General features: G+C 41.5%; 2 protein-coding genes across 2 annotated transcripts; both read left to right on the plus strand.

Annotated features, from left to right (window-relative positions):
* Positions 1–52,230: 52,230 nt before the first annotated feature.
* LOC126150736 (putative ankyrin repeat protein RF_0381) lies at positions 52,231–179,559 on the plus strand. Its single transcript, XM_049915895.1, has 2 exons — positions 52,231–53,614; positions 179,420–179,559. Exons 1-2 carry the CDS (start codon positions 52,231–52,233, stop codon positions 179,557–179,559), a joined length of 1,524 nt encoding a protein of 507 aa, XP_049771852.1.
* Positions 179,560–179,668: 109 nt separating this feature from the next.
* Positions 179,669–182,256, plus strand: LOC126150752 (uncharacterized). Its single transcript, XM_049915896.1, has 2 exons — positions 179,669–179,846; positions 181,355–182,256. The coding sequence occupies exons 1-2, from the start codon at positions 179,669–179,671 to the stop codon at positions 182,254–182,256; spliced, it is 1,080 nt and encodes a 359-aa protein (XP_049771853.1).
* Positions 182,257–288,358: the final 106,102 nt, after the last annotated feature.

The raw sequence follows: 288,358 nt of genomic DNA on the forward strand, positions 1-288,358 counted from the left end.
ATAATTTTGTTCATTGGACTTTTCTATAAAGATTTTATCAATGGCTGTTTGTGAGCAATTGGCTACCCTAGTTGGGAACTTTACAGGGGGAATTAAGTTACAGGGGGAATAGAGTTACTAACTCAAATAAGGTCTTATTGGGAGAGTCTTTAAGGAAATCTACATTTAAATCACCAGAAACCAGTATTTCTTTGTTTTTGGTTGTTAAATGGGCCAGTACAGCATCAAGGTGGTTTATGAACAGATTAAAGTTACCTGCAGGTGCTCAATATACACTTAATATTATGAAAGCTTTTTTGTGAAATTCTACGTGTGTTGCACATGCTTCCATATGCTGATCTAGGCAAAATTTATGAATGTCTATGTTTTTAAATTTATGACAGTTCCTGATGAATGTGGCAACTCTTCCTTTCTCTATTTTAGCTCTACAAAAGTGAGATGCTAACCTAAACCCTATAACACTTAAAAGCTCTATACCAGTGGTCACATGATGTTCAGCTGGGTTTATGTCAGCTGGGTTTGAAGACTCTAACTCATCTATGCAAATAATTAATTCATTAATTTTATTTCTCAGTCCTCGAATATTTTGATGCAATAAAGATAGCTGACATTTCACATTGAGTGAGTTAAAATTGTTTAGAGTTGAAATATCTGCTGACTGTTGAAAATTCTTAACCAATATCTGTTTATGCTGATGTAATGAGCTAGAATTATGTTTTTTGGTCTTTTGGTCTCTTTCAAATTCTAGAAGGCTTTTCCTAACTTCCCTAGTTATTATAAACCCTGTTCCAAGTTGGCCTGTTCTTTCTTCTGGTCCACTATATACCAAAGAGTACTCAGGTTTATCTATCTGCCCATTCCCCTGCCATCTTATTTCCTGTAGCCCTACAATATCATACTTGAATTTTAAAATTTCGTTGGCTATTTCTTTCATTTTTCCAGGCTGAAGCATTGTCCTCACATTCCACGATGCTACTGTTGGATCCTTTATCCGTTTCCTTTGCCGGAATCGTGATACATGCTTTCCACCCAGTTTCCGAGGCTTCTAACCTTTCTTAAAATTTGCTTTCTTTCTGTCCTCCCTACCCTAAAAATGGGTCTTTTCTGAACCCTATAGCCACTGGTATTTTATCATTCATGACAGTGCCTTATCCCTTTAATTTTCCTGCCAATTTCTCAGCCAGTTTACCCTTCCCTTTCCTGTTGAGGTGAAGGCCATGCCTAGTATAATCCCACCTATTGAGAGAATCAACAGGAACCACACCAATGTGTGACCCTGCACCTGACATAAGCAGCCGTTCCAGCTCCAAATTAACTCTCTTGACAGAAGTTCAAATGATGTTGGTCATGGTGCTGAAGAACAGATACACACTCAACACTAGTATGCTTCGATGGTGATGCAATCTTTTTCAGTCACACTCTATACTGTACCCAGGATCTCTGTCAATACTATTACTTGGCCCACCCACTGTAACCTAGGTGTCTTCCTTAGTGAAATCTTTGCAAAGTAATCCTAAATCCTATGTCACCTGTTCCAGACCAGCACAAGGTTTAAAAAAATTTGTGAGTGGTATTCTGATCTTAGTTCATCCTGCAAAAGTTGGCCAACACCTCTTACACGGGAACCACGGGAACTACCTAACAACAACACTTTCTTTCTCTTTACTGATTTCCCTACATTCTTACTTTTCAATTTGCTGCTTAAAGTTTGTTGTGTCCTGTCTACACCTGCAACTGCTTGAGGCTCACCAGCTTCTAACTGAAGCAACGGATCAAATCTATTCTCCACATTCACCACGGAGCTGTCACACAAAGTTCTAGGCCTGTTCCCCCTGTTGCCTGTTGCCACTTCCCACCTCTCTTTACCCTTCTCCCTCCTTAACCTGTCAAGATCTCCCCTGGCCTTGTCTAACTCAGCCTGAAGGGCGGCAATTTTCCCCTCCCGTTCTAGTATCTTCCAATCTCTACTATATATCCTAAAAACCACTGATAAGTCTCATTTACTTCCCCTATTCTCACGCCACTACAGTCATCCACATGGAAAAAACTACAGCACCCATCACACCAAAGCCCCGACCTAACAATTCTACGGCAAGTCAAGCACTTTTCACTCATGATAAACGTAACAGTTTATTTAGAAAAAGTACAGAAATTTGACCTATACGCAACTGTGTGTAAGAAAAAAAACAACAGCGCAAAGTTTCTGAAACAACAACTTAAACTTCGCTGCCGACCCGTTACCAACTCACCTCGGCAGCGAGTTACTTTTGAGTTGCTCTGTGTGTGAAGGGTCTAACAGTTTATTTCTCAGCACGACCTCTCCTGCACCACAATCTCGCTTTCCACACTGTTTGTGACCACCCTGCGGGTCAAGTTGGAGGTTTCAGTTGGCAGTTCAACATATGCAAATGAATCGTATTGTACATAAAGATCCATTATTGTTTGATTACACGTTTGCCAAACAATCAGTGGATACATTCTCATCCATCTTTTCTGGGAGAATGTGTCCGAAGAGATTGAAAGTGAAACGGCCACATAAAGCTAATCGCAGAAAAGGCAGGTGCCAGAGTGGTTTTCATTGAGAGCATTCCCAGTAAGTGTAGTCCACCCACAAAGGAAGTAACATATAAAACCCTCATCCGACCGAAATTTCTAGAAGTACATTTGAAGACTACAAACCACTGTGAAGTGCATAGCAGAGGGTAAATCCCATTGTACCAGTTATTACGGTTTTTTCCCATTCCTTTCACATATGGAGTGTGGGAAGAATGATAGCTTAGATTTTTCTGTGCGCACTGTAATTACTCTAATGTAGGGTTGATTTCCGTCCTAATATATCTTGACCGTCACTGTTATGGACCTTCTTGTCTTGACATCCCGATAAAACCCAATTTTGTCCTTATTTCGCAAAATGCTGTTACGAGCTTGGCTCAAGTACTGAAGTAACGCCATCTGTTAGTGCAATATGTAAATGCAGACTCAGTTTTATTTATTTCAATAGGTTTATCTTGGAACACGTGAGGCAATACTGACCCTACGACTTATCTTAGAAGAAAGATTAAGGAAAGGCAAACCTACGTTTCTAGCATTTGTAGACTTAGAGAAAGATTTTGACAATGTTGACTGGAATACTCTCTTTCAAATTCTAAAGGTGGCAGGGGTAAAATACAGGGAGCGAAAGGCTATTTACAATTTGTACAGAAACCAGATGGCAGTTATAAGAGTCGTGGGGCATGAAATTGAAGCAGTGTTTGGGAAGGGAGTGAGACAGGGTTGTAGCCTCTCCCCGATGCTATTCAATCTGTATATTGAGCAAGCAGTAAAGGAAACAAAAGAAAAATTTGGAGTAGGTATTAAAATCTATCGAGAAGAAATAAAAACATTGAGGTTCGCCGATGACATTGTAATTCTGTCAGAGACAGCCAAGGACTTGGAAGAGCAGTTGAACGGAATGGACAGTGTCTTGAAAGGAGGATATAAGATGAACATCAACAAAAGCAAAACGAGGATAATGGAATGTAGTCGAATTACGTCGGGTGATGCTGAGGGAATTAGATTAGGAAATGAGACACTTAAAGTAGCAAAGGAGTTTTGCTATTTGGGGAGCAAAATAACTGATGATGGTCGAAGTAGAGAGGATATAAAATGTAGACTGGCAATGGCAAGGAAACCCCCCCCAGGGGACACCGCCTTATGGTAGGCACCTTCAGTGCTGGGCGGGAGGGTTTGCGTGCTTCGGTGAAGTCGAGATCTATGCCGGCGGTAGCATAGCTACTGGCAGGGTCTCCCAAGCCGGACTGGTCTCGACAGAGGAGCCAGACAAAGTGTGTCCCACACTCTAGAGGCGTAGTGAAGCCAGCTTCCCTAGAGGAGTAAACCTCATACAAATCCTGGTCCTCCAGGTTGGGGGTTGGGCATGGGGCTAATAACCCCATACTGTAAAAAAAAAAAGAATATTACGGAAATTCAACAGAAGCCTCGGAAACTGGATGGAAAGCATGTATCACGAGCCCGGCAAAGGAAACGGATAAAGGATCTAACAGTAGCATCGTGGAATGTGAGGACAATGCTTCAGCCTGGAAAAATGAAAGAAATAGCCAACGAAATTTTAAAATTCAAATATGATATTGTAGAGCTACAGGAAATAAGATGGCAGGGGAATGGGCAGATAGATAAACCTGAGTACTCTTTGGTATATAGTGGATCAGAAGAAAGAACAGGCCAACTTGGAACAGGGTTTATAATAACTAGGGAAGTTAGGAAAAGCCTTCTAGAATTTGAACCCATAAATGAAAGGATGTGCAGACTCAGACTAAAAGGTAAATTTAGGAATATATCAATAGTTAATGCACATGCACCAACAGAGGAAAAAGAGGATATAATTAAAGAACAGTTCTACGAGAATTGGAAAAAGTATGCTGTGCAGTACCTAAATATGACCTGATGCTAGTAATAGGAGATTTTAATGCAAAAATAGGGAGGAATGAACATCTGTAGGGAGTTTCTGGAAAATATTCACTACATGAAGAAAACAATGAGAATGGAGACTTACTATGCCAATTCGCAGCAAGGAATAATATGAGTATTAAAAGTACCTGCTTTCCACATAAAAGGATCCATCTGGGTACTTGGAAGTCTGCAGCTAATGGAGTAGTCAATCAGATTGACCATATTTTAGTGATTGCACGCCACTCCACGTCAGTTACGGATGTACTAAGCTGCAGAGGACCAAACTGTGATTTAGACCACTTTTTGATAAAATCAGTCTTGAGAGAGAAACTGTCACTAACAAAGGTCAACAGAATGGGAAAGATGATGAAATGGAATACAGACAAATTGAACATCCCTGATGAAGTAAAAAAATACCAAGTAACACTAAGCAGAAAGTTGAGCAATGAAGAGACCACAGTAGGAGTAGATGAAAGGTGGAACAGGTTTGAAAAAGCCATTAAGGATGCTGCAGAGGAAATAATAGGCATAAGAAGGAACAGAAGAACACAGGAGTGGTTTGATGAAGATTGTAGGTCAGCAATAGAGGAAAATAGCAGGGCAAGAACAAAAGTGCTACAGAGAGAAACCAGAAATAATGTGGAACAATTTAGAGAATTATGGAGAAGAGCTAACAAACTGTGCAAGAGAAAGAAAAGAGAGTGGAATAAGAAGAAATTTCAAGAACTAAAAGAACTAAAGGAACAGAGTGAAATAAGAAAGTTCTATCAAGCCATAGGCAAAATGAAGAATAGATTCCAACCAAAAACAACGGCCTGTTCCAGTAAATATGGGAAAATGATAAGGGAGGAAGAACAGATAGTGGGAAGATGGGCAGAGTATTTCAAAGATACACTAAGCACCAGCCTAGAAAATGAAGAGACAGCTGCACAGGAGGGAAGAGTGGAGCTGGAAGTAGACAGTGAAACCAATGAGGCAAGAAAGCCAACACTACAAGAGGTCTCCCAGGCGGTGCACAAGTCAAAAAACAATCGAGCCCCTGGGGAAGACAGCATAATTGCTGAATTAATAAAAACTGGTGGTGAGGCTGTAATAAAGGCACTGCACACATTAATATCAGATATATGGGAAACAGAAACTATGCCAGATAATTGGAAAATTGGAATAATAGTCCCCATTTATAAGAAAGGGGACAGAAAAGCATGTGAAAACTATAGAGGTGTAACACTCCTAAGTACAGCTTATAAGATCTTCACAAGTATATTAAACGAAAGGGTGCAGAAGGCATACTAGGGGAATATCAGTGTGGCTTTCGACCAGGCAGAGGAACAACTGATCAAATGTTTGTGATAAGGCAAATGATGGAAAAGTTCTATGAATATGATATAGATTTGCATTTCTTATTCATCGATTTCAAACAAGCCTTTGACAGCATAAATCGGCAAGAACTATACAGAGTACTGAAAGAAGTTGGTATATGTGCTAAATTAATAAGACTAATCAGAATGACAATGACAGAGACAAGAGCAAAAGTAAAGGTCCTTAGCAGAACAAGTGATAGCTCTGACTTTAATAAAGGTGCGAAGCAAGGGGATAGTCTCTCCACTGTCCTATTCAACATAGCCCTGCATAGTGCAGTAAATAAAATCAACAAAAGAGGCACCATATTTATGAAAACTAGCCAAATATGTGCATACGCTGATGACATTGCTATAGTAGGAATAAATACCAATACACTCCTAGAAACATACCGGGCAATGGAAACAAGCCTTAAAAATTGGCCTCATAGAAAATGAAAACAAAACAAAATATATGGTAATGTCACAATCTGAGGCCAGAAGAACCACTAAAAACCTAAACATCAATGGGAAATGCTTCAATGGAATGTCCTCTTTTAACTACTTGGGAGCCCTAATAACAGTATTGGAAAGGCTATAAGGGAAAGAATACAAGCAGGAAACAGAGCTTACTTTGCAAATATGCAGCTTTTCAAAAATAGCCTTGTTACAAGAAAAACTAAACTGCTAATACATAATTCCCTAGTCCGCCCAATTGTCACATACGACTCAGAGGTATGGACGTTGACAGAACACGATAAAAATGCTCTAAGAAGCATTGAGCGGAAAATACTACGCAAAATCTATGGGCCAATAAGGGAGGAAGGAGGCTGGAGAATACGCTACAATCCCGAATTACAAGAGTTAATACAAGGCAGGGACACAGTAAAATTTGTGAAATCACAGCGAATACGATGGCTAGGACACTTGGAGAGAATGGCAGAGGATAGAATTCCAAAGAAAATGATGAAAGATGTGATCCATTCAGTTAGGCGAAAAGGGAGACCTAGAAGAAGATGGATGGATGAGGTAATAATGGATATCAGCAATATGGGAGTCCGGGGGTGGAAAAGAGCAGCAAATAACCGAGAAGTGTGTAGGAAGATTATTGAAGAAGCCAAGGCTCACCAAGGGCTGTAGAGCTACTGAAGAAGAATGGCAAGGAAAGCGTTTCTGAAGAAGAGAAATTTGTTAACATCGAGTATAGATTTAAGTGTCAGGAAGTCGTTTCTGAAAGTATTTGTATGGATTGCAGCCATGTATGGAAGTGAAACATGGACGATAAATAGTTTGGACAAGAATAGAATAGAAGTTTTCGAAATGTGGTGCTACAGAAGAATGCTGAAGATTAGATGGGTAGATCACATAACTAATGAGGAGGTATTGAATAGGATTGGGGAGAAGAGAAGTTTGTGGCACAACTTGACTAGAAGAAGGGATCGATTGGTATGACATGTTCTGAGACATCAAGGGGTCACCAATTTAGCATTGGAGGGCAGCGTGGAGGGTAAAAATCGTAGAGGGAGACCAAGAGATGGATACACTAAGCAGATTCAGAAGGATGTAGGTTGCAGTAAGTACGGGGAGATGAAGAAGCTTGCAGAGGATAGAGTAGCATGGAGAGCTGCATCAAACCAGTCTCAGGACTGAAGACAACAACAACAACAAGATGTTGACAAGGTCGTCTCACAAATGGCATTGCATGTAGCGTATCATATAAGCACCTTCCAGATCTAGCGCCATCATTTGAGAAAATACCAACATTCTCCAACAGTGCCACGCAGAAGAATCGAGTCCTTAATATGTCCCATCCTCTGTTATGCCAGTCCCGCCTGGATTTGCGCCCCCTTCCCCCCCCCCCCAAATTCTATAAATCCCCCCAGATCCTCGAGCGCCATGCACTCTGCCTCGTCTTCCGTATACACCTCGCATCCCCACGCGGATCCTCTATGATCTGATTCCTTTCCCCCATCTGCTCCTTTTCCTCAAACACATCCGCATCCTTTGCACCTCCCGCCGCCTTGATCCCCCTCACTCCCTGGTTGCTCCTCTCCTCTCAATCTCCACCCTCTGCTACACCTTCACTGTTGTGTCCCCCCTACCTTCCACCTCTACACCCTTCATCTCATTTCCCAAGGTGGCTTCCATCAACTCCCCCTCCCAGATGATGCCCTTTCTCCCTCCATTTATCCCTCCTATCAACTCTGATTCTCACCTCCCCCTCCCTCCCTCTGTCCTTTTCCAGGGCTCCCTCTCCCCCCCCCCTCCCATCCTGTTTTTTCCCCGCCTACCCTCTCTCTGACTCCCTTCTCTCCCCTGAGTCCTTTTGCTTTCCCCTCCACTGCCTTTCCCACTTCTCGCATCCGCCCTACCCCCCATTTTCTATGTCCTCCTCCATCAGTTCCCCCCTTTTTCGTTTTCTTCGCCTCCCTCCTTTTTGGTTTTCTTCGCCTCCCCCCCTTTTCCCCCCTCATCGGTCCTCCCCCCGCCCCCATCTGCCGCCGTGTCACCTCTATAGTGCTGTTGTAAGTGAGTGTTCAGTGTTGTGCGTCCCCTGTCGGTGTTGCGAACAGCCACCATAGTGTCGCTAGTCGTGTTCTTTATCTCGTGCGAACAGAAACCAGACTGTCGCCGTGTTTTTTTAGTTGTACCTGTCTACTTACTGTGTGTCTTCATTCGCATCGTCAACGACGTGTTTTTATATTTTAAATTCCGCAACTTTTCACCATTTTACAATTTTTTACAATGTCACCATTTTATCGCCTGTTTTTATTGTTTGTTTATATTCTCATTATGTTTTTTAACTTTTCTGTGGGCTGTAGAGTGGCCTATTACGTTTCACTTACAACAGTGGGGTTGGGGGGGGGGGCGGAGGAATGAAATGCTGGTTAGTAATGTCTGAAGTATTAATATATCTACATCTACATCTACATTTATACTCCGCAAGCCACCCAACGGTGTGTGGCGGAGGGCACTTTACGTGCCACTGTCATTACCTCCCTTTCCTGTTCCAGTCGCGTATGGTTCGCGGGAAAAACGACTGTCTGAAAGCCTCCGTGCGCGCTCTAATCTCTCTAATTTTACATTCGTGATCTCCTCGGGAGGTATAAGTAGGGGGAAGCAATATATTCGATACCTCATCCAGAAACGCACCCTCTCGAAACCTGGACAGCAAGCTACACCGCGATGCAGAGCGCCTCTCTTGCAGAGTCTGCCACTTGAGTTTGTTAAACATCTCCGTAACGCTATCACGCTTACCAAATAACCCTGTGACGAAACGCGCCGCTCTTCTTTGGATCTTCTCTATCTCCTCCGTCAACCCGATCTGGTACGGATCCCACACTGAGGAGCAATACTCAAGTATAGGTCGAACGAGTGTTTTGTAAGCCACCTCCTTTGTTGATGGACTACATTTTCTAAGGACTCTCCCAATGAATCTCAACCTGGTACCCGCCTTACCAACAATTAATTTTATATGACCATTCCACTTCAAATCGTTCCGCACGCGTACTCCCAGATATTTTACAGAAGTAACTGCTACCAGTGTTTGTTCCGCTATCATATAATCATACAATAAAGGATCCTTCTTTCTATGTATTCGCAATACACCACATTTGTCTATGTTAAGGGTCAGTTGCCACTCCCTGCACCAAGTGCCTATCCGCTGCAGATATTCCTGCATTTCGCTACAATTTTCTAATGCTGCAACTTCTCTGTATATTACAGCATCATCCGCGAAAAGCCGCATGGAACTTCCGACACTATCTACTAGGTCATTTATATATATTGTGAAAAGCAATGGTCCCATAACACTCCCCTGTGGCACGCCAGATGTTACTTTAATGTCTGTAGACGTCTCTCCGTTGATAACAACATGCTGTGTTCTGTTTGCTAAAAACTCTTCAATCCAGCCACACAGCTGGTCTGATATTCCGTAGGCTCTTACTTTGTTTATCAGGGGACAGTGCGGAACTGTATCGAACGCCTTCCGGAAGTCAAGAAAAATAGCATCTACCTGGGAGCCTGTATCTAATATTTTCTGGGTCTCATGAACAAATAAAGTGAGTTGGGTCTCACACGATCGCTGTTTCCGGAATCCATGTTGATTCCTACATAGTAGATTCTGGGTCTCCAAAAACGACATGATAAGAGTATATAGGGCTTCAAGTGTATAGTGACGTATACTTCGATGGCTAAAGTGTTATTGTCTATCTTCTAATAATCTTATCATACCATAGGAAAATGCTTAAGCATGGAAATAGAAAGCGTCATTTTTCGTATGATTACACAAAAGAGTGGTCTTTTGTCAAGAAAGGACAGACGGATCAGGAGGCATTGTGTGAGATTTGCAACTGTTTCATCTCAGCAGCCCACAGAGGTACGGCAGATGTAAAGTATCACATTTCTACAAAGTATCATAAAACAGATTTGCGGTAGCATCGACATCAACATCAACTTTATTTCTACAGTCTCACCACAGAGTGCCCTGATGAGGCCCCTGATAGTATAGTGTTGTCCTCGCATTCGTATGGAAGCAATACGTAGGGTGTTGAATTACAGGGTGTCCGAAAAGTCTTTCCCTGATTACATAAATTGATAACTCAGGCTAGAAGTAAGATACAAATATGAAACTGGTGTCTAATTGTTTACAAACTATCAAAGTTTCTTTCACACATCAGTAAACTTCCACATGAGCACCCTTGGTAGTACGTAGCACATAAGATTCAACGACTGTGGTTGTCCGTTGCCGTAGGGTTTCAAGATCTGGTACACGTGTTTGGTAGACCTCGTCCTTGACATAACCCCACAAAAAGAAATCTAATGAGGTTATGTCAGGAGAGCGTGGAGGCCAAACCGTTGGCCCATCACGACGAATCCATCGCCCAGGAGAGGTCATATCGAGATAGGCACGGACGTCCAAACCCCAATGAGGCGGTGCACCGTCTTGCTGAAACAAGACATCGGGGTGATACTGAAGCAGCTGAGGAACAGCATACAGTTGCAACATGTCCAGATACACTGCAGATGTGATGGTAGCCTCAGCGAAGAAGAATGGCCCGATAATTCGATCGTGCAATAGCGCGCACCAAACATTCACCTTTGAACTGCCTCTGGTGCACTCCGTGACCTAGCCGGGGGGTTGTGAACCCCAAATGCACACATTATGGCGATTCACTACTCCACTGACAAAAAAGGTCGCTTCGTCGGGAAAGGCAATTCGTCTGAGATAACCGTCATCGTCCTGAATACGTGATAGCATTTCTACCGCAACGTCATATCGACGTGTACTGTCATTGGGCAACAAGGCCTGAACGATTTGCACTTTGTATGCGCGAAACAATAAACGTTTGTGTAAAATTTCATGGAGAGAACTTTTAGGCATCTGTAATTCACGTGAGGCCCTGCGCACCGATTTCTTCGGACTTCGCAGGAAAGACTGCCTTACAGCTTCCACCCTGTCTGCTGAGGTTCTTGGTCGACCAGACCTCGGAAGGTCAGCAACCGATTCTGTGTTTTTGAACTTCTCATACCAGGCTTTAATGCTCTTGACATCAGGTGGATTCCTTCCAAACGTTGTCTGGAAGTGTCTCTGCTCTGTGGTTGGTGATCGTGTCTCATGGTACCACAGGACACTCTGTGCCTTCTCCTGATTGGTTAATATAGCTCTTGGGCACTGCACCTCATCCACTACTTACCTTCTGCGAACCTAAAACAGAAAACAAACTTTGATAGTTGTAAACAATTCGACACAAGTTTCATATTTGTATCTTACTTCTAGCCTGAGTTATCAATTCATGTAATCAGGGAAAGTCTTTTCGGACGCCCTGTATATTCCCAGAGTCATCATTTACAGTTAGTTCTATCAACTTTCCAACTAGCTTTTCACAGGATAGTTGGCTTCTATCTTCAAGAGTGTGCCAGTTCAGCTCTTTCACCATCTTCATGGCCTTCTACCATGGGTCAAACAAAAGTGTGACCATTCGAGTTGCCATCTTTGTATCCCTTCAATATCCCCTGGTACAGTCGGCACAGAACAAAGTGGCTGGCAGATGCGCAGTCGGCAAGGCACGCGTGGGGAGAGCGATAGCGGTGGCGGCTGTGGGCAGGAGTTGTACGGGAAATACCGAGTGCTGGAGGGGAAGTGCTGTTCTAAACTGAAGCCTGCGTTCACATTTTTTTGTGAGTACTAAGTGGAGCCCTTCCACTCCTGTACTTGCATGGTGGCCATTCAAAAAGATCTCCCACCTCTGCTTTCATTAGTATCTAAAAAGAAAGCTGCTAAAATTGCAGGAACTTACTTTCGCCTGGCTTGTCAACCATTTGTAACTTTCAGAGAAGGGTTATGAGAGGCGAATTTTGAGTAAAATCTACACATTTCTCTCTTTACCATGTTAAAATCTGCTTATTTTGCCAAAACACAGCGGCGTTTACACAGTATTACCTCACGAACATGCTGTGCAGATGCAATTGCGAGAGAATTCTGAAACAGTAGTTTATTAAGTTTATTAAGTGGGGACCTAGGGAAATGTAAGGTCAGTAGCTTATGAAAAAGCGCATCCTCAGGACAAAATAAAAGTGTAATGTCTTCACTTACGCTGCTCGAAAACCCATAGCATTTCGCGTTTCACCAACTATCGATGGCCCTTAAAAATTACGCTCTTTCATCTAAAAAGTCTGTAGTTAGTGAAATAACACGGTAGATAATGAAGTTTTGCATAATAAAGATATGGCAAGATACTTGCCTCTTTGCGTGGTATGCCGGCCGATGTGGCCCAGCGGTTCTAGGCGCTTCAGTCCGGAACCGCGCTGCTGCAACGGTCGCTGGTTCGAGTCCTGCCTCGGGCATGTTTGTGTGTGATGTCCTTAGGTTATGTTATGTTAACCGGGGACCTAGAAACGACGGAGAGGTTCCGTCCCCGCCGCAGCCGCAGTGGTCCACAACCCCACGACGACTACCGCAGTGCACTTCACCCCTCCGCCGCCCCACACTGAATCCAGGGTTATTGTGCGGTCCGGCCCCCGGTGGACCCCCCCCCAGCGAACACCAGACGAGTGTAACCCCTATGTTTGCGTGGTAGAGTAATGGTGGTGTACGCGTACGTGGAGAACTTGTTTGTGCCGGGTACCGGTGCCCCTTCCCGCCCGTAAAGCCGTGCGTTAGATCGCACGGCCAACCGGGCGGGCAATGTCCTCAAGTTAGTTAGGTTTAAGTCAGGGGCGGGCAGGAATCCTGCACATGTGCGGTGCACTTGAACGCGTGCAGTTAACAGGTGTTCCGCGTGCACACAGGGGCGAGCTGGCCACCCGCTTATCTCCCATCCCCACCATACCTTCTGTCAGCTCCTTCCTCTGTAATGCGTTTTGTTTCCTAGCTTGCTTTATTGAGTGAATGAATAAGGTTAGTAGGAGTGCTTGAAAGAAATCATGGTTTGAAAGAGTACCTATTACCTACGATACGTTTTATTTAATTATCACAGGTGGAGTTTACAATACGTTTAATATCTGGAACAAAATTTCTACATACAGACAAACACAAACAGTTACGTAAATTTTCATCACTGATGTTTGCTCTTAACCGAGACTTATTAATTCAGCAAATGGTTTTCCAGCTCTCGCTATATTAAGCGCAGTCTTATAACTTGAACATACCGCTGGGCTATTATTGTTGTCGTCCTGAAAACTTGAAAACAGTGCTCCATAAAATGTTAAATCAGTTAGATGAGAGACATGACGAGAGAGAGTCGCAGATCTCTCGTGACAACAGCAACTACGACAAATTCAAATGGCTCTGAGCACTATGGGACTTAACTGCTGTGGTCATCAGTCCCCTAGAACTTAGAACTACTTAAACCTAACTAACCTAAGGACATCACACACATCCATGCCCGAGGCAGGATTCGAACCTGCGACCATAGCGGTCGCGCGGTTCCAGACTGTAGTGCCTAGAACCGCTCGGCCACTCCGGCCGGCCAACTACGACAGATTCATCTGGTATCGTCAGATCGCTCTTCTTAAGCTCAGTCAATTCCCCATCCGCTCAGAATCCGACAATAAATTGTACTCGTCCTTGTGAAATTTATTATAATGGCCTTCAATTCTAAACTTCCGTTGACCAGCGAGAATACTGCCACATATTAAACATTTCGAATTTTCATGTTTTTGCACAAAGAAAAAATGATTCTCCCATTACTTTTTAAAAGATAGCAAATCTCCACTTCTCCGTTTCTTGAAATACAACGTTCACTACATAGTGCTCGCTTCGCATCAACGTCCGCAGCTTAGCCTTGCACTACACTGCCGCAACCTGCCGGCTGTCGCCACAGCCCCGGCCGACGCCTGCACGCGAGCAGCACACGTGCAGCGCTGTGCGCTCATAAGCCGCGTGCAACGTTTGCCCGCCCCTGGTTTAAGTAGTTAAGTGTAGGGGACTGATGACCTCAGATGTTGAGTCCCAGAGTGCTTAGACTCATTTGAACAATTTGAATTTTGCGTGGTATCATTTGGCAAAATCTCATTTTGATATCTCAAACCGTCTACGAAATTTGAGAAATGTTCTGGATGTTTCACCCCAGATCACATAAGAAGTTTCACTCAGGTTTCATCGCTGGCGCGGTGCGATCGCAAATGAGTGTGCTACATCAGAGCAATTTCCTCGAGATTGGTGACAGATACAGACCTTCATCCAAGTCTAAAAAAAATTCTATATGTTAGCTAAATTTCATTTGTAGCATTTGTGCACCAACCTCATAATCATTGCGACACGTTTTTGACTTTCGCAGTGTCTTACTTCCTTGTAAATATCGCAATAATTACACTACTGGCCATTAAAGTTGCTACACCATGAAGATGACGTGCTACAGAAGCGAAATTTATCCGACGGGAAGAAGCCGATGTGATATGCAAATGATTAGCTTTTCAAAGCATTTACACAAGGTTGGCGCCGGTGGCGACACCTACAACGTCCTGACATGAGGAAAGTTTCAAAACGATTTCTCACACACAAACAGCAGTTGACCGGTGTTGCCTGGTGAAACGTTTTTGTGATGCCTCGTGAAAGGAGGAGAAATGCGTACCATCACGTTTCCGACTTTGATAAAGGTCGGATTGTAGCCTATCGCGATTGCGGTTTATCGTATCGCGACATTGCTGCTCGCGTTGGTCGAGATCCGATGACTGAGAGCAGAATATAGAATCGGTGCGTTCAGGAGGGTAATATGGAACGCCGTGCTGGATCCCAACGGCATCGTATCACTAGCAGTCGAGATGACAGGCAACTTATCCGCATGGCTGTAACGGATCGTGCAGCCACGTCTCGATCCCTGAGTCAACATATGGGGACGTTTGCAAGACAACAACCATCTGCACGAACAGTTCGACGACGTTTGCAGCAGCATGGACTATCAGCTCGGAGACCATGGCTGCGGTTACCCTTGGCGCTGCATCACAGACAGGAGCGCCTGCGATGGTGTACTCAACGACGAACCTGGGTGCACGAATGGCAAAACGTCATTTTTTCGGATGAATCCAGGTTCTGTTTACAGCATCGTGATGGTCGCATCCGTGTTTGGCGACATCGCGGTGAACGCACATTGGAAGCGTGTATTCGTCATCGCTATACTGGCGTATCACCAGGCGTGATGGTATGGGGTGCGATTGGTTACACGTCTCGGTCACCTCTTGTTCGCATTGACGGCACTTTGAACAGTGGACGCTACATTTCAGATGTGTTACGACCCTTGGCTCTACCCTTCATTCGATCCCTGCGAAATCCTACATTTCAGCAGGATAATGCACGACCGCATGTTGCAAGTCCTCTACAGGCTTATCTGGATACAGAAAATGTTCGGCTGCTGCCCTGCCCAGCACATTCTCCAGATCTCTCACCAATTGAAAACGTCTGGTCAATGGTGGCCGAGCAACTGGCTCGTCACAATACGCCAGTCACTACTCTTGATGAACTGTGGTATCGTGTTGAAGCTGCGTGGGCAGCTGTACCTGTACACGCCATCCAAGCTCTGTTTGACTCAATGCCCAGGCGTATCAAGGCCGTTATTACGGCCAGAGGTGGTTGTTCTGGGTACTGATTTCTCAGGATCTATCCACCGAAATTGCGTGAAAATGTAATCACATGTTAGTTCTAGTATAATATGTTTGTCCAATGAATACCCGTTTATCATCTGCATTTCTTCTTGGTGTAGCAATTTTAATGGCCAGTAGTGTAAGATCATAAGCGAAATGATGGGCACTTCATCATACACCTGACATATGAAGCTATCAATAGTTTACCACCTGCTATAGCTACGAGTGAGATTATGTGACTGCTTCGTTTCATATCTCTACAACCTGTTACACTCAAGTACATATATGTAAGTGTTGACAGACTCGAACTGTGACTCACTGACATTATAGTCATAGGGATTTCGTTTCGTGATGTGCACAATTTTACATTTCTGAATATTTAAAGCAAAATGATAATCTTTGCAATTCTTTGAAGACTTAGCAAAGTCTTACTGAATATTTGGCCAGCTTTTTCAAAGCAGCATTTCATTGTAGATAACTGCATCATCTGCTAGATGTCAGAGGTTACTATTAATATAGTGTGTTGCTTCTCATCCTTGACCCTTACCAGACAGGAATGCTCGGAAAAGTAGAGAATATCCGGAGATGGTCGCATTTCGCCAAGGGTCATTTATTAACAATAATCACAGATATGTGTATCGATCTCCCGTGACAGACGCTGCAAGAGAGGCATTGTGCATGGCTGTGTGGTTTACTGATAAAATTCTTAATTCGAGCTCATATGGAACCTTTCAATGGACGTTCTTGTCGCGCGCCATTGAGGACTGGAACAGAACAGAGATGAAATGACACCAAGTACTGTCTACGATAAATTATAAAGTGGCTTGCGGGACATAAATGTGGTGATGTTTCTGACTAGGTGGCAGTTTATCACTCATTCAGTAGGATGTTTTGTGATACATTACATTTCTCTAGAATGGTAACGATAACATGCTACATATCTGAAACAAAGGAGTCAGAATAAAACCAAGTAGTGTTCAAGATGATAAAAGAATTTTCGTAAACGGGTTCGATTTTACATCATCAGGGCCTTACTGATGTCATACTTCATCCATAGCAGAACTGGTAATCCCCCCTCCCCCCCCATGGCCACCGCCCCCTTCTCAATCAAGCTGCCTTGCCACAATTTTTCATAGGCAGTTGTAGCAAATTATGTAATTTTGCAAGTACTTTTAATAAAGTGAGGTATCGTTGACAAATATTACTTAAATGTACTATTCTGATGAAAAATATTGCACACAACAAATTTAAGGTATCATCGTAATAAATAAACTACAAATTCTATAAAATTTCTAAACAAATTTAAAGTGAAACAAAATCTATATCTTACTGTTAATGGCTACCGTAAATTGGTTTTAGTATGATGTACAACAAAGAAAATATTTGATTCCTGCCTCGTAAATTAATTACGATGCTTAAACTACTAATTTGAAATAAAGGAAAAAGTCTACATCTAAGTGTTGTAAAATATCTATTTCCATGAATTGTGTAGCTAATATAATTTCACTTTGCATGTACTTATTTTAATCTGAACAAACTCACTGATTATGTCATTCAAATCAATTCAGTTGCTGTGTTGCATTCTGTCACTCACACGTCCTTTCGCTTATTTCAACTAAAGGCGCATACACACTAGGACAACGAAGACCAACGAACAACAACCAACTGCTTCGTTGGCCGATATTTGCTTATTTAGCACTGAAGTTAGCCAACCATGTCGTCGCTCGCTCAGATTCAAGCAGCCTGCCACAGACAGTGTCGCCAAGCTTGTTCGGCGTTTGATGTCCTCAAACAGAGGAAACGTAACTTTTGCTCACTTCGATTAAATTTATCACTTACGAAAATGGCACATTGTAACTGGTAACGAGCATTAGAACAAGTGATAACTCGTAAACCCACACATGTCAGTGTATTACCGCATTTTAGCTTGAACGAAATGATTGGCTAACTTCAGGGCTAAGTAAGTCGGGAACGTTGTAACGCATCGAATTTTTTTCTTAATAACTGTTTCTCAGCACAACCTCCCCTGCAACACCCTTACAAGCTTTTCTGTCTGTTTCCGACCACCCTATATGCATGTGAACAGTGACGTTTCTATAGGATTTTGTCGAAGGGAGGAGGCGGGGGTGGGGGCAATTCGTTAAAGAAGACCTTAAAAGGGCTCATGTTTTTCATTTCACGCTGAAAACTCATATATTTATTTATTAATTTTATGCAAACAATTTGCTATCGGCAAGCCTTCATACAAATAATGATTGGTCTAAAATTAAGTATGAAAAGGCTTTTTTTTTAAAAAAAAAAAAAAGCATTATATATATTCTCACAAATGCGCTAGTAAAATTCTAATAAAAATTCTAATATACTGTATTGCCTCTTTGGTAGCAAAATACAGCTCACTCTTCTAATATGAGGTTGGCCGGCACAGAGCAAAAGAACCATAACGTTGGGCTGAATAACTTATAAAGTTAAGGGAAACCAAATTTCTTTGATAATAGCTGCCTTTCTCCTACTATACTCTTACATTTAAATTTACGACGTATCTAATTCCATGTCATAATTTCTCCAGCACATCAAAGCATACCAAGTTCCTCAATTCAGTCTCAACTCTTATTACAGAAGCTTTCATTTCATTAAAATTTTTCAATTCCCTTAAGTGATTAAAGCGTTTTTAAAAATTGTTAATTCAACAGCCAACCTGACCATAGCAACCAAATTCATTTATAAAGCAAAACAGAATACGCAAATGCTGTGAGCTACAGTTTTGGGATCTTAACATTGACTTACACATTAATTTCAAGTAGACTTCTAATGTATGCGACCTCATCTACATCTAAATGGATACTCTGCTAAGTGCCCAGCAAAGGGTTCATCAAACCATCTTCACAATTCTCTATTATTCCAATCTCGTTCAGTGCGCGGAAAGAACAAACACTTGTATCTTTCCGTACGAGCTCTGGTTTCCCTTATTTTATGGTGACGATCGCTTCTCCCTGTGTGGGTCAGCGTCAACAAAATATTTTCGCATTCGGAGGAGAAAGTTGGTGATTGGAATTTCGTGAGAAGATTGTTTCGCTACAAAAAACGCCTTTGTTTAATGATGTCCATCCCAAATCCTGCATCATTTCAGTGACACTCTCCCCCTATTTCGCGATAATACAAAACGTGCTGCTGCCTTCCTTCGAACTTTTTCGATGTACTCAGTCAGTCCTATCTGGTGAGGATCCCACACCGCGCAGCAGTATTCTGAAAGAGGACGGACAAGCGTAGTGTAGCCAGTCTCCTTAGTAGATCTGTTACATTATCTAAGTGTCCTGCCAATAAAACGCAGTCTTTGGTTAGCCTTGCCCACAACATTTTCTATGTATTCCTTCCAATTTAAGTTGTTCGTAATTGTAATTCCTAGGTATTTAGTTGAATTTACGGCCTTTTGATTTCACTGATTTATCATGCAATCGAAGATTAACGGATTCCTTTAAGCACTCATGTGGATGACCTCGCACTTCTCGTTATTTAGGGTCAATTGCCGATTTCCGCACCATACAGATATCTTTTCTAAATCGTTCCGCAATTTGTTTTGATCTTCTGGTGACTTTACGAGTCGATAAACGACAGTGTCATCTGAAAACAACCAAGATGGCTGCTCAAATTGTCTCCCAAATCGTTTGTATAGATAAGGAACGGGAAAGAGCCTATAACACTACCTTGGGGAACACCAGAAATCACTTGTGTTTTACTCGATCACTTTCCGTCAGTTACTATAAACTGTGACCTCTCTGACAGGAAATTACGAATCCAGTCACGTAAGGGATACGATGTTCCATAAGCACACATTTTCGCTACAAGCCACTTGTGTGGTACAGTGTCAAAAGCCTTCCGGAAATCCAGAAATACGGAATCAATTAGAGATCCCTTGTCAATAACACTCAACTCTTCGTGCGAGTAAAGAGGTAGTTGTGTTTCACAAGAACGATGTTTTCTACTAAACCCGTATTGACTGTGTCTCAATAGACCGTTTCCTTCGAGGTAATTCCTAATGTTCGAACACAATATGTGTTCCAAAACCCTGCTGCATATCGACGTTATTGATATGGGCCTGCAATTTAGTGGGTTACTCCTACTACCTTTCTTGAATGTTGGTGTGACCTGTGCCTCTTTCCAGTCTTTGCCTACGGATCTTTCGTCAAGCGAACTTTTGTATATCATTGTTAAGTTTTGAGCTATTGCGTCAGCACACCCTGGAAGGAACCTAACTAGTATACAGTCTGGACCAGAAGACTTGCTTTTATTAAGTGATTTAAATTGTTTCACTACTCTGAGGACATCTACTTCTACCTTACTCTTGTTGGCAGCTGTTCTTGTTTCGAAACCTGGAATATTTACTTCGCGTTTAGTAATTCTGCTTTGGCAGCACTGTCTTCGATAGTATCTCCATTGCTATCCCACAGAGAACGCTTAGATTGTGTATTGCCACTAACATACTTCACATACGGTCTAAATCTCTTTGGTTTTTTTGCCAGGTTTCGAGACAAAGTTTCGTTGTGAAAACTATTATAAGCATCTCGCATTGAAGTCAACGCTAAATTTTGAGCTTCTATAAAAGATCGCCAATCTTGAAGATTTTGCGTCTGTTTAAATTTGACATTTTTTTGTTGTTGTTGATTCTGCAACAGTGTTCTGATCCGTTTTGTGTACCAAGGAGGATCAACTCCGTCGTTTGTTAATTTATTTCGTATAAATCTCTCAATTGCTGCCGATACTATTTCTTTGAATTCAAGCCACATCTGGTCTACTCTTACATTTTTAATTTTGAAGGAGTGAAGATTGTCTCTCAGGAAGAGGTCAAGTGAATTTTTATATGCTTTTTGGAAAATGTATATTTTTCGTTTATTTTACTAGGATTTGGGGTTGCAATATTTAATTTCGCTACGACCCGTTTTGATGCTCGTTATTAACTCTGCATTATTGGTTGCTAAGAGGTCAAGTGTGTTTTCACAACCGTTTAATATTCGCATGGGCTCATGAACTAACTGCTCGTAATAATTTTCAGAGAATGCGTTTAGCACAATTTTGGATGTTGCTTTATGCGTACCTCATAAATGAGTTCGTATTTATCCATGATAAAATGGTTATACAGCCCCTGACGCCAATAAACTCCCCTACGATGTAGGCCTACAACATAAATTGTCGCCTATGTGACGTTTATTTACAAATACAATAGAGTTTTGACGGTTGGACTGCTGTTACAAGGATAGTATGAAGAAGAAATTCGTTCTTGTAACAAATCTTGAAGACGTCATATATTGACATTCCACAAGTGAGCGATCTCTACGAGCAAAAACATAGTGCTAAATGACGATCGCTAGCAGCCTTCCAATGCAAATATGGCTTTTATTGCCGGTAGTCTACGAAGAGAGCTCTTTTTATTGAAGCAGAGAGGCTGCACAGTGAAATGAAATGGTACCTCTCAGGAAAGAAAGAAATTCGGAAGGAATTGGCCTGTAGTACTGGCACAATCCAGGCATATGCCTAAGTTGAAAATAGGAAACCAGATCTGTTATGAAATGAGCCGGCCGCTGTGGCCGAGCGGTTCTAGGCGCTCCAGTCTGGAACCGTGCGATCGCTACGGTCGCAGGTTCGAATCCTGCCTCGGGCATGGATGTGTGTGATGTCCTTAGGCTAGTTAGGGTTAAGTAAGTTCTAGGGGACTGATGACCTCAGATGTTAAGTCCCATAGTGCTCAGAGCCATTTGAACCATTTTGTTATTGAATGAACTTCTATGAAAAGAAAATATACACTTTACTTGGAGAAATGGTCTCGTGTACCAGTCAGCATCAGAAAACTATTATTGCATAGAAATAATGTTCGCATAGTTTGTGAATGACTGAATATTTCAAGTTGTAGCAGAAGAGCCTCTGACACCATGAACGAGAGATCGTCGTGCAGAATACGCGGACGAGTATACATGTCATCGACAATTTAAAGCAATAAAGTATTTCTACAGATTTACTTATTTTCAGTGTAAAAGTACCGGATAAAAAAGAGTCAACAGTTGCAGGAAAACACACCATTTTTATCATGAGAAATTCAAAAACTAATGTAGACAATTTTCAGAGGTTCCTTCTGTCTGCAACAATTGGAAAAACACAAGTTACCCTCAAGTGCGAAGCTTAAACTCAGATGCTGATGCATTAGAGCTTTTTTCACAGTAATTTCCCCGATTGTTGCAGATATCTAAAGCACAACATATTAAGAGCAAAAGACGGTGAAAGACATTCATCCTCTTTTCTCATTTCATATCGTCAAAAATACATTAGACACAGAAAACCATTTTCAAGATCTCCCGAACCCAAGGATTACTAGCTCAGCGCCTCATTTACTTGTGCAGGGAATTCGTGGGTTCAGTTGTTATTGAATTACAAGAGCGTAAATAGGTCTCGGACGAAATGGGTGGGGTGGTGCACAGCTCGAACGAATTAAAGCAAGCTTCTGATTTTTTTTTTTTTTTAAGAAATGTAACCATCGCTGTTTGGCTGATATTTTTGTTGATTAACGCGATATTTGGGTGACACAGGGAAATTTAAGTGCGTTTTAATGCATTGATTTTAATTATTCGTAATGCTTCCACTGCGCTGCATTGTGAAAGACTGAAATATCCCAAAGTTCTGCCTGTCTCCAAATAATGACACCAGTGCTAACATTTAAACTGCTATAAATAAGCTATTGTAGTACTGCGTAATTATTTTTAAGTTATCATGACGCTAGTGGACGATCAAAATCGGTTTTCCTCCTCTTTCTTGTGTTACAAGCTTATCCATAATTATAAAGTATCACGCAGCACAAAAACAATACAAGGCAGCACTTAACTTTAAATTCAACTGCAAGTATGAGCTGAACTGAATAAGAAAACAACTGAACCCACGTAAGACCAACAATGTACGATAAATGGTCTTGGCTAAAGTCGAAATAGGCGATACCCGAGAGTGCTATCGACATATCGGTGGTTTAAATGTGTCGGTGGCCTTGTTGACTACTGACAGACAGTAAGTGTCCCTTTTTCGTCATATGAATGAAAATTAAAATACCTATCGGTTTCACTTCACGGCAACGAGGTCGTGAGCAATTGTATTTAGGTGCTTTGAGGGGGGGGGGGAGGGGGAAAGGGGTTCCGGAGCCCCCACCGTTTGGCTGTGACCTTGGTGTATCTGAAGCTACTTTTACACGTTAAGATTTTTAGGAATTAAGAAAGGAATGACGTGTTCCGTTTTATAGGAATTCTTCACTCAAACCACACAGCTGGTCTGATATTTTGTTCGCTCGTATTTAGTTCGTGAGGTAACACAGCTGAGTTGTATCGAACGCACAGTCGTCCGAAATGGTAACTTTTTTGCTATGGATAATATCAGACTTTGAAGGTGAAAATGTAAAAAAGTTGACTTACTTGCCCTGTTTCCATTCAGTAATGTCTTATTGCACAATATTCTGAGGTAGATCGTCAATAATGGAAAAAAGTGTTTGTAGCACTGAACCGTGTAATAAGGATAACACAAAAATATTTGACCGCCTACCAACTAATATAAAGAGTTTAATGTATGATAAAATTAACTTCAAGCTCGAGCCGAAATCATATCTCGTTTACAACTATTCGACAGAAGAACCCATGATGAGTGGTAGCAAGGTTGTGTGTGTGTGTGTGTGTGTGTGTGTGTGTGCGGCGGGGGGGAGGGCGGGGGGGGGGGGAGGCGTTCTGGTAAAGAAAGGAAGAAAGAGTTGAGGATTTTCTGTCAAATCGGTAAAAGGTATTTTGACTTTTGAATTCTTTGTGCGCTTCACGTACTGCTCTCCTGCGCCACATCCACACTGGTCGTGCCGCTCAAAACGAAGAAAAAGGATGAGCGCGTCCTGCGTGGGCGGCAAAAGGCGTTAAGCTGCGTATTGTCGAGCAACAACAAAGAAGTTCCGGCAGTGTCGGTATGTCAAAGGAAATGGGTTAGTTCGTGCGCGCTGCGTTTGGACGCGGTGTTGCCGCATCAACCTTTTAGAACTTACTCAGGCTTCTGTTTAATATCATTTAGCTGGCAAATAAGTGATTTATCCGGAGTCCGTTAATATGGGCTTCTTTACAATCATTGGCTTCTCTTCTCGCTTTTTTTCTTGACCATATGAAACCATTAAATTGTTGATTAAAGGCAAATTATTTGCATTGCACTACGATTTCAAAACAAGCTTCAGTATTCTACAAAAACGATTCTTATACTGAATTAAAAAGCAGAGCAAAGCACACTGAAGATGAGATTGAATGTATTCCAGACTAGAGATGGGCAAACTGAAACACGTAAATGTTTCGAAACAAATGAAACAGTACAATGTAATGTTCCGATACGCTGTTTCGAAACAGTGAAACAGTTTGTGTTTTGTTATCTAATAAACCTACACATTTTATCATCTTGACTGTCTACTGTATAAGTATGTCCACAAACACAAATGAGGTGCGAGAGCGCTAATCATATCGCAGAAAGTATGAAGTTATCACTTAGGCGTCTTGGCAGTTTCGTATTTCTGCAGCAAATGCGCTGCTTTTGTGTCGTGTGACTTTCATACTTTTCAATTGGCTGAGGACAGCCATAGCTGAAGACAGAAGAGCCACCACGGACGGAACTGGAGGAGGGAGCAAACTGCAGAAACAACGGATATGCTACTGGGATTCCCACATTCCGTTAGTATGGGTAATATACCCATCCTGCTAATTTCCATGCACACAAAGGGAATCATTGAGGATAATAGGCACAGTGACTATAGAGCCACAAATAACGCCAAATAATTCGAATAAATAACAAAATATAACAGAAAAAATTTTGCCTTTCAAGGTGTTTCGAACCGTTACTATAAATTCACCATGCTGCCAAGTCCTTCCCGTTCACCATTACACTATCAGTGATATGTCAAACAGATTGCTTGCAATTATACCTACATCAAATTTATGTATATGTCTAACAACTGTCACTCTCCGCCTTTTTTTTATTAAAAATGTTGTAGTCTTACTTACGTTTCTTAATATGATTACTGTACATGAACAGAGAAGCGTATGTTATCAAAAAGTGTAATTTAACTGAATGATTTTCACATATTTATTATTTTGAATGTGAATAGTATGCGTTGTTTTATTGCTTGGTTAGTGTTTATAAAGCAGATGTTACGCCATTTCGGAATATGACAGTCAGCTAGAAACGACGCTTTATTTTCGGATATCTTAAGCTTCATGCTATTGCTTGTCAAAAAGATTTTGACACTCTTGAAAGTGTTTCATGAAGTGGTATGTTAAATGTGTTTCAGTACCTGTGCCGAGCCCGAATCTCGTCCGACACACAGGGGAATGAAACATCACTGTTTCGATACAATTAGTCCGTTCTAAACACTGGTGGACTGAAACAGCCTTATTTTGAAACAATGATACAGATTCTGTGTCTGGCTCGAGACCGAATCTGGTCCAGTTATCCGAGACAGGGGTGGAATGAAACACCACTGTTTCGAAACAGTGAACCGTAGCCGTTCCGAAACACTGAAACAGTTCCACGTATCGATACACTGTATCGAAACATAGAAACAGTGGCCAAGTCTATTCCAGACCTTTCGGCGCACACACAACGTAAGATCAAAAGCGTAACTACCAAATTTAAACAGTTGACAGCGTTACTGGAAACACTGTTGCTGCATAGCTGTGAAATATCGCAACTTCTCAATAAAGAAGGAAGTTCTTCTAAGCAAAGCAACTTTGATTTATGCAGGACAACTCAAAAGTCATACGCTTCACATTTGTAATAGGCAATGCGCCAGCGATTGAACTGAAGAGAGTGGCAGCGAGTTGCTATTCAGAGTAGTAGTTTGCTAAGTGTAAGAAATAATGTAACATTACAATGCAGATATTGTCGAATTAGCCCTGTAATACATAACAGAAACATTATTTATATTTTTATTGTGAGAAAAGGAAAGTTGTGCGAAATAAATCGGCGTGAAGATGTCTGTTTAAAATACATTTTGCATCAAAATTTCAAGGCTTTTTAAAAATAGGCTGATATTTTATATGCATATTATAGAAGTAAAATGTCAAATTGCTATACCTGCATTCGAAGTACAAATGCATCTAGAAATCATTTCTCTAACGAGGTGCACCAGGAATGCCTCCAAGTTTTTATTCTTTTGTGCTTTCCGGAATCTTTACATTTTTGCATATCTAGGCTATACATTTTCTCTACGGCTATTAAAGTCATTAAAATTAAACATCGTACACGCATTTAAAATATGATTAAAAATCCTGAATAACAGTTACTTCCTGAAGTTCTTTTAAACTAAATTACATGCCTAATATTAGTAAAGCTGAGTAAATTACTTTCAGGAACTTGATTACAAAATTAAAAAAATCAAGATAGTATAAGCATTGATTACATTTTGGTTTGCGTGTGTATGAAATTTAATCAAATTGTTCTTCATATAGTTGAAGTTATCTGACAATACCTACCCTACTGCATTTTCATATACGCCCCTGTCTCCCTTAAATACCTTATGTGGTATAATTATTGCAAAAATAAAACTGCAAAAAATACACCTCGTTGTATTTCAGCTTTTTCCGGGTGTTTACGTACACACATTAACGTATTTTGGTTTGGAGAGTTAGTAACACTTTTTGAATGGGATTTCTCGCTACCGATCCAGAACGAGACTGTAGCATACGAACAGCAGGTACGTTAATTAATTTACATTTTATCCCAAAACGAGTTTCGAACGGAATCATTAGAACATAGAAAACTTAAATAGTTCCGTACCGAGAACAATGGGAACAGTGCAATCCGAAATATAACGAATGTCACATAAAATTTTTAAAAAATAGTGACGCAGAAAGCACTTATTAGCTATAATCTGAACCACCGGCCCACCAATCAGCTCTGACACCTTTCAATTCTACATTCGCCACTTCACACACCCTTCAAACACATCATATGCTTCTCTCTCAGTATTGTGGATCTTTACAGAAATTTATTAATAATTTTACCTCGTAAATTGTAATGATAACAAAATAAATTTCAATTCAGTGTATCACTGAGGTGCTTCGCTGGGATACTTCGAAGATATAAACCAAGCTTCGAAACAACTCTAAATAACGCAGTGTTATTGCCACTCTGTTTTCAGAACATACTGCATTTCTGTAATTAGTGTCTTGTTTCTTTATGACTGGTTTAGTTATGCGTGTCTGCAGAATTTTATCAAAGTGGGAGGGCAAGACTCTAAGATTGTCATTTTGTATATTGATGATTTGATCAGTTCCTAGACGTCGTGCTACAAGAACTAAATTTTATAGGTTACACAAAAAACCTAGTCCTCCGCAGTGAACTTTCGTGTAACGGATAAGATCAACCTTTCGAGATGAAAATGTTACAGCAGATTCCATGGGGATATATCCAGTCTCTGTCTTCCTCTACAGCTTCCTCTAGCCCCACAAAAGTTTTCCAAATGTTTCTCTCCTCAACGATTCTGCAGAGAAGCTGCTTATTTCTTATCAGTTTAGTTAATTTACAATATCTTTCTATAGCAGCACATCTCAAACGCTTCGATTAACTTCTTTTCTGCTTTTGCCACAGTTTATGAGTCGCTTCTCTACAATGCTCGAAGCTTAGATCCTCAGAAATCTCTTCCTCAAATTAAGGCCGATGTTTGATACTAGTAGGTTTCTTCGGCCAGGTCATATTCGCCTCTGCTAGTCTGCTTTTTATGCACTGCCTTGCTTCGTATGTCGCGCATTACTTTGCTTTCATAATAGCAGTATTCCTTCACTCCGTCTACTTCGTGATACCCAATTAGGATGGTAAGTTTCTCATTAATCACATTTTTGCTACTCCTCATTATTCTCGTCTTTCTTCAGTTTGCTGTCAGTCCATATTCTCCGATCAGTAAACACTTCATTCCATTCACTATGTTCTGTAAATCATCCAGACTTTCGCCGAAGGCAACAGTGTAGACTTGGCCACTGTTTCTATGTTTCGATACAGTGTATCGAAACCTGGAACTGTTTCAGTGTTTCGGAACGGCTATGGTTCACTGTTTCGAAACAGTGGTGTTTCATTCCGCCCTCGTCTCGGATCTCGAGCCAGACACAGAAACTGTATCGTTGTTTCAAAATAAGACTGTATCAGTCCACCTGCGCCTGGAACGGACTAATTGTATCGAAACAGTGATGTTTCATTCCGCTCTGTGTCCAGCGAGATTCTTGCTCGGCACAGGTACTGAAACACAACATACCACTTCATGAAACACTTTCAAGAGTGTCGAAATCTTTTGACAAGCAATAGCATGAAGCTCAAGATATCCGAAAATAAAGCTTCGTTTCTAGCTGACTGTCCTATTCCGAAATGGCGTAACATCTGCTTTATAAACACTAACCAAACAATAAAACAACGCATACTATTCGCATTCAAAATAGTAAATATATGAAAATCATTCAGTTAAATTACACTTTTTTTTATAACATACGCTTCTCTGTTCTTGTACAGTAATCATATTAAGAAACGCAAGTAAGACTACAACATTTAAAAAAAAAGGCGTAGAGTGACAGTTATTAGACATGTATATAAATTTGATGTATCTATAATTGCAAGCAATCTGTTTGACATATCACTGATAGTGTAATGGTGAACGGGAAGCATCGTAAATTCATAGTAACGGTTCGAAACACCTTGAAACACAAAATGTTTTTCTGTTATATTTTGTTATTTATTCGAATTATTTGGCGTTATTTGTGAGTCTATAGTCACTGTGTCTATTATCCACAATGATTCCCTTTGTGTGCATGGAAATTAGCAGGATGGGTATATTTGCCATACTAATGGAATGTGGGAATCCCAGTAGCATATCTGTTGTTTCTGCAGTTTGCTCCCACCTCCAGTTCCGTTCATGGTGGTTCTTCTGTCTTCAGCTAAGGCTTTCCTCAGCCAATTGAAAAGTATGAAAGTCACACGACACAAAAGCAGCGCATTTGCTGCAGGAAATACGAAACTGCCAAGACGCCTAAGTGATAGTTTCATACTTTCTGCGATATGATTAGCGCTCTCGCACCTCATTTGTGTTTATATGGACATACTTATACAGTAGACATTCAAGATGATAAAATGTGTAGGTTTATTAGATTACAAAACAAACTGTTTCACTGTTTCGAAACACCGTATCGAAACATTACATTGTACTGTTTCATTTGTTTCGAAACATTTACGTGTTTCAGTTTGCCCATCTCTACAACAGTGTGCCGTGGCTCGATGGGTCTCGGCAGGTGACCCTGAACTCTACCGGAAGCCGCGGCGCTATCTCTGCGGCGGCTGCACTTTCTGTAGCAGAAGCTCTCTGCAACAGCCAACCGGGGTCCACGAGCGCACTGGCGGAGTCTTCCCACAAAGGGGGACGGACTGCGGCGAGACTAAAAGAATCCTGTAGCCCTGCGGAACGAAATGCGGACTCCAATTATCGAGTCATCTGCTGTGCCTCTGTCAACACCGTTTTATCGAAAAGAAGCAAAGCGACAACCCTCTATGTAGTTAGCTGCTCATTAAAGCTTTTCGCGCAAAAAATTAAAAAGTTCTGTTTTCGGATTTACGTGTGTTCTGCGCTATGCAAGCTTTATCATTCGATTGTGAGGAAAGTATTAAAAAAGTTATTTTTACGCACCTTATAGTTCAATATCGAGGGACATGAAAGGGAAGCAGTGGTTGGGAAGGGAGCAAGACAGGGTTGTAGCCTCTCCCCGATGTTATTCAATCTCTATATTGAGCAAGCAGTAAAGGAAACAAAAGAAAAATTTGGAGTAGGTATTAAAATCCATGGAGAAGAAATAAAAACTTTGAGGTTCGCCGATGACATTGTAATTCTGTCAGAGACAGCAAAGGACTTGGAAGGGCAGTTGAACTGAATGGATGGTGTCTTGAAGGGAGGATATAAGATGAACATCAACAAAAGCAAAACGCGGATAATGGAATGTAGTCGAATTAAGTCGGGTGATGCTGAGGGTATTAGATTAGGAAGTGAGACACTTAAAGTAGTAAAGGAGTTTTGCTATTTGGGGAGCAAAATAACTGATGATGGTCGAAGTAGAGAGGATATAAAATGTAGACTGGCAATGGCAAGGAAAGCGTTTCTGAAGAAGAGAAATTTGTTAACATCGAGTATAGATTTAAGTGTCAGGAAGTCATTTCTGAAAGTATTTGTATGGAGTGTAGCCATGTATGGAAGTGAAACATGGACGGTAAATAGTTTGGACAAGAAGAGAGTAGAAGCTTTTGAAATGTGGTGCTACAGAAGAATGCTGAAGATTAGATGGGTAGATCACATAACTAATGAGAAAGTATTGAATAGGATTGGGGAGAAGAGAAGTTTGTGGCACAACTTGACCAGAAGAAGGAATCGGTTGGTAGGTCATGTTTTGAGGCATCAAAGGATCACCAATTTAGTACTGGAGGGCAGCGTGGAGGGTAAAAATCGTAGGGGGAAACCAAGAGATGAATACACTAAGCAGATTCAGAAGGATGTAGGTTGCAGTAGGTACTGGGAGATGAAGAAGCTTGCACAGGATAGAGTAGCATGGAGAACTGCATCAAACCAGTCTCAGGACTGAAGACCACAACAACAACAACAACAGTCTAATATCACAGCTTGATAATCAACTGAGTTCCTTTTCGTTATTGCCAACACTTTTTGTGATATTTCAAAGTAAAGTAAAAGACGCCGCTTATTTTGAAGAGTTTGCAGTAAAAAAGTCGCTGGGCACCTTACATTTGGTGCACTCATAATTCTATGTACGAGATGTAGCTAACATATCGAAATTGTTTTCAGCGCTGGAAGGAGATCGATACCTCGCTCCAGTCCCGAATAAATAAGTGATGTGTATTATCCGCCGGTCGCTGTGGCCGAGCGGCTCTAGGTATTTCAGTCCGGAACCCCGCTTTTCGAATCCTACCTCGGGCATGCATGTGTGCAATGTCCTTAGCTTAGTTAGGTTTAATTAGTTCTAAGTCCAGGGGACTGATGACCTCAGATGTTACGTCCCATAGTGGTTAGAACCATTTTTGTATTAGCCGCGACGGACTAAGAGCCATCACATTCTAGGGATGGCCGCTCGCTATGCCTCGAGTTTCACTTTCGATGTGGTTTATGAAGACAGGCACAGTCATACTTTAAAGTTAACAGTACAATAGGAATTATTTTTATTTTAAACCTTAGATATAGACACTCGCAGATTCAGGGGCAGAGTTATCTGTATGCCGCATGCCTTTCCTTGTCTGCACCGTTTTATTCACGAACCATTTAGTAACTGTTTTATTGTTAATAAAGTCTAAAAAAAGAGAAGCAAAGCCGAGCTAATAACAGTTTATCTTGCGGCTAAGTGACAAAAGAAATTCAAGACACGAAAGAAAATAATAGAGTGTTCAATTTAGTAGAGTGACAAACATTCTTAGAAAGAAGACGGTTCGCTTCGTAGCCGCAATAAGTCCATGCAAGCAGATTGAGTTTTGTTTTGTTTGTCCCTCCTTTTTTTCGGCTGGTACTCAACGATGAATGCTCGGTAGGTTGCAATAGTGGCGCACGTACGGTTGACAGTTTTGAAATGGAGAAAAATACACCGAAAGTACTGTGTGCATCCAGTAGCGGGTAGTCTGTTACTACAAGTAAATGTTTTTGGGTAACGAACTATTACAAGATGAATGGAAATTTTGAACCTCTTCAAAATGTGTTTCTCAAGCTTCAATGTTTGACACTCGACGCTTCGAAACGCATTACAGAAATAAGACACAAACAGGAGAATAGCTATACCTTCAATGCAAATGTTGGCTGTGACTTAACGGAAAATTCCAATACACAAAATTTCGCCACTTGTGTGAGCCTTCTGGAAGAAAAGGAACGAAACGGGAAATTAACGTCAACTTCGAAATAGTTATCATCATTAAATAATGACTAAATATTGATCATTAGTTTTATATGTTGCCAGCCGTGGTGGCCGAGCGGTTCTAGACGCTTCAGTGTGGAACCACGCGACCGCTACGGTCGCAGGTTCGAATCCTGCCTCGGGCATGGATGTGTGTGATGTCCTTAGGTTAGTTAGGTTTAAGTAGTTCTAAGTTCTAGGGGACTGATGACCTGAGATGTTAAGTCCCTTAGTGCTCAGAGCCATTTGAACCATTTTTTTATATGTTTATGTCTTTGGTTTTAGTTATTTGGCTGCTGGTTGTTGCTTACAAGTTGGTTGTGCTGCACTGTACGAAGGGAATTAGCAAGCCAACAGCCGGTGACATAGTGAAAACGGTGGTTGTGCATTTGGGAGGACATGTGTCTGCCTCAGCCAACAGAGGAGGCTATGGAAGAATGTAGCAAATGAATTTCAAACCTGTGCGAATTTCCAAAACCGCACACATATGGTTGGTGAGGTCAAAGACAAGTCGGTCGTTGCTTCACAATTATATGAACTTATTTTCAATTGTTCTTCCAGCAGTGGTCTACTCAGGATACAGATTTGTTTTTGTCGACTTGGCTTGTTTGGAAGAACTTCATACGGCATATTTTTAAAAAAAATCACGTGGAACCAAAAGATGTTTATACACGAGAGCCCTCAGGCTTACGAAAAGCCGTTGAGATAGTTACGCCCTATGCAGTTGTAGGTTAGGAAGCATTTGACTTCTAAGAACGCGTAACTACGATCATATGGAGATAAAATGTTGCACTTGAGAAGAAAATTATACTGTCAAACAAATGACGCGTACTCTAGGGCTCAGTGAACTTGAAATTCAATTTCGCTGTTGGCTTAACAAAAGCGTGTTGTGTTCCGCATAATTATGTACGTGGGAGAGATGGACACCATATTAAAGACACATAATCTGTGAAAGGATTTGAGTCTACCAAAAACTTGAATGAAAGAAGAAATGTGTCAGCAATAAGAAACAGACATGTGATGGCTAATTGTTTTGTAAGTGAGGCTGGGACAGGAAAATTTGAGCTGCATTTTCCCTTATACGTACATTTTATATTTGATTGTTATTGTCGGTAATTGTATCTTTAAGTTTGACGAAGATATACTACTGTTGATTCTTTCTCACCTTTTCCAGAAAACCGTTTTAGACCATGAAACTTCCTGGCAGATTAAAACTGTGTGCCCGACCGAGACTCGAACTCGGGACCTTTGCCTTTCGCGGGCAAGTGCTCTACCAACTGAGCTCAGTTGGTAGAGCACTTGCCCGCGAAAGGCAAAGGTCCCGAGTTCGAGTCTCGGTCGGGCACACAGTTTTAATCTGCCAGGAAGTTTCATATCAGCGCACACTCCGCTGCAGAGTGAAAATCTCATTCCGTTTTAGACCAGTATTTACTGAAAGTGGAATGTTTAATGCTCTGTTTTTAGCAATGTATCACTCTCTCCAATAACGTAATTGTCCAAAGCCGTCCTGTAGATGCAAAGGGATAGATATCATTACTGCCGATTCTTCGGCGAGAATGGGAACGGTATTCTTTGGCGCACTTTGTAAGAAATTGTAATGCATACTGTCATCCATGTTTCAATGTTATAGGTCATTCATTGCATTTGTTGTGCATGTTACAATAAAATAATTTACAAATTACATATTTATCTTCATACCAACAATAAGTAAGTCATGTTGCTTGCTCTCCATCCAACCATCGATCAATACCTCAGAAATCACATCATAGTGATTTTCGTAAATATTTGATCTGCCTTACCCTAAGTTCAATGTATTGTTTTAACCACGTAATTTGATTCCATCATAATTGCAGCTGAATTCGCATTTTCGCTAGACTGCGTCAAAAGAAACGAAATGAAACTTGCTAACAATATGAAAAAAGTACTTCTCAAAACTTGCCTCTGTTCACGAATTTCTGAATAAAAATGGGTTGCCCGTTTGGGGAAACTACATCGCTAACTCTGTTGTAATTCCTATGTCTTGTAAGGCAGAGTATTTTTATAACAGTGAAGAGACGGAAAAAAAACCAACAGATTCTGTCAACTTGCCTCTGCGAAATCTAGCAATAATAGACAGCGAATATCATGCTATGCCATATCCTTTTTGCTTCTATGCTTGCATTCATTGTTCTATATGTCCGAAATAAAGGCTTCTTCTAGTCTCTATTATCTGTGTCGATTTTCTCAGTAGCTACGGGACACAGTGTGGAAGACATTTGTAGCCACACACACACGCCACGGAGGGCCACTCCGATCCGTTCCCGGCACTGACTGCCTGTTATTACACTCTGTTCATCATAAGAATAAACCTGACGTAAACATTAGACCACGTATTCTTCCGCGTTTGCTTGAATATCAGTGGAATTAGTTTCAGGTTGAGCGGAAGCTAAGCTGTGACCAGTACAGTCAAGTACGATCATAAGGATACGTGGTGGTAAGGTCCTGTGGGACCAACCTGCTGAGGTCATCGGTCCCTAGGCATACACACCACTACTTAATCTAACTTAAACTAAAGCTAAGGGCAACACACACACATGCCCGAGGGGGGGGCTCGAACCTCCGACGGGAGACCGCACGGTTACACCGTGCAGCTAGGATACGTTGCCGGCCGAGGTGGCCGAGCGGTTCTAGGCGCTACAGTCTGGAACCGCGCGACCGCTACGGTCGCAGGTTCGAATCCTGCCTGATGTGTGTAATGTCCTTAGGTTAGTTAGGTTTAAGTAGTTGTAAGTTCTAGGGGACTGATGACCTCGGAAATTAAGTCCCATAGTGCTCAGAGCCATTTTTTTATACGTTCTATGCTGTGTTACACGCACATAGACTGAGTGTTAATGCGGGACAGTTTTATCAGAGCATTAAACTTACACAGCACTGGCCAGCCAGCGGTCCAACTAACCTGCAATGATGTGAGCAGTTGCAATTCAACTTAAAGAAGAGACGAGCAAAGAAACAAGATAGGTTCGAATGTCATGTAATTTTTAAAGAGAATGAAATAATATTCGGCAAAATTCCAGCACTGCAGCGCGCTTCTTAGGTCACCAGACGGCTAGCATAAAATGTTATTCTACCTGACATAGTATTCTAATTACAAAGAATAGTGATGAATATTCTTAACTTGAACAAGGGGTAATTTTTCTGAGCGAGCTATGTGTGACGCAAAAGCATACTGCAGGGATTTCTCCGTACTGTTGAATACTGTAGCCACTGAAGGTATTAATTACGGTCAGTCGTCTGTTGATTTTAGCTCCTTTCTCGTCCGATTCTGAGAAATGGATTTCAGTTCTGGAACTGTCATCTGCCACATTGATAACGGATCGATCAACAATAGAATGCACGAAGCTACCCAGGCGCCACTATTTCTCCTCTTCTTTTATGACATGCCGTTCTATATCCCGGGGGCGTTCGGCAGTGACGTGTGAAAAAGCAGTGTGCATTAGTACCAGTGAGTACGTCTGGCAACTTAACGGTTTTCTTATTTCGCGGGCCAAATCCCGTAACTTGGCTCCAAATCAGTCCTGTTGGGTTCATATTGTAATGGTACAGTGGCAAATGTAAAACTACACACTGTTTTTTTGTTTTTTTACACTTATGTACATCTGTAGTATAAAACAACGGACACAATCCAAATAGAGAGTATTTGGTTTTGCAGTTTTGCCTCAGAAAATTAAATTGTTTTTACAATTTAAGCAACCTTTGTTAACATTCTTTCATAAAATATCCATAATTACGAATTTATATTCGAAATGAAAACAGGAATTTCGCGTGCAAAGACCTGCCTTATTCATAAAAAGTGATGATGAATTTTACAATTACGAGATGCAGGTAATGCAAATTGAAAGAGGAAAAAGCTGACTCGGGGGAGACTTGAACCCGCCAACCATCAACTGCAGTAAAGTTATCACTCTATACATCACCGACGCTATACATCCAGTGTGTATTTGTGTCTCAGTTGTATCTAACACAGTCCCTAGAAAAACTTAATAGCCGATTATCTCAGTAAATTTATGAAAAACATTAAGAACAGTCTATTTCTCGGCACTTTTTAACCGTATTCCACACGCCAGTTTCACTACGGAACAGGAAGCAGCCCAGCCATTTTCATACTGCGTATTAACAGCGCGACAATCGGAGCACAACAGTCCAGGGGCTGTGACTGTACACGATTTTTTAAATAAAAACTACGCATTAACTGAAACAACAGGTTCACTGTTACCAGTCACCGTTTTATTTATTTCCACGACGCGTTTCGAAGGTTTAAACCACCATCATCGGGTGGGTTTACATTAGTTAGTATTACATTTGTGTATGTGTCAACATGTGATGTGTTACGACAGCAAAAGGAACCTGTGACCACTGGAGGCAGTGCCACAAGTTCCTCCAAAAATCGTAACACAACACACACACACAAATGCCATATTAACTAATGTAAATCCACCCGATGATGGAGGTTTAAACCTTCGAAACGCGTCGTGGAAATAAATAAAACGGTGACTGGTAACAGTGAACCTGTTGTTTCATTTAATGTCAGTAACAGTCACGGTAAAGCCTAACCTAAAAATGTTCGCATTTTAAGTTAAAAACTACGCAGCTGAAGCGTGATTAAGAAAAACGTTGATGGCTGTTAATACGTTTGAATATCTTAAAGTTTCATTTAACGTATCTTAGTACTAGAGATAGGTCGTTCGCGAACTAAGTGGTCCAAAGGAACGGTTCACCAACATGAACGGAAAGAACGCGGAACGAATTCCAAGGAATGCTCTTTCATAGTTCACTTCGGTCGCGGCTTTCTACTTATAGTTCCCGGGAACGGGAAACGGTCGGTCTCGTTCCCGCAACGGCGCGACGGCCGGTCTCGTTCCAGTCTCTGTCCCGTTCCCTTCTGTCTTTGCCTTGGTCTCCGTCTCTCTCGGCTGGACTCGTATTTCTTCCCGAGACCACTCGTCGCATTTCCACTGCCGACTGCTCCTAGTTAGTTCAGTGTCGAGTGGCTGTGCGTTTCTTTCGCTGCGCACACCCATTCTAGATCTGTTTCAAACCTTTCTTGAACTCTGGACTTCTGGTTCTTTTCGTATTCTATTCAGTGCCCACGACTAGTAATTAAAATGTATTTTATAATTACGTAAATTACGTGATATGTAACACATACATATTTTCAGGTAACAAAAGGACCTATCAGCTTACTTCACTATTTCGATAAACAGCAGAAGACATGCATATAAAAAGGCAAGATTTTTGTTATTACACATGCAAAAGAAGTCGGAATTGCACACACGAGTGGCCATTTTTCGTCTTTTTTTATCCAAGGTAAAGCAGCATGTTCATTGTTATGGAGGGCAGACTGACTTAACAACCGAATGAAGTCCGCGCTCCATAACAGAGTGTCTGGTGTCACATTTTGTAAAGAGATTATGATAACTTCTGCAATATTATTTCAGTGGTATAGGGCGGCGCACGAAAAATCGACCCCGTGTACTAGACTGCTTATTGTCACCAACCAATCGTCATCTATTGTTTCGAAGTTGAAGAGCTTATTTGTTATTTCTTTACTGCTTAATTATGACATGTTTATCTATTCAGCTCGTAGCGGTCACAAGTCGTGCGTAACTGGCGAGTAGTCTGTACTCGAGGCCGGCTTTTCGTGCGCCACCTTGGATTATTTCACTGCGATCAACCACATAACGCTACAGTTGGCTAAACGAGATGTTTTGCAGAATCACCAAAATTACTTCTACAAGTGTCTGAAAATTCTGTAATGCATAAAAACTCTGTACTCCAGGGGGGGGGCAAGTGCCCCCTCTTGGCGCCTACCATTTTCAGTCACCTATGCTACTAATTTTCAATTTTTCATAAAAACCATATACCATGCACAAATGAACAGTGAACGAGTACAAATGAACGGTTCCCAAAAAACAGCGATCACCATTGAACTAGTTCCCAAGGATGAACGAGTTTGTCATCTCTATGTAGTACTAATACAGGGTACGGCCAAAATTTCAGGAAACATTCCTCACACACAAAGAAAGAAAATATGTTATGTGGACATGTGTCCGGAAACGCTTACTTTCCATGCTAGAGCTCATTTTATTACTTCTCTTCAGATCACATTAATCATGGAATGGAAACACACAGCAACAGAACATACCGGCGTGACAGTTACAGGAAATGTCCTCCGTTGGCGAGGATACATGCATCCACCTTCCGTCGCATGGAATCCCTAATGCGCTGATGCAGCCCTGGAGAATGGCATATTGTATCACAGCCGTCCACAGTACGAGCACAAAGAGTCTCTACATTTGGTACCGGGTTGCGTAGACAAGAGCTTTCAAATGCCCCCATAAATGAAAGTCAAGAGGGTTGAGGTCAGGAGAGCGTAGAGGCCATGGAATTGGTCCGCCTCTACCAATCCATCGGTCACCGAATCTGTTGCTGAGAAGCGTACGAACACTTCGACTGAAATGTGCAGGAGCTCCACCGTGCATGAACCACATGTTGTGTCGTACTTGTAAAGGCACATGTTCTAGCAGCACAGGTAGAGTATCCCGTATGAAATCATAATAACGTGCTCCATTGAGCGTAGGTGGAAGAACGTGAGGCCCAATTAAGACATCACCAACAATGGCTGCCCAAACGTTAGAAAATCTGTGTTGATGACGTGATTGCACAATTGCGTGCGGATTCTCGTCAGCGCACACATGTTGATTGGGAAAATTTACAATTTGATCACGTTGGAATGAAGCCTCATCCGTAAAGCACTGAAATGAGGATTGACACATTGTCGGATTAACCATTCGCAGAAGTGTACCGTGGAGGCCAATCAGCTGCTGATAGTGCCTGCACACGCTGTACATGGTACGGAAACAACTGGTTCTCCCGTAGCACTCTCCATACAGTGACGTGGTCAACGTTACCTTGTACAACAGCAACTTCTCTGACGCTGACATTAGGGTTATCGTCAACTGCACGAAGAATTGCCTCGTCCATTGCAGGTGTCCTCGTCGTTCTAGGTCTTCCCCAGTCGCGAGTCATAGGATGGAATGTTCCGTGCTCCCTAAGACGCCGATCAATTGCTTCGAACGTCTTCCTGTCGGGACACCTTCGTTCTGGAAATCTGTCTCGATACAAACGTACCGCGCCACGGCTATTGCCCCGTGCTAATCCATACATCAAATGGGCATCTGCCAACTCTGCATTTGTAAACATTGCACTGACTGCAAAACCACGTTCGTGATGAACACTAACCTGTTGATGCTACATACTGATGTGCTTGATGCTAGTACTGTAGAGCAATGAGTCGCATGTCAACACAAGCACCGAAGTCAACATTACCTTCCTTCAATTGGGCCAACTGGCGGTGAATCGAGAAAGTACAGTACATACTGACGAAACTAAAATGAGCTCTAACATGGAAATTAAGCGTTTCCGGACACATGTCCACATAACATCTTTTCTTTATTTCTGTGTGAGGAATGTTTTCTGAAAGTTTGGCCGTACGTTTTTATAACACCCTGTATATCCAATACATAAGTAGGACCTACACTCCTGGAAATTGAAATAAGAACACCGTGAATTCATTGTCCCAGGAAGGGGAAACTTTATTGACACATTCCTGGGGTCAGATACATCACATGATCACACTGACAGAACCACAGGCACATAGACACAGGCAACAGAGCATGCACAATGTCGGCACTAGTACAGTGTATATCCACCTTTCGCAGCAATGCAGGCTGCTATTCTCCCATGGAGACGATCGTAGAGATGCTGGATGTAGTCCTGTGGAACGGCTTGCCATGCCATTTCCACCTGGCGCCTCAGTTGGACCAGCGTTCGTGCTGGACGTGCAGACCGCGTGAGACGACGCTTCATCCAGTCCCAAACATGCTCAATGGGGGACAGATCCGGAGATCTTGCTGGCCAGGGTAGTTGACTTACACCTTCTAGAGCACGTTGGGTGGCACGGGATACATGCGGACGTGCATTGTCCTGTTGGAACAGCAAGTTCCCTTGCCGGTCTAGGAATGGTAGAACGATGGGTTCGATGACGGTTTGGATGTACCGTGCACTATTCAGTGTCCCCTCGACGATCACCAGTGGTGTACGGCCAGTGTAGGAGATCGCTCCCCACACCATGATGCCGGGTGTTGGCCCTGTGTGCCTCGGTCGTATGCAGTCCTGATTGTGGCGCTCACCTGCACGGCGCCAAACACGCATACGACCATCTTTGGCACCAAGGCAGAAGCGACTCTCATCGCTGAAGACGACACGTCTCCATTCGTCCCTCCATTCACGCCTGTCGCGACACTACTGGAGGCGGGCTGCACGATGTTGGGGCGTGAGCGGAAGACGGCCTAACGGTGTGCGGGACCGTAGCCCAGCTTCATGGAGACGGTTGCGAATGGTCCTCGCCGATACCCCAGGAGCAACAGTGTCCCTAATTTGCTGGGAAGTGGCGGTGCGGTCCCATACGGCACTGCGTAGGATCCTACGGTCTTGGCGTGCATCCGTGCGTCGCTGCGGTCCGGTCCCAGGTCGACGGGCACGTGCACCTTCCGCCGACCACTGGCGACAACATCGATGTACTGTGGAGACCTCACGCCCCACGTGTTGAGCAATTCGGCGGTACGTCCACCCGGCCTCCCGCATGCCCACTATACGCCCTCGCTCAAAGTCCGTCAACTGCAAATACGGTTCACGTCCACGCTGTCGCGGCATGCTACCAGTGTTAAAGACTGCGATGGAGCTCCGTATGCCACGGCAAACTGGCTGACACTGACGGCGGCGGTGCACAAATGCTGCGCAGCTAGCGCCATTCGACGGCCAACACCGCGGTTCCTGGTGTGTCCGCTGTGCCGTGCGTGTGATCATTGCTTGTACAGCCCTCTCGCAGTGTCCGGAGCAAGTATGGTGGGTCTGACACACCGGTGTCAATGTGTTCTTTTTTCCATTTCCAGGAGTGTATTTCCAAGAGCGTAACTACACAAGTGTACGTGTGCTACGGCTTCTGGTCAATAATCGCGTTTGTACTTGTTTACATCAGGTTTATTAGTATGATGGACGGAGTATAGCTGGTCTCTCTTCGGACAGTGGCGCCCGAACCGCCCGTATGAACTGCCCAGCTGATTCTGATGGCCCATTGCATCCGTTCATGTCGACTGTGCACTCGACGGACTTGGGCAATTCCAGGAGGACAATGCGACACCACACACGTCCAGAATTACTACAGAGTGGGTCCAGCAACATCCTTCTGTGTTTAAACACTTCCGTTGGCCACCAAGCTCCCTAGACAGGAACATTGTTGAGCATATCTGGGATGACTTGCAGTGTGCTGTTTAGAAGAGATCTCCACCCCCTGGTACTCTCAAGGATTTATGGACAGCCCTGCAGGATTCATGGTATCAATTTCCCCCAGCACTACTTCAGACATTAGTAGAATACATGCTACGTCGTGTTGCGTCACTTCTGCGTACTCGCGGGGGCCCTACCCGATATTAGGAACGTGTACCAGTTTCTTTGGCTCTTCAGTGTAAGATAATGTTTTCGTTTTGCAAACCGCACAGTTTTGCGATTCTGAACATTTAATGCAATTTGCAAATCTTTGCACCAATTTGAAATCTTATCAGGGTCCGGCTGAATATTTGTTGTTGTTGTTGTGGTCTTCAGTCCTGAGACTGGTTTGATGCAGCTCTCCATGCTACTCTATCCTGTGCAAGCTTCTTCATCTCCCAGTACCTACTGCAACCTACATCCTTCTGAATCTGCTTAGTGTATTCATCTCTTGCTCTCCCTCTACGCTTTTTACCCTCCACGCTGCCCTCCAATGCTAAATTTGTGATCCCTTGATGCCTCAAAACATGTCCTACCAACCGATCCCTTCTTCTAGTCAAGTTGTGCCACAAACTTCTCTTCTCCCCAATCCTATTCAATACCTCCTCATTAGTTACGTGATCTACCCACCTAATCTTCAGCATTCTTCTGTAGCACCACATTTCGAAAGCTTCTATTCTGTTCTTGTCCAAACTGGTTATCGTCCATGTTTCACTTCCATACATGGCTACACTCCATACAAATTTTTAGAAACGACTTCCTGACACTTAAATCTATACTCGATGTTAACAAATTTCTCTTCTTCAGAAACGATTTCCTTGCCATTGTCAGTCATGTAGCTAATATCAGATAGTGCCTCGTTATAGATAACTGTATCACCTGGAAAACGTCTCAGGTTACTACTGTTGGGTGCACCCGAAGTTTCTTCTATATGTAACGATGACTCTCCATCCTAGATTACATGCTGCGCCCCCCTCCCAAAAAAAAGACCTCAATGCAATCACCAATTTCGCTTGGTACCCCATATGGTCGTAGTTTTGACAATAAGCATAGGTATGGTACTGAGTCAAACGCTTCTCTTAAATCAAGAAATACTACGTCTACCTGACTGCCTTGATCCAAGCCTTTCAGTATGTCATGTAAGAAAATTGCCGGTTGCATTTCACATGGTCGATATTTTCGGAATCCTTGCTGGTTGGCATGGAGGAGGTCATTCTGTTCGAGATACCTCATTATGTTTGAGCCCCCAGTATGTTGTAAGGTTATCCAACGAATCGATGTCAAGGATACTGGACGGTAGTTTTGTGGATCACTCCTACTGCCCTTCTTGTAGACGATTGTGTCCTGTGCTTTTTTCCAAGAATTGGGCACGTATTTTTGTTAGAGGGACCTACGACAGATTATAGTTAGAAGAGGAGCTAACTCAGCGGCAAATTCAGTATAAAATCTGGCAGGGATTCCATCCGGCCCTGGATCTTTGTTCAGTTTTAACGATTTCAGCTGTTTCTCAACACCACTAATTCTCATTCAAGTCATCATTTTCTGTGGTATGAGGATTTAATTGGGAGTATCGTCCTGGGTTTTCCTTTGTAAACATCTGAAAACAGAGTCAAGCATTTCAGCTTTTGCTTTGCTACTCTCAATTGTAGTTCCTGTCTCATTCGCTAGGGACTGGACACCAACTACGGTGCTACTAACAGCCTTTACATATGACCAAAATTACTTTGGGTTTTGTGAAAGATGATTTGACATTATCCTGTTACGCTACCGGTAGTCACTGAAGGCTTCACTCACTGCTCTCTTGACAGCCAAATGCGCCGTGTGAGCTGGCTCGCGCCCACGTTACAGCGGTGGCTAGGTGCGGTGAACGAAGGGGCGCGGGGAAGGAAGATTCACAGTTCCACTGCCAATAATTACGAGTTACATGCAGATCTGCCGCTTCACAGTGGCTCCTTAAGGGGCTCCGGGAAGGCTCAAAATCATGAAAAGTTCAATTTTTACTTTTTTGCGTTTTCTGAATCTGCAGACTATTACCTTTTAATAGATATATAATTTATTCAATTCCGAAGACTACAACTATTTTTAAATTTTTTTTGAAATGTGTTCTACATGGGCGTGACCCACTGTGGCGCTGTTAAACTGCTGTCAAATGGTGTTATTATTAACGTCTGTGTTCATCAGGTACATTTTAGTGATGTGAGATAAAGTATGTGTTGTGGCTGACCTATTTTCAGAGACTTAGCAGCAACTGAACTGTTGAAAAAGTGTATTCACGGAAAAACTCAAAACCCCAATGAACGTGTAAATAGTGTTATATGGTCGAGAATCCCCAAGACTGTATTTGTTGGAATAGAAACACTTCACTTTGGTGTGTATGATGCTGTTGCGACTTTCAATGATGGCAACATTGTAAGGTGCAAGGTATTTAGAAATATGGGAATGAAGATAGGTTCTAACATGGTACGAGCGATGCTTGCTTTAGACAAGGAACGCCTTCGGGCTGCAGACAGGGCTGTAAAGAGTCCAGAAATACAAGCAAGAGTAAACAGGAGGAGGAACAAGAGGAAGCTGGAGGAGGAGTTTGCAGAGGATGAAGATAATCCATCCTATGGACCTGGAATGCACAAAAAGTTAATCCAATCTTTGTCGCTCGATTCCGAAAACTTTTATTTTCTCATACTAATTACATGTTTTCTAAGGATCTTCCAAACATATTTGTTTCAAACTTTCAGTAAATGTTACACAGTACCTTCTGCATAATTTAACACAGCCTTTTTCCAAAAAACTGTATATTTTTGAATATATAAATAAAAAATTGCAAAAAAATGTTGTGAATTTTCATTACAATTCAAAAAAATCATCTTTAATAACTGAACTAAAATTTTGTAAAATCACTGTGTTAAGTTGTAGCCCATATTCCAATAAATAATCAGTAAAAATTTCAACTTCCTACCTCAAATACTTTGTGAGGAAAGATGTAATTTATAAGCGTTATTTTAACATTGCAAGTATAGGGCGTTCCGGAGCCCCTTAATGCGTTTCACGGAAAATTTATTTTCGAAGACTGTTGTATTAATGATAAATAACAACGAAATGGAACACCTCTTTTAATATTTTGATGAAGCGAAAACATTGGGCAGCTTAAGTGCAAAACATGATATTTCTTGTGAGTCTTGAGTTTCTCCCGGCATATTTGATAATCAAAATATCCACGGGAGCTCAGGTCCGTCAGTTCACCTGATGATGGCGACATGTTTGATCGCCGAAATATTGTGCCCGTTGGACACTGTAGACCGGCAGTACACTCGTGGATATTTTGATTATGATATTTCTTATGTCTGATGCACCCTTATGATGAACCCCGTTTTAGGACGAAATTTAAATTGAAGTAAACTTTACTTAAACGTTAAATATAAAAAGCACGGGAGCTCCATGAAGATTACTGATTTTGATTTTCACTAATGCATTACTTTTTGAGCACTGCTAATTCGAAGACGAATGTTCAGGCTGAAGACTGTCAGCGAGCTTCCGTGGATAGCTCGCGTTCTCTTGGTAGCAGAAATACGTTGCTCGCACATGTATGTTGACATAATCGAAGCTGCAGACTTGTAAAGTAGTGGCAATTTTTGTTGACGAAAATGCTTAAAAACTTATGCGAGACTAATTTTGTTATGAAACCTACGACGCAACTGCCGGTCATATTGTAGGTCTTTTAACCCCCTAGCCGTAGCTCACGAAGGAAACTCCACATCGCAGGCCCCACAGATTTAGTGCTAAGACGGCCCAGTGTATATCCCGTCAAAAACTGAACACAGACCAAGCATGCAATCAAGAAGAAGATGCACTGAACTGTAAAAATAAATCAATAAATAAATAAAAAAAATGGAAATAGTGAACGGTCTAAGAACAAGAAGTGTAATAAATGTTAGACTAAATGGAAAGGCATCGTGGGGGAGTGGTGATGAACTACCAACTGGGCGAGTCGTGATCGAAACTCCATCGTGCCATTTACTTATTTCTTCCAGAACGAGATTTTCACTCTGCAGCGGAGTGTGCACTGATATTAAACTTCCTGGCAGATTTAAACTGTGTGCCGGACCGAGACTCGAACTCGTGACCTTGCCTTTCGCGGGCAAGTGCTCTATCAACTGAGCTGCCCAAGCACGATTCACGCCTTGTCCTCACAGCTTTACTTCTGCCAGTATCTCGTCTCCTACCTTCCAAACTTTACAGAAGCTCTCCTGCGAACCTTGCAGAACTAAGAGACGAGATACTGGCAGAAGTAAAGCTGTGAGGACAAGGCGTGAATCGTGCTTGGGCAGCTCAATGCCGGCACGGTAGCTCAGCGTGTTCGGTCAGAGGGTTAGCTGCCCTCTGTAATAAAAAAAACTGAGTTAATCAATCAACAACGAACTTAAACGGATGTCTTACGACTTCCGCCCCGAGCAGATGCAACGAACATAAGTGAACAAAATGAGATTAAAAAAAAAAAAGTTGGTAGAGCACTTGCCTGCGAAAGGCAAAGGTCCCGATTTCGAGTCTCGGTTCGGCACACAGTTTTAATCTGCCAGGAAGTTTCATACTTATTTATTTATTTCACACCATTGTGAAGTGTCTGTCTGGTCACTCAAATGTTTGTTCTCTTTCTGTAGTCTTGGCAGTTGTCATATTATACATTGATTATAGAAAATTAGTCATGTCATAAGAAAACGTTATCGGCGCAAGTAAAAGTGATGAATAGTGAGAGCAGGAAAGATACGACATAGACGTCTCTCAGAAAAGAAAACAACAAATCAACAAGGAAAAGGATGTGAACTATATGTTACAACAAAGAAATTAAAGAGTCAAGACTTCCAAAACGGATCGCAACTTCAAAACCGTTAAAATACATGTTCTGACAGAGTACAGAGAAACTGTGTGATTGTGAAACAGTTGCGTTCATTTGTTGCGGCTTACGTGACAAACTATTATGTTTTTATCATTTCCTTCGGAGTGATCACATTCACAACCATATGAACACCTATATCAAGCAAGGAGGGATATCTCACTCACTTACCAGTCATACAAATTAGGTGCGTCGATAAGAGATTTCTATCATATGACACACGTCCTGTCACTAATGCCGTTTACGATACACACCTTGCACCTCGCTGTTACAAACGGACGTTACACCACGACGCAGACACAAATTTGAGTAAAGCGAACACCGAAAAAAAGGGAGGTTTGTACACAGCTCACCCGCTTCGTAGATTAACGACACATCCATCTCTTATTATTTTTTTTTTTTTGTTGATCTCATTTTCTTCTATATTGTCCGTTATATTTGTTCGGGGCGGATGTCCCCATGACACCCGTTCAGGTTCTTCTTTGATCCGTTCACTCTGTTTTTATTATTTTTTTTTTATTTCAGAGAGTAGACAACCCTCTGACCCAACACGCTGAGCTGCCTTGCCGGCTGTTCAACGCGACGTCATTTCTGTTCCCGAATGACGTATATTGTACTTCTTGTTTTCGAAAAATTCACTGCTTCGCCGGCCAGAGTTGCCGAGCGGTTCTAGGCGCTACAGTCTGGCACCGTGCGACCGCTACGGTCTCAGGTTAGAATCCTGCCTCGGGCATGGATGTGTGTGATGTCCTTAGATTAGTTAGGTTTAATTAGTTCTAAATTCTAGGGGACTGATGACCTTAGAAGTTAAGTCCCATAGTGCTCAGAGCCATGTTTTTCTCACTGTTTCCATTTTACTTTTTTTCACTGCCCAGTACATTTTCTTCCTGTTTTCATGCTTGATCTGTGTTCAGTTTTTGACGGCTTTCCACTGGGTTACCCCTGAAAAGGGGGGTGGGAGGGGGGCTGCGATGGGGAATTCCCCTTGTCAATTAACTTTGTTAACATGAACTGAAAACCGGAATGAAAAGACTTTAAATTTATCAAAATCCTGGACACGAAACTCAAATTCGTGGAGATCAATGAGTATATTATGATATTGTTCAAAACTTCGCTCTGCTCCCATCGTTAAAGACGACAACGCAGAAAAATAAGCAGTGTTCCCGTCTCCCAGATTTTCACAGAGAGAGTTTCATCTTAAAGCCTAGAATACATACGTTTATGAAATTAAAGTCTTTTTATCCTGCAATTCTAAATTCGATACCATCATGTGGTGTGTAGTGTGATAGAGAAAGATCAGATCTCCTATTATATGTCCTTCATTTTTCAACTCTGCAATAGATTTACCAGTCTTGTCCATAAACATATCTATTACACTCTGACGCTACAAAAATTCTCAAGGACTTTACCTCGACACAGCCAGTGCGTTTTATTGTAATGCGGCACATCACTATAACTTGGCTTACTATATTTTTTTTGGGTACAAGCTGGGACATATTTTTGAAATTACTTAATAGTCTTCAATAGTTTTACTTACACATTCAGCGTCGTTTATTCAGTTCTATTTTTTACTAGATTTGACTTTTTTCACTTTTCCTCAAGTTTGAACTTTTTCAGTCAATTGCCGGCCGTGGTGGCCGAGCGGTTCTTGGCGCTTCAGTCTGGAACCGGGCGACCGCTACGGTCGCAGATTCAAATTCCGCCTCGGGCATGGATGTGTGTGATGTCCTTAGGTTGGTTAGGTTTAAGTAGTTCTAAGTTCTAGGGGACTGATGACCTCAGATGTTAAGTCCCACAGCGCTCAGAGCCATTTGAACCATTTCAGTCAATTCCTTCTTCCAGACTGAAATATCTTCCAACAATCGGAACAAGTTTCAGTTCTTTCTGTTCCAGATACCAAGCGTTACTGTTACATAATTAAGGTTTTCCAAAGAACGCAACACATTGCCAAATATAAATAACCAAATAACGTTAGCAATAATTACTTCGGCTTTGGCTCTAGCAGAGGAAGATTTTGTGTCGTATAACTTAACCAGTTTAGATGCGCAGTCTGGTGTTTCTCGTGTCTAGCAGAGTGGTACGAAAATGTAGCCTCTTTAGCAGCACACTGGCTTTACAAAAAATCTCTTACGCTTGGTGAAGCAGTATCATTAATAACACTACTATGGTTAGCTGTTTACACGTGGTCTTTAATATCACCTTTCCTTTATGTGCGACAGGAAGTTCTCCAATAAGTTTTGCAATGATCACGTTCATTGTTACTGCAGTTACACAATTTCAAAAATTTGTATTCCTATTACAGGATAAAATTAAAAAATGGTTCAAATGGCTCTGAGCACTATGGGACTCAACATCTTAGGTCATAAGTCCCCTAGAACTTAGAACTACTTAAACCTAACTAACCTAAGGACATCACACACACCCATGCCCGAGGCAGGATTCGAACCTGCGACCGTAGCAGTCCCGCGGTTCCGGACTGCAGCGCCAGAACCGCTAGACCACCGCGGCCGGCCATAAAATTAAAGACATAGACATTTCCCTTTGCCGATTGCTAAATGACGAGGCAAAAAATGATAATAAAATTATCAAAAACGTGTAGACGAGTTACTTCACACACGTAAACAATACAAACACAGTCTCTGCGATTGTGTTGCTAAATGATGAAGTGTAAAGTTGCGGCGGAACAGATAGCTAGGTAGCCTCCCAGGTCGGCTGAGAGGCACACGGCCATACGAGATTCTTTAAAAACGCGATGTCGAACATATAGGTCTAAAATTAAAAAAAAAAAAAAAACCTCGGCAGTCATAAAATACTCAAACACCGTACATTTTTGCTACCCTGGACATGTTTGCAACTCTGGACAGCACTAAAAACCAGGAATGTCCGGACTAATCCTGGACATAACTATTAACTGCTTCCCAGGTCTTCCGAAAAGAAGCCTGCCGATGTTTGAGAGCATGACTGCGGATGAAATTGATTGTACAAGTCTCCATTTCCAACCCGTTCACACTCTTAGCACATGAATGCAATGTCTTGCAAAAATCTCGTGAAGAAAAGGTAACGATATCAACATATCCCGTAAAAGTGCCACGAAGCCGATATTTCGGCCAACCTTAGCCGTTCCGCCGTCTGTAGCCATAGAAGCCAGATTCTTCGACTGCTGACACGTATTTTCAACACTCCCGAACACGCGCGGGAATGTCTGCTCCTGTTGTGTCTTTCATCGCAACCGTGTCCTGCAGTTCTTCTGTGACGATGAGAATACTGTCTACTCCGCGACTGTAAATCGCCAACTGAGCGGTGCGAGAAAAGTCTCTGCCTGCCTACAGCGCCAAAGAAGATTTAGTAAATTTTTTTGGCAAGAACCACTACATAATCTGAAGTGCTATTAACCGTTTATTGAATTCTGTGTCGAGCGGCTGAACGAGAGACTGGCCGCCTTAAAATCTTATAGCCTCCCAGGAGCAACGTGCCCAGCTGCAGATACTGAACATTCATTAACTATCCTTCACCGTAACTGTTTTGTGCTTTGGCAATCTGGAAAGCAATATCGTAAACTTGGTCGAATTGCAGATGCATTTTGTTAAAAGCTGCCTCTGAAAGCAAAAATATATTTTCATAACGAAAATTTTGGAGAAAATCATTCAGACATCTCTTTCTCTGCTCCTATATTGTAAATACTTAGTTCGACCACTATGCGTAACCGTGCTTTATTTTAATTTTTGCACCTCCTCTTCTCGCTCTTCGCCTCGCAAGTATTCGTATCTTTCGTATGGGAGGTAATATAATGTCGCCATAGATTGATTTTTTTTTTCATTGTGTTCAGAGCTTTGACGAACACTACACTTCTCAAGACACCATCACCTACCGTAAACAGTTAGGTATCTTACACTGCCGTGTTGTAAATTAACGTTGGTAATTTTGACCTTCGCTTTGTAGTTCCTTATCACGCTACGTTTCATCGATTTAAAAAAGAGCTACTCTCGACTTTAAGCACTGCGGCGTAAGTATATATGCTTGCGTTTAAGGTACGCCGAACCGAGTAATTGCTACCATTCCTCCGAAGACACCGCACAGTTTGCACTGCGTAAGGACGTTAGTGTACCCCATTCCACCGCCAGCACTCACTGTCCAAGCGGGCGAACCGAGCATAAGCGCTCTTACTGGCCTAGCTGCCGTGTGAACAAGCCTGAATTGGAGTAAACAGCACAAACAACATCTGGTGAGGATTGAGAAAAGCGCGAGATGTTTCTCCGGGAACAGCTCTGTCTCGTTAGTTGGTAAGCGGCTTCTGGTAGTTTGCGCAAACCAGTTTCAAGAGATGCAGCTCGAGGCAGCCAGGGTAACGTTCATGACGTCGTACAAGAGATGGCAGCTGCCTCTACGGTCAGGTTCTCCTGGTCCCGCAGCAGCTAGCTAGATCGTCAGTAGTTACTTTCACTGCAATAATTGAAACTATTGTTGCCTTTTCTTACCTCGTACCTGATAACGTGCCATCTTCATTCTCATTTGAAATTTTACTTTTAAACTTTTAAAAGTTACTATGGGGATATCTTAAGAATGTTTATTATCAATCGTTCAGTATATTTTGATACCATTGACCTTGTCAACATCTGAAGTGCAGTCATTACAATTAATACATCAGCTTTCTGAGTAAACAAATGTACACATTACCAAGAGTACAATGTCATTTGCTAATACAGTTATTAACATCTATAGTTACTGGAATTTACATAGATACATATAAATGCTAAATTGCAATAGTAGGCCTATATCAAATACATACATATAAATATTAATTACATATCCTATCTGGTCTCGGGATTGCAGCAGGATCATGTTGACATCTTGCCACAATATTTCGGCTCCAAACCGTCCAGCCATCGAGTGTCCGCTGGACGCTTGCCAGCCGAAATATTGTGGCAAGATGTCAACATGATCCTGCTGCAGTCCTGAATCCTCATAGAATAGTAAGTACGCCGGGAAAACTGCAAGAATAATTAATTACAAACATTTACAGTTACGATTATTTATGGCTATCTGAAGCAATATACTTGTATACTTATTTGCATATATATATATAAATGCTTTATTCTAACTATCATCATTACGTGCAATTTTACTGGTCATACAGCTACACGAAGCACAATTCTTGAAAATCACTCTCCATAAATTCATCAACTGTGTAAATTTTCCGCTCTTTTTAGCAGAATTTCTACAACTTTCTTGGACTTGTGTTTGGGAGTAAAGTGAGCTGTTGTTGGCAATGTCGAAGAATTTAAGACTTGTATGTTTATGGCTATTGTGTACAGTAAGTCTGTCATAGGGCTATTTCTTGTACGGTATTGTGCAGATGAACATTACTTCCTAGCTTGTTTGTTTATATTTTCTGGACCGTAAATCAGTTAATGCAACTATTCAGCAGGTTTAGAAGCTCAGTCGACGGCTGCTCAGAAGGGTTGGGATTCAATCGAGTTCATGTACAACAATGCTTATTCAATCATTTATTGTTTCTTTCGCCTCTGGCAAAGTAATATGTTACCCAGTTAGTTCCACCCGTTCTACCGCTAGGTGGCAGTCGCGCTAGACCTTAAAGCGCTAGCCAGCCGTGTGCCTGGAAGATTCGTTAACAGTTTCAAGAGTTTGCGTACGGATTTGTGTTATTACTTCTTTCTTCGGAGTTACCGAGAATGAACGTGAATGCAGTTGTTAAACGCATGAAGTACATCTTTTTAGTTGGTGTCCTAGTTGGCGTCAGTAAGGGGATTCACGTTTTTTATGAATCGACCTGTCTGCAATAGTGTTCATATTTGAATATGCTTTGAAAGATTGGATTGTGAGTTTGGTAGTGTATAGTGTTAATATTTGACTGAAGCTGTTCAATGACCGCAGTGTTGTTTTCAGTATTATCTGCTTGGGCACAACCGTAGATAAGTTGTTATTGCTTCTGTATTACCAACTGAATTAGTGTCTCAGATGTTGGAATACCTGGACGGCATATTTTCGTTATTTGAGTGTCTGTATTAAGTAATTTTATTGCGAGCAGTTGTTGATGCAACAGTGGAGAGTGATGACAGTTTCATGCGAGTGTTAGTCAATAAGAGGTGCGTAAGAGTGCAGTGTTTCTTATTGTTAGTGTCCACGACATATTCTTTGAACCATGTTTGCGAACGACATCGTAAAAGATTTCCTCCACGTGGCAGTGACAACCGGCCACTTGCAAGCTGTTACAGAAATACTGGAGAAAGGAGCAGACATCGAAGCCGCCGATTCTTTCAACTTACGTCCGGTCCATATTGCTGTGGGGCACGGCCATTTGGACATTCTTAAAGCGCTTATCGCAAGGGGCTGTAATGTAAATGCACCTGCATCTTGCCCTTCTCCGTTGTCAGAAAGGGTCGAGCAGCGTCTGACGCCACTACATTTTGCAGCTGAATGTGCCGACCCAAACTTCGCGGTCACTTTGATCCGTGCTGGAGCTTGTGTAAACGCCAAGAGTAGTTCCAATGTGTCGCCACTGCACCTTGCAGCACAGAACGGTCATTTGCCCATAGTGAAGGCACTAGTTTCTGCAAATGCTGAAATGAATGCCGAGGACGACAGAACATTCACTCCTTTACTTTACGCTGTGGAGAACAATTTCGAAGACGTTGCAAAATTTCTTGTACAGAGCGGCGCTGTTGTAAATACTAGAAATTCGGACAGCGCGACGCCATTGCATTTCGCAGCAGAGAAGGGAAATGTTAACATAACAAAGCTGTTGATCGAGAACAGTGCCGCTATTAATGTAAAGACTCGGCGAAGCTTTACTCCGTTGCATGTGGCCATACAAAACAGGCATGCCGCAGCAAGTCAGCTTTTGATTAACAGTGGAGCAGATGTGAATGCAAGCAATGCCAACGGATGGACCCCTTTGCATAATGCAGCATACAGTGGATACCCAGCGGAAACCGCAAGACGTTTGATTGCAAAAGGTGCTAGCGTGAATGCCAAAAACAGGACTGGATCAGCACCGTTGCACCTTGCTGCAGAGACAGATTTCGCTGACATAGTAAACATCCTGATCGAAAACAAAGCTGACGTTAATGTCACTGACGATCGAATGTGTACACCATTGCATAGCGCAGCTTGCAAGGGCAACTTGGATACTATAAAAATTCTTATTGCTTGTGGTGCTACAGTTGATGCGAGGTCTCAGTACCAAGCTACACCATTACATTTTGCAGCAAACAGCTGGCATGTCGAGGTAGTTAAATATCTGTTGGCAAAAGGAGCCGCAGTCAATGCAACTGATCACAAAAACTGCACGCCACTTCACGCAGCAGCAGAAGAGCTTTCCGCCCACCGCAGTTCCGGGGCACAGCCACAGGATTCTAAATTGAATACCATAAAAGCTCTAATTGAAAACGGAGCAGATATGAATGCAAAGGAAAGCAACGGTCAGACAGCTCTGCACATAGCTGTAAAGTATGGAGATTCAGTCGTAGCTAAATGCCTATTAGAGAATGGTGCATATTATGATGTGAAGGCCAAATCTTATTCTGGTAACGTTACCGTTTCAGACGTTGCCGCGGCGAGTAGAAACGAGAATGTAAATGCGTTATTGCGTGCTACTGAAGAGCTGTTTCACGCTGTGAAAATATCCAAGTGTCCTGAAATAGAAAAATGTCTACAAGAAGGGGCATCAGTCAACAGCAGAAGTATCAAGTATGGAACACCACTTATGTATGCATCTTGGAAAGGTCATTTAGCCGTTGTTAATTTTCTGCTAAAAAATGGTGCCAGTATCAATTTAAGCAACAATAATGGCATTACTGCACTACATTATGCAGCAAAATTCGGGCATTATGAAATATTGTGTGTGTTATTACAACATGGTGCAGTATACAATGCAAAAACCAAAACAGGTCAGAAAACGCCCCTACATTTCGCTCAAGAAGGAGGGGGAAAAGAACTTATAGAGACACTAAAACTGATTGAATGTGTATTTACCAGAATAAAAAATAAGGATAACACCGTGCTGAAGGAGTTACACGAATTAAAGGACAAAAAATATGCCGAATTTCTTGCCATAAAAAACTGCAAAAATGTAAATGGTGAAACCCTGACTCAAATAGCTTCAAAAAACGGATGTGGGGAACTTCGTAAAGTGTTAAGTGATTTGTAATAGAACACTTGTTTATTATCCATCTATACCAGTAATAGCTTCAGAAAAGAAGCTTTGCTCTGATATTTTGTATGCTTTTTTTAATTAACAAAATAACGACTGTCACTGAAAATAAAATTGCTTCTCAGGGTAATTGTAATCTATGCACATTTGAAGTGTTTAAATGGTTATCTTTTATTTCATTCTGCTGATAGTTCACTGGTAAAAAAATAAAAATAAGGTTCGCTCATCTACCATTTCTTACGAGATTATTATTCACCCCCCATGCATCAGTACTCGAGCGTTCTTTAATGTAAAACTTTTCAGAGCATTTGTGAAAATTTTCATAAAATAGATGCATTTATTTGGGAACTGATACAATCGTGCCTGCTATTTCTGTGCTTATTTTGTGGTCAACTATCACTTCACTGTTAGAAGTATATGAAAATAGTGAGTTAAATATTTCTTGGAAGTGTCACAAGTTCTGTGATTTTGTGAACAATGCATCAGTTACTCCATTTACTTCATTCATGGTGAAAGAAAAGTTCAAGTTGACATTTAAGACTGTATAAAGTTTCGTTTTTATGATGTTTTGTAAATTACAACACGAGATGCTGCACAACTGTTTACAGTAGTTGACATGTATGACCCGTATGCAGCTTATCATTCCCATTTTATGATAGTTCAATAAAATGTTTCAATAATTACTGTAAAATTCCCATAACTTACATGTTTTTATGTTCAGTGGGAAAACTGATTCAAATACGAACACCAATGCCTCTAAACTAGGCTAAAGCCACCGCCTTTTTGCAGTATTTCAGGATGGACGTCACGTCATAAAAGCAAAGAAACAAATCAAATACTTGAAATTATAAATAAAAAGTAATGCTCTTTTTTATCAATTAAAATATGGACCTAATATATATGGTAACCAGAATCTTTCTATAGAAAAACGAATTTGTGTTTGCCTTGCATGCTTGACTATTGTTGATTTGTATTTAAAAAATTTAGTCATAACTTTGGAGCAGTTTTTATTGAATTTGCATGTACAGCACTTTTATAACAAATTATGGAAGGAACCAATAACATTCAAGCATTACACTCACACATACAGAACATGTAGCATAAATAAACTGAAATCTCCTAGTTACATTAAAATATGTACAGTGCTCATAATTATACAATTTGGAATCACCAATTCAGATAACAACAGTAATAATAGCACAAATGAGAATGTAATCATCTCTCCCACCCTCCTGTGTATTTTGCACAAGCTAAATTTAACATAGTAAAATTAAGTTAGGAGAAAAAACATTCCTCAGAAATATTAATAAATTGCTGTCTAGTATCCTACTGGTAGCTTACATTTAGAAATCAAATAGTACTATTTATCTACACCTGTAACTGGAGAAGTCTGTTCAAGTGACCATTGCTACTTGTCGTGCAGCCAACAAGATATTTTTATTCTTGAATCTCTATGATTATATGCTTTGCAGAAGGAATGAATAGCATGGTAAGTTTCACATTTGTTTCTTAATGTGTAGAGATACCAAATTTCACCCTTTATCACTGACAGGGCATGACTGAAGTTCTATGCAGTAGAATATGTAACAAACTCTTAATTTTCCTAGCAGGGTAAAGACTACATAGAAATTAAGTTTGTGTCTTGATTTTGAGTGAATAAATTGTAGTTAATCTGAAACATATTATTGTATAGGAAATGTTATTTTATTTTATTGCGTGTTCCATTGTCCTGATAGCAATGGAGTTGCAAGGATATGGAATGAGTTAGTATTTTACGATGTTAACAATGTAGCAGCACACAATATGGTTAATTCATGACAAGACTCATAGCAACAACATGGGACACTAGAAGAAATAAAAACATATTATGTACATCATAATTAACCTGTATGTGTACATATTCAAATTAACAACATCAAAGTATTTGAGCAGCAGTATAACATTACAGTAACATATAGCTCACATTTGTGCTTACATTGACTGGCTAACTAAGTTGTATAATAAAAACTTGCTCCTATGCACTAAAAAATTCGCTTAAGTAGAATGACTTTTGTATTTGGCATTCCTTCAGTTTGCTCTTGAACTTTGGTGTTTCAGAAGCAAGATTTTTGATGATACTGGGCAGAGCATTGTAAATTTTGATGCCTGAATAATTTACTCTTTTCTGTCCAAGGGTTTAGTTTGACTGGTTATTATGAAAGTCCTCTTTTGACCTTGTGTTGTGACCATGATATTCACTATTGGTTTTCAAGGGAGAGTGGTTTTTATGAATGAAGCATACAAGTGAGTTTACGTACTGAAATATTGTTAGTACTTGTAGTTTCCTAAACAGATTCCTGTATGAGTGGCTTGGTTGAACACCACTCATGATGTGTATAGCTGTCTTCTGAGCAATAGAAACTTTTTTTGCCAATGACTGTTTGCCCAAAAGATGATTCCATAAGACAAAAATGCGTGGGAATATCCGAAATAAGCAGCTCTTATGCCCTCCTTATGTGTGGTTGAAGCAATTATGTGTAAGGCAAATATTGCAAAATGTAGTCTTTTTTTCTAGATCTAGGATATGGTTGGAACAATTTAGTTTGCTATCCATGTACACACTCAGGAACTTAACTGAGTCAACTTGCTTTATTTGTTGTCCATTACATTCTATATTTATGTCCCCCGGTTCTTTATGTGCCATACGAAATTGTACAAAATGAGTTTTTTTTTCCCTTATATTCAGAGAGAGTCCATTATAGCTAAACCATTTCAGAATATCGTCAAATGCATTGTTCCCAGATGTTACCCAGTTGTTCCCTGTTGATTTACCAAGCCTTGAGGCACTCCAGTGATGACTGTGCCCCACTTGCATAAAACTGTGATTCCATTACTGTCAGTATTTATTACCCTTTGTTTCCTATCTGTAAGGTAGGATTTAATCCATGTCCTCATTATTCTACTTAACCCATAGTAGTCTGCTTTATTTGGCAGAATTTCATGGTAGACACAGTCAAAAGCTTTGGATAAGTCACATAGGATTCCAACTGGTGCCAATTTTCTGTTAAGAGATTCGAGAATTTTATTGGTGAAAGAGAAAGTAGCATTAGATTAGATTAGATTAGTACTTGTTCCATAGATCATGAATACGGCACTTTGTAATGATGTGGAACACGTCAGGTTAGTAAAAGGTGTCCATACAAGAAATTACACTAGACATATTACATGACACTAAATTTTTTTTTATTTTATTTTATTTTTTTTTTTTTTGTGGAGGTTGGGGAATTACCCACTTACTATATCCAAAAATTCATCTAATGAGTAGAAGGAGTTGCCATTAACAAATTCTTTAAATTTCCTTTTAAATGCTACATGGCTATCTGTCAGACTTTATATATATATATATATTTTCGATAGACACACAGACATACACACAAAATTCTAGCTTTCGCAACCAACGGTTGCCTCATTAGGAAAGAGGGAAGGAGAGGGAAAGACGAAAGGATTTGGGTTTTAAGGGAGAGGGTAAGGAGTCATTTCAATCCCGGGAGCGGAAAGACTTACCTTAGGGGGAAAAAAGGACGGGTATACACTCGCACACACACACATATCCATCCACACATTCCTTACCCTCTCCCTTAAAACCCAAATCCTTTCGTCTTTCCCTCTCCTTCCCCCTTTCCTGATGAGGCAGCCGTTGGTTGCGAAAGCTAGAATTTTGTGTGTATGTTTGTGTGTCTATCGACGTGCCAGCGCTTTCGTTTGGTAAGTCACATCATCTTTGTTTTTAGATATATTTTTTCCCACGTGGAATATATATATATATATATATATATATATATATATATATATATATATATATATATATATATATATATATATATATATAGAAAGAAACATTGCACATGGGAAAAATATATTAAAAACAAAGATTCCATGACTTACCAAACGGGAAAGCACTGGTAGATAGGCACAATAAAAAACACACATCCATGACTTACCAAACGGGAAAGCGCTGGTAGATAGGCACAATAAAAAACACACACACAAAATTTCGAGCTTTCGCAACCCCCAGTTGCTTCGTCAAGAAAGAGGGAAGGAGAGGGAAAGATGAAAGGATGTGGGTTTTAAGGGAGAGGGTAAGGAGTCATGCCAATCCCGGGCTCCCTTAAAACCCACATCCTTTCGTCTTTCCCTCTCATTCCCTCTTTCCTGATGAAGCAACCGTGGGTTGCGAAAGCTTAAATTTTGTGTGTATGTTTGTGTGTCTATCGACCTGCCAGCGCTTTCGTTTGGTAAGTCACATCATCTCTGTTTTATATATATATTGTGAGGCTACAGTGAAGATTTTTAGCTCTTTAAATAAGTGTCTGCAGGATGATCTTGGATGAGCTCCAGCAGTTATTCTGATTACACGCTTTTGTGCAATGAACACTCTTTTACTCAATGATGAGTTACCCCAGAATATGATGTCATATGAAAGCAGAGAATGAAAATAGGTGTGGTAAGCTAATTTACTCAGATGTATATCGCCAAAATTTGCAATGACCCTAATAGCATAAGTAGCTGAACTCGAACATTTCAGCAGATCCTCAGTGTGTTTTTTCCAGTTCAACCCTTCATCAATGCATACACCTAGAAATTTTGAATATTCTACCTTAGCTACTGATTTCTAATCGAAGTCTATATTTATTAATGGGGTCATTCCATTTACTTTGTGGCACTGTATATACTGTGTTTTGTCAAAGTTTAATGAGAGTCCATTTGCAGAGAACAACTTAATGATTTTCTGAAAAACATCGTTTACAATTTCACCAGTTAATTCTTGTCTGTCGGGTGTGATAGCTATACTTGTATCATCAGCAAAAAATACCAGCTTTGCATCTTCGTGAATATAGAATGGCAAGCCATTAATATATATTAAGAACAGCAGAGGACCCAAGACCGTACCTTGCGGCACCCCATTCTTGATTGTTACCCAGTTTGAGACCACCATTTTTTGCATATTATTTGAACTGTGTATTTCAACTTTCTGCACTCTTCCAGTTAGGTATGATTTAAACCATTTGAGCACTGTCCGATTCATACCACAGTACTTGAGCTTATCTAGAAGTACTCCATCATTTACACAATCAAAAGCCTTTGATAAATCACAAAAAATCCCAAAGGATGACTTCCGGTTACTCAGGGCATTAAATATTTCATTGGTGAAAGTATATATAGCATTTTCCATTGAAAAACCCGTCTGGAAACCAAACTGACATTTTGTTAAAACTTTATTTTTACAAAGGTGTGAAGCTACTCTAAAATGCATTACTTTTCAAGAATTTTGGATAAGGCAGTCAGAAGAGAGATTGGGTGGTAGTTGTTGACATCAGACGTATCCCCTTTTTTATGCAGTGGTATAACAATGGCATACTTCAGTCTATCTGGGAAAATACCCTGCTTCAGAGAGTTATTACATATGTGGATAAGAATCCCACTTATTTCTTGGGAACAAGCTTTTATTATCCTGCTGGAAATGCCATCAATTCCATGTGAGCTTTTATTCTTGAGAGAGTTTATTATCTTCCTAATTTCAGATGGAGAGGTGGTTGGAATTTCAATTATATCAAATGGTAAGTGTAAGGTCTCTTCCATTGACTGCCTTGCTTCTTCTAATGAACATTTGGATCCTATTTTCTCTACAACATTTAAAAAAAATGATTATTCACAATATTTTCGGCTTCCAGCTTGTTGTTTATCAAGTTTTCATTCGCTTTGATGGCGATGCCGTCATCCTGTACTACTGGTTGTCCTGTCTCCCTTGAAATAATATTCCAAATTGTTTTGATTTTGTTATCAGAGGTGTTAATCTCAGACATGATGCACATGCTTCTGGACTTTTTAATAACTTTTCTTAATGTAGCACAGTAGGTTTTTATAATATTTGGCTGTTTCTGGGTCATTACTCTTTCTTGTTGTTAGATACAGTTCCCTTTTGTGGTTACAATATATTTTTATTCCTTTAGTAAGCCAAGGTTTTTTGCATAGTTTCTTATAATTAGATTTAACTACTTTCTTGGGGAAACAGTTTTTAAATTCTCTTACAAGTGTATCATGAAATAAATTATATTTTAAATTAGCATTGGGTTCCTTGTCCACCTCATCCCAGGCTAACTGCTGAAGATTTTCTCTGAAATTTCTAATTGTTGAGTCATTAATTGAACGCACAACTTTGGAGGGTAGTTTTGAATTACTGAATGGAGCTATGTCATATACTGTAACTAGCTGAGCACCGTGATCAGAAAGCCCATTCTCAACAGGACAAGAATTGATGTTTTTAAACCTATCTTGGTCTATAAAAGTGTTATATATGAATGTGCAGCTGTCCTTTACTACCTGAGTAGGAAAATTAATGACAGATATCAAATTGAAAGAACCGAGCAAGACTTCCAGGTCATTCTTCCTATTACGCTCTCTCAGTGAATCAACATTGAAGTCCCCACAAATAATAATTTGCTTTCCCCTATCTGACAGATAGCACAACAAGTAATCCAAGTTTTTCAGGAATAAATGAAAGTTTCCTGAAGGGGACCTATATACTGTTACAATTATAAAAGAGCCCTGCTTCAGTTTAAGTTGACAGGTACATGCTTGTGTATGTTGCTCTAGACAAAACTTTTTTGTATCTAAGCTTTCTACACAGTGATAACTTTTGACATATGTAGGAACTCCTCCTCCCACCATATTCTCTCTACTCATATGTGCAGCTAGTTTATAACCTCTTATATTTACCTTTTCCATATCAGACAGAATGTGATGCTCAGACAGGCATAGTATATCTATTACATTATCAGATTCAATGTCATCTAAACAAACCAGGAGCTCATCTACTTTATTCTTCAATTCCGGAATATTTTGGTGATAAATGGTAACATTTCACGAAGCATCATCAATTGATAGGCCTTGCCGGAAAGCAAACTGACATTGACTGAGAATGTTATGGCTGTTCAGGTGATTAACAATTCTCCTGTATACTAGTTTCTCAAAGACCTTTGAAAAACTTATTAGTAGGAGTATTGGGTAGTAGTTTGTGACATCAGTTTTTTCACCTTTCTTGAGAAGTGGTTTCACACAGGCATATTTTAATCTAAGTGGAACAATACCTTGTTTTAGGGATTCATTAAAAATGTGAATCAAGACAGCATTTATATAGCCACAACAGTGCTTAAGTATCGTAGCTGAAATATTGTCAACCCCACAAGTGTTTTTTGTCTTGCCCTCTCTGATTGTCTTATTGATCTCACTAATTGTTACTGCCAGACACCACACTTGCTAGGTGGTAGCTTTTAAATCGGCCGTGGTCCGCTAGTATACGACGGACCCGCGTGTTGCCACTGTCAGTAATTGCAGACCGAGCGCCGCCACACGGCAGGTCTAGTGAGACGTACTAGCACTCGCCCCAGTTGTACAGCCGACGTTGCTAGCCATGGTTCACTGAGAACTACGCTCTCATTTTCCGAGACGATAGTTAGCATAGCCTTCAGCTACATTTGCTACGACCTAGCAAGGCGCCGTATTCAAGTTATATTGAGATTCTATTAATGTATCATCAAGAGCGATGTTCTACAAATGTGGATTAAAGTTAAGTATTCCAGAAGCTATGTAGTTTTCTTTATAGCATTCATTACGTATCCTGTTTCAGACCTCACGCCAGCCTGCGTGAGTTTAAGCGCGTGCCTTTCGGTTTCCTCTCATTGTGTCTAGGCTGTCTTGTCTAGACACAACAGAGGGGATATTGCATTACCCACTGAGCCTTCACAGCCATTTATTTCTGCACCTGTTAAAAATGTTTATTGAAGATATCAGCAACTTCATCAGTATTTTTACAATGTTTCCATGCTGAATTAATTCTGTGTCAGTCATGTACTCTAATTTTTTACCACTCTCCCTTTTTATAACTTGCCAGATGGTTTTTGATTTGTTGTTTAAGTTATCAATTTCAGATGTTATCTACATAGTTTTGGATTTTTTTATTACTCTTTTTAAAATACCGCAGTGCAATCTATAGTCCTCCTTTTTGATGGGATCATTAGATAGCCTTAGGGATTCATTAAATTTCTTTTTGTTCTACAGGAAATTCTGATCCCTTTAGTAATCCAGGGTTTCTGTTTTGTGGCCTAAGGATTGTTTCTCAAGATTATTTTTGGAAATACAGCTTCAAACAATGACTCAAACTAATTAGAGAACTGATTAAATTTTTCATTAATATTCCTCTCCATGAATACAGGGATCCAGTCAATCTGCTGTAAGAGAAGGTTGAAGTTTTAAATGATTAATGGAAAATCTCATATTAAGATGTGAAACAAATACTAACAAAGAGATAGAGGGGCTGGCCAGTACTTACCTCAGCTCAGTAGAGCTGATAGATTCGCAAAACAGAACAGAAAATTTACATTTCCAGCTTTCGGAACTTTGTTCCTTCATCAGGGAGGAGAGAGGGGAAAGAAGGGAAAGTGGATTCAGTTACTCACAACCCAGGTTATGAAGCAACAGGGAAAGGTAAACAGGGAGGGTTGCAAAGATGGACCTTTCCCTGTTGCTTCATAACCTGGGTTGTGAGTAACTGAATCCACTTTCCCTTCTTCCCTTTTTTCCCCTCTCTCCGCCCTGATGAAGGAACAAAGTTCCGAAATCTAGGAATGTAAATTTTCTGTTCTGTTTTGTGAATCTATCGGCTGTACTGAGCTAAGTACTGGCCAGCCCCTCTACCTCTTTGTTAAGGTTGAAGGTTTTTAAGTTTTCATTATAATCTGGCCTGACAGTTTTAAAGGAGTGTTTCAGTTTGTCACACAGTTTGATATTTACTGCAAGTAGCTGACCATCATGATATGACAGACCATTGAAAATTTGACTTACAATAATACTGTTGCTTCTGTATCTGTCCAGGAATATATTGTTAATTAGGCTCTTACAGGTACTAGTTGCTTTAGTGGGAAAGTTAACTGCTGAAAATACATTAACTGATTCCATCAGGTGCTCTTAGTTCTCTCCTGCTGTTATCTGTAGTTAAGAAATTAATATTAAAATCACCCATGATAATGAAATCCTTATGTTTTGAATATATTTGGTTCCATACGGTTTAGAAAGATACATATTTTCCCTGCTGGGTCCCTGTAAACTGCCAAAATTATAACTGTCTTATTATTTGTAGTAATTCTTGTTCCACAGACTTCAAATGTGGAGTAAGAAATTCCAAGATCTGTAGAGGCCTACAGTAATCGAGAACTGTGGTTATATGCTTCAAGCAAAACTCTTACTACAGTACTTGATTTTGCTGAATACATGTTTATTTGCCATAGAATAACATTGATACAATTTACTAAAGTTGTTGCTGTGGACAAGTTTGATTGAAAATAGAGTAGGAATATAGTCCACCAGAAATGACCTCAGCTTCATTTATTAACTCGTGTTCTGTTGATCCAGTATACAAGAGAATTGCATGGATATGGAACAAGTCATAATTATACATAAGAACAGTATTTATAGATGGTGACAGGTACAAATTGTATTGTGTGAATAGGAACAAAATACCCTAATAATTACAAGCTTAGGCATTTTCAATAGTGAGCAGTGGTATAAAACACTCAAATAATAATGTCCATTTATTCCACATTTCAAATTAGAAATTTGATGGAACTGATGTACTACATCATTAAAATTAGTTAAAAAATGTCTTGTTGCACAGTTATTTAATAAAAATATGACCAGTTTTGGCCTGTAGTACCTCAATACTGAGTAATGCCGAGCAAAGTATTCAGCCCTAACTGTATCTCCACTAGTACCTCATTTTTGCTATGATATTGTAGTGGCTGTTTTGTTCAGAAGTAAGATGCAATGTTTCTTTGGATATGCATGCATGTTGCATGTATGATTGAAGCATCGTGGTATAGCTTAATGATAAAGCAACTGCTCTCCATAAGTGGGAAATCTGGGTTTGAGTCCCTGTCCAGCACAAATATTTACTGTTTTCATTCCACTACACAGCTAATGGTTGTTCATATTTGCAACTGTAAATACAGTTCATCATTTTTGCTAGTTTTGAATTATGAATGTAATATGAGAACTCCATTTAAGATTTTCCCGGATATTAATTCCAAGAAATTTAGTTTCAGTAATAGCACTATTGTTTTCGTTGTCCATACATACTACTGGTTGTGTGGCATTTTTATTTTGACTTGTGTGTGAATTCATGAGTATTGTTTTTTGGAGATTTACTGTTAGCCTGTTTCTGATAAACCATTTGGACACTTCTTTCATAATATCCTCTGCAGATGTAGTAAGATCTTCTTTATGTCCTTCAGTCAAAAGACTTATGTCATCTGCAAATGGTACTGATTCTGAACCCCTATATACTTAAAAAGATATGAACATATAATTTAGTCCTGTGGAACACCACAACTTAGTCCACATGGATCTGAAACGTGCACTTTGAGTTCATTTCCCTCCATGTACTTTATTTCAGTTACCTGAGAACAATGGTCCAAGTACAATTTAATCCATTCATTTGGCATGCATCTTACACCATACTGTTCAAGCTTTCTCAGGAGCACAGAATGATATATACCATAAAAACTTTTAGTGAAGTCTACGAATAAACCTATGATTGTCCATTGCATTTCAGGCTTGGTTTAACAGTTTGAAAGCGGCTGTTTCAGTTGACTGCTGTGGCCTGAAGCCATGCTGGCATCCAGGAATAATATTATTCTTGTTGAAGAATGTAGTTAGTTGTGAAAGGAACACTTTTTCAATAGTTTTCAAAATCTCCTGACAGTTGTGACGCAGGCCTAGTCACCCATACAATGCATTACTTTTACTGTTTTTTGTTGTTTTGGGAAGACACTACTTGAATCATCCATATTACTTACTTATGCACAACAAACACATTCCTCCTCAAAGATATCATGAATAGGAAGTCTCGGCATAAGTGAATGAAAATAGGTAAAGTAACATTTTCATCTTCAAAATGTGTTACTATCCATAGCACAAGAGTTACAGAACTTGCACATTTAAGAAGATCTAACATACGACTTCCAATTCACATTCTTATCAATATAAAGATAAAAGAATTTAGAATATTGATTCATTTACTGATTTACCATCATGCATTTTGTGTGGGAGTATATTAATAAATACATGAAGGTTTATCTGATGACTCCTTATTTTAGGAGTTTTTAATATTAATTTCTATGTCTAATAGTATTGATCAAGGAGACTTATAGTTGTTGACATCCAGTTTCGGATTGTTTTCCACAGTAACTCCCCATGGAAACTGAAGGTCATAGTGAAACAGCCACTGGGAAGTTTCTCTTAAATCAAAAAACTTTCAGTGATTTGGGTGTATATTTTAATGTAAATAGTTTATCTGATAATGTTTGTCCAATATGTAAAATATGCATAGATCATGAAGGAAAAATGCGTGGTCCTCCTATGCAGTGCAAAGATCTTTAGACAACTGTTTGTAACAGTCAAAATCAGTACTCTATAAACATAAATATAGATGTGCCTGACAAAAATTATTTTAAGACACATAGTAATAATGATCTTTAAATGAAAAATTCTGTACCTCTTAAAAAGATAAATATTATGATCTTGTTGTCTTTCCTGGTTATCTGAACTAACGTTAAGTTCAAGCTTCCAGCTGGGTGAAAGTGTCTATGTGAGAAGTAACGAGGAATGACCCCTTGAAACATTACAGCATTTCTAGGAATTTCACCCAGGTGACATCCAGAAAAATTTACGTAAGGAACAAATTGTACAACAGAGCCATAACCAGTCAACTCAGTTAAAGAAAAGCAATGTAGATGAAAAATGTAACTTTTTCTTAAACTTATTACAGACCATTAGGAGTTATATATTCCTAAAGGCAAACAAGGGCAAAATTTAATTTTGAAGATAATCTGTAATGAGAACTCAATGCCCGCGCACTGCCACCTGCCAAAAACTTTGAAACTTCCTCCTTTCATTGGTATAAAGATTGTTCATTTTGGATTTGTTCTTGAATACATACAAGTTTTTGAAAATGGGTCCATCATTTAGAATAACCCTGTATGTTTCTTTAAAGCCAGTATTAATTAAATGTAAATGAAGTTACATAAAATTTCTATATTTTACACTTTTTCACTTTTGATAAAGGCCAGAACTAGTAATAATACAAGAACATGCTGTTCAACTGCAACGAATTTAAATTTCCCATTTGGTTTAAAACTCAGTAACACATTTTGAGCGTAGCTCAAAGTATCTTATACAGCCAGTAACAAACGCCTGCTTCTTGAAGCCTAATCTTAGGCTTGCAGCAAACAGGAAAAGTTAACATCAGAATTTCGTAATTACATGTGAGGCTACATAAAAAACTGTAAATAGAGTTAACAACAAATTACTCAACTTATGCAGATGGTTTTATATTCAGTCATTAAGAGTATGAGATTCACCCTCTGTCAAAGTAGCCATCATCATGCAAGCCTGCCACTTCTTCTTATAGCTCAGGCTAAATTTGGAAAATTTTGAACAGAGCGAAACAAGTATGCAACAAATTCCAGTAACATAAAGCAATTACTACAAGCAGCCAACTATACACAAAAAACACAAAAGGCATATCACTTACAAGTTTAAAATGGAATCTTTAGTTATCTACACTTTTGTGTGCACAACAGTTCAGTTTACACTAGAACAACTGTAAAGTTAAGCACTACTTAGAACTTAATGAACCTTTCTGAAGTTTCTCGTTAAGGAAAAACTCTTTAAGCCGGGCACTAAGAACTAAGCTTTCAATTTAGAACAGTATCTCACTGTTTTTGCTGGATTTGAATATTGGGGAACATGATTCGAATATTACAGTTTCCTTCGACTGTAATGATATTATAGTGATACACTTCTGGAAATGGAAAGAAGAACACATTGACACCGGTGTGTCAGACCCACCATACTTGCTCCGGACACTGCGAGAGGGCTGTACAAGCAATGATCACACACACGGCACAGCGGACACACCAGGAACCGCGGTGTTGGCCATCGAATGGCGCTAGCTGCGCAGCATTTGTGCACCGCCGCCGTCAGTGTCAGCCAGTTTGCCGTGGCATACGGAGCTCCATCGCAGTCTTTAACACTGGTAGCATGCCGCGACAGCGTGGACGTAAACCGTATGTGCCGTTGACGGACTTTGAGCGAGGGCGTATAGTGGGCATGCGGGAGGCCGGGTGGACGTACCGCCGAGTTGCTCAACACGTGGGGCGTGAGGTCTCCACAGTACATCGATGTTGTCGCCAGTGGTCGGCGGAAGGTGCACGTGCCCGTCGACCTGGGACCGGACCGCAGCGACGCACGGATGCACGCCAAGACCGTAGGATCCTACGCAGTGCCGTAGGGGACCACACCGCCACTTCCCAGCAAATTAGGGACACTGTTGCTCCTGGGGTATTGGCGAGGACCATTCACAACCGTCTTCATGAAGCTGGGCTACGGTCCCGCACACCGTTAGGCCGTCTTCCGCTCACGCCCCAACATCGTGCAGCCCGCCTCCAGTGGTGTCGCGACAGGCGTGAATGGAGGGACGAATGGAGACGTGTCGTCTTCAGCGATGAGAGTCGCTTCTGCCTTGGTGCCAATGATGGTCGTATGCGTGTTTGGCGCCGTGCAGGTGAGCGCCACAATCAGGACTGCATACGACCGAGGCACACAGGGCCAACACCCGGCATCATGGTGTGGGGAGTGATCTCCTACACTGGCCGTACACCACTGGTGATCGTCGAGGGGACACTGAATAGTGCACGGTACATCCAAACCGTCATCGAACCCATCGTTCTACCATTCCTAGACTGGCAAGGGAACTTGCTGTTCCAACAGGACAATGCATGTCCGCATGTATCCCGTGCCACCCAACGTGCTCTAGAAGGTGTAAGTCAACTACCCTGGCCAGCAAGATCTCCGGATCTGTCCCCCATTGAGCATGTTTGGGACTGGATGAAGCGTCGTCTCACGCGGTCTGCACGTCCAGCACGAACGCTGGTCCAACTGAGGCGCCAGGTGGAAATGGCATGGCAAGCCGTTCCACAGGACTACATCCAGCATCTCTACGATCGTCTCCATGGGAGAATAGCAGCCTGCATTGCTGCGAAAGGTGGATATACACTGTACTAGTGCCGACATTGTGCATGCTCTGTTGCCTGTGTCTATGTGCCTGTGGTTCTGTCTGTGATCATGTGATGTACCTGACCCCAGGAATGTGTCAATAAAGTTTCCCCTTCCTGGGACAATGAATTCACGGTGTTCTTATTTCAATTTCCAGGAGTGTAGACTACCAGAGCCAGAAAAGTATGACCACGACGCTTGTCACAATGCTGAGAATGTGTCACAGTACTGGTGACAATTCAGCTCTGGTGTATATTCCAGAATGACGGCTGATCTGCTCAAATGCCCGTCACTGCACTGACCAGGCACCAATCACACAAGTTCCCACTACAACAACAACTGATATCTGCAGGTGCCACCCGTTACTTGACACACACACAGCAGGCTGTCTGTACTAGTACCTGTAGCAAACTGGAGGCTTTAGCAGCCAGAAACACGCTGTGGCGCCACTGGTCACCTGACTCCCTACAACCTGGTTGCTCGCCTGCGTCACTGTGCACATGCCTAAATAGCACTCCTCTCTGCTCTCGGTACCCTATGCAGGGAAAACTGAAAACCACAGACAATCAAACCAAAGTGGCAGCAAGGTGCTGCAAGATTGACAAGGATGAATGGAGGCAAAGATTGCTGGCACACAGCTCGTGTACACCAGACCAAAACAGTTTGTGGAATCAAAGGCAATTATAAAATAGTGAAACAAGCAAATAGCAGAAAATCATGCAAATCTTTCTTTAAAGGTTTAAAAATCTTACCCCTCCCAGCATTTATGTATTGGAAGTAGTTATGAAAATAAAAAAAGTATACTGAGAAAAGAAAATCTTTTTTCTTAAAACAAATTTGTACATGACTACAAAACCAGGTTAGACCATAACATATATGTTAAATCATTGCAGCACCATGTTAAACCAAAAAGGTGTATATCATGCAGAAACAAAACTATACAAGAGACTATCAAGACATATAAAAGCTCTTCCTGAACTATAAAATTTTAAGAAGTCTGTGAAAGTCTACCTACTGTGAAACTTCTGTTATTCAGTCTCATAGTATCTTATGCTTGAAAAATGTAATACATACATTTAATTGTAGAAATAAGTTGTAAATGCACAGTTTTAGCCAGATTTGTAATTATTCACTATATTAATTCAATTCATTATAAACATTTAAAAAAAAGTTTATCTGTCCAATATCTTGTGTACAATATAAGACGTGTGATCAAAAAGTAATGGGAATTTTTTAATTTGGCAGGCTTTATACATCCAATTTTCAAATTTTTTCTATGTTGTTGGTATACATGTTCCTGCTGTAAGTTTGCATTTTCAGTCGTTTTGAATATTTAGTTTATTGTTGATAGTCAAAAAGATTATATGTGTTTCCAAGTACTTGTCAAATTTTTCATCCGAAAAAGATGAATCAAAGAATTTATATTAAATTTTGCTTGAAAAGTGGAAAAAAGTCTAGCACCACATTTGAAATGTCATCTGTGGCTTTCAGAAAATAAACTATGACAGAGACAAGAGTTTGTGAGTGGTATAGACATTTCAAAGAGGGACTAGAAGATGAAGAGAATGACCGCCATTGATGCCCTAGCACATCAACTCCTGACAATGTGGAAGAAGTAAAGAAAATGTTTCTGGAAAATCACAGAACCAACATCAGAGAGGTTGGTGATGATATTAGCAAACCCTTTGGCTCACACCAAGCAATTTTTTTTTGGGTGGGGGGTGGGGGGCAGGAAACCTGTAGCAGCATAGTTTGCCCCAAAATTCTTGAATTTTGATAAAAAATGACAGCGCATAAACATCGCTTGAGAATTGCTGAATGAAGTCGGCAGCGATCCAGAACTTATAAAGAAGGTTATGACAGGTTGGGTTTGGGTTGTTTGTGGGAAGAGACCAAACTGCGAGGTCATCGGATCAGGGAAGGACGGGAAGGCAGTCGGCCATGCCCTTTCTACATCTACATCTACATCTACATTTATACTCCGCAAGCCACCCAACGGTGTGTGGCGGAGGGCACTTTACGTGCCACTGTCATTATCTCCCTTTCCTGTTCCAGTCGCGTATGGTTCGCGGGAAGAACGACTGTCTGAAAGCCTCTGTGCGCGCTCTAATCTCTCTAATTTTACATTCGTGATCTCCTCGGGAGGTATAAGTAGGGGGAAGCAATATATTCGATACCTCATCCAGAAACGCACCCTCTCGAAACCTGGCGAGCAAGCTACACCGCGATGCAGAGCGCCTCTCTTGCAGGGTCTGCCACTTGAGTTTGTTAAACATCTCCGTAACGCTATCACGGTTACCAAATAACCCTGTGACGAAACGCGCCGCTCTTCTTTGGATCTTCTCTATCTCCTCCGTCAACCCGATCTGGTACGGATCCCACACTGATGAGCAATACTCAAGTATAGGTCGAACGAGTGTTTTGTAAGCCACCTCCTTTGTTGATGGACTACATTTTCTAAGGACTCTCCCAATGAATCTCAACCTGGTACCCGCCTTACCAACAATTAATTGTATATGATCATTCCACTTCAAATCGTTCCGCACGCATACTCCCAGATATTTTACAGAAGTAACTGCTACCAGTGTTTGTTCCGCTATCATATAATCATACAATAAAGGATCCTTCTTTCTATGTATTCGCAATACATTACATTTGTCTATGTTAAGGGTCAGTTGCCACTCCCTGCACCAAGTGCCTATCCGCTGCAGATCTTCCTGCATTTCGCTACAATTTTCTAATGCTGCAACTTCTCTGTATACTACAGCATCATCCGCGAAAAGCCGCATGGAACTTCCGACACTATCTACTAGGTCATTTATATATATTGTGAAAAGCAATGGTCCCATAACACTCCCCTGTGGCACGCCAGAGGTTACTTTAACGTCTGTAGATGTCTCTCCATTGAGAACAACATGCTGTGTTCTGTTTGCTAAAAACTCTTCAATCCAGCCACACAGCTGGTCTGATATTCCGTAGGCTCTTACTTTGTTTATCAGGCGACAGTGCGGAACTGTATCGAACGCCTTCCGGAAGTCAAGGAAAATGGCATCTACCTGGGAGCCTGTATCTAATATTTTCTGGGTCTCATGAACAAATAAAGCGAGTTGGGTTTCACACGATCGCTGTTTCCGGAATCCATGTTGATTCCTACATAGTAGATTCTGAGTTTCCAAAAACGACATGATACTCGAGCAAAAGACATGTTCTAAAATTCTACAACAGATCGACGTCAGAGAGATAGGTCTATAGTTTTGCGCATCTGCTCGACGACCCTTCTTGAAGACTGGGACTACCTGTGCTCTTTTCCAATCATTTGGAACCTTCTGTTCCTCTAGAGACTTGCGGTACACGGCTGTTAGAAGGGGGGCAAGTTCTTTCGCGTACTCTGTGTAGAATCGAATTGGTATCCCGTCAGGTCCAGTGGACTTTCCTCTGTTGAGTGATTCCAGTTGCTTTTCTATTCCTTGGACACTTATTTCAATGTCAGCCATTTTTTCGTTGGTGCGAGGATTTAGAGAAGGAACTGCAGTGCGGTCTTCCTCTGTGAAACAGCTTTGGAAAAAGGTGTTTAGTATTTCAGTTTTACGCTTGTCATCCTCTGTTTCAATGCCATCATCATCCCGGAGTGTCTGGACATGATGTTTCGAGCCACTTACTGATTTAACGTAAGACCAGAACTTCCTAGGATTTTCTGTCAAGTCGGTACCTAGTATTTTACTTTCGAATTCACTGAACGCTTCACGCATAGCCCTCCTTACACTAACTTTGACATCGTTTAGCTTTCAGAGGAACCATCCCGGCATTTGCCTGGAGTGATTTAAGGAAATCATGGAAAATCTAAATCAGGATGGCCGGACACGGGATTGAACCGTATTCCTCCTGAATGCGAGTCCAGTGTGCTAACCACTGCGTGTTATGACAGGTGACAAAACTTGGGTATAAGGGTAGGATGTCGAAACCAAGGTTCAAGAACCAAGATAAAAAAAAATCAACCAGTTTGATTGCATGTGAAGTTTCTTCTCACTGTTTTCTTTAATTGCAGTGGGATAGTGCATCATGAGTTCCTGCCTTATGGTCATACAATCAATATGGAATATTACCTGGAAGTTACGTGCTGTTTGTGTGAAGCAGTCCAAAGAAAACAGCTAGAATTGTGGTAAAACCAATCATGGAAATTGCATCATGGTAATGTTTCCTCTCAAACCTCAATGCTTGTTCATGAGTGTTTGGCAAAAAACAAAACTGTTATCTTTCCCCAGCCCCTGTATTCGCAGGACATGGCCCCCTGCAACTTCTTTCTATTACTGAGGCAGAAGAGCACCATTAAAGGACGTTGTTTTGCCGCCATTGATGAAATAAAAAGAGAATCGCTGAAGGAGCTGAACACCATAATGAAGGTGAGTTCCAGAAGTGCTTCCAAGATTGGAAAAAAAGCACTGGCTCAATTCTGTTATATCTGAGGGGTATTACAATGAAGGGCACAAAGTTCACATTGATGAATAAATAAATATTCTGTAAGAAAAGCAATAATTCCCATAACCTTCTGATCACACCTCTTACGTAATGAAAAAGAGATTTGTATGGATAAGGGAAATAAATTATAAGTGGTGTCCACCCTAAAACCTCCTGTAGACAGATTTTTAAACAGTTGGACATACTGGCAACAGTACCACAGTACATTAACTCCCTTATGATGTTTGTTATCAACGATCAATGGCAATTCAATAGCAAAAATCATAAATATAATATTGGAAGGATGAATGATTTACATTATCCTCCACTCAGCTTTAATACGACACAAAAAGGAGCAAGGTAATCAACAATGAAAATTTTTGAACATTTACTCAGTAAAGTAAAGATTGCAATAGATAATTTTATTATCTTCAGACTGAAATCATATCTACTCGATGACTCCTATTATATAGGAGAATTTGAATGTGGAATAAGATTTGATGTCAATTTCTTTCCCATACAGTGCATGTCCTACCTGGTCTACTTTCCTTCTCTTAACAGCCTTTAGAAGAATTTTGGAGAAAAGCACAGGTCACACCGGTCTACGAGAAGGATAGTAGAAGTGATCCACGAAACTACCATATAATATCCTTGACAGTGATTTGTTATAGAAACTTAGAATATATTCTGAGTTCAAACATAATGATGTAACTCGAAGACAATTACTTTCTCCATGCCAATTGTCATGGCTCCTGAAAATATTGTTCATGTGAAAACCGTCTTGCACTTTTTTCACATGACATACTGAAAGCATTGAATCAAATCAGGCAGGCAGATGCAGTGTCTCTTAATTTCCAAAAAGCATTTGACTCAGTACTACACGGATGCTTATTATCAAAAGTATGATCATATGGGGCTCCAAGTGAAATTTGTGACTTGAAAGAGGACTTTTTGGTAGGGAGGACACAGCATGTTATCTTGGATGGAGAGTCATCATCAGACGTAGTAGTACCTTCAGATGTGCCCCGGGAAGTGTGTTGAGACCCTTGCTGTTCATGTTTTATATTGATGTCTTTGCAGACAATGTTAATAGTAGCCTGAGACTTTTTGCAAATGACACAGTTATCTGTATAGATGTACTGTCTGAAAGAAGCAGCATAAGTATTCAGTCACATCTTGATAAGATTTCAAAGATTGGCAACTTGCTTTACATGTTCAAAAATGTAAAACTGTGCATTTCATAAAACAAGAAAACATCGTATCCTATGACTATAATATCATTGAGTCACTGTTTGAATCAGCAAATACCTGGATATAACACTTTGTAGGGATATGAAATGGCACGATCATGTAGGCTCAGTCATGGGTAAAGCAGGTGATAGACTTCAGTTTACTAGTAGAATACAAGGGAAGTGCAATCAGTTTACAAAGGAGATTGCTTACAAATCACTTGTTTGACCAGTTCTAGAATACAGCTTAAGTGTGTGGGACCTATACCAAATAGGACAAACAGGGGATACTGAACATATACAGAAAAGGTCAGCATGAATGGTCACAGGTTTGTTTGATTCATGGAAGAGTGTTACAGAGATACTGTAGAAACTCAGCTGGCAAACTTTTGATGACAGATGTAAACTATCTTGAGAAAGTCTGCTAACAGAGTTTCAAGAACTGGCTTTAAATGATGACTCTGGGTACATACTGCAACACCTTATGTATTATCCACATGGGGATAATGAGGATAAGATTAGAATAATTACAGCACACGTAGAGGGATTCAAACTATCATTTTTCCTGCATTCCATACGTGAATAGAATGGGGGGAAAACCCTAATAAGTGGTACAATGGAACATACCCTTCGCCATGCACTTTACAGTGGTTGCAGAGTATAGATATGGATGTAGAAGTTCTTTGATCTTTTACCTTGTCCAGTAGTTCACTGTTCTTCATTTTACATGCCCATTCTATTTTCTGCATTCTCCTCCAAACTCCCATCTCAAATTCTTCAATTTTGTCTCTTTCTTTCTTCTTCAGTGTCCAGTTTTATCAGTTACAGAGAAAAGCACTCCACACAAAGCATTTAATCAATCATTTTCTTAACCGCTCCCCAGTTTGTTGCATAATGAGAATTTCTTTTTCAGGTAAGTTTGCTTTGATGTTGCTATTCTTGATCTTATTTCTTTTCATTTGTCCAGTTATCAGTTATCATTGTCCCCAAATATCTGTACTGTGCAACTAGTTTAATCTGACTTTCTGTTATTTTCATTTTCATACCTTCTTTATCAAGTACTCTCCATAACCTGAATTTTCTCTGTGTTGATTTCCATTTCATATTCATGCCGTCCTTCAAGCCTGGATAGCTTTTCTTGAAGAGATATTGTTTCATCTACGAGCAGTACCATGTCATCAGCAAATCTGATCCTCCGACAGACTTTGCTGACTTCTTCCTTCCCTACTTCTTGTGTCTTCCTTATCAAGTTCTTGATATTTAGGCTAAACAGATTTGGTGAAAGACGACAACCCTGTCATACTCCTCTTCCAATTTCAAATCAAAGTGTCATACTATTTCTTAGCTTCATGGTTGCTTCTGTCTTGTGTATAACTGCTTAATTAGGCTAGTCTAACGTCCTTGCAGTTCACTTTCTTCAGTTTTAATATTACCATGATATTTTTTTTTTTTTTATCTCAGTCAGTCAAAGACCTTTATAGATCCATGAAGCATATATTCATTCCTTTTCCTCTTTCTGTACGTATTTCATCAAACATTCTAATTAGTCCATTCATATCTCGTCTACCTTTCCATTTTCTGAAACCATACTGCTCTTCCCCTGCGTTCTCTTCTATTACACTTACCAGTCTATGATTAAATGTATTCAACATAATTTTTGGAACGTTAGGGGTTATACTTTTTGCACTGTATTCTGTGCATTTCTTGATACTCCATTTTTTGGAAATTGAATCATCGCAGACTTGAAAAAGTCTTCTGTCCATATATCACCTTAAAATATCACAATGCACAAAAATATCATTTCTGTTATGTCCTCTATAGAAAGAGACTCCAGTACAGCAGATTTACCTCTCTTCATTTCATTTATCACTTTTTCTGTTTCAGAGGTGAGGACTGAATGTCCTATTTCCTCTGCTTCTATCTCATCTTTCAATTCAATGATTAAATTTGGTTCCTCTTTTGCACTCTATAACTCTGCTAAATATCCTTTACATCCATTTCTTGTCTTTTTTTTCTATTTTGCACAGTGTCTTACCATTCTTATCCTCAGTTTCTCTTCCTTTACAACTCAATGTCCAAGGATATCATCAGTAGTGCCCCAGCAAAGTATGGTAGGACCTCTGTTATTCTCTATATACATAAATGTTCTGATGGGCAGGGTGACAGCAGTTTATGGCTGTTTGCTGATGAAGCTGTGGTATATGGGAAGATGTCATTGTTGAGTGACTGTAGGAGGAAACAGGATGACTTAGGCAGAATTTATAGTTAATGTGATTAATGACAGCTTGCTTTAAATGGAGAAAAATTTTAAGTTATGCAGACAAGTAGGAAAAAAAATCCTCTAAAATTTGAATACAGCATTCATAATGTGCTACTTGACACAATCACATTGATTAAATATCCAGATGTAACATTGCAGAGTGATATAAAATGGTTTGAGCACATCAGATTGGTAGTAAGGAAGGTGAGTGGTTGACTTCATTTTATTGGGAGAATTTTGGGAAATTGTAGCTCATTTATAAATGGAACTGCATATAAAACACTAGTGAAACCAATTTTTGAGTACTGCTTTAGTATTTGGGATCCTCACCAGGTCAGATTGAAGTAAGTCAACAAAGCAGTTCAGAGGCATGCTGCTAGATTTGTTACCAGGAGATTCAGTCAGCACAAGAGTATTAATAAAGATGTTTCATGAACTAATGGGAATCCGTGGAGGGAAGACAATGTTCTTTTCATGAGACACTATTCAGGAAATTTACGGACCTAGCATTTGGGGCCAATTGCATAAAGATACTACTGCCACATTTCGTGCAAAGACCACGAAGATAAGATGTTAGAATTTAGGGCTCTTACGGTTGCTTGTAGACAGTTGCTTTTCCCTTGCTTTTTTTGTGAGTGTACAGAAAAGGGTACAGTGAATACACATACTGCCAAATTTGGGGTACTGTTAAACCATGTGTTGTGCATAAAGCCCTGTTGCACTTGCCCTATGTGACTGTGTGGTGTGGGTTCACAAGCAACTTTATTGTTGGATCATTCTTCTGTGAAAAGAATACACCCAGGGGGCCTGATAGGTTTATCATGACATCTGCAGGTTGTTGAGACCTTGTACAGTATGTAATTCCTGCTTTGGAAGAGTGTAACTGTAAGGAAACCACTGTCTTCATGCGAAATGGGCAACATCTCATGTCATTCATCCAGTGAAAGATCGGCTTAATGCAACCTTTCATGAATGTGTGATCTCCAGGGGTTTTCCAGATGTATGGCCTGTAAGATAACCTGATCTGAACCCGTGTGACTTTTGGCTTGTGGATATCTAACAGAATGCATTTGCCACTGACACATTCTATACCTGATTTGTAGGCCAGTATACAGGAACACGTTGCACAGATTCCACCAGAAATGCTGCAAGCAACTGTTGATCATGTCATTTTATGGCTGTAGCATCTCATAGGTGCCTCTGGTGCTTGTATTGAATAAACTGTGTGAGTGGCAGTTTATAATGAAATCAACTTTATGCCTTCCTCACGTGTTTGACCTTTTCTGCCCATGTCCTGTTACAAATCCATTATATACGGAAATATTTCTATACTGTATGTCTTTCTTGCACTGACAGCATCAGGTCTGCACCTGGTTACCAAAATTAGAAGTAATGTTTTCCAGTGTAAATCAGTTGTGCATTAATGCGTTAGAATATCTAGCAAAATTCGCTGCCATATGATAACTACAGCCCACTCTGGACCTACGTGAGTAGCTGCACTTTATTTATAGCCCTCAAATCAAAGCAAGGAACATGATATTAAATTAATGGTGTTATAGTACAGCACAATTCAATGAGTAGAAGAAAAATAACGTTCAAAACATTTAGTAGTAAGCATTTGTGATTTTGTCTAATATTGCATAATGCATTTACCGTATTTACTCGAATCTAAGCCGCACTTTTTTTCCGGTTTTTGTAATCCAAAAAACCGCCTGCGGCTTAGAATCGAGTGCAAAGGAAGAGGAAGTTCTGAAAAATGTTGGTAGGTGCCGCCACAGCTAAATTCTGCTGTCGAATATATCTAGCACTACACAGACATGCTTTGTAGGCACAAAGATAAATACTGGTGTCAAAACCTCTGCATCACTAAATAAATTTAAAAAAAAAAAGGTGGAAGACGAGCTTTTTTTCTCCGCCCCGAGTTTCGACCACTGCATTTTCATACATTACCCAACGAAGTAAATACAAATTCCGTATTGTTCATCTTCGAATGTAGCAGAATTTCAATATACTACGAAAATCCGACTGGCAAGACTGTTTGGGATGTTTGTCAATATGGCCAACTCTACCTTCTGAATTTTTTCCTACCTGTGAGAAGAGATTGTTGCTAATAGGAACCTGATGAAATGTGAATCACATGCAGTATTCTCTTCACCATAAGAATAATACGAATATAAACATTCTGCCATGTATTCTTTCGTGTTTGCTGCTATCTCATTTAAATCCTATCTGCCTAATAAACTACGAAACTAGAGTGACAACAGCAAACGCGGAAGAATATAAGTATCGTGTCATGTTTATATTCGTATTATTCTTATGCCTAATAGTGATACAGTCAGAAATGAAGCACGGCAACTGACTAGATTTTTAAATCTAAGATGACTAATTTCTGTGCAGAATTTGATGTACTAAATAAGCGGCCACAAAGATTTTCAAACGGAGAAAAATTTTCGCTAAACTCTCGTTCAGAACATGTTCTATCATACGTAGTCTATTATTTGGTTCTTGTTGATCATTATCCAAGAAAGCAGCAGTGTAAGTAACAACAAATAGCAGTCGCTTGCCATTGTTTCGCTAATGAGACGATTCCTCTCTCTCTCTCTCTCTCTCTCTCTTTTTATTTTATTTTATTTTTTTTTTTATTTTATTGTAAGCGGCGGTAGCGCGCACAAAAGCAAGCCATGCAGCGAGCGGCGACAGGCCGTAAACACGCACTATCACAATGCGACAAACAATGCATGACACAGTACAGTAATGCATTTTCAGCTTAGAGTGACAAAAACATCTATAACAAAGAAAACGGCACTTATCAGATCAAAGCAAAATAATCAATCGATTCAAACCAGACGAAGCACGTGAAAAAGGAAGGGTATCTGTATAAATATGGACGGAGCGCCTGACGCATAGCAATGGCTACCTGGTAAAGCTTACCTGCTAAGCTTACCTGCTAAGCTTACGACTCGAACCAAACTACTGTAGCTGTATCGTCATTCGACCTAAATTGTGTCTCGTATTACAATGGACCAAATTTGTTTTGATTTGGAGGTGCGGCCTAAAACTTTTCTCTCCTCTTGAATTTCGAGTCTCAAATTTCAGTTGCGGCTTACAGTCGGGAATTTTTTTTTTCCTTTATTTCGAATCTCATTTTTCAGGTGCAGCTTAGATTCGAGTAAATACGGTAGTACAATTGCTGTTAGATCCTATTAATCAATTAATCATCTGTTTTCACAGACAACACAACAGCATATCATCAGCCAATCACAGTGTCACAACTTTGGGTTGGTAGCAAAGTGGAACAAAGAACAGTCTGCTTGAAGTGTTGCAAATGGTGCCAACTTTTAAAGATAAGCACTTACTACAGCAAGACTGTTAGGGGCTCATAACATATTAGTTCATGTAATTCACCTATGAATAGTGAGATTGGTACATATATCACCAAAATGCTGCCTCTCAATATCAGTATGGGCTCTTGAGCCAATAGTTTGACAGTCACTGGATTATGATATAGGTGCAGTTCTAATGCAAATTTAGAAAGGCGCTAAAAAGGTGATAGCTTACTTTTCTAGATACTATCCAAGTCTGAGATGAATTATTCCACAACTGAGAAAGAATGCCTTGCAGTTGTTTCGGTCATCAACAAGTTCTGGCTTTATTTATTTGGCAAAACATTCACTATTGTGATGGACCACCACTCTCTATGCTGGTTGACTAGCCTGGAGGATCTGTAGAGCCAGCTAGTGAGATGGATACTTCAGCTTTGGGAGAGTGATATCACAGTGGTATACAAACATGGATGTAAACACAAGGATGCTGACTGTGTTTCAAGGAATTCCTTTGGCAGAACATTGAAGCATGGATGAAATCTCAGTCAACACTACACTATATGACACTGCTGCTGAACAGAAGGAAGGTCTAACATTGCTAAAAATGCCTTGGAGAAAGTGGAAATGATCAAAGGAGAATTACAATTAAGAAAGGAAAAATTGTTTAAGAGGAACTATGATGCAATTGGACAGAAATGGTTGTTCATCATACTAGCTCATCTATGGCCAGCTTACCAATCCGTTAGACACTACATGAGCCACTGTAAGGAATGAAAGTGATGCAGTCACATGTCACAGTTACCTCTGTGGATGTGGTACCAATTCTGTCTGCAGTAGCACTTCCATTGAACTGGATCAACCACTTGGGGAGGTTCCCAAAGTCAACAAATGTGAATTGATGGATAATAGTCTACATTGAATACCCCGCCCATTCAGTTGCCACCATAGCTGTGCTGCCATGTAATCTCTCAAAATTGCTAGATTCCTTATAGAAGATATCGTTCTGAAGCATGGAGCATGCTGTGTGATGATCTCTGAGCATGAAAAAGTTTTTCAATTGAGATTAGTATCAGAGGTAATTCCACATTGCAACATCACTCACAGGATGAGCACTGCGTACCACCCACAGACAAATGGCATCACAGAACACTTTAATAAGATGATGGCAGATATGCTCTTGATGTACATTGATGTTGAACAGAGACATTGGGATACACTCCTGCCTGTTATGACATTCGCATATTAACACAGCAAAGCAAGACACTGCAGCTACACACCATTCTTTGCTGCACACTGTTTTGAGGCTGAAATGACAGTGAATACACTGGACAATACTCGGGATGACAACATGAAATACCTCATCACCAGGACCAAAGATGCAAGGTAGGTGGCTCATATATGGGTCCTGGACACATGAGAGAAGACCCAAGATTGCTCTAATACGTAGCACCAACCAGTTAGATACAGCATGGGAGACTTGATACAGATTTTTACACCTGTGCAGAAGTAGACCTACTGGAGCACTCTCTAAAGCACTGCTTTAGGCCACATTGTCTCATCCATCGTCTGTCAGATCTCACATACAAAGCTGAGGACTATGAATCTTTGTCAAGAAGACAAAAGGGCAGAGAGATTGCCCATAAAGCCCTACTAATGTTCTGAGGTGTAAGTCCACAATGGAAGCTTCCTGTTTAATGAAACTGAAGATCTGCAGATCTGCCAGCATCTCATTAAAGTGTTCTGTGAGGCCACTTGGCTGTGGGTGGTATGTAGTGCTCATTCTGTGAGTGATGTTGCAATGTGGAATTGCCTCTAATACTAGTCTTAATTGGAAAACTTTTCCATATTCAAACATCATCACACAATGTGCTCCATGCTTCAGAATGATGCCCTCTATAAGGAATCTAGCAATTTAAAAAGATTTGATGGTAGCACAGCTATGGTGACAACTGAAATGGGCGAGTTTATCAGTGTAGACTATTATCAGTTCACATTCGTTGACTTTGCGAACCTTGCCAAGAGGTTGATTCCAGTTCAATGGAGTGGTGCTACTGCAGGCAGAATTAGTACCACATCCCCAGAGGTAATTGCGGTATGTGCTTGCATCACTTGCATTCCTTAAAGTGGCTCACAGTGTGTAAAGGATTGGTAGAGACTTAGTGAATGATACCTGTGTCTTATTCTCTCTAGAGTCTTCATGTATCCCAGGTGACCATATGTAGGAGTGTCATGGAATTACTACAGGAAAGCTGGCCATAGATGAGCTAGTATGATGAACAACCATTTCCACCCAACTGAACTGTAGTTCCTCTTATACAATTTTTCCTTTCTTAATTGTAATTCTCCTTTGCTCATTTCCTCTTTCTCCAAGGCTTCTACGGTTTTTAGCAGTGCTGGACCTTCCTTCTGTTCGGCAGCAATATCATTCAGTGCAGTGTTGACTGAGATTTCATCCATGCTACTGTGCTTTGCCAAATGATTCCTTAAAAGACAGTCTGTGTCCTTGTTTTTATATCCATGTTTGTGTACCACTGTGATATCACTCTCCCAAAGCTGAAGTGCCCGCCTCACCAGTTGACTCTACAGATCCTTCAGGCTAGTCAGTCAGTACAGAGAATGGTGGTCATCAGAATAGTGAATGGTTTGCCAAATAAATAAGGCCAGAACTTGTTGATGACCTAAATAACTCAAAGGCACTCTTTCTCAGCTGTAGAGTAATTAATCTCAGAGTTGGGTAGTATCTGGAAGTGTACGCTATCACCTTTTTAGCACCTTCCTCAATTGGCATTAGAGCTGCACCTACACCATAGTCCAGTGATCATCAAATGTTTTTGTTCAAGAGCCCATACTGACATTGAGCAGCTATTCGTGAAGGTCCAGTGTGGGCTATAATTATCGTATGGCAGCAAATTTTGCTAGATATGCTAATGCTTTAATGTGGAACTGATTTACGCTGGAGAAAAGTTATTTCTAATTTTGGTAACAAGGTGCAAATCTGATGCTGTCAATGTAAGAAAGACATATAGAAATATTTCAATATATAATGTATTAGTAACAGGACATGGACACAAAAGGCTAAACAAGTGAGGAAGGCATAATGTTGATTTCATTATTAACCACCACTCACACAGTTTGTTCAGTAAAAGCACTGGAGACATCTACGAGATGCTACATCGATAAAATTATGTGATCAACAGTTGCTCACAGCAGTTTTGGTGGAATCTGTACCTGTATATTGGCCTATAAAACGGGTAAAGACCAAGTGCGTCTGTGGTAAATGCATTCTTTTTTATATCCCCAGAGCCGAAAGTCTTGTACAAGGAGGTCTTGACAACCTGCAAATGTTATGGGGTAATACCAACTGGCCCACAGTGTGTATTCTTTTCAAACTAGAATGGATCAAGAATAAAGGTGCTTCTGAATCCATAACATACAGTCACGTAGGGTGAGTGGCAGCAGCTCTTTGTGCATACATGCAGTTTAACAGTGCCACAAATTTGAAATTTGGCAATATGTGTATTCACTGCATCCTGCCCTGTAAAATGTGCCTTGTCACTCCATAGAATATTGCCCAGCTACGTGTCATCATTTTTGCTCCATCCCAGAAACTGAAGAGTATATTCAGAACATTGGTGCAGATCATGAAGTTCCAGTTGCTGTACTGCATGAATTTTGTACATGTACTAGTGTAAAACAAACTACAAAATTTTCTGTACTGTAGACCATGGGATAGTCAATCCTCATGACACTGCATGTGCACTAGCACTACCCATGGCTTAGTTTCAGCAACAGCAGCCTCACCAATAGCTTCCACCTAGATTGGACATCTTTCTCTTCCATGTGCCACACCAAGCTCACCTGTGTTTCCAAATTTCATTATTGTTATAACCTCAAGTTGCAAACAGAGTAAGACGTGTGAACACTTTAACAGTCAAATCATAACTGAGTCCAAGTCTAGCGACCGAAGGCTGGATGGCCGCTTCGGTGGCGCTGCTGCTGCATGGCTGGCAGACAGCGCCGCATGTAGAGGATGCGCATAACTGCGCGGCGGCACTTTGAAAGATCGGCGAGTCACAACACTTTTCCCCAATTTGAATTTTTTGCACAGGTCTTGATGGAGTTGGCCTGTAGATCGCTAACGTTCATAGGTGTTGTTTCACTGGCCGTAAAGTCTCGAGAAGGAGGCTTCCCGTACAGACAGAAGTGTCCCCTATGATAACGGGTCGAGATGACAGGAAATGTGGGAATCGAATCTGCTGGGGCCTCATGCACCAATCTGCCCTTTGTGGCAAGTCCGGTTGTTATAACAGGAGATGTGGGCAATGTGTCCCCGTCCGTAGGAGAAGGAGGCTAGTAGAGTTGCTCCGACAGATGATGGTCGTCTGGTTCCTGCATGGGCATGTCTCCTGGTGGCGTCAGTTCTTGTGCTGGCACCGGTATGATGGTGAGAGGACTGCGTTGTGAGTAATGAGAGATTCCAGTATTCCGGGCATCAGGTAGAGCCGAAGGTGGTGTAGCGGCATCTGGAACAGGCATTGCCAGCACATGAGGCCGAAGCTGGTCTGAATGACGTCTGCAACACCTATGTCCGTCTGGATTTCATAAAGGCGTTGGCCACAGTGTCGTAAGATGCGGCCAGGACTCTATTTTGGCCGCCTGCCATATCCCCGTACCCATACAAGGTCGTCGGCGGTGAACCGGCCAAGCGAAGGCACCCACGGCAATGAGGTGGAAGGCCGCAGAAGATGAAGTAGCATGCGGGGCTGTCGCCCATGTAAGAGCTCAGCCGGGCTGTGGTCGCCCATGGGGGTGAAACGATAAGAAGCCAGAAATTGGAGAAGCGCATCACCAGCAGAAGTCAGTAGTTACCTCATCTGAGCCTTAAAAGTGCGGACCAGTCATTCAGCCTCACCGTTTGATGGAACGGAGGGGCTGTGACATGCATGACGCCGTGACGGGCACAAAAATCCGCAAAATCTAATAGGCAAATTGCGGACCATTATCTGTAACAAGAGTAGAGGGAAGGCCTTCCAAAGAGAAAATGTGAGCTAGAGCATTGGTGGTTGCCACGGTGGTAGGCGACGTGCAACGGACAATGAAAGGAAAGTTAGAGTAGGTGTCAATAATGAGAAGCCAATAAGTACCTAAAAGAGGTCCCGTGAAGTCAGCATGAATATCCTCCCAGGGCTCCTCAGGTGAAGGCCTTGGTGACAAAAATGACTTCGGGGTGGCGGCCTGTGACACCCAAGGGCCGCAGGTAGCAACCAAGTGTGCGATTTCAGAGTCAATACCGGGCCAGTACACATGACAGCGCACCACAGATTTTGTGTGAGAGACACCCCAGTGCCCCTGGTGAAGGAGGCGAAAGACCGAAGCATGCAAAGACGCAGGTACCACAACACGCGGCGAAGCATTTTCGGTGGAAAGGAGGATAACACCATCCCTAGCCATGAGGCGGTAACGCAAAGCGTAGTAGTTCCGCAATGGATCAGAAGTCTTAGCAGACAGACGATCTGGCCAACCCTTCTGAATACAATGTAAAACCTGGGAGAGGGTAGGGTCAGAACCCGTAGCAGCCGCCAGCCGGTCCCCAGTGATGGGGAACCCGTCCACAACCCGCTGCTCGGCAACATCCAGGTGGAAACACAAAAGTTCGTCCCTATCGGATGCCAAATCAGGACCCATGGGTAGGCGAGACAGTGCATCAGCATTCGCATGTTGAGCTGTTGGCTGGAAATGAATCTCATAACTGAAACGAGACAAGTAAAGATCCCAACGCTGGAGGCGGTGTGCAGCCTTGTCGGGAAGTGACGTTGATGGATGAAACAAGGAAACAAGTGGTTTGTGATCCGTAACAAGATGAAATTTGGATCCATAGAGAAAAACACCAAACTTGTGAAGAGCATAAATAATGGCCAAAGATTCTTTTTCAATTTAAGAATACTTTTGTTGGGCATCTGTGAGCGTTTTGGAGGCATAAGCAATGGGTTGTTCAGAACAGTCAGAAAAATGGTGCACAAGGACTGCACCGACCCCGTATTGACAGGCGTCTATGGCAAGAACAAGATGTTGGCCAGGTCGATAAGTAGCCAGGCACGAGGCCTGTTTCAGCATCGTCTTCAATTTCTGGAAAGCCGCATCGTATGATGCGGACCAGTGAAAAGGCACTTGTTTATGCTACAGGCGATGCAATGGCTGAGCCACTGAAGCAGCAGACGGTAAAAACTTGTGATAGTATGCTATTTTCCCCAAGAAGACCTGCAGTTCCTTAACAGATGTAGGGCGAGGAAGGGCATCGATCGCAGTGACAGTTTGCTGAAGCGGACAAATACTATCCCGAGAGAGTTGAAACCCCAAGTATGTCATAGATGCCTGAGAAAATTTTTATTTCTGAAGATTACACTTAAGACCGGCAGTCTGTAAGACATGAAAAAGTGTGCGGAGATTTTGAAGATGTTCATCAGTGGTGGAGCCAGTGACAACAATGTTGTCCTGGTAATTTATACACCCAGGGACAGTGAGCAATAATTGTTCCAAGAATCGGTGAAAGAGAGCAGCAGCACTGGCAACCCCGATTGGCATTGATAGAGGCCAAAAGGCGTGTTAAGGACCAGAAACTGCCAGGAAGCAGCGTCGAGAGGAAGTTGATGATAAGCTTCTGACAGGTCAAGTTCAGAAAAATACTGGCCTCCTGCAAGTTTAGTGAACAATTCTTCAGGTCGAGACATAGGGTAAGTGTCGATAAGGCATTGAGCATTTACAGTGGCTTTGAAATCACCACAGAGACGAATATCACCATTTGACTTAGCAACGACAACGACAGGAGAGGACTACTCACTGGAAGTGACAGGAAGCAAGACCCCTGAAGCAATGAGACGATCCAGCTCCCATTTGACCTGATCACAAAGGGCCACAGGAATTGGCCGAGCCCGAAAAAACTTAGGCCGAGCAGTGGGTTTGAGCATGATATGAGCTTCAAAGTCGTTTGCACGGCCTAACCCAGGAGAAAAAAGGGACAAAAATGTTGTCGACAAGGCATCCAATTGAGCATGAGGAATAGCATCAGAGAGGATATTGACAGTCATCTATGGAGAACCCAAAAACGCGAAAGGCATCGAAACCAAAAAGATTCTCCATGTTACTATGGTCGACCACAAATATGGGAACAGTGCGAACGACAGATTTGTAAGATACCTCAGCATCAAATTGTCCCAAGAGAGAAATCTTCTGCTTATTGTAAGTCTGCAATTGCCTAGTGACAGGTGACACGATTGGAGAACCCAACTGAAGATACGTCTGAGAATTGATGATAGTGGCAGCAGAACCAGTATCCACCTGCATGCGAACATTTCGACCAAGTATTTGGACAGTGAGGAATAACTTCCCTGAAATGGAAGAAGTACAATTGACAGACAACACAGAATCAGAATCAGTGTCATGTTCATGAACAGAACATCATGTATGCTGTTGCATTTGCAAACAGATGACACATGACTCTTTTTTTTTTGCATTTGTGACCCACAGCCCAACGTTGTGGACGATCTTCTCGTGAATGCTTCGTAAAACACCGCGGACATGAAGGAAGTTGCCGTGGGTTTTACTGCAGTTTCTTAGAGGTTTGTTTACGGTTAGGCCAAGGCTGCGCTCGGGAGCGTACTGCGGCCACGTTAACTGGCGGGGACACGCCACACGCTTTGTCAACATCGCACAGAGGTTGTATTTCCCCGACGTCGCCCCATGCCTCTATTTGCGCTCCAGCGGCTCGAGAAATTTCAAAAGACCAAGCGGTGAATAGGACTTCATCTAGAGATGGATTTTCCAACTGAAGGGCATGTTGCCCAACTTCTTTCTCGGATAATAACATCCCGTACCATGGAATCGGCATAGGATTCTTTGTGAACTTCAGTAACAAATTGACACTTTTTACTGAGGCGGTGAAGTTCAGCAGCCCAAGCGCAATAGGATTGATTCGGTTGTTTTTGACAACGATAAAAGGCAACACGAGAGGCTTCCACATGCGTTTGCTTTTGAAAATAGACGGACAGAAGTGAGCACATTTCAGCAAAGGACAAAGACGCAGGATCTTTCAAAGGAGCCAATTGCGACAACAACCGATACATTTGAGGTGAAATCCATGAAAGGAACAGAGACTTACATGTTTGTTCGTCCGCGACATGAAATGCCAAGAAGTGGTGTCGAAGACGTTTTTCGTAATCAGATCAGTCTTCCGCCGTCTCGTCGTAAGGAGGAAAAGTAGGTAGAGACAACGATGAGAGATGCCCCGCATTTGATGCCGCGATGAAATCACGAATCACATTTGTGAGAAGTGTTTGCTGTTCTATGAGACCTTGCTGTAGTTGCTCTAAAGTAGCCATGGAAACATGTGGGTCAACGATGGAAAAGAAAAATCACTACCTCGGTGCTAATTGTTATAACTTCAAGTTGAACAAATACACTCCTGGAAATGGAAAAAATAACACATTGACACCGGTGTGTCAGACCCACCATACTTGCTCCGGACACTGCGAGAGGGCTGTACAAGCAATGACCACACGCACGGCACAGCGGACACACCAGGAACCGCGGTGTTGGCCGTCGAATGGCGCTAGCTGCGCAGCATTTGTGCACCGCCGCCGTCAGTGTCAGCCAGTTTGCCGTGGCATACGGAGCTCCATCGCAGTCTTTAACACTGGTAGCATGCCGCGACAGCGTGGACGTGAACCGTATGTGCAGTTGACGGACTTTGAGCGAGGGCGTATAGTGGACATGCGGGAGGCCGGGTGGACGTACCCCCGAATTGCTCAACACATGGGGCGTGAGGTCTCCACAGTACATCGATGTTGTCGCCAGTGGTCGGCGGAAGGTGCACGTGCCCGTCGACCTGGGACCGGACCGCAGCGACACACGGATGCACGCCAAAACCGTAGGATCCTACGCAGTGCCGTAGGGGACCGCACCGCCACTTCCCAGCAAATTAGGGACACTGTTGCTCCTGGGGTATCGGCGAGGACCATTCGCAACCGTCTCCATGAAGCTGGGCTACGGTCCCGCACACCGTTAGGCCGTCTTCCGCTCACGCCCCAACATCGTGCAGCCCGCCTCCAGTGGTGTCGCGACAGGCGTGAATGGAGGGACGAATGGAGACGTGTCGTCTTCAGCGATGAGAGTCGCTTCTGCCTTGGTGCCAATGATGGTCGTATGCGTGTTTGGCGCCGTGCAGGTGAGCGCCACAATCAGGACTGCATACGACCGAGGCACACAGGGCCAACACCCGGCATCATGGTGTGGGGAGCGATCTCCTACACTGGCCGTACACCACTGGTGATCGTCGAGGGGCACTGAATAGTGCACGGTACATCCAAACTGTCATCGAACCCATCGTTCTACCATTCCTAGACCGGCAAGGGAACTTGCTGTTCCAACAGGACAATGCACGTCCGCATGTATCCCGTGCCACCCAACGTGCTCTAGAAGGTGTAAGTCAACTACCCTGGCCAGCAAGATCTCCGGATCTGTCCCCCATTGAGCATGTTTGGGACTGGATGAAGCGTCGTCTCACGCGGTCTGCACGTCCAGCACGAACGCTGGTCCAACTGAGGCGCCAGGTGGAAATGGCATGGCAAGCCGTTCCACAGGACTACATCCAGCATCTCTACGATCGTCTCCATGGGAGAATAGCAGCCTGCATTGCTGCGAAAGGTGGATATACACTGTACTAATGCCGACATTGTGCATGCTCTGTTGCCTGTGTCTATGTGCCTGTGGTTCTGTCAGTGTGATCATGTGATGTATCTGACCCCAGGAATGTGTCAATAAAGTTTCCCCTTCCTGGGACAATGAATTCACGGTGTTCTTATTTCAATTTCCAGGAGTGTATATTTCAAGGAAGACGCAATACATGAAAGTCACAGATCAAGTAAACACAGTAAGACATGTGTACACTTTAACAGTCAAATCATTACTGAGTCCAAGTCTAGTGGCCACTGGCTGGCTGGTCGCTTAGGTGGCGCTGCTGCTGCTGCATGGCTGGCAGACAGTGCCGCATAACTGCGCGGTGGCACTTTGAAAGATCGGCGATCGATTAAAGCATCGGGCCTCTCCTCAGACTTTTCAGTGGGGTGACTGTTAATACAGTACTGTAATTGCAGCCATTCACAGAAAACAATATCACTAACAGCAAACAGTATCTCTCTTCAATAGCCGTACTGTGCACTCATGTGATGGCTTGTCAGATGACAACACGGATGTCATACCGTCATAAACACAGTGTATAGCACCCAATTTGCACCCAGTGGCAAAAATTTGAACTAATTGGTTCTACTCTGTGATAATTACAGCCCACACTGGATCTCCATGAATAGCTGCACTTTAATTATAGCCACCTGGTGTAGGTATCACATTTGAGATTGGAATAACAGTGAATTGTGAAGGTGTGACGATGAACCCTCTGCCAGGCACTTGAATGTGATTTGCAGAGTATCCACGTAGATGTAGATGTAGATGAAGACAACCATCTCTGTAGTGCATATTCATGAATCCATGTTACTTCCGTGTCAAAGTTTATACCATTGGAGCTGATCGGTATGAGTCATGTACAGCCATGAGTTGTCAATACTGGAAGATGAACAATAAAACATTCCCCATCATACATCTTCTAACCCCACAGTGGCCACACTACTTACACTCTTACAACTGAGGTAAGTGGCCAAGTATACTTTGCCCGTCGCCAAATTTACCAATGTCAGTTAAAATTAAACACATCTTAAAATATTAGTCTGTGTCTTAAGTATTTCTGGTTGTTACTGAATGGTCAAACAATGCTGTTAAGAAGCTCTTAATTTTATTTGACTTTTTGTGTTTGACTGTTAGTTGCTAGATGCATATTATTATAAAATATGACAGAGAACTGCAGGCTGCACAAATACTTAATGACTGCTGCCATAACCACTAGCTTCAATGTGAAGTTCTGTCTTGGTATTCTCATTATATGGTGCTAAGACTGTTACATGTTACCAGCTTTTTAAGGCCAAGGAAATATCTTTTTTACACATAATTCCAGGAAAATTTGGTACATTCCTGTTGTATTTTGTGCAAAGGACATGCCAGTAGTATGAGTACACTCCAAGAAAACTTCTTATACCATGAATGCGCCAAGGAGATGGAAAATCTGTATGTGTGTGGACTTCATTCAATGAATGTTCCATTAGTTTTTGGGCAGCTAAGAGATACTTTTTTTTAATTCAGCTGGAGTCTGAACATACTTCAACATGATTGTCAGGCAGTTTTGATGTTCTTCAAATGTCTTTAGAAAAATGACAGTGTCATCCAGATTGCATAGGCACATAATCCATTTAAGTGGTCGAAGCAAGTAGTCGCTGGAGCATTACATAGTCCAAATGGCTTAAATTTGAACTCACAGATGCCACCAGGTGTTATGAAGTCAGTCTTTTCCCCATCAGACTCAATATGCAAGTAGCCTGTGTGCACACCAATATTTGAGAAATGCCTTGCTCTTTTCAAGTAGTCTATGGTGTCATCAATGCACAGCAGTGGGTAGATATTTTTTGTGATTTGGTTCAGTCACTGATAGTTGATACTGAAGCACCATGTGCTTTTTCTTCACAAGGACCACAGGAGAGGACCAAGAACACTCTGAAGGTTCTTTCAGTGATGTCATCTTGCAACATCTTCTCCAGCTCCTTCCAGGTTATCTGTCATTCAGATGGAGACATCCTGCATGAGCACTGGCTAATAGTTGGATGGTCCCCATCATTGATGCAGTGTTTTCCATGGACTGCTTGCTTTTCCTCCACTCCAGATTTGAACAGCTAACACTCACCAACATTGTTTCTTGGTCCTATTGGCAGATTGATAGTAGCTACCTCCCCTGCATTGTCTATACTGTTTGTGAATCACGGTTGTTTCTTGATGATACTAAACTGCCCTGCCTGGACTGGTTCAGCAGCCCCTATTGCACATACCTTTAGAGATGAATTGTGGCTACTCGTGACAATTAGTGATCCAAAGTTCTCCTCGACCACCTACAATGCTTATAATCATCACTGACATACAGATTTCTTTATGACCCTGAGAAGCTTTTCAAATCAACAAAAGCATCTAAGTCTAAATGATCATGTCTGTTGATGAATGCATCTTATCTTGTTGATGCTTGACTCATGCAAGATTTATTAGATGAAGGGGAGATTCATGCAATGGCTAGGTCTGCTGGAAGCCATGTTTTGAATCCTAGTGAGCATGTATGGGACTAGCTGGGAAGAAAGGCCTATAAACACTTGGGAGATCCTCATGAAAGAACAAGAGGTTATTCCTCAAGAGGATATTGCAGCATTAATCAGAGATAATATAAGGTGTTGAAGATGCAAAAGAAGTCTGTTAAGTGAAGTGTGAAATGTAAAAAATCCAAATGAGAGATGCATTACCATCATAAGCTTCCTCAAAATTTGCTTCAAGTGTAAATCCATTGGCGTTACTTTGGATCTCTTGCTTAATTTTGTTTATAAACATCTTTTTTCCATTGTTAGGCACCTGTATGAAACTATAAAACAATATTTTATCATAAAATAGCAGATTAGTGTCATAAAAGTAACTGGAATTTAAAATAAAAAATATGAAATAAATTTTTTTTTGTAAGAAATTGAAGTGTTGCATTTTTCATGCCAGAAAATGTAGAATCAGAGAAGCAATTTGAGGGTATTCATTACTTTGATGATATCATATTCTTCAATGTCTGCATATTCACTTTTCATAACATACAGAGTGATTCAAAAGCTATCTCAGTGTCTTTTATTACATGTCATCCTCCCACTGCCTTAATTTCTCAATCCTTTCATTGTATGCTGTAATATACAGAGTACCTCACTCACTTTTAATACCACCTCAGTGTTGCACAGAACTCTGCATGGCCCTTAGTTTTATGATAAAACATTATTGTAAGCTTTCTCCTTAAAACATGTGCATCATTATAAATCAAGGGTATCCACAGAAATTTATCTTAGATTGCAAGTTTCTGAAATTTCCATTGACACAACTGATTCAATGAGGTTCAAACTATATAGTGCTCCGACAGTTAAATTTGACAGGAGGTAAACACAAAATTTAATGTATTTTAAATGATTGTTAGTTATCCAATTAGCACTTTTAAAGTAGATTGCTTTGATACTTATGCAGTAAGCATATGTTAATAAAAATAAACTAAACTCTGTCCGAACAGGCCTTGGAAGGCCCAGCAGTACTGAAAGCCTATGTTAATAGTATATGCAAAATACATTGTTTTACATTATTAATATGAATGTAGATGCCACTTTTTCTCTGATATTTGAAACTGCATCCTCATATGATGAATGTGTGGTATTGAATGAGTAATGAAATATTGCTAGATTATAGTCACAAAAAAGTTATTCTGCCTATTACAATACTGTTAGGCTGACACTGCCAACAGCCTTGCTGCATTGGTAACACCGGTTCCCGTCAGATCACCAAAGTTAAAGTGCTGTCGGGTAGGGCTAGCACTTGGATCAGTAACCATCTGGTCTGCCTAGTGCTGTTGGCAAGCGGGGTGCACTCAGCCCTTGTGAGGCAAGTTTAGGAGCTACTTAATTGAGAAGTAGGCTTTCTGTATCCACATCCAGTGATGCTTGTGGGCTGAGGATGACACAGTGGCCAGTAGGTACAGTTGGGCCTTCGTGGCCTGTTTGGGTGGAGTTTAGTTTCAGTTTTCTAGGTTGACATTAGCAATTAAAAATCTGCAACAAATATATGAATGATTGAGAAAATATTGCCTAAAGTGAACAAAAATAATGAACCAGAAAAGCCAAATTAATGCTGCTCAAACTGGAGAAACAGGGAAACAACTTAAAACATACTTATTTTACTTTTATGACACCAGTAATACTTTGTCTGCTTAACAATGAGCACATCTGTTCACATTAGTGGGTTTACTGAATTTCTTTCACGCTTTCTACTCTGACAGAAAAAAATTGCAACACCAGGAAGGAGATGTAAAGCATAAATAAAAGTTGGTAGGTGTGTTTCTATATCTGAAAGATGATGTCTAATCAAATGTCACACCAGTTGCATAAGAGTGGCACTAGTAGCACCATTATAGGGATGCAAATCAGGTTTGCTTTAAATATACACTGTAATTGTCATGAGCATTAGTTACCTTTGAGATTGGACATGGTACGTTGATATTGGTCAAGAATGACTTTAAGGTGACAGAGACACCATTATCAACACCTCATTGAGTGTGAACAAGGTTGTGTAATAGGGCTACAAGAAGCTGAATGTTCTTTCTGCTTTATTGCAGAAAAACTTGGCAGGAATGTAGCTACTGCACGTGACTGCTGGCAGCAGTGGTCATGAGAATGCATGATTGTAAGAAGATCGGGCTCCAAACAGCCACACAACCCTACTGAGAGGGAGGACCATTGTGTTTGGTGTATGGCTCTGGTACATTGTACTGCATCTGCAGCAGCAATTCTTCCATTGACCCCAAATCACTGCCATTTGTGACATCAGCAGTGTCCAATGAGAACTCTTTGGAGATCAGGGTGGAGGTCTGTTATGTTTTCTGATGAAAGCTGGTGCTAGTGATGGCAATGCGTTTGTTATAAAGAGGCCAGTTGAGGGCCTGCAATCAACTTTCTTGCATGGCAGACACACTGGACCTATAACTCGAGTTATGGGCTGGGGTGCAAGTTTGTATGACAGCAGGAGCACTCTTGTGGTTATCCCATGCAACCTCACTGCAAATTTGTACATCAGTCTGGTGATTAAACCTGTTGTGCTCCCATTCATGAAGAGCATTCTAGTGAGTGTTTTCCAACATGATAACGCTCACCCAATACCATTTTTGTAAATCAGCATGCTTTACAGAGTGCTGACATGTTGTCTTGGCCTACTAAATCATTAAATCTGTCTCTAATCATCCACTAAATCTGTCTCTAATCATCCACATATGGGACATCATCAGACAACTCCAGTGTCATCCACAGACAGCAATAACCATCCAATATTGACTGACCGAGTATAACAGGCATTGAACTCCATCCCACAAACTGACATCTTGCACCTCTACAACACAATGTCTTGACATCTGCATGCTTGCATTCAATATTCTGCCAACTACATGACTTATTAATGTGCCAGCATTTCACATTTGCAGTGGTTTATCTCATGCTTACATTAACCTGTAATCTTACAATGTTGATCGCTTATGTTACCTAAACAAATGTACTCCTCAAATTCTATTACTCTACAGCAATTATTCTTTGGTGAGTGACATAACTAAATTTAGACAAAATGTTTTTTGAAAGCTACATTTGTTCGGCTAGCAGGATAGAGTGTAACACATTGCCAGTAAACAACTAGATGAACGTGGGAAATCTCTCAAGAGTAGAGTACTATCAAACTGGGCAGCAGAATCAACTTTTAACCACCTTTTGAACCCAAGTAGTTCTTGTTTCTTCTGTTTGTTACATTATTGTGCTGTCACACCAACTGGTCTACAGAATTCATAGCACTATTACTGCATGTGGTGCTGTGGGGCAAGCTGTAGTGTATGAGAAGGTTGTGATTCCTGGAAACAACATAGTTTTGACCCCTGAATTTCACAATCTCTCCTCTTTTTTCTAATGCTGAAAATGATATTTCATTTTCTTGGCTGATGTATTGGATTCCATAGATTAATAATAGATGTATATACATCTACAGTATAGCATGGCAGTATTCATCAGAGTCCACTTCAGTAGACATGTTGTGTAACACTGGATGAGGAATCAGCAAGTGATCATGGGTCTTCTTTTTCAAAAGAGTAACAGAAAACTGCTGTTGTGATTCCACTGTGCAGCAAGAGAGTGGGTAATCTTATGATAACTGAGGAGATATGTTTGGCCAGTATGCTGCTGCAAGTTTATGATGTGCTTGGAACTGGCATCAGTATCTGTGAACCTGGGTGCTGGACCAGTCTCTTTCTGCTGCTTGATAAAGGCTGTACAAGGAAGCAGTTGAGAAAAGATTGAGGTCATTATTTCAACACTCTTCTGAAAAGGTTTACTCCCTTCTTGACAGCAGAACTGTGTCAGAACCACTGTTGTATTAAGAAATTAGCATATTTTCCTGTGAACAGTGTGACAACCAAAAGACGCCATATGTACAGCAGTTGCCAAAGGCACCATATTTCTGGTCATACCTGACAATGCAAAATCTGCAGTTTAGTAGAGTTACACACAGTACCTACCAGAAATTTATTAGACTTCTTCTTGCAAAATTAACACTGCACACCGCTGTGCGACAATCTATAATGCAAAACAACCAGTTGCATCAAAGGCTTTGTTGCACTTAGTATTTCTGGTGTATTGTTACTATTTGTGTGGGCTGCCACCAGGATGTGCTGAATAATTTGTTGTTCCTTGCTTTTGTGGAGAATGATGTATGCACTATTCAGCCCCTGACTATCTGCATTTGGTGGGCAGTGCCATTTTACCAGTCAAGGTTCGGTCTCCCTTCTTTGCTACATTGATGTAATGACTTAAAGTAGAACTGAAAGTATTATTTACACATGAGGCTGTTGCTATAAGCCACAAAACTGGTTGTGTCCTATTAAAGATTATCATTCAGCTATATGTAATATTCTTTTTGCAAGATGTATTACCACAGCTGTGGATGCCTGGAGACCAGTGTCTTTTATGTTACAGTTCTGTAATGAATGAAAATCCTGTATCCAGATTCCAGGAGAGAGTATTTTTTTCTGTATTTACACGCATAAAAAAAGTGTTACATCAACCCAGTTCCCATAACTCCTGAAGACAGATGTTTACTGTGGACATTGTTCAGAGATGTCACTAAACCCACCCAAAGATGTAAACAACATTGCGTGAGCAGCGCCTATTAGACAGAGGGGTCTGACAGCTGACCAGTTCCAGGCATTCCTCCAGGAAGGAGGTAAACGGCTTGTGTTGTCTGTAGTTCAAACATGCCTAGACAGTCAGTACCATGGTTTGAATGCATCCACATTGTTGCTTTGTGCCAGGAAGGGGTCTCAACAAGGAAAGTGTCCTGGCATCAGAGTGAACCAAAGTGATATTTTTTGGACATGGAGGAGCTACAGAGAGACAGGAGCATGACATGCCTCGCTCAGGCCACCCAAGGGCTACTACTGCTGTGGATGACCACTAACTATGGATTATGGCTCAGAGGAACCCTTGCAGCAACGCCACCATGGTGAATAATGCTTTTCGTGCAGCCACAAGACGTCATGTTACAACTCAAACTTTGTGTAATAGGCTGCATGATGCGCAACTTCACTCCTAACGTCCATGGTGAGGTCCATCTTTGCAACCATGACACCATGCAATGTGGTACAGATGGGCCCATCAACATGCCGAATGGACTGCTCACAATTGGCATCTTGTTCTCTTTACCAATGAGGGTCGCATATGCCTTCAATCAGACAATTGTCAGAGACGTGTTTGGAGGCAACCTGGTCAGGGTGAATGCCTTAGACACACTGTCCAGCGAGTGCAGCAAGGTGGAGGTTCCCTGCTGTTTTGGGGTGGCATTATGTGGGGCCAACGTATACCGCTGGTGATCATGGAAGGCGCCTAATGGCTTTATGATACGTGAATGCCATCCTCCGACCAATAGTGCAACCATATCGGCAGCATATTGGAGAGGCATTCATCGTCATGGATGACAATTCGCACCCCCATCATGCACAACTTGTGAATTACTTCCTTCAGGATAATGACATTGCTCGACTGGAGTGGCCAGCATGTTCTCCAGACATGAACCCTATTGAACATGCCTGGGATAGACTGAAAAGGGCTGTTTATGGATGATGTGACTCACCAATCACTCTGAGGGATCTATGCCGAATCGCCATTTAGGAGTGGGACAATCTGGACCAACAGTGCCTTGATGGACTTGTGGATAGTATGCCACAACGAATACAAGCATGCATCAATGCAAGAGGACGTGCTACTCAGTATTAGGGGTACCGGTGTGTGCAGAAATCTGGACCACCACCTCTGAAGGTCTCGCTGTATGGTGGTACAACATGCACTGTGTGGTTTTCATGAGCAATAAAAAGGGTGGAAATGATGTTTATGTTGATCGCTATTCCAATTTTCTGTACAGGTTCCGGAACTCTCAGAACCAAGGTGATGCAAAACTTTTTTTCATGTGTGTATTATCATTCAATTTTGGATATGTATGTAGATTTCATTATGACTGGTGTCCAGCTGCCCTGAGTGTTCTGTATGAGAGATTAATCCAAAACACTAAATTATTTCATGTATGTGCATTACGGTGATTGCAGGTAGATGACAAGTGAGGCACTGTTTGCTTTGATGTTGAATCTCTGGCAGTGAATGTGCTATATGACATTGTACAATACTGAGAAGCATATTTCATTATGCATAAACCTTTACCAGAGTAAATGTCAGAGGGAATGTGTCACTCATCAAACTATGTCTCAAAGAAAATAAAGTGCATAAAGGAAACAACTGAATATTTGATTAGTACCTCCAACACTAATTACGGCACATTGGCTATACAGTTACTGAACTATTTGGGGTGTTTTTTTCCACCAATCTTATACCTCGATTTCCAAGACTTAGTCATTATTAACTGGAACTTACTCCAATATAACCTTCACTATTTCTGCTGCTAATGTATGTTCTCCATGTATACTGATAGCACAAAAAAGTGATATCATTCCCTTGTACTTTACTTATTATTTTTTTTCCTTTTACTGCTTGTTCTTCTCAACAACAAGGTTTAACAGGAAAGGAAGCAGTAGTGGCTGCAACTTGGAGTAAAAATAGGTTAAACAACAAAATTTGTAAAGTTTACCTTGGGCTATGTTTCAAGTTTAAGAAATCTTAATATATACATTTTACAGTCAAGATGATGGAACAATGAAGTTGATGGAAAACAGATGAAATTATGCCTTACAAAACATGATATAATTAGAGGTGAGGGAACACCTGGTAGTATACATTTATGGTCAATGTAAAATGCATGCAGTTTTCCTGGTTGGAAAACATCACAGTCTAGCTAATGCAACAACAAGGTAAAGTACTTAATGTCACTTCCATAAAATTCTTCTGGTTGTATATTGTGTCAGGTTGTAAAGTCATGTACCAACGTGTTTGCCATGTCTGCAAGTGGTCCTCATTAGGGTATGTAAGACCATTTATAAAAATATTAAAAATTTACAATTCACAGAAATAACACACACTTAAAAATTGGACCTTGCTAATAATTTACAAGTAAAGGAACTGCTCACCAAAGGGCAGAAGTGTGACCCTGCTAATAGTTTGTTTTATGATTGACATACTTTATCTGAAAGCCCCTGTTCTATTCTTTCTAAACAACATTTTATTTTTTCTGAGAACTGTGTAGTTAAAATGTTACATTTATTCAAATTATTGTTTGTTATGAGAGTGTTCAAATTCTAGAAAGTAAACCTTTAAAAAATCCATTATCATAATATTTTCGCCCTAATTCTTTTATTTCCAAAAATATATACTTTGATGAAAATAATTTTTAGTTAATGAAACATCTCAATTAGAAAATTTGTGTTTCCAGTTACAGTTATGCATTCATTGATTTACATTCATGTATTCAGTCTTGGACACAATTTCATTATTTTCAGACACTATATTACTGCATTTCCAGGATTCAAAGTGGACAGTGTGTATAGCTGTTGTTATCAATGTTCACAGCCTGCGCTAAGCAGTCATTGGGCTATATTTATGTAGTCAGTTTGCATCCAAAACTCATTATCTAAAATTCCTTGCCAGTTGCCACTATGTAGTCAGTTGTTTATAGGCAGCCCTGGTTACACTTTCACAGAGTAGTGTTGACACCGTACAGCGAGTCACCACTGAGCTTCAGTCATCAAAAGTTTCACACAGCACTATATACAGTCAGTAGTATGACAACAATGAGCTAAAACATTATGACATCGTCCACCATGAGATTGAATGCTGCCTGATGAACTGAAGGCACATAATGTTTTGATGAAAGCACATAAGCAGAGCAGAGATGAAAGAGGAATCATTTTAGGGAAATGGGGAAATACACTGTCATAAGCTATTTTCACAAAGTGCAAATTGTTATAAATGACACCTGGAAATGAATATCTGGTTGACTACTATCATGCTACTGTCATGAGCTTCTGTGGAAAGTGGTTGAAGGACAATGAAACCACAAACAGAAAACAAAACATTGGACATCCATGCTTTAAAGAGAATGTGGAGGTTGGAGGCAAGCCTTCCGTGTAAAGCGGGGTAGATAGCAATCTGTGGCAGATATGATGACAGACTACAGTGTTGGTGCAAGGTCAAGTGTTTTGGAGCACAATGTTCAACATGATGATGATGATGATGATGATGAAGTCCCATACTCCTTGACAGAGTGTAGGGGAACAATGCGGGAGACCCGCACCACCGTACTAGGCAAGGTCCTAGTGGAGGTGGTTTGCCATTGCCTTCCTCCGACCGTAATGGGGATGAATGATGATGATGAAGACAACACAACAACACCCAGTCATCTCGAGGCAGGTGAAAATCCCGGAGCCTGGAGCGGACAGCAGGGGAGAACGGACACTGCGGCCGCACTCTGAGGCGACAAGAGTAGAGTTGTTGTGCACGGCCGAGAAGGGAGCGTTGAGCAAGGCGGCAGTCAACATCGCTTTCCGAGGGACAGAGAGTTGCGGCAGTCCAGCGAGCAGACACCAGCTCCGGGAGCAGTGCTCCGGTTTGAGGACGTGACGTGGGTCGTATTTTGGCGCAGTATAGTTTGCTCGGTACGCATCTGCTGCTCCCTTTATGCCCACGTGTCTTGTTCTGTCCGTACGCGCATTGGAAAGGTTACGCTCCGGCTGGAACAGTGGCTTGTGCTTTACGTTCGTGCACCCTGACTCATTTGTTTTGCTGCAGGCAGCTGTTCAACATACATTGTTGAATGTAGAGCTCCAGAGCCGATGGCCCTTACGTAGCCCCATCTTGAGCAAATGACATCGTCTGTTATATTTGTAGTGGACATGGAATCATAGAGACTGAATTGTAGTTCGATGGACAACAGTGGCCTTCTCAGATGAATAATGTTTACTGTTGCACAAATTTGATGGTCATGTGTGCATACACAATCATCAAGGCAAATGACTGCTTGTAACATCACAGATGCACATTTGTGGGGGAGTATTATGCTGTATGGTACATTCATCTGGTCTTCTATGGGACCTGTGGCAGTATTCAAATGCAACATGACAGCTGTGGACCGCGTGAACATTATTAGTGACCACCTGCATCCCTTCATGCGTGATATTATACCTGACATAGGTAACATCTTCCACCAGCATAACTTTGTGTGTAATAAGGCCAGAACCTTGCTACTGTGGCTTGAGGAGCACGTGTAAAAAGACCAGAACCTTGCTACTGTGGTTTGAGGAGCATAATAATGAACTAATGTTGTCCTGGCCACCACCTTTTAATGACCTGAACCCGATGGGACACAACTGCGATGCTATAAGATGCCAGGTGCCCAACCACAAACTAAAGCCCATGGAAATTAGGTGACTTGTGCATCAATGTCTCATGTCACATACCCCCCAGAAACCTACCAACGACATGTTGAGTTCTCAATAATATCAGACAATTTCAGTTTCATACAGAGATTTATTGACAGATTTTTTTATTGTGCACTATTTGTGAAAGGAACAATAGTTGGAATGGGGGAGATGATTAAATGGTAACTATGCATGCTGTATGCACCCCTATGTGGGCTGTAAAAATATAAATACTACTAATATTTTAGTAACATATTAAATGAAAACTCTTACAAGATTATAAATTTCGTAAACAAATCTCCACAATTTTATTGCAATAAAAAATAAAATGCCTGAAATTTCATTGTAACCACGAAAACTAAACAGCCGTCAGTCGCTGAAGATACATAATACACAACTACAACTACTACTACTACTACTACTACTATGTGATCAGGCCCAGTGGACCGCACACATCTACACAACTGCAAGAATGAAACATCAGAACTAGAGATCATTGTTACATTATAAATTGAGAGTTCCTATTCCACAAAATTTGATTTACCTGATGGATGTGGACACTATAAATAAACTGGATGCAACCAATCAATTTTAATTAAATACTGTATTTGTATGCAGCACCAAGTTGCAAAATGAATCCATAATCATTTTCCTGGTTAACAAAAGGTAAAATATTAATTCACAAGCAAAATGCTGTTTTCTGGTAAAAATTAAACAGAAAAACATGTTTTTTCAATTATAATGTTGAAAATATGCCATATATGCACATTTAGGGACTGGGTCAAACTTCTTCAGAATAGTTAAAATGAAGTAAACATCATTATAATAGTGGGCCCTGTTCAACAGATTGGTCCTTCTGGTTACAAAAGTATGACAAATATATGTTTTGTATGAGGAAGATACAGAATGTTTTATTCATAATACACACAGTAGGAATGTTTCTCATTAATATTGTTGCTTAAACATTTAAATTGATTTCTGGCTATGTTTCTAAAATTGGAACTGTATTAGTGAAATGGACAAAATTTCAAGGAAGAATTTCGGTAAAATATTATTAATGTAAATAGGGTATTTGTTTTGGGGAATTTTCTTTTATTACACCTAAAATTTACGTAAGTCTGTGGACAGTTTTGTATTCATCAAAATGTTTGGAGACTTTCTCCATACCTTTTGTTATGACAACTACAAGAAGAAACCATCAGGAGGAGGTTTGATATATGCACCAGTGAAAAAAATTGTACTCTTTGTAATATGGATATCCATTGTATTACTGTGAATGGAGAGAAAAAGAGAGAGAGAGAGAGAGAGAGAGAGAGAGAGAGAGAGAGAAAGAGAAGGAGGGCAACAATAACTTTTGGCACTTATGATTATGGGAAAACCATTTCTACAATGTTCAAACAACTTACAGGATGCAAGCAGGTGATGTCATCAACAATCGGCTATGTGTTATTTGTTATTTCAAAATTGTATTTGTGGTGTCCTGCCCACTCATGTCTTATAGAGTGCCTAAGAAGCTGTTTTTGCGGATAGCTTAAGAACAATTCAAGCAAATTACAGTAATGGTTTTTATTACAATACAGAGGATGGACAATACTTAACTTTTGGTTGCAAGCAATTGGCGATATGCAAATAATCAATGTCCTTCGCTATGTACAATGTCCATGTAAGCAATAAATAACATATCACACAAGTTCATATGGATCACAAGTGATGGCTCTTCTAGTGCTCTTTTCTAGTCCAGGTCTACTAGTATCTGTCTTCTACTGTCCGGCTAAGGCTGGCAGGAGCAGCTCTTATATTGTCTTTGGATAGAAGCCACTCCTGTCGTGGTGTGGTCCTAGTCAGTGTGCTACTGGCTGACATCATCTCACAGCCTTCTCTGTAGTTACGTTCTTTATATTCAAGTCAGCACTTGTTGTTATGCCGGAACATTATATCCCAGGAGAAAATAGGGTCTAGCATGTTTAAAGTGAATATTATGAGAAAAGTATTTCTTTACACAAACATAATTTTTACATTTACATTTACTCTATTCAACATAGATATTGAAAATGTCCTTTACAGTTTTGTCTCTTCTCCAGTGTCCAGTACGGTTACATGTTACAGCTCTTCAGAAAAACACATCAATGGTGCATATAATTGTGCTGCACTCTCATAAATGTCACTGTTGTAGAATGAGAGAGGCAGTTGGGGTCCTCGCATGTAGTTTGTCTTCCATTCTACTTCACACACTCTAAATCACATAACCTTATATCCAATACAGCAAATTTTCATCATTGCAGTAATGATCTGTATAGTCTTAAAACTTATCTTGACAAGACAATTGTTAAAGCATCCTGCTGGTTTAGAACAATGAATTCTATCTGAATGAAAACAAAACTCAGCTGATGGTTTTTATCTTAAAGATATACGATCCAAGATGTGTTAAATTTTTGGGGTATGTTTGGATGATATTATCTTGGGGTTGATGTGTTCAGTATATTACTGATAATTTGTCGAGAGTAATTTATTTGTCAAGGGAACTTATGGACTGCATGTCTCAAACATATGTTAAAACATCCTCTTTGATTTTTCCAAAGCATGATACCACATATTATTATGTGGGGAAAGTGCAGTCGTGTGCATGACATACTGCATAAGAAAGCTGTCACAGTAATTAATGATTCTTCATGTAAGGCACACTGCAAATGTTCTGGTGTAACCGCAAGCACCGAAACGATGAATACGAACGGAAGACCAGAGAAGGCGGTGAGGAAACGTCGGCTAATGGTGCTCGGAATTGGACTGCACCGCACCAGGAACGACATTTGAACGAAGTGAGTATAAGCGCCGCTCCTGCTAGCCTCGGCTGCTGAGATCGGCCGAGTCTGCAAGGGACATGCTGTCAGATTGTCGTGATCCATATCAAGTGCTTACTTGGGCTTTTGTGTATTACAAGAACTTTACTGTTTTCATGTCGCCTCTCACTAGCGACATTTGCTGTAACCAAAGTTAAGTTTTGTCAACTTGCTCTCTAGAAATAAAACTACTAACGTTATTTGTTTGAATTGTTGCATAGCATTCTGAGAACACAGCATCCTTTAGGAACCCTATAAGCAATGAGTGGGAAAGACCCCACAACTGGCGACGAATCTACAAAGAAACCTACGTGTCGTCGGCCACGGTCATATTTTTGCAGGCACCTTAATTATCTCTTGTCTTTACTTTGCAGGGGCACTCGCTTTGCTTTACAAGTTTCTTGTTATTTTTGCTAATCAGTGTTTTCAGGTGGATGTTGCAGAACATTTCTTTGCTTTTGTCATTATTTTTGTCTATTTGTTGCGTTTGTGTCACTCAACCTGCCCACCAATCCTGTTCTGCCCCCTGCTCAGGCACCGCAGCCACAAGCATTAGATGCAACACAGCAAATGCAGATGTTTCAGTTCCAGACTCAGCAAATCACCACGCTGCTCAACACAATGCAGCAGCTACTGGCCAACGCTGTGCGTGTGACGGAACAAGCACCACCTGCTTCAGCTGCTATATCACCTTTTTGACAATTTTGTGAACAAGAAGAGGAGTGGCTCTAGTGGTTACAACAGTTTTAGGCACATTTACTTGCCCATAATGTTGCAGGTACTGCGAAACTTCCCTGTTTATTATCTACGGTAGGAAGTGCGGTGTTCAGATTAATTAAAAAACTTTTTCCTAATGCCACTCTGAGTGGATTATGATCAGGTGGCACAGGCCATAACAAACTATTATGACCAACAAGTGATAATGGTAGCAGCTGGGTATCAATTCTTTAATAGCAAAAAATGGTCTGAACAAAGTTATCGTGAGTGGGTAACAGATTTGCAAGGTATGACAAGGAAATGCAAATTACAATGTGCTTGCGGTACTTTATATTCAGATATTTTGTTGCGTGATGTGATCATGTACCATGTGCCTGATGTCAAAGTCAGAGAACAAATTTTGAAACAGTCTGGTTCATCATTTCAGCAGGTAGTGCAAATATTAGATCAGTACGATTCCAGTGCCTTGTTGGCTCATACATTTGAGCAGCCAGCTATTTGTGTCGGGTTGTGTCCCTTAGTTGTGATCGCCCCATTCCACATCAGTGGTGTGTGCTAGCCACACCGAGTAAACAACCTTCCACACTGTGTATGCAGTTTGCTAAACAGGTGGCTACATAGGCAAAAAAATTAAGGCTTGCCCTCAAGTTATACACAGCACAAACGGCAAGATTGCTCCCTCCTGCCAGGCTCAATGTTATGCTTGTGGTAGGAAAGGACATGTGCAATCCATATTTTTACAAAGGAAGAGACATCAGAATTCGGCCCACTCACAAAAATCTAGTCACAAGGCCCATGTCATTAATGCAGTATATTCCAAGTCTGCAACTAGCAAATGTGCAGTTTCTACAGTGATACATCAGTCAAAAAAACTTTTTGTTCATTTAATTATTTTGGGAAACATGGGAAATTTCAGTTGGACATGGAGTGCCTCTGTCATATTGCTCAGCCGTCGCACATATGAACTATTAGGCTCTCCACACATGTCTAAAACTAGCACGCAACTAACAGCTTATAATGGACAAGACATTCCCATTCTTGGAACATGTACTTTGCCTGCTGTGTATCATTCGCATAAGCGAACAGTGACTTTTACAGTGCTACAATCATGCGAGTGTGAGAACATATTTGGTCTTGATTATTTTAACCTGTTTGGCTTTAATATTCAGGACAATATGTTGTCAGTGTCCACATTCAATGTAAAAGACAATGTGACTAGCTTACTAAAAGAATTCCCAGAACTCTTTCCTGAAGGTTTAGGCAAAGCTAACAATTTTGTTGCACATATTACTCTGAAAGACAATGCTCAGCCAAAATTTTGTCGGCACAGAACTGTTCCCATTCCATTACGGGACAAAGTCACTGCTGAACTTAAAGGATTGCAAGATAGAAAAGCTATTGCACCTATATCAGCTATTCAATGGGCAAGTCCACTGGTTTTGCTCCCCAAACTTCAGGTCGCATTCGCGTCTGTGTTGAGTTTAAGTCTACAGTCAACTCACAAACTATCATTGATACTTATCCATTGCCACACCAAGAGGCTCTCATGAACAAATTAGGCGCAGGAAGCTTTTTTTTTTTTTTCCTTCCAAAAATTGATGTGTGCGACACATATCTTCAAATACCACTTGATGAAAAATCTCAAAAAGTGTGTGTAGTAAATAATGATTTGGGCTTGTTTGCATATTTGTGTTTGCCTTTTGGCAGTGCTTCAGCACCCACCATTTTCCAATAGTATTTGGAACAGCTGACTGCACAAGTGCCAAACTGTTCAAACTGTTTGTATGGTATTGTAGTAGCAGGCCATACACCTGAAGAACAATTGCAAATTTACGTGTGTTGTTTTGTTTGGACAGATGAGTCCAAGTAGCTTTCCAAAACCTTAAAAATGCATTGCTCAGTGACAGGTGCTTAGTTCACTTTGATTATTAAAAACCAGTCATATTGAAAGTTGACACTTCCTCTTATGCGATCAGTGCAGTGTTTTCATACAGAATTGGTGATAAAGACAGACCTATTGCTTTCACATCAAAAGTGCTGTCCAAAGCTCAGTGTAACTATTCACAAATTGAAAAAGAGGCTCTGGCTATTGTGTATGTGTCACCAAATTCCACCACTATTTCTATGGCAGAAAATTCTACTTAGTAACGGATCACAAGCCTTTGCAGTCCCTGTTTCTCCCAATGGAAACAGTTCCTGTACGAACTGCCCAAAAATTGTGAAGATGGACGTTGTTGTCTCAGTACTACTACGAGTTTGTGTATTGTCCAACAGCTCAACATGGTAATGCGGACGAGCTTTCACATCTTCCAATTGGCTCTGATACAGACTTTGATGCTTCCGCTACATCTCGTTGTCACGTCGATGCTCAGGATTTGGAATTGCTTCCGTCTTTTCCACTGACCTATAAGAAAATTGCGCAGGCCACGGACGATGATCCAGATTTGAAAATTTGGCTCAACTACATTCACACATTTTGGCCTCAGTCAGTGAATAGCATGAAGAACTCTGTAGCGCACCGATACTTTGCACATCGGCATAGCCTCGCTGTACAGCAAAGAGTGATTCTTGTTCAAAATGACAGTGGCCAGTCATGTGTGTTGATCCCTAAAGCTTTGCGAAAAAAAGTGTGCAGTTACTTCACTGAGGACACTGGGGGATTGTTTGTACGAAAGAGTTAGCACGTCAACACTGTACATGGCAGGGTATGGACACCAAAATAGAACAGATGATGTCACAGTGTCACACATGTGCAGAAAATCAGTCTGCTCCACCACCAAAATTCTCTGCTTGGCCGAAGTTACAATCGCGATGGCAATGTGTGCACATAGACTTTGTGGGACCTTTTTGGAACACTCGTTGACTCATACAGCAAGTTTCCTTTTGCTGTGCCAACAAACTTGACAACGTCACATAGCACAATTCAGGTGTTGATTTTTTGCCTAGAAGGGTCACCTGAAGTAATAATGTCAGACAACAGCCCTCAGTTCACGTCACATGAATTTGAAACATTCTGTAAGCACAATGGTATACAGCATCTATCTAGTGCACTGTTCCATCCACAGTCAAATGGTGAAGCGGAACATTTTATTAGAACATACAGGCACCAGATATCCAAACTTCATTCCTCACACACCAGGGATCAAGCATTGCAACTGTTTCTCGCCTTGTATCGTTTGCACCCATGAGATGGACCATCGCCAGTGGAATTGCTTCACGGATGCTGCCGTCGCACATTGCTCCACCTGCTCCACCCTCCTCACCATCCGGTGATGTAGTAAGGCCGCAATTATCACTTTGCGTTGCATGATATTGTCTTTTACAGGGTTTTTAGCAGCGGCAGACGGTGGGCGCAAGGCGAGGTTGCCCGTCGACTTGGCGCTTGCTTGTATCTTATTTCAGGTCGAGATGGTTTGCAGTGCCGCCATCAAAATCAGCTTCACCTCTGTCATGTACCCGAGATTTTTCAGTCTCTCCTCCCCAGATTCACGGGTCCAGAGGACAGTGTGGCTGCAGCAACTGCCAGAGAGTGTCATCACGACACCGTGGGATGACCCCATGGAGACAGAGCACCTCCTCAGCCTCCTCTCGTCCTACTGATGGAGCTGGACCTGCCAACACAGCAACAGTCGCTGCCTTCATCTGGTTCATGGCAGCAGGAGGTGGACGTATGCCCTTCTGGTTGTTTTCTGGCAGATGTTTCCACCAGAGTGCAGGCCGGATGGCAGGGTACGGCCAGAAGCTTGTCCCATGCTGCCACAGCTTCCAACCCGTCGAGGCGCCCACACTCCTGCACTCCCCCGCTGTCGTCGCAGTCCATACATTATGACAGTCCATCACTTTGGGGGCTAGGAATGTTCTGGCATAACCACAAGTGCCAGAATGACGAACACGAATGGAAGACCAGAGAAGGCGGTGAGGAAACATTGGCCAATAGTGTGCAGAATTGGACCACGCTGCGCCAGGATGACATATGAAAGAAGTGAATATAAGCACCACTCCTGGTAGCCTCGGCTGCTCAGATTGGCCCAGTCTGCAACAGGCATTTGTGCTATGCTATCAGATTGTTGTGATCTGTATTAAGTGCTTACTTGGACTTTGTGTATATCAAGGACTTTACTGTTTTCAAGTCGCCTCTCGCTAGTGATATTTGCTGTAATCAAAGTTAAGTATTGTCAATTTGCTTTCTATAAATAAAACTACTAATGTTATTTGTTTGAATTGCTGTATAGAATTCTGAGAATGCAGAATCCTTTAGGAACCATCTAAGCAATGAGTGGGTAAGACCCCACAGCAAATCATTATAATGTGATCAAAAAATCATGACAGTAATAAACTTACATATACACTGTGTCTTAATTTATACACAGAAGTAGTTACTAGAAGAAGAAACATACAGAGACAATTTACATTGTTACAACACAAGAAATGAAAGAAACATTTACATTCCATCAATTAACAGCTGTAAACTAATGGGGCACAAATTATTTATTAGGCTGGTTCGTAAGTTCATAGAATTTTTGTCTTGCACGTTGGTATTCTGGCTGCTATGGGTTTATTTATGGATTGAAATTTTTTATTTATAGTTCACTATAGGTATTTGAGTCTATATATTGTCATTTGGCGATAGTGAGTGGAACTGTGGATGCTAGAAAATGGAGTGCGAAGTGGAGAAACTGAAACTTTTCTGACATATTCTTCTGAATTCAGTAGAGGGGTGACAGCGGCGGAGGCTGCCAGAAACATTTGCACTATGTATGAGGATAATGACACTGGACAAAGTGTGGGAAGAAAATGGTTTTCTCTTTTTAAGAGGGATCATTCTGACATTACTGACGTTCCATCCTCAGGAAGATCTCTGGAGTTTGATGAAGACTGTTTAAACGCATTAATCCACACTGATCCAAGTCAGTGTATTCAAGAACTGGCAAATGTAATGAATTGTGATCATTCCACCATCATGCAACATTTGCATGCAACGTTGAAGGTTCAACAGTCAGATGTATGGATACTGCATGCTGTAATCCAAAATCCCAAAAAACAATGGGTGGCCATATTGCTTGTTCATCATCAATTGGCTTGTGAACTACACTTAATGTTCATATCCTGTATCATTACTGGTGATGAGAGATGGCGCCTTTATGCTAACACAAGGAAAAGAATGGAATGACTGACGCAACTCCCCATACAAAGACTTGTGTGCATCCACAAAAGATAATCTTATGTATCTGGTGGTACTGCGTCAGTGTGGTGTACTATGAATTGCTTCCCTGAGGTGTAGCCATCACTGCTGACATTGCCAACAACTGAGATGTATAGCAGACGTAATCCAAGAACAACAACCAGGAAGACTGCATCACCATTATATTGCCCATCTGCATTCTGGTAGGCTGACAGAAAACACTATACACAAGTTGGATTGGGAAGTCATTCTGCATCCATCTTATTCATCTGATCCTGTGCCCTCAGATTTTCTGCTCTCTATTGAACAACTTTCAAGGAACTTCCTTTCGGGATGAAAATGCACTCCAAACATGGATCGGAGAGTTCTTTGCTTCAAAATCACATGATTTCTGCAGTCGCAGAATCAAAAAATTACCCCTGGAAAATTGTTGAAAATAGTGAGGAGAATATATTATTGATGACTATAGTCACTGTTATGTGCATCTGTTGTGTTTATTAAACTTATGTAGAAATGCTACGAACTTATGCACCAACCCAATAATTAGCTTTCTCAAATATGTATGAACAAGTTTTGAAACAATCACTGGTTAGCTACCCATTCATTCTATGATATAAAGGAATTTATTAATTATAATATAACACTGCTATGTTAATAATTAACCTATTGTACTCCTGAACTATCAGTTGTATTCTACTGTGATTGTCTCACTGTCAGTTGCTGTAAAGCTCTATGACACTATGATGATGATAATAATAATAATAATAATAATAATTATTATTATTATTATTATTACTGACTTTTTTTCTCAGACTTAAGTCTGGTTAAAAATGGAACGTGACGCGGACCTCGGTCAAGCGTGACTTCCTTGTAACTGTATGGTATATGTTATATTGCATTTAGGAACTTTCGGGTAATTGAACATGTATCAATAATTACAGATTTTTGTAGTTGTATATATATGTTTGGATGTAGCTGTATTGCATTGATGTACTGGTGAATATTGTGAGGTATGACTCCTGTAGTTGATAGTATAATTGGGATAATGTCGACTTTATCCTGATGCCACATGTCCTTGACTTCCTCAGCCAGTTGGATGTATTTTTCAATTTTTTCTCCTGTTTTCTTCTGTATATTTGTTGTGTTGGGTATGGATATTTCAATTAGTTGTGTTAATTTCTTCTTTTTATTGGTGAGTATGATGTCAGGTTTGTTATGTGGTGTTGTTTTATCTGTTATAATCGTTCTGTTCCAGTATAATTTGTATTCATCATTCTCCAGTACATTTTGTGGTGTGTACTTGTATGTGGGAACGTGTTGTTTTATTAGTTTATGTTTTATGGCAAGTTGTTGATGTATTATTTTTGCTACATTGTCATGTCTTCTGGGGTATTCTGTATTTGCTAGTATTGTACATCCGCTTGTGATGTGATCTACTGTTTCTATTTGTTGTTTGCAAAGTCTGCATTTATCTGTTGTGGTATTGGGATCTTTAATAACATGCTTGCTGTAATATCTGGTGTTTATTGTTTGATCCTGTATTGCGATCATGAATCCTTCCGTCTCACTGTATATATTGCCGTTTCTTAGCCATGTGTTGGATGCGTCTTGATCTATGTGTGGCTGTGTTAGATGATACGGGTGCTTGCCGTGTAGTGTTTTCTTTTTCCAATTTACTTTCTTTGTATCTGTTGATGTTATGTGATCTAAAGGGTTGTAGAAGTGGTTATGAAATTGCAATGGTGTAGCTGATGTATTTATATGAGTGATTGCTTTGTGTATTTTGCTAGTTTCTGCTCGTTCTAGAAAGAATTTTCTTAAATTGTCTACCTGTCCATAATGTAGGTTTTTTATATCTATAAATCCCCTTCCACCTTCCTTTCTGCTTAATGTGAATCTTTCTGTTGCTGAATGTATGTGATGTATTCTATATTTGTGGCATTGTGATCGTGTAAGTGTATTGAGTGCTTCTAGGTCTGTGTCACTCCATTTCACTACTCCAAATGAGTAGGTCAATACTGGTATAGCATAAGTATTTATAGCTTTTGTCTTGTTTCTTGCTGTCAATTCTGTTTTCAGTATTTTTGTTAGTCTTTGTCTATATTTTTCTTTTAGTTCTTCTTTAATATTTGTGTTATCTATTCCTATTTTTTGTCTGTATCCTAGGTATTTATAGGCATCTGTTTTTTCCATCGCTTCTATGCAGTCGCTGTGGTTATCCAATATGTAATCTTCTTGTTTAGTGTGTTTGCCCTTGACTATGCTATTTTTCTTACATTTGTCTGTTCCAAAAGCCATATTTATGTCATTGCTGAATACTTCTGTTATCTTTAGTAATTGGTTGAGTTGTTGATTTGTTGCTGCCAGTAGTTTTAGATCATCCATGTATAGCAAATGTGTGATTTTGTGTGGGTATGTTCCAGTAATATTGTATCCATAATTTGTATTATTTAGCATGTTGGATAGTGGGTTCAGAGCAAGACAGAACCAGAAAGGACTTAATGAGTCTCCTTGGTATATTCCACACTTAATCTGTATTGGCTGTGATGTGATGTTATCTGAATTTGTTTGGATATTAAGTGTGGTTTTCCAGTTTTTCATTACTGTGTTTAGAAACTGTATCAATTTAGGATCTACTTTGTATATTTCCAAAATCTGCAGTAACCATGAGTGGGGTACACTATCAAAGGCTTTTTGGTAATCAATGTATGCGTACTGTAGGGACCTATGTTTAGTTTTAGCTTGATATGTCACCTCTGTATCTATTATCAGTTGCTCTTTACATCCTTGTGCTCCTTTGTAGCAGCCTTTTTGTTCTTCATTTATAATTTTGTTCTGTGTTGTATGTGTCATTAATTTCTGTGTGATGACTGAAGTTAATATTTTGTATATTGTTGGTAGGCATGTTATGGGGCGATATTTAGCTGGGTTTGCTGTGTCTGCTTGATCTTTAGGTTTCAGATAGGTTATTCCATGTGCAAGTGTATCAGGGAATGTGTATGGGTCTGCAATGTAACTGTTAAATAATTTAGTTAGATGTGAATGTGTTAAGGTGAACTTCTTTAGCCAGTAATTTGCTATTTTATCATTTCCAGGGGCTTTCCAATTGTGTGTAGAATTAATTGCTCGGGTGACTTCATGTTGCAAAATTATCACTTCAGGCAATTGTGGTATCATCTTGTATGTGTCTGTTTCTGCTTGTATCCACCGTGCATGCCTGTTATGTTGTACCGGGTTTGACCATATGCTGCTCCAGAAGTGTTCCATGTCTGTTATGTTTGGTGGATTGTCTATTTTAATGTGTGTGTTAGCCATTGTTTGGTAAAATCTCTTTTGGTTTGTGTTGAATGTTTGGTTTTGTTTCCTTCTATTTTCACTTTTTTTGTATCTTCTAAGTCGTTTGGCCAATGCTTGCAATTTCTGCTTTTTTTCATCTAATTGCTCTATTGCTTCTTGTTGTGAGATTTTACCTAACCTTTTTCGTTTTTTGTCTGATATTTCATTTCTTATAAATTGTGTTAGCTGTCCGATGTCTTTTCTCAGTTTTTCTATTCTGATCTGTAACCTGTGTTGCCATGCTGGTTTTGTGCATTTCTTCTGTGTGTTGGTTTGTTCTGATCTCTGCCTAGTGTGTATATTTAGTGTAGTGAGTGCTCCTATATAAACCAGTAGTTGTAACTCTTCCATAGTTGTGTTTTCATTTATTTTGTTGTGTATGATTGTGTTGATAGTTTTTATTGTTGTTTCGACTTGTGGGTTATTTGGCGGTCTATGCAAGAATGGTCTAATGTCTGTATTTGTGTCTTTGTATTCTATATATGTCAGCTGAAATTTCTCTTCTATATCTAACACGTGTCTCTGTTCGTGTTCTATTTGTGCTTGTTCTGGTGGCTGTCTTAAGATTTCGTTTTCCTCTGACTGTTTAATTGATGCGTGTTGGTCTTTGTTTGTTTGCTCTGGGATGTTTGAGTCCATTACTGTGTTTTCTTCCTCTTCTGATTGCACATTATTTTGTTCCAGTATTTGTTGCACTTGTTGTTTGATGTTTTCTAATTCTGACTGGGGTATCCTGTTATTTTTTATTATTACACGGATCTGATCAGCTAGTCGTTGTTCTGTTAAAAATTTTAATTCCGGGTATCTGGTAATAAATGTTGTGTATACTTGTGATCTGTATCCAGTTGTGTTGGTTCCTAGGTTTGTTGCTTGGTAATAACAGAACATGAGGTGTCGATTAACTTCATCTGACCATCTCATCCTCTGTCTTTGTTTTCCTTCTAGGGTGGTTGCAGGAAGCATATCCTGCAAAACACCTCTATTCGGATTTAAATCCTTTTCCAGTTGGCTAGCAGTGTCGTTACCATTGTGGGCGGGCATAGGGTTCAAGCGTCGTCCCCGACCATGACGGCACTTGTCCGAGGCTTCTTTAGTTCTGTCCTGAACCAAGTAATCACACTAAAATGGGGGTTAGCCCTATTAGTGGTTTGTTCTTTTCGTCGCCTTTTACGACTGGCAGAACATACCGGAGGCCTATTCTTTTCCCGGGCCTCCACGGGAATTATTATTATTATTATTATTGTTATTATTTGTTACTAAATGAAAGTATCCACAGGAGGGAGACCCAATGGGAAGAAGAACTTATGCTGTAAGTGACCAAGACCTTCAGCCCACTCACTGTAGCCAGACTTCCTATGTGAAAGCCAAGTGCAGTGTCCCCATCAGTTTTTTGGTGATTCCGTCAAAGCCTAGTAGTAATGCACCAGTAAACCCTCAATTCTTTAAAGAATCAAACTCCCATGTACAAAACAGCTTCAGACTTCTGGTTACTAATTGGTTAATCTGTTAAATATAATCTGTTAAATATTTCCTTTAAGCATGTAAGTGAGGAAAAGTTTAGGAAATGTTTGAAATTATGCATAATGTTTGTTACGAGCCACTAAGTGTGGTCATTATGAAACATTATGTGAATATAAATTGGGTAATTTGTCCTGCATCTTAAGCAAAAACTAGCTTATCACACTTCTCCATCAGTATCTGATGTTGCATCATGGGTGTTGATAGTAACGGTTCTTGAGGAAAATGTACCATAAACCTTATCAGTTGCCTCATTGTTTGCAATCGATTACAAAAGAATTTACTGAATGGCAAGCACTGCAAAACTCTGATGGTGACTGCAAGCCATACATATAGGACATAAATGTGTAGGACACAGCCACAGTCCAACATGAGTGACAGTGTGTTGTGCAGTGTAAAGAAGTTGGGGTCACACATGGTGATACTGGTCAAACTCATATGAAATAGAAAAAGAATCTCACTGTCATACTATTGAGACATTTATATTGTGGAGCAGCAAAATAGAGGGTAGCAGAGAGGCATTGATGGAGAGGAAGAAAGGAAGATGTTGACCAGTATCTGAGGAATTGTATACAGTGTACATAGAAAGCAGATATGAGGTGTAAATAAGGGGTGTTATTGTGAAATTACCAGAGGCTGCAGAACCATTCCAGATGATTAGGATGGACATATTTGGTCAATTTTATTGGATTTCTGTAGGGAACTATATTGTGTTGACAATTATTAATCATTTTTCTAGATAAGTGGAAACAACTGCAATCCTTCTTAATCAGCAAACAGAAACAGTTGCCTGAGACCTAGTCATTTGTTGGCTCTTGAAGTCTGGTGTGCTAGAGACCATAATAATTGACCAGAGAACAAATTTCATGCCTGACTTAATGAAACAGTTATTTACATTCCTATGGATTCAAAAATGAAGAAATAAAGAACTAGTCCGCTACAACCACAGAAGAACTGTAGAACAGAGAGAGTACATCATAATATAATGACTGTAACAAAGCAGGTGGATTCCTTTCTCCTGTTATGTTCCTCCCTCCCCCCCCCCTCCCCAATTCCTCTCCCACTCCATCTCTCTCTCCTTTTTTTGGTAAATATCTTTGATTTGATCTATATTGCTTGTGAACAGAATCAAAATTTTTGAATATTAACTCAGGGCTTAGGCAACTTAACTTTATTATCTATTACATTATTTTGGTTAGTTATAATTCATAATTGTAATTAGTTTGCCTATAAACATGCTAATTAAAATTACCAGAATTTTCTAATTTTGATGTCATAGTTCATGTGTAAACATACAGCAGTTACTAACTTTCAGGAATAAGTGAAGTATCTATACAACTAATGTTGGAAATAAGCTCACAACTTTCGCATTTATTTAATTCTGGAGTAGTTACCATTCATAGTTAAAAATGTTGTTACTGGAGTAGAATACTATATTTTAACAGACTAGACCATTTGAGATTCATATTGTGTCTAAAAGTCCACATTCAGAAGAGTCGTCATTTGCTATTCATTTGCTCAGAAATATAGATATCTGATTGTAATTTGTGAAAAGACAGAAACAACAATAATTAACTTCAGTTTCAATTATTGCAAAGTTATAAAAGAGAGGATGCTGGAACCCATTTCATGCAATCTGTGGAAGGTTAAGAAAGATACAAGATTTATGTCTACCAAAATGGGAAATGTACCATAGGCACTTTAGCATCAGTTATAAGTGGGAAAAGAATTGTTTTTATCTAAATTATGTGTCCAAGAGTTTACTTGATGACGGTTTTAAAGACTGGCTGTAAACTCATAATTAATTTCACGAACTGTGTTAATTTTCAGTAACACTCAATGTGAAAATAGCTTCAGAATGTGAACTGTGCTAGTTCAAAATTATACTTACTGTGCACATATTTTTTGTTTTGATATGACTATCTACTTGGAAGGACAGTATAATTACTGACTGTATTAATGATTTACTTGCCATACATAAACTTTTGGGTCATTTTTATATTAGGTTCCTGCACCCAAACAATCTCATTATGGGACATCATTGAAGTGTAGTATGTGGCTAGTCATTTATCTGTGCATAAAATATAACAAGTGATACACAGTCTGGCCATAAACCATAGGTTATTTAACATCAAAGTGCACTTAACATGTTTGGACTGTATGCCTGGTGCAGACAACATAATATAAAACAACCTACTTCAGACAACCACCGTTCAGTTAGATTCGACAGAGGCCCAATTACTGATGGCATACTGGCACAGATAAAGACGGTTATGCTTCCAAGGGGACACATATCTTTCATTTGTAGTGTCAGCTTACAACTCAAACGCTCACACTAGTACAGGGCTATCCCCATACGAGGTCATATAAGGGTTGAAAATGCCATTGCCATTTGATATGATAAAAACAAAGGGTGGTAGAGATACAGAGTCAGTATATATTTCACAAGAACATTGAGAGAGGTGTGGAGGTGGGTGCAGATGACAAATAGAAAGTCTTTGGAGTGACTGGAAGCAGCTGTGAAGCACAACTGATACTTACCACATTATAGGGTAGGGCAATGGGTAATGTTGTCTAGCCTATACACACCAAAGGGTAAGATAAAAATGTTCATCACAAGGTACCAAGGACTATACTAGCATATGAAGGCCACATCTGCCCATAAAATGAAGCTACAGTCACCTACAAAAACAATAGTAGGAGAGATGTTGGATGCTTGTGACCATTCAGAGGTTCCCCAGACATGTTACCACAAGTATCAAGAATTATTTCTGGAAGCGGACAAAGAAGAGAAATGAAGGAATGAGTACAGGGATGTTGAACAACCAATGTAGCAGGTATTCTATGCATTGGCAACAAAATTGTGGAGAATATTCAGTGTATTTTTCAATGCTACATTAACATGATCATGGGATTAGAGGATTTTGAGGTATTGTAAGGTGTTACAGGGAGTCATGTATAGGAATTTTGTAGCAAGTAATCTCTGTGAGGCATGTTGGCTCGTATCAATTGCACCTGTAGATAGTATCTCTGGTTTGTTTTCCATCTGGTTGCTGGGTGGCGCTCTTGCTTGCCAGTCCAAAATGTTTGTGAGTAGGGTGAGTGGTGGAATGGAGAATCACTGGGGGATGAAGAGGAAGGAAGTCAGTTGGAGGAAATGTATTTGTCACACACCGGTGGTCGTTGTCTTGATGAATTCGCTCTAAGGGAACTGTTGCAATGGGAATGACTTTGATTATCATTAGCTGATTCTGGAGCTCTGAAAGGGTACCTCTTTCCTGTTGTTGGGCCATGTTATGAGATCTTGTTTGGCAGCATTAGAGGGCTCTGTTGTTTCTTCCCTGGCCCATGTGATTCATCCCTGAGTTGTGAATTTGTGTTTCCTGTGAAGTTTGGACCTGCTGTAGTGTGGTCAGTATTGCTTACACAAGCTGTTTGAGCCTGCCCATCTCTGTTCATGGAGCACCCTGTGTTGCTTTCCTGAAAACTTACTTAGTTGCGATGATTGGGTGCGATGATTGGGTGCGATGATTGTGGTGATAGTTTTTTATTGTTTCATTTTAATATTGTTTCTCCTTGTGACAGGTGCTGTCATGAACATCTACAATTAATGTGCTCATTTAATTACGTTTTAGATTCTGATCTGGTCAGAGCTATAGGTATACCAGGTGCACTGCTGGAGGGCTGTAAAATTTTCTATTTTGACTTCCTTGGATATTATAAGGCAACATCTCTTACTTGATTCTTGGAGCCTGATTGGGTCTGCGTGCCATCTTGTACCTTTAAACTATTAATAAAACTAGTAGCTCAACCCAGAAGGAAAGTTCAGATGGTTACTTAAAATCTGTTTAAACTATGCTCGTAGTTTGGTTATGTTAATATGCTTATTCTTGAATCTTGCCTGTTTAAATTACATTATTCTTGAAATTCTTAGTTTAATCTGTTAATCAGCATTTGCTAGGACTGTTGTACTTTATTTTGGATTACTTGTTTAGCCAGGTACTTGTTGAAAGTGTGTTATCATACTAACTGACCTATTGGTGTTTCTAAGCATCATCTTGTTGGGTGACGCTTATTTTACAATTACCCTTCTGTTGCATGTGGGTCAGCTACCATTTCTGCAGCCTATGCATACAATTGGCCCAGACTGACAAGGGTGAACATACCAGTGCCATGATATTACTGGTCAGCATTGGGATGATCCATTGTGGACACTGTAATAGGTGGGAGGGGGTTGACTGTATCATTCTAGTTTATTAGTAAGGAAGGAGTAGTAAGAGATAATAATGAGAATGCAGCTATTATGATGCAAATAGAGAAAAAGTACATTTTGTTGTATGTAAGTTGTTGAAAAACATAAAGAAGCAGGTATCGAGCACCGTAGAGAAATATGGGAGATGATGCCATATGGAGGGATTACATGGGGACACATCTAGTGTAGTGAGGCAGTAACAGTAGTGATTGGTATTGCTTATTATATTGATGTGCTAGCATTTTCCCCAGCACACTTCCTCCTTCTCCCCTCTACGTTCACCTCTCCCTGTCCACCTCATCCTCCCACCTCTATTTATTTCCTCCTCCCACTGCTGTCTCTGTCTCTTTATCTCCTCGTCCCCCTCTCTTTGTCGATTTCCTCCAGTCTGTACTGGTGTGCATTCAATGTGGTGTTAATAGTTCTCTAACCTTCCAATTATTTGCCATGCAGTTATCACCAGAAGTAATTTTTGTGTACAAACTGGTTGTTACTAAAGAGTGGAGATACACCAAGAACATGTTTTATTACTACTGTTTGACTGAGGCCTCCACCGGCCAGCATCTTTGCTTTGTGTCCTGGCCATCATGGCACAAGCATTAGCTCAATACCTCTGGGTCTGCTTCACAAAAATCACTTCTTCAACACCTCTCTGATGTCCTAACCCAGTTACCAGATGGATTCTTCCTCATCATTATTGATTCCACACCTGTAGCCTTACACTATCAAACAGTACCTCTCCCAGTTTCCTGCTGACTCTTAACTCCCCATCTCATTCCTTATACAAAAGACCATCTATATTCTTCTCATTCAAAGAGAAGACATACAAACAAATCTGCAGCACAGTCATGAGCAACAGCATGGTTCTCCGACATGGGTAGCCACCCAAAATCCTGACCTACGGTGAAATCTCACTCCTCTTTCCTTCACAGTGTTAATACCTTTCCTATCCATCACACCTGGTCCTCTTCAGTTCAGTGCACCACTTCCCTGGATGTCAATTTCCGATGGCTCCATAAAAACCACTATGCATGTAAGAGCACCAACCATCAACATACTGAAAGCTAAATGGGCTAAACCACTGGACAGCACATTTTCAGTGACAATGAATCCCGTTTCTTACTATGCTTAAGCTCTTAGTAAGGCCCTCACAGGCAGCCACTACTCTTCAAACCTAGTCCACAAAAATAAGGGGCAGTAAAATGAAAATAAGATGGATAGAGAAAGATTAAGTAAAGTGTTTGTTATTTTAAAAGTAATCACCATAACTGTTAATACATTCATCTCCAACGTTGCCAAGTTTGTTTAAACTACATTGCAGAAGTTTCACTGGAAAGCCCTTACACATTCTCCATAAAGTCTCAGTACCCCCCAGTGCAATTTACATATTTTTGGTGACCTCAAGAAAGACATTTGTGGTCATCAATTTGCTTCAGACAAAGAGGTGTGTGCCTGGTGGGTACAATCATGGTTCCACAGGCAACTGCATGTATTTTTCCATGAAGGAACTGACCACCCTGTTTGGCAGTGGGATACGTGTATTAATAGTTATGGTGATAAACAGTTTACTTACTTTTTTCCCAAATGTCTCGTTTTCATTTTACTACCCCTTATATATCTACAAATGCTCCTAATTCTCCAGTCATCCTCCACAGACCCACTGCAGATGAGCATCCCACTTTTACCCAATAACACCCTCAAAAGGAACAACTTAGCAACAATGTCTGTTTTTCATTGTGGTTCTAAATGAGAAACCGTTCTTCCCAAAATCCTCACATCTCTCCGAATTTGGTATTCATTAATCTATTCAAACTTTTTAAAGCCTTCATGCATTCTTATGCTACACTCCACCTGAAACTTTGGTCACATTATTTATATCCCTCTGGAACACTCATGTGGTTATATGCATACATTTGAATTGTGATATATTATGAAATTTCAAACATTCGCAAGTGCTGCAATAAACTCTTTCTGTTATTATCAATTGTAAGCTTAATCTTATTTGGGCTCTTTTAAAATTTTTTATTACAGTAGGCCTGTCCTCATTCAAAGCAATCGTTCTCTAATTACATTAGATAAATTTGTGAGAGATATTTAAGAGAACTTTTGTACATGCAGAAAATTATATTGTCATAAGTTACCGGCACGAGTGTTTTCAGATAATGTGCTTGATAGCAAATCTACGTTTGTGATTCATAGTTATTGCCAATGAATAGATCATCCTCAATTTCACAGTATATCAATGCAAATAAACGTACATTTCTGAGAATTTTCGGAAGTTGCCATTGCCCTGCGCATAATCTAATTTCTAGTAAATTGGCATTTGTGATTTCTTTCCTGTAGTAGATATTATAACTAACATATTGTGCTTCAACTAGTTATCCCTTAAAGAGAAGTATATATTATCTACATTTATCATAAATTAACTCTGTTTTTTGTTTGCTGATAATTAGAATTAACCTCAAAAAGTTTTAAAAAATTAGAATTTGTTACCACAGGTTTTCCTGTTGCCTTAATAGAAATCTCATTTTGCGTATTTGCTTCAATTTTTATAGGGGATTAGTGATTCTTTTAGCTCAACAGATATAAAAGATAATCAGCAGGCTTAGTTTAAAGTTATTTGTTCACTGTAGTGCAATACATTGCACCAGCAAAAATGCAGCCCCACTGTGAATGCTGTTCTCGAACACGGGATGAGTTGGCTGTGGAAATCACCCTGACTACTGTCAAACAATTGGGGGCTGTTGTGAAATGATGTATTGGAAGAGCTTCCAAGAGTCATGTACCTGTGGTGCTAGTACCAGGGGTACCCCAAGTACTGTCCTCTCCTGTGGATCCTGTCTCCTCTGCAGAAAGTAGAGGATGTGTCATTACTCATCCACTTGACAGTAAGTGTAATTTCAATGGTAGATTTAGGCATCCTGTACACTGTGGGTGAGTGCTGCCTTTTACTGAACTGAAACTGAGCCAGTAGGACTCACTTCACCTGTTTTGGAGAAACCTGTTTTGTCCAGTGTCAAGAAGAGGAAAATGCAAAATGATAGGGGTCCCTTAATTGTAAGCAGCTCAAATGTACAGTGAATTATGGTACCCCATAGGGAAATGACAGCAAGAGACAGGAGAGGACACCAGGTGCATTCAGTGTGTATGTCAACATGTTGAACAGGCTATTCCGTCAACCATTGAGGGAACAGGGTGTAAGTAACTGCAGATTGTGGTGCATGTTGGCACAAATGATGCCTGTCATCTGGGCTCTGAGGTCATACTTGGATCATTTCAGTAACTGGCAGAGAAGGTTGAGCACACGGAGTTCCAACAAAGCTAACAATTTGCAGCATTGTCCCCAGAACTGATCATGGTTCGGAGTCAAGTGGAATGACTGAAACAGAGACTTCAAAAGTTCTGTGACAAGCTAGGCTGTGATTTCCTGGATTTGTGCCACAGAGTTGGTGTCCCTACATGGGTTAAGTGTGCACTACACATCAGAGGCTGCTACCCAGGTAACTGACTGAATGCAGGGTGCACTCAAGGTAAGTCCCATAGTGCTCAGAGCCATTTTGCACTCAAGGGTCTCTTAGATTGCACAGCTGTCCATCCAGTTCAGATAACAAAGGCTTTTGGAAACCCAGAAGTATCAGTGTAAGAGTGAAAGAAATGCGCCCCACAGGTGAGAGTATTAAAATCCTAGTGGTTAACCGCTGACGCATATGCAACAGAGTGATAGAGTTCGAAGCACTCATGAAAAGCAGTGAAGCTCACAAAATATGAGGTACAGCAAGCTGGCTGAAACCAAAATTTTTGGTGGAAAATTTAAGTGTATATTGAAAGGATAAGCTAATGGGAATGGAGGTTGTGTATTTGTTGCAGTAGACAAGAAAATCAGATCCACCAATATAGAAATTAAAGCTGCATATAACTGATGATGGTCGAAGTAAAGAGGATATAAAATGTAGACTGGCAATGGCAAGGAAAGTGTTTCTGAAGAAGAGAAATTTGTTAACACCGAGTATGGATTTAAGTGTCAGGAAGTCGTGTCTGAAAGTATTTGTATGGAGTGTATCTATGTATGGAAGTGAAACATGGACAATAAATAGTTTGGACAGGAAGAGAATAGAAGCTTTTGAAATGTGGTGCTGCAGAAGAATGCTGAAGATTAGATGGGTAGATCACATAACTAATGAGGAAGTATTGAATAGAACTGGGGAGAAGAGGAGTTTGTGGCACAACTTGACTAGAAGAAGGGATTGGTTGGTAGGACATGTTCTGAGGCATCAAGGGATCACCAATATAGTATTGTAGGGCAGAGTGGAGGGTAAAAATCGTAGAGGGGGACCAAGAGATGAATACACTAAGCAGATTCAGAAGGATGTAGGCTGCAGTACGTACTGGGAGATGAAGCAGCTTGCACAGAACAGAGTAACATGGATAGCTGCATCAAACCAGTCTCAGGACTGAAGATCACAACAACAACAATGACAATGAGACTGTTTGGGCAAGGCTCAGTATCAGAGTGAGCATAAAATGGTAATTGTATTCTTCTATTGCCCATCAGAATCATCTCCTGACATAACCAAAAACTGTAGAGAAAACCTCAGTTCACTTGTACGTGAGTTCCCCAATCGTACTGCAATCATCAGTGGAGACTTTAATCATCCAACAATCAATTGAGAAAATTACAGGTTTGTTAGTGGTGGGTGTGATAAGACTTCATGTGAAACATTGCTAAATGCCTTCTCTGAAAACTACCTACAACATATACACTCCTGGAAATTGAAATAAGAACACTGTGAATTCATTGTCCCAGGAAGGGGAAACTTTATTGACACATTCCTGGGGTCAGATACATCACATGATCACACTGACAGAACCACAGGCACATAGACACAGGCAACAGAGCATGCACAATGTCGGCACTAGTACAGTGTATATCCACCTTTAGCAGCAATGCAGGCTGCTATTCTCCCATGGAGACGATCGTAGAGATGCTGGATGTAGTCCTGTGGAATGGCTTGCCATGCCATTTCCACCTGGCGCCTCAGTTGGACCAGCGTTCGTGCTGGACGTGCAGACCGCGTGAGACGACGCTTCATCCAGTCCCAAACATGCTCAATGGGGGACAGATCCGGAGATCTTGCTGGCCAGGGTAGTTGACTTACACCTTCTAGAGCACGTTGGGTGGCACGGGATACATGCGGACGTGCATTGTCCTGTTGGAACAGCAAGTTCCCTTGCCGGTCTAGGAATGGTAGAACGATGGGTTCGATGACGGTTTGGATGTACCGTGCACTATTCAGTGTCCCCTCGACGATCACCAGTGGTGTACGGCCAGTGTAGGAGATCGCTCCCCACACCATGATGCCGGGTGTTGGCCCTCTGTGCCTCGGTCGTATGCAGTCCTGATTGTGGCGCTCACCTGCACGGCGCCAAACACTCATACGACCATCATTGGCACCAAGGCAGAAGCGACTCTCATCGCTGAAGACGACACGTCTCCATTCATCCCTCCATTCACGCCTGTCGCGACACCACTGGAGGCGGGCTGCACGATGTTGGGGCGTGAGCAGAAGACGGCCTAACGGTGTGCGGGACCGTAGCCCAGCTTCATGGAGACGGTTGCGAATGGTCCTCGCCGATACCCCAGGAGCAACAGTGTCCCTAATTTGCTGAGAAGTGGCGGTGCGGTCCCCTACGGCACTGCGTAGGATCCTACGGTCTTGGCGTGCATCCATGCGTCGCTGCGGTCCGGTCCCAGGTCGACGGGCACGTGCACCTTCTGCCGACCACTGGCGACAACATCGATGTACTGTGGAGACCTCACGCCCCACGTGTTGAGCAATTCGGCGGTACGTCCACCCGGCCTCCCGCATGCCCACTATCCGCCCTCGCTCAAAGTCCGTCAACTGCACATACGGTTCACGTCCACGCTGTCGCGGTATGCTACCAGTGTTAAAGACTGCGATGGAGCTCCGTATGCCACGGCAAACTGGCTGACACTGACGGCGGCGGTGCACAAATGCTGCGCAGCTAGCGCCATTCGACAGCCAACACCGCTGTTCCTGGTGTGTCCGCTGTGCCGTGCGTGTGATCATTGCTTGTACAGCCCTCTCGCAGTGTCCGGAGCAAGTATGGTGGGTCCGACACACCGGTGTCAATGTGTTCTTTTTTCCATTTCCAGGAGTGTAGTTTGGAATCCCATTCATCATGGAAATATATTGGATCTAATGCTCACAAATAGACCTGACCTCCTTGAGAATGTCCACATCAAAACTGGTATCAGTGATCATGACCCAGTTGTGGCAACAATGATTACCAGAGTCCAAAGGGTGATTAAAACAAGCAGAAAGATATATATGTTCAGTAAACTCGACAAAAAATCTGTTGTATCATATTCAATGAGGAACTTGAAACTTTCAGAACAGTGCATGAGTATCTATAAAAACTACGGCTCAAGTTTAAAACAGTTGTTGACCATTCACTGGATAGATATGTACCCAAAAGAATAGTTTGGGGTTACCCTCCATGGTATACAGTCACTGCAAAGAAACTTCTAAGGAGACAGAGACTACTGCATAACAGCTGTAAAGTGAAGCATAGACTATAGATAGAGAGACGCTGAATAAAATGCATTTGGCTGCCAAGACAGTAATGTGTGAAGCCTTTAGTGACTATCGTAGCAGAAAATTGTCTAATGATCCTTCCCTAAACTCAATGAAAATTCTGGTTGTATGCAAAGGCTGTGCAAAGGCTGTTAGTGATACCAAAATGTCTAACCCATAGCAAATGAGGCAGTAACTGATACTGGGTGTAGCAAAGCAAAAGCTGAAATGCTTTGTTTTTAAATGTTCCTTTATAAAGTAAAACCCACGAGTGTTACCCCAATTTTATCCTCATATCCTAGAAAAGATGAGCGAAATCTGTGTTAGTGTCAGTGGTGTTGAGAAATAGCTGAAATCATTAAAACTGAACAAAGCTCCAGGGTGCGATGGAATTCCTATCAGATTCTGTACTGAATTTGCAACTGAGTTAGCCCTTCTTCTAACTATAATCTATCATAGACTCAGTGCCCAGTATATGGAAGAGGCCACAGGTAACACCTGTCTACAAAAAGGGTAGTAGAAGTGATCCACAAAACTATTGCCCAACATCTTTGTCATTGAATTGTAGTAGAATCTTAGAACATATTTTGAACTCAAACATAATGAGCTATCTTGAACAGAATGACACAAACTTGCAGTTTTCTCACATGACACGAGGATTGGTTTGGATCAAGCCAGTTAGGTACATGCAGTCTTGATTTCCAGAAAGCATTTGACTCAGTACCACACCTACACTTATTGTCAGATGTTTGATCGTGTGGGGTGTCAAGTGAAATTTGTGACTGGACTGAGACCTTCTTGGTAGGGAAGATGCAGCATGTTGCCTTGGATGGAGAGTCATTGTCAGATGCGTATGTAACTTCAGGTGTGCCCCAGGGAAGCGTGTTGTTACCACTGCCATTCATGTTGCATATTAATGACCTTGCAGACAATATTAATAATTACCTCAGACTTTTTGCAGATGAAACAGTTATCTGTATTAATGTACTGTCTGAAAGAAGATGCATAAATATTCAATCAAATCTTGATAAGATTTCAATGTGGTGCAAAGACTGATAGCTTGCTTTAATGTTCAGAAATGTGAAATTGTATTCTTCACAAAATGCAAAAAAAATGTAGTATTACATGGCTATAATATCAATGAGTCACAGTTGGAATTGGCTAAATCATACAAATACCTGGTTTAACACTTTGTAGGGATATGCAATGGAATGATCACATAGGCTCAGTTGTGGGTAAAGCAGGTGATAGACTTCAGTTTATTGGTAGAATACTGGGGAAGTGCAATCAGTCTACAAAGGAGACTGCCTACAAATCACTAATGTCACCCATTCTGCAATATTGCTCAAATGTCTGGGACCATATCAGATAGGACTAATAGGGGATATTGAGCATGTACAGAGGAGGGCAGCATGGATGGTCACAGGTTTGACCTGTTGGAGAGTGTTACTCTGCAAATCACCAAAAAAAGTCTCCTAACAAAGTTTCAAGAAGCAGCTTTAAGTGATGACTCTAGGAATATACAACAATCCACTACATACTTCTCACATAGGCATCATGGAAATGAGATTAGAATCATTAACAGCATGCACAGAGGCATTCAAATAATCATTCTACCTGCATTCCATATGTGAATGGAAGAGGAAGAAACCTTAATAACTGGTACAATGCGATGTACCCTCTGGCATGCACTTCACGATGGTTGAGTATGGATGCAGATGTAGATGTAGATGCACCCACCCTGCACATCCTACACGACTCCTGCCAGATGTTAACTTACTCCATGACAAGCAGGGCCACCTATGGAAGCAATCATGTAATGTACTAAATCACCTCTAACTGCTGCACATGGTTTTATGTGGGCATGAATGTAAACCATTTGTCCACCCAAATTAATGGCAACTACAAAGATGAAAGAGCGTGCCACTGGGCATAATAGACTCTGTGGTTGACTTCAAAGGCTGCTTCAGATTCTTTAACATCTGAATCTTCCTCCGACCCACGCTAACCCCTACCCAGTACTAGCTTCTCTGAATTTTGTGTATTAGAATTGTCGCTACAACACATCCCTCAACACAGCAGTCCGGCTGCCAGCCCAAGTCCCCAACGCAACTTCGCCCATGTCTCCATACATTCCCTGTCACTCCATTAATCTATACCCACACTGTGCCTTTTCCCATTCTCTTGGTGCTTCTCCCTCCGAGTCATCATCTCTTTGGATGTAGGGGATTGTAATGCCAGAAGATCATTGCAAAATGCAGGAAGACTGGTAGGGGACTGACACTTGGTGCAAGGTCTGACAACTGATCATCAACAAAAAGAATTACAACATATTATACTTAATTATGCACAAGGGCGCCTAATTGTTTGATTATGCGGCTGATAATCAATCCCTGGGAATAGTCATAACTGTTAAATATCTAGCAATATGCATCTGGAGCAGTTTAAAGTAGAATGGCCCACATAAATCTACATGTAAGAAAAGCAAACTCTGAACAAATGAAAAGAATGGAAGAATGGTTAGGAAATGTATTTCATCCATTGGGAATATACCTCACAAAACATTAATTTGATCAATTTTTAAGCAGTGCTCATTAACAAGGGATCTTTAGCAGGTAAGATTAGTACTGGAGATACGTAAAATCCAAAGAATAGTGTGTTTCATCTGAAGCTCATTTAGAAAATGTTTCATCATACATTAAATGTTCATGCAGTTCCAGTCGCAGACACTGCAAGAGAGGTGATGTGCATCACAGAGTGGTATTGTTTTAAATATCAGAGAGTATATGGCCTAAGAGAAGTCAAGCAACATATTACTTGGTGCTTCCAACGAACCCTTCAGAAATGGTATGAAAAATGGAAAACAATTGTGGCTTACAGAATACAAAAGTAGATACAGATAATGGGTAGGAGAGGGGTGGGAGAAGCAAAGTGAAATGCAATTAGCAGATGAGATATGAAGTGCAGAGACAGTAGAAGGACCAACTGGAAAGAGAAGAATGTTTCCCAGAAGTGTAGATAGTCAGCAATGGAAAACTGTGAAGAAACATCAATCATCAGGTGATGCCACAAAATATGAGAGAGGTTAACAAGGTAGAGAAATAAATAAATGTGAAAGAGAGGTGAGTCATAGGCACAAAAGGCATGTGATAGTTGAAAGGAACTAGGCATCTACAAGAGGGATCAGAGGAGATCAACTGAACACTCAAAACCAAAAATATGCTGTAGAACAGACATCCATCTTCAGAGTGCTAACATTCTAATCTGGAAAGATGACACTGTTCTAAATATCTGTTATGTGAAGTGACATAGGTCAGCTAATGTGTAAAAATAATTAGCATTTACTCTTGTACAGAAAACTTTCAAATACTATTGACAAAAACAATGGGATACTTCTACTGCTGTTTCTCTTCATTGAACCGCTAGGTGGAGTTGATTCAGATTGTCAGTTTCCGGTCCTCGTGGCTTGAGCTCTTCAATCTATAATAATTTTGTCTGTTCATAAAAAGCTACTACACCTTTGTTTCCAAATGAAATACTACACACCCTGCACACTACCATCATTCTTTCTGTAAAAGATAAGAAATTCCCAGACTGGACCTTATGATGAAGCAAGCTGGGATCTCTTTACTTCCTCTCTTGTTTTGCCATCTGCCTCCATAATTCATTTTTTTCTTTTTGCCTAACTACCATTAACATGCATGAGTATAATATGCATGTCCATAAAAGAGAAAGATTGGCCCTCAGTCTTAAGAAATATAGCACCAGATCTATTTCTGTGCATAGTTTTGTGTATGTAATCAATTTCCTAATTTATTGTGACCATTCCTAGTTAGTACCTTTGTAAGAGGGTGAAATCAGTAATTGTTTCTTGACTTAGATTCTATTGTTGACTTATAAACAATTAAAATTGTGTAGTAATTATAAACATTTGGAAGAAGAACTACTAGAATTCTTCAAGTATTTATTTGGCTCTATTCGAAAACATATTATCAAAGCCAGCCCTTAATTAATTCCAAAATAATTACCTAGTTTGTCAAAAGCATTGTTTGCATAACTATATTTGTTAATTTCATTATTTAAACAAATAATTCGGCCTAACCTTTGTGATAGAAGGAAATGTTCAAAAGGATGATTTCTTTTATTTATTCAGTTAATTGAATGAGTTATGCTTTAATTGTAATTTCTGTAAATTAAACATCAAACAATGTATAGTTTCAGTGCCTATTATTGTGAGGACATGTAAAGGCCTGAATTTGGTCCCAAGACTGTCAGTCCACGGCCGATTTTCAGGTGGGAAGTCTGTATACGTTAGAGTAACAACAATGCATTAACTTAACAGTGGAATTAGTGTAACGCAAGCAGGACATGGGTTAAAGCAATGACAGTGTCTGTTCAATATATTTGAGGAATAGTGTCACATGTACCTTATTATTCTGCAAGAACTGTGAACTGTGTGGTTAGGTATTTATTGCTCATAGACATTCAACAGCAAACTATTGTAGCAGTATGCTGATGTTTGCCTGCAACTTATTAATGAGGCTTAACATTTAGCAGTAGTGAACTGGTCACATAACTGTGTAATATTGGGGAGGGGGGGGGGGTGTAAACAGTGAAAGTAGAGAATTGTGAAACACAACTGTGCAGCTGTCAGTTACATCATTTACAGTAGTCAGTGTTGAACTTCCACCCCCACTTTTCAGCCAGTATAACAAAGCAGTACATCAACACCAAGGACTATTAACAAAGAAATAAAGCAGGCAAATGTCACACCCTCAGCCGTTATCCAACCAATTCAGAAAAAAAGGAAGTGAAACAGACTTTGGTAACTATAGAGGAATATCGCTCTTGGCAGTCATGTACAAATTCTCCCAGTATCCTAGAACTACATGTACTGAGACAGCTGGAGAAGGAATTAGGATAATAACAAGCAATTTTAGAGGATTAAGATCCTATGTTTAACAAATACAGGACCTTAAGACCATCCTTCCTACCATGCAGCAAACAACAAGACAGACAGTGGCTAGACTTCCAAATGTGTACAACTCCTTGGATTGAACCATACTCATAGGAATAGTAAGAAAACTAGGACTTAATGAAAAACAACACCCTGCACAATATCAAATCCAAAGTAAAGTTTAGAGGACAACTCTCAGAGAGTTTTGGGTCTGTGCAGGGGCAAGGCAAGGAGGCAGTACATCATGTACTGTAAAATGGTCAACTTTGTGACTTGGGTATTACTTTGTGATAACACCATGCTGTAAATTTTTATTCTTAAATATTGGAGCTCAGGTCAAAATTCAACTTATAACACTGTTGTAATGTAGACGTGCATAGTGCTGTTATTAGTGATGGAACCTGCAAGTACACGCATTACAGTTGAGCTGGTCACAAAGCCATTCTGTTTGCAGATGGAGCAGCATATTCGTAGATATCTTGTAAACTTCCTGCTGCTCTTGATAAAACTGAAGAGCCGGCTAACTGAAGGTAATTTGATATAAATAAGTTAAATGTTGCAATAATTTTCTTCAGTGATTAAAGAGCAAAAAAATTATTTCTGTGGTTTATAAGTTTGTGACAACACACATATCTGCAAAAACATGTGTGACGATTGAGACCATAGAAAACAAGTCTCATTAATGAATTATGGACATCTGTGAATGGTTTAGTAAACAAGACAAACTTTTATTTTTCATTATAAATTTTCGTTTTAACGCTTTGAACAGCTTACCTTGCTTAGAGGATACTGTGTTAAATGTAACAGGTCTACTAAACAGATGTGTAAATAGATGTATAAAACTTTTGTTTAATTACTCTGCTTAATGTAGTTTAGTATTTTTTCCCATCCTTATTTTGCTTTCATGAGGACAGGCCTATAATTATTTGGATTTTAAGAAAATTAGACAAATAAATCTCATTGAAAATGCAAACATTGTGACAAATGTTCTTCTGTGTATTAATAAATAAAAACTTATAAAACTGTGCAAATTTGTGACAAAGTTATAAATGTGTCATAAATAAAACACTAGTCAGCCCATATTTTTGCTGCAAAAATTTAATTCTTCTGTTCCTGTCTTAGACTACATGTCACAAAGTTGTCCTGAGTAGGAAGGGGGCAGTGTGGTAACTTTGTGCCAATTAATAGTCCATATTCTGAATACCTCATTCCATATAAAAAACTTTACTGCCATCAAAATTAATGAATAAAATTTATAACATTCTTTATATGTGAAAATTAAATGTCACAGCACATATTTGTATAAGTTATTCTACAAAAAATGCTGAAAGTGTCACAGAGTTGGCCACTTTTTAGTATACTGTTTAACTGTGTCCTGGAAAAACTCATCAAGGAATGAACCAGATCTCTAATAGTAAACACTGAATTAGCAATGGGAATCAAAGCAGACAATGATCGCATGCCTGACTTTTTCTGATGACCTGCCTTAACTGGAAAATAACATAAAAGAGGCTCCTATGTAACTACAAACACTGCATTTCATAGCAGAGAAGACAGGTCTGTTGATAAACATTGGAAAGACTGACATCTTAACCAGTACTAAAGATGCCCGTAGAATGATGAGAGTCAGCATTGCCAAGCATATCAAGAGAATCAAACCCATGAAGTACCTTAGAGAATGGATCTCAGATCTCAGTTCTTGAACAAACAGACAGGGAATATTATATTTGCAGAAAAATATATGCCTCACAATATCTATCGACAAATATGAAACTAAGGCACTATAAAACAATATACAGATCATACTGTCATTATTTCTGTCTCAAATTAATTAAATAACATAGCTAACTCAATTCAAAAAAACTCTCTTCCAATTTAGTCATACTTTTGTTCTTTATCAACATTTGCAATAACACACAGAACTTTAAACTTCTTTATAGCATAGATTTGTCTGCTGATAATTCTCGTTAACACTAACTTTAAACTTTCAGTTCAGGATACTCGGGTTGCACAATATGTGGTAAGGACCCTGTCTAGGTCAGTGATCAGGATAAGTAATGGCTGAGGCAATTCTGGTAAAAGTCACGTTATTATTGAACAGTTAGAAACAGTTTCGACACTGGTCCACACGGGTACAATTCTAAAGATGAAATAAATGTTTGACCTGTGCACGTGGGTTCGGCGGATGGCGGGCAGCGAGATAGCGAGAAGCACAGCACACATGCAAGCACGGCTAAGGCTCTCACTGCATCGGCACTTTCCTTCTTCTTAGCGTCGTAATCTTTCCAATTTTTTGCCTAAGAATATAGCCATGCCATGTAGTCGTCGGAATCGGCACATCCGAGGCTCAATGGAATCCACTTTTCCTGGATAGCCTCCTCGATACGGTACGTGTTACTCTGACCGATGCCCAACTCCAACTGTAATACTGAGCCCGTTGTGCCGAACCGCGCCAGTGTGCGTTTTCCCGCGCTCGCCTGCCTCCACCTTTTCTCGCTCCCCTACAGGTAGGGTATTCACCACAGTTTTTCTACTACACATTTATTAATACCTTTGATTACCACATTACTTGAAATCTAACATAAATAATAATATTCATTTCGAAAGTTTCTTTAACATGACACGAAAAGAAAAGGAATTCAAAACATTGCTTACATTAATTTATCAACATTCAGAAAGAAAAAAAATTTATCATATGTACAGTTGTTGTTGTTACACATGCCCCTGTTTCCAGAAAATTTTCTTAAGTCTAAATTTTATGGGAACACTAAATCTTACCATTTTACAGTGGTTCCGAATCTTTACTTAAATGTCCAAAAAGATGCCCTCATTGGTATTTGGCAGTCCTTCATATTATGGTTCATACACTACCCATTTTCATTTTTGACAGTCCCATCTTTTATCTGGCTGATAGCATTTATCCTTTCTTTTCAGTCCTTTTCTCCATACATTTTTACAGTTACAGTACAATTGGTAATCTGAAACTCACATAACTACATTAGCACACTTTTAAGGGTATACAGACATTTACAAAGATTAGTTACATTTAGAATAACTTGGGTTCAGCATAAGATACAGCACAATTACTCGTTCCTAGGAACATACAGTTTCAGGTCCACAATATTTCTTACACCTAAAGGTCTTTTGGATTTCGGGTAGATCAGGTAGTAAGCATTATCGTGTGGAATGTTCTGTATTATATATGTTCCATTATAAATATATTTAAATTTGGAAATTTCATGGTTTAGTTCACTAGATTTTTCGTGGGTTTTTAAAAGAACATAATCTCCAATTTTAAATTTTGAAACTTTTAGATTTTTATTGTGTCTTTTAGATCTAGATTCAGCTTTTTGCTTTGCCCTTTTTATCACCAATTCTTTCTTTTGATCCAGTCCCAAACTTGTACAAGGTGGAAACTCTAGTTTTTCTTCAATTAAACTTTTACTACTTCTGCCTAACAAAATTTCTTCCGGTGGGAATCCTGTAGTTTCATGATGTAATGTGTTCATGACATTCTCAAAATCCGATATAAATCTGCCCCAGGCTCTAATTCAACAAAACAATAATTCACTTTCAGATAACACTGAGTTACAGTAATAATAAAGTCATGCATAATAATAATAATATATACAAATACAGCACCCTGCCCCCAGTCTCTTTATTAACAAGGCAGTCTTTTATGGTTCATAAAACAGTCACATAAGTCTGGTGGCTTTTTAGGCCTCTGGAGTTCAAAGTCTTTGCTTACTTGAACTCTTCGCAAAATAAACACTGAGTCGTCAGGTGGTTCTTTCTTTCTTTGTTCGGTCTCAACATCTGGATTTTGTTTTGATACGTCGTCATCGTTAGGTACAATATCGCAATTAACTGCATCCCCTTTATTTTCACTGATTTTCTCATACCCTCTTTCAGTAAAAGTATATTCACTTTCTTTTACACCTGAAAATTCATCTACACTGGAGTCATCACTACGCTCTTCCTCACCATCAGATTCACTTAAGTACGCTACTTTCGCACAATAGGGAAAGTTAGAATATTCAATTTTGTCTGTATTTGCGTACCTTTCATCATCTGAACTATCGTCGGAATCCGACCATTCCGGATGGCTTTCAGGTTCTAACTTAAAAGCTTTTCTGAGACAGGCACTAAGTTCTTCCTCAGTATTGTCGTCAGGCTTGGATTTTAATTCAATCTCTTCTTTTGGCAAATCATCATCAGTTTTATTTACATCTACTATGGCTTCATATTCAGTGTAATCCTCGTGGACTTTAATTACTTTCAGGTAATCATCTGCCCCTTCTCCACGGTGCCTCTCGGTAGCAGCTTGTATTATTGGCGGATTGTTAGCAGAAGTTATTTCTTCGTCAATGCTGAGGATTTCATCCTCCAAATCCTTCCTATCATTAACCTTCCTCCTATCGGCAGCACGCGTACTTTGCGTGGCGCTATTTATTCTCCCCTCTTCAAATTTGGGCCACGTCACTTTATTGACGTCCCTACTATCTCTCTTTCCACCAACTAATTTCCTCGCCTCATACTCCTTCTTAAAATCCTCCCACTCACCTTGCTTTAGGCCCTTGTACAGATCGTCGACCTGCACACGCCAATCAGTTACTTCTGCTAATTCATTATCGCCTTTTACCTCATTGCAAACACTGCTAACCGCACCTTTCTGTGTACTCACAGTCTCATTTATTGTTTCCTTTGCCACGGAATTATCACTCGTAAAATTTTCCTCAGCTCTTACGGCTACGTTCGTACCTACTGCTGCTGTATTGCTAGCAGCTTCTCTCTGAACAGATGTTGTGCTAGGCTGGGTCGTTGCCCTCTGATGCTCCACTCGCCTGTTAACATGTAGAGCTCTGTGTGGCAGAGATGACTCATTCTGGCTCGCACCTGACGCTTGTTTCGCCACAACACGTTGCGTCGTTCCAAGTCTGTCCCTAGCCTGTCTCATTACATTACGGTCGGTCCGGTATCTTTTCTTAAATCGGGGCCGGTATGTATTGTCCGCTTCCGTTTGGCCCGCAACGTTCGCGGAAATTAGTTTCCCGCGTCGTTATTATTTTGCGCGGTATACCCTCTACCGCGACCTGGATAATTTCCTCTGCCTCTTCCTCTGCCTCTTCCTCTCTGTATTACATTGACGCGAAATCCATCGCCGTCATTTCTTTCGTCATTGTTTCGGTTATTACGGTTACCAAAATTTTGATAATTGGCACGACTTTCGCGCCAATGATCTTCGTCTTCGACTCTTTCGAGAAATGCTTGGAAGCTGCAATGATTGCTTCCTACATACCTCTTTGAATCTTCTGGAAGCTTTTTATATAGCTCCCAGATAATTTCTGAATCTGATCTTCGGCCTCTTAAATGCGTCAATTTCCGGTACCAATACTCACAGAAATCTTTCAAAGAATTCCTGCCCCTGTTATCATGCTGTTTGGCCATGATGAACTCGCGCCATAAATGGTCCTGCTTTTGTTCAGACCAATATTCTTCTGTAAATCTTTGCCTAAATTCTTCGAACGTCATTCGTTCGGTATTTAAATTTATTCCCCAACGCTTAGCGTCACCTGCTAAGGCGCTAATTACTACATTTATCTTTTCCTGATCAGACAAGTGCTCAGGAAATACTCTCTCGCAATTTTTGATGAAATCTAACGGGCGCCACCCGTTATGTTTCTTGGCTGGATTGAAGCGTTCCTCACCTTCTAATAGCTTCGTAATTGGTGTGCCATTACAGACAACACCAGGCCTATCTTTAATTTTACTCTCCAGATCGAAAATTTTGCCTTGAATTTTCGTAGTATTTTGTTCACAATTTTGAACACATCCGGTTACTTTTTTACCTAAATCCCTTTCAGTGTCTAAAACTACCTTTTTCAACTGTGATATTCCGTGTTGACATTCGTTTACGATCTCAGTTTTAAGACCGAAAACTTTTTCGTCTACCTTAGTTTCAACCAGAGGTTCTACTTTCTCTTGGATGTTGAGAATTTCAACATCAAATCTACTATTAATGTTTCCAATTTCCTCCTGCATAGTATCCATATTTTTGTTAATGGTATCAATTTCAAATTTCATATTGTTTACCACAGCACTTAAATTACCCATTTTTTGTTCTACCTGTTCTATTTGTTTACTAATTTTAATTCCCTGTCCTTCAACCTGTGCTTTAATCTGATCACTTTGAGTTTTGAGCTGCTGATTAACGTGTGTTTTAAGCTCCTCGTTCTGTGTTTTGAGTTGCTCGCCAAAGTGTATTTTTAGCTGATGGCTCTGTGTTTTAAGTTGCTCAGTCTGTCCTGCAATTTGTTTGGTTAATTGTTCAAATAAGTCGTTCATGCTTAAAATTTTTACACTGTTTTGTTCTACAGAATCCGTGTGTTCCGGTCCTACTTCATAAGTTTCTTTCGGTTCTTTCTTTATCTGTGGTGAATCAAATATGTCAGTGGATTCGTTCACGTACCCACTATCATCTGCAAAGTCACCCTCTACTTCCTGTTTTGTCCCTTGCTGTGTTCGAGACGATCTCGACATTTCAATCTGTTCGTTGACGTGTTCATGGTATTGTATGTACGCCAATTGTCTTCCGCTAACGCCATCTGTTATCTGGCCGCGTAAACTCCGGCTACTGCCAGCCGCATTCTCCATTTCGCTTGGCGCATCTACCCCGTCTACATTTCTGTCCATACTAAATGCCAATTGTACCACACTACTATACTTGACGCACACTGCAATTTACTTTGCTAAATATTATTGCTTTTCGAGTCCTGTCACCGGGAAGCCACTTGTAACGCTACTGCCCGCTCGGGCGTACGTTAGCTCTTTAAAGCCTGTACTGTAATAAGTTCACAGGCTTCACCTTATAAACAAGGATTTTAGTACATAAGTTGACCGCGTGTACCTAATTGGAAGCAATTCAGACTTATATCCAGTCAGTAACTACAGTGATGTGTCAAGCAAATGTAAAGTATAATTACTCGTTCGCATGGACAAGAAGTACACACAGTAGATACTACCAATGATTAATAATACGGTCGCCAGCCTAATTAGGCATTGAGTGAGTTTTTCCTTGTACAAGTGGGTGCATGTACAAGCATAATAACACGTAGTAATGTTGCGTTTTATGGCAAAATTTGGAACCAGAAAGAATCTACTGAACTAAGGTTTTCTTCTTTTGTACTAATTTGGACGAGCTAAAATTACACAACACCACACAGCAATGATTACTACTAACTGCATTTTGTATATTGATCAGACTGAAATCGGGCATAGATTACCCTAGAATTAGCAATTTTGAAAGCACACATACAATGTCACTATTAAAATTGGAAAAACACTAATACACTTAGGTTTAATATAGAACTTAACTTTGCTGTTCAAATCTGATCAGTACCCTTCAAGATTTGAAAGAACAGGGGCTCTGAAACTGTTATGGTCGTTATACTGAAACTATTAAGTACTGAAGGTAAATTAACACTCAAAATTATCAATCTATGGATAACTACTCTTTTGTCTTACTTCTGAATTATTTAACTGTCATTATTTCTGTCTCAAATTAATTAAATAACATCGCTAACTCAATTCAAAAAAACTCTCTTCCAATTTAGTCATACTTTTGTTCTTTATCAACATTTGCAATAACACACAGAACTTTAAACTTCTTTATAGCATAGATTTGTCTGCTGATAATTCTCGTTAACACTAACTTTAAACTTTCAGTTCAGGATACTCGGGTTGCACAATATGTGGTAAGGACCCTGTCTAGGTCAGTGATCAGGATAAGTAATGGCTGAGGCAATTCTGGTAAAAGTCACGTTATTATTGAACAGTTAGAAACAGTTTCGACACTGGTCCACACAGATACAATTCTAAAGATGAAATAAATGTTTGACCTGTGCACGTCGGTGCGGCGGATGGCGGGCAGCGAGATAGCGAGAAGCACAGCACACATGCAAGCACGGCTAAGGCTCTCACTGCATCGGCACTTTCCTTCTTCTTAGCGTCGTAATCTTTCCAATTTTGTGCCTAAGAATATAGCCATGCCATGTAGTCGTCGGAATCGGCACATCCGAGGCTCAATGGAATCCACTTTTCCTGGATAGCCTCCTCGATACGGTACGTGTTACTCTGACCGATGCCCAACTCCAACTGTAATACTGAGCCCGTTGTGCCGAACCGCGCCAGTGTGCGTTTTCCCGCGCTCGCCTGCCTCCACCTTTTCTCGCTCCCCTACAGGTAGGGTATTCACCACAGGTTTTCTACTACACATATATTAATACCTTTCCTACGTATGGACCAAGCGTATAAATACAATTTTCACATCTTACATTAGTTTTAACATTAAATACACTTCCCTTTGATTACCACATTACTTGAAATCTAACATAAATAATAATATTCATTTCGAAAGTTGCTCACAGTTTCTTTAACATGACACGAAAAGAAAAGGAATTCAAAACATTGCTTACATTAATTTATCAACATTCAGAAAGAAAAAAAATTTATCATATGTACAGTTGTTGTTGTTACAAGTTCCCTGTGCAGCAGAAATCCTCAAATTACAAGAAAAGAAATTCCTGTGAAAGATAGTGCAACCAATAATCCTACCAGGTGGGAGACAGTGTTACAAGGCTAATCATGAACTCCACCAACACCTATAAAACCTCACCATTGCCATTAGGAAAATACAACTAACTTTCTATGTCCACATGTACAGGAAGGAGCCCCATAGTCTGTCCTATAACATCTGGGGTAAAGCACTGGGTTCCTGTGATCAAGAAAATAGAGAAAGACCTTTCACAACTTTCTATTAGGCAAGACTTAATGATTAACAGGGCCAATTACCACTTAGCTATGAACCAGAACATTCCTAACTGGGCTAGCAGAAATGCTAAAGTTACTAACATAAACACAGTTGCTAAAATTAACAAAGAAAACTGTAAGTGGTAGACAACAACATAGAAATGATGAATCAGTTACCGTATGTGTGAAAATGTGTGAAATTTCTATGGAAGTAGGAAAGATTAATGTTATTTCCAAGGAAGTCGACAAAATTAGTGCAATATCAGTTCTATAGGTAAGATTCAATCAATTTCTGAAGAAATGGAAAATAAAGCAGACAATCTCTCTATTGGCTTCAATAAAAAGTTGAAGAGCAGAGCTTTGCTGAAGATTAGCAGTAACATCAAATGCTTGCAGAAAATGTCATGTGTTGCAAGGAAACCCAAGATTGGAAATGGAATAAAGCTGAAGAAAATACTTTCAAATACTACTGCAAAGAGAATGGTAGGTGTGTAGATGTATTAATGGCAAGAAAGATTGGAGTTTCAAAACTAATGCTGAGAGTATAATTAACAAACTTCAACAACAAGTGCAAGAAGCAGTACAGTCTGCAAGCAATGATCTTAATAGAGATAAACTCAAATGTTCATGCCTGACCATGCAAATAGTTCCAAATGATTTAACACTGTTGAAAGTCAGTGTGAACAGTAAGGAAAGCTCACAAACTGTTCATGGTAGTACCTAATTCAAGATAGCTTGGCCCAACCAAGAGCAGCTACGCATTATGCCTGTCCACAGAGTAGAAATGAGATTCTCTTGTTTGTGACATCAGCTACATCCACAACAGAACCCAGTTGTCAATATACCTCTTAGAGGGCAGTATGCTCAACCACTGACCAGAAACCTATGTCTCCATCTATAAGATGGCTTGTTATTTTAATCTACACTGCTTCCACAATACCACCGTCCCAATAGCTGGAAGTACGTATCAGAACCTATAAGTTATTATGTCCCATTGGCTGACCAACACCAAGGTGAATTTCTGCAACAGCAGATTGGCTTGACTGTTGTGCTCTGGCTAGGGAGCAATTTTGTCTACATTCTGAAGTTAATCTTTGAAGCATAACCATAAGCAGGAGCATTTTGCAGCAAGAATGGAATTTCATACTGCAAACAATTGATGTGTCCTCTGACACTACCAAAAACTGTACATACTTTTCTTGCAAAGCTTGCAAAAGGATGGTTCTACTAGGAAATTCATTAATAAATATTTAGGGTCCCCTTCAATTGTAGATAAACGTTTTGTGATAAGTGAAAAACTACTGAAATGGTATATTCCTGAATAACGGGCACCTTTCAGGACCAAAATGACTATATCATTATGAAGACTGTCCTATTCTTGGTACTGATTCCATGAATTGAGCTGATGGTTTCAAAATAGGATATATTACTTACAACAAATTTCATAGAGAAATAAACATGCCATGAAATACTAGTTTGAAAGGGCTTCTCCAAGATGTTTTGGAAATTGTAACATAAGTAATTCGTATTATGTGCTTTTGCCCTGATGAGTTACTCCAGAATTTGATACCATATGAGACTACTGTTGCTACTGTGGTCTTCAATCTGAAGACTGGTTTGATGCAGCTCTCCATGATACTCTATCCTGTGTAAGCCTCTTCATTTAGGAATAACTACTGCATCCTTCTGTATCTGCTTACTGCATTCATTTCTTGTTCTCCCTCATTTTTGCCCCCCACACTCATGTCCAGTACTAAATTGATGATCTCTTGATATCTCAGAATGTGTCCTATCAACTAATCGCTGCTTCTAGTCAGGTTGAGCCAGACATTTCAGTAACTCGTCATTAGTTTCGTGGCCTACCCATCTAATTTTCAGCATTTTTCTGTAGCACAATATTTCAAAAGCCTCTAGGCCTCTATTCTCTTCTTGTATAAACTGTTTACCATCCATGTTTCATTTACATACATGGCTACACTCCATACAAATACTTTCAGAAAAGACTTCCTAACCCTTATATCTCTATTCAGCATTAAATTTCTCTTTTTCAGGCTCACTTTTCTTGCCATAGCCAGTCTACATTTTATATCCTTTCTACTTCATCACCAGTTATTTTGCTGCCCAAATAGCAAAACTCATCCATTACTTTAAGTGCCTTGGTTCCTAATGTTATTCACTCATCATCACCTTATTTAACTTGACTACATTTCATTATCCTTGTTTTGCTTTTGTTGATGGTCATCTTATATCCTCCTTTCAATATGCCATCCATTCTGTTCAACTGCTTTTCCACATCTGCCTCTGTCTCTGACAGAATTACAATGTCATTTGCAAACCATAAAGATTTTACTTCTTCTCCCTGGACTTTAATTCCTACTCCTAATTTTTCTTTTGTTTCCTTTACTGCTTGCTCGTTGTACAGACTGAATGATGGGGACAGGCTACAATCTCATCTCACTCCCTTCTCAACAACTGCATACCTTTCATGCCCCTCATCTCTTATAACTGCGATCTGGTTTCCGTACAAGTTGCAAATAGCCCTTCACTTCCTGTATTTTACCACTGCTACCTTCAGACTTTCTAAGAGTATTCCAGTCAGCACTGTCAAAAGCTGTCTACAAATGCTCTAAACGTAGGTTTGCATTTCTTCTAAGAGAAGCTGTAGGGTCAGTATTGCCCCACATGTTCCTACATTTCTCTGGAATCCAAACTGATCTTCCCCAAGATTGGCTTCTTACAATTTTTCCATTCTTCTGTAAAGAATTGGTGTTAGTATTTTGCAACTATGTCTTATTAGACTGATAGTCCAGTAATATTCACATCTGTCAGTACCTGCTTTCTTTGTAATCGCAATTATTATATTATTCTTGAAGTCTGAAGGTATTTCACCTATCTCAATACATCTTGTACATATGAGATTAATGAATAAAAGTAAGCTGTGTATGCCAGCTCTTTTATTTTTATAATACGTAGTCTGACAGCATTCTAATGGCAAATAATGAACTTCTGCACATTTTCGTAGTTCTATTGTATGCTCCTCCCAACTGGATTTATTATTAAGTTTTAATCCAAAGAATTTAACATGGTCGGCCTCTTCTATTTGATGTCCTGCTTGCATATATTTTAGGCTTATGTTGTTGAGAATCTCTTGCATAATCTGCACTTACATTTACTTTCCAGCTCCATTCAGAACTGCTCACTGTTAATTTGATGTCTGGACAATTCATCTAAGGCAAGTATATTATAGCCAGGGATTTGAACTGCAATTGCACCTATTGGAACTCGAGGACAACAAGAAGTAGCCATTCGCTTCTCAGAGAAGTAGCACAAGTGCACGGACCAGAAGACAAATAATTTACTGTCACGACAGAAGCACACCGGATAAGGACAAACACACACACCCATGCCCAAGGGAGGACTCGAACCTCCGCCGGGAAAAGCCGCACAGTCCACGAGTGCAGCGCCATTGACCACTCGGCTAATCCCGTGCAGCTACACCGGATATCCTTTACATCGGTATTTCAAGGGCATCCGATGATTCGTGCAAACAGAGGTGGTACATGTCCCCTCTTCTGATCTCCTCCAATGGTGTTCTCCAGAGCAGAACTGGTACACATATTGCCAACTGGTGATGCAGTAACTGATGGAACCTCCAATTGATTCAACGACTGTGGCTGGCGAAGCTGTTGATTATATCACTACAGCAATCAATGACGCCACCACAATTTCCAAACCACAAGGCACGCAGCATGCAGCAGGAGGAAGACAGGAATTGCTACTATCCTGGACCTCCAGATAATACACACATCAAAAAAAGTTTTGCATCACCTCAGTTCCGGAACCTGTACAGAAAACTGTAATAGAGATCAACATAAACATCTGTGACTGTAGGCTTTCCGGCGTAAACTATTGATGAAGGTTTCTCGGGTCTTCCCGAAACGTCGCGAGATATCAATGCTACCACCCGGCTGGAGACCCGAGAAACCTTCATAAACATAAACATCATTTCCGCCCCTTTTATTGCTCATGAAAACCACACATTGCATGTTGTACCACCATACAGCGAGACCTTCAGATGTGGTGGTCCAGATTGCTGTACCACTAATACACAGTAGCACTTCCTCTTGCACTGATGCATGACTGTATTCATCATGGCATACTATCCACAAGTTCATCAAGGCACTGTTGCTCCAGATTGTTCCACTCGTCAATGGCGATTCAGCTAGATCCCTGAGAGTTGTTGGTGGCTCACATCGTCCACAAATAGCCCTTTTCAATCTATCCCAGGAATGTTGGGTAGGGTTCATGTCTGGAGAACATGCTGGCAACTCTAGTCGAGTGATGTCATTATCCTGAAGGAAGTCATTCACAAGATGTGCACAATGGGTGGGCGAACTGTTGTGCATGAAGACGAATTCCTCGCCAAAATGCTGCCAATACGGTTGCACTATCAGTCGGAGGATGGCATTCACGTATTGTACAGCCGTTATGGCGGCTTCCATGACCACCAGCAGTGTAGGTCAGCCCTGCATAGTGCTACCACAAAACAGTAGGGCACCTCCACCTTGCTGCACTCGCTGGACAGTGTGTCTAAGGCGTTCAGCCTGACCAGGTTGCCTCCAAACACATCTCCGACAATTGTGTGGTTGAAGGCATATGCGCCGGCTGCGGTGGTCTAGCGGTTCTGGCGCTGCAGTCCGGAACCGCGGGACTGCTACGGTCGCAGGTTCGAATCCTGCCTCGGGCATGGGTGTGTGTGATGTCCTTAGGTTAGTTAGGTTTAAGTAGTTCTAAGTTCTAGGGGGCTTATGACCTAAGATGTTGAGTCCCATAGTGCTCAGAGCCATTTGAACCATTTTGAATCATTTTTTTTGAAGGCATATGCGACACTCACTGGTGAAGAGAACGTCACGCCAATCCTGAGCGGTCCATTCAGCATGATGCTGAGCCCATCTGTACCGCACTGCATGGTATCGCAGTTGCCAAGATGAGTCTCACCATGGATGTTAGGAGTGAAGTTGCGCATCATGGAGCCTATTGCGCACAGTTTGAGTTGTAACACGACGTCCTGTGGCTGCACGAAAAGCTTTATTCAACATGGTGGCATTGCTGTCAGGGTTCCTCGGAGCCATAATCATCCATTGCAGTAGTAGCCCTTGGACGGCCTGAGCGAGGCATGTCATCCACAGTTCCTGTCCCTCTGTATCTCCTCCATGTCCGAACAGCATCGCTTTGGTTCACTCCGAGACGCCTGGACACTTCTCTTGGAACAATGCGGACGCGATCGAATCGCGGTATTGACCGTGTAGGCATGGTTGAACTACAGAAAACACAAGCTGTGTACCTACTTCCTGGTGGAATGCCTGGAACTGATCTGCTGTCGCACCCCCTCCGTCTAACATTCACTTCTCATGCATGGTTGTTTACATCTTTGGGCGGGTTTAGTGACATCTCTGAACAGTCCAAGGAACTGTGTTTATAATACAATATCCACGGTCAACATCCATCTTCAGCAGTTCTGGGAACCTGCATGATGCAAAACTATTTTTGATATGGGTATAAGGAGAGGAATCTGCCGTAGGCGCTCTCTAGCACAGTTGAAACTTTGCTTGGTGAAAGAAGGGTCGAAATAAAGGGACATCCATTTTGTCTTATGTATCAGCACTCAATAGTTTCCGAGAAAATTACATCGAACTTTTAGTGCTACTATATTAGTTCACCCGCGTGGTACGATTCGGTACTTAGGGGATAATAGCACAGTTACTTACACACTTTTGAGTTCCGTGTTCAAAACAAATCGTATATTTTTTTCTTTTGCTATCAGTGAAGTAAATGACATCAATTACATCAAGATTTTTTGTGAAATCGAGAAATACAACGAGATTATTCATAAAAGAAAAAAAATCAGATCTTATTGAAGAAAGATTTTATCATCCCAGAATATCATATAATCACATTTAACTAACAGCAACTGAAAATGATAAACTTGTAAATTTATTTTGATTATTTTCACTTTTAGATACTTCAAGGGAACCAATGCATAGATTTCATAACATCATTTAAAGCATAAAAATTCAGAGCACTACGAGCAACACGTGAAGGCAAATATGCCATTGTCAATTTTTTTAGTGTGAATATCATTAGGAAGAGCAACCTCATTAACTTTGCTAAGTACATCGTGATCTGGTGATAATTCTGCGGCAAACCAGGCATATCAAAGCATTTTCTTGGAAGTTGGAGCCTGCAATTGATTACAGAGCCAGGCGTGTATTGTATTAATTGCATCGCTTCTACTTGAGTGCGATTAAAATAGGAAAGTTCTGTTGTGAGCGTATGTAATTCTTCAGCTGTCAGTAAAAGTATTTGCTGTAGGGTTGGCAGAACGGCATACACTTTGGCGGAATAGCTCTTAATGAACACGTCGATAGTCCGATTTCATCGAGAACCAGTCCATCGCACAAGGAGGGATAACACCACCCATCACGCAAGTCAGTAACGTACAGAAACAGCTCCATTTTCACGTAAGCTCACGAAACTTTGCTCAAGAACTGTTGACGGGTATCTTTTGTGAGCTTTCCAGATTTTGTGGCTGTTGCGTACACATTATGATGCCTTTCCATTAATGGGTTTATGTCTTGTTGGACTCTAGGACTAAATATGCCACCGACTTGGAGAGAAACAAAAACTATTGGCAACATTTTTCCGGAAAGTGTTAGTCTGCAGTATTTTTTTTTTGTACTAGTGCATAAGTTCACAAGCACAAAACAGCTATTGCAATTAGAGGGCGCAATTGACAAGCGAAGGACTAACTCGTGATGAACATAAAATGATCCATTCGTGTGTCCGTTCTACAGAGGCTAGAAAAATGGACACGTGGGCTATTACACGAGCATTGCGGCGTAGTAAATGAATGAAGCAGCCTCAGCGGGGTCGGAAAGTCTGAAATATCTATCTGGTACGATTCTTTCGTGGAGAAACACAGAATTCGTCAGCAACAACTTCAAACCTCCCCTGTAAATCATACATTCAACCCTGATTTCATTATATACATATATTGATCAAACAGAACGTGTCACATCTCGAGTAAGAGAACGCGATCGTTTTGAGCTGAGAAAGTTACAAAAACAGCTGTCGGCCAATTGGAAAAAGAAATCTGTGGTTAGTTATGGCGCAAAATTTCCTGACCGTATGTAAAAATGGAGCTGTTTCTGAACATAACTGACTCGTGGGATGGGCAGAACTATCCCTCCTTATACAATGGCTTTTTTTGTAGATGGAATCGGAATATCGACTATCTACGTGTTCATTAAAGGTTATTTCGCCAAAGTTTATGCCTTCTGTCAACTGTACGACGTATTCTTTTAGTGACCGGAGAAGAATTACATTCGCCTGTTAACGTAAGTACACACTAGTAAACAAAATCATGCAATTGTTTATAGGTATTGTAGATGAACTGTCTATAGCTACACAGTGTACATAGTCAGTCTAGATAATTTGTCTCCTGTGTACATTTGAATGCCTTATTCCAGGATATTTGCTAAACATGGCTAACCTTGTTGGAATCGCGGCTGGTGCAGCGATAGTAATGGATAGTGATAGAAGTCGAAAGTGGGGATTTTTTGGAAGAGGAGATTAGTGTTTAACGTCCCGTCAACAACGAGGTCATTAGTGACGGCGCACAAGCTCGCATAAGGGAAGGGCGGGGATGGAAGTCAGCCGTGCCCTTTCAGAGGGATCATCCCGGCGTTTGCCTGAAGTGATTTAGGGAAATCACGGAAAACCTAAATCAGGATGGACGAACGCGGGTTTGAACCGTCGTCCTCCCGAATGCCGAGTCCAGTTTGCAAACGGGTGCGACACCTTGCTCGGTGACATTGACGGAAACGTGAACTGTTTACGAAGGTTCCTCGTTTCGTTTGTAATTCACTTTCGATTTTAAAAGTAGAAGCAGTGTGACATTTTTTTTTCGACATCACTCAATGATACATACAATTTTTTGACCAGCTTTTCGATAACCATTTCTTCTTGTACCGACTTTTATATTCGGAATATAACTTTCCACACATGAAAATCTTGTCAGCTGCAACACTTTCTCCGTTGACTACATCTTGATAACTGATATTTAACAATTGGAGAAACGAAAATAATAATAAACTGCGAAGCGTTTACCATGGCGCACAGAGAATAACTGGAGGCCATATCTACCAACGCCTCCACTTTACGAAGCGTTGCACAACATTGTCTAACAATTGTCTCATGTCTCCATTTCAAACGGGAGTCAAAAGTTCTGCGATTTTGCTCCAAAAGCGTCTGTATAGGCAATTGATGTCTCACAGTTCTCTATATACGAATTCACTCGGTTGTCTATAGGCACTGTCTAGATACAAAAATCGCTCAACTTTGTATACTATAATATAATAGCGTGTGCAAGGCCTTGCAGAAATGTCCTATTCTCGTCGCATAGCAACAAACGGAAAACACAAATTGAAGCTATGCAATTAATAAAATACACCCCTGGACCCGTAATTAATTACGGGCTCCAGATTTCAACAAAATGCATGGGATGCGCGGTTTGCCAGGTGACGCTACTATTGCCTGGACGGGTTTATATCGATAGTACGTCGCTGCTCATAGTGCTCTGACTGATCAGCGTACCTGGAAACCACCTGCTCACTACGTCGTAACCTATCTTCACCCCGAGTCCTGCACTCGCTAGGCCTGCAATGTGTTGCGGTGCGGCTCTTCCCATGCCGCGTCAACACCGCCATGCAAATGAACAATGTAAACAAAATATCCTAGTACCGGAAGAAGAGCATACATAACGTTCTACTATATTTCCTCTGACATACTCATGTGACACTGATTTTATCTGTTTCAACGTTTGTATCCTGCTTTTTCTATTTTTTTTATGATGCATAAGCTGTCCTAATAAAAAAAATTGTTATACATTGCCACCTTAAAAATTGTTTATTTTTTGTTACGTAAGTTACTATGTTACGTAAGTTGTGATAATACTTTGTTTTTCAGGTGTATCTTAGCCTACTCAATATACGATTTTATAACGCTCATGGAGAATAAATAAAAACTTGGAGGATCGCCGATGACTTTGTAATTCTGTCAGAGACAGCAAAGGACTTGGAAGAGCAGTTGAACGGAATGGATAATGTCTTGAAAGGAGGATATAAGATGAACATCAACAAAAGCAAAACGAGGATAATGAAATGTAGTCAAATTAAATCGGGTGATGCTGAGGGAATTAGATTAGAAAATGAGACACTTAAAGTAGTAAAGGAGTTTTGCTACTTAGGGAGCAAAATAACTGATGATGGTCGAAGTAGAGAGAATCTAAAATGTAGACTGGCAATGGCAAGGAAAGCGTTTCTGAAGAAGAGAAATTTGTTAACATCGAGTATAGACTTAAGTGTCAGGAAGTCCTTTCTGAAAGTATTTGTATGGAGTGTAGCCATGTATGGAAGTGAAACATGGACGATAAATATCTTAGACAAGAAGAGAATAATCACATAACTAATGAGGAGGTATTGAATAGGATTTGGGAGAAGAGAAGTTTGTGGCACAACTTGACAAGAAGGGATCGATAGGTAGGACATATTCTGAGGCATCAAGGGATCACCAATTTAATATTGGAGGGCAGTGTAGAGGGTAAAAATCGTAGAGGGAGACCAAGAGATGAATACACTAAGCAGATTCAGAAGGATGTAGATTGCAGTAGGTACTGGGAGATGAAGAAGCTTGCACAGGATACAGCAGCATGGAGACCTGCATCAAACCAGTCTCAGGACTGAAGACCACAACAACAACAACGCTCATGTATCTTCCAGTTCGCAATAACGATAATGATATGCACAATTATCCAGGAGTTTTGCTCCTACGTAATTCTTGCACTACTGCAAAAATGAGTGATACAGAAGTGTCAGTGGTGTTGAGAAACAGCTGAAACCACTGAAATTTAACAAAGCTTCAGGACCCAGTGGAACCCGTGTCAGATTCTATACCAGATTCACGTCTGAGTTAGTCCCTCTTTTAACCATAATTTATCACAAGTCCCTTGAACAAGAAACGGTGATCACTGGTTGGAAGAAAGGCACAGGTCACACCCCTCTACAAGAAGTGTATCAGACGTGAATCATAAAACAAACACCTAATATCCTTGGGATTCATTTGTTGTAGAGACTTAGAACATATTCTGTGGTTAGACGTAATGTGGTAACTTGAAGAGAACGATCTCCTCCGTGCCAAACAGGGTGAATTTTGAAAGGATCGCCCAGGCAGAATCCAACTCACAGTTTTTTCACATGACAGTCTGAAAGCTCTTCATCATGCCAGTCAGGTAGATGGGTAGATACAAAACGATTATCAGAAAGAATTTGACTCAGTACCACATCTACACTTATTATCAAAAGTACGATCGTATGGGGTACCAAGCGAAATTTATGACAGAATCGAGGACTTTTTGTATGGAGGAGGCAGTAACTTACCTTGCATGGACACTCATCAACAGTTGTAGAAATAAAATGTGCTGGGATCCTCGTTGTTAATGTTATATATTAATGATCTTGCAGACAATATTTAGCAACCTCAGACGTTTTGCACGGGCTTTGGTTATTGTGGGCGTAACAGTTTGTAGGGATATGAAATGGTACGACCACATCTTCTCAGTCGTAGGTAAAGCAGGTGGAAGACTTCGGTTTATTGGTAGAATACTAGGGAAATGCAGTCTGTCTACAAATACTGCTAACGTGTACAGAGATAGGCTGCACTAACAGCCAGAGGTTTATTTCACTCATGTGGGAGTGTCACGGAGATGCTTAACTATCCCTTGAGGGCCTGTTTAGTAAGTTTCAAGAGCTAGCTTTAAATGATGAATCTAGAAATACATTACAACCCGCTAAGTATCTGTCCCGTGGGAATCGCGAAGATACGTTTGGACTAATTACAGCGCCCACTGAGACATTTAAGCAATCATTCTTCCCGCGCTCCATACGTGAACGTAATCTTAATCTGGCACAATGAGAAGTACCATCTGCTTTGCGCCTCAGTGTTTTGCAAAGTTTGGAAATAGATGTAAATGTAGAGTTACTGCTATAAAGGAAAGAGTTTTATAGTTTTTAAGTCACATATAGAGGACGGGCACAAGAAGTGTTGGGAGTGGGGTGGGTACAACTGAACCAAAACTACACCGACAATATTTATGAGTTTGTTCAGGGATATTTTCTGAGGCCCACGCAACTTCACCTCTTCATGCAACGTCTTGTACCGCAGAATCAATACTATCAAAACTCAGGCAATCATGGGACTCACCACCATTCACTGATTTCTGTCTGGCAGTCCATCATCCGTCTTACTAAAACAAAAATACGAGAGTGTGCTGAAAAGTAATGCCTACAAATTTTTTATGTGAAAACTCTTAAAGCTTTTTAAATAAAACAAACGTTATTAACACTCTACATATTTATTCTTCGTGTCTACATACACTACTGGCCATTAAAATTGCTACACCACGAAGATGACGTGCTACAGACGCGAAATTTTACCGACAGGAAGAAGATGCTGTGATATGCAAATGATTAGCTTTTCAGAACATTCACACAAGGTTGGCGCCGGTGGCGACACCTACAACGTGCTGACATAACGAAAGTTTCCAACCGATTTCTCATACACAAGCAGCAGTTGACCGGCGTTACCTGGTGAAACGTTGTTGTGATGCCTCGTGTAAGGAGCAGAAATGAGTACCATCACGTTTCCGACTTTGATAATGGTCGAATTGTAGCCTATCGCGATTGAGGTTTATCGTATCGCGACATTGCTGCTCGCGTTGGTCGAGATCCAATGACTGTAAGCAGAATATGGAATCGGTGGGTTCAGGAGTGTAATAGGGAACGCCGTGCTGCATCCCAACGGCCTCGTATCACTAGCAGTCGAGATGACAGGCATCTTATCCGCATTGCTGTAATGGATCGTGCAGCCACGTCTCGATCCCTGAGTCAAAAGATGGGGACGTTTGCAAGACAACAACCATCTGCACTAACAGTTCGACAACGTTTGCAGCACCATGGACTATCAGCTCGGAGACCGTGGCTGCGGTTACCACTGACGCTGCATCACAGACAGGAGCGCCTGCGATGGTGTACTCAACGACGAACCTGGGTGCACGAATGGCAAAACGTCATTTTTTCGGTTCTGTTTGCAGCATCATGATGGTCGCATCCGTGTTTGGCGACATCGCGGTCAACGCACATTGGAAGCGTGTATTCGTCATCGCCATACTGGCGTATCACCCGGCATGATGGTATGAGGTGTCATTGGTTACACGTCTCGGTCACCTCTTGTTCGCACTGACGGCACTTTGAACAGTGGACGTTACATTTCAGATGTGTTACGACCCGTGGCTCTACCCTTCATTCGATCGCTGCGAAACCCTACATTTCAGCAGGATAATGCACGACCATATGTTGCAAGTCCTGTACGTGGCTTTTTGGATGCAGAAAACGTTCGACTGCTACCCTGGCCAGCACATTCTCCAGATCTCTCACCAACTGAAAACGTCTGGTCAATGGTGGCCGAGCAACTGGCTCGTCACAATACGCCAGTCACTACTCTTGATGAACTATGGTATCGTGTTGAAGCTGCATGGGCAGCTGTACCTTTCTCAGGATCTATCACACCCAAATTGCGTGAAAATGTAATCACACGTCAGCTCTAGTGTAATATATTTGTCCAATGACTGCCCGTTTATCATCTGCATTTCTTCTTGGTGTAGCAATTTTAATGGCCAGTAGTGTATTTACTTCTCAACATAGTCACCATGGCGATGATCACATTCCTCCCAACACGAGACCAGTTTGTTGATACCAACACTGCAGAGTGTCTGACTTTGTTATTGGAGCCACAACGTCACGTTCGGTTGTACTGCGTTATCACGATCAAATTTTAGTCTTTGAAGGCATTATTTAAGTTTTGGAAACAGATGAATATCGGATGGGGTTTAGTGGAGACTGTATAGAGGATGATCGAACCCAAGGTGTTGGACTGCAACAGATGTCGCAGCACTCGTGTGTGATCTGGCATTGTGAAGGAGGCGGTCCCCCCTGTGGGAACAAACTCTTCGAATTCGAAACTCGATTATCGCACGCTGTTTCTCACGTACTGACATATGGGATGGGGTAAATAAAAATGGCCCAGAGAACAGAGTTGCGGAGCACAAAGAAACACAGCAGAGGAAAGGAAATATGGTAATAACTTGACTATAGCAGATGTTGAAAGTGACCATCATTCATATCTTGGCACTTTTGGGCCTCAGTCAGCAAGTTGCTGAAGTCGGATCTAAGATAGACTGTTGCAATTGCTGCAACCTCATCGGAAATGTTTGGCTGCCGTTCTTGAAGACAATGAGGGATGTTGCGATACACCGTAGACTCGAGGGCTCCTCACACAAAGTAATCGCATTCTTATGGATCAGGTGACCCAGGTGTCCAACTAGTGACCTCTGCTAACAAGTCTGTCACGTGTAAAGATTGTGTAAATGTGCTCCAAGGTTAGGTCGCCTGTATGGGCAGTTCCTCCATCCTGTTGGAAGTTAACTGTAAGTCTTTTCCTCCTCCGTTAACGCCTACATTCGTGTGCAGCCGTATCCCCAGGGGGACAAGACTGTTTGCGTCCGTGAGTTCCCACACGCCACACGTGTCCTCTGGGTGGTGCTAAAGAACAGTCACTTCAAGGCAAACATCTGAAGCGAAGAAGCAGAGGCAACCAGATAATCTCAAAGATCTCCTTGCTAAAATGGATATATCACACGACATGGACTCACAAGGTTCTTCTCAGGACTCTCCAGCTATAAACTTTCGAGCTGCCATCAAGATACGTCAAATCCACATTGAAGGCATAAGTAAATAAAAATACCAAGTCTTACAAAAGATTTTATCAAAGTATAACATCGATGTTGTTGTCTTTCAGCAAACGCATAATGAAAACGAGGAGTAAATGAATCATAGAGGGAAAATTCCTGGCTTTGAATTACTAGGAGCGACGTACCACCGTGTTTACGGAGTGTCAACATACGTACGTTCGTCAGTCAAGAATGTTCAACTATGATCTTTATCTGATCTCAATGACACCCACTAACTTACAGTAAAAATAGGAGCACTAACAGTAATTAATGTATACGAATCCCCAGCTATCTGCTGGACTCCACAGGTCATCTCATTACCACAGCATCCCGCCATATACCTCGGAGATTTTAGCGGCCACCATACTCAATGGAAGTACAAGGAAAGTGCTGCAAATAGTGAAGCCACTGTAAACTGGGCAGAAGACAATAGATTATATGTGGTGTTTGATGCAAAGGATAAAGGAACGTTCGTATCAGCAGCTGGGAGACAGGAGTATAACCCTGATCTATAATTTGTAACAACTAATGAAAATAAACTATCTCCCCGTATCACAAGACTTCCCATACACCCAACACCATCCAATCTTCATCGAAATACGGACAAATGTCGCAATCGTTTCATCCTTTCCACGGCCTAGGTGGAACTTTAGAAGAGCAAAGTGGGATGTATTTGCTAAAAATCTGGACAAATGTCTTGGTCGGGTTCCCCCAAAAGGCTTGTTGGAGCTAAGATAAGTGCAGTGAAAAAAGCAATCCCTGGGGGATACCGGAAGCAATACATTCCAGGTTGGAATGAAACTACTGAGAAACAATATGATGAATTCCTAAACAGCAGGGAGCCGGAAATAGCGGATGACTTACTTCATAACATCAATACAGACAGAAGAATTAGGTGGACAGAGACTGTTGAGTCACTCAGTTTTCAAACATCAAGCAGAAAAGCACGGTCATTAATAAGGAAATTGGATGGAAACAACGTTAAAGTAAGGAACAACACTCATATATCAGCTAATAGAATTGCATAACATTTACTGTCCACATCAACAGCACCAAGGGATAAAGCTCACAGAAGATACATCAGAAGCAAACTCACAATGCTCAAAAAGAACACGAATGAAGAATCTGACTTCTCAAGAACTTTCTCTATATCTGAACTTTTTGCTGCTCTTGAAACTCTAAAACCCGGAAAGGCACCGGGGAGTGACGGAATCCACCTAGAATTTCTTCTGGGTAGTGGAAACTACGCAAAAAGATGGCTGGCGGATTTCTTCTCTGACATTATGACATCTAGTTCAGTCCCACAAAAAACGAAGCAATCAAAAATCATACCAATACTCAAGCCTGTCAAGGCACCAGATCAGCCTAAGAACTATTGCCCAATAGCACTACTGAGCAAACTACGCAAAAAGATGGCTGGCGGATTTCTTCTCTCTGACATTATGATATCTAGATCAGTCCCACAAAAAAACGATGCAATCAAAAATACTCAAGCCCATCAAGGCACCAGATGAGCCTAAGAACTATCGTCCAATAGCACTACTGGGCAGTATTTATAAGTTCCTTGAAATAATTCTATACAATCAGATTAGTCCAATAATCCTTCAGGACCTTCCCATTAAGCAAGCTGGATTCCAACCAGGATGGAGCTGTGCTGATCAAGACTTATCTTTAACGACATTTATTGAGGCATGATACCAAATGAATCAGAAAACATCAGTTGCTTTCGTTGACCTAAGTGCAGCATGTGACAGTTTGGAGGCATGGACTGTTTTATGAATAATTGCAACTTGCCCCATGCAAACGGACAACAGAATTATTTGACTACATGTTAACTGGAAGAACATTTACTGTAACAACAGAAAATGATGCTAGCTGCCCAAAAGCATTGCATAATGGTTTACCGCAGGGATCCAACCTTGCTCCTCTCTTGTTTAATTTATAGGTATCTGATATCCCTCCAACACAGTCCAGAAAGTTTGGCTATGCAGACGAATGGGCAATAGCTGCCCAACGCAAAACGTTTGGAAGAACCGAAGAAATCCTAGATTCTGATCTAGACATCTTAAGCTACTATTTCCGTAAATGGAGGTTACAACCAAACCCAAAGAAACTATGTATCAAAAGTACCTTGGGATCACATTAGATAGAATACTTTCTTTTAAGGAGCACTTGACACGAACATATGCTAACCTCAAAACCAAAACAACTTTCTCCATAAATTCTCCGGCTATCGTTGGGGATCGCCAGCGGACACTTTCTGGGTCTCAACGATTGGTTTGGTATACCCAGCAGTACTGTGGGCCTGTCTGGCTCAGTAGTCCTTATGTAAAAAATATAGACGTACAACTTAACAAGGCCATGGACACTGTTAGTGGGTCAATACGATCTACTCCCACATACTGGCAACCTATCTCGAGCCACTTTCCACTTCCTGATATCAGAGGGCGATATGATTTAATAAAATTTTCTCAGACGCGTCAAGAGGTTAAAATTCCACTTGATTAGGGTTCAATGCAACGGACTTTATGCATTCCACAACGATCCCATCATCGTGATTCTGCCAACTGACAAGGGCAATGCATCTGTCGTTCTGAGTAAAACTGCCTACGATTCAGTTGATTCTCAAGAGGATATCTACCAGAAACTGCCACGGGACCCGATGTCAAAAATAATTAGGAAGACATCAGAGTTCCTAAAATAGTCATCAATGGAAGAGGCCGCTATTAAGAATCCCTTCCCGCAGGCGCCGAGACCTCCTACGTTATATAAGCTGCCAAAGACACACAAAACGGATTCTCCTCTTCGCCCCACTGTGACACCATTGGGTCACCAACTTACAGACTGGCAAAACATCTGGCCAGCCTACGTACGCCACATGTGCGTCGCTGTGCGCATCACGTCAAGAACACCAACGATTTTATCAAATGATTTAAACATCTGCGTCTTGAGCAAGGTGATATAATGGCCATTTTTGATGTCGTCTGACTATTTACGCGTGTTTCTGCCAGTGACTGCATAGGTCTTCTCTCCCAGTTATTCGATAGTAGAATTGTGGGATTGTTCAAGTACACACTGACATAATCGCGTTTCCTATATGGCGGCCAGTATTTCCACCAGCTGGACGGCGTGGCGATTGGAGTCCGTTAGCTCCATACACAACCAACTTTTCTATGGAGAAATTTGAAGACATCGCTTCGGATAAGGCTCTAGCTAAGCCAATTTACTTTTATCGTTGCGTTGACGACATTTACATCCTGAAAAACTGGAAGAATTCTTAGGATACCTGAACAGCATTCATGACCACATTAGGTTTACGATGGAAGTGGAGATAGATGGTGCACTGCCCTGCACTGATCTCCTCATCTGCCGAAAAAGCAATGGGCACCTCAGCTACAGTGTCTGCAGCACACCTGCACACACGGATCAGTACAGCATATGGAAGCTCTCAGTCACCACCATCGGGCACAGAAACGTGGCGTTCTGAACACCCACGTCCATCGTGCTAAAGTCGTCTCAGATGGCCGGCCGCGGTGGTCTAGCGGTTCAGGCGCTCAGTCCGGAACCGCGCGGCTGCTACGGTCGCAGGTTCGAATCCTGCCTCGGGCATGGATGTGTGTGATGTCCTTAGGTTAGTTAGGTTTAAGTAGTTCTAAGTTCTAGGGGACTGATGACCACAGAAGTTGAGTCCCATAGTGCTCAGAGCCATTTGAACCATCGTCTCAGATGCTGAAAATCTGCCACTAGAACTAAGCCATCTCTGAAAAGTCTTCAAGAAATTGGCTACAATCACAACCAGACATCAAGGCTATTTCTGGTAAGACACACAGGAGAAACAGCATCAAAGAAGAGGGCAAGAAACTTGCCATTATGTGGCACACTGTCGGGAAAGATTAACCGGCTCCTGAAGTGTCACAACATTTCACCATTGTTCAGGCCCACAGCAAAAATATGACAGATCGTGAGAGCTGTGGAGGGCGATCTAGGGCGTAGAATGTGTGGAGTGTACAAGATACCACGACAGTGTGGCTGCTACTAGTTAGCCAAACAGTAACGCACCATGGAGCAATGCCAGATGGAACACGAGAAGTGCTTATGCCTACGCTATCCTGAAAAATCGGACGTTTCAGAACGCGCTTTGGAAAAGGAACACTGAATTCTTTCAACGAAATATTTGTCATGAGGAGGACGAAGGGATAATGGGATGGCGTTATAAAAGAAGCTGTAGAAACAGAAATATCTGTAAACGTGGTCTATAAGAACGGCGGTTTGCAGCTCAGCACAGCCCAGGATCTCGCCACCGCGACGTAGAAGCGGGCACAACGAACACGGGACGAAAACGTTACCATATTTGGAGAGGAAGATAGCAGCAGTGACGTCACAGCCAGCAGCGCAGCTATGTGACGGCAAAGCCACGGGAACATGGCGCTCATTTACCACTTGAATATGGCCGAGGAGAGATCGGTCGAAAGCTTGTGGGATTTTAACCACCTGAGGTGGCTGGAAGACTGAGATTTTATTAACTCAGATCGTCATGCTACCATGCATTCATAGAAGGTTTTTGTAGGCTTGTAGGATTGTGCAAGTTTGCGTGAGTTGCTAGTAACTGTAGTAGTTTTGTCCTACTGTAGTTGTTTTGCTGAATATTTATTAGTTTATTTTGCAGTAAAGACCAAAATACGAGGGCGTGCTGAATGACTCCGAATGCTTTATGTGAAACCTCTTAATAAATAAAACAAACTTTGTTAACATTTTACATCTTTATTCTTCATGTCTACATATTTGCAACCGTCTGCAAATTCTAGTGTGTGAGATGGCAGTGTTTCATGTAACTACAGGGTGTGGAAAATATTTATTTATTTTTTTATCATATGGCAATACATATACAAAGATTACAAAACTGCTACACGTCAAAATTTAAGCACAGCTGTCCAGCATAAAATAACAATAGCTATATATGGATATCGAGGTGTTTTACGTATTTTATAACACCACTCGTCGCTGCGAGGAAATCTTCGAAATGACCCTTCTAGGCACGTGCGGGACAGGTCGATACAACATGAGCAAACTATCTGTCGTTCTGCACCGCAGTCACACGATGGTGATGAAGATTTGCCCCACTTGTAGAGAGTGTCTGCACATCGTCCATGGCCCATTCGGATGCGGTTCAAGGTAGCCGAAATTGCCCGAGGCTGGTCGAATCCGTGGGGTTCCTTCTGAATGCAAGACAGCTTCAGGCATTGTGGGACACAGTTTTGTTGCCAGTAGCGACACAAAAACTTCTACTCTCACACGTGCGAAAGGGTGAGTATTGCTAACAGGAAATCACAGGGTGTGGGTCTGCAATGTTGTCCATACATCTGGGTACGATCAGCTATTAATATCGTTCCATGTGGACATAGTACGCAAAAGCACAGGGTAGTGGTTTATGGCAGAGAGAAAAATGTGCCGGAAGTCACTAGGGAAGAGAAAAAAAAAAGCAGTCTTCGATGATCTGGCTTAGATACTCATCTGTAGGCCCGTCCCAGTATTTCCGTCCACACTCCATTCATCTACAGTTTTAAAACGAATCATGACATAATGTGTACCTACTGTAATACACTATGTGATCAAAAGTATCTGTACACCCCGCAAACATACGTTTTTCATATTAGGTGCATTTTGCTGCCACCTACTGCCAGATACTGCATATCAGCGATCTCAGCAGTCATTAGACATCGTGAGAGAGCAGAATGGGGCGCTCCGCGGAACTCACGGACTTCGAACGTGGTCAAGTGACTAGATGTCACTTGTGTTATACGTCTGTACGCGAGATTTCCACACTCCTAAACATCCATAGGTCCACTGTTTCCGATGTGATAGTGAAGTGGAAACGTGAAGGGACACGTACAGCACTAAAGTGTCTACCTCGTCTGTTGACTGACAGAGACCACCGACCGTTGAAGACAGTCGTAATGTGTAATAGGCAGACATCCATCCAGACCACCACACAGGAATTCCAAACTGCATCAGCATCGACATTCCAGTACTAACAAGGGAACATCCCCATCGCACCCCCCTCAGATTTAGTTATAAGTTGGCACAGTGGATAGGCCTTGAAAAACTGAACACAGATCGATCGAGAAAACAGGAAGAAGTTGTGTGAAACTATGAAAAAATAAGGAAAATATAGAAACTGGGTCGTCCATGCGTAAGATAGGCAATATTTATGGCAAGATGAGTCGAGGAGCTCTGTGGTCCCGTGGTTAGTGTGAAGAGCTGTGGAACGAGAGGTCCTTGGTTCAAATCTTCCCTCGCCTGAAAATTTTAACTTTTTATTTTCAGTTTATGTGAAAAACTCTTATGTTTTCATCACTTTTTTTGGAGTGATTATTACATCCACAAGAAAACCTAAACCGGGCAAGGTAGAAGAAACTTTTCACCCATTCGCCAAGTGTACTAGTTAGGTGGGTCGACAACATATTCCTGTCATGTGACGCACATGCCGTCACCAGTGTCGTATACAAAATATCAGACGTGTTTTCCTGTGGAGGAATCGGTTGACCTATGACCTTGCGATCAAATGTATTTCGGTTCCCATTGGAGAGGCACGTCCTTTCGTCAACTAATCACACGGTTTTGCGGTGCGGTCGCAAAACACAGACACTAAACTTATTACAGTGAACAGAGACGTCAATGAACGAACGGACACATCATAACTTTGCGAAAATAAAGAAAGCAAAATTTTCAGTGGATGGCAGATTTGAACGAAGGACCTCTCTTCCGCAGCTGCTCACGCTAACCACGGAACCACGGCGCTCCTGAGCTCACACTATCCTTGATGTTGCCTATCCTGCGCATGGACTACTCAGTTTGTATATTTTGCTTATTTTTTCATAGTTCCACACAACTTCTTCCTGTTTTCTCGATTGATCTGTTTTCAGTTTTTCAAGGCCTATCCATTGTACCACTTTATAACTAAATCTGAGGGGGGTGCGATGGGGATGTTCCCTTGTAAGATAGTTAGGGTGGAGGTGAGAAAATCTGGATTTCATGGTCGAGGGGCCGTTCAAAAGCCAGACATCACGCCGGTATATGCCAAACGACGCCTCGCTTGATGTAAGGAACGTAAACATTGGACGATTGAACAGTGGAAAAACGTTGCGTGGAGTGACGAATCGCGGCACACAATGTGGCGATCCGATGGCAGGGTGTGAGTATGGCGAATGTCCGGTGAACGTCACCTGCCAGCGTGTGCAGTGCCAACAGTAAAATTTGGACAAGTTGGTGTTATTGTGTGGTCTCGTTTTCATGGAGGGGGCTTGTACCTCTCGTTGTTTTGCGTGTCACTATCACAGCACTGGCCTACTTTGGTGTTTTAAATCCCTTCTTGTTGCCCACTGTTGAAGAGCCATTCGGGGATGGCGATTGTATCTCTCAACACGATCTAGCACCTCTTCGTAATGCACGGCATGTGGCGGAGTGGTTACACGACAATAACATCCCTGTAATGGACTGACCTACACAGAGCCTTAACCTTAATTCTATATAACACCCTTGGGATGGTTTTGAACGCCGACTTCGTGCCAGGCCTCACCGACCGACATCAATACCTCTGCTCAGTGCAGCACTCCGTGAAGAATGGCTGCCATTTCCCAAGAAACCTTCCAGCATGTGATTGAACGTAAGACTGCGAGAGTGGAAGCTGTCATCAAGGCTAAGGGTGGGCCAACACCATATTGAATTCCAGCATTACCGATGGAGGGCGCCACGAACTTGTAAGTCATTTTCAGCCTGGTGTCCGGATACTTTTGATCACATAGTGCATCTAACGAGTTTTCCGACTTCTGTCGTGGGCAAAAATTATAGCTTATGCTTTTAATAGAGTAGTAATTAGTAATTCAATGAATAACCTCGATTTGAGATTACATTAAGTCACTGAGCAGGATCATGTACATCTCCGCTTAACTTCTTATTTTTCCCTTCCGTACAGGAAGACGATGTGTATCCGTCTTTTATAGAACTCGATTCCACCATTAGAGTGAATTGGACGCAAATGGTCTAGAATCGTCATTGTAACGATCTGCACAATTAAGCTGATCTATTTGAAATTCATTAAGAATGATTAAATTTATTATGAGAACATCTGGTGTTGCAAAAGATCAAAAATGTTATTTAATAATTAGTTATTGTGTGATTTCTGGAGAACAGTAAAAAGAAAAATGTATTAAAACATTTCTATTAATGTTTTACGAAAGGTACTAATCCCATTCGAAGTTGTGCTTACGAGCTGTCTCTGCTCCATGATGAAATTTATTTTTTATAAGAACTGCCCCACATCTAATTACCTTTCCTGGAGTACATAGATTGTAAATTGTATTATTTCATGCTAGCAAGAGTAGATGTTATGCTAACCATTCTCTTTCTTGGATTCATCATTTTATTTGAATTCGCTCTCCTCTTCAACACTCTCTTGTCCAAGTTTAACAATTAGCCATCCATAAAGCTATTTGATTTTCGTTTTGTTTATACGCATACTGTTGCCATCGGCTAGCATTTGTATCCGACTCAACTCCCTCTTACCGCAATCTCTTCAGCAAACTGAACCACGCTGATTTTCTGCTGATAACAACTCCCCAAATCGAGGTAGTTCTTTATTTCCCCCATTGCATATCCTATTTGCTAATTACGTACGAGTTGTGATTATGAACAACCCTACCTTACACTTCTTTCGATTTTGGCTAATTTCATCACTCCGTCAGAGCTGACTACCCCTGCCTCGCTTCGCATAAAGAGAATCGATTACCGTTCTTTCTCTGCAGTTGACACCAAACTGCCTAAGGCGGCATACTTCAGGAAATATGGTGGCTGTGTGTGTTTATATCTTAAGGAGTTCATGGCATTCAGTTTTTAAACAAGCAGCTGCGGTCAGATAGTATCGCGAGTCTTTAGACCGTTTTATCGACGTCAGTTTCATTTGTTATTAATACTATCGAATTAAAATAACATTTGAACGAAGATAATGAATTTCTGGACATGCTGTCGACAATAGCTTTCGTCTCACTAGACACATGAACAAGCAAGATTACATTCGACAATCCCTGAATGAATAAACTGCGTCTTGTTGTTGTCTTCACTTTGATGCTGCCCTCCATGGTTGTCTATTCTGTGCAAGCTTCTTCGTCTCTTCATAACTACTGCAACCTACCTCCATTTACCGTTTCCTGTACTCATGCCTTGGTCTTCCTCTACGATTTTTACCTCTCCCCCCCCCCCCCCCCAAACACACACACCACCATAGTTGTGTCCATTACTAAACTGACGATTCCTCCATACCTAAGATGCTTCCTATCAAACGATCCCTTCTGTTAGTCAAGCTGTGCCATACATTTCTTTCCTCCCCAGTTTAATTCAGTACCACTTCTGTAGTAATCTGATTTACCAATCCGATCTTCAACATGCTTCTGTAGCACATTTCAGAACCCTCTATTCTCTTCCTGTCTGGACTGTTCATCGCCACACTCTAAATAAGTACTTCCAGAAAATACTAACATTTAAATTTCTCTTTTTCATAAATACTTTTCTTGCTGCTGCCAGTCTGCATCTTACATCCTCTCTAGTTCGGCCATCGTCAGTTATCTCGCTGTCCAAATACAAAATTCATCTACTCATAGTGACTCATTTCCTACTCTAATTCCTTCAGCATCGCCTAATTTAAATCTACTGCATTCCATTGCCCTTGTCTAACTTTTGCTGATATTCGTTTCATAACCTCTCTTCAAAACATTATCCGTTTCTTTCAACTGATCTTCGTCTCTGACAGAATTGAAATATCATCGGCGCACCTCAATGTTTTTATTTCTTCTCCCTCAACTTTATTTTCCATTCCAAATTTATCTTTGATTTCCTTTACTGTGTCCTACACGTACAAACAGAATAACATCGGCGATAGGTTTGATAACAGTCTCACTCCTTTCTTAACAAATACTTCCCTCCAACTTCACGTTCCGTAAAAAAGGGTAAGCCACAATCCTTGGCGTTTCAGTTCGATATTTTGAGATACCGTATTTTTTGGTGCACCTTATACATTTTTCTACAATTTCGTGACGCCTTATTCCAACAGGATGCTGCCATATCATACCTTCCAGTACAGTCACTTGCAGCAATACAAAAGTTACACAGGCCAACGAAAAATTTATTTTGAAAAACCTTTTTTACTTTGATAGCTGATATTTATAGGTTTTTATGAGCTGAATCCAAATCTAGCCTTGGTTTTTTTGTATCACCCATAGTTTTCGAACAATAAGCTTTTTACTATGTACTATAAAAATCCTAGGCTATATGGGAAACGGGGAAATTGTTGTTGTTGTTGTTGTTGTGGTCTTCAGTCCTGAGACTGGTTTGATGCAGCTCTCCATGCTACTCTATCCTGTGCAAGCTTCTTCATCTCCCAGTACCTACTGCATCCTACATCCTTCTGAATCTGCTTAGTGTATTCATCTCTTGGTCTCCCCCTACGATTTTTACCCTCCACGCTGCCCTCCAATACTAAATTGGTGATCCCTTGATGCCTCAGAACATGTCCTACCAACCGATCCCTTCTTCTGGTCAAGTTGTGCCACAAACTTCTCTTCTCCCCAATCCTATTCAATACTTCCTCATTAGTTATGTGATCTACCCATCTAATCTTCAGCATTCTTCTGTAGCACCACATTTCGAAAGCTTCTATTCTCTTCTTATCCAAACTATTTACCGTCCATGTTTCACTTCCATACATGGCTACACTCCATACAAATACTTTCAGAAATGACTTCCTGACACTTAAATCTATACTCGATGTTAACAAATTTCTCTTCTTCAGAAACGCTTTCCTTGCCATTGCCAGTCTACATTTTATGTCCTCTCTACTTCGACCATCATCAGTTATTTTGCTCCCCAAATAGCAAAACTCCTTTACTACTACGGGGAAATTAATGAAACGATTTGTTACAACATAAGTATGGTTTGTATTTACAGTAAGCTACTTAAAACAACGATATGTGTTAGTAGAGGTTTCACTTGTCAGCTGGAATTGGTTTGTATTTTCTTTATCTTTTTTCTTTGAAGCTTCTTGTGTAGCTTTTTCTACTGTGAGTCGCTTGCTGAACTTCTCGGTGAAGTGACCAACAGCAGTCCCCCATCATGTTGGTGTTCCAGCAGCCTTGGTAGCGTTTTTCCATCACTTTAATGTAATGGTGAAAACTCTCCCCTTGCTCCTCACTATCATCTCCCATATTGTCCGGGATGTAATCAAGGTGACTGCTCAAAAAGTGAACTTTCAGGTTCATTAAACATCCTAAAGTTTTAAACTTCTTTAACATTGTAGCTATAATAGAAACATATTCTGGACCTTTTTCATGTCCTAAGAACTTTGTAACGACTTGCTTGAATGATACCCATGCTTCTTTCTCAATTAAGGTCATTGTGGAGTCAAAGTTAACATCAAACATCAATTTTCTAATATCAGGTCCGACGAAGATGCCTTCTTTTAGTTTAGCTTCTGAAAGGTGTGGAAACTTTTGGCAGAGATACTTAAAATATGGTCCATCTTTAGGCAAAGCCTTTACAAACTGTTTCATTAGGCCTAACTTTAGGTGTAGAGGTGGTAGGAGTACGTTTTTCGGATCTACAAGGTTTTTGCGTAGAATGTTCTCACCAGGTTTCAAAGACTCCCTCACCAGCCAGTCTTATGCACCAGTGTTGATCCCTAGACCTACTGTCCTATTCACACAAGAAACATGGAAATTCGGTACAGCCACCTTGCTGTTACTTTTAGATCGCCATATATCATCCAACCATGCGCAGAATAGCCTATTTTATTTAGCACCATTTCTAGGTTTTCATAGCTTTCTTTGATATGTACAGAATGTCTAACAGGTATAGATGCATACATGTTACCATTGTGTAATAAAACAGCGTTTAAACTCGTTTTCTATACAGGGCTATTACAAATGATTGAAGCGATTTCATAAATTCACTGTAGCTCCATTCATTGACATATGGTCACGACACACTACAGATACGTAGAAAAACTCATAAAGTTTTGTTCGGCTGAAGCCGCACTTCAGGTTTCTGCTGTCAGAGCGCTCGAGAGCGCAGTGAGACAAAATGGCGACAGGAGCCGAGAAAGCGTATGTCGTGCTTGAAATGCACTCACATCAGTCAGTCATAAGAGTGCAACGACACTTCAGGACGAAGTTGAACAAAGATCCACCAACTGCTAACTCCATTCAGCGATGGTATGCGCAGTTTAGAGCTTCTGGATGCCTCTGTAAGGGGAAATCAACGGGTCGGCCTGCAGTGAGCGAAGAAACGGTTGAACGCGTGCGGGCAAGTTTCACGCGTAGCCCGCGGAAAATTGGCTCATGCCAGAACTGGAGACCGACAGCGTCGACTTCATCTTTCGACAGGATGGTGCTCCACCGCACTTCCATCATGATGTTCGGCATTTCTTAAACAGGAGATTGGAAAAGCGATGGATCGGTCGTGGTGGAGATCATGATCAGCAATTTATGTCATGGCCTCCACGCTCTCCCGACTTAACCCAATGCGATTTCTTTCTGTGGGGTTATGTGAAAGATTCAGTGTTTAAACCTCCTCTACCAAGAAACGTGCCAGAACTGCGAGCTCGCATCAACGATGCTTTCGAACTCATTGATGGGGACATGCTGCGCCGAGTGTGGGAGGAACTTGATTATCGGCTTGATGTCTGCCGAATCACTAAAGGGGCACATATCGAACATTTGTGAATGCCTAAAAAACTTTTTGAGTTTTTGTATGTGTGTGCAAAGCATTGTGAAAATATCTCAAATAATAAAGTTATTGTAGAGCTGTGAAATCGCTTCAATCATTTGTAATAACCCTGTACATGTAGGCTATATGCTGGTTCCAATTGCAAATAAGTTATTTTCTTTTAATCTAGAGCCAAGCAATTCAGCTTTTTCTTTCGTTAAGCCCAGATTTCTAACGAAATCGTTAAGCTTTGTCTGAGTAAACAATTTGGACTCTAAACTTTCTGTATTACAAAGGAATACATCATCATCATCTGATTCATATAAATCACATTGTACATCAGAAAATACTTTGGTTGGAATAGAATTTACACCATGTGGTGGCTCAGGAACCGGCAAATCTACACCATGCCCTACTGGTCGGATGGTGGACGGAAGGTTAGCAATCATCGGAGTGATTTCTTGGCTCCCTCAATATCATAGAACAGCAAATCTAAAGGCTTTTTTTCTCCTTTTTGGACCATTTTCTGAGATCTTCAACACACACACATAACATATCTTACGTGGCGCCCAAGATTTATCTTGATCACCAAAGTATGATAGATAAACCTTTTTCAGAAATTTTGTGGTTTCTTTGGCGTTTTTTAAACACAAATTCACCAAAATATAACAAAAACTGTCAGCAGAGTTTTTACAATCACGATTAGACATTGTACTAGCACATGTACAGGAAACGGGAAAGAGAGGTTAGGTTAACAGTAAACAAAACACCATCTGTTAACTCAAAAATAGAATCGATCTTTTTTTGCCAGCAAATGTTTTTCAGCAGTGTTACCAACGTCATCTACATTCATTACACCTCCTTTTTAAATTATTTTTAATATGTTGTTGTTGTTGTTGTGGTCTTAAGTCCTGAGACTGGTTTGATGCAACTGTCCATGCTACTCTAAACCTGTGCAAGCTTCTTCATCTCCCAGTACCTACTGCTACCTACATTCTTCTGAATCTGCTTAGTGTATTCATCTCTTGGTCTCCCTCTACGATTTTTACCCTCCACACTGCCCTCCAGTACTAAATTGGTGATCCCATGATGCCTCAGAACATGTCCTACCAACCGATCCCTTCTTCTAGTCAAGTTGTGCCACAAACTCCTCTTCTCCCCAATTCTATTCAATACCTTCTCATTAGTTATGTGCTCTACCCATCTAATCTTCAGCATTCTTCTGTAGCACCACATTTCGAAAGCGTCTGTTCTCTTCTTGTCTAAACTATTTATCGTCCATGTTTCACTTCCATACATGGCTACACTCCATACAAATACTTTCAGAAACGATTTCCTGACACTTAAATCAATACTCTATGTTAACAAATTTCTCTTCTTCAGAAACGCTTTCCTTGCCATTGCCAATCGTCTTCAAAAGATTCCCATTTCAGTTCTTTATCATCACTGTTACATTTTCGCATAGGTTAAACTGATATTGCAAAAGGTCTCCCAGTTACGCGCAGGAAGTTGGACGTCACACTGTGTCGTTTTTTTAATATGTATGTTGTGTTCCGTTGTGTACGTCAAGTGATGTGCTTGAATTATGTGTACATGTGCAGTTCATTAAACTGTATGATTTGTAGGCACATATACGTATAGTTACACATCAAATGACGGAACACGCATTAAAGTGCCAACGCAACTTTTCACGGGCAAATTACACAGTCTTTTTATGGAAGTACGAGGCGTATTCCGAAAGTACGGTTCGATAGGTCGCGAAGTGAAAACCACAGTGAAAATCAGAAGTGGTTTATTTGCAATAGTTAGCGATACCTTCCAGCAGCGTCTCTACATAGACGCCGCTCCGTCTGACATTTGTCGTAGCGTTGTACCAACTTTCCAATACCCTCGTCACACAAGGCAGCTGGCTACACTTCTCGCCGATTCTCTACAGTCTACACTAATCTGCTGTTCGTTGTTTGCTCTTGTCAGCAGAGATGTAAATCAGAGGGAGCAAAGTCCGGACTGCATGGAGGACGATCAAACACTTCCCATCGAAAACGCGCTCAGAACTGAAAAGACAGACGTGATGCTATCAACGGGCATACTAGAGACACTGTCCAACACAACTATGCGAAGCATTATGGGATTTTCACTGTGATTTCCATTTCGCGATCGATCGGACCTTACTTTCGAAATACGCCTCGTGTTATATGAATGTTTAATGCCCGCAATATGAAACACGTAAAGAGCGGTTTGAAACAGTGTACTATCTCGTCTGTCAACAAAATATCTCAGGTTCTTTTTGCATTGCAATTTCATTGAGATTAATACTGCTTTAATGTCATGGGTTCGCGTAGAGAAATACTATTGTGTGGCGTATTTATCACTGATCATTTAAGAGTAAGTTAATTTCTGTGAATTTATGTTGCTGAGATAAAAGATAGTCGTTATGCGGAAAGCATAAGCATTTAATGAAAACTACTATTAATCTTTGTAAATAAATTAAAATGACACTGAAGTTAAACGATACAACAGAAATGCAAGCTTTGTATGTTACTGCCGCGGCTCTGTGCCATTTAATATTGGCAAACAACAATCATTCATAGGTTAGCGCTATATCTGATAATCTGAAAAAATGAATTATCAATTTCCTAACATGTAAGGACGCTAAAATATATAAATAAAGGTGTTAAGAGCAAATAAACACATATATTTAACCAAAATGCAACGTAAGTACACTTACAATGTCTCTCACGTCTGTCCTCATCCAAGATCAAGAACTGAGTTATTAATTACATAAAATCATTCGACTGTTTCACAGCTATTAATATTTTTAACACAGAACAAAGAATAATATACATAACAAACCGATATTGTTTTTAAATACAATGACATTGAACGATAAATGTTTTTTTTCTGTACACTTCTTCGTACGTCTTTCAAGAATCATAAGTCTTAATTCATAGCACTATTCGCAACTCCATATGAATAGCTGTTGTTCTCCCAAGACAACCAGTACAATGACCCCTGGGATTATTGTCCCACTAATGCAAGTCGTTTCTGTGGACAGTAGATCCACTAGTATTGGTTCTGCACTGCCACAATTGGTCACCTTGTTCTCTCTTGTGAAAGAGGCACTTTACATTAGTTTGAGTTCATTATTACAGTGTACCATCTCCTTTTCCGAACGTTCATGATTAGTTAAGAATGATTGTATTAATGGAGCTTAGATTAGTTTTTAGATATCAGATGACATTGGACATTATTGGTTACACACATGCTTTGTATAGTTAGTTGGGTTTATATGGGCACTATTTTCTTGACTTTGGCCCCTTGTAAATTACAATTACTGATAACAGGGCAAATTTACATTCCCCGGAAACATATTGACCGACTCCCCCATTCGGTTTATAGGCAACGGGAAAAACCGGGTACTACAAAAACCTTGCGCAGAGCCGGCCGGAGTGGCCGTGCGGTTCTAGGTGCTTCAGTCTGGAACCGCGCGACAGATATGGTCGCAGGTTCGAATCCTTCCTCGGGCATGGATGCGTGTGATGTACTTAGGTTAGTTAGGTTTAAGTAGTTCTAAATCTAGGGGACTGATGACCTCAGATGTTAAGTCCCATAGTGCTCAGAGCCATTTGAACCATTTGAACCTTGCGCAGAGTATTCAGACTGTGAATGATTGAAATTAACATAATAATTACCAAGTCCTTTACAGGTTATGTTATTCCAATTATCAAGAATGCGGTAAGAAATCAAAATTATTTCGTTACGATGAGGAAATTTACATAAACATATTTGTAATAGACTGAAGAGCGAAAGAAACTGGTACATCTGCCTAATGCGGTAAGAAATCAAAATTATTTCGTTATGGTGAGGAAATTTACATAAACATATTTGTAATAGACTGAAGAGCGAAAGAAACTGGTACATCTGCCTAATGCGGTAAGAAATCAAAATTATTTCGTTATGGTGAGGAAATTTACATAAACATATTTGTAATAGACTGAAGAGCGAAAGAAACTGGTACATCTGCCTAATGCGGTAAGAAATCAAAATTATTTCGTTATGATGAGGAAATTTACATAAACATATTTGTAATAGACTGAAGAGCGAAAGAAACTGGTACATCTGCCTAATGCGGTAAGAAATCAAAATTATTTCGTTATGATGAGGAAATTTACATAAACATATTTGTAATAGACTGAAGAGCGAAAGAAACTGGTACATCTGCCTAATGCGGTAAGAAATCAAAATTATTTCGTTATGATGAGGAAATTTACATAAACATATTTGTAATAGACTGAAGAGCGAAAGAAACTGGTACATCTGCCTAATGCGGTAAGAAATCAAAATTATTTCGTTATGATGAGGAAATTTACATAAACATATTTGTAATAGACTGAAGAGCGAAAGAAACTGGTACATCTGCCTAATGCGGTAAGAAATCAAAATTATTTCGTTATGATGAGGAAATTTACATAAACATATTTGTAATAGACTGAAGAGCGAAAGAAACTGGTACATCTGCCTAATATCGTGTAAGGCACCCGCGAGCACGCAGAAGTGCCGCAGCACGAGGTGGCATGGTCTCAATTAACGTCTGAAGTAGTGCTAGAGGGAACTGACACCATGAATCCTGCAGGGCTGCCCATAAATCAAGAAGAGTACGAGGGGGTGGAGATCTCTTCTGAACAGCACGTTGCAAGGCATCCCAGGTATGCTCTACAATGTTCATGTCTGGGGAGTTTGGTGGCCAGCGGAAGCGCTTAAACTCATAAGAGTGTTCCTGGAGCCACTCTGTAGCAATTCTGGGCGTGTGGGGTGTCGCTTTGTCCTGCTGGAATTGCCCAAGTCCGTCGGAACGCACAATGGACGTGAATGGATGTAGGTGATCAGACAGCATGCTTAGGTACGTGTCACCTCTCAGAGTCGTATCTAGACGTATCAGGGGTCCCACAAAACTCCACCTGCACACGCCCCACACCATTACAGAGCCTCCACCAGTTTGAACAGTCCCCTGCTGACATGCATTCATGAGGTTATCTCCATATCCGTACATGTCCATCCGCTCTATACAATTTGAAACGAGATTCGTCCGATCAGGTAACATGTTTCCAGTCAGCAACAGTACAATGTCGGCGTTGACGGGCCCAGGTGAGGTGTAAGCTTGGTATCGTGCAGAAATCGAGGGTACACTAGTGGGCCCTCGGTTCCGAAAGTCCATATCGATGATGTTTCGTTGAATGGTTCGCATGTTGACACTTGTTGATGGCGCAGCATTGAAATCTGAAGCAATTTGCGGGAGGGTTGCGCTTCTGTCACGTTAAACGATTCTCTTAAGTCGTCGTTAGCCCCATTCTTGCAGGATCTTTTCCGACCGCAGCCATGTCGGAGATCATATGTTTAACCGAATTCCTGTCCGCCCCCGGTAGCTGAGTGGTCAGAGCGACATAATGTCAATCCTAAGGGCCCGGGTTCGTTTCCCGGCTGGGTCGGAGATTTTCTCCGCTCAGGGACTGGGTGTTGTGTTGTCCTAATCATCATCATTTCATCGCCATCGACGCGCAAGTCGCCGAAGTGGCGTCAAATCGAAAGACTTGCACCCGGCGAACGGTCTACCCGACGGGAGGCCCTAGTTACACGACATTTTTTTACCGGATTTCTGAAATTCACGGTACACCCGTGAAATGGTCGTAAGGGAAAATCCCCACTTCATCGCTAACCCGGAGATGCTGTCCCCCATCGCTTGTGCGCCGACTGTAACACCACGTTCAAAGTCACTTAAATCTTGATAATCTGCCATTGTAGCAGCAATAACCGATCTAACAACTGCGCCAGACACTTGTTATCACATATAGGCGTTGCCGCCCGCAGCGCCGTATTCTGCCTGTTTACATATCTCTGTCTTTGAATACATATGCCTATACCAGTTTCTTTGGCGCTCAAAAATGGTTCAAATGGCTCTGAGCACTATGGGACTTCTGAGGTCATCAGTCCCCTAGAACTTCGAACTATTTAAACCTAACTAACCTAAGGACATCACACACATCCATGCCCGAGGCAGGATTCGAGCCTGCGACCGTAGCGGTCGCACGGTTCCAGACTGTAGCGCCTAGAACAGCTCGGCCATTCTGGCCGGCTTCTTTGGCGCATCAGTGTACAAAGAACGTTGCAACATTCGTTTGCAAGGTATCTTTCGTATATCTGAAACATTATGAATTCAAAAGTCTTTGCCAAAAGAGGTTTGGTAAACAGTGCATAATGATAATGTTGGAGGAAGTACGAAGTTGTTACAATCTTAGTTCGTGAATACATAAATAATCCTTGACTAGTTGGTGATCAGCTGGTCTGATTCCGCGCTCTCCGTTTCTTGTCGTGATTGTTGCCGCGAGTGCATTAAATAACATCGAACACAGGGTTAACACCTAATCAGCAATTGTGGTTCAGTTGTAAAGAAGTTTTGTTAGCCTGCATTCATTCCGCAGTTATTCTCGTATGTAATATGAAGATGTATTTCAGTCCAGGTTTCGTACATGTTTAGGTCGTATAAACTCCTTGTTTCCTAGAACATACCCTTTTGATTTTGGCGCAGCAATTCTAACACCCCGCCTCGTCTGTAGACACCGTGGTGAGCGTTCGTAACAGGCTTATCGGGTTGCAGTGCTTGCAGTTTTCACGGTTGGCGCACCTGGCGTTGCAGCGTTCAGATGCGTCATTTTGAACTGACACTGTCCGCCTTGCGAGTAAACACTGCTGGTTACCACTCTCGCGACACAGTTCTAGTCTCTTTTTTCGTAATGCACAATGCTAGACATACAGGGTGGCGCACGAAATGTGTTACCAATTGTTTCTTTCACAATTTACGACGCACATTAGATATCCCGCTGGGATCTCTACAACAATACCAGCAGAGCTTGGAAAAACAAATGAGTTAAGAAATGACATGTAATTCACGATACTGCCGCTAGGAGACTAGTAAGCACCAATGGCTGACAATGGAAGACTGACGACACAGCAACGATCGGCAGTTGTGTTACTTTTTCATGAAACGAAAAGCCTTGTTGTGACTCAGAGGCGTTTTCGACGACAGTTTAACACACGATGGGTCCCTTGCAAGAAGACCATCCACGGATTGTACGATAAATTTGTACAGGAAGGAACAGTATTGGAAGCGAAACGATCTCGGCCTAAGCCTGTTTGTTCGCCGGAGATTATTGAAGCGGTACGAGTTGCTGTACAGAGAAGTCCCGGTAAATCGTGTAGAAAGGCAGCAGTGCAACTGGGAATATCCAGACGCTGCGTTCAACGCATTCTTGAAAGTGACCTCCATATGTACCCATACAAGATGAAGAACACAAGCAGCAAGGACTACTGTAAGCTCAGTGGGAGGAGGATAGGGAAGAAACTCTCAACAACGTTTGGTTTTCAGACGAGGCGCATTTTCACTTAGACGGTGTGGTTAACAAACAAAATGTACGCTTTTGGGCCACTGAAAACCCACAAGTGCTTCATGAACGACAACATTATGCTCCGAGGATTACAGCGTGAACAGCAATTCGCAATAGCTTCATTCCACAGCTTCTTGCTAGTGCCTTGTCCTTCAACACGCAGTGGTTCATGCAAGATGGAGCAAGGCCACATACTGCAAACACTGTGTTGGAGGTTTTACACGACCATTTCGACATGCGGATCATTTCACTCAGGTTTCCAGGTCCCTTCACTGACGGACAAACTTGGCCCCCCAATAGTCCAGACCTCAATCCATGTGACTTTTTTCTTTGGGGGAAAAAATTTTCCCGAACCGTCCACATGATTTAATGGAGCTCAGAAGACTTATTCTTCAAGCTTGTAGTGAAATTACGGAAGACATGTGCCATTGGGCAATCACTAACTTCAGTGTTCGTTTCAAGGTAGTTAGAAAACGAAATGGTGGACATATTGAGCATGTGCTGAGTTAGAACAAATCACCATGGACGGCTCTTCATTGTAGTATATGTTACTTTCAGATTGTGTTGACAATAAAGTTTATATACACAAACAAAATGGTAACACATTTCGTGCGCCACCCTGTATATGCTTCTGAGTGAAGTATTAACTAAATGCTTAACTGAATAATTGAAATCACTGATAATTATATCAATCACTTGATTTCTGTGTTTGCGCAGTTTTTGTCTGTTTGCGTCACACACAATTTAGCACTCGAATCGAGCGCTCTTGCGCTTAAACACAATTCATAAATTGGTACTTAGAATGTCTTTCACATCATTCATACCGAACACTATACATGATAAAAAAGAAGCACTAAAAGTATATAAACTCCTGCAGTTCATGAGCAAATACACAAAATGTGACTTACATTTACATGTTACATTTTTTCATTTACAATGCTTTGAGCTTTCGTTGTTTATGATCACATCAGAAGTAAAGTGGCATTCCTTCATCCCGAAAACTTCACCATTTGGTCATTCTGGACTAATTCTTGTGGTTTTACATAACTCGTACAGATTCATTCTGCAAAATACTGTCACATACCAACACAGCAGTATACTGCCAAGCTTCGCTATAATGGGCAGAAAACTCTCGCACAAGAAAGAACAGTTATAGGCATAAAGCGTACAAATGTCCACAATCAGAACAAGGCTCATCCTCGATTAGACATTATTATAAGCAAAGTTAAAAACAGAACGGTCTAAATTCGTAAGAGTACGAGGGGGTGGAGATCTCTTTAAACAGCACGTTGCAAGGCATCCCAGATATGCTCAACAATGTTCATGTCTGGGGAATATGGTGGCTAGTTAAGTGTTTAAACGCAGAAGAGTGTTCCTGGAGCCACTATGTAGCAATTCTGGACGTGTGGGGTGTCCCATTGTCCTGCTGGAATTGCCCGAGTCCGTCGGATTGCACAATGGACATGAATGGATGCAGGTGATCAGACGGGATGCTTACGTACGTGTCACCCATCAGAGTCATATCTAGACGTATCAGGGGTCCCGTATCATTCCAACTGCACACGCACCACAACACTTCAGAGCCTCCACCAGCTTGAACAGTCCCCTGATGACAAGCAGGATCCATATATTCATGAGGTTGTCTGCATACCCGTACACGTCCATCCGCTCGACACAATTTGAAACGAGACTCGTCATCAATAGTCCGGTGTCGGTGTTGACGGGCCCAAGCGAGGCGTAAATCTTTGTGTCGTGGAGTCATCAAGGGTACACGAGTGGGCCTTTGGCTCCGAAATGTTGTGTTGAATGGTTCGCACGCTGACACTTGTTGATGGCTCAGCGTTGAAAACTGCAGCAACTTGCGGAAAGGTTACACTTCTGTCATGGATTGCGCGGCTGGTTCCGGCGGAGGTTCGAATCCTCCCTCGGGCATGGGTGTGTGTGTTTGTCCTTAGGATAATTTAAGTTAAGTAGTGTGTAAGCTTAGAAACTGATGAAATGGTTCAAATGGCTCTGAGCACTATGGGTCTCAACATCTGAGGTCATCAGTCCCCTAGAACTTAGAACCACTTAAACCTAACTAACCTTAGGACATTACACATATCCATGCCCGAGGCAGGATTCGAACCTGCGACCGTAGCGGTCACGCGGTTCCAAACTGAAGGGCCTAGAACCGAACGGCCACCCCGGCCGGCTAGGGACTGATGACCTTAGAGGTTAAGTCCCATAAAATTTCATACACATTTGAACATTTTTTACACTTCCGTCACGTTGAACAATTCTCTTCAGTCATCGTTGGTCCCGTTCTTGCAGGATCTCTTTCCGTGTCGCAGCGATGTCGGAGTTTTGATTTTTTTACCAGATTCTTAACAATCACGGTACACTCGTGAAATGGTCGTACGGGAAAATCCTCACTTCGTCGTTATCTCGGAGATGCTGTGTCCCATCACTCGTGCTCCGACTATAACCACAACGTTCAAACCCTCTCAAATCTTGATAACCGGCCACTTGTTGTCTTATATAGGCACTGCCGAGTTTGTGTAGTTCTTTTTGGCACTTTGACCTATTCTGCTCTTTTTACTCCTCAAATACTTGGCATATGTATCTCTTAGATTCCTCCATTTCTTTTTAAGCTGTTCACCTAAAAATATTGTTTTACGTATTTGGCCACTGGTGATTCCTACACGAGAATTGGACTCAGCATTCGCATCAGGTTTTCAACAGCAAGACAAGTTGTTTTAATGCAACATGTAAGAGAATGCAGGAAATACCTGCACCAACAGAGGAAATTTGGAAGACGTCTACTGAAAAATACGAAACAATGTGGGGGTTTCCAAATTGCATTGAAAGTATTCACGTAAAACACGTAACCATCAAATGTCCAAGTAACACTGGATCGAATTACTATTGCTACTCAAAAAGGTATTCTACATTTCTTTTGGCAATCGTTGGAGCATATTACAAATTTTTGCGCGTTGACATGGAGGTTACGGAAAAACAGTGACAGTCGTGATTTTGAAAATTCGTACGTGGGAAAAAAGATCTAAAAGTTTCAAAAGGAATGTGCCAAAAAATAAAGACCTTCCTGGACAAGACGATTTATGTCCTTATTTCCATATAGGTGATAAAGATTTTGCACTACAAGAGTATTTAATAGAGACAAGATAGAACGAAAGAATTTTTAATAATAAATTATGCAAATCGAGGAGAGCTGTAGAAAATGCCTTTGTGATTTTAGTTCAAAAGTGGAGGAAATTTTACAGATCAACTGAACTTTCTGTCAACAATGTCAAGTTAATTGTACATCTGCTTGCAGTCTCATAACTATTTAAGAACAAAAGTTAGTGAAAATGAATATTTTCAATCATTGGAGCCGTCCGCAGCTCGTGGTCGTGCGGTAGCGTTCTCGCTTCCCGCGCCCGGGTTCCCGGGTTCGATTCCCGGTGGGGTCAGGGATTTTCTCTGCCTCGTGATGACTGGGTGTTGTGTGATGTCCTTAGGTTAGTTAGGTTTAAGTAGTTCTTAGTTCTAGGGGACTGATGACCATAGCTGTTCTGTCCCATAGTGCTCAGAGCCATTTGAACCTTTTTTTGTTTTACGTCTCCCTAGCAGAGCATTCAAGAAATGCATTTCAAAATTTGGAACACGATCCAAGACGAGCGACACATTCGGCGTTTGACGTACGCCAAAAAATTGATACTTATTTCAATCAATAATTTTCATAATTTTGGTCAATATATTTTAAAAATTGAATTCTATAAAATAACTGATTACTCGCTTTAAAAAAAAATTATTTGAAAGTATAATATGTATAAAAGCTGAAACTGAAAGTAGTTATGTTCCGATCATCTCCATAACACTACTCATTTAACTCCGCCCGAACAGGCCATGAAGGCCTAGCGGACCGACCGGCCACCGTGTCATCCTGAGTCCACTGGCGTCACTGGATACCCTTACGGAGGGGTATGTTGTCAGCACACCGCTGTGCCGGGCGTACTTCAGTTTATGAGACTGGAGCCGCTACTTCTCTCAATCAAGTAGCTCCTCAGTTTGCCTCACAAGGGCTGAGTGCACCCCACTTGCCAACAGCGCTCAGCGGACCAGATGGTCACCCATCCAAGTGCTAGCTCAACCCAACAGCGCGTATCTTCGCTGACCTAAGGCCGGTATTACACTATCAAATTTCTTTGTCCAATATCTTTGTCAAAGATATTTGATAGTGTAATAGGTACTTTGTCAAATGTCGTCCAATATTTGATCAAATCTAGGGCCTCGCTGTATATTTGATCAAAGAAATCGCTTGTCTTCTGTTCACTGCAATGTGACATGTAACCGAATGGAGCGCTAGCATCGCTGCAGCGTTCTGTCGTCTGTAGTGTTTTTATAACCGTTGCCGGTAAATACAATTGGTGTGTGCCGACAACTACAAAATTAATAGAGATGTATGAAGCTGATGAGGAGCTTTACAACGTGAGGCACCCTGAATACAAAAATAGATTAAGAAGATTGGAGACCTGACCTGACCTGGCCTAACCTAACATAACATAACCCTCTCCTGTAGCAAGGAATCGGAGTGTTACTGTGAGCCTGTCTTCTGAAGATGTAGCAGTTCTGAAGTGAATATTGTGCTTTGTGATATGGGGATACACTTCATTGAGCATATACAGAGATGTATGCTCATCCATTCTTAAGTAATTGATGTACGACTTGACGTCTTCCACTGTAAGCTCACGTGACAAGTTTTGTTGAATGCTTTTATCGTGTCGTCGTAAAACCCACGGCTTCACCCAGATTAGATTAGTTTTTCGTTCCATAGATCCGTGCTGAGGAGATCCTCGTGGATGTGGAACATGTCATTTTTTTTAAGCAGAAATAACAATACTAATAGTGTGAATAAATACAATACATCATTTGTTTCTATTACAAATTTCGCCAATGGAGGAGTTGACCACTAGTAAGTCTTTCAGGCTCCTTTTAAACTGATCTTTATTTGTAACTTAATTTTTTTATGTTTGCTGGCAAATTATTGAAGATGAGTGTTCCTGAGTAGTGGACCCCTTTTTGAACTAAAGTAAGTGCTTTTAAGTCCTTGTGCAGATCCTTTTTGTTCCTGGTACTGTATATATGAACTGAGTTGTTTGCTGGAAAAAGAGATATATTATTTAGGACAAATTTCATTAAGGAGTAAATATACTGAGAGGCAGTAGTTAGTATACCCAGTTCTTTGAAGAGGTTTCTGCAGGACGTCCGTGAATTTACTCCACAAGTAATACGTATTACACGCTTTTGGACTCTGAAAACTTTTGTTTGACTCAAAGAGTTACCCCAAAGTATTATACCATATGACATTATGGAATGAAAGTAGGCAAAGTATGCAAGCTTTTTCATTTTTATGTTGCCTATGTCTGCTAACACTCGAATTGCAAATACAGATTTGTTAAGTCGTTTCTGCAGTTCTGTGGTGTGATCCTCCCAACTGAATTTATTATCAAGTTGTAATCCCAGGAATTTCAGACTGTCAACCTCGTATGTATGGTTCCTTCCCCCCCCCCCCCCCCCCCCCCCCACACACACACACTTCTTTTCCGCATGTGCACACAATGCAATTGCGGTACGTGCAACTGCTGCGGTTAATAACAAGTTGTTGTCAACCATCTTGAACTTTGACGAAAAATTTGATGACAGTGTAATACCCCTTCTAGCGCTACGTCAAAGATCTTTGTCAAATATATTTGACGGAATATTTGATCACATCTTTGACCATATCTTTCACAAAGAAATTTGATAGTGTAATACCGGCCTAACGGGAACGGTGTTACGCCGCTTTCACACTATACGGTTTTGACCGTACGGCAAAAAGCCGTACGGCTGTAGGTGTGAAGAAATGTATGGCGCCTTTCACATTATACGGCGACGGCAAAATGCCGCTGCCGTGCCGTGCTGCAGCCGTGTCTTGCCACTACAACAGACGGTCGCCGTACGGCAAGTTCGACAACAGTGGCCTACGTGACTAAGTGCATGCTTTCACACTGGACGGTTTTGAGCCGTACGGCGTCGACTAGTTCGTTGTAGTGTCGTTTTATTCATTTGTGTTTATTCTTGTTTACTGAAAAGTGTAGAAGAATGGATGAAATTGATACTGAACTTTTGATAACCTTGGTGGAAGTAAGACCTGTTCTGTGGGACAAAACTCTAGATGCGTATAGAGATCGTATTGCTACAAAGAATGCTTGGCGGGAAGTTTGCGTAGCACTGAAGCAAGATTTTGATGAGATGGAAGACAAAGATAAAAATGCGTTTGGTAAGTATTTATTTAATATATTAATATTACATTTAATACGTTTTAAACAGTTTTTATTTAACGTTATAAATTTTATTCTAAAAGTAAATCGTTTGTTTATAAGTAAATTACTGCTACCAGTCACGTTTTTTTTGTTTTGTTTATATTTTGCACGACGCGTTTCGGGAAATAATTCCCATCCTTAAGTGCGTTTTTCTCTAAGTTTTCATCATGTGTGGTGTCTTTTTATGTGTCAGGTCTTGCATTCTGTTTTCTTTACTGTAATTTATAAGAGAAACACGCACAAGACCTCACAAATAAAAAAACACTACACATAATGAAAACTTAGAGAAAAAAACGCACTTGAAGATCGGAATTATTTCCCGAAACGCGTCGTACAAAATATAAACAAAACGATTAAAAACGTGAGTGGTAGCAGTAATTTATTTATAAAGAAAACTATTTACTATACAGTCGCAGGCTTTCACAAACAATCTACAAAAAGGAAAAGGCTTGTTAATTTATATCTTTGACATCTGCCATGACACGCTTCCAGCATTTGTCATAAAATATTTACAAAGAGTGTTCCTTATGGCGTTGGCTGTCAGTCCTCCTCTTATGTTGGCATCTTGGGCTAAGTCTTCCAAACCAGTGAAGGATGTGGTGTCTTCAATTATAAATCCATCTCTCTGACGTACAAAATTGTGTAAAACAATGCAAGCTTTAACCATTTTTACTGCAAAATCTGGATGAACATTTAAAGGTCGGTGAAACAACCGCCACTTATTGGTGAGGATGCCAAAAGCACATTCCACATACCTCCTTGCTCTGCACAAACGGTAATTAAATACACGTTTCTCAACTGTCAAGTTTGTTCCCCCAAAAGGCCGGAGCAAATGCGTGTGTAGGCCAAATGCTGCGTCTCCCACGAAGAAGTAGGGTACTTTTGGACCTTCCGTACCAGGCAGACATTGGACGTCTGGAAATTCCAGGGAATTACTTTCTATTGACTTCCATAAACTGGACCGTCTGAACACTGAAGAGTCACAGTCTTTGCCATAACTTCCTACGTCGACATAAATGAACCTGTAGTTGGAATCCGCTACAGCCATCAGAACCACAGAAAAGTATTCTTTGTAATTGAAGTACATTGATCCGCTATTAAATGGGGCAGTAAGACGGATATGTTTTCCATCCACCGCTCCTAAGCAGTGGGGGAAATTAGCAGTACGTTCAAATCCAGCCGCTATTGATTCCCATACCTCTTTGGTCGGTCTTTGTATACATTCTTCCCGCAGTGATGACCAAATTGCTGTGCATACATCATTAACCACTTTACTTGCTGTAGAAATCCCAATTCTGTACTGGAAATGTAAGTCAGTGAAGGAACAACCGCTTGCCAGATACCTGAACAAAACGAAAAAAAATCAGTGACATTTAGTTTGCAGTGGACATTTTTTGTTACAGTTTTGCTTTTTTCTATACAAAATTAAAATGTTTTCATACAGTTTTGTTTCCTTTTGATGTAGGTATAGAAGTAATACGGAGGTGGACCAATCTACGAGACTCCTTTGTGAAGTCAAACATAAAAATTCAAGCTGCGAAAAAAAGTGGCTCAGCAGCAAAGAAAAAGAAAAAGTATGTATATTCTGATCAGCTGCAGTTTCTAAAAAAGCTGTATGATGCTCGAGAGACGGAGGACAGTTTTCAATCGGAACGCACCGCCAGACTGGAAGAAGATATAGAAACGCAGGGCTCCGTCGAAAATACTGAGAATGTTTCTGGGCCATTTGATACAGCACCCACACAAGAAACATCCAAAAGCGAGTGCCATACAAACAGAAAACATAGAAAACCTGATGCAATCGAAATGAAAATATTACGAGCTCTGGAAGAAGACAAACCTTGCAGCAAAATGTCATTTTTACTTAGTCTGAAGCCTCATCTGGAAAAATTTGATGAACAGGATTATCTTCAGTTTCAGATGGGAGTCCTCAAAGTTATAGAAAATATATATGAAAGGAGAAATATATTGACAGCTCAACCTCCTCCATTTACCCATTACACACCTCCCATGCCCTATAATAATAGATTTCAAGCTTATTCTTATTCACCTATGGAAAATGCTGCTCCAATATCCTCTTACCATACGCATCAGATTCGTCCTCCTCCAGCTGCACCAAACCCAACTACTTTTCTCGAACAACCATTACAGACTTCTCAAGGTCGCAGTTCTTATCAACGAATTAATAAAGTGCCACCACCATACCCTTCGCCTTCCACAAGTAGCCATGAAGGCCCACCATCAACAACGCAGTTCTACAACGTTTTTGCAGAGAGCCTGTCGCCACAAAGTGACAGTACAGTCAGTCCTGCTACAAACTCTTTGGTTTCAACTGCTGATATTGATATTGACTTTTCTACTTCATAATCTGAGCGTAATAAAAATGTAAAACACAAATAAATAAGTAAATAAACAGAACTAGTTTTTATGTATTAAATTACCTTAACGTGATAGCCAGCATTTGAACAGGTTGGATGCAATTGCGGAATTGTGTGTTTTGTCGTTGTAACACATCCTTTAGTTTTCTATGTAATTCGTCAAACGAGGTAATAGACATTCGGAAATAGTTAAAGAATTTATTTCCGTCGTTCCTCAAATCTTCAAAGAGTGTATAAAATAAACCCACTTCGTCTCTTCTCTGGTTAATGGGGTGTACCCACAAAAGACGACCTTTTCTTTTGCGGCGACGATGAAGCAACCACAAAGCAACAACTCGTTTACGGTTCATCTTGATACACACATTAAGCAAACTGAATAGACACCAACAACTGGTCACGTCAAAAAGCCGTGTAATGTGAAAGCAACACAGGCACGGCTAAAACTCGTACGGCTTTTTGCCGTACGGTCAAAACCGTATAGTGTGAAAGCGGCGTTACATTGCGGCAAAGCCATTGGCTCATCTTGATTAAGCTTCTTCCCAATGTCATCCCATGTTCTATCCTCCTTTGTGTTGTTCCTGTCATCCCCATGGCTCTGGTCATACAGAAGCGCGTACTGCTTGACGAGCATCTCGGTTTGCGACATAGATGCGGGGCGCGGGAAATGACGTGCACGATGCCAGCTGCGACTGCTACGTAGTTGGTTGCGGGTAACCTTATGCGTGTCTGAACAGGCTCATATCCCGTCATGTAAATACAGTGGGGGCTCGTAGATATACATTTTGGGTGTTCACAAATTTTTGAAGTCAGATAAATATCAGAGTGCAAAATTAATAGCATCTGCTGTGTAACAGTTAAGTTCCTCAACATAGTTATGCAACTTCAGCCGCTGTGAATGAGAACGAAATAATGTTTAAGCTTTCGCTACTGTTTCGCATTTTTCTGTAAGTGGGAGTTTTCGTGCTTTTTTTATTCTTTTGCACAAATGTACAAGATCACTAATTCATGTATTACACTCCTGGAAATTGAAATAAGAACACCGTGAATTCATTGTCCCAGGAAGGGGAAACTTTATTGACACATTCCTGGGGTCAGATACATCACATGATCACACTGACAGAACCACAGGCACATAGACACAGGCAACAGAGCATGCACAATGTCGGCACTAGTACAGTGTATATCCACCTTTCGCAGCAATGCAGGCTGCTATTCTCCCATGGAGACGATCGTAGAGATGCTGGATGTAGTCCTGTGGAACGGCTTGCCATGCCATTTCCACCTGGCGCCTCAGTTGGACCAGCGTTCGTGCTGGACGTGCAGACCGCGTGAGACGACGCTTCATCCAGTCCCAAACATGCTCAATGGGGGACAGATCCGGAGATCTTGCTGGCCAGGGTAGTTGACTTACACCTTCTAGAGCACGTTGGGTGGCACGGAATACATGCGGACGTGCATTGTCCTGTTGGAACAGCAAGTTCCCTTGCCGGTCTAGGAATGGTAGAACGATGGGTTCGATGACGGTTTGGATGTACCGTGCACTATTCAGTGTCCCCTCGACGATCACCAATGGTGTACGACCAGTGTAGGAGATCGCTCCCCACACCATGATGCCGGGTGTTGGCCCTGTGTGCCTCGGTCGTATGCAGTCCTGATTGTGGCGCTCACCTGCACGGCGCCAAACACGCATACGACCATCATTGGCACCAAGGCAGAAACGACTCTCATCGCTGAAGACGACACGTCTCCATTCGTCCCTCCATTCACGCCTGTCGCGACACCACTGGAGGCGGGCTGCACGATGTTGGGGCGTGAGCGGAAGACGGCCTAACGGTGTGCGGGACCGTAGCCCAGCTTCATGGAGACGGTTGCGAATGGTCCTCGCCGATACCCCAGGATCAACAGTGTCCCTAATTTGCTGGGAAGTGGCGGTGCGGTCCCCTACGGCACTGCGTAGGATCCTACGGTCTTGGCGTGCATCCGTGCGTCGCTGCGGTCCGGTCCCAGGTCGACGGGCACGTGCACCTTCCGCCGACCACTGGCGACAACATCGATGTACTGTGGAGACCTCACGCCCCACGTGTTGAGCAATTCGGCGGTACGTCCACCCGGCCTCCCTCATGCCCACTATACGCCCTCGCTCAAAGTCCGTCAACTGCACATACGGTTCACGTCCACGCTGTCGCGGCATGCTACCAGTGTTAAGGACTGCGATGGAGCTCCGTATGCCACGGCAAACTGGCTGACACTGACGGCGGCGGTGCACAAATGCTGCGCAGCTAGCGCCATTCGACGGCCAACACCGCGGTTCCTGGTGTGTCCGCTGTGCCGTGCGTGTGATCATTGCTTGTACAGCCCTCTCGCAGTGTCCGGAGCAAGTATGGTGGGTCTGACACACCGGTGTCAATGTGTTCTTTTTTCCATTTCCAGGAGTGTAGTTAACGAATTAACTTCTGGGCTGAAAATCAGGGAATCTTACGTTGCGCCCACATAACGACTTACGCTTATTACGCACTTCTTTGTTAAATGTTCGCTTGTGGTCACGCTTATTTGATTTCGTCACTCTCTCAGACAACGAATCTGGTCTCGAATACTCTAGTTTCTTTGCGGCAAACTTTTCGTGGTAATTTTCTTTTCTATTAGCGCTTAATACAGATTCACTAGAATTCATGTTGACACTCCACAGGAAAGCCGATTCCTGCACAGCAGACAACCAACTCCAAACAAAAACTGCCGTTTTTGGAAATGATTAAATTCAAGTAGTACTATTTACCAACAACGTCACTTGACTAGAATACAGGTGAGGCGCTGAGAGTTACGAGGACGGTAGGCACATCATCTGCGACCCCCCCCCCCCCCCTTCTCACTATTTAAGTGAATATCGCCAACTTTAGTACCTAACTAAACTGCAGAATGAAATACTTTTCTAGGAACACTTTTTGTTTTAAAATGATGAAAGATGAATGACATTTAGTTTGTGTGTGTGTGTGTGTGTGTGTGTGTGTGTGTGTGTGTGTGTGTGTGTGTATGTGTGTGTGTTTTAGATGAATGACGATGGAATTCGTGGCGCAACGCAAGTGCTATTCGCAACTTCCTTTCAGATAAGAAGGCGAACTGTCGAGAGTGTGGGTAGAAACTTGTCACAAAATATACTCCCCCTGCATTACTCCTCTCCATTGCGACCCTTGCTTGATCTGCACACTGCAACCTCTTTTAAAACCAACCAAGTTAAAATATGTGCACGATACTTAAAGTTCGTAAATCGCTTGATTGTGCACGCCTTACTTCTGAACTGGCAGAAACTGAAAGGCTTCAGGCTGTTAATGCTTTGTGTCTGGCCACAGCCACTAATAGTAATAGTAATGACAATAATAATAATAATAATAATAATAATAATAAGGGAAAACACACTAAACAAGAAGATTACATATTGAATAACCACAGTGACTCCATAGAAGCGATGGAAAAAACAGATGCCTATAAATATCTAGGATACAGACAAAAGCAGAAACTAGCAAAATACACAAAGCACTCACTCATATAAATACATCGGCTACACCACTGCAATTTCATAACCACTTCTACAACCCTTTAGATCACATAACATCAACAGATACGAAGAAAATTGGAAAAAGAAAACACTACATGACAAGCACCCGTATCATCTAACACAGCCACACATCGATCAAGACGCATCCAACACATGGCTAAGAAAAGGCAATATATACAGTGAGACGGAAGGATTCATGATTGCAATACAGGATCAAACAATAAACACCAGATATTACAGCAAGCATATTATTAAAGATCCCAACACCACAACAGATAAATGCAGACTTTGCAAACAACAAATTGAAACAGTAGATCACATCACAAGTGGATGTACAATACTAGCAAATACAGAATACCCCAGAAGACATGACAATGTAGCAAAAATAATACATCAACAGCTTGCCTTACAACATAAACTTATAAAACAACACGTTCCCACATACAAGTATGCACCACAAAATGTACTGGAGAATGATGAATACAAATTATACTGGAACAGAACCATTATAACAGATAAAACAACACCACATAACATACCTGACATCATACTCACCAATAAAAAGAAGAAAGTAACACAACTAATCGAAATATCCATACCCAATACAACAAATATACAAAAGAAAACAGGAGAAAAAATTGAAAAATACATCCAACTGGCTGAGGAAGTCAAGGACATGTGGCATCAGGATAAAGTTGACATTATACCAATTATACTATCAACTACAGGAGTCATACCACACAATATCCACCAGTACATCAATGCAATACAGCTACATCCAAACTTATATATACAATTACAGAAATCCGTAATTATTGATACATGTTCAATTACCCGAAAGTTCCTAAATGCAATATAACATACCGTACAGTTAAAAGGAAGTGACGCTTGATCGAGGTCCGCGTCACTTTCCATTTTTAACCAGACTTAACGTCTGAGAAAGTAAAGAAGTAATAATAATAATAATAATAATAATAATAATAATAATAATAATAATAATGTGTAGAGCACTATAGTAGCCCTTATGTAGTTACTGTTGTATCGTACTGTCAGTTAATTCATTTATCTGTTTCGAAGTGAGTAGTGTAGCAATATCTGGACTACTGCAGGCACTATCTACAATCTGGAGAAGACATTTTCTTGAGATATTTAGCATTCGTTACGTACATGTTTCACTTTTTATCATCAGCGATGAACGGGACATAGTACAGCAAACTTCCACTGCATTTATGCTTCTAGCTGAGAAAAAGTAATTATTGATAACTTATATAATCAGTATTAGAGTCTTACAAAATTGTGATGGTAGTAATGATATTTTGAAAACAATTTAGTTTCGTGACTAAAACGGGATCGAATCGCTTAGTTTTTATCCCCGAGAAAATTTCATTTTACTCGTCATGTGGTAATTGTCCCCAGGTTGGGAACCGCTGCCTTAGAAGCTTACATTAATTAATCCGCCAAGGGATTATAGACCTTAGTATGTTACATGAATTTCAACTTAACATTTAAAAGACCAACTAAACTTTCTGTCAACAATGTCAAGTTAATTGTACATCTGCTTGCATTCTCATAACTATTTAAGACCAAAAGTTAGAGAAGATGAATATTTGCAATTATTGGAGATAGCAGATCATTCAAGATATGCATTTCAAAATTTGGAACACGATCCAAGACGAGTTTCCTGAGAGAAAGAGATTTTAGCAGTCGGACAGACAGACAGACAGACAGACGGACAACACAGCGATAGTATAACGGTTCCGTTTTTATCGATTGAGCCCACGGAACCCTACTGAAAGGATCATACTTGTTCAACCTGAAAATTTTTTCTGACCCTTTTACTTTTACATATTGCCCCGCATAGAAACATTGATTCAGTACTATAGTCTCCTGCACAGGTTACGCCGTTCTCCAATTGGAACAACAGCGTTCACGTTTGTTTCCCACGGTTACCAAGCCGTATGGTGCATCAGCTGCAGCTGTCGCTAAGCGTCAGGTGCACACCGTGGGGAAGTCTGCAGCGCGCAGTGACGCAAGAGAATCTGCGCAAGGTGACTTCCGTATCGTGTATGCCGCCAAATTAGTTTATCGCTGAAGTATCGCTTTGAAACTACTGTGTAATACCCGCCGTTTCATCTACATCTACATCTACATGCTCACTCGGCAATCCACATTTAAGTGTCTGGCAGAGGATTCATCGAACCATTTTCATATCTGCGCACACTCCGCTGCAGAGTGAAAAATCTCATTCTGGCATTTTCATACTACTTCTCTACCATTCCTCTCTCGAATGGCGCGTGGGAAAAAGGAACACATAAATCTTTCCGTTCGAGCTCTGATTTCTCCTATTTTATTATGATGTTCATTTCTCCCAAAATATTTTCGCATTCGGAAGAGAAAGCTGGTGATTGAAATTTCGTAAATCGATCTCGTCGCCTTTATTTCAGTGACTGCCATCCCAACTCGCGTATCATATCAGTGACACTCGCCCCTATTGCGCGATAACACGAAACGAACTGCCCTTCTTTGCACTTTTTCGATGTCCTCCGTCAATCCTACCTGGCAAGGATCCCACACCGCGCAGCAATATTCCAGCAGAGGACGGACAAGTGTAATGTAGGCTGTCTCTTTAGTGGGTCTGTCGCATCTTTCTGCCAACAAAGCGCAGTCTTTGTTTCGCCTTCCACACAATATGATCTACGTGGTCTTTCCTATTTAAGTTGCTCGTAATTGTAATTCCTAGGTATTTAGTCGAATTGACAGCCCTTATATTTCTGCGATTTATCGTATACCCAAAATTTATCGGATTTCTTTTAGTACCCAAATGGATGACCTCGCACTTTTCTTTGTTTAGTGCCAATTCCCACTTTTAGCACCATACAGAAACTCTCTCTAGATCATTTTGTATTTGGAACTGATCGTCTGATGATTTTACTAGACGGTAAATTACAGCTTCCTCTGCAAACACTCTAAGGGGGCTGCTCAGATTATCACCTAGATCATTTATGTAAATCAGGAACAGCAGAGGGCCTATGACACTACCTTGCGGAACGCCAGATATCACTTCTGTTCTACTCGATGATTTACCGTCTATCACTACGAACTGTGACCTCTCTGAGACGAAATCAGGAATCCAGTCACACAACTGAGACGATACTCCATATGCACGCAATTTGATTAATAGTCGCTTGTGAGGAACGGTATCAAAAGCCTTCTGGAAATCTAGGAATATGGAATCGATCTGAGATCCCTTGTCGACAGCACTCATTACTTTAAGGGAATAAAGAGCTAGCTGTATTGCACAAGAACGATGTTTTCCGAATCCGTGTTGGTTATGTATCGATAAATCATTTTTTTTCGAGGTGATTCCTAATATTCGAGTACAGTAAATGCTCCAAAATCGTACAGCAAATTGAGGTCAGTGATATGGGTCTGTAATTCAATGGGTTACTCGCATTTCCTTTCTTGAATATTGGTGTAACCTGTGCTACTTTCCAGTCTTTAGGAACAGACCTTTCGTCAAGGTGAGGACAACTCAAAAGAACTTCAAAGAATACTAACTTTCGTAAATAACGCTTTAATAATTGTTAACGAAACACGTGAATCGACCTCGTCCATGCCTATACCCAAATGAACTCCAAGAGTTAGGAGTTACCCAGTGATAATTTTGTGCCGCAAGTTTGTCAGTTGGTGGTCATAGAATGCGTGCACAAAGACTGTTTATTATTGTGGTTTAGTTTGGCGCAGTTCTCCCATTAGTCTAACCACTGCGAGTCTCTTCATCTCATGCATAATTATTGCAACCTACACCTACTAAACCTTAAACACTGAAGTCAACCCAAATTTAACTATTCTTCATGTCTGGTTGTGTCTTCTATCGACAGATCTCTTCTTGTACATCAGTTTGCCATAACTTGTTTTTCTTCTCAATTCAATCAGTACCCATTCATTAATTAACCGTCTCCCCACACATTTGTTCTGTAGCATCACATTTCAATTCCTATATGAACTATTTATCTTCCACGTTGCACATCAGTAAAGGTCTACACACAAAAAGCTCTAGCAAACACTTCCGAAAATTTAAATTATATTCAATACAAATACAGTGGCGGATTAAGAGGGGGATGCCCCCTGCAGGCTTTTGATCCTATGGGGCCCCCAAATCTCGAGATCATTGCAAAATATAAGCATAGGTACCCGCTTAATTATCAGGCCATGACAATTGTCAATGTTTGTGTTCGGAAGTTTTATATAACGTTGCATGAAATTTAAAAAACTGTAGAATGATAATCAGTTGTCTTCAAGACGCAATTATTCTACACGAAACGTTTTTTAATACCTATCCCAACCACACAGATGTACTATAAGTACGGTTTAAAAATGCAAGCATAAGTGCAGTGAAGAGCTACAAGCGATTTATTAATTTTTTATCTCAAGTATTACGTTCTAAAATTACTTATCAAAGGTTATACACAAACATTATGCAGTTTACTTTATGAAAATCCTACTAAATGAACAAGAAGATTCGCCAAAAATATTCACCAGTAACTGGAAAAAGATGAGCTGCATACTGTGTTATGCAGGACTCAAGGTTATGATGATGTGTAAATAAATGTCAGGTGAACGTGGACGGGTACAACGAAAAAATTCGGTAAGCCGGTCCAAAAGAACTGTTCAGCCCCTGCGCTAATCATTCCTTAAATCTGTCTGGAGTTAACGCAGTCTCGTGTTTTGGAACTGTAGGGAAGTTAAATTCTTTCTTTTCATCTTCTACATATAATTTGGAATTACTGGTGGAGGAAAACTATTGTGTGATACTCGCTGGAGTGTTCATCACAGTTCATTTTAAGCCTTAAAAGGTAACGTGAAACAATTGTGATCTCATTGGAAGATATACAAGATCCATCCAAGACAAACCTTGCTACTAGATCTGCAACAAGCTAGCTTCTTCCAGCTACACGTTTTACCTTCTTGACCTACTTCAGTTTGTGGCACACAATACTGGAGGAAGTAAATTTAGGTCAAAATGTTCAAATGTGTGTGAATTCCTACGGGACCAAACTGCTGAAGTCATCGGTCCCTAGACTTATATACTACTTAAGCTAACTTATGCTAAGAACACCATTCACACCCATGCCCGAGGGAGGATTCGAACCTCCGGCTGGAGGGGCCGCGAAATCCTTGACATGGCGCGTCAAACAGCGTGGCCACTACGGGGGACGTTAATTTAGTCGAACAATATCTACAGTCTTCAAAAATGAGTTTGGATAGAGGGCTAGCCAAATCAAAAACTATGAGTGAGGTTTTGGGCACGGTATGAACAATTACAGGTAGTGCCGTTATTTTTGGCACTAAAAAATGCAATGATACGTATATTAACGTTGACCGACGAGGAAGAAGGAGGGTAAATAAAACAATGCCGGGTGAACTAGCTAATGACGCTGGATTATCGATTCAAGAAGTAGTTCGTCAATCATGTTCGACTGCAATTATCGATTGTCACGACGATACATGGCCATGAATCAACAAATTTCCAAATTGTTGAAACGAAATTTATGCTGGAAGCTTCAGATGACATTCTTCAAATGGCTCTGAGCACTATGGGACTTAACTACTGAGGTCATCAGTCCCCTAGAACTTAGAACTACTTATACCTAACTAACCTAAGGACATCACACACATCCATGCCCGAGGCAGGATTCGAACCTGCGAACGTAGCGGTCACGCTGTTCCAGACTGTAGCGCCTAGAACCGCACGGCCACTTCGGCCGGCCAGATGACGCTGTCTATAGCATTGGAGAATCGTAGAAATCGGTAAGGAGCGGGTGCTGCAAACAATAAAAAGGTGTCATAGGTATCTACGTGCAACTGATACAAGTGTGGACATTACTGGTGAATGGGCAGCCCAAGAAATCCTTCAAGTTATAATGGGATTTAAGTAAATCATTACCCTGAACATCACTTATAATCCAATACTTCTTGATCATTTGTGTCCCAGTCACTTCATGGGAGATAAGTTTTCCTAAACTAAAATTAATAAAAAGAATATCTTCGCTCTATGAGGAATCAAGAACGACTATACAATATGTCCGTTTTATCAATTGAAAGATGACACAGATCTCAGCGACGTTAGGGCACCGAGAATTTCAGAAAAATTAAGATGCGAAGACATGCACTGTATTATAACATTATCAGTAAAAACTACTACCTCTTACTAAGCTTACGAAACTAAATGATATTGTAATAGTACAAATTTGGTTTCCAGGCGTGTAAGATGAAAGGTGATTCTCTTATTCTATTCTTTATTATTTCCGTTCATTGTGCATGATGGTTGCTGTCTTAAATGCTGATTCGTATTCTAAGTTTCTGAGTATGTGTATTACAGTTACCAGAGTATAAGGTACACACTTCAGAAACTTTTTTTTTTGTGATCCATTACATCTATATTTCTAAGCCGGGCCTTCGACGGGCTAATCCACCACTCATTCGATGTTAACAAAATTATCTTTTCCAAAAACACTTTTCTTGCTACTGAAAGTCTGAACTTTATGGTGTCTCTATCTCGGCCATTTCAGCTATTATCCTACCCAAAGAGTAAAACACATCTACTACTTCTGGCTTTTCAATTCCTAAACTAACTCCTTTGGCATCATTATGATTTAATTCGTCTACATTCAGTTAGGCTTGTTTTGGCTTTGTTGATGTTAATCTCTTTTCATGACGCTTTCCATTCCGTTCAAGTGGCCTAAGTCCTTCGCCGTCTCTGACAGAATTACAGTGTCATCGGCAAACTTCGAAGTTTTCATTTCTTCTCCTTGAACTTGAATTCGTCTAACAAATATCTCCTTGGTTTCCTTTACAGCTTGCTCAATGCACAGCCCGAATAACGGTGGGATTAGGTTACACGTTCTCATAACCTTCTCTCACTCCCTTCTCCACTATTGCTTCCCTTTGATGTCCTTGGACGTTTTATAACTGCAGTCTGGTTTCTTTACATATTGCAGGTTGCCTTTCTCTCCCTGTATGTGCCTTCAGAATTTCGAAGAGTGTATTCCAGTCAACACTGTCAAACGTTTTCACTAAATATACAAATGCTATAAACGTAATTTGTCTTTGTTTAAAAACTCTATCTTCTAAGACAAGATGTAGGGCAATTCTGCCTCGAGTGTTCCCACATTTTTACTAAAACCAAACATCTTATCCAAGACCAGCTTCTATCAGTATTTCCATTTTTCTGTAAATAATTCATATTAGTATTTTACACAGATGGGTTTATAAACTGATGGTTCTCTAATATTCACGCCTGTCAACAGCTACCTACTTTGGTACTACGTTTCGGAATTTACGTACGAAATGAATCACTGTGTTAATAAGAAGACACACGTAAGATCGCTTCATAGTTCGGTAAATGAAAGCCGGTTGAAAATACAACGAGTGTCTCAGAAGTGAACATTAGAGTCCGTCATATTGCAAATAACAGCAAACCAAATAAGGGTCCCTGAAGTGCGAGCAAAATATACCACGACACTAAAATTGAAGGAATCAAGGAACACTTGCAAGCTGTAAACACAACTAAGGAACTAGCCACTATATATCACAATCTTCTAGAAGTTAATGCTTTTTTTTAGTAAATTAGTTTCTAGCTTATTTTTTAGTTCTTCGAATAGTTATTGCTTAGAGGTACAGAAAGTTAGTTACGACTGTTTGGCACACAGTTATTTCCTTTTTTTTTTAATTTTCTGCCTATCGCTTATATTGCAGTCTTTCACCCTTCAACCTTAAAATATCAGTGTCGCAGATAACTCTTTGTAAGTCTCCAAACAAATTTGATCCAAGTTATGTCCGCAGGCACAACTGAAAGGGAAAAAAGACTAGCTTTCTGAATATTTTCTGTAAGTTTCCGAATGCTACACGCAGAAAAGGGACACTATAGCATCTGAAATTTGCAGTGTACATAGTACAGTGATTCTAGACCCAAAGCCAAAATATTTTTAACTCACTGTGCTTGTTATGAGCTAGAATGCCTATTATTCGTTGTAGCAGTCTTATCAAGATACAGCAAACTATGTATTCATACCTCAATATCAACAACTACGAGAACGTTTCAACATGTGGACGTCGGCATTCGACTTAACAACTGATTTCCTGCAACGACCATTGCTCACATCCGGCACAATAAAGAGACGAATGCTAACATCCTGTTATGCCAAATGACCTTTAAGTGCATACATATTTGTATCGGATGATAACAGAAAACCAAAATAATTACATTATAGATAAATTCGCGCAGTCTATCACTAAGTTACTTATAAGGTCGTCAGGCAAAAGTCACATGTTGTAGAAATTGCACAATATTTTTGCTGCCATTCTCTGCAATGAATTGACGTATTGCACAGTAACTATACGCCTCTACCCTAGACTCTCGGAATCTGCAATGCATAGTTATATATATATAGTGTAGATAACTATCAATACTCTTAGATATAATACGTTTTCTGAGTCACCTGTGAAATTTAGTTCTAATGGCATGACGTCTCGAAATCAACCTACTCGTTTATATCAGTGATGGCAGTTTTAGAGATTTGCCTCCCTCCCTCCCCACTCGTCTTCCACCGGGCACCGACCACGTGGAAAACTTCTGCGGACTTTGATTTCAGTAAACATTCAATCAAGCCCTATGCCTTAACTCTTTCTCTATATTTTTCATGTCTCATGTTTTGTTTCACTTAAGACGCTAACAGCCGAAAACGGCTATGATCCCATTTATCATTTCGCAGCCATGACTGAAATAAATCATCAACTTTAACTAAACTAGAACACTATATTTCGGCCCGTACAAATCCCACATTTGTTCCATTGTTGCCAAAGTTAGATTTATGCAACAATGACGGAACTTAGGAACTGTCTTACGATAATGCCCAGCGGACAGAAAATACTCTTAACTCGTATCTGTTGATAAATATATTTGTTCATAGTTCGTGTTCCACCTCTCAACTTAATAATTACGCTTATCTCATGAGCTCTAGTCAAAATTTTCTAACTGTTACAGATAACGAACATGCAAATTTTTTAATTTTACTCGTAGCTCGATGGTCTACCTCTACAAATTTTACCCTCCACACTCCCCCCATCATGCTGCCTCAGAATGTGACTGTTATATGTAGCTACAATTATTTATGCACTTTAATAGCTTCTATGATTTTGTTCAGTTATGAGTTATAACGAAAAGGAACACGTGGCTTACAACTGACTTGTTCTAGAGTCACGGTGGATGGTTTTTGCGGAAAACGACTTACAGAGAAGTTTTGAGCAATGACTGAACGAAAACAGACATATAAGCACTCACCTGTGGGTCTTTCTCTGAAATCGACCAGCAACAATTGATAATATTTAAGAAATACATATATCTGTAATATCTGTTTCCGTGAGAGAAGTGCTTGCCCTGTGGCGTACTATTTTTTTTTTTTAAATTCTTCTATAGCTATGGCAGCCGGGCAAGTGCTCTGGGCTCGTTTCCTTTCCTTAAGGACGCAGTTTTGTGGTGGGCAGAAACATTAAGATGGGCGAAAGAAAAGTGGAAGACGGACGGCGAAGGAATGAGAAGGAAAATAATAAGATAGTGGATTGGCAGGCACTATAATTCTGTGTAATGGGAAGGGAGCGGAAATATGTGAAAGGAATCTTGCGGATATTCGGATCGGACTGTGTTAACACTGTTATTAACTAATGTTTACATGATACCTGCTTCTCCCTCATACAGAGACGTCTGTTTCTTATTTTCATTTATTAGATGACGACACTCTCAAACAACGCTACGGTAGTGCAAAAAGTAAATTTTACTATTGTTGTTTTGTTTGTTAGACATTGCACCGATTGGCAAAGAAACAATGAAAAAGGAATTGCCTTATTGTTGCAAGCAATGCGACTTCGGACAGTGTGTTTGTCTTCCGTGTTTTGAAGTATGCCATACGTAAAAAAATGTAGAAATATATAACTTGAGAGGCCCCCTTACACTCAATATTTAATGCGCAATACTCAGTAAAGTGGAATGATATTGACCTTCTAAGACTGGTATTGGCGATTTGTGCAACACATTGAAAATGCAGTGCTTTAAAATACTGACGCCCGTTCAATGTATTGCGCAATACTCTGTACCGCGTAAGGTCGATATTGTGCAATACACGGCAGTTCCTCAGAGACTTTGTGATTTGCCGACATGGAAACAACTGATGAAGCGACGCCACATGAACATGAATACATCGAGAACGCCAGATGAAAGGTATCATCTACTAAAATGCATTCAGGGGGGGAAGTCTGATTATTTATTCAGTAATTAACTGTAGAAACATTCGTCAAATGCGTTTATGTGCCTGGAGAAAAACACTGCAACTGTTTATTTGTTTTAGAAGCTCGAATTGTTTATTACAGAAATACCGGGTAATCAAAAAATCAGTATAAATTTGAAAACATAATAAACCACGGAATAATGTAGATAGACAGGAAAAAATTGACACACATGCTTGGAATCACATGCGGTTTTATTAGAACCACCCCCTATTGCTAGACGCATGAAAGATCTCTCCGTCGTTTGGTGATGATCGTGTGCTCAGCTGCCACTTTCGTCATGCTTAGCCTCCCAGGTCCCCAGACCTCAGTCCGTGCGATTATTGGCTTTGGGGTTACCTGAAGTCACAAGTGTATCGTGATCGACTGACATCTCTAGGGATGCTGACAGTCAACATCCAACGCCAATGCCTCACCATAACTCCGGACATGCTTTACAGTGCTGTTCACAACATTATTCCTCGACTACAGCTATTGTTGAGGAATGATGGTGGACATATTGAGCATTTCCTGTAAAGAACATCATCTTTGCTTTGTCTTAGTTTGTTATGCTAATTATTGTTACTCTGATCAGATGAAGCGCCATCTGTCGGACATTTTTTAAACTTTTGTGTTTTTTTGGTTCTAATAAAACCCCATGTCATTCCAAGCATGTGTGTCAATTTGTACCTCTCTATCTACATTATTCAGTGATTTATTCAGTTTTCAAATTTAAACTGACTTTTTGATCACCCGGTAGATGAACTGGATTTCCTACCGATCCTCTACAATAGACTTGGCCACTGTTTCTATGTTTCGATACAGTGTATCGATACGTGCAACTGTTTCAGTGTTTCGGAACGGCTACGGTTCACTGTTTCGGAACAGTGGTGTTTCATTCCACCCCTGTCTCGGATAACTGGGCCACATTCGGTCTCGAGCCAGACACAGAATCTGTATCGTTGTTTCAAAATAAGGCTTTTTCAGTCCACCAGTGCTTGGAACGGACTAATTGTATCGAAACAGTGATGTTTCATTCCCCTCTGTGTCGGACGAGATTCGGGCTCGGCACAGGTACTGAAACACATTTAACATACCACTTCATGAAACACTTTCAAGAGTGTCAAAATCTTTGTGACAAACAATAGCATGAAGCTTAAGATATCCGAAAATAAAGCTTCGTTTCTAGCTGACTGTCATATTCCGAAATGGCGTAATATCTGCTTTATAAACACTAACCAAGCAATAAAACAACGCATACTATTCTCATTCAAAATAATAAATATGTGAAAATCATTCAGTTAAATTACACTTTTTTTATAACATACGCTTCTCTGTTCATGTACAGTAATCATATTAAGAAACGTAAGTAAGCCTACAACATTTTGAATAAAAAAAGGCGTAGAGTGACAGTCATTAGACATATACATCAATCTGATGTAGGTATAATTGCAAGCAATCTGTTTGACATATCACTGATAGTGTAATGGTGAACGGGAAGGACTAGGAAGCATGGTGAGTTTATAGTAACGGTTCGAAACACCTTGAAGGACAAAATTTTTTTCTGTTATATTTTGTTATTTATTCGAATTATTTGGCGTTATTTGTGAGTCTATAGTCACTGTGCCTATTATCCTCAATGATTCCCTTTGTGTGCATGGCAATTAGCAGGATGGGTATATTACCCATACTAACGGAATGTGGGAATCCCAGTAGCATATCCGTTGTTTCTGCAGTTTGCTCCCACCTTCAGTTCCGTTCGTGGTGGCCTTTCTGTCTTCAGCTATGGCTGTCCTCAGCCAATTGAAAAGTATTAAAGTCACACAACACGAAAGCAGCGCATTTGCTGCAGGAAATACGAAACTGCCAAGACGCCCAAGTGATTGTTTCATACTTTCTGCGAAATGATTAGCGCTCTCGCACCTCATTTGTGTTTATATGGACATACTTATACAGTAGACATTCAAGATGGTAAAATGTGTAGGTTTATTAGATTACAAAACACAAATTGTTTCACTGTTCCGAAACAGCGTATCGAAACATTACATTGTACTGTTTCATTTGTTTCGAAACAGTTACGTGTTTCAGTTTGCCCATCTCTACTCTACAATAATGTATCTTACACATTTCATCGCTTCTAGCATTGTGGAAAGAGAAATCCGACGAGTACATTTACACAATATCATTGTTCACTAAACACTAAGCGTGTGAGAGCCCCTTAAAACATTGTAAAATCATTTTGCTCCCAATGAAGCCATACTCTTGCTTATATTCTATTCATCGTAGCAATAAACCTGGTGTACACATTACACCATGTACTCTTCCGCGTTTCCTCGATTCTCATCGGATTTCGTTTCACGTGGAGCGGAGGCTAAACCTTATCCAGTACAGTCTAGTACGGTCATAAGGATACGTTTTACGCAGTGTAGCACACAAGACTGGGCGATAATGCGGGACAACAGCTGTAGCGGCGCATTAAACGTGGACAGCACAGGCCGGCCAGCTTGTCCAACTAACCTGCAACGACGAGAGCTGTTGCAGTTCAGACGTAAAAAGAGATGAGCAGAGAAACGATATAGCTCCGAATGTCATTTAATTTTTAAAGAGATTGAAATAATACCTGACAAAACTCCAGCACTACCGCACGCATCTTAGGTGACCAGACGGAAACCATGAAATGCTCTCGTTCCCACCTAACATGGTATTCTAAATACAAACAAGAGTGACGGAAATTCCTAACTCGAACATAGGGTAATTTTTCTGTGTGAGCCATGTGTGATGCAAAAAGCATACTGCAGGGATTTCACCGTATTGTTGAATACTGAAGCCACCGAAGGTATTAATTACAGTCAGTAGCCTGCTAAACTCTTAGTTCCTTCCTTTACTCTCAAGCGGCCGCACCGTTTTTCATAACACGAGCGGTCGCTCGTCGCACATGGTACACATGAAAAGAATAGGTTTCCTTATGTTACCAAGGTAAGTAATGTATGATCAAATTCACAGTTTAATCTTACTTTATTTCAACAAGGAGAAAATAAACTTACGTAATATGAACTAATCTACTGTTTTATTAAATAATAATGAAATAAATTTTCACTATAACTCTCTGTTGCCATGGACAGGTGTTAAAGAGACAGTAATAACGCATTCTAACAAGGGAACCTCCCCATTGCACCCCCCCCCTCAGATTTAGTTATAAGTTGGCGCAGTGGATAGGCCTTGAAAAACTGAACACAGATCAATCGAGAAAACAGGAAGAAACTGTGTGGAACTATGAAAAAATAAGCAAAATATACAAACGGAGTAGTTTATGTGCAAGATATGCAACATCAAGGACAGTGTGAGCTCAAGAGCGCCGTGACCTCGTGGTTAGCGTGAGCAGCTGTGGAACGAGAGGTCCTTCGTTCAAGCCTTCCCTCGGGTGAAAAGTTTAACTTTTTATTTTCAGTTTATGTGACAAACGCTTATGTTTTCATCACTTTTTTGGGACTGATTATCACATCCACAAGAAAACCTAAATCGGGCAAGGTAGAAGAATCTTTTTACCCATTCACCAAGTGTACAAGTTAGGTGAGTCGACAACATATTCCTTTCATGTGACGCACATGCCGTCACCAGTGTCGTATAGAATATATCAGACGTGTTTTCCTGTGGAGGAATCGGTTGACCTATGACCTTGCGATCAAATGTTTTCGGTTCCCATTGGAGAGGCACGTCCTTTCGTCTACTAATCGCACGGTTTTGCGGTGCGGTCGCAAAACACAGACATTAAACTTATTACAGTGAACAGAGACGTCAATGAACGAACGGACAGATCATAACTTTGCGAAAATATAGTAGACTTTTCAGCCGAGGGAAGACTTCGCGCACCTTTCAGTCCGCAGCTGCTCACGCTAACCACGAGACCACGGCGCTCTTGAGCTCACACTGTCCTTGATGTTGCATATCTTGCACATAAACTACTCAGTTTGTATATTTTGCTTATTTTTTCATAGTTCCACACAACTTCTTCCTGGTTTCTCGATTGATCAGTGTTTAGTTTTTCAAGGCCTATCGAATGTGCCAACTTATAACTAAATCTGAGGGGGGTGCGATGGGGAGGTTCCCTTGTAAGCATTAAGCAGTGCAGTTTCATCTGATCTCGGTCAGCTGCTTATTCGATCACTAATTATCTCGTAGACAACTGCCTTAATGTGGGATTATGTTGCTAGTTCGTAATTGGGGTAATTTTTTCGAACTGATCGTAAATTTTGTCTCGCCATGCTCGCTTTGTGTTATATATTACTGCTGCTCCCTTGGACGTGCGACAACGCAATTTATCGCTGTGTTACCTGAAGCAATACTGAAGGAGTAGGTATAGGTATGCAATTGTGAAACAAAAATGGAACTGCACAAAATCATTTTATTTTTGGTTGGCGCACTTTATAAACAAGGCGCGCCCGCTCCAGGCTTAACCGAATCCGAGAAATACATTTCAGTTCTGGAACTGTTGATAACGAGTCGATCAACAACAGAATCCATGAAGCAACCCCCTTTTTCTCCTCTTCTTTTATGACGTGCCGTTCTATACCCCGCCAGCTTTCGGCAGTGATATGTGAAAAAGTTGCGTGCGTTAGTTCCAGTACGTCTGGCAACTTAACAGTCTTTGTTATTTCTCGCGACAAATCCCTTAAGTTGGCTCAAGATCAGTTCTGTGGGGTTCATACTGTAATGGTACAGTGGCAAATACAAAAATTCAGCATTTGTATGGTGTGCTCGATGCTGTGAAAAAGATTGTTTTTCGTGTTTCTACGACACATAATTCTGGTTCGTGTAAGACTACGTCTGTGGTATTAAACAATGGGCATTGTCAAACAAAGAGTATTTGGATTTTAATTTGTGTCCTCGAAATTGAAATGTTATGTTTTCTTAATTTAAGCAAACTTTGTACTTCGTTAACACAATATCGATAATAAGAGTCGAGGGGCATGAAAGAGAAGCAGTGGTTGGGAAGGGAGTAAGACAGGGTTGTAGCCTCTCCCCGATGCTATTCAATCTGTATATTGAGCAAGCAGTAAAGAAAACAAAAGAAAAATTCGGAGTAGGTATTAAAATCCATGGAGAAGAAATAAAAACGTTGAGGTTCGCCGATGACATTGTAATTCTGTCAGAGACAGCAAAGGACTTGGAAGAGCAGTTGAACGGAATGGATAGTGTCTTGAAGGGAGGATATAAGATGAACATCGACAAAAGCAAAACGAGGATAATGGAATGTAGTCGAATTAAGTCGGGTGATGTAGAGGGTATTAGATTAGGAAATAAGACACTTAAAGTAGTAAAGGAGTTTTGCTATTTGGGGAGCAAAATAACTGATGATGGTCGAAGTAGAGAGGATATAAAATGTAGACTGGCAATGGCAAGGAAAGCGTTTCTGAAGAAGAGAAATTTGTTAACATCGAGTATAGATTTAAGTGTCAGGAAGTCATTTCTGAAAGTATTTGTATGGAGTGTAGCCATGTATGGAAGTGAAACATGGACGGTAAATAGTTTGGACAAGAAGAGAATAGAAGCTTTCGAAATGTGGTGCTACAGAAGAATGCTGAAGATTAGATGGGTAGATCACATAACTAATGAGGAAGTATTGAATAGGATTGGGGAGAAGAGAAGTTTGTGGCACAACTTGACCAGAAGAAGGGATCGGTTGGTAGGACATGTTCTGAGGCATCATGGGATCACCAATTTGGTATTGGAGGGCAGCGTGGATGGTAAAAATCGTAGGGGGAGACCAAGAGATGAATACACTAAGCAGATTCAGAAAGATGTAGGTTGCAGTAGGTACTGGGAGATGAAGAAGCTTGCACAGGATAGAGTAGCATGGAGAGCTGCATCAAACCAGTCTCAGGACTGAAGACCACAACAACAACAACAACAACAATCAAGAATTTATATTTGAAATGAAAACAGTAATTTCGCATGCAATATGTACAGGGTGTTTCAAAAAATGACCGGTATATTTGAAACGGCAATAAAAACTAAACGAGCAGCGATAGAAATACACCGTTTGTTGCAATATGCTTGGGACAACAGTACATTTTCAGGCGGACAAACTTTCGAAATGACAGTAGTTACAATTTTCAACAACAGATGGCGCTGCAAGTGATGTGAAAGATATAGAAGACAACGCAGTCTGTGGGTGCGCCATTCTGTATGTCGTCTTTCTGCTGTAAGCGTGTGCTGTTCACAACGTGCAAGTGTGCTGTGGACAACATGGTTTATTCCTTAGAACAGAGGATTTTTCTGGTGTTGGAATTCCACCGTCTAGAACACAGTGTTGTTGCAACAAGACGAAGTTTTCAACGGAGGTTTAATGTAACCAAAGGGCCGAAAAACGATACAATAAAGGATCTGTTTGAAAAATTTCAGCGGACTGGGAACGTGACAGATGAACGTGCTGGAAAGGTAGGGCGACCGCGTACGGCAACCACAGAGGGCAACGCGCAGCTAGTGCAGCAGGTGATCCGATAGCGGCCTCGGGTTTCCGTTCGCCGTGTTGCAGCTGCGGTCCAAATGACGCCAACGTCCACGTATCGCCTCGTGCGCCAGAGTTTACACCTCTATCCGTACAAAATTCAAACGCGGCAACCCCTCAGCGCCGCTACCATTGCTGCACGAGAGACATTCGCTAACGATATAGTGCACAGGATTGATGACGGCGATATGCTTGTGGGCAGCATTTGTTTTACTGACGAAGCTTATTTTTACCTGGACGGCTTCGTCAATAAACAGAACTGGCGCATATGGGGAACCGAAAAGTCCCATGTTGCAGTCCCATCGTCCCTGCATCCTCAAAAAGTACTGGTCTGGGCCGCCATTTCTTCCAAAGGAATCATTGGCCCATTTTTCAGATCCGAAACGATTACTGCATCACGCTATCTGGACATTCTTCGTGAATTTGTGGCGGTACAAACTGCCTTAGACGACACTGCGAACACCTCGTGGTTTATGCAAGATGGTGCCCGGCCACATCGCACGGCCGACGTCTTTAATTTCCTGAATGAATATTTCGATGATCGTGTGATTGCTTTGGGCTATCCGAAACATACAGGAGGCGGCGTGGATTGGCCTCCCTATTCGCCAGACATGAACCCCTGTGACTTCTTTCTGTGGGGACACTTGAAAGACCAGGTGTACCGCCAGAATCCAGAAACAATTGAACAGCTGAAGCAGTACATCTCATCTGCATGTGAAGCCATTCCGCCAGACACGTTGTCAAAGGTTTCGGGTAATTTCATTAAGAGACTAAGCCATATTATTGCTACGCATGGTGGATATGTGGAAAATATCGTACTATAGAGTTTCCCAGACCGCAGCGCCATGTGTTGTTGACAATTGTAACTACTGTAATTTCGAAAGTTTGTCTGCCTGAAAATGTACTGTTGTCCCAAGCATATTGCAACAAACGGTGTATTTCTATCGCTGCTCGTTTAGTTTTTATTACCGTTTCAAATATACCGGTCATTTTTGAAACACCCTGTAAGTAGAAACAAGAAGACGCGCATTATTCATAAAACATGATGATGAATTTTACAATTACGAGATGTAGGTATGGAAAGATAAAAATGACGGACGTGAGACTTGATACAGAATCTGCGAACTGCATCCATTTATGAATCTACTACGCTCACAATTCCGCTATATATCGAAAGTGCATTTGTATCTCAACTGTATTAAAATAATATTGTCTCTCGAAAAACTTCTAAGCCGGTTTTTTTCTGCAGATTTATGAAAAACATTAAGGACAACCTATTTCGCGGCGCTTCTGAACCATGTTCCTCACGCGTGTTTCACTACGGACCAAGAAGCAGCCTCAGCCATTTTTATACTGCGTACTATCAGCTCGACAATCGGAACACAATAGTACAGACACTGTGACTGCACACGATTTTTTAAATAAAAACTATGTAGCTAAAGCGTGATTAAGAAAAACGTTGACGCTGCCAATACATTAGATTCTAATGATTAGAATATCTCAAAATTTCGTTTAATGCAACTATGTAATAAGATCTCCAATACATAAGTAGGACCAACTTCCAAGAGCGTAACGACGCCACTGGACTTGTGCTTCGGCTTCTGGCCAATCGTCGTGTTTGTGTTTGTTTACATAGGTTTATTCTTATGATGAATAGAGTATACCAACGATGAAGATCAAACAAATGGTGTGATGGTGCCAAGGGCAAGGTAGAGCCGAAGTTCACCCTCGGCGCAATACCTTAATTATAAGTGAGAGAGTATTTGCAAATATTCTGCAAGCCAAACACAGCAAAGATATGAGCTATGCGTCTATTGCACGGGTTAGAAGGGGTATCAAGTGTTGTAGAGATACGACACAAGCTGTTTGAATGATGACTAAGCCGCACGTGTCTCATACTAGAGACGTCTCAAGTGGGCGGTACTAGGAATGTTGACGTCACAGTTCTTGAGGCGAGCGGCTGGCGGCGTGCGGCGCAGCGAGCAACCTAGCCTTGATTTGGCTCTGTCAGTTTCGTACTGGCAGACTACGAGTATAATAAATTCACAACCGCCAGACTGGTTGTGAATAATACTGAAGGCAACGATAGCTAGAAATCGAGATTTGTAGGCAGAGTGAAATCTTCACAAAACCTCTACCTCTTCCTGTTGTTGCCATCAGTAAATCGAGGCGACACTGACAATTTTTAGAATATAAAGCAAGAAGTAGTTCAAAATTAAATGATTTTATTGTTCTTCGATATATTCCCATTTGAACTCAAAACATTTTTGCATTCGATGAAACCAGTCCTTCAAACAATGATGCCACTCTTCCTGCGGCATTTCAGAAACCAGGTTTTTATAAAGTTCCACTGCTTCATCTTATGACAAAAACGTGATTCCATGCATTTTATCTTTAATTTTTGGAACCAAAAAGAAGTTAAAAGCTACTTGTTCAGGGCTGACCTTCAGCTAATTCACTGTCATTAAACTTTAAGAAGACCCACTGTATGCAGTTCAGAATCGATAAGAGATTTCCTTCCAGCATGTGTGTAACATATGAAGACATGCAGATCGAAGAGGTTGACATTGTTAAATTCCCGAGATTACAACTCGATAATAAATTCAGTTGGGAAGGGCATACTACAGAACTGCTTAAGCGCCTAAACAAGTCTGTATTTGCACTGAGAACGATGGCAGATGTAGGAGATATAAATATAAAGAAAAACTTGCATACTTTGCTCACTTTCCCGCTATTATGTCATACGAAACCATATTCTGGAGTAACTCATCAAACCGAGCAAAAGTTTTTAGGGTGCAACAGTGTGTGGTAAGAATCATTTGTCGTGTAAATTCAAGAACATTATGTGGGAACCTGTTTAAGGAACTTTGTATTCTAACCTCTGCTACTCAGTATTTTTATTCCTTAATGAAATTTGTTCCAAGTAATATATCTCCATTTCCAACCAATAACTCAATACATAGTATCAATGCTAGGCATAAGAGCATGAAGACCTAAAACCACTTACCATGGACCAAAAAGGGGCCCAATATTCAGGGACACACATTTTCAATAAATTGCTAGCAACCATTAAAACTTGGTTTCAGATAATGCACGGTTTGAACAGAGTTTGAAAGACTTTTTGATAGTCAACTCCTTCTACTCTACAGATGAATATCTTAACAGTAGATGAATATCTTAACAGAGACTGTTAAGCCAGCTTAAGTAAAATGTCTGTTAGATTTCAGTTCTAACAGCACTTGGTCACAACAGTCAAGATTAGGTATTTTGTGTATGACAGGTGTGTTAATTCTGTAAATATTAGCTGTTCCACTTTACCGCATTGTATTCGCCTATTTCGACAATCTCCTGACAAACGATCAGGGTAGTAAGTATTATATTCAAATGTTTTATTACTTCTTGACATGTTCCCGACGCACGAGAATCATCTCATTTTTTTGAGTCTATGGAACGAAAAATGAATCTATCTACCTATCTATCCATTAGTTTTGGTCTAGCGTTAATGCGTTGTCATGATAGAATTTTTTATGAACTTTTCCAAAAATATGCGGTAAATAGACATTTGTGGAACAATCAGCAGTAAAGGCAGGTCTGTGTTCTAATGCTATTGTAACAATATGACCCGTTTTAGGGAAAAAAAATAAATAAAATAAACAGCAACCATCTTCATGCCAGCATTTCGAATTCGTTCGGACTTTTGTAGGCATCGGCTCTGTTCAGAAGACCCAGACAGCCGATTGCCTTTTATTTTCACGATCATAATAATGGATCCAATATTCATCACCAGTAGCGATATTGCACCCCAAATTTAAAGTGCAATTCTGGAAGTTTTCCAGAGTTTTGCTACAACAATCAATGTTTCTGATCGAGTGTCAGTTTACAATGAACTCATCGACAGCAAAGTTTTCTCACGTCCAACGCTCAGCGTCGCCCGATTACATCCACAAGATGTCTGTCGATCTTCTTCAACCGTTGCTCGAACAGCGGCAGCACTGATAACAATCACAACATTTCTGAGGCGTCGTTCGCCAAATTCATCATTAAGAAAACGCGAATCACTTCAGTATTCGCTTAAGCTACTAATCATAAATTGTTACTGTAAATGGTACTTCTATGGCAAATGCTATTTTAAGCCGGTCTTCAGTTGATTTAGGCGTTCATGTCGATTTAAAATCGTAAAATATCGTAGCCCGGAACTGTTCTGTGGTCAAGTTCATTTTTCGGTGCACGCAAAATATTTAAATGACGGTAATCAACAAAATATTAGAGTAAATCGAATAACCTACAAAAGAAATAAATCCACAAAGTATTGGAAAGTATCTGTCAAATATAAACAAATTTCGTTTATTTGTAGAACCATGGCATTCTAAAAAAATTTCAATCTCTGCCTTACACTGACAGCGCAAGGCAAACCACTTGCAGCATGTGCCTTTGGTGCTATTTTATTCTTTTTATCATCAATTAGGTAACTATTTTTGACTGATTTTATACATTCGATAATAATTGTCTTCTCTTTTTACCTGTTGACAGTCTCAAGATGAACACTAGCTAGTCGAAACAGGCTACGGCATTGTGAAATGTGATTGTGTCGCGAAAAATATAAAAAATAATAATTAACCAAGAAACCAATCTCCGTGGACAGAATACCACATTCTCTAGTAACCAATTTATGGAGAAAGTAATCATTTCATTTAATGTAATAAAAAATACCCCGACCCTATCTCGATTAAATACTTGATTTGCAGAGGTATCGCTTGGGCTGCTTTGGATGTTTCAGTGTTGCAATTGTATACAGCTGGTTCACTAATTTGTTAATGAAGGGACAATTCCAGCAGATTCAGAGGGAAGGTGTACAGGTAGCCAGTAGGTATAAAAGGTAGGTGGGCGTCTGCACCATATGTTCCGTTATACGCTCAGAGGAAATAATAAGTTATATCAAGCTGGTATATTTACAGTTTAGCAGCTGATTGTTAGACTGTTTCCCGATTCAATCAAGAGTGTTCCGAATAACTGTCAGGTCTGCAGTGTAATTTTGGTGGATTTAGTCATTTTGAAAATGAAATTCCTTGTTTGCTTTGTGTAGTCAGGAAAGTGAAATTCTTCTTTCGTTACGTCAAATGTAAGATTTGTTTTTGTTGTTAATTAAAATAAGTAATCCTAACACGAGAAAATCCCACGTACAGTAACTGACAATGTCCTCTTCACGTTTGTAAGTCGATGACACATTTTCTGTTGTTAAAATTTGACGGATTCGACCTATAACAGCTCCTCTAATACAGTTGTAAAAATATAATTCTCCTTATCTGAAATGAACAGAATAGTACTAGCTTGAAAGAGGAAACAATTTCTTACGTTACATATTACCTTTCCATTCACAGCATGAGTCACACATGTATATTCGGTCTTCAGCCCAGCCTTTGTCACGGCGAACAATAATTAAGCTCGGACCTTTTGTCCTGTCGACAACTAGGTCATTAGAGACGGAACAAGCTCGGACTGGGGGAGAGAAATGGCCGTGTCAGACCATCTCGGCATTTGCCATATTCAATTTAGGGAACTACAACAAAGGTGAATATGGATACTTTGACAAGGATTCGTATACAATGCGTGTTCAGTCACTGCCTTATCTCTGCGCCACGTCGCCTTTTTTTAAAAATAATGTATGTAAGGGCTTCGTACGTAAAATATTGGCGAGTAGATGTTAGGCTGTGAATAGGTATTCCGAAATCGCTTCTCTAGAAGCTTCACCTCTAGGGTAACTGCGCAGTTGTTCACGTAGAAAATGAACTCGAATGTAAACAGTGCTAACTGACTGACAGTCGACGAAAATCAGAGCTTTGAGTGAAAAACGTCGTAGGTGATGTCCTTTATTCATATTAGTTGTAGGAAATGCCAGCTCTGTCTCTAGTTTCAGCTTCTCGCTAATTGGCTAATACCATCTTTGCAGGACGCGTGAATGTAAACAGCGGTAAGCGCCCGGAACATAGCTACCAGATATAGTAACGCGTGTGGTGTGCGTGATTGGAAAATGATTTTCAGGCAGCGATTCTTACGATACTGAGGATGGTGTGTGTAGCAAAGGTACAGATAAAGATCGTATTCATGTTCCCGAACAAAAATGCGCTTCCAAAGTTGTTGCTAATCAGATAAATATGAATATTTATTTAAGTAAACAAACAATGTTTTGTTCCTTACCGTAGTTTACGTGAATTTACATGACAGTGCGATGGTAGAAATAGTAAGGGCCATCTTTAACATTATTTATGTGCCGTGGTACGGTGTTTGCTGAAATTAAATTTTTTGCTCTACCGAATTAATGTTTCCTTAATTCGCCCAGCTAGTGAACGCTGTTAAGTCACTGAAAAGCCATGTTCAGTGCATTCAGATTGCAAATAAATAACGTTAAGTAACCAATGACGAACTGTTAAGACTAAAGTTTTGGGTACAATTTGCCCTTTCAAAAACATGTCGCTACTGTAAATATATTTGAAAACAATGGCTTATCTGGATAAAAATATCACATTAAATGTACTTGAAATTGACATCTTCAACTTTTATAGTCCTGTCTTCCTCAGTTGCGTGTAATATTACGGTATATTAATAATTATTACTTATGGACCGTCTGACAGCAACTGAATAAAACACAATTTTAGTGGCACTAAAATTGTGTTTTATTCAGTTGCTGTCAGACAGTCCATAAGTAATAATTATTAATATACCGTAATAGTACTTGAAATTTCCTATTTATGAGATTTTATTGACAACTTACTGCGCAATTTCTCAAAATTGTCACTTTTCATTGTTTACAACTGAGGTTTTCAATTAGGCTTATGGCTTATGCATAATGAGACCATTTATGTTTTTGTCAGAGCGGGGCGCTTGCAAAATTTAAGGAAAAAACTTATTTTACTATTTATAATTTATAAAAAACAATGATAATAACGTATTTATTATATATTATTTCAATTAATCAACATTAGGTTGCAACTCGTTTTATATTTGTCGGCGGAGGAAATCATTTTCAAAATGTCGGGTCTAGTTTTTAAGTAGGAATGGAGGTTATCACACAATTTGTTGATGTTAGTCTTGGTAATCAAAATGGTTCTCAAAACTTCGACACTTAACTGTATTGTCTCAGGAGAAAGAAACCCTTTCGACAGGTGCTACTTCGGGAAAGACATAAAACGTATTCAATAATTATACGAAATTTCGTATAGTTCAGATTGTTGTCATGGAAATGTGGGAACAACTCCACCCAACGGTCTACAGAATCAATATTTTTAGCGTTCCAGCTTGAAATTTTTTCATCCCTGACGTAGTTGGAAAGGAGTGAAAACTCTTCGAATATGTCCGTACTTGGTCGCTGCTGAAAAATCCTTGTGTAATCAACAAATCTGTTACATTCTGTATTTCTTCCCACGTAGGTATTTTTGTCGGACTTGCCAATTCAAACAATGATCCAAGAATTCTTTGTTTGTCTTATAAAATTCAGCCGCCACCGTTTCTCCATTCTGAACAACAGCGTCAGTTTGTTGTAATTTTGTTATTAGATTACGGACGGTGGGAGGAGGAAAAAGTGAACTCGCTTTACCTGACAAGCTATCTCGACGACACCTAATTTCCTTTGTAGATTCTACAGCAGATACGCGTTGTGCTTCAATTTTTAACACCTTTTGATGGGAAGTCCCTACCTGTGCACGCAAAAAGTGTAACCACAGTTCAGAGGTGAGATATTCGAAAAATGTTTCTAAAATATTTGGTAAATTATCGACGCTCAGAAAACAGCTTTTTAACGGGTGAAATATTTTTCGAATTGTTTCAATCGCCGGCATTAACGCGAGCCACCTGGTTTTGCTGTAGCCCAGCAATTTCTGATACTCTTGTGTGACTGGAATCGCAGAACTCTGTGAGGGTTTCCACTCGAACGCTTTGGACGTAGAAAAATTTTCACCATGATACATTCTAAGTCCACAGGGAGACAATCTGTAGCTCTTCCGGTTCCGATGTGAACTGTGTCGGCTTCACATCCAATCCCAATGAGTTGCCTTCCCAGTGATAGGTTCAATTTTGCATTTGCATCTACATCTACATGATTACTCTGCTATTCACAATAAAGTGCCTGGAAGAGGGTTCAGTGAACCACCTTTAAGCTCTCTCTACCGTTCCACTCTCGAACGGCACGCGGGAAAAAGGAGCACTTAATTTTTTCTGTGCGAGCCCTGATTTATTTTATCGTGATGATCATTTCTCCCTATGTAGGTGGGTGCCAACAGAATGTTTTCGCAATCGGAGGAGAAAACTGGTGATTGAAATTTCATGAGAAGATCGCGTCGTAACGTAAAACGCCTTTCTTTTAATGATTGCCACTCCAATTCACGTATCATGTCTGTGCAACTAACACCCCTATTTCGCGATAATACAAAATGAGCTGCCCTTGTTTGTACTTTTTCGATATCATCCGTCAGTCCCACCTGATGCGGATCCCACACTGCACAGCAATACACCAGAATAGGGCGGACAAGCGTGGTGTATGCAGTCTCTTTAGTAGACCTGTTGCACCTTCTAAGTGTTCTGCCAGTTAATCGCAGTGTTTGGTTGGCTCTACTCACAATATTATCTATGTGATCGTTCCAGTTAAGGTTATTTGTGATTGTAATCCCTAAGTATTTAGTTGAATTTACAGCTTTCAGATTTGTGTGACTTATAGCGTAATCGAAATTTACCTGATTTCTTTTAGTACTCATGTGAATAACTTCACACTTTTCCTTATTCAGGGTCAATTGCCACTTTTCGCACCATACAGATATCTTATCTAAATCATTTTGCAAGTCGTTTTGATCATCTGATGACTTTACAAGACGGTAAAAGACAGTATCATCTGCAAAGAATCTAAGACGGTTACTCAGATTGTCTCCTCTGTTGTTAATATAGATCAGGAACAATAGGGGGCCTATAACACTTCCTTGGGGAACGCCGGATATTACTTCTGTTTTACTCGATGACTTTCCGTCTATTACTACGAACTGTGACCTTTCTGACAGGAAATCACGAATCCAGTCGCACAATTGAGGCGATACCCCGAATGAACGCAGTTTGGTTAGAAGACGCTTGTTACTCCCTTTTCTATTGTTTCCTCGAAAATTGCAGTTAGGATTATCAACACAAAATGCCACAATTTTCTCATTTAAATCATTGCACGATAATAACTCCTTCAAATAATCCACAACAGTATCCAATGTTTCACCAGGCTGCTCTCGAAACTCTAAAATCATGACTTTCACTTCTTCATAAGGTAAAAGATACAGAATCGAAACAGGGAATAACTTTATTAAGCTTATCCATCACGGATATTTTAGAACACGTGACTTAATTGAATGTAAATAAGTTACATAAAACTGCAACCAGTAATTTTATTGAATAATTATGTTTAACTCAATGAACCGGATTTCGAAGCTTTTCAGATTCATCTTCAGAAACCATCTGGAGATGAACCTGATAAGGTTCGAAAACCGGTTCATGGAATAAAACATAATTATTCAAAAAAGTGACGAGAATAACTTTACTGGGCCATGATTTGAAGCATCCGTCAGTGAAGATGTGCAGTGGGCTTCGTAAAGACGCTCTTTCAATTCATCCATCACCGTAGGTGCAAGCACATTTACAACAATAGCTTGGGATTTTATAAGAGCACATCTACGTTTTTTTTTGCAAAATATGTCTGAAATAAATTGGAGGCACAGTCATCTGAGCGAAAGCTGTGGTTTTGTTGAACTGTGTAAGCTGTGGTTTTGTTGAACTGTGTATTGCACCTTCTGCTGCAGCTACATGCAAATCCTTCGAAGTCGGCTAATCGGTTCTTTTGAATAAAAACAAGCACTGACGAGCTGGATGCAGCAGTTTCATCATAAAGTCTGTGTTTTTCCGGTTTTAAATATTTCTAAATATCGCTGACTCCACCATGACCAACACTAAAATCAGTATAACAGTTCCCACACTAACTTCTGATGCACCACTCCTTTGTTTTATAAATGAATATATTTATTTTGCAAAGTAATATTAAAGGTACACTTGCGTTAGGCATTTTTCTAATGTTACAAACACACAAACACGAAAAAGTTGAATGAGTTGTTTGATCGTACACGAGCGCCTGAACGTTCCAATACAAACTAAAATAGTGTTGCTGTTGATATACTTTCCGGGATGTGAGGTCGTGGTCCAAGAACTTTTCTGCTCCTTACTTCGGCAAGACTCAGCGGAGCAGCGCCTCTGAGGAAGTCCAGCGCAGTCCTGGACGAAACGTAAGGAGCAGAAAAGTTCTTGGACCACGACCTCACATCCCGGAAAGTATATCAACAGCCATGTCAACCGGTCGTGAAAGCCTTCATTCTACAATAAAATAGTGTTGCCGCAAGTGAAGTTCCCATTTGTGCGATGTGATCGTTGGCTTTGTTGAGCGGCAGCATCTGTCTCGCCCTTGATGTTTCTCCCTCTGTCTTCTCCACGCCCCCGGCCGTTATGGCCGAGCGGTTGTAGACGCTTCAGTCTGGAACCTGCGCGACCGCTACGGTCGCAGGTGCGAATCCTGCCTCAGGCATGGATGTGTGTGATGTCCTTAACTTAGTTAGATTTAAGTTCTAGGGGACTGGTGACCTCAGATGTTAAGTCCCATAGTGCTCAGAACCATTTGAACCAAGCCGCCCCCGCTGCATCCGTCACCCGCGCGTTTCGAATGTAAAGAATACGGTTATGTAGCGTCTACGTCTAATCAATTATAGTTTGCTCTGTTTGCAAAAGGGGAACAGTTTTTTTCTATGAAATGATCGTATGGCACTGTTGGCCGAGAGTCCCCATGCGGGGGAGTTCGGCCGCCGTATTGCAAGTCCTTTCTAGTTGACGCCACTTCGGCGACTTGCGTGTCAATGATGAAGGACACACAACACCCAGTCCTCTGCGCGGAATCCAATCCGGGCCCCTTGCGTAGTAAGTGGAAACGCCACCGCTACGCTACGGAGACGGACATTTTTTTTCTGATTGGGAACAACGGGACGTTTGGTCACGTTACTGCAGACATCCGCTGTCGTATTTACTTTTCGGATAAAAGCAAGAACCGGTAGGGATACCCTCAATTATAATTCGTCTGTCGTTAAAAGTCGAAAGCAAGTGTCAATATTACGATTTTCGTCCAGTTTTGCATTACAAACGATCGATAAAAATTATTATTATTGTTTACGTCATTGTTATTACCTATCCGCGATGGAGAAAGTGCTTCGTTGTCAATGTGCAAGCGCTCAGAATGGGGACATGGCAATCTTTATGGTTTTCCGCATTCTTACCTTTGTACCAACAGCTGCCTGACGTATGTGTCATTTCTATTTCGTTTACAGTAACGGAGATTACCAAAAGCTTTCACAAATCTATCTGAAAACTATTCTAAGCGACTACATCTGTAAGGCTAAGACTACACGGGCGTTTTGAACGCAACAGTTTTACAGAAGTTAATATACGGTTGTCTTATCCCCTAACTACAGAGGGAGTCAAACTTACTCCACGCTGTTAGATACTCGGCGTTGTCACATTGTTGTACTTCCTTTAACCGCACTGTGCTACCAATGCCTTCAAACTAAACTTTTCTGTCTGCATGTGCAGCGTCAAGACCCAACATCTGCTTCGCAGTGAATATTTGTTGCTAACTTTACTATGCGCTTTACGAAGTGCGTTTTACTCTACATCTGTGATTACGCGAGAAAAAATTGTTAACCTTCATGCCTTAATTTATCTACGTGGGAAAATTTTTTTTAATCACAACATAAGCTCTTTAAACATTTAAACCCTGTATTCGCCAGGAAGTAAGAACATCATTCAAGAAGGTTCTTGGCAAAGATGAAGAGCAAACAGTATCAGGTGGATATATGGCGGCAACCAGAAAATATTGCTCTACATGTCCCTGTTGTTGTTGTGGTCTTCTGTCGTGAGACTGGCTTGATGCAGCTCTCCATTCTACTCTATCCTGTGCAAGCTCCTTCATCTCCCAGTATCCACTGCAACCTACATCCTTCTGAATCTGCTTAGTGTATTCATCTCTTGGTCTCCCTCTACGATTTTTACCCTCCACGCTGCACTCCAATACTAAATTGGTGATCCCTTGATGCCTCAGAACATGTCCTACCAACCGATCCCTTCTTCTATTCAAGTTGTGCCACAAATTTCTCTTCTCCCCAATTCTGTTCAATACCTCCTCATTAGTTATGTGATCTACCCATCTAATCTTCAGCATTCTTCTGTAGCACCATATTTCGAAAGCTTCTATTCTCTTCTTGTCCAAACTATTTATCGTCCATGTTTCACTCCCATATATGGCTACACTCCATACAAATACTTTCAGAAATGACTTCCTGACACTTAAGTCTATACTCGATGTTAACAAATTTCTTTTCTTCAGAAACGATTTCCTTGCCATTGCCAGTCTACATTTTATATCCTCTCTACTTCGACCATCATCAGTTATTTTGCTCCCCAAATACCAAAATTCCTTTACTACGTTACGTGTCTCATTTCCTAATCTAACTCCCTCAGCATCACCCGACTTCATTCGACTACATTCCATTATCCTCGTTTTGCTTTTCTTGATGTTCATATTATACCCTCCTTTCAAGACACTGTCCATTCCGTTCAACTGCTCTTCCAAGTCTCTGACAGAATTACAATGCCATCGGCGAACCTAAAGTTTTTATTTCTTCTCCATGGATTTTAATACCGACTCCGAACTTTTCTTTTGTTTCCTTTATTGCTTGCTCAATATACAGATTGAATAACATCGGGGATAGGCTACAACCCTGTCTCACTCCCTTCCCAACCACTGCTTCCCTTTCATACCCCTCGACTCTTATAACTGCCATCTGGTTTCTGTACAAATTGTAAATAGCTTTTCGCTCCCTGTATTTTACCCATGCCACCTTCAGAATTTGAAAGAGAGTATTCCAATCAACATTGTCAAAAGCTTTCTCTATGTCTACAAATGCTAGAAACGTAGGTTTGCCTTTCCTTAATCTTTCTTCTAAGATAAGTCGTAGAGTCAGTATTGCCTCACGTGTTCCAACATTTCTACGGAATCCAAACTGATCTTCCCCGAGGTCGGCTTCTATCAGTTTTTCCATTCGACTATGAAGAATTCGCGTTAGTATTTTGCAGCTGTGACTTATTAAACTGATAGTTCGGTAATTTTCACACCTTTATTTGGGATTTGAATTATTATATTCTTCATGAAGTCTGAGGGTATTTCGCCTGTCTCATACATCTTTCTCACCAGATGGTAGCGTTTTGTCAGGACTGGCTGTCCCATGGCTGTCAGTAGTTCTAATGGAATGTTGTCTACCCCGGGGGCCTTGTTTCGACTTAGGACTATCAGTGCTCTGTCAAACTCTTCACGCAGTATCATATCTCCCATTTCATCTTCATCTACATCCTCTTCCAGTTTCATTATATTGTCATCAAGTACATCGCCCTTGTATAGATCCCCTATATACTCCATCCATCTTTCTGCTTTCCCTTCTTTGCTTAGAACTGGGTTTCCATCAAAGCTCTTGATATTGATGCAAGTGGTTCTCCTTTCTCCAAAGGTCTCTTCAATTTTCCTGTAGGCAATATCTATCTTACCCCTAGTGAGACAAGCCTCTACATCCTTACATTTGTCCTCTAGCCAACCCTGCTTAGCCATTTTGCACTTCCTGTCGATATCATTTTTGAGACGTTTTTATTCCTTTTTGCCTGCTTCATTTACTGCATTTTTATATTTTCTCCTTTCATCAATTAAATTCAATATTTCTTCTGTTACCCAAGGGTTTCTACTAGCCCTCGTCTTTCTACCTATTTGATCCTCTGCTGCCCTCACTATTTCATCCCTCAAAGCTACCCATTCTTCTTCTACTGTATTTCTTTCCCCCATTCCCGTCAATTGTTCCTTTATGCTCTCCCTGAAACTCTGTACAACCTCTGGTTTAGTCAGTTTATCGAGGTCCCATCTCCTTAAGTTCCCACGTTTTTGCAGTTTCTTCAGTTTTAATCTACAGTTCATAACCAATAGATTGTGGTCAGAGTCCACATCTGCACCTGGAAATGTCTTGCAATTTAAAACCTGGTCCCTAAATCTCTGTCTTACCATTATATAATCTATCTGATACCTTTTAGTATCTCCAGGGTTCTTCCATGTATACAACCTTCTTTCATTATTCTTGAACCAAGTGTTAGCTATGATTAAGTTTGCAAAATTCTACCAGGCGGCTTCCTCTTTAATTTCTTAGCCCCAATCCATATTCACCTACTATGTTTCCTTCTCTCCCTTTTCCTACTGTCGAATTCTAGTCACCCATGACTATTAAATTTTCGTCTCCCTTCACTACCTGAATAATTTCTTTTATCTCATCATACATTTCATCAATTTCTTCGTCATCTGCAGAGCTAGTTGGCCTACTGTAGTAGGCGTGGGCTTCGTGTCTATCTTCGCCACAATAAGGCGTTCACTAGGCTGTTCGTAGTTGCTTACCCGTACTCCTATTTTTTTATTCATTATTAAACCTACGCCAGCATTACCCCTATTTGATTTTGTATTTATAACCCTGTAGTCACCTGACCAGAAGTCTTGTTCCTCCTGCCACCGAACTTCACTAATTCCCACTATATCTAACTTTAACCTATCCATTTCCCTTTTTAAATTTTCTGACCTACCTGCCCGATTAAGGGATCTGACAGTCCACGTTTCGATCCGTAGAACGCCAGTTTTCTTTCTCCTGATAACAACGTCCTCTGGAGTACTCCCCGCCCGGAGATCCGAATGGGGGACTATTTTACCTCCGGAATATTTTACCCAAGAGGACGCCATCATCATTTAAACATACAGTAAAGCTGCATGCCATCGGGCAAAATTACGGTTGTAGTTTCCCCTTGCTTTTAGCCGTTCGCAGTACCAGAGCAGCAAGGCCATTTTGGCTAGTGTTACAAGGCCAGATCAGTCAATCATCCAGACTGTTGCCCCTGCAACTAGTGAAAAGGCTGCTGCCCCTCTTCAGGAACCACACGTTTGTCTGGCCTCTCCACAGATACCCCTCCGTTGTGGTTGCACCTACGGTACGGCTATCTGTATCGCTGAGGCACGCAAGCCTCCCCATCAACGGAAAAACCCATGGTCCCTAGAAAGTGAAAAGGAAAACCTTCGGAATATGCAGATGTTGTAATCGTCTAATCTGTGGAAAGTGCTCATCACCTATACGTCGTCATTATATATGACGTAATTTTTTTAAAAAGAGTACTATTTTACATATTTATGTATGACAAAGAAGAATATTTATTACTTTCTAAGGAATGAATAAGTCAGTACTTCAAATTCCTCTGTGAAACTATATAATTTTATAACTCAAGGAACAGTTTCTATGTTGTATACACTGAAGAGCCAAAGGAACTGGTACACCTGCCTAATTTCGTGTAGGGCCCCCGCGAGAACTCAGAAGTCCCGCAGCACGGCATGACATGGTCTCGACTAATGCCTGAAACATTGTTGATAGGAACTGACATCACGAATCCTGCAGGGCTGTCCATAAATCCGTAAGAGTACCAGGGGGTGGAGATCTCCTCTGAACAGCACGTAGCAATGGAATACAAGATATGTTCAATAATGTTCATGTCTGGGGAGGTTGGTGGTCAGGGGAAGTGTTTAAACTCAGAAGAGTATTCCTGGTGCCACTCTGTAGCAGTTATGGACTTGTGGGGTGTCGCATTGTCCTACTGAAATTGCCCAAGTCCGTCGGAATGCACAGTTGACATGAATGGATGCATGTGATCAGACGGGATACTTACGTGTCACCTGTAAGAATCGTATCTAGACGTATCAGTGGTCCCATAACACTACAACTGCACACGCCCCACCCAATTACAGAGCCTCCACCAGCTTGAATAGTCCCCTGCTGACATGCAGGGTCCACGGATTAATGAGGCTGTCTCCATACCCGGACATGTCCGTCCATTCGACACAATTTGAAACAAGAATCGTTCGACGAGGCAATATGTTTACAGTCATCAACGGTACAATGTCGATGTTGAAGGGTCCAGGCGAGGCGTAAAGCGTATAAGGCACACGAGTGGGCCTTCGGCTCCGAAAGCCCATATCGATGATGTTTCGTTGGACGGTTTGCACGCTGACACTTGTTGAGGGCCTAACACTGAAATGTGCAGCAATTTGCGGAAGGTCAGCACTTCTTTCACGTCGAACGATTCTCTTCAGTCGTCGCTGGTCCCGTTCTTGCAGGATCTTTTTCCGGTCGCAACGATGACGCAGATTTCATGCTTTACCGGATTCCTGGTATTCACGGTACGCTCGTGAAATGCTCGTACGGGAAAATCTCCACTTCATCGCTACCTCGGAAATGCTATGTCCCATAGCTCGTGCGCCGACTATGACACCACGTTCAAAATCATTTAAGGGGCTCCGGAAAGGCTCAAAATCATGAAAAGTTCAATTTTTACTTTTTTGCGTTTTCTGAATCAGCAGGCTATTACCTTTTAATAGATATATAATTTATTCAATTTCGAAGACTACAACTATTTTTAATTTTTTTTAAAATGTGTTCTACATGGGCGTGACCCACTGTGGCGCTGTTAAACTGCTGTCAAATGGTGTTATTATTAAACAATTATTAATAATTATTAATAATTAATAATAATAATAATAATAATAACTGAACTGTTGAAAACGTGTATTTACGGAAAAACTCAAAACCCCAATGAAAGTGTAAATAGTGTTATATGGTCGAGAATCCCCAAGACTGTATTTGTTGGAATAGAAACACTTCCCTTTGGTGTGTATGATGCTGTTGCGACTTTCAATGATGGCAACATTGTAAGGTGCAAGGTATTTAGAAATATGGGAATGAAGATAGGTTCTAACATGGTACGAGCGATGCTTGCTTTAGACAAGGAACGCCTTCGGGCTGCAGACAGGGCCGTAAAGAGTCTAGAAATACAAGCAAGAGTAAACAGGAGGAGGAACAAGAGGAAGCTGGAGGAGGAGTTTGCAGAGGATGAAGATAATCCATCCTATGGACCTGGAATGCACTAAAAAGTTAATCCAATCTTTGTCGCTCGATTCCCAAAACTTTTATTTTCTCATACTAATTACATGTTTTCTAAGGATCTTCCAAACATATTTGTTTCAAACTTTCAGTAAATGCTACACAGTACCTTCTGCATAATTTAACACAGCCTTTTTCCAAAAACTGTATATTTTTGAATATATAAATAAAAAATTGCAAAAAAATGTTGTGAATTTTCATTACAATTGAAAAAAAATCATCTTTAATAACTGAACTAAAATTTTGTAAAATCCCTGTGTTAGGTTGTAGCCCATATTCCAGTAAATAATCTGTAGAAAGTTCAACTTCCTACCTCAAATACTTTGTGAGGAAAGATGTAATTTATAAGCGTTATTTTACCATTGCAAGTATAGGGCGTTCCGGAGCCCCTTAAATCTTGCTAACTTGCCATTGTAGCAGCAGTAACCGAACTAACAGCTGCGTCGGACACCTGTTGTCTTATATAGGAATTGCCGACCTGTAGCGCCGTATTCTGCCTGTTTACATACCTCTGTATTTGAATACCATGCCTATCCGAGTTTCCTTGCCGCTACAGTATAGATTCTTTACAGGACAACAAGAGAGTCATATACCCTACAGTGACTCAGATTAAGAAGGCTGTCAAGTACTATTTTACCGACTTATACATCAGTAGATACGAAGCAACAGCAAGCTACGGAATACGGCACACAGCATCAGCCGCGCCGAACTTCGTTACAGAACAACAAAACATAGATACCTCCAGAATGAGATTTTCACTCTGCAGCGGGGTGTGCGCTGATATGAAACTTCCTGGCAGATTAAAACTGTGTGCCGGTCCAAGACACGAACTCGGGAACTTTGCCTTTCGCTTGGGTAGCTCAGTTGGTAGAGCACTTGCCTGCGAAAGGCAAAGGTCCCGAGTTCGAGTCTTGGACCGGCACACAGTTTTAATCTGCCAGGAAGTTTCATATCAGCGCACTCTCCGCTGCAGAGTGAAAATCTCATTCTGGAAACATCCCCCAGGCTGTGGCCAAGCCATGTCTCCGCAATATCCTTTCTTTCAGGAGTTCTAGATCTGCAAGTTTCGCAAGAGAACTTCTGTAAATTTTTCAATGTAGGAGACGAGGTACTGGCAGAAGTAAAGCTGTGAGTACTGGGCGTGAGTCGTGCTTCGGTGGCTCAGATGGTAGAGCACTTGCCCGCGAAAGGTAAAGGTCCCGAGTTCGAGTCTCGGTCCGGCACACAGTCTTAATCTGCCAGGAAGTTTCAAAACATAGCTATGTTTACAACCACAGTTTGCAAACGAGGACTTGTACGATACTACTAAATACTCGCCGCGAAACAAGTTACTTGAACCGGACGGCCTATCCGTTGATTTTTATAACAAATCTTGGTATATTATGGAAAGCGAGCTCAATAATATCTCCAGCGACTTGCCAAATCGGAAAATTGACAACGCAATTTACAGAGGCGAGAACAGTTCCATTGAAGACCAGAATCACGTGTCTAAGGTCAAAGACCACTAAAATTTCCCAATGAGGATACCGAGATTTTCACCTGGTTAATCAACGCACGTATGGAAGCTGTCTTACCAAACGTACTGGGCCTTATACAAATCAGCCGTCCGATGTCGGATGATGACATATTGGCTTGCTACCGAGGCCTACCCCCCATGAACCATGGACCTTGCCGTTGGTGGGGAGGCTTGCGTGCCTCAGCGATACAGATGGCCGTACCGTAGGTACAACCATAACGGAGGGGTATCTGTTGAGAGGCCAGACAAACGTGTGGTTCCTGAAGAGGGGCAGCAGCCTTTTCAGTAGTTGCAAGGGCAACAGTCTGGATGATTGACTGATCTGGCCTGGTAACAATAACCAAAACGGCATTGCTGTGCTGGTACTGCGAACGGCTGAAAGCAAGGGGAAACTACGGCCGTAATTTTTCCCGAGGGCATGCAGCTTTACTGTATGATTAAATGATGATGGCGTCCTCTTGGGTAAAATATTCCGGAGGTAAAATAGTCCCCCATTCGGATCTCCGGGCGGGGACTGCTCAAGAGGATGTCGTTATCAGGAGAAAGAAAACTGGCGTCCTACGGATCGGAGCGTGGAATGTCAGATCCCTTAATCGGGCAGGTAGGTTAGAAAATTTAAAAAGGGAAATGGATAGGTTAAAGTTAGATATAGTGGGAATTAGTGAAGTTCGGTGGCAGGAGGAACAAGACTTCTGGTCAGGTGACTACAGGGTTATAAACACAAAGGCAAATAGGGGTAATGCAGGAGTAGGTTTAATAATGAATAGGAAAATAGGAGTACGGGTAAGCTACTACAAACAGCATAGTGAACGCATTATTGTGGCCAAGATAGATACGAAGCCCACACCTACTACAGTAGTACAAGTTTATATGCCAACTAGCTCCGCAGATGACGAAGAAATTGATGAAATGTATGATGAAATAAAAGAAATTATTGAGATAGTGAAGGGAGACGAAAATTTAATAGTCATGGGTGACTGGAATTCGAGTGTAGGAAAAGGGAGAGAAGCAAACGTAGTAGGTGAATATGGATTGGGGCTAAGAAATGAAAGAGGAAGCCGCCTGGTAGAATTTTGCAAAGAGCATAACTTAATCATAGCTAACACTTGGTTTAAGAACCATGATAAAAGGTTGTATACATGGAAGAACCCTGGAGATACTAAAAGGTATCAGATAGATTATATAATGGTAAGACAGAGATTTAGGAACCAGGTTTTAAATTGTAAGACATTTCCAGGGGCAGATGTGGACTCTGACCACAATCTATTGGTTATGAACTGTAGATTAAAACTGAAGAAACTGCAAAAACGTGGGAACTTAAGGAGATGGGACCTCGATAAACTGACTAAACCAGAGGTTGTACAGAGTTTTAGGGAGAGCATAAGGGAACAATTGACAGGAATGGGGGAAAGAAATACAGTAGAAGAAGAATGGGTAGCTTTGAGGGATGAAGTAGTGAAGGCAGCAGAGGATCAAGTAGGTAAAAAGACCAGGGCTCTTAGAAATCCTTGGATAACAGAAGAAATATTGAATTTAATTGATGAAAGGAGAAAATATAAAAATGCAGTTAATGAAGCAGGCAAAAAGGAATACAAACGTCTCAAAAAGGAGATCGACAGGAAGTGCAAAATGGCTAAGCAGGGATGGTTAGAGGACAAATGTAAGGATGTAGAGGCTTATCTCACTAGGGGTAAGATAGATACTGCCTACAGGAAAATTAAAGAGACCTTTGGAGATAAGAGAACCACTTGTATGAACATCAAGAGCTCAGATGGAAATCCAGTTCTAAGCAAGGAAGGGAAAGCAGAAAGGTGGAAGGAGTACATAGAGGGTCTATACAAGGGCGATGTACTTGAGTAAAGCATTATGGAAATGGAAGAGGATGTAGATGTACATGAAATGGGAGATACAATACTGCGTGAAGAGTTTGACAGAGCACTGAAAGACCTGAGTCGAAACAAGGCCCCCAGAGTAGACAACATTCCATTGGAACTACTGACGGCCTTGGGAGAGCCAGTCCTGACAAAACTCTACCATCTGGTGAGCAAGACGTATGAAACAGGCGAAATACCCTCAGACTTCAAGATGAATATAATAATTCCAATCCCAAAGAAAGCAGGTGTTGACAGATGTGAAAATTACCGAACAATCAGTTTAATAAGCCACAGCTGCAAAATACTAACACGAATTCTTTACAGACGAATGGAAAAACTAGTAGAAGCCGACCTCGGGGAAGATCAGTTTGGATTCCGTAGAAATACTGGAACACGTGAGGCAATACTGACCTTACGACTTATCTTAGAAGAAAGATTAAGTGAAGGCAAACCTACGTTTCTAGCATTTGTAGACTTAGAGAAAGCTTTTGACAATGTTGACTGGAATACTCTCTTTCAAATTCTAAAGGTGGCAGGGGTAAAATACAGGAAGCGAAAAGCTATTTACAATTTGTACAGAAACCAGATGGCAGTTATAAGAGTGGAGGGACATGAAAGGGAAGCAGTGGTTGGGAAGGGAGTAAGACAGGGTTGTATCCTCTCCCCGATGTTATTCAATCTGTATATTGAGCAAGCAGTAAAGGAAACAAAAGAAAAATTCGGAGTAGGTATTAAAATCCACGGAGAAGAAATAAAAACTTGAGGTTTGCCGATGACATTGTAATTCTGTCAGAGACAGCAAAGGACCTGGAAGAGTAGTTGAACGGAATGGACAGTGTCTTGAAAGGAGGATATAAGATGAACATCAACAAAAGCAAAACGAGGATAATGGAATATAGTCGAATTAAGTCGGGTGATGCTGAGGGAATTAGATTAGGAAATGAGACACTTAAAGTAGTGAAGGAATTTTGCTATTTGGGGAGCAAAATAACTGATGATGGTCGAAGTAGAGAGGATATAAAATGTAGACTGGCAATGGCAAGGAAAGCGTTTCTGAAGAAGAGAAATTTGTTAACATCGAGTATAGATTTAAGTGTCAGGAAGTCATTTCTGAAAGTATTTGTATGGAGTGTAGCCATGTATGAAAGTGAAACATGGACGATAAATAGTTTGGACAAGAAGAGAATAGAAGCTTTCGAAATGTGGTACTACAGAAGAATGCTGAAGATTAGATGGGTAGATCACATAACTAATGAGGAAGTATTGAATAGGATTGGGGAGAAGAGAAGTTTGTGGCACAACTTGACCAGAAGAAGGGATCGGTTGGTAGGACATGTTCTGAGGCATCAAGGGATCACCAATTTAGTATTGGAGGGCAGCGTGGAGGGTAAAAATCGTAGGGGGAGACCAAGAGATGAATACACTAAGCAGATTCAGAAGGACGTAGGTTGCAGTAGGTACTGGGAGATGAAGAAGCTTGCACAGGATAGAGTAGCATGGAGAGCTGCATCAAACCAGTCTCAGGACTGAAGACCACAACAACAACAACAACACCGAGGCCTAGTATATGACACTTGGAATATCCAGATACCCCAGCAGTAGTCTATCTCGACTCTGAGAAGGCATACGACAGGTCTGAATGCGGTTATCAGATCGCATGGCTTTGTTGAAGGCGTAATAAATGTAATCCGGAACTCTCTCCACCGAACGACGAAAGTCCAACGACAACATTAAACAGTTCCGGAATGCAGCGCAATCACACTTCGTTGCCCCTTGTCTTCTTCACTTTAGGCCACAGGGACGGAGCCATTATTGCAATAATTACAAAATGAACTTAGTGACGTCTGTACGTTCTGAATTAAAGAAGTTGTCCAGGCATATGCAGTTGATATAAGCACTGTGTTGGGTAGCATCGAAGATGCGTGAACATCAGAAGAAATAGTCACGCACTACCAGCAACTGCTGGGACCGTCCTCAACAAACCAAATCTGTCGTACTCACCTTGGGTCCCGGAAATGCAATTAGCAAAGGCTGGCTGGCTGCCACAGGAGACCGTCAGACTCCAACTGGGAATGAACCATATTGGCCCGATGATAAGCCGCACTTTTTATCCAAATTTCACCCTCGGAAATTTAGGGCTGGACATATATGTGATAACTTGTCTTTTTTACACACCCTTGATATAAAAAAAATATGCTCATTTACAACAATTGTAAGTAGGCTGTTTAGGTTCTTATATTGGTAACGCCGCCGCCACGTAGCGCTCTCTGTATGAAAATCACTGGCTGTGCTGTGTGCAGTCTGTGGCTAGTTTGCAGTGTTGTCTGCCATTGTAGTGTTGGGCAGCGGCAGCTGGATGTGAACAGCGCGTAGCGTTGCGCAGTTGGAGGTGAGCCGCCAGCAGTGGTGGATGTGGGGAGAGAGATGGCGGAGTTTTGAAATTTGTAACACTGGATGTCATGAACTGCTATATATATTATGACTGTTAAGGTAAATACATTGTTCTCTATTAACATCTTTCAATTGCTAACTATGCCTATCAGTAGTTAGTGCCTTCTGTAGTTTGAATCTTTTATTTAGCTGGCAGTAGTGGCGCTCGCTGTATTGCAGTAGCTTGTGTAACGAAGATTTTTGTGCGGTAAGTGATTTGTGAAAGGTACAGGTTAATGTTAGTCAGGGCCATTCCTTTGTAGGGATTTCTGAAAGTCAGATTGCGTTGCGCTAAAAATATTGTGTGTCACTTTAGTGAATGTTTGAGTACGTTCAGTTTTGCTCAGCTGTTTGAAAAGCAAATACTGTAAGAGGTTGATCAGCACAGTAATTCAGAAATTGTTCTAAGGGGACGTTTCACAATACAATTAGCGCCTGTAACCGAAACTGTGCGGCAAGACACTATAATACGCAACAATGCAAACTTTTACCAATATTTTATTGGCGTTGACATATGTAGCTCTACCCATATTGTTTAGCTAGCTTATAACAGTTGGACACCGGAGCTTCCTGCCGCCATTGGATAAGCAGCATCCAGCAGCAAGTCATACTCTTAGCCCACTTATTTGTTTCATAGTTTAATTCTTAATTTCTTTGCGCGTTTTTGGGTACTTGCATAGTTTAATTCACAAATTTCGGGCGTATTATAGTATTTGAGAGTTGAAGCATCGCGTTTTAGTACCCGTAGAGTGTAAATTCGCGTGGTCGTCAGTCATTTATTTGTTTTGAACGGCTTGTGAGATAAAAGAGAGGAAAAAATTGTTAGGGATGGATAGGGACTGCACCTGTTGTGTACCGATTCCCGGGGAATTGGCCACCGTCTGTAAACAACTGGAAGCTGTGTTGGCCGTGGTCGACAGGCTCCTGGCTGTTGCCCTGGTCCGCGGTGACGTTGGGACACGAGCGTTTTGGCGCCTCTGGAACCTGTAGCATCGCCTGGGATCTCTGATGCCACTGAGCCTTCGGTTTCGGATGTCCCTGCTGGTCGACGCTTGCCTGATGGTGATTGGCGAACCGTGGTGGGGTCGCGAATCCGTGGGCGGAAGGCGAAAGTAGGTGCTGGCCGCAAGGCTGTACCCTTACGCCTCCGTAACAGGTTTGAGGTGCTGCCCACTGCTGAAAATACACTCCTGGAAATTGAAATAAGAACACCGTGAATTCATTGTCCCAGGAAGGGGAAACTTTATTGACACATTCCTGGGGTCAGATACATCACATGATCACACTGACAGAACCACAGGCACATAGACACAGGCAACAGAGCATGCACAATGTCGGCACTAGTACAGTGTATATGCACCTTTCGCAGCAATGCAGGCTGCTATTCTCCCATGGAGACGATCGTAGAGATGCTGGATGTAGTCCTGTGGAACGGCTTGCCATGCCATTTCCACCTGGCGCCTCAGTTGGACCAGCGTTCGTGCTGCACGTGCAGACCGCGTGAGACGACGCTTCATCCAGTCCCAAACATGCTCAATGGGGGACAGATCCGGAGATCTTGCTGGCCAGGGTAGTTGACTTACACCTTCTAGAGCACGTTGGGTGGCACGGGATACATGCGGACGTGCATTGTCCTGTTGGGACAGCAAGTTCCCTTGCCGGTCTAGGAATGGTAGAACGATGGGTTCGATGACGGTTTGGATGTACCGTGCACTATTCAGTGTCCCCTCGACGATCACCAGTGGTGTACGGCCAGTGTAGGAGATCGCTCCCCACACCATGATGCCGGGTGTTGGCCCTGTGTGCTTCGGTCGTATGCAGTCCTGATTGTGGCGCTCACCTGCACGGCGCCAAACACGCATACGACCATCATTGGCACCAAGGCAGAAGCGACTCTCATCGCTGAAGACGACACGTCTCCATTCGTCCCTCCATTCACGCCTGTCGCGACACCACTGGAGGCGGGCTGCACGATGTTTGGGCGTGAGCGGAAGACGGCCTAACGGTGTGCGGGACCGACGTGCACCTTCCACCGACCACTGGCGACAACATCCATGTACTGTGGAGACCTCACGCCCCACGTGTTGAGCAATTCGGCGGTACGTCCACCCGGCCTCCCGCATGCCCACTATACGCCCTCGCTCAAAGTCCGTCAACTGCACATACGGTTCATGTCCACGCTGTCGCGGCATGCTACCAGTGTTAAAGACTGCGATGGAGCTCCGTATGCCACGGCAAACTGGCTGACACTGACGGCGGCGGTGCACAAATGCTGCGCAGCTAGCGCCATTCGACGGCCAACACCGCGGTTCCTGGTGTGTCTGCTGTGCCATGCGTGTGATCATTGCTTGTACAGCCCTCTCGCAGTGTCCGGAGCAAGTATGGTGGGTCTGACACACCGGTGTCAATGTGTTCTTTTTTCCATTTCCAGGAGTGTACTTCTGAAACAGCAAGGGCGGCCTCGCCTGTTGCGGCGGTGGCCGATCTTCCTGAGAGATCCGGACAAGCGCAGAGAGTGGGATTGCTTGTCATTGGGAGCTCCAATGTTAGGTGGGTGATGGAATCCCTTAGGGAAATGGCAGCTAAGGACGGGACGAAAGCCAATGTGCACTCCGTGTACGTATCGGGGGAGTCATCCGAGATGTGGAAAGGGTCCTTCCGGTTGCCATAAAGGCTACAGGGTGCAGCCAACTGCAGGTGGTGGCTCATGTCGGCACTAGTGACGTGTATCGGTATGGATCGGTTTCTGGCGGCTAGAGTTGGTGAAAACTGCCAGTCTTGTTAGCGAGATGCAGAGCTCACCATCTGCAGCATCGTCGACAGGGCCGATTGCGGACAGAGCCGAGTGGAGGGTCTGAATCAGGGCTCAGACGGTTCTGCGACCGTGTAGGATGCAAATTCCTCGACTTGCGCCATAGGGTGGTGGGGTTTCGGGTTCCGCTAAATAGGTCAGGTGTCCACTCCTTGCAATTTAGCAAGGAGGCGGCTGCACGGGTAGCTGGGGCTGTGTGGCGTGGACTGGGCGGTTTTCTGGGTTAGACAGTCTCGGGAAAGATCAAAAACGGCTCCAGTCTCAAAGGGTACAGAAACGACGAGAATCGACCAAGCAACAGCCGGTATTGTAGTTGTAAATTGTCGTAGCTGTGTTGGAGAAGTACCAGAACTTCAAGCGCTGATAGAAAGCACTGAAGCTGAAATAGTTATAGGAACAGAAAGCTGGCTAAAGCCGAAATTCTGCCGAAATTTTTACAGAGGCGCAAACTGTGTTCAGAAAGGCTAGATTAAATAAAGTAGCTGGTAATGTGTTTGTGCCTGCTGGTAGTAGTTTATCTTGTAGCGAAATAGATAGTTCCTGCGAATTACTATGGGTAGAGAGCATCATGAAGGAGTTCAAGAAATGCGATGATGACGTGGCGTAGGAAGAGAGGGGAGAAAATGATGGGATTTAGAATGTGTGTCTTGAACTGAATAATACTGAAGAAGTGAACGATAGTGATGAGAGTGCATGAGGCAAAATACGGTACAAGTACCGTTAGGTGCCAATGTGTTGTATCACATATTAGAACGAATGTTTGCGCTACATACCTACGTCTTATATGTAAGTACAATTAAAGTTAGGTAATTATTTTCCTCTCAATGTGCGGCTTATTTTCGCGCAAAATACTTTGTTTCTTTCTTGCTCGAAATGTAGGGGTGCGGCTTATATGCGGGTGGCGGCTTATTGTCGGGACAATACGCTACATTGTGGCTTGCACACAAAACATGTTGTGTAATAACATGCGTTTTTTTATCGAGTCTAATCGTACGCCTATCATTAACCCGTTTTCACTATGGAAAATGAGGGGGCACCCGATCTATGAAACCCACCTGCGCACAATATCAGGCAAGCATACAGGGTTCTAGATACTGAAGAAAATAACCAGTAACAGTCTTCTAGTAACAGCCTGCAGACGCTCGTTCACCTATAGACATTAAATCCCAGAGAATTGCGCCGTATTGCATCGGCAAATACTATGAGTCGAGCTACGTCGATACAAAGATTCTCAAATCATGCACAGGTTTTCTGTGTCATGCCCTAATAATGAGCACTCTCAGATACCCTGTACCCTTCAAACATCCATGGACATCGTGAGCACAAGTCTGGAGAAACATTCATGGGTCGTGGTTGCCCACAAACATCAGAGCCATTTGGTGTGACGTAGTCTCAGATATACTCCATCACCTGAAAGGAAATTTAAACTAAAATTGCCGCCATTTTGTAATTCCTGTAACCAGGTAGCCGACATTGCCCACTACTTTCTTTTTGACGAACACATACGCACTTGGAGGAAGAAGTTGGCAAGTTTGAGGAAGAAGTTGGCAATGATAACAAGGGCGTCTTCTCAACAGGTTGATATCACGACCATACTGCAACAAGACTGGAAGTTATTTGCAACTGCGAAACACTGTAGCTACATTCGGATGGTCAATTGGTTGAGCACTGCGTGTATTACACTGTGAAGACAACATACCCTTTGTTGTGAATTGGCAGGAGCCAATTCACGGAGTTTGGAGGAAGCCGAAAAGCACGCGATTAAGCTCACGCAGGCGGTCGTGAGGTCTGGAACAGGTCAGAGAAATAAGACTAGCAAAACAAGAGTAACTGGTAGAATACTTAACTTTAATCCACAATTGGTGAACATCTCTCGTTACTGTACAGGCTTCACCATATTAATTATCAAATGCTATGGCGCTTTGCTAGGTCGTAGCAAATGACGTAGCTGAAGGCTATGCTAACTATCGTCTCGGCAAATGAGAGCGTATTTGTCAATGTAGCATCGCTAGCAAAGTCTGCTGTCCAACTGGGGCGAGTGCTAGGACGTCTCTCTAGACCTGCCGTGTGGCGGCGCTCGGTCTGCTATCACTGACAGTGGCGACACGCGGGTCCGTCGTATACTAGCGGACCGCGGCCGATTTAAAAGCTACCACCTAGCAAGTGTGGTGTCTGGCGGTGACACCACATCCTTATATACTGGATCACCAGGACTACCGCCATCAGCAACACTGTATACCGAAGGGCCGGTTTCGTGAGAAATGTTGCTTTCCAAAATTTATATGCAAATAACCCTGGCAGATGTTTGAAAAAGACTGTATATGAAAAATTTCTCAGTCTAATTTCCTAACATACTGAATGGGAGAAGACCCATAAACAAGGATTATATTTATTTACATTCATTTAGCCTTCTTTTACTCAAATCTTGTGTATGGGACTCTATTAACTTTGGTGACTTACTCTCACATTTTTCAAGGACGAGGAGAACGTCCGACGAAACACGGCAGTCTCGTGTTTTCCTTGAACAAAACAAAAAAAAAAAACAAAAAAAAAAAAACTTAAATATACCTGTAAGACAAATAAACGACAACCACTAAGCAACTATCCGAATGGTACAGAAACTGATAGACATGATGTACAATTTTTTTTCGGTCACCAGTCTTCTGACTGGGTTGGTGCGGCCCCCCACGAGTTCCTCTCCTGTGCCAACCTCTTCATCTCAGAGTAGCACTTGCAACCTACGTCCTCAATTATTTGCTGGATGTATTCCAATTTCTGTCTTCCCCTACAGGGTGTAACCTCCCCCTCACTTATCGACCTTAATGAGATTTGGGGGAAATTACGGTCGCCAGTCCTAAGGACAATTACTATAGTAACTGAAAAAGAAAGGTTATTACACACATAATTAGCACTAGAAGCGTGGCAACTGAAGGTTGACACGTGTAGTGTGAAAACTGAAAGTTTGTCAGAAGTAATAAATTTCGGTACACTCTGACTTAATTTAGCAAAAGAATTAATAAAACCGGAAAATCGAAAGTTAATTTAGTGACTGAAGTTAATAGTGAGCTTTCTTTCTGAAGCACACCGAAATTCAGTAAAATAGGTTAGTCTTGGACTATCTCAACAATCATTTCAAAAGCTACTTGAATCTACGCAATTTAGAAATAAGAGATTGAACTTTGAGCTTGAATTAAATGATTCTGAACAATTAACAGTAGTAAAATTTAGTACGTACCAAGCTGAGCTGCAGTCACAGGTAACTAAAATACGGTAACAAAACTCGCACTCGTAATTTGTGCTTGTGCAATCTAAATACTGTAGCCAGCTATGAATACCTTAACTGAACTTTGAAATTAAAGCAGTGAAATAAAATGATGCTGGCGTTTGAATTTCAACGACACTCGGGTTCATTCCGGAAAAGGAAGGGACCCTGCTTGGTAATGCAACTGGGACAATGAGCAACAAAGTTTCATGCTAAGTTGCTGTAATTTTGCGAGGCAAATGGAACAATTTTAAAAGCTGAGGTCTGCCATACAGTTCTAAAACTTTACGTGCTTCCAGTCTTCCTTGTTGGTTGATTGAAGGTTTGAAACCGTCGATCGAGGAGGTGGCGACAGTCACTCATTGTCGGCCGTCGCTGTTGCAGAAGCTGGATGTTGGCGCGCCTCCTTCTCGACCCGGTCACCAGGCGAAACGGGCTCTTGATGTGCACCAGCTAATGCTTCCCGTCCGCGACACCATGTCAGAAACTGTCATCGCAATTCGAGCGCAATTACATGCTGCCAAATCCCGAAAGCGCGGCAACTCGCGGGAGCTTCACACAACACACCTGCTCCACTCGCTACTCCAGCCAGACTCCCCCTGCCCGCGCTCCACGCGGCAGAGTTAACACTACCAAAGATCCTACACACTTTGATTCTTCACACGACCTATCGACGTAATCGTTCGATAGCAGTCTTCCCTAGGCGAGACCCAGCGTAAAAATACAAATAATATTTACGAAACAAACCAATTATACATCGACATAAATGCATAAATATATATACAAACAGTAAAACAATTACAATATATAAAGAGACAGAAATGTCATATCTTGAGGTAACAAAGCAAGGAAAAAAAATAATAGTACAATAGATGGAAATAGGAGGATATGCATTTCCGGCGTTACAAGGGTATACCCTCTACAGCTCCCTCTAGTACCATGGACATTATTGACTGATGTCTTAACAAATGTCCTACCACCCTGTCCCTTCCTCTTGTCAGTGTTTTCCATATATACATTTCCTTGCCGATTCTTGCGGAGGATCTCCTCATTGCACACCGTATCAATCCACCTTATGTTCAACATTCTTCTGTAGCACCACTCCCAAATGCTTCGAGTCTCTTCTGTTACGGTTTTCCCAAGGTCCACGTTTCACTACCATATACTGCTGTGCTCCAAACGTATATTGTTAAAAATTTCTTCCTCAAATTGAGGCCTATGTTTGATATCAATAGACTTCTCATGGCCAGGAGTGCCCTTTTTGCCAGTACTAGTCTGCTTTTGACGTCTTCCTTGCTCAGGTCCGTGATTGGTTATTTTGCTGCCTAGGTAGTAGAATTCCTTAACTTCATCTACGTCGTGACTATCAATACCGATCTTAAGTTTCTCGCTGTTCCCATTTCTGCTCATTTTCATTACTTTCGTGTTTCTTCTATTTTTTTCTCATTCCGTATTCTTTACTCATTAGAATGTTCGTTCCATTCAGCAGACCCTGTAATTCTTCTTCATTTTCATTGGGCATACCACTGTCATCAGCGAATCTTATCATTGATATCCTTTCACCTTAAATTTTAATTACACTTTCGAACCTTTCTTTTATTTCCGTCATTGCTTCTTGGACCCGTCTTCCCCTACAGCTTACCCTATTTATTTTTCTCAGAATTTCGATCATCTTGCATCAATTAACTGCCAAGCGCTTTCTCCAGGTTGATAAATCTTATGAACGTGTCTTGATTTTCCTTTAGTCTTGCTTCCATTATTAACTGCAGCGTCAGAACTGCCTCTCTGGTGTCTTTACCATTCCTAAAGTCAAATGATCGTCAACTAACACGTCCTCAACTTTCTTTCCATTCTTCTGTATATTATTATTATTATTGTCAGCAGCTTGGATGCATGAGTTGTTAAGCTGATTCTCCGATCGCACTTGTCAGCTCTTATAATCTTCGGAATTGTGTAGATAATGTTTTTTTTTTTTCCTAAAGTCAGATAGTATAGATGGTATGTCACCAGACTCATACATTCTACACACAAACGTGAATAGTCATTTTTTTGCCTCTTCTCCCAATAATTTTATAAATTCTGATGGAATGTTATCAACTTAGAAGGTGCAAGAGGTCTACTAAAGAGACTTCTTACACCACGCTTGTCCGCCCTATTCTCGAGTATTGCTGTGCGGTGTGGGATCCGCATCAGGTGGGACAGACGGATGACATCGAAAAAGTACAAAGAAGGGCAGCTCGTTTTGTATTATCGCGAAATAGGGGAGGTAGTGTCACACACATGATACGTGAATTGGAGTGGCAATCATTAAAACAAAGGCGTTTTTCGTTGCGACGGGATCTTCTCATGAAATTTCAATCACCAGTGTTCTCCTCCGATTCTCCTCCAACATTCTGTTGGCACGCACCTACATAAGGAGAATTGATCGTCATGATAAAATAAGAGAAATCAAGGCTCTCACAGAAAAATTTAAGTGCTCGTTTTTCCCGCGTGCCGCTCGAGAGTGGAACGGTAGAGAGACAGCTTGAAGGTGGTTCATCGAACCCTCTGCCAGGCACTTTATTGTGAATAGCAGAATAACCACGTAGATGTAGGTGAACCCTTCTACCTTGTTAGATCTTCCAAACCTCCATTAAATTCAGATTCTAATAATGGGTACCCTATCATTTCTGTAACGACTCCTGTTTCTTCTTCCACAACGTGATCAGACATGTATTCCACCTCAAAGAGATCTTCAATGTACCCTTTCCACCTATCTGCTCTCTCCTCTGCATTTAACAGAGGAATCCCCATTACACTCTTGTCACCACCCTTGCTTTTAATTTCACCGAAGACTGCTTTGGCTTTTCTATATGCTGAGTCAGTCCTTCCAACAATTACTACTCTTTCGGTTTATTCACATTTTTCATGCATTTATTTCACCAGAGCTTCACTGTACTTCCGATTTATTTTATATCTAAATGTCTTGTATTTGTGTACTCCTGAATTTTCTGGAACATTTTTGTACTTCCATCTTTTATCGATAGAATGACTGATCGATGTACAGATGCGGATAAACAAATGATTAAAATTTCATAAAAACTGGATGATTAATTCGAGAAAGAGAGTTTCACAAATTGAGCATGTCAGTAACGAGCTTGTCCACCTCTGTCCCTGATGCAAGCAGTTCTTGGGTTTGCCATTGATTGACAGAGTTATTGGATGTCCTCGTGAGGGATACAGTGCCATATTATGTCCAGTTGGCGCGTCAGGTAATAAAAATCCGCGCCCATGGTGCTCGAAACATTCTCAATTGGAGAGAGATCCGGTGATCTTGCTGGTCAAGGTGGGGTCCGGAATGGACGAAGACAAGCAGTAGAGACTCTAGCCGTTTGCAGGCGAGTATTATCTTGCTGAAGTGTAAGCGCAGGACGGCTTGCCACGAAGGGCAACAAAATAAGGAGTAGAATATCGTCGTCGTACTGCTGTGTTGTAAGTACGCCGCGGATGACAAATAAAGGAGTCTTACTATGAAAATAAATGGATCCCCTGGTTGTCAGGACGTTTGGCGGGAGACAGTCACGTTGGTATCCCACGGCTGTCTGGGGCGTCTCCAGATTGCTGGTCATCAGGGCTCAGTTCGAAGCAGTACACATCACTGAAGACAATCGTAGCCCAGTCATTGAAATTCCAGGCCGAAGACATGTTTGGAGACACCTCGGACAGCAATGGGATATCGTCCTGACTGTCGCTCGTCATGCAGCCCGACAACCGGCAGCCATGGTCTGGGGTATCATTTCATTTCAAAGCAGGACCCCTTTGGCTGTCGTCCGCGGTTCCCTTACAGCTCAGCGGTACGTCGGCGATATTCTTCGCCGCATTTTGTTGGCCCTCATGGCAGTCCACCCTGGGGTTACTTTTCAGCAAGATAATACCCGTCCGCACGCCACTTGTCTTCGTGCTTGCCAAATCCTACCTTGGCCACCATGGTCGCTTGATGTCTTCAAAACTGATCATGTTTGGAGCATTATGGGCAGGGCCCTCCAACCGGTTCGGGATTTCGACAACTAACGAGCCGGTTGGGCAGAATTTGGCACGGTATCCCTCAGGAAGACATCCAACAACACTGTCAGTCAGTGCCAAACTGAATAACTGCTTGCCTAAGGGCCAGAGGTGGGCCAACGCGTTCTTGACCTGCTCAGTTTGTGAAGCTGTTTGTCTTGAATAAATCATCCATTTTTCTGAAATTGTAGTACTTCGTTTGACTGTACATCTACCGATCTGCGTCCCATTCGGATAATTCCCTCCTGGTGCGTCTATTTTTTGTCTTCGAGTGTGAATAAATCTCGCCGACCAAGGCATGCTTGACGATCTTAAGGTGGGGCTTTGAGAGGTGGATGGAGGTCTCTGAAAATGTGAGAACAGACAGTAAAAATAAGAATAATAATAACAAAAAAGTAGCTCTATTGTCAGCAGGTTTGACTGTTACGTGGAGGACCCAGGTTCGGTTCCCTGTACTGCCAGGTATTTTTCCGTGGTTAGAGGAATGGAGTTCTGATTTGATTTAATTTGATTTATTGCTCATTTAGACACCTGTTGCCTTATATTTTATAACATGTCGTTCATTTTACAGCTTGGATAGAAAGAGAGACAGAGAAATGTTACTCTCTCTGAGCCAGCCTGGTCTGAAAGCCTCGGAACTACTTCGAGCCTTGCTGTCGCGGTTCGCTACTGTTCAATTTACGAATTAATATTTCTAAACGCTATTTATAAAAACACTAAAACTATTATGCACGTTGTGGAAAGCGCAGTGGTGTGTGAGTGTAAAGTATGTTATTTCTTGGGGTTATAAATTAACCTCCATTTCCTATATTATGTGTCTTAAATTTTACCATTTGTGCAGTATAATGACAGCTGGATGGATATGGCTGTTATTTATACTTAAGCTAGGACAGGTTTACAGTGCTGACTGGATTACACTGTTTATTATAATGCAGTTTAATTATTCTATATGTTGGGTCAGGTTGTTTGCGATACGTTTTGGTGAAAGTATCGCTGTTTGAGTGAGTGTGTGTTTCGGTACTGCTGTCTGCGCTGGTGTACCAACTGGAACCGCTGCTTTATGTGCTTCGTGTGTGTTGGAGTGTTCTGTTATATGGCCGTGTCTGTCTGTATTCATCATGTAATGTCCCTCAAACATCATCAGCGATTTTATTTATTTATCTCTGACAAGTTTGTGTCTCTTATTGTCCGTATCACGGTCGGCCGAAGTGCCCGCGCGGTTCTGGCGCTGCAGTCTGGAACCGCGAGACCGCTACGGTCGCAGGTTCGAATCCTGCCTCGGGCATGGATGTGCGTGATGTCCTTAGGTTAGTTAGGTTTAACTAGTTCTAAGTTCTAGGGGACTAATGACTTCAGCAGTTGAGTCCCATAGTGCTCAGAGCCATTTGAACCATTTGTCCGTATCACGTCACTGTCGTACTGCGTTGGTGTCTGGTGTGCTGCTCTGTATCGGCGACAGTGAAAAAGTACGTGTTCCAGGGGTCCATGTGCCCCACATGTACAAGTAGCACTTTGGCTGCGGTAAGGGCCGTGGCGTGTCAGAACTACTTAAACCTAACTAACCTAAGGACATCACACCGTATCTCGGCTGGGATTGATATGACTCAGTCTCAGACGTTCCCTGATGTCCAGGAAGAGATGATATACCCTACGACCCTTATCGCTTGACTTCCATTCCATTTGGAAGGTATCTACCCGCCATTTAACGAGTTGGCGCTTCTTGGCATTGTCCGCTCCGATAATCCCGAGTACCTTATCCTGTCTCCCCCCCCCCCCCCCCTCAGCCAATACATTGCAGCCCGAAACCGAATGGTTACGTCAGTAGGGAATGTTTCAAGCACCATGCAGAGTGATTCCACTGACGTGGTGTTGAAAGCTCCTTCTTTACCCGGGCACCTCTCTGCCCTTACCGCACTACAGAGGGGTCCAAAAAAAAAGTATCCACTGTTTAAAAGTCCATAACATATCACTATAGGTGTTCAATATGGTCAACATTAACATCCACACACAAACGATGCCGCCGAACTTCAGCACGAACTACTGACTGCAACGTGTTCAGTTCGATATTTGCACATAAATGTACGATGGATTCTCGAAGTTCAACCAATGTGCGCGGCTTTTGTCGATAAACGACGTCCTTTAGTGTTCCGCACAGGTAAAAGTCCAGAGGAGTTAGGTCTGGGGAACGTGGTGGATACTCCACAGCACCTCTACGGCCTATCCATCCTCCACCGGCACAGTTACCGCTGAGGTTTACCTTCAGAAGCTTCAGACATCCATTTTACATGCCATCCGAGACTTGTATGGAGACGGAAGAGTTTACTTTCAGCAAGATGGTGCCCCAGCCCACTACCAAAATCGTGTTAGGGCGTATCTCGACGAAAATCTACCAGGAAGATGGATAGGCCGTAGAGGTGCTGTGGAGTATCCACCACGTTCCCCAGACCTAACTCCTCTGGACTTTCACCTGTGGGGAACACTAAAGGACGACGTTTATCAACAAAAGCCACGCACACTGGATGAATTTCGAGAATCCATCGCACATTCATGTGCAAATATCCAACTGAACACGTTACAGTCAGTAGTTCGTGCTGCAGTTCGGCGGCATCGTTTGTGTGTGGATGTTAGTGGTGACCATTTCGAACACCTACAGTGATATCTTTAAGTTGGACTTTAAGCTACACTTTCTCCAAAAATGAGACAACTCCGTCAATTAGTTTGCCAGTTATGGACTTTTAAACAGTGGATACATTTTTTTGGACCCCTGTGTATGTTCCTATTCGTCACCAGACATACCCAGTGGACCCATGTACTGGCTGCAAAACAGACCACAAATCAAAGAGCGCACAATGGTTAAGTCCTCAATGTGAGTAACGGTACCCTGAAGTGTATTGTGTTGAGTGTGGCCAGCTTGTGCATGATCTTGGCAGTCCTGTCAGTCGCTGTTCTGATGTATTCGTCAAAGGACAGTCTTAGATCGAATTGAACACCAAGATATCGTGTTTGCCGTTGTCTGCGTATGCTAAAGTGTTGTAGTTTTGTTGTTGGATTTCTTTGTAGTGTTCATTTCAATAGTATGTCAACTGTTTTGTGCAGAGCCATCTGAAGTTTATTATGTTTGCGCCAGTGGCTGATGCTTGCGAGTATCTGTGTTGATCAGTGTTCAAGTTGCGCTCTTGAGTCCGTGGAGATCACCACCAGGAGGTCATCTGCGTATGCTGTCGCCCTGCTTGCACGGTTATTCCCATCCAGTTGACGTAGGAGGAGTTCAGCGGCGATATCGCATAAGACGGGGCAACAGACTGATCCTTGGGGGCAACTTTCGGTGATTCTTTTTATCACTTTCTGACCTCCCGTCCGAGAGGTTCTCGTAGAGGGCCTTAGGTACCTGCAGCTCTCTGTGTCTTGCAAACATTGCAGGCCACCAGAGATTACCAAAGGCGCCCGAAAAGTCTATAAGAATAGAAACTTCCTTAACAGTGAATAGTACCTTATTAAGTGCGTCATCTATAGAATTTTCCGCCCTAAAACCGAATTGGTATGGACTAAGGCCTAGGAGCTCCCTGTGCGATTGCAAGCGATCGCACGTAAGTCGTTCGTGGACCTTGGTGAAGGTGTTAATTAAGCATATAGGTCTATATGTGTCTGGATCTGAGGGATCCTTCTCCTCTGATTTTTTTGGTTACGACGGCATTTGCTGTCTTTCAGACCGCAGGTACCCGTCCCAGCCGTAGCTGGCTCTGAGCACTATGGGACTTAACATCTGTGGTCATCAGTCCCCTAGAACATCAGTCCCCCTTAGAACTACTTAAACCTAACTAACCTAAGGACATCACACACATCCATGCCCGAGGCAGGATTCGATCCTGCGACCGTAGCAGTCCCGCGGTTCCGGACTGAGCGCCTAGAACCGCACGGCCACCGCGGCCGGCCAGCCGTAGCGCTTCGGTGAGTATACAAGTCAGGTATGGAACAATCTGTGGAATGACAATTTTCAGTGTCTGGGAATAGATATCATCTGGCCCGAGGGCTTTTTTTGTTCTTTAGTTTGGGAATAGCAAGCGCGATCTCCTCGCATGAAAAGCGAATAATGGCGGTACCATTTTCATATCAAGAGTTCATTGACATTCTGTCCAATATGAATCTGTTCATCTGACTGTTTCTCGTCATCGGGGAGGAGTTTGTTTAGCAGGAATTCCGCAGAACTGATCCATCTCTCTGTTATGGTACCGTCAATTCGTCTCAGCGTTGCTACGACTAGTGGCGTCTTCAGATCCACCGTTTGTATTTTGAAGAGTTCCCCTAAATGTTGGTTTGGAGCTGTTTATGCGCGTGTACGTTCCAGTGCTCTTTTCGTGTTTTTTGTAACTCATGTTTGTAGTGCTGTTATGCTTCCCTGAACTGTATGAATCTAACATCTCTGTCCCTTGCTGTTGTCGTTCATTTATACCAATTCCGTTTGTTTCTTGCTTCTTTGCGCAGACTTGTTAGTCTTCTAGTCCATGGTACGAGGGTGGTTTGAAAAGTTCTGGGAATCGCCACGAGAGGTCAGCGCTGGCGCAACGAGTTGTTCACATGATATGCATTGGACTGTTGCCTGTAAACACGTGCCACGTCAGTGCTCAAAAAATTGCTCTAAGCACTAGGGAACTTAACATCTGAGGTCATCAGTCCCATAGACTTAGAACTACTTAAACTTAACTAACCTAAGGACACCAGACACATCCATGCCCGAGGCAGGATTCGAACCAGCAACCGGGGCAGCAGCGCGGTTCCGGACTGAAGCGCCTAGAACTGCTATTTTTTTTTCTCGGTCACAGGGGCCGGACACGTCGGTGCTCTTGGAAGAGAGCTGCAGCGATGATTTGGCTCTGTTGTTGTTCCGCGTAGTGATTTGCGACGATGGAAAAGCTCGAGATTCGAGCAGTGATTAAGTACTTCGTAAAGAAATGTATGAAAGCAAAGGTCATTCGTGCCGATTTCCAGAATATAATGGGGGACTCTGCTCCTTCATATTCAACTGTTGCCAAGTGGACAGATGAATTTGAATGGGAGAGCTTAGATTACGTTCCGCGCTGTGGTCGGCCAAGATGTGTCACTACTCCAGAAATCATTGCAAAAGTGCACAAAATGATCATGGAGGATCGCTGATTGAAAGTGCGTGACATTGCTCAAGCTTGCCAGATGTCATCTGAAAGGGTATAACACATTTTAACTGAAAAATTAGAAATGCAAAAAGTATCTGCAGGATAGGTGCCACAACTCTTGACGCTGGACCAAAAACGCATCGGAAGGATGTTTGGCCCGTTTCAGGAGAAACGAACAAGATTTTCTGCGCCGGTTTGTGACCACAGATGAAACTTGGGTGCACTAATATACCCCAGAAACAAAACAACAGTCAAAGCAGTGGAAACATGCCGATTCTCCGTCACCAAAGGAAGCAAAGACAATTCCTTCAGAGGAGAAGATCATGGCATCAGTGTTCTGGGATGCGAAGGGGATTCTGTTTGTAGATTATCTCCCCACTGCGCAAACAATTAGTGGAGAATACTATGCTAGTGGACAAATTGCAAGAAACGATAAACGAAAAAATGGCCAGGTTTAGCAAGGAAGAAAGTCATCTTCCATCAAGACAATGCGCGCCCGCCCACATCTACCGTCGCCAAGGGAAAATTACATGAATTGTTGCCACACCAACCTTATTCACCCGATATGGCTCCGTCAGATTTCCACCTCTTTCCAAAACTGAAAATTTTTCTTGGTGAACGAAGATTCACTTCCAACAAAGAATTGATAGCCGGAGTTGACAACTATTTTGCAGGCCTGGAGGAAACTCACTTTCGAGATGGGATCAGGACACTGGAACATCGTTGAACCAAGTGCATTAATCTACAAGGAGACTACATTTCAAAATTAAAAAAAGTTTCAATGATGCACGTACTTTTTTTCTTTTCCGTTCCGACAACTTTTCAAACTACTCCTGTATGTTTAACTTTCGTACCGTGTCAGCGGTCGGAATGGCAGCGCTCTGTGCTTTTTTGCGGTTAGTCAGTCAAAATAAAGTGTGTTTTATAATACACTGACCCCTGAACTGCCTGTAGGGGGAGGGCCTCAACCATCTGTCTTAGTTTTGCCCAGTCCACCTTATGAAATAACAGTCGCTGATGTCTCTCCGGTGTACATGTGTACATCTGTGTATCTATGTTCACGATGATAGCTTTGTGGTCGCTGTGAGTATCGCCATTCATAACCTCCCACCCCGTCATAAGTGGCAGTGCATTTGCATTTGCAATTCTTATATCAGTCCTGCTGCTGGCTCCCGATGGCGCTATGTAGGTGGGTGGCTGATTCGGACTGTTATTGGTGTACAGGTTGTATTCATTCGGCACCTCAGCGACTTGGTGACCCCGGTCGTCCGTTGTGTCAGAGTGCCATATAGTCTATCTAGCATTTACGTCTGCAACTATTAATAACTTTCTGTTATTGACATATTCGACAACATCTCTGATGTAACTGAGATATGGTTCAATGTCGTGCAAGTACTGCGCGAATAACGTCGCAACAATCCACTTCTTGCACTGTTTCCACTGTTGCGTATTTCCACTGTTGCGAGATGTTCAGTACATAGATGAGCTGCCTGTGTAACTGTAAAGTTTCGATTTGTGACAACGATCGCAGCCTTCGCATTGCATATACCTCTTACCATGATTTTCTATGGTCAAAACCTACTTGTTTGCCGTTCCTGGCGTAGGGTTCCTGCAAGCCGACCACGTCCGCATGCACTTCATCTACTGGTTTAGGTACCTCCACACTAACTAGTGTCTGGTTGCTTGCATTCAGTTGTAAGAGTTTCATGGACGTCGGCTATGTGCAAAACATTTAGATCTCTCTTCATTGTAATCGAAGTACACTCCTCCGTGAGCCCTCGCAAGGTCTTTGTATACATTTTCTAGAATGAATTTTTCGCCCCTTCTAGTGCAGACTTCGTGTAGTAGTGCAGTCAGCTCTTAAATGTCTATCGGTGTATTAGCTGATTTCATCAAAACTCTATCAGTCTGCTCGGTCGTCGGATAGCAGATTGTTGCACCTTTTGAGTTGCCAGTTCTAGTCACAAGTCGCAGGGCTGTTTGGAATGTGTCTTTTTTGCGGTAAGTTCCTATGGGACCGAACTGCTAAGGTCATCGGTCCCTAGGCTTACACACTATTTAATCTAAAACTAAATTACGCTAAGGACAACACACGCGCCCATGCCCGAGGGAGGACTCGAACCTCCGACTGAGGTAGCCGCGCGAACCGTGGCTAGGTGCCTCAGACCGCACGGCTATCCCGCGCGGCATAAGGTGTCTGTGTTTTCTAGCCTTGAAAGGCGTATATTTTCTTCCAGCTTTAAAATGTCGTCTGTTTCTCAAGTTCTGTGTTCTCTGTCTGGGTCTAATCATTCTCTCGCTGTCTGCCCGGACTGCGAGAGTTTTGTGGGTGTCTCTATGTCCTTTTTGTGAAGCGGGCTCCACTCAGCCTCGTTGTGCGAATTGAGGATCTACGTGAGTGAGAAGTAGCGGCATCAAGATCAAGAAAGCCGACGATGGCCTGGTGAGCGATGTGCTAACATCACGCCGCATCAATATCGTATCCAATGATGCCATTGGCAGAAGATGACATTTTGTCGGTCGGCAGAATTCGGAGTTTTACTTTGCTTTTATACACAGGTGTTTATTCTGCTGAATTATCATTAATAATGACTAAGGATCTCGGGCCATGCATCCGAATCTGCCATTTCAACATAGAGGTCATAAGCAGAGCAAAATGTCAAGTCTTGCAGAGAATTTTACACGATAACGACATTGACCTGGTAGCCATACAGGAAACTCATGCTGAAAATAGAGCCCAACTTGAAGCTAGAGGAAGGATACCGGGATATGATCTACTTGGAGCCACGTATGACAGACACTATGGCGTTGCGACATGTGTGCGTGGGGACATAGAGGACGCCTTTCTAGTTGAAGCCTCCATTGCAAATGACATCCATGAAGTTGTCATCAAAATAGGAGAAGTTACAGTAACTAACATCTATAAACCTCCTGCTATTACATGGCCGGCTGAAGTGATAAAGATCCACCCACACCCAAGAGTATACGTTGGGGTCTATAATAGTCACCACGAAATGTGGAAATACAGTACGAATGATAGCAATGGAGACATGCTCGTCGATTGGTCCGAGGAACAAAATACATATCTGGTCTTCGATGCCAAGGACCGAGGGACATTCAGATCAGCCGCATGGAACTGCGGATCTGTGCTTTGTTTCGAGGGATACAAACGATAAACCACTGACAGCGTCTAGAAGGTTCCTGACGGACTTCCCCCATAGCCAGCATCGCCCTGTGCTTATTAATATCGGTATATCCATCCCGATAATAAGGTATTACCCTCGACCAAGGTGGAATTTTACAAAAGCTGACTGGACAAAATTCTCTGAACAACTTGATTATACCTTGAGCTGGATCCCTCCAACCAGCAAGAGCTATGAGAGGTTTGTGGAAGCGGTCATTAGCTCTGCGAAAACAGCGATCCCAAGAGGGTACCGCAAAAAATACATTCTCGGTTGGACTGGGATATGCGATGACCTGTACGTGGAGTTCCTCAAGAATGGGGACCGGGAAATAGCGGATGAACTATTACATAACATCGACTTTATTAGACGGCAACAGTGGCAGAATACTGTTGAAAATCTAGACTTTTCAAAGTCAAGCCCACAAGCCTGGTCCCTACTGCGTAAACCTGGAGGCGCAAATCCAACTGAACATAGAAAGGACGAAATATCTCCCAACAAGGTTGCATCCCTTATAGTTTCTGCGTCTAGAGCCCCACGAGATAGAAAGCACACAACAAAAGTGAAGAAGGACTTAAAAACATTAAAAAGGACCCGTGAAATAGACTCAAGAGTATTCATCAGATATTCGTATCGAGGTGGTTACCAATGCCCTGAAGAAGGTTACACCAGGAAAAGCTCCGGGTTTCGATGGTATCCACCCTGAGTTCCTCATACATGTCGGAGCCTACACAAAACAATGGCTGGCTAAATAAGTTCTTTACGGACATTCTCCAAGTGGGTAACATTCCTCCCCCACTTAAACGAGCAAAGATCACCGCAGTCCTTAAACCTGGTAATCCAGGCGATAGACCAGAGAGTTACCGCCCCATTGCCCTTCTCAGTATGGTCTATAAATTACTAGAAAGACTGCTCCTCAACAGAATAGGCCAAACTACACTAAAAAGAAAATCCCTGTCGAACAAGCAAGATTCCGTCCCTATCGCTGCTGTACAGATCAAGTCCTATCACTGGCAACATATATAGAGGCGGAGTTGCAGAAGAAACATAAAGTAGCTGCAGCATTCATAGACCTAACAGCAGCCTATGATATAGTTTGGGAACAGGGACTCATGTACAAATTAATCTGTGCCGTCCCCTGCAAGAAGATAACCAACCTCATTGACGATATGTTGTCAAATAGAACCTTCCAATTAATAATGGGGAATGAGAGAAGTAAACTCAATAATGGACTCCCACAAGGCTCTGTCCTTGCGCCCCTTCTTTTCAGCCTTTACATCGCTGACATGCCCGCAACCAGTTCGCGCAAATTTGGTTATGCTGACGGCTGGGCTCTGGCAACAGCCCACAGAAATATGTCCTTACGAGTGACCTAGGGATTTTCAGCAAGTACTTTAGAAAATGGAGGCTACAACCTAGTGCTACAAAGACGGAATTATCTGCCTTCCATTTGAACAACAAAATGGCCAACAGAGAACTACATGTATATCTAGACGGGAAAATACTAAATCACAACAAACACCCCCCCCCCCCCCCCCACAAGTACCTTGGGGTTACCCTAGATAGGACACTAACATTCAAAGAACACCTGACGAGCGAAACTTAAAACACGCAACAACATATTGCAGAAGCTCTGTGGCACCACTTGGGGCTCCACAGCATCCACCTTAAGAACATCCGCACTTGGCTTGGTGTATCCAGTGACAGAATACTGTGCCCCAGTGTGGCTCGACAGCAAACACACACACGTGGTAGATAGCCAACTTAATGCAACAATGCCTAGTATATCAGGCACGATCAGGCCAACTCCTACAGTGTGACTGCCCGTTCTCAGTAACATAGCCCCTCCTAACCTGCGCCGAGAACACGCTCTGGTTAGAGAATTTCAAAAAATAATGAACAACCCTCAATTACAAATCAATGAAGATATTCACGACATCCAAGGAAACCGACTCCGGTCTAGGCATCCTCCACTAAAGACCGCACAGGCGCTGCATCAAACCAACTTTAAAATAAATGACCGATGGAAAGAGGAATGGGAGAGCAGAACAGCAGTAAACTGCCACAGTATGCCATGGATCTTTAGTAAACCAAAAGGATTAGATTGCCCTCGCAAAGTTTGGTCAACTCTTAATCGCATCAGAACCAACTGTGGGAGATGCGCCGACTCCTTACACAGATGGGGTAAACTTCCTTCGGCCGCTTGCGACTGTGGCGCTGAGAGACAGACGATCAAACACATCGTGCAGGAATGCCCACTAAGGGCATATGAGGGTGACACACAGGATTTCCTAATGGCGACCCAAGAGGCAATCGACTATATATTATCTAAGCTGGACGTTTGTTTGTGATTGTTCTTTTGTGAGTGTAAACTTACAATTGGTGGTGTCCTTATATACAAACTTATTTATTGTTCTGTTTATACATATGCGATTTTTTTAAATGGTGCTGTTTCTGTAATTTTTACTGTGATGTTATGAGCCATACGCTAAGTAAATAAATAAATAAATCATTAATTTAATATCCGTATTTAAGAGGGTTTACAGTAGCTGCCGATGCCATGAGATCGTTTAACATCCCGTCGCTATTCCAGAACATTAAGTATTTTTTTTGTTTTGGTTTGGAGTGTCGGTCCGGGATGTTAAACAACCCCAAATACGAGGGCAGTTCAATAAGTAATGCAACACTTTTTTTTCTGAAACAGGGGTTGTTTTATTCAGCATTGAAATACACCAGGTTATTCCCCAATCTTTTAGCTACACAACACTATTTTTCAACGTAATCTCCATTCAATGCTACGGCCTTACGCCACCTTGAAATGAGGGCCTGTATGCCTGCACGGTACCATTCCACTGGTCGATGTCGGAGCCAACGTCGTACTGCATCAATAACTTCTTCATCATCCGCGTAGTGCCTCCCACGGATTGCGTCCTTCATTGGGCCAAACATATGGAAATCCGACGGTGCGAGATCGGGGCTGTCGGGTGCATGAGGAAGAACAGTCCACTGAAGTTTTGTGAGCTCCTCTCGGGTGCGAAGACTTGTGTGAGGTCTTGCGTTGTCATGAAGAAGGAGAAGTTCGTTCAGATTTTTGTGCCTACGAACACGCTGAAGTCGTTTCTTCAATTTCTGAAGAGTAACACAATACACTTCAGAGTTGATCGTTTGACCATGGGGAAGGACATCGAACAGAATAACCCCTTCAGCGTCCCAGAAGACTGTAACCGTGACTTTACCGGCTGAGGGTATGGCTTTAAACTTTTTCTTGGTAGGGGAGTGGGTGTGGCGCCACTCCATTGATTGCCGTTTTGTTTCAGGTTCGAAGTGATAAACCCATGTTTCATCGCCTGTAACAATCTTTGACAAGAAATTGTCACCCTCAGCCACATGACGAGCAAGCAATTCCGCACAGATGGTTCTCCTTTGCTCTTTATGGTGTTCGGTTAGACAACGAGGGACCCAGCGGGAACAAACCTTTGAATATCCCAACTGGTGAACAATTGTGACAGCACTACCAACAGAGATGTCAAGTTGAGCACTGAGTTGTTTGATGGTGATCCGTCGATCATCTCGAACGAGTGTGTTCGCACGCTCCGCCATGAGTCACAGCTGTGCACGGCCGGCCCGCACGCGGGAGATCAGACAGTCTTGCTTGACCTTGCGGCGATGATGACACACGCTTTGCCCAACGACTCACCGTGCTTTTGTCCACTGCCAGATCACCGTAGACATTCTGCAAGCGCCTATGAATATCTGAGATGCCCTGGTTTTCCGCCAAAAGAAACTCGATCACTGCCCGTTGTTTGCAACGCACATCCGTTACAGACGCCATTTTAACAGCTCCGTACAGCGCTGCCACCTGTCGGAAGTCAATGAAACTATACGAGACGAAGCGGGAATGTCTGAAAATATTCCACAAGAAATTTCCGGTTTTTTCAACCAAAATTGGCCGAGAAAAAAAATGTGTTGCATTACTTATTGAACTGCCCTCGTACTTGTGACACATTCTTGTTCACGCCTGGCCCGTGCTCCGGGTTTCTAATGACCTCATCGTTGACGGGGCGTAAAATCGAAATCAAGATCCGATTAGTACATAATCGTAGCTTGCAGTACATGTCGAAGACTACTATGTCAGTAACTGGAACATTTAGCCCATAAATTGAATCCGCGGCTGAACTGGACACCCAGAGCATCGTCTCGTGACAATAAATTATTTAGTTCAGAAGTACACATTTTACTGCAGCTGATGTAGGATAAAGACCCAGTCGGCACAGTTGCTGCTTTCACGGCAGCTAAATCGTCAGATAGTATTACTTAATACTGGTGTTTTTGTTGCACTCCCGAAGTGCTTGGCGGCATTCGGATTTTACATATTCCATTTTCAGTCCTTTCTAAATCATACATTAGAAAATTAAGTTCAAAAATCTGTTCTGCGGGAGATTCTTGTCAGTCAGTCACGTCACACGCTGTTCCTCATTTAGACCAGGCAACAAAAACGAACTTAGAATTATCATGAGTTCAAATTCCATACGAAAATGGTAAGGGCCACGTAAACGATCAAACTTCTTTGTCAAATGCGCTGTTTGCAATCCAAATGAACACGGACACTAACCAAATTCGTCAAATTTAGCCTCTCTTGAAGCAGCTATCACACTGTTTCGTGTTGCGAAGTGTTTTCAAGGTGCAACGCAGGATATCAACTTTAAACCTTAGAAATCTGCTCCACTTTCCAGATATCTGAAAGTTACAGATAGTAGCCAGATGCGTCAAACTGGTCGTGAAGCAAAATGTCTCTCACAACACATGCTTGACAATCACATCAAGCAAAGCAGGCACTGCCAAATAATTTGTCAAACATATGAAGTCTGACAAATTGTTTTATGGTTCACAGGGGCCTGTAGTCTTGAATTTAGTGTGCTTCTGACATACGTGTATTGCCAGGGGGAACCACGGGACTACATCAACCCCCAGCAACCTCCTCTACAGCTGACGGGAAAGTGTAGAGTTGTTTGAGCATCTCATCGCTAGCAGAGTGAGCGAGAGACACCGCCACTGCAGTAGACGAGAATCGTCTGATCCACGTAACAGAAATTTGCTCACAACTAAAGGGAAGAAACTTACAAGAAACACTGAGTTCAAACTCAAACTCTTAAATAACGTGACGCAGATGGCGGTTCCCGTCTGAGGCCACTCGAGCTCATTATCTACGCTGTTCGTAGGAGAACACATGTTTACGTAGATGTTGAACAAGTCTTGAGAGACGTTATGATCGGTTGCCCAACTGCATTCAGAATTTAAAACTTTACTATTCCGGCGCCATGCACAATGGGCATAATGCAGACTAGGTAGTTTGCGGTTCTGTTCGTGCATCAGTCAAATTTGTGCAAGTAATACGTTAATACAAGGGAAGATACGACTTACTATACAATAGAGCAAAGACTATGACATGGAAACAAAACAGAGCAGGAAGTGCTACTGTGGAAATTTTGAGTAAAGACGAAGAGGTAGTGTACAAAGATCGTGACGATGTCCTCCAGAGATGGGAAGAATATCTAGAACTTGAATCACACAACAGTGTAAGTGATGACGAGAAAGGGCCAACCATTATAATGGAAGAAGTAAAGTCTGCCATAGCTGCAATGAAAAATGGCAAAGCGGTAGGTACAGATACGATACCGGGAGAAACATTAAAACGCTTGAACCAATATGGAATAAGAGAAATATTGAGATTATGTAATAAAATATATGACAGTTGTGAATGGCCTGAGGACTTTCTGACAACAGTAATGATTCCATTTCTGAAAGAACAAGGAACGAAGAAATGCAGCGAGCACAGGACAATCAGCCTCATTTCACATGCTGCCAAAGTGTTGTTAAGAATAATTAATAAGAGACTTGAAAAAGTAGTGGAGGAGAATCTTGGCGAGGAGCAGTTTGGCTTTAGACGGGATACTGGCACCAGAGATGCAATAGGGCTCCTACGAATCGTGGGAGAAAGGTTTATTGAAAAAGGAAGAGACCTATATATGTGCTTCATCGATCTAGAAAAGGCATTTGACAGTGTGGTTTGGGACAAGCTGGCGACTACAATGAGGGAAAAGAGAGTGGACTGGTAAGCCAGAAGATTTGTAAACTCATTATATCCTAACCAAAAAGTTTCAATTAAAGTGAGAGGAGAAAGTACAAACTCGATCGGACTAGGAAAAGGAGTAAGACAAGGATGCTGTCTATCACCTACTCTTTTCAACCTCTACTTGGAAAATATGATTGACCAATACTCATTAGATGACAAAGGCGTAGAAATATGAGGAAGAAGAGTAGGGTGTTTGAGGTTTTGCTGATGACATGCTCCTTCTAGCCACAGGGGAAAAAGAACTACAGGATTTGGTGGACACCATTGAAACTAACTGAAAAAATATGGAACGAAAATTAACACAAATAAAACAAAAGTATTGGCACTAGGAGGAAATAGGAAATAAAGATTATGCTGAATGGAGAAATACTAGAACAGGTGCAAAATTTTAAGTATCTTGGAAGCAGGATAGACACCGACTGGAAGTGCACCACAGAAATTAAAACAAGGACAGCAATGGCAAAAGAGTCGTTTTATAAGAAAAGGAGAATTTTCTGCAGCGGTCTGGACAGAGAACTCAGGAAGAGACTCATAAAATGTCTTGTATGGGGTGTTCTTCTATATGGCGCTGAAACATAGGCTATGAGGAAGAAAGACAGAGAAAGACTGGAGGCTTTTGAGATCTGGACATGGCGGAGGATGGAAAGAATAAGTTGCATGGACAGTGTAAAAAATGAAGAGGTACTGAGAAGAGTGGGAGAGAAAAGACAGTTACTAGATGTAATAAAGAGAAGAAAAAGAAATTGGATTGGGCATATATTAAGAAAGAATGAAGGACTGATAAAAACAGTTTAGAAGGTTATGTAGAAGGGAAAAGGAAGCGAGGAAGGAAGAGATTCCAGATACTGGATGACATGATGGACGGTACAACAAACAGCAGCCTTAAGAAGGAAGCAATCGATCGCAGAAAATGGAGAGGCAAAGGACCTACTAATATAGCAGATAACTGATGATGATTATGATGATGAATACGTTAGAAAATATGGAACTCTGAAAGCTAATTAATACTGTACAGCAGCCCTGTAGTCACCGTCGGCTACTGCAGCGAGCTTCTGCTACCGAAAGTGCAGCCTCTGCAGAGAGATAGCGCAGCTTCCGGCGGACTGATTACGCCAGAGCGGTCTCCCGGCCTAACCCGGCCAGGCGCACACAAAGCTCTTTCCGCACGTATCCTTCACGAGACTCTATAACCAGCACCCGCACCATTGTTGTTAGGAAACCACTGCAAAAAGATCATTCAGCCAAAAACAAAAGTATCGCACCATCACTGAAAAAAAAATCATACTTTTTTTATTTTCCAATCTCTGCCCCCCGCCCCCTTCTACCATCTCGGCCTGCGCTGATATTATTAAGGGGCTCCGGAACGCCCTATACTTGCAATGTTTGAGGTAGGAAGTTGAACTTTTTACAGATTATTTATTGGAATATGGGCTACAACTTAACACAGGGATTTTACAAAATTTTAGTTCAGTTATTAAAGATGATTTTTTTTCAATTGTAATGAAAATTCACAACATTTTTTTGCAATTTTTTATTTATACACTCCTGGAAATGGAAAAAAGAACACATTGACACCGGTGTGTCAGACCCACCATACTTGCTCTGGACACTGCGAGAGGGCTGTACAAGCAATGATCACACGCACGGCACAGCAGACACACCAGGAACCGCGGTGTTGGCCGTCGAATGGCGCTATCTGCGCAGCATTTGTGCATCGCCGCCGTCAGTGTCAGCCAGTTTTCCGTGGCATACGGAGCTCCATCGCAGTCTTTAACACTGGTAGCATGCCGCGACAGCGTGGACGTGAACCGTATGTGCAGTTGACGGACTTTGAGCGAGGGCGTATAGTGGGCATGCGGTAGGCCGGGTGGACGTACCACCGAATTGCTCAACACGTGGGGCGTGAGGTCTCCACAGTACATCGATGTTGTCGCCAGTGGTCGGCGGAAGGTGCACGTGCCCGTCGACCTGGGACCGGACAGCAGCGACGCACGGATGCACGCCAAGACCGTAGGATTCTACGCAGTGCCGTAGGGGACCGCACCGCCACTTCCCAGCAAATTAGGGACCCTGTTGCTCCTGGGGTATCGGCGAGGACCATTCGCAACTGTCTCCATGAAGCTGGGCTACGGTCCCGCACACCATTAGGCCGTCTTCCGCTCACGACCCAACATCGTGCAGCCCGCCTCCAGTGGTGTCGCGACAGGCGTGAATGGAGGGACGAATGGAGACGTGTCGTCTTCAGCGATGAGAGTCGCTTCTGCCTTGGTGCCAATGATGGTCGTATGCGTGTTTGGCGCCGTGCAGGTGAGCGCCACAATCAGTACTGCATACGACCGAGGCACACAGGGCCAACACCCGGCATCATGGTGTGGGGAGCGATCTCCTACACTGGCCGTACACCACTGGTGATCGTCGAGGGGACACTGAATAGTGCACGGTACATCCAAACCGTCATCGAACCCATCGTTCTACCATTCCTAGACCGGCAAGGGAACTTGCTGTTCCAACAGGACAATGCACGTCCGCATGTATCCCGTGCCACCCAACGTGCTCTAGAAGGTGTAAGTCAACTACCCTGGCCAGCAAGATCTCCGGATCTGTCCCCCATTGAGCATGTTTGGGACTGGATGAAGCGTCGTCTCACGCGGTTTGCACGTCCAGCACGAACGCTGGTCCAACTGAGGCGCCAGGTGGAAATGTCATGGCAAGCCGTTCCACAGGACTACATCCAGCATCTCTACGATCGTCTCCATGGGAGAATAGCAGCCTGCATTGCTGCGAAAGGTGGATATACACTGTACTAGTGCCGACATTGTGCATGCTCTGTTGCCTGTGTCTATGTGCCTGTGGTTCTGTCAGTGTGATCATGTGATGTATCTGACCCCAGGAATGTGTCATTAAAGTTTCCCCTTCCTGGGACAATGAATTCACGGTGTTCTTATTTCAATTTCCAGGAGTGTATATTCAAAAATATACAGTTTTTTTGGAAAAAGGCTGTGTTAAATTATGCAGAAGGTACTGTGTAACATACTGAAAGTTTGAAACAAATATGTTTGGAAGATCCTTAGAAAACATGTAATTAGTATGAGAAAATAAAAGTTTTGGGAATCGAGCGACAAAGATTGGATTAACTTTTTAGTGCATTCCAGGTCCATAGTATGGATTATCTTCATCCTCTGCAAACTCCTCCTCCAGCTTCCTCTTGTTCCTCCTCCTGTTTACTCTTGCTTGTATTTCTAGACTCTTTACAGCCCTGTCTGCAGCCCGAAGACGTTCCTTGTCTAAAGGAAGCATCGCTCGTACCATGTTAGAATGTTATTATTTACAGTAATATCACATACCTTTGGCTTTCCAACATTTCTCCTTTTCTTAAAAGCCGTCAGAGGATTTCTAATAACTTTACTTTTACTCATTATTATACTTCAACAAAACAGAGACTCAAGAAACAGAATTAATTACGAATATTTTCGAGATAACGACAGAGTAAATAAACATGAAACAATCGACAATCACACCAGCGATATATATTGAACCATCACAGGTTAGCCACAACACATACTTTATCTCACATCACTAAAATGTACCTGATGAACACGGACGTTAATAATAACACCATTTGACAGCAGTTTAACAGCGCCACAGTGGGTCACGCCCATGTAGAACACATTTCAAAAAAAAAATTGAAAAATAGTTGTAGTCTTCGGAATTGAATAAATTATATATCTAATAAAAGGTAATAGTCTGCAGATTCAGAAAACGCAAAAAAGTAAAAATTGAACTTTTCATGATTTTGAGCCTTTCCGGAGCCCCTTAAGTGGCTTACGTCCGATTGTTACAAAAACATTAAAACGATTTAATAATATATGATCTTTTTATGAGGAGATGAAATAGCATTTCCTAGAATAGCCTTGCTTTCCTTCCTTTTCATAACGACATTTTGTGCTATCTTACACTGAAGAGCCAAAGAAACTGGTACACCTGCCTCATATCGTGCAGGGCCCCAGCAAGCACGCAGAAGTGCCGCAACAAGACGTGTCGTAGACTCGCCTAATGTCTGAAGTAGTGCCGAAGGGAACTAACACCTCGAATGCTGCAGGGCTGTCCATAAATCCGTAAGAGTACGAGCCGATGAAGATCTTTTCTGAACAGCACATTGCCAGGCATCCCAGATATGCTCCATAATGTTCTTGTCTGGGGAGTTTGGTGGGCAGGGGAAGTCTTATAAACTCAGAAGAGTATTCCTGGAGCCAATCTGTAGAAATTCTGTATGTGTGAGGTGTCACATTGCCCTGTTGGAATTGGCAAAGTCCGTCGGAATGCACAATGGGCATGAATGGATGTAGGTGATCAGATAGCATGCTTACGTACGTTTCACCTGTCAGAGTCGTATCTAGACGTATCAAGGGTCCCACATCACTCTAACTGCACATGCCCCATACCATTACAGAGGCTCTACCAGCTTGAACAGTCCCCTGCTGATATGCAGTGTCCGTGGATTCGTGAGTCTGTCTCCGTATCCGTACACATCCATCCGCTCGATACAATTTGGGACGAGACTGGACCGATCAGGCAACATCTTTCCAGTTATCAGTATTCCAATGTTGGTGTTGACGTGCCTAGGCAAAGTGTCCATAAGTGAAATAAATGTATTCGTTTGCACTCTAAATAACCTGACTTAACGTTCATGGATTACTTATTAGGTGATTAACTAGCGCGGAGCTTCATTATTGAAATTATGAATTACCTAGTTTCAGGCTTTACAAAACTATCGATTATGAATGATATTAAGAAATGGCATTTCTTAAATGAGTATTGTGTATGCAAATACGAAGGGGCACTTTTATGAGAGCAAACTGAAACGTATCTTCGCCCATTCGCAAATAACTTCCGCTGTTTTACATGTGCTGGCTCTGTAGCGCATGTAGTTAATTCTGGTGAACATTTCGAGCTTCTCCTCTATCCACGGTTTCACCCACTATCGTTTCCATTTCTCTTTCTTTACAAGCAGTGTATTCGCCACCAACATATGCTGTTGCTAAGTGTTCGGCATCTAACCCCAAATGGATCGTCTAATAGTTCCAGTGAAGTAACTTAATCAAAGACGTTTGACAAAATCATTAACAAAGCACGCGTTCGTATCGGCCGATAATCAACATAAAATTGCTGGCTTCACACATACGTGCGCTTAGACTAGTATTTGTAGTTGGCCACATGCATTTGTGAAGTGACGCGCTGTCTTTGTGGATCGCTGTAACCGTCAGCTGATGTGGCAACACTGTAGCGCCAAGTGACAGACGCCAACTAACAAATAATTTTAATCGGACTCTATTTAGTTCCATAGATGTGAATGAAATCAGCAGTACTTCCGCGTCACAGAAAGCACGTCGGATGGTCCAGTTTCACTAGAGATCAAGGTCAGTACAATGAGTTTTATAAGTACAAGTACATTTAGCAATATATGCAAGTTGTAATATTGTAACTTTAATTTGGTATGCTGATGTGTAATATTGTTACTTTAATTTCGGTATGCTGATATCGGTGCTAATTGACAATGAAAGTGGGTTAAAAGCCGTGATCTGTCTGGGGACATTAACCGTGGGTTACTGGGCAACTGTTTCATCAGATATTTAGCAGACTAACACTAATGATAATCTTTTAATAGTCATACAAAACCGGTAAAATATATATATAAAAAGGAGAATTTAAATAAAAAGAAAGAAATCAGTTTATACTTGGAAATTTATTTTAAGATTGTTCATTGAAATTTCAGCATATTATACGTGAGTTATAACTGAGCTGGTGCCTTATTTACGATTGCAAAGAATGTGAGATTGTAATCTTACGGAACACATTAAATATGGAGCCAAGATTTGGGAAACTGCATACAACACTCCATTCATAAAATAACACACGAAGAACATTGAAACATAAGCAAGAAGAAATTAACCACAACCAACAGATTCAGTTTTTTACCCAAAGAAATTACGTTCATACCAGAATCCTGTCCGTCATGTAATTACCACACACTGGTATACTAAATTCATATTAACTCTTTGTGAAGTCTTCGCAAAAAGAATAGCTGAGGGCTACTTTGATGATTACACCACATGCTCCACGTGGTCAACTTGGTTTACACAAAGCGTACAACTCCACAATAATTTTGATAATTAAAATACATTAGATCGAAAAGCAATTGACAAAAGAAAAACCTTGAACTGGTTACTAACGTCTTACTATTAACCTGATGGGTCAAACAGATATATAAGCACGTGGTACTGGTCTCGCAAAGTACACCCCACGTGGGTTGAACATAAAGAAAAGCAAAAAGAAAAGTTGCTATATTAAAAAAATATTCTCAAGACGAGACGTTATAATCTCACGCACATTCGGATTTAAGATTGATGAACTTTGTTAGAGTTACTGATCAACACGTGGTTCCACTTTACTCACAAAGTAGTAACAAAGCAACTACCGCAAAATAATCTGAATTTAACACGAGAATTACACTCCGCTGCACTTTAAGATAGCATTAGATATTTTAGAGCTAAACCTGAAATCAAGGTGATTAAATTTTCAGTTAGGCTGAACTTAAGAAATCCATTGTCCTACGGACTTAACAGACACGCGCTTAGCCGGAGATCTTACCACTTCAGACGCTCGCCACGGCCACACTGCAACTCCTACTGCCGAGCGTGCTTCCTGAGGGGTGGCTCACAAAGACCAACGGAAGTGGCCAGAGGGGCAGCTTCCTATACCAACATGACAACGGACGGACAGGACCATACTAAGGATAGAAACCTCTTTGCTTTTAGGAAGCGTAGCTACCTGTTCCGACGTTGGTCCTACTGTTCTCTAGCAGACAGCCTTGTCTGCTACCCTCAAGCATGCAACTAGAAATACATATGCTCATTCATCCTCTCACACAAAAGGGAAGGGGGGATGACAGTATCTTATCATATACAGTATATAAAAGAAAGCGGATGTAGGTTCCGTATGAGACTGTGTGACATGAATTACATATAAGAATTACATATAAACTGTGCTTTAAAGTGTAGTAGTGTGACAGATCGTTCTTGTTTATGTGTAAAAGTAACACGTTCCACTGCTCAGTCTCCTCCCAGATAGTCAGAAACGCCACAGTACATTTAGAAGAGGAATTTATTCCATAAATGGCAACAGATTTAAGAACTTAAACATGAAAGGAATCCAACAGAGACCTTTCAAAGTATAAGCGTATGATTATTGATATTGAGTGTCAATCACTATAATGTATTTAATTTTTAGTGACATTTACCGATATTAATAATATTGTTTAATACTGCACTTCGAAAAAAATTGCTTATTTTGCATGTGGTTGTGCAACACACAGCATTAAATTTCTGCTTTTACCTGTTGTAATTAATGTTACGTTATTTACGGGTAGGTTATACATTTTAGTTTATGGGGCACGGACTTTAATTTTTTGGCAGACGCTTCCAGAGAACCGTCTGAAAAACATAGTAAAATTTTACGAAAACCACAAGTGAACTGTGTCAATAACGAATAAAATTATGCGTGTTTATATATGTAAATGTGCTATCAATGATGAAATAGTATTTTGGAATGAGAAAACTCTCCACCTTTACGCGTTTTGAACATAAAAATATTAATAATAAATATAATTCTGTGTAACAAATACTAAAAATAATAAAGACTATGAGTACATCAAGTCATGGAGTTTCTACATAATTGTGGGATAAAGACCTGAATGAATAAAATGATCACTCTTGATGTCAGATCTCGAACATACTAGACGCTTTTGTGCGAGGTTGCCCCTGAACGCACGATTTTGTCAATTGTACGTAAGTTTTTTCAGAATATACGCTTAAAAAGAATTTGTCCTTGTAGACATTAGATTCCTCCATATGAATGTAATTAAGTGGAAATAATTAATTATCGCTAGAATTCATCATGGCCATCTGTCATTCTTTTGTCCTAATGACGCATTGGCAGCCATTACATGAAATATAATTAATCACATGATTTTCTGGCTTTACCCATAAGATAACAGGAAAAAAATACTTTAAATATTTTTGCCATAAGGAAAATATCTTTGCAGAAACGTTTTCATTAAATATACACAACGAACGCAAAGATAGTAAGTAATAATATAAGGCTCAGGCTTGCTTATGAGTAAATCGCTGAAAGGCGAAAATCTTGATTTTGACTGCTGTAAATATTATTCAAGTCATAATTAACAGTATAGAATATCAGTGTTTAACAAAGAATTTACGTAACATTGAGAATAATAGTGCAGCTTTGTAGTTGATTATATCGTGTCTCTCTCTGCAACAATATTTATTTAACGGTCATTAACTATTACAGTTTTAAACAAACCACGTATATTTTTGAGCTAACCGTGTTAGTGTTGACAACATAAGTAAATTGTTACAATCCAATCTAGTACCTTCAGTCAGAAGTATTCGCCTATGCAGCAATATCGATGATTGTTAGCGTATATCTTAGCCACTACTACGAGTGTGCGAAATATTCGCGACGTCATGATTTATAAATATTTTCACCCACGTTTCCAAAAATAACAAATATACAGAAGAAAAAGAGAGAGCCAGAGACCATATAATTGGCGCCCTACGTGGAACTCGATTTCTACGGGAACTGACGGAACAAAAAAGAAAATACACAGATTTATTGTATTGTATTTGAAATTAATTTGTGCATATTTTTTCCACAAGTTCAGTCCGCAGCTCGTGGTCTCTGGCCGCGTTTTCGATTCCCGAGCACGGGTTCCTGGGTTCGATTCCCAGCGGGATCACGGATTTTCACCTGCCTCGAGATGACTGGGTGTTGAGTTGTCCTCACTATTTCATCATCACTCAAGAAAGTGGCGAGTTTGGACTGAGCAAAGGTTGGGAATTTGTACGGGCGCTGATAACCGCGCAGTTGAGCGCCCAACAAACCAAACAACATCATCATCATCATCCACATGTTCATCAACTTAAGCTTGAATGGAAAACTGTTGAGATATTCCTTGCACTGGTGAGAGAAATTGTACCACAGGGAACTAAATATTACCGTGCAAGACTAAATTCCAAACTACCTGGATCTATCGCTGGACCTAAAGAAGGTAAGAAACTAGTGCGCGTTCCTACGGTTTTTGTGATGACAGGGAAGTTACCGTGATATCCCATACCACATTTTTATTTATTGTGTGTTAGATGTATTGAATGTATCTTGAGTGTACAATAGCAATAGGCTGTAATCGGGTAAAGCTTGAGTTACGTTTTCACTGCGTAACAGTTGACTGGATTTATACGCTACAGCTAGCACGATACATTTTCTATTTATTCACATTATGAACTGTGCTGAAACACTTATTTACATTATGAACCGTACTAGAAAGAAAACAGAAATGTCTGATTTCGAATCTCTAGATAATTGACAAGGCAAGGTGAAGGCAGGCAATGTTGTTGTTGTTGTGGTCTTCAGTCCTGAGACTGTTTTGATGCAGCTCGCCATGCTACTCTATCCTGTGCAAGCTTCTTCATCTCCCAGTACCTACTGCAACCTACATCCTTCTGAATCTGTATTCATCTCTTGGTCTCCCTCTAGGATTTTTACCCTCCACGCTGCCCTCCAATACTAAATTGGTGACATCTTGATGCCTCAGAACATGTCCTACCAACCGATCCCTTCTTCTGGTCAAGTTGTGCCACAAACTTCTCTTCTCCCCAATCCTATCCAATACTTCCTCATTAGTTATGAGATCTACCCATCTAATCTTCAGCATTCTTGTGTAGCACCACATTTCGAAAGCTTCTATTCTCTTCTTGTCCAAACTATTTATCGTCCATGTTTCACTTCCAGCAGTCAATGAGCCGAACCATTTTCACAAGAAAACATGACAGGAACGGAATCGGAGCAGCTAATACACAGTGAACCCGAAACCAATGTGTTAGCACATTACAACAAATCAATAGCACCGATCTCTGCGGAAGTTGGTCAATTCCAATAGTAGTTAAACCATCACCGGTAGGAATGCTGGGCGATGATTTCTCCATATTATTTTTTCAGAAATTAGAACTTAGAGAAAGGGAACGTGACAAAGCTCTTTTAGCAAAGCTGAGTCAACAACTGGAGGACTGCGATAAGCGAATGAATGAAACATTAGCCTTTAAGGAAAGGGAACGGGGAGAGAAGTTAGCCCGTCAAGAAAGGGAACATGAAGAGAATTTAGTACTTAAAGAAAGGATACGTGAAGAGTAATTAGTAACTAAAGAAAGGAAACGAGAAGAGAGATTAGCTCTTAAAGAAAAAGAACGCGGTGAGAAGTTAGAGGCTAGAGAGAAACTGCGCGATGAAAACATCACTCTTCAATCGAGTGAAGTTTTAATAAAGCGTGATGAAGCTTTATTACAAAAACTAGATGAACAGCTCGGAACCATACAAATTGAGGCAGCTGATATGAAGGAAGCTTATCGTTGGCTACCGGATGCATTAAACAAGGTCACGGATGCGGTACAAAAACGTCAGGAGGCACAAAATGCCCTGGACACTAAAGTACAGATCACTGATAGATCAATCCAGCTGTCTCTACAACACACTTGGAAGAAATTTAGAGAGCTCATTGATGTAGAAATAACAACAATCCCCCCACAACCTGAGATGTAGGACGCTTTTGTCAAACTCGTTCAGAAGGTGTCTAGGAAACAACACAATTGGAAGAAATTTAGAGAGCTCATTGATGTAGAAATAACAAAAATCCCCCCTCAACCTGAGATGTACGACTCTTTTGTCAAACTTGTTTAGAAGGTGTCTAGGAAAACAATACCGCGAGGTTGCAGTACACAGTATACACTCCTGGAAATGGAAAAAAGAACACATTGACACCGGTGTGTCAGACCCACCATACTTGCTCCGGACACTGCGAGAGGGCTGTACAAGCAATGATCACACGCACGGCACAGCGGACACACCAGGAACCGCGGTGTTGGCCGTCGAATGGCGCTAGCTGCGCAGCATTTGTGCACCGCCGCCGTCAGTGTCAGCCAGTTTGCAGTGGCATACGGAGCTCCATCGCAGTCTTTAACACTGGTAGCATGCCGCGACAGCGTGGACGTGAACCGTATGTGCAGTTGACGGACTTTGAGCGAGGGCGTATAGTGGGCATGCGGGAGGCCGGGTGGACGTACCGCCGAATTGCTCACGTGGGGCGTGAGGTCTCCACAGTACATCGATGTTGTCGCCAGTGGTCGGCGGAAGGTGCACGTGCCCGTCGACCTGGGACCGGACCGCAGCGACGCACGGATGCACGCCAAGACCGTAGGATCCTACGCAGTGCCGTAGGGGACCGCACCGCCACTTCCCAGCAAATTAGGGACACTGTTGCTCCTGGGGTATCGGCGAGGACCATTCGCAACCGTCTCCATGAAGCTGGACTACGGTCCTGCACACCGTTAGGCCGTCTTCCACTCACGCCCCAACATCGTGCAGCCCGCCTCCAGTGGTGTCGCGACGGGCGTGAATGGAGGGACGAATGGAGACGTGTCGTCTTCAGCGATGAGAGTCGCTTCTGCCTTGGTGCCAATGATGGTCGTATGCGTGTTTGGCGCCGTGCAGGTGAGCGCCACAATCAGGACTGCATACGACCGAGGCACACAGGGCCAACACCCGGCATCATGGTGTGGGGAGCGATCTCCTACACTGGCCGTACACCACTGGTGATCGGCGAGGGGACACTGAATAGTGCACGGTACATCCAAACCGTCATCGAACCCATCGTTCTACCATTCCTAGACCGGCAAGGGAACTTGCTGTTCCAACAGGACAATGCACGTCCGCATGTATCCCGTGCCACCCAACGTGCTCTAGAAGGTGTAAGTCAACTACCCTGGCCAGCAAGATCTCCGGATCTGTCCCCCATTGAGCATGTTTGGGACTGGATGAAGCGTCGTCTCACGCGGTCTGCACGTCCAGCACGAACGCTGGTCCAACTGAGGCGCCAGGTGGAAATGGCATGGCAAGCCGTTCCACAGGACTACATCCAGCATCTCTACGATCGTATCCATGGGAGAATAGCAGCCTGCATTGCTGCGAAAGGTGGATATGCACTGTACTAGTGCCGACATTGTGCATGCTCTGTTGCCTGTGTCTATGTGCCTGTGGTTCTGTCAGTGTGATCATGTGATGTATCTGACCCCAGGAATGTGTCAATAAAGTTTCCCCTTCGTGGGACAATGAATTCACGGTGTTCTTATTTCAATTTCCAGGAGTGTATTACGGGACTGTCTGAGGACGCAAAGCCACTACTGGAATGATACCAGAAGCTCTTCGATAACGACCCATTTGATGATGAAACACTTCTAGGAGGCGATGAACTCATGTCAGTCACAGCCGAGAGCCGCAAAGCCAAATGGTGTGACCTCGTGGAGAACCTGGACATGAAAGTGAACAGTAGGCGGGCTTGGAAACTGTTAAAGAACCTTAACGGTGACGCCACAAAGTCAAATGATAAATTTACTAACGTAACAGCAGACCAAATCGCCACTACACTCCTTATGAATGGCAAAACCCACGGCAGAAAGTACCAGGAACCACTAGCACGTGCTCCGGCAGAGGAAAATCATCCCCTCAAGGCACCTTTTACAATGTCAGAACTTAACTGCAGCCATTTCCAGCTTCAAGATTAACAGAGCTCCTCGTATCGATGAACTTAGAGTCGAGCAAATTAAAAACTTTGGCAGTAATACCCTACAGTGGCTGCTAGATTTGATAAACGCATGTGTAGAAAGGCTCCAGGCTCCATGTTCCAAAGATGTGGAGGAAAGCCCGAGTGGTTGCACTTCTGAAACTAGGAAATGACTCTGATGATCCAAAAAACTTTCGACCTGTGTCTCTTTTATGTCACTGTTTTAAGATCTTGGAACGCTTGGCGCTAAGTCGCATAGAAAGTGTCTTGGAACAACAGATCATCCCACAGCAGACAGGTTTCCGACCAGGCAAATCGTGCTGCGGCCAAGTCCTGAACCTGACCCAACATATCGAGGATGGGTTTGAGAGGAAGGAGATCACGGCATTCATAGACCTTTCAGCTGCATATGATACTGTAAACCATCGGAGGCTCCTTAGGAAAGTATATAATGTGACAAGAGATTACTATATAACAACACTGATAGGTACTTTCCTGCATAATAGGAGATTTTTCGTCTGTCTCCGGAACAAGAAGCGCAGGTGGAGAAATCAGAGGAATGTCCTACCTCAGGGAAGCGTCCTTGGCCCAGCTCTGTATAATATATATACAAATGACCAACCAGTGCCAAACATCACGCGCCAATTTATGTATTCCGATGACACAGCAGTTGCAGCCCAAGGTAACAAACAAATTAACCGGTACCTTGGAAGCTCTCTCCCAGTATTATGAGAAACCATCCAAGGCCGAACCCTTCCAAGGCGCAGGTCTGTGCATTCCTTTTAAAGAACAGGGAGGCAAATCGTGAATTAAATGTAATGTGTAGAGGTGAACGTCTGGAGCATTGTAAAACGCCCAAATATCTTGGTGTCGCGTTGGATCGCACACTGACCTATAAACATCATTGTAATGCCACAAGGGAAAAAGTTTCAGCTAGAAACAATATCATCAGGAAACTAACTAGCGGATCCTGGGTTGCAAACCCAAAAGTCCTGAAAACTTCAGCCCTTGCGCTCAGTGTGCCAGCCGTGGAATACGCCGCTCCAGTATGGTCTGCATCAACACGCGCGAGAAAAGTTGATGTCGCGGTGAATGAAATGGCACGGATTGTTACCGGATGCTTGAGGCCAACCCCAGTGCACAAGATGTACAGGGCTATTACAAATGATTGAAGCGATTTCATAAATTCACTGTAGCTCCATTCATTGACATATGGTCACGACACACTACAGATACGTAGAAAAACTCATAAAGTTTTGTTCAGCTGAAGCCGCACTTCAGGTTCCTGCCGTCAGAGCGCTCGAGAGCGCAGTGAGACAAAATGGCGACAGGAGCCGAGAAAGCGTATGTCGTGCTTTAAATGCACTCACATCAGTCAGTCATAACAGTGCAACGACACTTCAGGACGAAGTTCAACAAAGATCCACCAACTGATAACTCCATTCGGCGATGGTATGCGCAGTTTAAAGCTTCTGGATGCCTCTGTAAGGGGAAATCAACGGGTCGGCCTGCAGTGAGCGAAGAAACGGTTGAACGCGTGCGGGCAAGTTTCACGCGTAGCCCGCGGAAAATTGGCTCATGCCACAACTGGAGACCGACAGCACCGACTTCATCTTTCAACAGGATGGTGCTCCACCGCACTTCCATCATGATGTTCGGCATTTGTTAAACAGGAGATTGGAAAACCGATGGATCATGATCAGCAATTCATGTCATGGCCTCCACGCTCTCCCGACTTAACCCCATGCGATTTCTTTCTGTGGGGTTATGTGAAAGATTCAGTGTTTAAACCTCCTCTACCAAGAAACGTGCCAGAACTGCAAGCTCATATCAACCTTGCTTTCGAACTCATTGATGGGGACATGCGGCGCCGAGTGTGGGAGGAACTTGATTATTGGCTTGATGTCTGCCGAATCACTAAAGGGGCACATATCGAACATTTGTGAATACCTAAAAATACTTTTTGAGTTTTTGTATGTGTGTGCAAAGCATTGTGAAAATATCTCAAATAATAAAGTTATTGTAGAGCTGTGAAATCGCTTCAATCATTTGTAATAACCCTGTACTTAATCATGGGATCGCACCGCCCAACATACGACGTGACATCGCTGCCGAAGCCGAAAAAACCAAGCAAGAAAAGGACATGAGTCACCCTTTATATGGACACCAGCCTGCTGACCGGCGGCTTTGTTCGTGGAAGAGTTTCCTGTCAGGTACCCGAGCCCTTGAAGGGTCGGCTGCAGAGGATCGTTTGAAAAGGTGGGAAATCGACCTAAGAAACCCCCCTAAAAATGTATAAAAAGAACTGGGGCCTGGTGGAGACCTACCACACACAGTCTGGAGAACCCTAAACCGTATGAGGGTAGAAGTGCCAAAGTGCAAGACAAACCTGCAGCAATGGGGTTTCCTAAAAGAGAATGAGAATACTCTCTGTCTGTGTGGTTCTGTCCAGGATCCTCAACACCTGCTTATCTGTCCATATTTAGACCAGCCCTGCACAATGAATGACTTATGGGAGGCAAATGACAAGGCCATATTGGCTGCTGATTTTTGGAAGTCTGAAGTCTAGTTCCGGACACGGAAAGTAAGTAAGTACAACACACTGAGCGGGTAGAAGGGCACATGAAGGCCCAAACTGAGAAAATAGGAACTAAAGTAATTCGATGTTTAGCGAAGAAAGATGTTGAAATTACGGAACACGTAAACACGAGGGTCATTTTTAAAGAACCGATGACGCATCGTGTCCGCGCATCCTGTCACGTGACGTTCGTTCAAGATGGCCCGGGCCACTTCCAGCCAGCTTCCCACTACGCCGCCGTTACGCTTCACGTCTGCCGCTGTTGGTTGTACGGTTATACTGCTTCGTTTGTCGCCACGTCATCAGTAGTCCCGCCGATCGTGAAGTATGCTCGGTTATTCGGTTCTTACATGCAAAATGAGTTTGCCCTGATGAAATTCACCGGCAGCTTGTTGAAGTTTATGAGGCAGGTGTAATGAATGATGGAAATGTACGTAAATGGTGTAAACTGTTTAATGAAGGAAGTATAAATGTTCATGGTGAAGAACGACCTAGACGGCCTACAGTCATGAATGAAGACTTCGACACAAAAATCTGATGAGGCAATTCGCCAAAACAGGCGCTTCACTACTGACGAGCTGCATCAGAAATTTCCACAAGTTTCAAAATCAGTAGTTTTTCACATTGTTACTGACAAACATCACTACAAAAAAATGTGTGCGAGATGGGTGCCGAAAATGTTGACACAAGACTACAAAACATAGCGAATGGCACATTCTTTGTCCGTTTTGGAGCGCAATCACAAGGATGGTGACGAGTTCTTGAGTCACATTGTGACCAGTAATGAAACGTGGATTGCGCACTACACTCCAGAGAATAAACGTCGAGCCAGTGAGTGGCATCATTCAAACTCCCCGAGGAAACCACGAAAATTCAAAAAAGAACCTTCAGCACAGAATATCATGGCCAAGGTTTTTTGGGACCGGAAAGGTATTCTTCTGTTAGACTTTGGCCAAGAGGAATGACAATAAATGCTGAGAGCTTAGGCTGGATCCACATATTGGAGCCAACATTGGCGCCAACAGTGTTGGCCGAATGTGCGAATCTATGAAATAGCATTGGAACCAACTTTGGCCCCAACGTTGGTACGAATCCGTCGTTGTCGATTTTTGAACCAAATGTCAAAGGACGTTGGACCAGTATCGATACGCCATCCACACATTGGCGCAAAATTTGATTATTTTCTGTCACTGTAACTTCGGAGTAGAGGTTATTTGTTCGCTCATCCGTTTTCATATTCTTTATTTCCACGCAGTAATTTCGAAATGGCACAGGGAACAGTCACGTACTAGCGTTTTTGGAGCTATATTAGCAAGGGAGTCCTTTGTGGAATCCAGCAAAAAGCAGCCACAAAAACCGCAATACAAATGCAGATACTTGGCAGCGAATACAACAGAAATTTAGTCTGAGTAGTGGCGTCGGCGAATTTAAAAAGATAAAGGAATTTTTAATGTCCACATCTCGCCAATACCGAAAGGAAACCAAAGAATCGCTCAGTTCAGGGACATCAACAGATGAGATATACAGATGCATATGGTTTTCTTACAGGTTGATGGATAGTTTTCTTGGTCAGATTTATAGCAAGAACAATACTAATACAATAAATACAAAGGTAAGTGAATCGAAACAAAGCTGTTTTTATATGAGACCTTTTTTTATTATCATCTGAGCTCTTGTATACATTTTCGTATTTAAGATCTGACCGAATAAAAGTAAGCTGCAAATTCTTCACAGTATTTCTCTCGCATTTTGTGTTGGCCGCATTGGTGCAATAGATAGTGGCAGAAGGAGAAGTGAAGATTGATTTTCCTGTAAGATGCGATGTATTGCACCTTTAGGCATGTACATGCTATGTGAAGTACTGCTTTTCTTTAAGAAGTTGTGCAACGTTACACATGTGAGCGTTAAAAGTGTTGCTTTTTCTGGTGCGAACAACATGGGTTTCTGAAAAACTCTGAAAACAGCTGTCATTATTCCAAATGTACATTCAATTACAACTCTGAACGTGATAACTGCTGATTGAATATTCTCTACTGACTACCACTGGATGGTACTCCAGGATAAGGCTTCATAATTCTGTCAGTTAATGCAAAGGCGGCGTCTGCTCAAAAACTGGCAGATTTCGACCAGGAGGATAAGTTGGTTGAGGAAATATATCAGTGCCCTGAAATTTGCGGTAAAGCAAGCTGTCATGGAAAACTCCGCCATCACACATCCGGCCATGGGTACCGATATCCGCAAATAGAAAGTTGTAGTCACTGTCAGCTAGATGTAGTAGTATTATGCTGAAACTATTTTTATAGTTAAAAAACTGATCCACTATTGATAGGAGCCTGTAGTTTGACATGTTTGCCATCCAAAGCCTCCAAGCAATGTGGGAATTGCCAAATGTTTTCAAATCTTTGTGCTGCAAGAAGCCATTCTAGACTGCATGCAGGCAACTGAAAGAGAAATAAACAAAAAATTAGTACTTTCACTATAATAGTATAAAAGATTGTGTTTCACATTATTAACTTTAGGATACAGTTTCCGGTAACTAATATTGCGTGTTTCTTTCAGACTTTTTCCTATGAAACAATTATGAAAGAGACTACACAGATTCAGTGGCAAAACAGTCGACAGAAACACCTGCCAATACCAAACGCCATAGACAGCCAGAAACAGATCATGCTAAAAAACAAATGGACCAGCCTGTCTCAGTTTTGAAGGCATTATCAGAAAGAAAAGGAGCTTGATGAGACAGATTTATACCGCCAACTGCTGGCAAAGAAAATTAAAAGAATTGGTGAACGAGAAAGGGAGGACATTGTGCATGCAATAGACAACTTCTTGTACGAAAAACGAGCAGTGAAAAACCAATATGTAACACTGGACCAAAGTTCGGGTGACAGCCAGTATGTGCAACTGCCACAGAGCTCTGGGCTGGGGAAGAAACAGGTGGTGACTGCCTCCAAAGGCATAATAGCAAGGCCTTTATTATTGTGCAACACCAGTCGATGATTTTTCTTTTTAATTTGATTCTATAATAAAGTGTCCTTTATCCAATGAACAAATGTTTTTTCACATACCTACAGTCTGTACTTTACATTTTCCTTAAATTGTGTGGTGAAATTTTATGGTGTTTGAAACACTAACTTTGGAAACTTAAGGCATTGTCAGTGAAATCGGTTGGTGGTATTTGAAAAGGGTGGGTACGCTTTTCAAACGCAATGGTGTCTTTGACATACACACTGTTACTGGATGTAATTTTGAAAGTAGTCATTACCTTAACATTGTCTTTCAAGGCCCCACATACTGCTTTGCAAACATCAGGGCATTGTCAGTGGTATCACTTGAGTGGATATTTTAAACAGGAAATGCAGGCTTCTGAAACTCTCCCGTAGCAAGAAATCGAAATGTCACTGCCAAATGAACTTTAGCAGGTTTAGCTCCCCTCCAGAACGTATCTTCTTTTTATTATTTTGGGTTCAATCATTTGAAGATGCAGTTTGAAATCTGTCGTTGACATACGACAAAAGTCATCAAAATGCCCTGAGGGTTCGTGCATCCAATGGCCTAATAATTGACATCCGTCATACCTGGAACAATAATTACAAATAAAATCAAGCTGGAAGAATTTTTGTTATGGTTACTGACTGCTCACACCTCATTTAACACGTACTGGTTTCGATATGTGTGAAGTGATATAGACCACTATCTCTTTTACGTGGCTTCTTTCTTTTGTTTGTGTAATGACAAAATGTAATTATTCCCGCTCAAAACAGCAAATGCTTCGGCCGCGATCTGTGCGTCAGGCATGTTGACCTTGGCCAATTCGAATTCAACTGAATGTTGGCTCCACTGTGTGGGCGCTGTCGCATAAATATTTGTCAATGTTTGTGCCAGCTTGACCCCAACGTGTGGCGAAGGGTTAGGCGCGCTCGCCGGCGGGGACTGCTCTCTGCCGGCGTCGTTCTCCTGAACAACATTGCTCGGCCTCAGGTTGCTGCAAAAACAAAGATGCAACTGGACAAGTTTCATTGGGAATTACTGGGTCATCCACCATACAGCCCTGATTGGATTCAGGATTTCCTAGAAGAAAGAACACAACATGTCATTCTTAACGGTTCAAAATCTGCAGATGTAGAGGTAATTTCGGGAGTACCGCAAGGAAGCGTGATAGGACCTTTATTGTTTACAATATACATAAATGACTTAGTTGACAACATCGGTAGCTCCGTGAGGCTATTTGCAGATGACACGGTTGTCTACAAGAAAGTAGCAACATCAGAAGACTCGTACGTACTCCAGGAAGACCTGCAGAGGATTAATGCATGGTGCGACAGCTGGCAGCTTTCCCTAAACGTAGATAAATGTAATATAATGCGCATACATAGGGGCAGAAATCCATTCCAGTACGATTATGCCATAGGTGGTAAATCATTGGAAGCGGTAACGACCGTAAAATACTTAGGAGTTACTATCCGGAGCGATCTGAAGTGGAATGATCACATAAAACAAATAGTGGGAAAAGCAGGCGCCAGGTTGAGATTCATAGGAAGAATTCTAAGAAAATGTGACTCATCGACGAAAGAAGGAGCTTACAAAACGCTTGTTCGTCCGATTCTAGAGTATTGCTCATCAGTATGGGACCCTTACCAGGTTGGATTAATAGAAGAGATAGACATGATCCAGCGAAAAGCAGCGCGATTCGTCATGGGGACATTTAGTCAGCGCGAGAGCGTTACGGAGATGCTGAACAAGCTCCAGTGGCGGACACTTCAAGAAAGGCGTTACGCAATACGGAGAGGTTTATTATCGAAATTACGAGAGAGCACATTCCGGGAAGAGATGGGCAACATATTACTACCGCCCACATATATCTCGCGTAATGATCACAACGAAAAGATCCGAGAAATTAGAGCAGATACGGAGACTTACAAGCAGTCGTTCTTCCCACGCACAATTCGTGAATGGAACAGGGAAGGGGGGGATCAGATAGTGGTACAATAAGTACCCTCCGCCACACACCGTAAGGTGGCTCGCGGAGTATAGATGTAGATGTAGATGTAGACTTAGCACAATCAGACTTTCATCTGTTTCCGAAACAGATGGAATAGCTTGTTGGAAAGCGTTTGGAAAATGATGACATGTTGAAAGCAACTGTTACTAACTGGTTTAAGAGTCAGGCAGCAGAGTTCTTTGGTGCTGGGAACCAAAAGCTGGTGCCACGACTTGACAGATGTTTAAATGTTCGTGATGACTTGATAGAAAAGTGAAAAACACTTGCATATTGTAATTTGTGATAAAATTTACGTTCATAAATGAAGTTTCTCTTACTCCATTGCAAATCAGTTCTTACTTTGAAAACACTCTCGTACGAGAGGTAGCACAAAGAGTAACGATTGACGCCGCATTCGGTAAAACGTTAGATGGGGAACTTCCACAGTAGAAAGACGAAATTCTAGCACGTCTAGAACGAAAGTGTGTTTTGTGTGCAGGGTAGTGATCAAAACACGACGCAAGATTGTAAAAGGTACGGGAACGAAAGTTATTATGAACCGATGGCTTTCCAGGAGCGGAACAATTAACGTCTGGCTGCAGAGATGGTAGTAGTTAGCTACACAGATATCAAATTACAAGAATGCCTTTGTAAAACATAGACAATTGCACAAGGGGACGTCACGACGTTGAGGTCACGAATTTACTTCAAACTTTGCGCACCTTTAGTGGGCTATTAAAATAATGTGCAAATAGTAAGGCGTAGAGATGGGCAAACTGAAACACGTAACTGTTTCGAAACAAATGAAACAGTACAATGTAATGTTTCGATACGCTGTTTCGAAACAGTGAAACAGTTTGTGTTTTGTAATCTAATAAACCTAGACATTTTATCATCTTGAATGTCTAATGTATAGGTATGTCCATATATATGAGGTGCGAGAGCGCTAATCATATCGCAGAAAGTATGAAACTATCACTTAGGCGTCTTGGCAGTTTCGTATTTCATGCAGCAAATGCGCTGCTTTCGTGTCGTGTGACTTTCATACTTTTCAATTGGCTGAGGACAGCCATAGCTGAAGACAGAAGAACCACCACGAACGGAACTGGAGGTGGGAGCGAACTGCAGAAACAACGGATATGGTATTGGGATTCCCACATTCTGCTAGTATGGGAATATACCCATCCTGCTAATTCCCATGCACACAAAGGGAATCATTGTGGATAATAGGCACAGTGACTATAGACTCACAAATAATGCCAAATAATTCGAATAAATAAAAAAATATAACAGAAAAATTTTGTCTTTCAAGGTGTTTCGAACCGTTACTATAAATTCACCATGCTTCCCAGCCCTTCCCGTTCACCATTACACTATCTGTGATATGGTAAACAGATTGCTTGCAATTATACCTACATTAAATTTATGTATACGTATAATAACTGACACTCTACGCCTTTTTTTATTGGAACTGTTCTAGGCTTACTTGCGTTTCTTAATATGACTACTGTACTTGAACAGAGAAACGTATGGTATAAAAAAAAGTGTAATTTAACTGAATGATTTTCACATATTTATTATTTTGAATGTGAATAGTATGCGTTGTTGTATTGTTTGGTTAGTGTTTATAAAGCAGATGTTACGCCATTTCGGGATAGGACAGTCAGCTAGAAACGAAGCTTTATTTTCGGATATCTTAAGCTTCATGCTATTGCTTGTCAAAAAGATTTCGACACTCTTGAAAGTGTTTCACGAAGTGGTATGTTGTGTTTCAGTACCTGTGCCGAGCCCGAATCTCGTCCGACACAGAGCGGAATGAAACATCACTGTTTCGATACAATTAGTCCGTTCCAAGCGCAGGTGGACTGAAACAGCCTTATTTTGAAACAACGATACAGTTTCTGTGTCTGGCTCGAGATCGAATCTGGTGCGGTTATCCGAGAGAGGGGCGGAATGAAACACCACTGTTTCGAAACAGTGAACCACAGCCGTTCCGAAACACTGAAACAGTTCCACGTATCGATACACTGTATCGAAACATAGAAACAGTGGCCAAGTCTAGTAAGGTGCAATACTCTGGCAATTCCAAGCAAATCGCAAGAGAAGTTTCACGCATCTGTTTTGTCAGTGATACATCTGTGCGAAAGTGCCAAATGGTAGAAGGCAATGTGGTCAAGCGCTTCTGAGTGAATGGATCAACAATGAACTTCACCGGTTGTCAGAGGACGTCCGCCCCAGACAAATGCAACGAACAATAACAAACAAAAGGAGATTTTAAAAAACCGGTTAGCGTCCGAGTGTAGCAATCAGGTCGTGGACGTGACGACGCTTCGAATGCGGCTGCCACTTACTTCTTAATCTATATTTTTTTTTATCACTGGTCACATTATTCAGTTTATATGACACTTGAGAGATAACGTAATGAAAAAAAACCACGTTCATTTTCATGAATTTGTAGTGAGTTTCATATGTTAACTATTTACTATTTGTAATTAAATTTTCAAGGACGAGGCACAGGATTGCAAAGCACAAGTCAAACCTCGATAAATAATTATGCGAATGACGTTATTCACAACAGTAATACAGTAAGTCAAAATGTGCCAGACCACAAGAGTAATGAAGAACTGCTTGTCGGATGTACTCTCGGCATCACACGTTGCAGGATGGTATTTGTCATAGAGACATGGGAAACAAATCGAAACTTCATGCAAATATGTTGTGGACTGACAAGACAGCCAGTCCACAGTGACGGGTAACCGAAAGGCACGCGTTTACACACGCCGGCTGGCGTTATGTCTGAAACAGGATACGTAATGAATGCCATAAGAAAAGTACGTAGCTGCTGGAATACTTAACTTTAATCCATCATTTGTATACAGCATTCTTGATGATACAAGTGAGACTTTCTCTAGAAATGGTTAATGGCGCCTTGCTAGGTCGTAGCCATGGACTTAGCTGAAGGCTGTTCTTACTGTCTCTTGGCAAATGAGAGAAAGGCTTCGTCAGTGTAGTCGCTAGCAAAGTCGTCGTACAACTGGGGCGAGCCCTAGTACGTCTCTCTAGACCTGCCGTGTGGTGGCGCTCGGTCTGCAATTACTGACAGTGGCGACACGCCCCCCTTCTAACAGCCGTGTACCGCAAGTCTCTAGAGGAACAGAAGGTTCCAAATGATTGGAAAAGAGCACAGGTAGTCCCAGTCTTCAAGAAGGGTCGTCGAGCAGATGCGCAAAACTATAGACCTATCTCTCTGACGTCGATCTGTTGTAGAATTTTAGAACATGTCTTTTGCTCGAGTATCATGTCGTTTTTGGAAACTCAGAATCTACTATGTAGGAATCAACATGGATTCCGGAAACAGCGATCGTGTGAAACCCAACTCGCTTTATTTGTTCATGAGACCCAGAAAATATTAGATACAGGCTCCCAGGTAGATGCCATTTTCCTTGACTTCCGGAAGGCGTTCGATACAGTTCCGCACTGTCGCCTGATAAACAAAGTAAGAGCCTACGGAATATCAGACCAGCTGTGTGGCTGGATTGAAGAGTTTTTAGCAAACAGAACACAGCATGTTGTTCTCAATGGAGAGACATCTACAGACGTTAAAGTAACCTCTGGCGTGCCACAGGGGAGTGTTATGGGACCATTGCTTTTCACAATATATATAAATGATCTAGTAGATAGTGTCGGAAGTTCCATGCGGCTTTTCGCGGATGATGCTGTAGTATACAGAGAAGTTGCAGCATTAGAAAATTGTAGCGAAATGCAGGAAGATCTGCAGCGGATAGGCACTTGGTGCAGGGAGTGGCAACTGACCCTTAACATAGACAAATGTAATGTATTGCGAATACATAGAAAGAAGGATCCTTTATTGTATGATTATATGATAGCGGAACAAACACTGGTAGCAGTTACTTCTGTAAAATATCTGGGAGTATGCGTGCGGAACGATTTGAAGTGGAATGATCATATAAAATTAATTGTTGGTAAGGCGGGTACCAGGTTGAGATTCATTGGGAGAGTCCTTAGAAAATGTAGTCCATCAACAAAGGAGGTGGCTTACAAAACACTCGTTCGACCTATACTTGAGTATTGCTCATCAGTGTGGGATCCGTACCAAATCGGGTTGACGGAGGAGATAGAGAAGATCCAAAGAAGAGCGGCGCGTTTCGTCACAGGGTTATTTGGTAACCGTGATAGCGTTACGGAGATGTTTAACAAACTCAAGTGGCAGACTCTGCAAGAGAGGCGCTCTGCATCGCGGTGTAGCTTGCTCGCCAGGTTTCGAGAGGGTGCGTTTCTGGATGAGGTATCGAATATATTGCTTCCCCCTACTTATACCTCCCGAGGAGATCACGAATGTAAAATTAGAGAGATTAGAGCGCGCACAGAGGCTTTCAGACAGTCGTTCTTCCCGCGAACCATACGCGACTGGAACAGGAAAGGGAGATAATGACAGTGGCACGTAAAGTGCCCTCCGCCACACACCGTTGGGTGGCTTGCGGAGTATAAATGTAGATGTAGATGTAGATGTAGATGTAGATACTAATGGACCGCGGCCGATTTAAAGCTACCACCTAGCAAGTGTGGTGTCTGGCGGTGACACCACAAAATACACATGGGTTTTTTCGTTACATTATCTCTTAAATGTCATATAAATTAAATAATATGACTAGTGATGAAAAAATAGATTAACATTTAAGTTTGAACGAGAGCCGAATCGTCGCCTCATACACATTCGTCTTATGAAGCTCGAACGCTAATCACTTGACTACCATGAACTGTAACGGCGGACTCCTACGCACAGATCATAAACCACATAACAGGCGCATAAAACGTCTCTTGCGATTTTCTCGGAATTGCTAATGCACTTGACTACTTGCACACCATGTTGTATCAATGGCCTACTACAGGCGTACAAAGTTTGAAGTAAATCTGTGATCCCAAAGACATGGCCTCCCCTTGTCAGATCTTCTCAGCTGAGAAAAAGGCTATACAACTAGTTATTTTTATCGAGAGTTTTAGACACGTTTTGCCCAAAGTCTGGACAGAACACCAGAAGATATCGTTTGTAGCTTCGCACATTGTTGGTGAAGCAGCATTGTGGCTATAGAGACAGCAGATGCCTGTGAAGCTTTAGAACAATTTGAAAAGGTATTCTTAGCCAAATATTGGAGCACGTGCATCCAAGAACGATTGAGACGGGAGGCGTACAGTCCCACAATGTACAGCTCAAAATTTGGTAGCATGCGTAAATATATTGAAAACTACATCAGTAAAACTCGTTACTGGGATGAGAAGTATTACGTATCCTTAAACCGAAAGTACATATCCCAGTGAGGGAAGAGCTAGTAAACGTCTCTGAAGACCATTTAGAAAAATTCCTAGCCCCTGCAGATTCTCTCGACCTCATACAGGAACATCGAAAGAAGAATAACACAATGATAGTTGTTCTCCGCCATACGAGGGGGGCGCGGCGGGGGGGGGGGGGGAGGTGTATAACAAAAGCATCGAAAGAGGAGTGATTACCGTAATAACACAACAATAGTAACATTGGTAATGGTGGTTATAGACCACCACAAAATAATGTTGCGTATCAGAATTCAAAAGTGAACGAATACGACCAGTCAACAAGGTGGCAATAAGAAGAACCCGGAGACGTCATAGGGAACAATAATCCGAACTTCCAACAGTCAAAAACAAGTAGATACAATTCCGTTGCCGGCGGGCGTGGCCGTGCGGTTCTAGGCGCTGCAGTCGGGAACCGAGCGACCGCTACGGTCGCAGGTTCGAATCCTGCCTCGGGCATGGATGTGTGTGATGTCCTCAGGTTAGTTAGGTTTAATTAGTTCTAAGTTCTAGGCGACAGATGACCTCAGAAGTTAAGTCGCATAGTGCTCAGAGCCATTTGAGCCATTTACAATTCCGTTAAGAGGCCAAACCAACGTGCAGGTCAACCTAATCCGAATAGGGAACTATAATCCGAACTTCCAACAGTCAAAAACAAGCAGATACAATTCCGTTAAGTGGCCAAACCAACGGGCAGGTCAACCTAATCCGAATTGAGGTTAACTTGCTGGGCCAATCAGTACAGGAATAACCCTGAGCACAGTAACGTGCAGGGCCAGACGGTCACATGATGCAACAGCATCGAGACCGAAGGGTAACAATTGTGGATGTGGTAGATGATAGCCAACACACAGAAACTAAAGTTGACCACCCCGTGCCTTCCGTAGTGGTCACGGAGAAAAGTCAATGAACCTCTGTGGATGATAAAAAACACGTAGCGACACAACGACGGCCAGGGCATATGCAAAGAATTATGCGTTGTGCCGAAAGTCTGTAGTCAGGTGGTAAATCCGTGGTGCAAGCTGCAGTGAACGCTAAAGTGGGCAGTGTACCGATTACGGTGATTTTAGACTCAGGAGAAACGACAAGTGTGATGAGCTTTGCTTAATACAAAGAGTTAAGTCAGGTATGTAAAATACCGGATTTTCCAGTACAAGGTTGTAGCGTAGTCGGTGCTATTAGCACCAAATCACAGGTATTGAAGGCATATAAGTCGAACTTCTAGCCTTTAGGTGCACGTTCCCGGTGATAAAAAATTTATCAGTTGTCTGTATTCCGAGTTGGGATTTTATCAGAGGAATGCAACGGTTGACCTCTCGTTTGGTACGTACCGTGGATAACTTACAAGGGAACCTCCCCATCGCACCCCTCTCAGATTTAGTTATAAGTTGGCACAGTGGATAGGCCTTGAAAAACTGAACACAGATCAATCGAGAAAACAGGAAGAAGTTGAGTGGAACTATGAAAAAATAAGCAAAATATACAAACTGAGTAGTCCATGCGAAGATAGGCAACATCAAGGATAATCTAAGCTCAGGAGCGCCGTGGTCCCGTGGTTAGTGTGAGCAGCTGCGCAACGAGAGGGCCTTGGTTCAAGTCTCCCGTTGAGCGAAAAGTTTTTCTTTATTTTCCCAAAGTTATGATCTGTCCATTCGTTCATTGACGAAAGGACGTGCCTCTCCAATGGGAACCGAAAACATTTGATCGCAAGGTCATAGGTCAACCGATTCCTCCACAGGAAAACACGTCTGATATATTCTATACGATACTGGTGACGGCATGTGCGTCACATGACAGGAATATGTTGTCGACCCACCTAACTTGTACACTTGGCCAATGGGTAAAAAGATTCTTCTATGTTTCCCAATTTAGGTTTTCTTGTGGATGTGATAATTACTACCAAAAAAGTGATGAAAACATAAGAGTTTGTCACATAAACTGCAACATATGAATCCAACAGTTTCACAGTCGCACAGTTTTCCCTGTGCTCTGTCAAAACATATGTTTTTAACGTTTTCAAGATTTTCCGTGTGTAGACCGTCAAATCCTGCATATGCCCAAGCAAATCTAAACATGTCCTGGAATTTTGGAGAGCGAAGTTGATTATGTGTGACTGCCTGAACTTTGATAATTGTCTGAAAATAAAAATTAAACTTTTCGCTCGAAGGAAGACTTGAACCAAGGACCTCTGGTTCTGCAGCTGCTCACGCTAACCACGGGACCACGGCGCGCCTGAGTTCAGTCCACCCTTGATGTCGCCTATCTTGCGCATGGACTACTCAGTTTGTATATTTTGCTTATTTTTTCATAGTTCCACACAACTTCTTCCTGTTTTCTCGATTGATCTGTGTTCAGTTTTTCAAGGCCTATCCACTGTGCCAACTTATAACTAAATCTGAGGGGGATGCGATGGGGAGGTTCCCTTGTGAGCACTATGGGACTTAACATCTATGGTCATCAGTCCCCTAGAACTTAGAACTACTTAAACCTAACTAACCTAAGGACAGCACACAACACCCAGTCATCACGAGGCAGAGAAAATCCCTGACCCCGCCGGGAATCGAACCCGGGAACCCGGGCGTGGGAAGCGTGAACGCTACCGCACGACCACGAGCTGCGGACAGCTTTGCTTAATACAAAGAGTTAAGTCAGGTATGTAAAATACCGGATTTTCCAGTACAAGGTTGTAGCGTAGTCGGTGCCATTAGCACCAAATCACAGGTATTGAAGGCATATAAGTCGAACTTCTAGCCTTTAGGTGCACGTTCCCGGTGATAAAAAATTTATCAGTTGTATGTATTCCGAGTTGGGATTTTATCAGAGGAATGCAACGATTGACCTCTCGTCTGGTACGTACCGTGGATAACTTAGGAAAAAGAATAGTACTGGAATTGATCGCTACAGAAGAGGTACATATATTGCCAGAGTATCTATATTATGTATACCCGCCCTCAGTTGTTATACATAAACAGTAAGTTATCCACTCGGGGGTATTGTAGCTCACGACTTAGTCAAAACAGCGAGATAATTGGCACTAAAGAACTGATTCAACAAAAGATTGCCGAGTCAGAGTGCTTAGATATGCAGCGGGCACAGTTAATGGGTTTACTAAGCAATTATACAGAAGGCTTTTCTGAGAAACCAGGAACCATAAAACGTTATGTTTATAACATGGTGGTGTCTCCACACGGAACATATTGCCGCGCAACTTATTCCGCCCCTTGAACGAGAAAGGAAGCGGCAGCCAGAGAAATCAGAAAGGCATTAGAATTGAATATTGTAGAGCTTTCCTATTCTCCGTACAGCAGTCCACTATTGGCTACAGCAAAGGCAGATGGAAGTGTGACTCGTGTTGGATGCAGAGATATTCAAAGGATAATTGGCACGTAACAGGCCGGGAAATCTGGAGAACAAAGAGTTTAACAGATTGATACGAACCTACAGCCCCATACAACATACTCTACGGGTAGATTATGTGGGTAAATTTCAACAAATATACAATTTGTCCCAGTCTTCCACTGGGTATACCACAGCGGAGATTATGTTAGCTGCTCAGGAAGAAACTGAGTCGATAACCCCCATACCTACGCTAGTCGGATCAGAAGTGTCTCAGGAAGCAAAGATCAGTATACTTTAATCAAATTAACTCAAAAAGCACAAAAACGCAAAAGGAAGTATGATAAACTTGTAAAGAGAGTAAGAGACTACGACAATGGAGAATTAGTGCTTCTACGAACCCATCCCAAGGTTTCGAGCCGTAAAAGACAGAAAAAATGGCAACTTTTGTACAGTAGTCCCTGTAAGGATTACCCGTGAAGGCAGTTACAGTCTGGAAAAACCAGACATTATGACTGTCAAAGGCCTGTATCCACACAAGGACTTGAAAAAATTTATAGAATAAGTTGGAAAAAGAAGTGTGAGACTTCTCTATATAATATTTGTTTTCTTTGTATATCTATTATCCGTCATGTAAATATTTCCAATATATGAGCAGTAAATAGTAGATTTTTATCTTATGTAATATTTTCAGTGTAATTGTTAATCAGATGCCTGGGGCCAACGAAAGCAGAAATCACTCTAGACAAATAGCGTCTACTGCATTTAAGAACTGACATGAAAAGGCGTTTCAAACATGTGAATTACGTCTCTTATATAATATTCTGAACAGGGATAGAACACCATTAAATGCTATTTACTTGAAATGAGATTTGCTGATGGTTATTCTATCTTTTAATTCAGATTCTTTTCCTTAAAAGTTTCAATGAGAATATTAATTTTTTTACGTGTTGTAAACATAGAACATAAGAATGTTAGGATAAGTTTCATTTTGCACACTCAATTAAACAATGATTCATTATTTACTTAAATGTCCTTGGGTGCCTTGACAAACATTACAAGATGCAGATGGATTATCAGAGGTTGAATTGCTCTGAGATTAAATTTTTCTTACCGGATCTAATGGCAGTTTTGTCGATTAGTTTTCGCGTTTCTGACGTCCTGGCGACAATATTATTCGTAATTAGGCACCTGTAGCCTGCATTTCTGAGTAAACAGGAACGTGCACTGGTTTCCTCTACACATATAATTGTACTCTTGAATATGAAAAATGACACACTGGCCATTACTTCGTAAAAGTCAAGCCATTGCATTGAGTGGCAGAATCCAGTCAGTCAGTTGAACATATGCTTATTTGAGCACATTGTGTATCCAGAAAAAGTTATTTACACGTCTGTATGTATGACTAAAATATGCGACAATAATTTCAGATGACTAATAAACGTACATTTTGTAATCACGAACCGTATGTGAAAGGATGTCATAAGTAACGTAAGAAAAACTGTATGTTCGATATATAAAGAAGTAACAGTGCTAACGTCAGTAACCTGTGAACAAACACAAAAGGGCTGTGAAATTTCCCGACGAATGGGACGCATTAAAAGCTGCAGTGCAGCTAATGTGTCGAGACTTACGAGTCAGACGTTACAGTGACAGCATAACGGCGCTTCTTAAACGGCATCTGGCTTTATTAAAAATAAATTACGAAAACATTTAAGTTCAAAATAAACATTTCTGCGGCTGATACGACAATCCAGATATTTGCAGCCGCCGTTGTGTAGTGATAATGTGGACAGTTTTCATAGACACAGTGAATGTGAAAATAATGATCATTGCGTTCAGAGCAATATCGAATTTTAAATGTGTGAGCGAACTCCACGAACAGGATCCAACTGGTGCGATATTTCTATAAAGAATCTTCACAAACAACATGAAAACTTCACAAACAGAGGTGATAAACATATTTGTGTGACAAACAGTGTACTAATCTGTGTGTGATCTCGCCACCGGACATTATATCGTAAAGAAATTCTGATGCCGCTTTGGAAACGTTCATGTCCGCGGTTGCAGATGAGCTGTTGCCAAGGTCAGCAGGAAGCAGTGATGAGCTTTTGCAGCCGGTCCGGATGTTGTGTTCCTGCCCTGACACCCACCACCGTGCGTTCGCTGTCCAGGCGGACTGTGGACTTAACCCATCGGCAGCGGCAGACCACTACTTCCAGATCATGGACGCCGCATGCCGACGACACCCACCGACAAGATTTTAAAACTTGTTATTAATGTATAAATATTGTACATCAGGAACTTAGAACAACGAATTATACAGGGTGTTACAAAAAGGTACGGCCAAACTTTCAGGAAACATTCCTCGCACACAAAGAAAGAAAATATGTTATGTGGACATGTGTCCGGAAACGCTTACTTTCCATGTTAGAGCTCATTTCATTACTTCTCTTCAAATCACATTAATCGTGCAATGGAAACACACAACAACAGAACGTACCAGCGTGACTTCAAACACTCACAGGAAATGTTCAAAATGTCCTCCGTCGGATGGAATCCCTGATGCGCTGATGCAGCCCTGGAGAATGGCGTATTGTATCACGGCCGTCCACAATACGAGCACGAAGAGTCTCTACATTTGGTACCGGAGTTGCGTAGACAAGAGCTTTCAAATGCCCCCATAAATGAAAGTCGAGAGGGTAGAGGTCAGGAGAGCGTGGAGGCCATGGAATTGGTCCGCCTCTACCAATCCATCGGTCACCGAATCTGTTGTTGAGAAGCGTACGAACACTTCGACTGAAATGTGCAGGAGCTCCATAGTGCATGAACCACATGTTGTGTCGTACTTGTAAAGGGACATGTTCTAGCAGCACAGGTATCCCGTATGAAATCATGATAACGTGCTCCATTGAGCGTAGGTGGAAGAGCATGGGGCCCAATCAAGACACCACCAACAATGCCTGCCCAAACGTTCACAGAAAATCTGTGTTGATGACGTGATTGCACAATTGCGTGCGGATTCTCGTCAGCCCACGCATGTTGATTGTGAAAATTTACAATCTGATCACGTTGGAATGAAGCCTCATCCGTAAAGTGAACATTTGCACTGAAATGAGGATTGACACATTGTTGGATGAACCATTCGCAGATGTGTACCCGTGAAGGCCATCAGCTGCTGATAGTGCCTGCACACGCTGCACATGGTACGGAAACAACTGGTTCTCCCGTAGCACTCTCCATACAGTGACGTGGTCAACGTTACCTTGTACAGCAGCAACTTCTCTGACGCTGACATTAGGGTTATCGTCAGCTGCACGAAGAATTGCCTCGTCCATTGCAGGTGTCCTCGTCGTTCTAGGTCTTCCCCAGTCGCGAGTCATAGGCTGGAATGTTCCGTGCTCCCTAATACGCCGATCAATTGCTTCGAACGTCTTGCTGTCGGGACACCTTCGTTCTGGAAATCTGTCTCGATACAAACGTACCGCGTCACGGCTATTGCCCCGTGCTAATCCATACATCGAATGGGCATCTGCCAACTCCGCATTTGTGAACATTGCACTGACTGCAAAAGCACGTTCGTGATGAACACTAACCTGTTGATGCTACGTACTGATGTGCTCGATGCTAGTACTGTAGAGCAATGAGAAGCATGTCAACACAAGCACCGAAGTCAACATTACCTTCCTTCAATTGGGCCAACTGGCGGTGAATCCAGGAAGTACAGTACATACTGACGAAACTGAAATGAGCTCTAACATGGAAATTAAGCGTTTCCGGACACATGTCTACATAACATCTTTTCTTTATTTGTGTGTGAGGAATGTTTCCTGAAAGTTTGGCCGTACCTTTTTGTAACACCCTGTATACTGTAGCGACTTGAACATTACTGTCACGTCAAAAACATAACAACGATAATTTTTTTTAAATGAACTGTATACCTTGCTATTGTCCAAACAACAAATTAAAACATTTTATGACTTGATATGAAACTATAATTATCTATTACTGTGCACATGGATTACATACTGTGCCAGGGAGCACTGGACAACTTAACCATTTTAATGAACCCCTCATTAAAACGCTGTTGTAAGTTCCTGTTGCATGAATCCTGTATGATTGATTTTAACCATATTGTGAAATTCGGATACAATTAGTCTGAACGTTTCCACTCAGGTTTTACGCTGGGGTTTCCATGGGCCTCGCCGAATGGGGAAGCATAGTATTCTAGTTCGTGGCCATTTGTTAACTTAATTCCGGACTAACTGGATCGGTCACAGTACAGTAAGTGACAAGATAACTGTGCAGGTCACAGTATAGTAAGTGACAAGGTGACAGTATCAAAATGTGAATCATTAATAATAACTTATTGATCTTGCATAAACTTTATGAAGCGACTGTTGAGTGGAAACTTAAAAGCAGAACTTGTGCGACAAGCATGCATCTGGAAAGCCTTCTAAAAACCGTAGTAAAATGTTACGATAACCAAACGTGAACTATGTCAATAACAAATAAAACTACGCGTATTTATGTATGTAACTGCGCTACCAATGATGAAATATTATTTTGGAACTCCCCATCTTTACCTCTTTTGAACATAAAAATAATAATAATAAATATATTTGTATGTAACAAATACTGAGCACACCAAAGGGTATATCATGCCATGGAATTTCTATATATCTGTGGGATAAAGACTTGGATGAATGAAGTGATCACTCGGGTACCAACTCTCGAACCTGCTGCACGCTTTTGTACGAGGTTGCTTTTGAACGCACGATTTTGTTAATTGTGTGTTAAAAGTATTTGTCCTTGCAAATCTCATTTCACACCTCTCGGTCCATGTGAATATAATTAAGTGGAAATAATTAATTAACGCTGGAATTCTATCATTGGCCATCTGTCATTCTTTTGTCTAAATGATGCACTGACAGCTATTACATGAAATATATTTAATCACATGATTTCCGCGCTTCATTCACAAGATAATTGGAAAAATTCTTTAAATATTTTTGCTATCAGGTAAAGAAAATATTTATTGCAGAAAAGTTTTCATTACATGTACACGGCGAACGTAAAAATAATAATGTGAGACTCAGGCTTGCTTATGAGTACATCGCTGACTGGTAAAAATCTTTGTTTTCACTGCCGTAAATATTATTCAAATCGTAATTAACAGTACAAAAGGTCAGTGTTTAATAAGCTCCGTATAGTCAAGCCCACAACACGTGTGTGGTGTACTTCCTTTCAGCCCCATCGACGGGACGAGGTTCACCTCACTGGGCTTCGAATAGGCCACAGCCCTATGACGTATGGCTTTCTGCTCCGGCGGGAGGACCCTCCAATGTGTGGTGCTTGTGGCGTCCAGAACTGTGCGCCACGTTTTATTGGATTGCGTTTTATTTTCTGACCAGCGGGCCGCGGCTGACTTGCCAGCGGACCTGCCATCTCTTTTAGGCAACACTCGGACGAATGTGGTTAAAGTTTTAAAGTTCTGTGCCGTGTCAAATGTTTTTACAAAGATTTTAGGGAGAGGATTTTAATTTGCTCACTGTGTGACAAGCTCACCCATATTTTATGTAAGTGGCCAGCCAATGACAATTTCCTGTGGCATTCTTGTTGCTATGTTTTCCCTTTCCTTCGGTTTTACTTTCTTATGTAGCATTTTCCTTCTTTTCCTGCTTTCTTTGAGTGTGTGCTTCAGTTTTATTAGGTCTGTCCACATTCGTTCCTTTCAATATGTGACAGGGCGTTGATGACCTCGATGTTGAGCGCCCATAAGTCCCAACACACACACACACACACACACACACACACACACACACACACACACAACAAAGAATTTAGGTAACATTGAGAATAATAGTGCAGCTACGTAAGTGATTATATCGTGTCTCTCTCTGCAATAATATTTATTTATTAGGCATTAATATTAGGCATTAACTACTACAGTTTTAAACAAACCACACGTATTTTTGAGCTATCTGTGCGTGTTGACAACATAAGTAAAATTGTTACAACCCAACCTAGTACCTTTATTCAAAATTGTTTGCCTATGTAGCAACGTTGATGATTGCTAGCGTATATTTTAGCCGCTACTATGACTGCGCAAAATATTTTCAACCACGTTTCCAAAAATAACAAACCGATACCTTGTGTGAAGAAAAAACAAAGAGAGAGGTAGAAGATAACAGTATCGGTTACGTTACGCCTCTGAATACCGCAGCAAACTATGCGGAAGATTTTGCGAGGGCGGTTACATTTCAAATCCTACCATTTGCAGCTCGAACAACAATTAAAATCGGAAGATTATGGCTGGCGCCTTTAGTGCATCGCAATGCACGATGCAATTAAGAATAAACATTTCGCCTCCAAGCTGATATTGATCGGCGAAGCCACCTTCCATGTACTTGGAAATGCTGATAAAATTATGGTATGAGTTAATAACTAAACTTTAGATAAAACCCACACACTGTATTGTTCAACCTTTGAGGTACCCATGAAGTTTAATTAATGAACAATCCATTGAACCACCGTTTCACTCAACACTTTTATTGGCTAACATTACAATTCGTACTGTTCCTACGCATTGTTGGTAGCGCGATCTACTGTTTATTGAAGAAGCTGGGGCCTACTTTAATATTTGAGAAAACAACTATTCTGTCGAAGCAAGGTGCCACTGTGCCACTTGCGCTTGGTTAGGTTGAACTAATCAACAGCAAATATATGTCTGACAATATAATTACTCACAGATATGGAACTACGCTGTTGCTCAGGTAGCAAGTAAGAGTAAACCGCTTTATCTTTGAAAACAACGCCCTCGTTCACAATTTAGAAAAACGCACAACATTTACATCAATCAATTTTAGAATCGTGACTGGATTGAAGGCTGAAAGCAGCTGCACAAACACGAATCTAGACCTTGAAAAGATTTGTAATAGAAGCAATGACTGGCCAGTTGTTTCAAGTGTTCAGAAATGTACAACCGTACGAGCACTTCATAAAATCCAAAATCATAGTGTATGACTACAATAGCAACGAGATTAGAATCAACCAAATTATACAGTTTCCTGGATGTAATCATTTATCCTCTCAATAAGAGGTAAAGGATGTTCGTTGCTAGGATACCAGTAAGAAAATGCAGGCAGTGTAGGAAAGAGATTACTTACGAAACACTCGTACACATGGACGTCTGCATAAATTTCCCAAGAGGGGCCACAATTCTGAAATAACCATTTTTTTTTCTGCCCCTACCGATGTCGCCCTATGCAACCTGCAAGCCACAACGTCATTACTGGTCTTCAAAAACCGCGCGCTAGAGCTTCATATTCTCTCTCTCACTGCGCGCAAACTATGAGTTCGACAGAAAAATGAACAGGATTTTTTTCAGCGAATTTAAGAAAGTTAAATTTTATACCTGTATACGTTTTCGCTAGGGCTCGTAGTTTTCGAGTTAGTCAAGAAAGACGTACGAAAATGATCTACAAACGCACCCTCACTCAGCTCCCACCGGTCAAGATTTCAGAATATCTAGTATGTTGCTCAGGACACACTCTCCTATCACTGTACAAAAATTTGTGGGTGCACGAGCTATTTTCCACAGTCGATCTTATTCGGTCTCCACCCACTGGCCTTTTTACGCTACCGGCTTAGTCGAGCACATACAATGGAGTAAAACTGACGTTCGTGTAAATTTTACCAAACAATTTCGTGAATTTTAACAGCATAAAATAAACTATTACGTCGTTGTATTCGTCGGACGTCCTTACTACGAAACTACTGTGCTTTGTAAGGGTTAAGTTTGAAACGAATTGTCAAAGTAATTAGTTTTAGCGTAATGTTTACAAAAGTTGTTTTCTTTCAAAAGTCTCCCGGGCGCGTTTAAATTGATAATATTAACGAAATAGCCGACTATGCTGTTGCTGTAATAGCCCTTCCAACAGAGAGCATAAAACGATGAATATCGGGAACAGTTCGTGTTGTCGGAAATTTTTGTACAGTGGTCGGAGGCAATGCCACGAACAACATATTAGAAATCTTGATGTGAGGGATGATTGTGTGGGTGGAGTCGCATTTGAAGGTCACTCTTATAAGATTTTCTTGAATAACTCGAAACCTCCAGCGAAAATGTATCCCAGTACAAAAATCAGCTACATTAAGTATGCTACAAAAAGGTACTCTTCATTTTTTCTGTAGGGCTAATAGTTTGCGATTAGTGAGCGACAGAATATGAAAATGTCGTGCGTGGTTTTTGAAGGTCAGATATAACACTGAGGTTTGCATCGGTAGGGGCATCTCAATGACACAGTATCATTGATACGGTGAGTTGGTAAACGTGTTGCGGCCCAGGAACTAAATTTAGCAACAAGTACCCAAAACTTATTGTACCTCAGACGGTTGATTGTTATCTAATTATTCAATTGCATACGCGAAGCCATCTTTTGTGTTATTAATATGAATAAGGATACTGTTGTGGATTGGCGAATAAGGATACTGTTGTGGATTGGCAGGAGCCAATTCACGGAGTTTGGAGGAAGCCGAAAGGCACGCGTTTAAGCTCACGCAGGCTGGCGTGAGGTCTGGAACTGTTAAGGGAATTATAGTAGCAAATAAAGTACGTAGTTGATGTAATACTTAACTTTAATCCATAATTGGAGAACATCGCTCTTGATGATACATTAAGTACAATCTCAATATAAACTGGTAATGGCGCCTTGCTAGGTCGTAGCAAATGACGTAGCTGAAGGCTATGCTAACTATCGTCTCGGCAAATGAGAGCGTATTTGTCAGTGTAGCTTCGCTAGCAAAGTTGGCTGTACAACTGGGGCGAGTGCTAGGAAGAGTCTCTAGACCTGCCATGTGGCGGCGCTCGGTCTGCAATCACTGACAGTGGTGACACGCGGGTCCGTCGTATACTAGCGGACCGCGGCCGATTTAAAGGCTACCACCTAGCAAGTGTGGTGTCTGGCGGTGACACCACAGATACCACTTTTTTCATTCAACAATACAGAATTTCATCTTCATCTTGTTAAAACCAGCGTATCCAACGAGTTATTAAATAGGCCCGTTTCACACTGGGACACTGGCGACGGCCACGGACAGAGATACATTGCCGGCCGCGGTGGTATTGCGGTTCTAGGCGCTGCAGTCCGGAACGGCGGGACTGCTACGGTCGCAGGTTCGAATCCTGCCTCGGACATGGATGTGTGCGATATCCTTAGGTTAGTTAGGTTTAAGTAGTTCTAAGTTCTAGGGGACTGATGACCTAAG

This window comes from Schistocerca cancellata, chromosome 2, assembly GCF_023864275.1.
Source record: "Schistocerca cancellata isolate TAMUIC-IGC-003103 chromosome 2, iqSchCanc2.1, whole genome shotgun sequence".
In the NCBI taxonomy this organism is placed as follows: domain Eukaryota; kingdom Metazoa; phylum Arthropoda; class Insecta; order Orthoptera; family Acrididae; genus Schistocerca; species Schistocerca cancellata.

Excerpts from the sequence above, each read along its gene's own strand:
- LOC126150752 (XM_049915896.1), top strand. The coding sequence starts at position 179,669 with ATGGATGAAATTGATACTGAACTTTTGATAACCTTGGTGGAAGTAAGA. Across the intron at positions 179,847-181,354 it reads CAAAGATAAAAATGCGTTTG|GTATAGAAGTAATACGGAGG; the intron begins GTAAGTATTTAT and ends CTTTTGATGTAG.
- LOC126150736 (XM_049915895.1), top strand. The coding sequence starts at position 52,231 with ATGTTTGCGAACGACATCGTAAAAGATTTCCTCCACGTGGCAGTGACA. Across the intron at positions 53,615-179,419 it reads GAAGGCCAAATCTTATTCTG|GTGTGAAGAAATGTATGGCG; the intron begins GTAACGTTACCG and ends GTACGGCTGTAG.